The 288,358-nt window shown below is 38.9% G+C and overlaps 1 protein-coding gene and 1 pseudogene across 4 annotated transcripts; both read left to right on the forward strand.

The window, feature by feature from the left end:
* Window positions 1–14,287: 14,287 nt before the first annotated feature.
* LOC126457404 ((E3-independent) E2 ubiquitin-conjugating enzyme UBE2O) lies at window positions 14,288–235,958 on the forward strand. Of its 4 annotated transcripts, none has more exons than XM_050093669.1 (20): window positions 14,288–14,700; window positions 51,890–52,063; window positions 62,882–63,040; window positions 66,717–66,988; window positions 71,936–72,120; window positions 101,734–101,817; window positions 133,189–133,485; window positions 139,861–140,018; window positions 144,674–144,882; window positions 150,550–150,712; window positions 153,431–153,591; window positions 155,089–155,253; window positions 168,463–168,784; window positions 198,583–198,816; window positions 202,860–203,202; window positions 212,779–212,942; window positions 214,460–214,721; window positions 217,939–218,140; window positions 232,329–232,435; window positions 234,745–235,958. In XM_050093669.1, the coding sequence occupies exons 1-20, from the start codon at window positions 14,491–14,493 to the stop codon at window positions 234,885–234,887; spliced, it is 4,014 nt and encodes a 1,337-aa protein (XP_049949626.1). In that variant the 5' UTR covers window positions 14,288–14,490; the 3' UTR covers window positions 234,888–235,958. The 4 variants fall into 4 exon arrangements, with proteins under 4 accessions (XP_049949626.1, XP_049949627.1, XP_049949628.1 ...); XM_050093670.1 differs by having other exon boundaries at window positions 133,192–133,485; XM_050093671.1 differs by lacking the exon at window positions 101,734–101,817.
* Window positions 122,541–122,657, forward strand: LOC126459200 (5S ribosomal RNA; annotated as a pseudogene).
* Window positions 235,959–288,358: the final 52,400 nt, after the last annotated feature.

Raw genomic sequence — 288,358 nt, forward strand, 5'->3', positions numbered from 1 at the left:
GATGATATTCTATCTATATATTGAGCAAGCAGTAAATGAAATAAAAGAAAAATTTGGAGTAGGAATGAAAATCCGTGGAGAAGAAATAAACACGTTTAGGTTTGCCGATGACATTGTAATTCTGTCAGAGACAGGAAAAACCTGGAAGAGCAGCTGAACGGAATGGACAGTGTCTTGAAAGGAAGACATAAGATGAACATCAACAGAAGCAAAACGAGGATAATGGAATGTAGTCGAATTAAATCGGGTGCTGCTGAGGGAATTAGATTAGGAAATGAGATGCTTAAAGTAGTAAATGAGTTTTGCTATTGGGGGAGCAAAATAACTGATGATGGTCGAAGTAGAGAGGATATAAAATGTAGACTGGTAATGGCAAGGAAAGCGTTTCTGAAGGAGAGAAATTTGTTAATATCGAGTATAGATTTAAGTGACAGGAAGTCTTTTGTGAAAGTATTTGTATGGAGTGTAGCCATGTATGGATGTGAAACAAGGAGATAAATAGTTTAGAAAAGAAGAGAATAGAAGCTTTCAAAATTTGGTGCTACAGAAGAATGCTGAAGATTAGATGGATAGATCATGTAATTAATGAGGACGTACTGAATAGAACTGGGGAGAATAGGAATTTTTGGCACAACTTGACTAGAAGAAGGGATCAGTTGGTAGCACATGTTCTGAGGCATCAAGGGATCACAAAGTTCGTTTTGGAGGGCAGTGTGGAGGGTAAAAATCGTAGAGGGAGACCAAGAGATGAATACACGAAGCAGATTCAGAAGGATGTAGGGTGCAGTAGTTACTTGGACATGAAGAAGCCTGCACAGGATAGAGTAGCATGGCGAGTTGCATCAAATCAGTCTCTGGACTAAAAACCACACCATCAACATGATTTCCCCTAGTTAACATTTATAGTGAAGACGAGGGGGATTAGAATGTCCTTGGTTCTTTAGTGTCAGTGCAGGCAAGCAGAGAAGGATCTCTCACAGGAATGGTGATCCGATAAAGTAGCAAGTTGATTTGAACTCTTTCAAACAAGTTTATTTGTCATTGGACATATTTATGTGTGAGTTAGCTTACCAACATACCTATTAAGACACATTCATCGGCCAAAACCGCTTTCACTGTGATTCTGTCCTAATACACAAGGGCTTCCTACTATCAAGAACAAGAGTCACCTGGCTTCTTTTTCTAATCACTATTAAAGGCACTACACTTAGTGCCTTACTTACAGACAAGTGCATCCATTGCCACTTGTTCTGCTGTCTAATGAATCAGTGGCCAGGTGAACTAACTATTAATTCAATAGCCTCTTGGCCTTCTTATTACTCACACGAGTAAAGTACTGTTCAGCTACTTGCTACTACTAGCAGATGAAATCCGCTATACTATTTGAGACAGAGACAGTGTGTCAACACTGTTGACATTACTTGGTTACGACACATTAGTCAGTGGGAAATGGCTATAAATTCATAAGTATGTCTTAACACATTCCATTTAGTTTTTTCATGACAAGCATTTATATGTGTTGAAAAAGCATATAATGGAAAGGATAGTCGCTACTCACCATATAGCAGAGATGCTGAGTCGCAGATAGACACTACAAAAAGAGTGTCGGCTTTCAGCCAGCAAGGCCTTCTTTGTAATTTCGAAGAAGGCCTTGTTGGAGGAAAGCTCACTTTCCTATAGTATTTCAGTTGTGCCTATCAGCTGCGCAGCATCTCCACTGAGATGCAACTACCCTTTTCATAATATTGTTAGATTCCATCCTAGATTTTCTATTGTCTGATTTTGTTGAAGAAACACATGTCTAATCGAAAAATATGGGTTATATTCTATCATAAAAACCCTAGCCCTAGATATTAATGTTTCCTAACATTGCTCATTCAGTTGAAGGATTTTACAAATTAACTTTGGAGTTCAGTTAGGGGCTGACTCTCATTATGATGACACTGCTATTGAAATGACTTTGATTATTACTTTCATTTTTAATGCTTTAAGTAGAACTCATTTCAAAACTGTCTGTTGTCTACAAGAACATTCCAATATAGGCTCTCTCACAAGTGAGGGAATGTGTAGTGTTTTTGGCTTTAGGAGGCATAATATTCAACATTAACCAGCAATTTGTAATTGAGAATGAATTTATTATCTGATGTTTGACAGAAGTGTGGAGTGAGCTGCGGTCAGCAGATGTTCCAATGAGTACCCATTCCCATGGGAAATGGCCCCAGCTTAATAGTCGCTGTGTAATTCGATTTGTAACTGCGATTTATACAATACAGATATTGTACCAGGATTATAAGTTTCATATATTTTATTGAATTTATGTATTACTTTGTAGGTGTACGTTTTACACATCTCACCTTAACTGTTTATAGCGTTATCTGTTGAGAGTATAATTTAAAATGTCATTGTCATCAAAGTTAACATTGGGTACTCATTTATTAGTATAGCGAGCCTTGGTCAGACCTCACAGAAATTTTATTTAACCTCATCTCGGAAACAACGGAGTTGCAAACTAAGTGCTACTTCTGTGCCGGGACAAAAACATCTTACGAAGATGCTAGGTAGGTGAACAATTGCAGAATCCAGTGTCATGTACTGATGTGGCATAATACGAACAGTCCCGTCATACAGCTTGCATCTCCAGTACAAATGTATAAAATTATGTGCAGTCTATGATAACACGAAGGAGGGCATAAGAAAAGTGCGTTTTGCACTGAACACTGACTGATATCACATTCAATTGCAAGTTTATATGTGTCTAGTCAGGATCATAACCCTCTGCTCATCTATTTCCACTATTGGAAGATATCTTATGCCTGTTTCATCCGTTAACGGTTGCCACTTTTCAAATCTCTTTACCGTCCTTCCTCTTAAATCTCCCCATATCTTCCCTAGTGTTATCTTATTTGACCAGAAGGTCAGCAATCGTCTTCTCTTGTTGCTCTAACTTCCTATACCTATGGCAGATGCTGCAAAACCTCTGAAGAGCCTATATTTACTTCACAAATTAGCAACCCCACCCAATACAATATGACGCCACAGCCTGCGATTAACAATTCAAGGAAACTTAAGCACTTTACACTCATGATAGAAGACAATTTTGAGAAAATAAGTTACTGAGAACGAATGAAACTTTTACAAAATTTAAGCCTGTAGACATCTGTAGTTAAACTAGCCACCTGTTCAATTTGTTAAACCAGATAAATATCTTGGTAGATTAAAACTTGGTACTAGATCGAGACATAAACTCAGGATCTTTGCCTTTTGCAGGCATTTGCTCTGCCAACTGAGATACCCAAGAACGACTCACGCCCCGTCCTCACAGCTTTACTTCTGCTTCTGTGAAGATAGGAGTCAAGTTACTGCAAATCTTTATGTGATCTGTAGGTGAAGTTTAGCAGCGTCTAGATAAGATCTCTTATGATCGACAGCTGTGTTGGGGTGCCATTTTCTGCAGTATTTCAAGAATCATTATATGATCTGTAGTTGAAGTTTAGCAGTGTTGAGGCGAGTTTTTTTACTATCGATAGATGTGTTGCAGTGCCAATTTCTTCAGTGTTTCACGATCTTTGTCGTGTCTATTGGATCTTATTTGATTTGTAGTTATGCATATAAATGTTGATAGCTGTATAATGACCTAGACCATGCCTCAAAGTGAACGCACATGCGCAGGGGAAAATTGAGCATTTTCCAACAGGATAACACTTACATATCCCAAAAACGATGAAATAAGGTCTGTAGCATTGTAATTACATAATTAGGGAATGTAGTTGCTGGAAAGGTTAATACTTTCACATTCCTGAGCTTTTGCCACCAATTTCGAGCGGTATTAGAAACTTCTTCCAACAGGATAACACCTGTAATACCCAATATAGAGTAATTAAAGATACCCTACATCTTTTCACACCGGCAGCTCAGTACAGATTGAGATTTTCCTGCCAGTTCCCAGGTGAGTGAGTGCAGGGGAGGGTTCAGAGGGAGATTGGTCTTGGTCTTGGTTTAGCTGTGGTTGTTCTTTTACGTTTCCACTTCACAATCATGTCATCAGCAGTAGATACGGGCAGCTTTGGAGGGGTTGAACTATAATTGATGGATTTTTTACTCAAGCAACATCCAGTAACCAGCAAATAGTCCACTTCTGAAGTCACTGAGCTCTTCTGACTGACTCATTCTGCCTTTACTGATTCTATACTGGCAATATAATCCTACCGGTCTCCTTTTATAAAGGCAGGTTCATCTCTTGTGGCATCTGGTGGTCAATTCGACATTACTTAGGGCTGTCTGGATGCTTTTGATCAGAGAGGGTATCGGTACGAGATCACAAAAGTCACTCATCTCTCCTTGCACAAAATTGCAAATTGAATGACAGACTGAGGGTAAGTTAGAACCCTGTCTTTTTCCCTTCTCCAATGATACCTCCGTTTCCAAGCCTTTCAGTTTTACAACTGCAGTCTGGTTTCTATATTTTGTCCCTGACGAAATTCCAGATAGGTATTCCAATTAATGTTGTTAAAAACTATTTATGTATGTGTGAACGCTATAAATGTTGATTTTTCTTTTTCTGACCATACCTCACGCGTTTCTACATTACCATGGAGCACAAACCTATCTTCGCCCAGCTCATCTAATGTCACTTGCACAATTCTTCTGTAGATAATCCAAGTTAGTGTTTTGTAACTATGGTCTACTACACAGATATTTCAGTATTACTCATGCTGTCTTTCAGATGTCTTATTAATGTCTGAAAGTACAGGGTGATCAGTCCTTAACAGAACCACCTGGTGGGGATATGATATCAGGGAATAATTTTCGTGGTAGTAGGGCAGTGATCGTTGAGCTTTTCTGCTCAAGAGCCAATACTGACATTGTGGGACATACCAAGTTATTATTAACTCGTAACCTAAATAAATTACTATCTTATGAGCCTACAACAGACTAGCTGTAGTAAGGGTGCGATAAGTTGGCCTCAAGTACTAATCGTTAAAATTCGGCACAATTTGGAATATTTCATGTTGATGTTCTCTGTTTCAGATTGCTGCCACCCTCTGACCCCATAGATGTGACACTGTATATGCCTGACAAAGTATTGTTGCATTGTCTGTGAGAATAGATGATTAATTGATGAATAATAGCAAATGTATTTATATTTAAAAGCATTACGAGAGAAATTCATGAATGTTTACAAAATGTTTTGAATGTCACTTTTCTTCTACTCCTTGCATTGCGTTACAACAGCCTTAATTTAATTTAATTTTCCATGCTACACAGATGTACCACATTTGAAGATGACTGTCTTTGTAGCGTGCATTCACAAATCCATGTCTGAAGTTTACCTGTATACTATAGTATTAGACCATGATACACAATTGATTAACTTATGAAACCTATCAGGGTGTACAGTGCAGAAACCAATAAGTAAAAGAGTAAGAGTGGTCAACCCGGTATCTATAGAGCACTTCAGAGAACGTTTTAGAAATGTTAACTGGGGAGATGTATATAAAGAGCCAAGTGCTAATGATAAATGCAACATATTTCTTGATGAATTTATATCTCTTTCTGAACAATGTTGCCCCCAAAAAATTACTAAATGTAACACCAAACAGTTTTCAAAGAAACCTTGGATTACTAGAGGTGTTAAAGTGTCTTCAGAAAGGAAAATAAAATTGTATGAGACAGCAAGAATTAGTAAAGATCCAATTGTATGAGACAGCAAGAATTAGTAAAGATCCAGAAGTAATTTTACACTATAAAAATTATTGTAACGTACTGAGAAAAGTTGTCAGAAAATCAAAAAAATATGTATATTAGAGATGAAATTAACAATGCTGCCAATAAAATAAAATCAATAGAGAATGTTCTTAGAAGAGAGACAGGAAAAGTAACCACTGGGATAGGTAGTATTACTATCAAAGAGAATGAGACCATTTTAAGCAACAGTATACAAGTAGCTAATGTATTCAACAACCATTTCTTAGGTGTAGGTGAAAAAATTTATGAGAATTGTTCAAAAGAAAAATCCAGGTAATACAGGGAAGAGCCAGTTTTCTGAAATCCTTGTCAGATTAATTTTCATCTAACAACCCTTGTGAAACAAAGAAAATCTTCAAATCTTTGAAAAATAAATGTTCCGTTGGAGCAGATGACATTTCTAATATGATATTAAGACAATGTGAAGCAGTTACAGCTGATGTTCTGAGTCATATCTGTAATGCATCACTAACTCAAGGTATTTTCCCAGACAGGTTAAAATATGCCATTGTCAAGCCTCTCTACAAAAAAGGGGACACTACAGATGTCAATAATTACTATCCTTGCTTACAGCATTTTCAAAAATCGTTGAGAAGCTAATGTACTTAAGACTGGTTAGACATCTCAACAGTAATGGGATACTTAGTAAATCACAGTCTGGCTTTCAAAAATGCTGTTCTACTGATACAGCAGTATACAATTTCACTGCCCATATAATAGAGTCTTTAAATAGTAAAGTGTCACCAATAGGAATTTTCTATGCATTATACAAAGCATTTGATTGTATGAACCATCACATTATGTTACAGAAATTACAATTCTGTGGTTCAAGTGATATCTACAGAACAGGAAAAAAAAAAAATTCTTTATACGGTTTAAGTGATTTAAGGAAATTTTCCAGCTCACCTAACTGGGGTGAAATTACACTAGGGTTCGATCGTGGGTCCCCTTCTGTTCTTGATATGTGTGAACGACCTCCCTTCTTATCTGAAACAAGAAGCTAAACTGACACTGTTTGTTGATGATACAAACATCATTATTAATACAGCAGAAGGAAATCCAATAGAAATTGATATAAATATGGTCTTTGGAAAATTTACTGATTGGTTTTCTGTGAATGGGCTTGCTCTGAACTTTGAAAGAATGCAGTACATCCAGTTTTCTACTGCAAGGAGTACAGTTCCTTCAATATGACACATCAACAGACGTCAGTAGCCAGGGTAGATCATACAAAGTTTTTGGGTGTACATGTAGATGAGAATCTTAATTGGAAAATTCATATTTAGGATCTCCTAAAGCAACTAAGTTCAGCCACTTTTGCAGCCAGAATAATTTCTAATTATGACGAGGTAGTCATTAGGAAGCTAACATACTTTGCATACTTACACTCTCTGATGTCATACAGAATAATATTTTGGCATAACTCAACTCTTAAGCAAAAAGTATTCACTGCTCAGAAGAAAGTGGTTAGAATAATGTGTTGGGCACATGGTCGCACATCTTGAAGGCATCTTTAAAAGGCTAAGAATTCTTACAACAGCCTCACAGTACCTTTATTCAGTAACGAAATTTATTGTCAACAACATGGACGAGTTTAAAAGCACCAGTGACATTCACTATTATAATACCAGAAGAAAGAAAGACTTACACTGTCCTCTACTTAACCTATCTTTGGCACAGAAAGGGATAAAATGTGCTGTTGTAACACTTTTTGACAAATTACCAGATGAAATAAAATGCCTGACAGACAGCAGTAACAGTTTCAGAAATAAATTGACATATCTCCTTGACAACTCTTTCTGTTCCATTCACGAATGCTTGAATAGAAATAAATAAATCTATAGGTATAACATATGCATTTTGTGACATTTAAAGGAATGAGGTAGGTAATAAAAATTTTAAGCTTAAAAATAACTTAATTCATGTGTACATTTCTTATGGACTTGACATATTCCACATCATAACGGTTACCATGAGATTCATCAATGGAACGCATCACTAACTAACTATAACAGCTGATCAGTATGGATCAGTATCACACACACACATACACACACACACACACACACACACACACACACATGCACACACAAACACACACACACACACACACACACACACACACACACATACACACACACACACACACACATGCACACATAAACACACACACACACACACACACACACACACACACACACACACTCCAGATTTGTCAGTAATAGAAGACTAACATTAAATGCTTTCCCTCTCATATCCTCTATCCCACTATGGCTATGGTGCATACCTCTCTGCCCATGAAGGAAGGAACATTAGGATTTAACATCCCATTGACAGTGAGATCATCAAAATCAGAGTACAAGTTTGAGTGTTGTGTCAGAGATAGGAAAGGAAATTGGCGGTATGTTTCTAAAGTAACCAGCCCAGTGTTTCCCTAGAGCGTTTTGAAGGAATCACCTAAAACCTAAGTCAAGATGGTCAGACACAGATTTGAATCGTTGTCCTTGCAAATGTGAGTCCACTGTGCTAACCCCTGCGCTACCTCACTCGGTCTCTGCCCCTGAGATGAGCGACCAGCTTTATTTAGCTCCTGGACAAACTCACCAGCATCAATTAAAATTCAGCACATTTTAAAATAGTACACTGTCTGTGAATATTTTGCTACTGAACAGGAATACTATAATTTCAATAAGGTCGTACATTTAGTTGACTTTTTGGATTCGCTTGTTGGCTCTAGGTCTACATTATTTTAAAACACAACTGAGAACAACTGACCACAGGAATACTTGATTTAGGCCACATGTGTCTCGTGGGCCACCGTTTGACGACCACTACACAAGAGGTAGCAATATAGCGTAAAAACTGTAGGGGAAAACTAGACATTAGAAAAACATCTAACAAATAACTGAGGGTGTAGAGCGCAAGTTCAACTCTCAGATGAAGAAGCTGGCACAAGTGATGCATGGAACCAGTCGGCACATTGGTTTAAATAAGAGGATACTCGCTAATTAGCTACATGTCATGTTTTTGGAACACTTATAGTTTGATGTACCAGGAACCCATTTCAAAATGCTGCTGAAGAATAATTTCTTAAAACAGAGTCTTGACAGTGTCATGAAATGCAGTAGAAATCCAAAAAATAGCGTTGATTATCACTACTTTCCTTATAAAAACCAAATTCTGAGCTGTGACACTTGTCACAAGCGTCCTTGTACTTACTTTTCAAAGCTTTGAGCCAAGTTCGTGCCAAATATCGAATATGAATTATTTATATGCATATGAAAAGCTTGTACAAGGTTCTGTATTTATTAGCAATATAGTGATATTCCAAATCTGCAGAATATTTAAGGCCAAACTTTATGCCATACCAACATCATGTCTCTGTGGACATAATGTATGTCAATGATTAAACTCTGTTCTGGACATCTGAATACTCACACCATAGATACTCCTACTCTACGAATTTTACTTTTTATATGTATGTTATCCAGTCCAGTGTCATCATCGTTAAACCCAGTTAAACCATACGATAGCGCTGAATATCATACATGGTTGAACCTGTGTAATTTCGCTTCTCGTCAAGCTATGCTACCATACTATCTTAGTGTAGGGTGTATATCAATTATTATAATAATTATGTGTTATTTATGGTTGAGTATAATAATTATGTGTTATTTATGGTTGTTCAAAGCAGAGATCCGACAGAATAATATGTAAAGACTTACTATAGGTTAAGTGAACATTTTAGAGACTTTGACACATTAAGCTACAATACTCGGAAGCGGCAGCAGTCGAACAAGGAGGCTGATGGCCAGTGGAGTTTGTGCAGCATCAGTCAGCACTTCGACAGATCAATGACCAAGCAGACAGGTATGCTTTCAAGGAGAACAATGACCAGCGCAGTTCGCACATCAGCAATCGATGCTCCAGGAACTGTCGGTATACTGAATTCACGTGCATGATTTTTCTCGCAATGTGGTGGAGGACGACAGGGCGATGCCCAACCATGCCAGCATAGAGAGTGTCGACATTACTCGCGTTTCTGCCCAACATGAGAAGCATAGATCAACTCCTAAAGAGTCAGTTGCCGCCCAGGAAAATTCGCGACATTGGCAAAAACACCGAATAAATACCTCTGACAAATGGACATGAGGAGGGTCCCTTGAGGGGAGAAGGAGGAGACGAAGAATCGTCGCTTCGACGGACGAATTGACGGTTAGTCAGCGGACATCATACTTCGCTGCAACGACTTAGTCACTACGTTGCTCAACAGAAGAAGATGTCGGTACTGCATCAATAGGTCAACACAGAAGATGCCATCCCAGATGTTACCAGAAAGAAGTTCATGTGGTACTTACCCAGGTGACTGGTGAGGATGAAGGGACTGTGGTCTCACCAAATGGGTCCTGTGAACCTACTGGTTGATGACCTCCGCCAGGAAACGCTGAACCTGAAGGTTGCTGGTTCGATTCTGGGATGGAACAGTGTGGGCTACGCCGTAGCCGCTTATTAAGGGGGGTAGGACGTCAAACGGGCCGACTTGGAGCAGGAGAGGCACCAAAGGACGTTTTAATTTGCACTGTCTATACTTTTACAAATAAATTCATAAAACTTTGTCAGCATGACCAGGAAGGATTCAGAATCCAGTCATAGCAGTGGAAGTTCGAAAACATAACGAAGTAATGTTTTTTTTTTACATGTGAAATTTCATCATTTTTTTCACTTACTAATGGCAGCATTTGTTGCTATAGGTACACTTCTACTCATGAGTAAGAGAGATTCTTCGATGAATTTTGCACAGCATACAAACCATACTTAAAGGTGTATGAAACTCTAGAATTTTCCAAATCCATTGAAAACTGTGGTAAAAATTAAGATAATGAACTATAAAATTTGTATTTTTCCTAAACGTGAAGTTTAAAATATAACAGCTCGCTCGTTTTTTCATAAATTAAATAAATTCTGGAGTTTCGTACAGCTGTAAGTATGGTATGTATGCTGTGCAAAATTCATCGAAGAATCTCTCTAACTTATGAAGAAAAGTGTACCTATAGCAACAAATGCAGCCATTAGCAAGTGAAAAAATAATTAAATTTCACACGTAAAAAAGAAAATTATTTTGTTTTGTTTTCAAACTTCCACTGCAATGAGTGTGAATCCTGAATCCTTCCTGGTGATGCTGACAAAGTTTTATTAACTTATTTGTAAAAGTATAGACACTGGAAATTAAAATGTCGTGTGATGCTTCTCCTGCTCCAAGTCGGTCCGTTTGACGTCCTACCCCCCTTAATAACTCAACGAGCGAATTCACGAGGAGAAGAGGGTCACAGGCACGGTACTGAGTGAAACAGTACGCCGCCTGGTGCTCCTCTGCAACACGAGCCGTCGCCACATCAGCAGTCACTAGAATCTGCACACTGCGACCCCATGCCGCACTGCTGCCGCGAGGAATTGAGCGAGTTAAAACACAATGTATTACTCTGTTTGTTACAGGTCTTATGTGTCAATGAAGAACTGATAGTGGAACTACCAATATTTCACTCACACGTCACTCACTGAGCCAAGGAAAGAGCCCATTACACTGCTCACAAAGTGTCGCTTTCTCTCCCGCCATCCCCGACAAAATAATAACCTTTGCTCCCCTCTGTTATGAGACTCAATCTCTAGTGTCACTAGACCCTGATCAGCTACAACAGCAAGGCCATGATGCCTCTTGTTAAAGCACAGATCAATCACTTATCCACACAGTTGTCCTTACTGAAAAGACTGCTGACTTGCTTTCATACATTATATAAGGAAAAAAGCCATGTTGCTTAGTGGTCCAGTTTCTCTTCTAAAGATTTGTCATAGACAACCACAAGCGTTTGTGCGATCTAAGCAAGGGTGCCCCTGCGATAGCTTGTGTGTGGGTTGGGATGGGGGGGGGGGGGGGGGCTTAAACTGAGGGTATGTAGTGTTTTTAATGTCTCTGAAGCTGAATGGCTACTTGCAAGTAGACAAAAAAAGTTTCAGTTACGACCCTTTTAAACACCTGCATAGTACCAAGTTTTAAATCATTTGCTTTAAAGAAAAACAGCTAATTGCACTATATTTTTTCCTTCCTCTGAGAGATAGCGGGGAGTCCACTCCTCCCCTTTATGCTGGAGTATGGGCACCCTTCGATCTAGGAGTGTGCTATATACCTTACAAATGTTTTGGATAATATGAAGGCGATGACTGCTGTCTCTCATTTGTTTCTACATCATTAACTAACCGACTCATTAACCGCATATTATAGTTTTTATTCCTTCTGGAAGTTTTAAAAACTACATATTAATCTAGTATTACAACTTCTCTTTCTTTTTTATTTTGATATACCCATACACACATGTTAATTAAGGTCAGTCGTCAGGCAAGGACTTGTCTGCACAGGTGTGTGTTCATGCAATAAATCACACACGACACACTATCAAACAAGATCTGTTACTTATATAGACCTTAGTATCAAATTACTGCTGGCCTGCCATCTGTCGGTCTAGGAAGCTTCAGTGGCAAGTGGTTACACTCTCGCAAATGATATTTCAGTCCACACCACTAACTCACAACGCAAGAAATTGCTCTGTGGTCTGTGTTCGAAACTAGACTTAAGATATTAATAAAGCGTCAGAAGTGGAAAGAAAGTTTTAAATTGGCCTAGACAGTGGCTCCTTAAGCGATGGTAGTGTTCACATATTAATTTAAAAATGGCTCTGAGCACTATGGGACTTAACTTCTGAGGTCATCAGCCCCCTAGAACTTAGAACTACTTAAACCTAACTAATCTAAGGACATCACACACATCCATGCCCGAGGCAGGATTCGAACCTGCGACCATAACGGTCGCGCGGTTCCGAACTGTAGCGCCTACAACCGCTCGGCCACCGCGGACGGCCATATTAATGTACTTCACGAATTACACAGCGAACCCGGCGCCTGATGAAATGGGAGACAGATAAAAATCTATTTACGCTCGTAACTTCTTGTATAGCACGACAAAAGACTTTTATGAGGTAATAATTTCACCACATTAACGGTTGACAGCGACAATGGCATTCCTGGCAACAGAAAGATTTAGAATTTTCGACAGCAATGTCCATACAAGCATTGAGTAAAATAATACCTGACACATGCAAAACTATGTACACTGTCCCAAAGAAGGAGTCATGAAGGCAAGCGAAGTACCTCAGTTATGTAACATATCAGCTGTGAAAATTTAGAGATAATACGTTTTAGAATTCTAGAAGTCTTTTTAAGTCAATATCTAAGTTTTCTGTGATGTCTCTAAATCGGTTAAGGCAGATGCTGGGATGGTTCCTTTGAAAGGGAATGGCACATCATCTTCTCTGTCCATCCACAATCCGAGCTTGCGCTTCGTCTCTAATGAACTCGTCGTCAGGGGGACGTTAAACACTAAGCTCCTCATCCTCCTCCTCCATTCTGAATTCTAGATAGGGATTCATAGTCTAACAAAAAGTTTTACTTTTGACATTGTGGTAGCTGACTGTATGTTTGCGTTCCATTTTGTAGTAAATGTTGTGACATGCAAATGTAAGAACAACAATGTCCCTTAAGACACTGCTGCAAGATGTTTCTTTATCAATTCAACGCAATATTCTGACTGCACTCGTCTACATAATACTTTTATTTTATTTTATCGTCATTGCCACGAAATATCATGACATAGGATAACTTCGAGTGAAAAACAATTTTATTCAAGTCCGCATCGAATTTTTAACGTGATTGTTTCCCTTGTTGTCATAAGGTCAATTGCTCTTGTTTCATCCATCAAAGTATGATAGCCCGGTGCTTTCTTATCTCGATCGCTATAATCCTTGAAACTGACGTCCCATTAAGGTGTGTGGCTTAGTAACTCCAGTAATGAACTCCCTAACACCATGACGCGCGCATATCAACGATTTTAGATTTCACTTTGTACGAAATCCACAAATTATCATTTGTCCACGCAGATGTGAGTTGCTACCATACTCTCACATTTGTTTGACACAGATTTTAGCAATTTTGCTCAAATCTGCAACTCCAACTTCAAGGATTGCCGACATTTCATTTATGCGCAACTCTCCTGTCCACACGGTAAGATCTTCCTGCGCACATTTGTTGTGCGTAGACATTTGCGCATGTGGAACGTGGGGCCTGCACGTCCGTGGCATGCTTGTACTATCTGAGATAATTTCATTGTCTAGGTTTACAGTAGTTCAAAGATACGTGGGGATGTAGCCCAAACTGCGAAGGAATCGTTTCGATTTAATAGTGGCGTCCAGCTTAGGGATTTAACACGCATTCATTATACTCGATTACATTGTTTCGTGAATTTGTTGGTTGTAATCTTTGGCACAAATTGCAAGTTTTAGAGACAAATGCATTTCCGGCATTGACATTAAAATTAGAAGCTGCGTCCAAACATATTTTAAGGTGTTAAGGGACACATTTTATTGGTAGTTAGTTTTGCATTTATTTTAATAACCACAGAGATTTAATTACAAATCGACAGATCTTTGGCTGTACAGTCGTTTTGCATTTGTCATAGCTCCTTTCATCAAAAGAATGTTTATTTGCCTGTATTAATTGTTTTGAGCTAAGTAAGGTTGGGGAGGAAATTATACTTTTTGGTTTTATAATGGTATAACCGTTTGCAAATCGCGTCAACAGTGTCTTGTATTTGGTTCGATCAGTTAATTTCCTGTCAGTGAGTACGGAGTGAAGACCATCATGGCTGCGGAGCACCAGTATTTCTATGAGGATGAAGTTTATAGAGTTAATAAGAAGGGCAACATAGAGTTTGGCATGGTTTTGGAAAATTCAGAGCTTGTCAGTAGTGATGAGAATTCGGATGCAGAAGATGGTGGCCGTATGAAGAAAGGGCACATACGTGTTGCGTGGCACCCAACTGGAGTGGAAGAAGTCATTCCAGAGCGAAAGGTAAAAAAAAATATAAAGTTGCGTTTTTCTTGAAATTCCAAACATGTCGTGGATCACCTCTCCCTGACAAGAATTTGCAGAGGTTTTTGCATTAAATAAGGAAGATCAGTATGTAGTTCATCTTTGCCAAATGCGGCGAAGTGAAAGATCAATGTTTTGCATCACTGAGAGTGTTTTCAGTACTGCAACTAACATCAAGACAACTATTTATCTAAGACTTTTCGGCTCGTGTTAGTTCATAATTGTCTTTTCCGACTGTGATGACTGAAATTACAATCTCTCTTCGGTTTATGTTATCTGTGAGCGTAAATTGTTATTGGATGCAGAGGAATCTCAGATGGATTGGTAATTGGAAAGGAATGATCCTATTCACATAAACTGATGATAAATGTCAAGTAGCCATTAATTCTCAGGAATTCATAAGTCGAAGTAGTTTTTATCCGTGTCAATTTTCAGTTTATTTGCAGTGAGATCCCAGAGATTTGTGAAAAGTTGAATTAGGAATGTACTGTGTACGCTCATCAGAAAACATGCACACAGAAGGTGCACCGAATGTTTGCTCGGGCATTCTATCAATTCCGATTAATCATTTTCAAGTTGATAACAATAAGCTTCTTCGGTGACTGCCATGTAACACTGGATACAATATTTGTGTTGTCTGTATTTTGAATGCACTTACAAATTTCGAGTTTTTAAATTAAAATGTGTATTCCCAAGCAACAGATCAATATTCCATTAAAATATAGTGAATTAAGAACCACCACAATGTTTACTGCACTCACTGTTTAATATCAAACATATCAGTTGCTTTCATTTTGAAACACTGACTTTTCATTATTTTGGTTTGAAAGCCTGTGACCTGTAGTACATTAGTGATATATTCTATAAATTCATGATTATAGTATGGCTAAATAAAATCACATAAGAAATTTATTGACTCTAATTTTATGTAAACAAGGCTGCCATATAATATAAACTTAATAGGTGACCAAAGCTGATTCACTTGGACAAGGGAATGGTGTACCGCCCTTGCATTTTTCGAAGTTTGTGCTGTTTATGCACATGATATGCATCCTCATAGACATGTCCATGATCTGAAATAAGTTTTCCGAATTTACCCATAGCTTCAGTTTTTATCGTGAATGCATTGATCTTGAAGGTGACATTAAAGATTGGGGAGAGTTCAAATAAACCTGTAGCCACAACCAAGATTTCAATGTGACTCAGTGTCAGCTACTGCGTTACTTCAATGTTTCTGGATGGTAACAATGTAACACTTTGTGAAGACCTCCTATTAATGTAGTGTACTGACAAAAAGTTCTTGGATATGTAACAACAAAAGCTATCTGCCTAGAGTCGACCTGCTCTGTGTAAACTCAGTATTTTTGCCATAACAATAATTACCATTTTTGAGGTCATAGAAATCCGTAAATTAACAAATTAATTACAACTTTTCGATAACTTTTGACTATCAGCAAACCATTGCAGTTTCGAAGTAGGGTGCTTCCATATCAAATGATACAGGTCAAGAGTGAATGTGTCGCATCATTATTTGTTGAAGTTCCACATGATACTGCTCCAAAACTACAATATTTTGATTTTCTGATGATTTGTTAAAATGCTGCAGACTTCTCTAAATGAGAGTATTTGTGAAAATGTTGTAATGAAAAGAAAAATTGTAATAAAGAAACCAAAAATGGTAGAGATCAAAATTTATTTTCCATAAATACTTTGTTCCCAATACTATAAGACATGATTAATACAAACACACTTCTGAGCTTTTACGAATTTCAAAATTATGTTTTGAAGATATGAACAGTAAGAGAATGTTAACTGTCATGAGAAATGACAAAGTGGAAGGACTGCTAACTGTCATCAATGACATTAATGCATGAAATTCTTAAACTGACAAAATATTTGTACATAAAGATGAAAGGATCTGAAATTTTTATTTGGAAATTCTTTTTCTCCAAAATCCCTATCCGAAATGTCCTAAAAATTTCATCGCATGTTAGTTGGTCATTGTACTTCGTGAATGTACAGTCAGAGTGAGCAATACTTGTCTGTACAAAATGTGAGAATTTTGTAGGTAGACCTAGCTCTATTCTCAAGGTCAAAAAATCATGGACACTTAAATATTTAAATTGAGAGCTTATTTTAAATAAATGTGATGCAAAATAGGTATTTCTGAATGAAAATCACTTTACAACATTATATGTGAGTGGGAAAACAGTTGATAACTTTGTTCGAAATCATTTTATAACAAAAATGAGATGTAGACTATTCATACCCATTTTTCTTTTTTTGATATTATTCACAAATCATTATTGTCTTTTGTCATGATTTTACTACTTCATGACTTTCCATGATTTAAAATTGCCTACAGTGTAACAATCAACACTGCACTGTTGAAGACAGTTCATTTGTTTTTTTCATCTGCTTTTCGTTGAACTTGTATAACAGAGCTGAATTTGCACACGTACAAGGATGATCCAACAAGAGCAGTACTTGGGAAATGGAAACTGCACACTGATCTTTTATGATGGCCGTTTGAAAGTGTAATTAGGACCATGAGGTGTCGTGAAGGAGACAGTGATATCTTGCAGCTCAAGAGAGATATCCTTATCAGTTCCATCCCCAAGAAATGAAGGTGCTCACGACAAGTTCCATCCCCAAGAAATGAAGGTCCTCACGACAAAGTCTTCTAATGTATACTGTGGTCTCTGCATTTCACATGCAGTAACAGGCTGCATTTCATGGAGAACCATCTTTGTAATGTATGTGCCACTCCGAGATGCAACCCAGTAGTCACTTGACTGAATTCATACCACAGGCTTCATAGCATACCACTCTTCACTCTTTTTTTAAACAGAATTCCTTTAATGTATTTTCATTTAGAATTAAGACTTTCATGTTTGTTACTAATGTTGATATGGTGTGTACAAATCTAGTAGCATCTCTTTAAAGCATCAACAGCTTCATGCTGGAGATTAAATCTTGTTTCAAGATGTTTACAGAGGCTTCTTACCCCATCACATGCACTTTTTCCGCGGCCTGTTGCTGAAAATATCCCTTTTTTGTGTTAGTTCCTGTACTACCATGTTGATCAAGCTCATAAAGCTGAAAGTGGTTTTTAAAATGAGATTCTGCAGCATCAGTTACATATATATGTTTAGGAAATGCATGGCCTCCAGATACTATTTCATCAATTATCATGCTGACAGTGCAGCATGCATGTGCACTGTCATGAATGAAATCATCACTGACAATAGCAAAACAGTGTGATGTTCCAAGGAAGCATGCAACACATGTGAATATTGATACCTGTGAAGTGTGCCAGTGGTAACTTTGAATTTCATTCTGCAAAGCAACAGACCTGTTCTCAGCAAAGTCTAAATGAAGAGCTAATGTGTCGGTGTTCTGTGATGTGGCTGATTTTACTTCTGCTATGGCCTGTCTTTGAATCATCTGGATATGATGATGGTGAGCTATTCCTTTCATGACCCAACACCTAACCTCTGTTACAAACTTCTCTGGCTCTGCTGTCTTCTTCACCAACTCTCTGCCCTCCCACTATGCATAGGTTACGTCATTATCAGTATCCTGAAGGTGCAATGTTTCTACGGTCATCACTTCAGCACAGGGAATGTTGCACACTCGGCCTACCAACATTTTATCTTGCTGCTCGCATATGCACGAAAGCATCAGGTCCATCTGTCATTGCTTATGGCGAAACAAACAAGTTTCAACTTAGTGCAGTAAATCCTTCCCTGGCTGGCATTTTACCCATTTTGATTGTAAGGAGTAGAATTTTGTGACACCAATTTTTAAATTTGGGTTCTTCTTTTGCATTATGAGATATGTTTCTCATATAGATCTTGTCATCTATCTTTTTACCTTTTCACAATTTTCAGTAACACAGATAACATCAGCTTGATTAGTACTTCGCCTGCTGCACTTTTTGTCTTCACTTAGATAATATTCCAGAGCAACAGTAAGTGTATCATCTTGCAATGGATTTCCACAGTAAGAATCTGGGTATGCCTAAATACCTTTCTCATTCTTTATTTTACGAGCTTTTGAAATCAAATAATGTGAGGAAGTGGGTATGTATTTCTGTATCTGCTGCTTTGAGTAGCTATCTGGTATCAGTGTCAGTCACTGTACCTTTTCCTGCAGAGATAGCAGTATTTAGCTGTAGAAACCACACATCACACTTCGATGCACCAAGTGCATCTACATTATACACTTCACAAAGTTTAGAAAATGTTGCTTGTGTAAAATGTGTTTCAATTTCCTCAACTTTTCTTTTTACATACTGTTTTCTTCTTGTGCTTCTTACTTTTCCTGGACATTTAGGGGGGGGGGGGGGGGAATGTGGTAGGGGCCACAGCAGAAATACTAACATTCAACACGTCAACAACTTCAAATCCAGGAATACAAACATGTGCACTGTCTTCTTCAGTTTCACATTCGGAGGATGGTAATCGGAGGGTTGTCACTCAGTTTCGTCTTGCAGTGAGTGTAGCAATTCCTGCACAATGGCTGTGATTTCTTGAGGACCAAGATATTTCTGCAGTACCTCCAACAGATTTCCAACAACTGTGAAGCATTTACTCCACTATTCTTAAGCACTACCTTCTTGTGTCTTTTTTTCATAGTCTACACACCTCACTCTTTCACTGTTGTATTTTCTCATTGACATTGTATCTAACAAAAAGTTCAAACCAAACACAAAACACGATGCAGAATGGTTTGTGTGCAAGTTCTCACTAGTTCGTTATAAACAGAACAACACTGGAAACAGTGTTGCCAACATGCATATCTTATTCTAGAAACTCAGTGATGTGAAATATGTAGAATGCTGAAAAATTTTTGAACACTTTACACAGATAAATATTGTCCACTGTGTTTGCACTGACTACTAACATATTAACCAACAGTATTTTGTATAAGTCTCAAAAAAGTTTTCGGACAGCGGTTTTTGAGTAAATAATTCTTAAAAACTTAGGCGATTTACATTTTCAGTAATAAATTTTTACATAGTCCAGATTGCTGGAGCAGAGAAGATGGGTCATTCCACGTTAAAGAGACTTTGTGACAAAAAAATTAAAATGACAATATTACAAATACAACTTTAAAAATGCCAAGTTAAAAGTACATTTGTTCATTGCAAAATAATCATGAATATGAAAAAATTAAATTTCTACTTTCATAAAGTGTTTAAAGTGCACTACTCTATGGCACCACAGAGAGGTATGTTTTATGTTATTTCCAGATGAGTATTAGTTGTGTTATCTATGGCTGATTGTTCTATTGCTGCAAAGAATATTGAAGTCAACATTGTTGTAGCTAATAATAATTTGTTTTGTTGTGATGAGCTAATTGCATATCTTTATTTTGTTAGTTTTTAATATATATGCAGCTTGTAACACCCGTAACAAAAAAGATACAAAAGTTTAATTTCTAATCTAGTAAATTTGTTCTGTACAATGCCTTTCTGTAAAAGTGAGGTTATGCACATGTTTTACAATATCATACCATTACATGGCATTCTGGAATCTTATTTAACACTCTTAGAGCTGTTACGGGTGTTACTAATTTTTGTTTCGGGTGTTACTTAACACATGTATAACACCCGTAACTTGATTTGGAAGGTTTAATGCCACCTTTATCTCTAGTAGGCCTAGGCCCTGCATTTAAATTATAACCAAAGGGTACTTCCAATAAGCCCCAGTAAAAAATCTGCTGTTATTAAAAAGATAGTTTCCGATATAATTGGCTCTGAAACTTTTATATGTTATACAAAACATTCCAGAACTCCAGTCTTAAGTGAAGAGGAAAAACTAAAAATTCACGAGTTCTTCACTAGGGACGACATAAGCCGCCAAGCTCCTGGGCATAAAGATCTTGTAACTGTATGGAAAAAGGGAGAATGTAAACAGAAATTCCAAAAGTTTCGCTTACTTTTGACTGTAGGTGAGGTTTACGAGGAATTCAAAAAACTCCATCCAGATATTTCTGTAGGAAAGTCCACGTTTTATTCACTGCGACCACCTTCTGTTCTCCTATCATCATATACACCACATAATGTATGTATGTGTGTGTAAGTACCACTACAATTTCATAAGCATACTTGAGTCTTTGAGCAAAGCTGTTCCATCTGTTCCAAGCAATCACAAGGAATTATTGAACGAATTAAGTTGTAATTCACAGAACGAAGACTGTGTTTTAGGGTCATGCCAGGAATGTCAAATTAAATTGAGCAAATTTATTCCAGAAGGCTTTGACTTAACTAAAAAAATTGTCTGGAATCAATGGGAAAAGATGCGAAACATCATCCTTGTCTTAGTGAAAATTCAGGGAGCTGCGATTATGCCTTAGCATCACTGGTTGACAAATTGCCTCAGTTTAAAAAAACATTGCTACGTGAAGATAAAGCAGAGTGATTTCTTCAAAGGAAGAAAAACAGCCCTGACGTTGAAGAATGTGTTCTTCAACTGGACTTTGCAGAGAATTATGCGCTAATTTCGCAAGATGAGGTACAGAGTGCACAATGGGCACATTCACAAGTAACTATTTGCACTTTCTGCATTTGGTTTGCAAACCATGAAGTCAGGTCCTATGCAGTCACCAGTAACAATTTTTCACACACAAAATATTGTGTATGGACTTTTCTTAAAACTGTTATAATAGAGATTAGAAAAGCTTTTCCTAAAGTTAAAAGAATTTTTATATTTTCTGCCAACTGTGCTGGGCAGTTCAAAAATAAATATACGTTGTCCAATCTATGTTATTTTGAGAGAGACTTTGGATTGCCAGTTAAGTGGAACTTTTTTGAGTTCACATGGTAAAGGAGCCATGGATGGCATTGGAGGTGCACTGAAGAGGAGCGTGTGGACAGCTGTTAGATCTAGGAAAGTTATTATTAATAACACAATTGACTTTTATGACTACACTCTGAAGAATTTTTCTAAAATTAAGGTACTATGGGTTGATAAGATAACAGTGGAGCATAACATTCCTATTTTGGATGAAAGGTGGAAAAATTTACAAGCGATTCCTCAAATCCAGGGCTGCCATCACTTTCGGCCTTACAACACAACTGATTTGCTGGTTTCGAAAACAGCAGAGTCATTAATGACAAGGGTGTCAGTATTTATCACTGAGGAGGCCAAAACTAAAACATTAGGCCTACATGCAAAAAGATGCATAAACTTCTATGAAGTGTGCAGTTCTGATGATTCTGATCAGGAGACTGTTTCACTATCTGAATCACAAGACAATATTGGAAGTGCTTGAGAGTTAAGCCTAAATAATAAAATTGAAAAGTCTGATTTAAAATTTGGGTTATTTGTCTTGGTTGACATTCCAAGTGAGTAAAATTAGCCAACCCTATCCAAAATTCAATACCGTTACTTGGGAATCTGCCAGAGTGAGGTTGCTGAAGAGGAGAATGTGAAAATAATGCTTCTGAAGTCAGTAGGAAAAAGTAAAACACTTTTTAAACTAGATGAAACTGATATTTGTTTTGTGAAATTCTGTCAAGTACACCAGAAATCAAACAACAAGGTAATCGTTTGTACTATGAGTTCAATTTTGAGTTGGATGTTGCTGAAAAAGATTATTAAATGAAGTTTTTAAACCTATCAATAATAAGAAAACACTTTTGTCATAAATTTATTAGGCCTACAAAATGAGGTAAATGTTAAGTAAGTAACGATATCTTGGCCTAGTTGTACTATAAAATTGTAACAAATTTTTTTGTGTAATAAATAGCTTTATCCTTCAAATACGTTTTCTTAAATACATAATTTTATTCCAAATAAACTACAATAGGCCTACTTCTTTTCTTTTTATGCAATTGTAAGAGGTAGATTTATTTCTTCAAGAATCAAATCTGATGCATCTATGCAACACCCGTAACATTTAATGTAACACCCGGAACAGCAAAAAATATATATATACTGAGTTATGATGTCCAAAAAAATAAAAACTTATATTTCAGAATAAAATTTGGGGCAATATCTCTTAACAGTTGTTTTACGAGAATAAAAGCTTCATCAAGTTTGGAGAAATTAGAGAATTCCCTAACTCATAACGGGGGCCAGGTCTACTTTTGGTAACACCCGTAACACTTCTTTTTTGATTAATAACCAGGAGAACAATAAAACAACTCCAGTATCAACATTTCTAACATGAATTATAATGTAAGCCTTAAAAGTTTTCAATATTAAATTCAATAAATATTTTTCCTTACATTATTTTTCCTGATTATAAGGTGTGTACATGTAACACCCGTAACTATGGAATTGCCCAGATACTGTTTACAACTACATCAGTAGTATCTGGTAATATGACAGAATGATGGTGTTCTGTAACTTTCCAAATTAGAAAAAAAAAATTTTTTTGAATTGGGAAAATTAACTTAAATTTCGTATTTTCATCTTAAATTTGTAAGTTAAAGGAAGCCCATCATTTCAACACACTAAGAGAGAGCTTTAATACAAAACCTCTGCCAAGTCTCCAGTACTTTTGGACCATTCCACATCAAAGGGACGAATATTAAAAGTGTCCCCACTCGACCATCTCCAACTAATGAAATTTGGTGTGAAGGTTCTACATGGTCTTTGATGGTTATGTATCAAATTTCAGTTCAGGGCCTTTAAATAGAGGCTACTCACCCTCGCATCATGTATGATTGTGCAAATGTGGCAAGTTTGCTAGGGTTTTAAAAAAGTAATTTGCTTTAACATACATCGACAACTTTTTATGGTGAATCACACCCGGTAAAAATTTGGAATTTAGCCACACCTAAATATAGACACAAGCCTCTAAAGTGGCTAAAAAATTCGTTGTGCTATTCTGAGAGTCAAATTTTGACTGACCTCTGCTACTGTTCATATGAACTAATCACACCAAAACTTCAGAGGGTTATTCCTATCTATGATGTCTGTATTTGGATCCAATTTAAATAACATTGGATGCCTAGAAGAAAAAATATGCAGCTGTGAAGTGGGTCATATTTGGAATTGGGGGGGGGGGGGGGGGAGCAATATTTCAACTGTCTTATTCAATCTTATTTTTCCTTACCACAGCTGGAAAGAGCATGCTTTAAGCTTTCAAAGCAATATTATTTAAATTCTCGACCTTGCATATTGATGAGTAAGAATACCTATTCAAAAGTAGGAAAAATGAATTTTTTTAAATACGGAAAATTAACACAATTCGAAGTTGTAAATCAAAAAATGTGTAATTGTAGTGTCTTAATAGTATACGATTTGCCTGCATTTTAGGGAATATAGCTGTGGTAATAAGTGTTTTTACATTATTTTACAGTGTAGAATATAAATATAATAAAACCTCAGAAAATGCTCTTAAGGTCATAAAATGTAGATGATCATAACAGAATTTTGTCGTTTAGAATGTTTTTACTCTACACTGCATGGTTGTGTATATATGCATTGTCCTTCAGTTTCCATTGACACTATAAAGCAGCAATAGTTTTTTAAAGCTCTATCTTCGCAGCAGTGATACCTTGCTGAAATACCACTTTCAGTTGTTGCTTTCATTATTGGCAAGTTTCACTGTGTCAGTCCTCTGTGAGGTGTAATCTTTAGTGTTGACATTGTACAGTCTTAGTGTTGAATACTGAGTGTTGGCATAATCAATAATCACTGTTGTAAGCATTAAAACAATCTATTTTGATGGCCTAGTTTGTATATTTTATATACAAACAAGACTGAATCTTCTTTGCTTCAAAGCTGGATATTCATAAGCTTTCAAAATTGCTTGTTAGAGGTCAAAAAACTATTGTATAAAATGAACCAAGAGACCCCTTTACCGAGCTATTTTGGTGGATCAGGCAGAGCCGATAGTCATAAGTCATCACCATTACAATCAGTTAAGGAAACGTCACCAATAGACAAGAAGCTTCTATGATGTAGGTCTAGGCTTGATTTGACTGAAGATGCCCAAATTTGTCCATACCATGATGCCTTGTTGAGACAAAATTTCAGTTCCTGCAGAAGATTTGCTGCAACCCATTTGGTAAAGAAAAACATGTAACCAAGAAGGCTTTAACAGCAGTGACCATTTCAATGTCTGATAGGACGAAATTATTGACTAAAGTGTTTAAACTTGGTCAGAAAAATTTCTACCAAATGTAGACAAGAAGTGGTCCAGAGAGAATCGTCCCACCAAGATAATTAAGAATCACCATCCACTGAAGAGTTGAATGTTGTTGAAGCTTGCTTTACTAGTAATATTTCATTATCATCACATGGAGAGTCACCATTAAAGGTTCAACAGATTAGCAAAAGGGATTCATTGGGATACATAAATAGCGTAGTTCTGAAAGCCTAAGGTAGCATTACGAAGATAATTGCCACAGCTGCTGGTGAGCCAAGTAGATATTGCTCAGATACAAACGGAAGAGTGCCAAAAATTTAAAGATATGGGTATCTTAATTGAAGAACTTAAGCTTCAGCCTTCAAAAACTTGTAGTGAAGTTCGAATTTTGACTCTGGCCCAAAATAGGTGGACTATTGAAAAAATGGTTAAAGAATTTGCTGTTTCAACTAAAATGGAGAAGTAGTCTAGGAAACTAAAGATAAAAGATGGGATTTTGGCAAAACATGCAAACTGAAAAGGGAAAAAGCTCAACAACGAAGTACAACAAAATATCCTCACTTTTTTTTTTGAAGATGATGAGTTTTTGTGTTTATGCCCATGCGAAAAGGTATGAGTTGCAGTAAAAATAAATGGGGAAAAAATTCACAAGCAGAAACATCTGCTCCTTTCAAATCTGAAAGAAATGTTCATTGCTTATTGTAAGCTGTATGGAAATCTGCTGAGCTTTTCAAATTTTTGTAAGTTCAGGCTGAAATGGTGTACGTTAGTTGGTGCTTCTGGATCACATTCAATATGTGTATGTGCAATTCACCAAAATGTCAAATTAATGTTGCCTTCAGAAACATCCATCCAAGATGATACAAGGTTTTGAAGGAAAGAAAACTGTATGAAGTTTGGAACCAAAAGATTGTAAGATTGTATGCTGCAATGTTGTGCGGAATGTCAAGGAAAAATACAACTAGAAGCTTTTCGCAAAGATGCTTTTACAGAATGTGACCCTGAAGAAACAATGCAATACCAGCAATAGGTCCATACTGACAGACACACATTGGAGACATGTCAGAGAACTGCTAAATACTTCATGGAGACACTGATTTTGAAAATTACCAGTTTAAGAAGCCATCACATATGACAAAACACTAGAGTTTATACCTTAAGCAGCTAAAAAGAAATCTTGCCAAAAATGAATTAATTATATTTATGTATTTTGCTGAGAATTATTCATTTGTTGTTGAAGTTCTGCAAGGTTGTAGTTAGGCCACATGCATTTGTTATCTTTTTTGGTGGCAAAGAATGTCAGAGTATTAGCATTTGTATGATCAGCAACTGTCTCCATCGAATGATACCATCGCTGTCCATGCCTTTCAAATAAAGTTTCGCATGAACAAGATGATGTCCTCATTAGCTTTATGCACCCACATGGTTCTGCCTGTTCCTTCCACCGGCCAGCTGCTAGACATGCCTGCTGGTTTCCTGAGCAACATACTTTCATGACTTTAGAAGCACAGTCACCACCACCACCAGGAAGACAACACAGTTTTCCTCAATCTGTCCTTGACAAAATTGTAAAACTATTTAACCAAAAATGGAACCGACTCTTTAGTGTTTTTGTTTTGCAAATTTGCTGTTTTGTGTATTGTACTTGTTTTATGGCATATGTTTGAAACTGATTTATATACTCAAAAAAATTAAGTGTGGGACATAATGAGCAAAATATTCCACTTTTCAGTCTTCTTGAAGTGATAAAATAACAACTTTCGAAATGTATGTTTACCTATCAATGTGATAGATCCCAAAATTGAATAATATAGCTTTGAAAGCTTAAAGCATGCTCTTTCAAGCTATGGAAAAAAAGAGAGTGAGAATTGAATTAGACACGGTTGAGATACTGCCTCCCAAAAAAATATAAAATTTGCATGTAGAAAATTTTGACCAACTTCGGAGCTGCATATCTTTTCTTCTAGTCATCCAATGTTATTTAAATTTGATCCATATATAGACATCATAGTTAGGAATAACCCTCTAAAGTTCTGGTATGATTGGTTTATTTGAAAAGTAGCAGTGGTTGGTCAAACCTTGGCTCTCAGAATAGCAAAACGATTTTATTAGCCACTTTAGAGGCTTATATCTACATTTAGGTGTGGCTAAATCCCAAATTTTTGACATGGTGTGATTCACTACAAAAAGTTATCTACATATATTAAAGCAAATGACCAAATGTGTGCTAGAACTTTTAAAAAAGCCTAGCACACTTGTCACATTTGCACCTTTGTATGTGATGCGAAGATGAGTAGCCTCTCCTTAAAAGCCCCTAGAAATTCAACCACTGAAGATACTGAACTGAAATTTGATATATAAACATCAAAGACCATATAGAATCTCCACACCAAATTTCATTAGATTTGGAGATGGTAGAGTGTGGACTCCTGGTTCTCTGGACATGAAATGACCCAGTCACATTTTTTTGTTCTCTACTGTTTTAAGAGTTATTTACAAAATATACATTCTTCAAAAGGCCCTACCATTTACAAAAATGAAGCTAAAATGAAAATTCTTTCTCTCTTAACACTTATAATATAGAGGCCTAATATATTTTTTCCCAGTGAAATTCGCGACCATGAATTGGCGTGACCTGTACAATTTGAGATGGAATCACCCAGTACATATTCACAAATGCACAATAGATGCAAAAACAGATCTGTTCTTCATGTACTGATGTTGAATCTTAAGTTTGGCACAGAAAAGAGGGAAATACACAAAGATGCTCTGATAATGTTTCCAGTAGTAACAAAACTAAAATACTAGCTTGTAGCCAAATAAATACGTATTTTATATTGTCTTTGCAGACATTTTATTGAGTGTAGGGTCCATGTCCCACATCATAAGTTTTATCTCGAATGTGAGCTGTGGAATGTGGACGTAACTGATTTACTATGACTGAAATTGAAACTGAAGAAGAAATATTCCAACTGAAATAAAATTTGTGGACAGGACATTGAGAACTAATAGAGAGACTACGAAATTATAGACAACACAGTAAATGCGAGTGAGAGCTTTCAGAATAATTAACTGTGAATGAGTGATTTGTTTGATGTTTCTTTCCTGTTTACAGATTAGATTTTATGGAAGAAGGAAAATGTTGACAGATAAAAACATCCAGACAGGAATTCAGGAGACATATTTTGCTTACAACTACTTTAATTTTTCGTGAATTTAAGCAGATAATTAAGGCCTACACACAAATGAATGCTTACTAAATACATGAAGTCAATTGAAGCGTAGGCTCAAATGAAATGAGCGTGAATGACAACCAGCAGCAGTAATATGAGGAGAACTTCTGTGACTAAGTACTGTGGCAACAATGTCAGCTGTTGAGTGCCATCATTAGGTGAAAAATCTTTGCGATACCTCAATTGAAATAGGGACATATTTCATATGTAATGTGGAAAGGAAAGTGTAATAAAATAACAGTTAAATCAATAATTCTGAAAAAATGAAATTGCTTATCACATCGCAATTACATTCATACATTTCCACAGGTACTATTGCTGCTCTTATGGAATTTAAGAAAAAAACATAACTGCATGATTAAAACCTAATAAGCTTTTTGATATACAATTCGTAACTATGACAAGTAACAATGGTATTTCAGCTATATTAGCTTATTATCTGTTCTGTAATCATGTTTATTCCTTTGCTGACACACAGTTTTCCAGTTGGAAAATGGCACCACAATACTTTCACGTAAGAGGTAACATGTGAGGACACAGTATGTCTGTGATGTACTATTGTGCCATTAGTTCCATCTGTCACTGCCAGCTATGACACTAGAATCATACTCAATGGGTCCCTACACAATGACGTCAGGAGTAGCCCAGTCTCCAAAAGATGGATTAATGTGATGTAACCCCCAGGCCACCACCACACTTGCCACTGGTCATATGGCTTAGTGCAGAACTACGATTCATCAATGAACACAGTGCGACATCATTCACCACCAGTCCATCCTTCCTGGTCACAGTACCACTCCAAACACAACCATTTTTATTGTGGCGTTAATGGCAACTTACATGTGGAACGGTAATTCCCTAGTCCAGCTGCTGCTGCTGCTGCTGCTGCTGCTGGTCTCCAATCAACGGTCTGGGAAGACACAGCATGTTACAGAGATTACCTTACATGTTCTTGGGTGGCAAGTGCAGATGTGAAGGGATTACAATCTGCACAGTGCACAATACGGCAACCCTTCTGTGTGATGGTCTGTCATGATTGACCAGAGCCTTAACAATGAATACGCAAACCCTCATGTTGCCATGAGCCCTACATTGAGTCCAAATGCCTCACAAATCTGGATATTGCATGTTTGACCACCCAGCCAAATGGGAGACCCCTTTCAAATTCTTTCAGCTGCCTCATACAATTACACATGGTCTCCGTGTCCTTCATAGTGATCACTTGACATCTGACTTTGTTTTGTTTATGCACCTTACATTCCATCCCACTCCTGATAATGATACAAAGCACAAACAATGCTAAAGTTTTCTGGTGGCCTTTCTATCTGTTACAGAAAATTGTAACTCTGAACCATTTACAAAACCACTGATGATGTGTAAATGTATGAAGTTGAAGTTGCATTGATGTCCAACCATGTCTTCTTCAGTGCTACCCTTGTCAGGTAGTACAGATTTTCAGACACTGTTTGAGAACAATTTAGTGGCACAATTACATGGCAGTACATATTGATGATTCTGTGCGCAAGAATGAATTACGCTCCAGGCAAATCACTTAGTGAAGATGAAGATGCAGCTAAGATAATAAGCATTATTTGATGTGGCATAATGTGCCACCACCTCTACATGCAATGAACATTATGTTGAAGTACAAGGATATATGTCAGTTGGAGGATTTGTGACAAAAAATAAGTTGTAACAAGTTGTTTATTATTAGGCCATCTTCCAGGCCACATGTTACATCTTCTCAGTCTCTCAGGCAAGAAAAATAGTCTTAATACACCTGTTGAGCACTGTGCTTTTATATGTTTGTTTCTATCATTACATTGGGACCCCTGTTACCTTACTGGACAGTGCGGCGGAATGCCATGCCAAGGGGCCCGGGTTCGATTCCCGGCAGGGGCAGGAGATTTTCTCTGACCAGGGCCTGGGTTTTATGTTGTCCTTATCATCATTTCATCCCCATCTCCAATGCACAAGTCACCCAATGTGGCATCGAATGCAATAAATACTTGCCCTTGGCGGCTGAACTTCCCCGAATGGGGGACTTGCGGCCCACAATGCCGTACACTCATTTCCATTTCCAGTGCAGTTCATATTTTATGATGGTGATAACCAACGGTTTGTTAACAAGTTGCTGCCCATCTTCATACATTTCCATACCCCATTTTTCCCCTTCGCCATTCTGTTTTAACATTTTCATATATTCATAAAATGCTGTTTGACTAACATTTCTTTTTTTGTCATTTTTACACTGTAACTTTAATTTTGTCTTGCTCGAGTACTAATGGCTGCAATGTCATGCCTGCTAAAAGTGAAAACTAGAACAACCACCACCACAACCCACAACCAGAGATGAATTGAAGGCACTGCTGGAGTGTAGGAACCATTGTGTGTACACCCCAGAAAAAAAAACACATGGGTGTAGTGACAGAATGTGCATTTCAAGGCAAAATGTTCTAACAGAAAAAAGAATATAAATCTGTCAGAAGAGATTACATTCTTAGAAGTGCAGTGCTGTCACACTAATGCCTAAAACCAATTATATGCTAGTAAGTGCTTACATTTAACAGTAACAAATCAAATTAAACCACTGGCTACATGAATTCCATTCTTCTTGAAAATCAAATGTAGTTTGCTCACTTTGCAATTGAAGGGTCTGCTACAAAAAAAGAGTTGCTTCAGTTTTCCAAGCTTTTTGAAAATTAAAAAAAATTTTTTTTTGAAAATTGGAATTCCAGATGTGAGTAAATTTTCTTTCTGGTGAAATTCATCAGTAATTATTTCATACTAGAACAGTATCTTCACTGAAAGTTATATCTTAGAGATCTTGGGACACATTTCTTGTAGGAGGTATCTTTTTCATGACACAGCAATGTCTTGTAGGTTGTTAGGAAATAGATTTCATAAAAAATACATTCTAGGCCTACAATCGTTTTATATCGTTAATAGAAACTAGTGAAAAATAAAATACATAATTTGATATTACAAACAAAATTAAATTTTCCAATCTCCAAATGTCCCCCATGGAACATGTCCCTCGTATGGTACACTGTCTGTGTGGGATCCATCTGTCACACTGTATGTTTAAAGAAACTGTTTCTGTTATTTCTGATTAATAATTTTATAAGCTGTTAATAGTTTAGCAGAGGAAATAAAATGTGTTCTTTATTATGCATCCTACTAAAACTAATGTGCAGTAGCTACCATAAATAATTATATATGCATTATGTTTCATTTTAATTTTTTAGTGTATTCATATGGTATTGGTGACATATTTAATTTGATGCGTGGAAAATTTTTCATTAATGTGGTTCATTGCAGAAATATTTTTCAGTAATGTGTAATTTTTATTGAACCTATTTCGAAATTATAAAATTTGAGTGCTGCTGCTTCTACTGCAACGATAGCTGTTGAAAGTTACATCTGCCGGTGGAAGATTCGTATAGTAATGATTGAGAGTTGGATACATACAGGCAAATAAACAAAAACAAATAATGTTTCCCAGTTCTGTGAAATTTGCACAATGATTCCTCAGATACAAATATCTAGGGACAAATGAAAGGATTTTGTTTATGGTAATGATGCTTACACGAGTCTGTGACTGAAGTAGTTCAGCAAGGCAGAGAATGACCTAGCCATAGTCACTTTCATGACGTTTTGGTTCAGTTGACAGATTTTGAAACTTCAAATCATATTATCAAAGGTTATTTTCTTGTGCAGCTAAAAGGTAGACAGCAAAGTGATACGGTTCAGCTGAAGATGATTTTTTTACCATGTGTTATAAACTATCAAAATTCTTTGAATTAAAGATCCTGGTTGCAGAACCACTTAAAACAAGTGTGTGTTCACACAGCAAAGCTGACAACATTCTGTGATAGAATGAGGCAAGAGACGATACATCTGCTGCTCCTTTTTCTTCCATAAGCTATAAATACAATGTGACTGTTGGGCCAGTCTGAGATAAAAGTTTTCCCACTCAATCAGACTGACTGGCACAGCAACTACAACCTCTGACAATAAAGGTTGGTGAATGAAATCAGAACGGTCAGTCGGACAACACTGGCAACTCAGAACACTGCACCTGTGTAGCGGCCGGTGTTGACAACCTGCCCCCACTGTAGCTCAGTTGAGCATCATGTTTGTTGTGTGTTAGACCTCTTGGACGAAGTGCTTGTTTAGTGCATTGGTCCTGAACTGAGAACAGGACAATGAACAAGCAAAGGGTCAATTTAAAGTTTTGTTTTAAGCTTGGCAAGACACCAAAGCAAACGCATCCAATGCTGGTACGTGTTTATGGGGATAAAGCGCTGTCTGTGAAGTGTGTGTATGAGTGGTTTGCCTATTTTTGAGGAGGCTGGGAGAGTGTTTCTGACAGTCCCTGTAGCGGACAACCAGTGACTGCCATCAGTGACAAAAACATTGAGAAAGTCGATTAGTTGTCCTTTTCTAGTTTTCTATTACGTCAGGGGGTGAGTCTGGTGGCCAATAGCAGGATCCAATTATCATTTTATGCTCATCCCTAATACTGAGTTTTGCCCAACAGTCTTACACGCAGCTTCAATTTCTGTCTCTCAGGAGTAGAGGTTTTTGCCTAGTGTGACAAATACACCACCTCCATTTCCCATTTGCCTATCCTTTCTATATACACTTAAATTTTCCCCAAAAATCTCACAGCTATCCATTTCATGTTTCATCCACCTTTCTCTACCTAGTATTATATGAACTTCACTGCTTTTCAGGAGCATTTCAAAAACTGGCACTCCATTGTGAATGCATTGGTAGTTAACCATTAGATTTTAAAACTCTCACCTGTGGGCAGCATTTCTTTTGATCTTGCTATGATACTTCCAGGTTTCTTGCAGCTATCATTATCTGGATTGGATGGAGAGTCAACTAGTCTAAAAAAATACCGTGTGTGCACCCCACATCCATTCAGCTCCCTGAGTAGCATCCTCTGATGTGCAGTGCACACCTGAGCCATATAGGGTGACCATGCAGTTCCCAGCCCTGTGGCGTAAGTTCAGGAAGTCACAGTCTAGCTTGTCACAGAACTTTGAAGTATCTGGTCCAGTCCTTCCAGTTGACTTAGAACCAAAAGGGCCATGACTAGTTCTGTGGACAGTGCTGCAAATTGTGAGCTTTGTTGAAACTCCATGCGCAGGGCTGGTCTTCTCAATCTTCTCTGCCAGTCGCTGGAATGATCATGGAGCCCAGACAACAGGCATCATTTGTTCCAATATGCGCCACAGTCTGCAGTTGGGCACCACGTTCCGTCAGTGGCTGCCAGAATAGCCTCTTCAACATGCTGAATGAGGCCCCTTGCTGCCATTTCCCCTAAGTGGTGCTGTCATTCATCATACGTCTGAACCAAAAAACTCATACTGATAACTTACGAAAATATAGTTTTGTAAGCATCTGAAAATTCTCAAAAATAACCTTTTTCTCACATAATCATACAATGAAGTTAGAGAATGATTGCTTTGAATGAGGATAGGCCTGTTGTTCTCAAAAAATTTAAAAGATTGAGCCGACAATTGACGATATCAGTATGAATTTATCATGGCACTTGTGAATGTTCAAAATTTCACCGTATATCACACTGCAAATGGGTATTGGTACACTCAATGAAAGATTATGCAAAAGTGATGCAAACAATAAAATATGGAAATCTAGAATTTCAAATCAAGGTACAAATCTTGTAGATTTGGAGTCTCACAAAGGAAAATTCTGAAGCTGGCTTTTATATATAAAGCAAGATGTTATGAGAATATACGTGCATCTTTTTAATCAGAAATTTTTTGTTGTGTGTTAGATAATCCTTACACACCAGACACTGTTCAGTTCTACTAGTGGTTTCTGACTGAAATGTTATTGTAGGATTTGGATCCTCTGTTTTTCATTCCTTCATCCTGTCAAATTACGTGAACATGCAGTATGTAAACCATTATGTGTAAGAAAATCCTCTTCAGTACATCGAACAGCTGTTGCAGAGCATTAAGACCTCGTTGATGTGCTTTTTCTGGGCCAGATGTATTTTTGTCCTACCTTTAGTATATATAAATATTTTTAAAAAATCTGCGTTATGCAAAAACTATTTCCTTTTATTCATCTGGATGTGTTTTGATGACTGTGTGTCATCTTCTGTTTGTCAAATTTATTTTTGTAAAGTGTAATACAGAGTTTATAATCGTTTCTATTGCAGCCCTAAAACGTGTAGCTTGTGTATTTTGTTTGTTTGTTCCAGTTACGTTAAAATTATATTCCTTGTGAAAATCCATTTTTACAGATCTATTTTAGAGCACTTTTTCATTGTTTTGACAGCATTTTATCTGTGAAGTAGTCGTAAAAATTATCTGTGCATTTTTGAAGCCTACTTTTTGTGTTTAATGTTTATGTATGTTACTGTACTAACAGTTTCTGCCCTGTTGTGCACACCTTGTGGATCTCTCTCTCTCTAGTGAGACTGATTATACTGTTCTTTATATAATTTCACTCTCACATTTACTTCACACACATTTTCCACCAAACACTCTTCATAGCAAACAATTGTCTCCAAATTCATTGAGAGGTGCTGTGTTGTCACTACTCACTTCGTTTGCCGTATGTGTAGTGTCGCACTAATTTCGAATGTTCTCTGGTAACTATTGTGGTGTGTCTGCTGGGAGACAACTTTAGACAACTTTCAGTGTGTGTCACAAATGAGAAAGAGAGAGAGAGAGAGAGAGCATTGAAAAAGGGGGTGGGATGGAGTGAAATTGAGAGAACATGTTTTTTGGTGGTTGAAGGTGTTGATTATGTTTTATGTTGGGGAAATGTCTTGTACATTTCGCTGAGTTCTAAAAAGTATTTTGTTCCACAGTGTCCTATTTTCATTCAAGACGCCCTTCCCTTGTATCGGTCCGCACACTTAGCCGAGTGGTCAGTGCATCTGACTGGCATGCGGCAGGCCCAGGTTCAGTTCCCAGCTGGTATTGATTCTGTGCACAGTGATGTCTAAGAAATTAAATTTCATTCCTGTTTCTGTTTCAGTGGTGAATTGTATTTTTGAGGTAACTTTGTTTGTCACTGTGTATGTAGTTGTTTTATCCAGTTGCCTGTTTCATCTGTCAAGCAAATGATGTTGTCTACACACTGGGTGCCAGTGCATAACTGTGTATTGTTTTGGATATATAATTTCATTGAATATTTTGTTTTCAGTGTGGTTCAGAAATATGTTTGCAAGTAGACTACTTAAGGGTGAGCCCATTGGGAGGCCGCCTTTTTGTAGATAAATCTACTTGTTGAAAGTGAAGTAGTTCTGTTCTGTTGTAATGTTTAGAATGGCTTCAATTTCATTTTTGTGTGCGTTTGTTGTATTCCCTCATTTCTGCAGTTGCTCTTTCATAATGTTTATCGTTACACCTATTGGCTCATTTGCACATATGGACATGTGAAATGATATCAGGTTTGCCATTGATGGCATATTTATTTCTTTTATCTTTTCTATCAGTTTGTTGGTCTTTTGCACGCTTCAGATGTTCCTGAAAGTGTAAAATTTCTGTAGTACTGTATGTATGTGTCTACCTATGTGGGTAGATGGTATTTTTTAAATTAATTATTGGTGTAATTGGACATTGACGTTAATGTATCTTTGTTAAATGGTTGAGGTGGTTGCTTTGGGATTCTTTTGTGGCACACATTTGGATCAAGCTTTTCTGATAATTTTGAGGGTTTTTAGAAGTTTCTGAATTTTTCTTTGGGATTTCGTGGTGAGATTACTGATTAATGAAGACTTTCTCTTCTATGAATTCTTCTGTTTTATTGCTGTACTATGCCTCCACTTTTATGATGATTGCATTGTGTTCTTGTGTTTTTGTGCTCAGTTTTCTGGAAGTGTTCCATTCTGTTGATTTTGTTTTTGAGGTTGGTGTTATTCTCCTTGATTATTTGTGTTCTCTCTTCTCTTAGCTGTTCCCTGTCCATTTAGACCAGCAATTAATTTCAAAAATGCACCACCTTACCACATGGGTACACACACACATACAGTACTACAGAAATTGTATACTGCCTCAAACAGAAACCTACAACGCCAATGAACTGATAGAAAAGATGTCATCATTTGCTTGGGAGACGAAACAGAAACCCAGATAAAAGAATTACATACACAGTGATGTAAACATAGTTCATCCAAAAATAAAATCCGCTATTGAAATAGAAGCATACGTGAAACTTAATTTCTAGGACATCACTGTACACAGAATCAACAAACAAACATAATATTGAAATAGTCAGAAAACCTACAGCCTAAGTACAAACATTCCAATCACCCCAGGCACGCAAACTCAAGTTTGTTAGTTGGAACTGAGCGCAGTATGACAGACAGCCAGAGAGAATGGGTATGACACACAAATAGTAAACCAACTGAACAACAAAACAAAAAAGCAGATTAAAAAAGAAGAAAACATGAATAAATCACCAGCCACACTAAAGGACCGGGCATTGATGGCCGGGAGTCCCCATCTGGGGATGTTCAGCTGCTGTTTGCAAGTCTTTTCAGTTGACCCCCACATTGGGTGGCTGCTGTTTGCAAGTCTTTTCAGTTGACCCCACATTGGGCGACTTGCGTGCCAGTGATGGTGAGATGACGATGAGGACAGCACAATATCCAGTTGATGAGTGGAGAAAATCTCTGACTCGGCACGAATTGAGCCCGGGCCCGTTGCATTGCAGTTAGAAGTGCAGACCACTCAGTTAATGGGGTGGAGCGATACAAGGAAAGAAACTCTCGAATGAAGATAGAACACTAGGGAACAAAATACTGTTTGGGACATCAGTGAACTGATCTGTACAAACTAACATCCCCACATAAAACATAATAAACACCCTCAATCATCCAAAAAGTCTGTTTCCTCAATACCTCTGCCTCTCCCTCTCCCTCTCCCTCTGCCCTTCCCCCTCCCCCTCCCAGTGAGTTAGTGAGTGTGTGTTTCTTTCTACACTCACACACACACACACACACACACACACACACACACACACACACACACACACACACACACACACGCATAAAACACATAAGTCATACCCCAGAAGGCACTCCTCAATAATTCTTTGGAAACATTCAAAATCAGTGTCACACCAAACGTAAGACAAACAATGACCAAGTGAGCAGTGACAACATAGTACCTCTCATTGAATTTGAAGACGGAATTATTTGCTCAGATCATGTTTTGAGGAAAGTATGTATGAAGTAAATATGAGAGAGGAATTACATAAAGTTGTGATGACAGGGCAATCCATACTGTCGAAGTGACTTAAGAAAGCCACAAAGACCGGTCTGACACAGTGCATTTTCACGAGAAGTGTAATTCTCACGTGAGCAATCAAAACAAATCAAACAAAATACTCATGTTATAGTTTTTAAGATTACAATAGATACATTATTATAAACTTGGTATTATACTTTAAAGAAATAATTTGACTCACAGAAGACGACACATACATGTTGAAACATGTCTGTGTGAATAAAAAGAAATAGTGCTTTGCGTAAGGCAGACTTAAAAAAAGAAACTTACCTTTAAATCACAAACATGGAAAAACATCAAAAGGAGCTTCGAACCTAAGGAAGATGATTCTCCCTTTACTAGTTCTGTTCAGAATAGCCAGAGAGAAAACCTAGGAATTCGGGATTAACCTATGACTAACCTCATTCTTAGAATTGAATGTATTCATTCTCAAATTCTGAAGCCTCACTCTCGACAGCTTACTTTTATAAAATATGCTTTCCTTTGTGGGAAACATCTTGTAGTCACACATTTTAGTATGGAGAAGACCTGAAAAACAACTTGGAATCATAATTTACTCAAATAATTTTATTAATTAATCCCCTGGAGATCTCTCTTAATATTCATGGGTTTTACTTTTGTTTCACTTCCTTTGATGGCAAGCCAGTCATGTCTTGACACACCACTTTGAGCAAAAGAAAGGTTGTCCCTGGATGATCATTTTTAGATATTATTAGGTTTGCAATAACTATTTATAATTTGTCCCTTGCAGTGAAGAACCATGTCTTGTCCTCATTAGTTTTGGACTGTGTTGCTATTTCTGTACTCCCTTCAGGCTTGTGCCATTGTAAACGATAATAAATAATTGCAGAACAAGATGGCTAGCACATAGACTTCTTTACCAAACTTTAGAGTGTCACTTCCAGTTGTGTCTTTGGGTATTTATCTTCCTTCTGCTCCAACTGTGCTATGGTACTCAGTTTTAAAAGGATTGTGAAGAATGATGGTTACTGCTGCTAAAGAGTGACTAGTGGCCTCAAAACACTGAGTATCTCAAAATACCACAGGTCATTACTTGTAGATTAAGCACATCCTGCTCCATTTATGCAAGTCTATTGTGCAGTGTTTTCTGGACTATGAGTGCTCATGTTATCACTTGGGAAAGTTGATTGTGTTTTAAAATCACAAGTGCTATTGCCATGAGAAGCAACTAACACCAAACCCGTTGTAATGTATTGTGTGGAACTAGGGACCTAGAAACGATGGAGAGGCTTCGTCCCCGCTATAGCCCTCAGTGGTACACAACCTCACAACAGGCTACAGCAGTCTACTCACCCCACCGCAGCCCCACACCAAACCCAGGGTTATTGTGTGGTTCAGCCCCCAGTGGACCCCCTGTGAACGTCCCTCACCAGATGAGTGTAACCCCAATGTTTGCCTGGTAGAGTAATTATGGTGTACATGTATGTGGAGAAAGTGTTCGTGCAGCAATCGCCGACATAGTGTAACTGAGGCGGAATAATTGGAACCAGCCTGCATTTGCCGAGGCAGATAGAAAACTGCCTTAAAAACCATCCACAGACTGGCCGACACCGGACCTCGACTCAACTGCTGGGCGGGTTCGTGCCGCCTGGAAAGCAGTGTGTTAGACCGCACAGCTAACCGGGTATGCTAACACCAAACCCAAACTTAGCTCTGTATTTACTTGGAAAAATCTGTACTGAAAATCTGCCAGTCAAGAACAGAATGTACCATGTACTATGTTAGATTTTTCTTGAGGTAAGAAAGATGCTGGAATGTACTAAAAAGAGACCTTTTTGCTATTTGAAAAAGATTTGTTTATTTCAGCCCAGGATCATCTTGCAATGATAAATGAGTTTTCACTGTAGCACAGTAAAAATCAGTAGCTCAAAATATATACATAGAATACTAAATATGCTCTATAAGGATAGGACAGGTGGTCCGTTGCGGTCTTGATGATGGAATCATCCCAGCATTTGCCTGGAGTGATCTAGGAAAACCACGGAAAACACAAATCAGGATGGCCAGACAGATTGAATTGATCCCTGTTAGACAGTGTACTTTGATTTACACACAAATGTCTTATGATAACAAATAATATAAAAAGCATAGTTTGCTCTTCATCACCAGAAACACTAAGGACACCTGCTGATGACTTGTGGGCCATGCAGATGGTGCTAAGCCTTTCGTGATATCTTTCTGCCTGTTCAGACAACAGGTTCCTGGACCAGCAATATTCAAGTACGCTCGGGTTTGCTTCCTGTCCTCCCATCTGCCCAGCTTGACGGGGGGGGGGGGGGGGGGGGAGATACTGCATCAGCAAGACATTACTGCCATGCACTTAAGATCCTGACAAATGACTTTCTTGGGTCAGTCCATGTGAAATCAACCAATGGTTTGGATCTTAACATCTCATATTTAGATAATTTTTGTACATTTATAGTAATTAGCACTTGTTTGCATGAAAATTCCCAAATTAAATTTGTATGAATCTTTCATTTTTCAGTTATTAAATTTTCAAACTTCTAAAATTATCTGATTTTTGTTTAGTATTAAACCTTAAAAGACCACATCTCAAAAACTATTTTACTGACAGACTTAAAATTTGTACCTTTTTAATTCAGTTTCTGATAAACTTTAACAATTTGTGCTTCTTGATGATATCCATAATGGTGCTGAATTTTTCCAAATCAGTTTTTTTATTTTTTAAATTTTGAAAATATTAACATCTGAATATATTTTGGTCTGTGAGGGGGGGAAAAATTTGTTAGTTGTACATTAGTTGTCAATGTGTTTGCCAGATTTCGAGATGGTATGCCAGTGGGAACACATTAAAAGAAATTTTACTATACTGACACGTGCAGCACCTAGTGCATTGTCTGTTGGACTTGTTACTAACCCATAAAGCAAACAGTAATATATGTTTTTTTAGTGACAATCGATTTAGTACACTGAAATTTAAATTCCTGTTTGGAATCAACTGTGAAAATATTTTAATGTATGCCATAATACATACTGAAAGAAGACTATGAATAATGTGCTTTGTTATACCGTGATTTCACAATTACATTAATACACTCCTGGAAATTGAAATAAGAACACCGTGAATTCATTGTCTCAGGAAGGGGAAACTTTATTGACACATTCCTGGGGTCAGATACATCACATGATCACACTGACAGAACCACAGGCACATAGACACAGGCAACAGAGCATGCACAATGTCGGCACTAGTACAGTGTATATCCACCTTTCGCAGCAATGCAGGCTGCTATTCTCCCATGGAGACGATCGTAGAGATGCTGGATGTAGTCCTGTGGAACGGCTTGCCATGCCATTTCCACCTGGCGCCTCAGTTGGACCAGCGTTCGTGCTGGACGTGTAGACTGCGTGAGACGACGCTTCATCCAGTCCCAAACATGCTCAATGGGGGACAGATCCGGAGATCTTGCTGGCCAGGGTAGTTGACTTAACCTTCTAGAGCACATTGGGTGGCACGGGATACATGCGGACATGCATTGTCCTGTTGGAACAGCAAGTTCCCTTGCCGGTCTAGGAATGGTAGAACGATGGGTTCGATGACGGTTTGGATGTACCGTGCACTATTCAGTGTCCCCTCGACGATCACCAGTGGTGTACGGCCAGTGTAGGAGATCGCTCCCCACACCATGATGCCGGGTGTTGGCCCTGTGTGCCTCGGTCGTATGCAGTCCTGATTGTGGTGCTCACCTGCACGGCGCCAAACACGCATACGACCATCATTGGCACCAAGGCAGAAGCGACTCTCATCGCTGAAGACGACACGTCTCCATTCGTCCCTCCATTCACGCCTGTCGCGACACCACTGGAGGCGGGCTGCACGATGTTGGGGCGTGAGCGGAAGACGGCCTAACGGTGTGCGGGACCGTAGCCCAGCTTCATGGAGACGGTTGCGAATGGTCCTCGCCGATACCCCAGGAGCAACAGTGTCCCTAATTTGCTGGGAAGTGGCGGTGCGGTCCCCTACGGCACTGCGTAGGATCCTACGGTCTTGGCGTGCATCTGTGCGTCGCTGCGGTCCGGTCCCAGGTCGACGGGCACGTGCACCTTCCGCCGACCACTGGCGACAACATCGATGTACTGTGGAGACCTCACGCCCCACGTGTTGAGCAATTTGGCGGTACGTCCACCCGGCCTCCCGCATGCCCACTATACGCCCTCGCTCAAAGTCCGTCAACTGCACATACGGTTCACGTCCACACTGTCGCGGCATGCTACCAGTGTTAAAGACTGCGATGGAGCTCCGTATGCCACGGCAAACTGGCTGACACTGACGGCGGCGGTGCACAAATGCTGCGCAGCTAGCGCCATTCGACGGCCAACACCGCGGTTCCTGGTGTGTCCGCTGTGCCGTGCGTGTGATCATTGCTTGTACAGCCCTCTCGCAGTGTCCGGAGCAAGTATGGTGGGTCTGACACACCGGTGTCAATGTGTTCTTTTTTCCATTTCCAGGAGTGTATTAATCAGTATTATTTATTAGACAATGTTGTAGATGTTACAGTGTGTTGTCTGAGTCTCTTGCATGAGAAAAATTTTACTTGTATTTAGCAAGAAAGACATTGTGGTGATACAGTAACAATCTTATGAAAGCCTGATATTATATAATGCAGTTTTCTTTGAAATGGTGTAATCTAGTTCTTCCAACCAGTAACGAGAGATTATCAATGTAACAATATTGTTGTTGTTGTGGTCTTCAGTCCTGAGACTGGTTTGATGCAGCTCTCCATGCTACTCTATCCTGTGCAAGCTTTTTCATCTCCCAGTACCTACTGCAACCTACATCCTTCTGAATCTGCTTAGTGTATTCATCTCTTGGTCTCCCTCTACGATTTTTACCCTCCACGCTTCCCTCCAATACTAAATTGGTGATCCCTTGATGCCTCACAACATGTCCTACCAACCGATCCCTTCTTCTGGTCAAGTTGTGCCACAAACTTCTCTTCTCCCCAATCCTATTCAATACTTCCTCATTAGTTATGTGATCTACCCATCTAATCTTCAGCATTCTTCTGTAGCACCACATTTCCAAAGCTTCAATTCTCTTCTTGTCCAAACTATTTATCGTCCATGTTTCACTTCCATACATGGCTACACTCCATACAAATACTTTCAGAAATGACTTCCTGACACTTAAATCAATACTGGATGTTAACAAATTTCTCTTCTTCAGAAACGCTTTCCTTGCCATTGCCAGCCTACATTTTATATCCTCTCTACTTCGACCATCATCAGTTATTTTGCTCCCCAAATAGCAAAACTCCTTTACTACTTTAAGTGCCTCATTTCCTAATCTAATTCCCTCAGCATCACCCGATTTAATTAGACTACATTCCATTATCCTTGTTTTGCTTTTGTTGATGTTCATCTTATATCCTCCTTTCAAGACACTGTCCATTCCATTCAACTGCTCTTCCAAGTCCTTTGCTGTCTCTGACAGAATTACAATGTCATCGGCGAACCTCAAAGTTTTTATTTCTTCTCCATGAATTTTAATACCTACTCCGAATTTTTCTTTTGTTTCCTTTACTGCTTGCTCAATATACAGATTGAACAACATCGGGGAGAGGCTACAACCCTGTCTTACTCCCTTCCCAACCACTGCTTCCCTTTCATGTCCCTCGACTCTTATAACTGCCATCTGGTTTCTGTACAAATTGTAAATAGCCTTTCGCTCCCTGTATTTTACCCCTGCCACCTTTAGAATTTGAAAGAGAGTATTCCAGTCAACATTGTCAAAAGCTTTCTCTAAGTCTACAAATGCTAGAAACGTAGGTTTGCCTTTCCTTAATCTTTCTTCTAAGATAAGTCGTAAGGTCAGTATTGCCTCACGTGTTCCAGTGTTTCTACGGAATCCAAACTGATCTTGCCCGAGGTTGGCTTCTACTAGTTTTTCCATTCGTCTGTAAAGAATTCGTGTTAGTATTTTGCAGCTGTGACTTATTAAGCTGATAGTTCGGTAATTTTCACATCTGTCAACACCTGCTTTCTTTGGGATTGGAATTATTATATTCTTCTTGAAGTCTGAGGGTATTTCACCTGTCTCATACATCTTCCTCACCAGATGGTAGAGTTTTGTCAGGACTGGCTCTCCCACGGCCATCACTAGTTCCAATGGAATATTGTCTACTCCGGGGGCTTTGTTTCGACTCAGGTCTTTCAGTGCTCTGTCAAACTCTTCACGCAGTATCGTATCTCCCATTTCATCTTCATCTACATCCTCTTCCATTTCCATAATATTGTCCTCAAGTACATCGCCCTTGTATAGACCCTCTATATACTCCTTCCACCTTTCTGCTTTCCCTTCTTTTCTTAGAACTGGGTTTCCATCTGAGCTCTTGATATTCATACAAGTCGTTCTCTTATCTCCAAAGGTCTCTTTAATTTTCCTGTAGGCGGTATCTATCTTACCCCTAGTGAGATAGGCCTCTACATCCTTACATTTGTCCTCTAGCCATCCCTGCTTAGCCATTTTGCACTTCCTGTCGATCTCATTTTTGAGACGTTTGTATTCCTTTTTGCCTGTTTCACTTACTGCATTTTTATATTTTCTCCTTTCATCAATTAAATTCAATATTTCTTCTGTTACCCAAGGATTTCTACTAGCCCTCGTCTTTTTACCTACTTGATCCTCTGCTGCCTTCACTACTTCATCCCTCAAAGCTACCCATTCTTCTTCTACTGTATTTATTTCCCCCATTCCTGTCAATTGCTCCCTTATGCTCTCCCTGAATCTCTGTAGAACCTCTGGTTCTTTTAGTTTATCCAGGTCCCATCTCCTTAAATTCCCACCTTTTTGCAGTTTCTTCAGTTTTAATCTACAGGTCATAACCAATAGATTGTGGTCCGAGTCCACATCTGCCCCTGGAAATGTCTTACAATTTAAAACCTGGTTCCTAAATCTCTGTCTTACCATTATATAATCTATCTGATACCTTTTAGTATCTCCAGGGTTCTTCCATGTATACAACCTTCTTTCATGATTCTTAAACCAAGTGTTAGTTATGATTATGTTGTGCTCTGTGCAAAATTCTACCAGGCGGCTTCCTCTTTCATTTCTGTCCCCCAATCCATATTCACCTACTATGTTTCCTTCTCTCCCTTTTCCTACACTCGAATTCCAGTCACCCATGACTATTAAATTTTCGTCTCCCTTCACAATCTGAATAATTTCTTTTATTTCATCATACATTTCTTCAATTTCTTTGTCATCTGCAGAGCTAGTTGGCATATAAACTTGTACTACTGTAGTAGGCGTGGGCTTCGTAACTATCTTGGCCACAATAATGCGTTTACTATGCTGTTTGTAGTAGCTTACCCGCATTCCTATTTTCCTATTCATTATTAAACCTACTCCTGCATTACCCCTATTTGATTTTGTGTTTATAACCCTGTAGTCACCTGACCAGAAGTCTTGTTCCTCCTGCCACCGAACTTCACTAATTCCCACTATATCTAACGTCAACCTATCCATTTCCCTTTTTAAATTTTCTAACCTACCTGCCCGATTAAGGGATCTGACATTCCACGCTCCGATCCGTAGAACGCCAGTTTTCTTTCTCCTGATAACGACATCCTCTTGAGTAGTCCCCGCCCGGAGATCCGAATGGGGGACTATTTTACCTCCGGAATATTTTACCCAAGAGGACGCCATCATCATGTAATCATACAGTAAAGCTGCATGCCCTCGGGAAAAATTACGGCTGTAGTTTCCCCTTGCTTTCAGCCGTTCGCAGTACCGGCACGGCAATGCCGTTTTGGTTATTGTTACAAAGCCAGATCAGTCAATCATCCAGACTGTTGCCCTTGCAACTACTGAAAAGGCTGCTGCCCCTCTTCAGGAACCACACGTTTGTCTGGCCTCTCAACAGATACCCCTCCGTTGTGGTTGCACCTACGGTACGGCTATCTGTATCGCTGAGGCACGCAAGCCTCCCCACCAACGGCAAGGTCCATGGTTCATGGGGGGGGTAACAATATTATGAGAAGGAAAGTTGCTGCTCACCATATATAGCGGAGATGCTGCGTCGCAGATGGGCGCAACGAAAAGACTCTCACAATTAAAGCCTGTGGCTATTTTTGTTGTGCCTCCCTGCAACTCAGCATCTCCACTATATGGTGAGTAGCAACTTACCTTCTCATAATATTATTCATGTAACATTTTCTGCAAAGCTTTTCACAGCTCTTCATCTGATAGTTTGTATGTCCTTCAAGTGGCAGTTGTGAGATTCAGTTTACAAACTATGAAGTTCTTTTTAGTACTGTCGGTTTGTCTGGTATCTTGGTTATGAATAAGAAAGAGCTGGTCAACAAGGATGTATAAATGAAAGGTTTACTTCGCCTTTTTATCTCTTGTTGGCATACAAGCCATCCACCATATTTCATCATAGCAATATGTCTTGTAATGTGTTAAAAGGCATACCATCTGCATCTGGACTCACTTGAATTTTATGAACATCCAACTTTTTAAAAAAAATTTTGCTCATCTCCTTTTTCATTCTTCATGCTTATCATTTTTTATATAATAATTTTTAACATTTTTATGCAGCGGCAGCAACTGATATTGTTTATATAAGAATATACAGCCTACAGTTGCAGGTTAACTTTATCGTTTACCTAGGTTTCAACGTTAGTAATAACGTCTTCTTCAGAACCTGCAACAAGTTAATATTATAATGCGCTAGTAAATTATATTAGATATGGTCATCCTACAGGATGCAACGTGTAGTACTTACATAAAATATTATTTAAATGTTTGCCTAAAACAGGCCATGTCCTAAGTCAACTTCATAAAACTTGATGCATAACCAAAATGTCACTTCTCCACTTCAGTTTATCATTTTGAGACTGTATTAAACCATGCTATCTAGCCATTAACAGGAACAGCGTAAGGGATAGTGTGCCTTTTCTGCTTTATATAACTTTCAATTTAGTTGTAGCTACTATTTATTGAACAACACTATAAAACAATAACATTCACTTCTATTAACAGCAATTCACTTCAGTAGAGATGAATTTTTCACATTAAAAAGTAGCCGATGACATATTTGCTTATCCCATTCAGACAATTGGAAGGAAGTTAATATTTGATCCCAATGTAATTCCACAACTGATTAATATGAACATTTAGAAAGCCACCTGAATTATTTTATGTGCACTTATTAAGCCACTGGTTTCATTCTATATGAACATCCTTAGATGACAAGGTGGAAAAAATGTGCCAGTGTCGTGATTCTGAGCACATATAATGACAGAATATATTTTAAAACAAAGATGATGTGACTTACCATACGAAAGTGCTGGCAGGTCGATAGAAACACAGACACACACATACATACACACAAAATTCAAGCTTTCGCAACAAACTGTTGCCTCATCAGGAAAGAGGGAAGGAGAGGGAAAGACGAAAGGAAGTGGATTTTAAGGGAGAGGGTAAGGAGTCATTCCAATCCCGGGAGCGGAAAGACTTACCTTAGGGGGGAAAAAAAGGACGGGTATACACTCGCTCGCTCGCACGCACGCACGCACGCACACACACACACACACACACACACACACACACACACACACACATACATACATACATACATCCACACGTATACAGACACAAGCAGACATATTTAAAGACAAAGAGTTTGGGCAGAGATGTCAGTCTAGGTGGAAGTGCAGAGGCAAAGATGATGTTGAATGACAGGTGAGGTGTGAGTGGCGGCAACTTGAAATTAGCGGAGATTGAGGCCTGGTGGGTAACGGGAAGAGAGGATGTATTGAAGAGCAAGTTCCCATCTCCGGAGTTCGGATAGGTTGGTGTTGGTAGGAAGTATCCAGATAACCCAGACGGTGTAACACTGTGCCAAGATGTGCTGGCCGTGCACCAAGGCATGTTTAGCCACAGGGTGATCCTCATTACCAACAAACACTGTCTGCCTGTGTCCATTCATGCGAATGGACAGTTTGTTGCTGGTCATTCCCACATAGAATGCATCACAGTGTAGGCAGGTCAGTTGGTAAATCACGTGGGTGCTTTCAAATGTGGCTGTGCCTTTGATGGTGTACAACTTCCGAGTTACAGGACTGGAGTAGGTGGTGGTAGGAGGGTGCATGGGACAGTTTTTACACCGGGGGCGGTTACAAGGATAGGAGCAGAGGGTAGGGAAGGTGGTTTGGGGATTTCATAGGGATGAACTAACAGGTTACAAAGGTTAGGTGGACGGCGGAAAGACACTCTTGGTGGAGTGGGCAGGATTTCATGAAGGATGGATCTCATTTCAGGGCAGGATTTGAGGAAGTTGTATCCCTGCTGGAGAGCCACATTCAGTCTGGTCCAGTCCCGGAAAGTATCCTGTCACAAGTGGGCACTTTTGTGGTTCTTCTGTGGGGGATTCTGGGTTTGAGGGGATGAGGAAGTGGCTCTGGTTATTTGCTTCTGTACCAGGTCGGAAGGGTAGTTGCGGGATGCGAAAGCTGTTGTCAGGTTGTTGGTGTAATGACATGCAAGCAGCAACTTGCTTCTCTTTTCCCTCACCAATGCTTTACTAACTTTATCTCCATAATTCATCTCTATTGAAGTGAATTGCTGTTAATAGAAGTGAATGTTATTGTTTTATAGTGTTGTTCAGTAAATCGTAGCTACAACTAAATTAAAAGTTATATAAAGCAGAAAAGGCACACTATCCCTTACGCTGTTCCTGTTAATGGCTAGATGGCATGGTTTAATACAGTTTCAAAATGATAAACAGAAGTGTGCTTAGTTATTACTCTGTAATTTCATTTTAACTATTCTTTTGTGGAATACCATAATGAAATTTGCCACAGACACATTGACAAATAGTGTACAGCTAACACAGACTTTGCAAAACAAAACGAAAAAAATCAGACTATGGCATTTTCAGAATTAAAAAAAAAAAAAAAAAAAAGTTTGATTTGGGAAAGTTTAGCAGTTTAATGGATGTGTTCCAGTAGTACACATTTTTAAAGCTTACAATAAACTGAATAAAATGGAATTAATTTCAGGTGCATACATAATATAGTTTTTGAGACGTGAACATTTTAACGTTTAAAGATATGACAAATTGCACAATTTTGATAACTTTAAAATTAACAATACAAAAATGAAATTTCCAAAAACGAATTAAATTTTGGATTTAAAATTAGTTTGATGTAAAATAAAAAGGAAAAAATTACAAAATTCTGTGTAATTAAGGTTCAAATTTATTATTTATTTTTTTATTAGTTAACTTCCCATGGAATGACACTTTAATTTAAATGCAGCAGGGTATAGAATCCTTTTCATTATTACTAACTACTGAGTCTTCCAAGTAATCTTTAATTGTGTAGGATGCATTAAGTACGAGCTACTTTTTGAACATTTGTATTTCAGTCATTTCTTTCGTTTCCTTAGGCGGTTTGTTATACAATTGTGTTCCCTGATAGAAAATCTGTTTCAAGGTTTTTATTTGTTAAAATCTCTTTTGAGGTTTTTATTTATTTTTTGTTGATAAATGTAAATCCATACTGGCTCTCGCACCATGACTGTATGTAGAACTAATTAGTGGAATACTAAGCACAGTTATCCTTGATACACACCACACATCGACAGATGTATTTACTTGGTGCAATAAGGATGCTCAATTTTCTAAATAGCTCTCTACAATGAGCTCAACTACTACTACTAGTTATTATTCTTACCACCTTTTTCTGCAATTTAAAAGTGTTGTCCATGTTTCATGCCTTTAATCCTCAGAAAAGAACCCCATAGCTAAGCATAAAGTATACATAGGAATAGTGTGTCACCAAAAAAGCATAACATGCTGATGACATTCTTTTTGCCAGTATCTTTGTGTACTCATTCCAGGTTAACTGATGATCAGTATTCATGGATAAAAACTTTGTACTTGTTATATAATCAACAGATTTGTCTTGTGTGCCTAATGTGACAGGGTTGTTTTTCTTCTTTATGCCGAAGTGAATACTGTTTGTTTTTGTTATGTTCTGTGTCAGTTTACTTCTTACTGCCCAACAGTAAACATCCTTGAGGGTTTCATATACTTTCTCTGCCTCGGGCTGTGGTGCTTTACCAGTGACTATGATGTTGCTGTCATCGGTAAAGAGGACTCTTCTCTATGTTGTATACTATCTGGAAAGTCATTGACACATAATAAGAACAGAACTAGGTTCAATATGTTACTCTGAGGGACACCCATGTTTGTGTTTCTTGCCTGCCAATTGTTTTACTAAAAAGTTGCCATCAGCAGATGTGTGGACTACCTTACCTTTTACACCTTTTTGCAACCACTTATTTGCTACGCCTCTTACACCTAGCATCTCTAGCTGATTTAGCAGTAATTTATGGTCAGCATTGTCAAAGGTCTTGAAAACGACTAAGGATATGCCTGAATTACAGTCATCCCTGTCAAGAGTTCCAAAAACCACTTTTATGAACTCCGTAGTGGACAATATTGTACTTCTCTCACTTTGAAAACCAAACTGTGCATTGTTAAACTCTTCAGCCTGTCCTTCGTAAGAGATTGATTTATTTTTGAGAAAGAAGACCGTAGTGAAACTGACCTGTTGTTTCAATACTTCCTGCATTACCTATCTTTAGTGAGGGCACAATTTTTGCATACTTTAGGAATACCTTGTAGAAATATTACATTTACATCATAAGGCACAATTTGTATGCATGGAGATTACGATGTTGTCATAAAAATTGGATATGGAAATAGAGCAAAATATGCATAGTTCTGAAAATGCTATTTTTCAAAGTTGCTGTTAATTTTGTGACAGCACTCATGCTCGTAATGGGATATGAAACTTTGCATGATCTACAGTGACCCCTAATATCCATTTTTTAAATGTTTCTGTATCAACTATATTTAAAAGTATTGTGCTTACAAATAACCTGGACAATGATAAGTCACAGTGGTCAAATATGAGGGCCATTTGAAAAGTCATTGCAAAAATAAAAACTACTTACCTGTTTGGTGTAAACCTTTTTTTCGACATAGTCTCCTTTTAGACTTATACACTTCACCCAACACTGTTCTAATTTGTTGGTCCCTTTTGCATAATAGGAATTGTCCAAGTCTGCAAAATAGCTATTAGTTGCTGCGATCACCTCTTCGTTTGAATAAAACCTTTTTCCTGCCAGCCATTTCTTCAAATTGGGGAACAAATAGTAGTCCGAGGGAGCCAAGTCTGGAGAATGGGGGGGGGGGATGTAAAATGAGTTGGAATGTTATTTCCATTAATTTTGGGACCACAACTGCTGAGGTGTTTGCTGGTGCATTGTTGTGATGGAAAAGGACTTTATTGCAGTCCAATTGCTGGCAGTTTTCTTGCAGCTCGGTTTTCAAACGGTCCAATAACGATGAATAATACGTACCTGTAATAGTTTTACCCTTTTCCAGATAGTCGATGTAAATTATCCTCTGCGAATCCCAAAAGACAGTCGCCATAACCTTTCCAGCCGAAGGAATGGTCTTCGCCTTTTTTGGTTCAGATTCCCTCTTGGTAACCCATTGTTTAGATTGTTGTTTGGTCTCAGGAGTGTACTAATGTATCCATGTTTCATCCACAGTGATGAAACGACACTTAAAGTCCTGCGGATTCTTCCTGAACAGCTGCAAACCATCCTTGCAAAACTCCACACGATTCCACAATTGCAGAACCTATCTTGCGGGTAGCTTTTACATGTCCAAATGTTTATGCAAAATATTATGTACCTGTTCATTCGAGATGCCCATAGCACTAGCAATCTTAACTCTTCTGTCATCCATCACCATAACGTGGATTTTATCAATGATTTCTGGAGTCGTAACCTCAACAGGGCATCCAGAACGTTCAGCATCACTTATGCCCATATGGCCACTCCGAAAATTTTGAAACCACTTATAAACTGTTCTAATCAAAGGTGCAGAGTCACTGTAATGTTTATCAAGCTTCTCTTTAGTCTCCTGAGGCGTTTTGCCTTTCATAAAGTAAGGTTTAATCACCAAATCAAATTCTTTTTTGTCCATTTTTTGACAATCACTGTACGTCGTCGATTCACATGAATGCAAAACACAAAGAAATAGACCAATATGGCTGAAACTCGGTGTGCGTTCTTTCCAAAGATGCTATTAACTAAACATGATCTCAATACGCACCAGTGGTGCCATCTGTTGGCCTTTGCATGGACTCTTCAAACTCACCTCGTACTAAATTGACCTTAGAGAATGGTTGAGGTACTACATTCCACAGGCACTTTCCGTATTGTCAGAATTCTGGCTAAGATTTCTTTATTGAGTGTTGGGAAAGTGTTCTATAAATAAGTGAAATTTTAAGTAGGTAAGCTGTTCTTACCTTTTATGTATTTGTTGCTCAATTATTTCTGCATATTTATTTACGTAAGTTGTGGCTCCAAGATTCCATCTTAAAACTATTTATTACAGTGTATTAAATGTGCATTTCGTTAGTCATCTGATGATATTGTAAGTAGTCTGTTGTGTTGTGTTTTTCATTTAGGTATGTTTGGCCGATCGTTCATTGATGCCCGGTGATGTTGTTCGACGTATGGTGAAGGGCAAGGACACACAGCGTGGATATTGTCGTGACATACGAGTGACTGCCAGTGTCCAAGTTGTTGGCAGTAAGCAAGTCATTCCAAATGTCAAGAGTGAACACCTAATACCTCTGGAGGTGAGACATTTACTCTGTTTGTATTTTAATGGCCTTGAAAGTAAACAATCAGTTATCCATGGATTTTGAAATTTGTCTAAGGGTGGAGAAATAATAAATAAGTAAATAAATAAATAAATACATGTTAATATCTTTGGAAGCTTTATACAAAAGAAACCAAGTTTTACAGTGTATTGTAACTGGTGGTTTAGTTTGAGGGGAGTTCGTGGGTACCAAGACAGTGTAACCAGTTGTGTAGTCGAGATAACTCTGGGTATTGTTTCTTCCTTGAGTGCAGCACCTATATCTTCATTTACATCCACACCTACACCTATACTCCGCAAACTACTGTGAGGGTCATGGCATAGGGTACATCCCATTGTACCAGCTATTAGGATTTCTTCCTGTTCCATTCATGTATGGGGCATAGGAAAAATTATTGTATGAATTCCCAGTGCAGTAATTATTGTAATCTTGTCCTCACAATCCCTATGTGAGTGATATGTAGTGGGTTGTAGTATATTTGTAGAGTCATCATTTAAAGGTGATTCTTGAAACTTTGGTAATAGACTTTCTCTGGATAATTTGTGTGTCTTCAAGAGTCACCGGTATCTTGTGTGCCACACCTCACAGGTCAAACAAACCTGTGACCATTCGTGCTGCCCTTATCTGTATACATTCAATATCCCTTGTTAGTCCTATTTGGTAAGGGTACCACACACTTGAGCAATATTCGAGAAACAGTCACACAAGTGATTTGTAAGCAATCTCTTTTGTAGACTGGTTGCACCTTCTCAGTAATCTACAAATAAACCGAAGTCTACCTTCTGCTTCACCAACAACTGAGGCTATATGATCATTCCATTTGATATCACTATGAAATGTGAAATACATGTATTTGTATGATTTGTCTGATTCCAACAGTGGCTCATTGATATTACAGTTGTAGGATACTATGTTTCTTTTGTTTTGTAACATGCACAATTTTACATTTCTGAACATTAAAAACAAGTTGCCAATCTCTGCACCACTTTGAAGTCTTACCAAGATCTAACTGAATATTTAAGTAGCTTCTTTCAGACAGTACTTCGTCATAGATTACTGCATCATCTGCAAAAAGTCCAAGTTTAATATTAATATTGTGTGCAAGGCCATTGATATACAACATTAACAACGAGTGTCCCAACACACTTCCCTGGGGCACATCTGAAGTTCCGCTTCATCTGACAATGACTCTCTACTCAAGATAACATAGCTTTCCATCCGTACCAAAAAGTCCTCAATCCAGTCACAAATTTCACTTGATGCGCCATATGATCATACTTTTGACAATGAATGTAGGAGTGGTACTGAGTCAGGTGCTTTTCGGAAATTGAGAAATACTGCATCTACCTGATTGTCATGATCAAACGTTTTCAGTAGGTTGTGCAAGAAAAGTGCGAGTTGGCTTTCACATGGTCGATGTTTTTAGAATGAGTGATGGTTGGCATTGAAGAAGTAATTTTGTTCAAGATACATTTTCAAGATAGTGAGAAATATATGAAACATTGTCTTGCCTGTAGCCACAGTTTTACTCTGTAGTTTGTTGCTTTTACGTGACTCAATGCTTCGATGATAATTGATGTTATCCTATTGCCAAATATATATACCATTGGAAGTTTCAGGGAAGGATTGAGATTCCAATGTCGAGAAATTACAGTCTCAATTTTCTCTCTGAGAAAATCACTGCTGGGTAAATGTCTAGATTAGGGCCAGTGATGTACTTACGTGCCTCGTGCTACGATACTGTCTGTATTCACCGTGAGGCATGATGGGAACAAAAGGGGATACTGGTTCTACACTGCCAGTGAGAGAGCACCAGACAGAAGACATGCCTGCAAGCAAGAAATGGAGAAATATTTTTTCATGTCAGTATATCACAATCTTGGAAATAGCAAAACATTCAAAAGAAAGAGTCAAGATATTAGTGACAACTAAGATTATACATTTAATTGCTATTCATTTCACTTGCAGTTTTTACATTCCTTGGTGTTACCAGCTCTCGATGATCCTCTCACATTCCAGTCTAACCATAACCTTGTAGTTAGTGACATAATGGGGGCAAAACAGTCAAATATTTGTGGCACCCACTATTATTAATAGAATAGCTGCTTATGGTAGGATTAAGTATTGTGAATGGAGAATAAATAAATAAATATGAAACTGGAAGAAATTTTATTCATATGGATTGCAAACCAAGACAACAGTTGTCAAAAAGCACAAAAACATATCTGATTCGTTTTGATTCTGCTTTTTCCACACTATTCAGACAAGTAGCTATCAAAAAATGCCATGCACTGCCTTTTGTTATGAAGTGACCTTTTGATAGCAGCCCATGCGTTCACCGTGGTACTTGTACCATCATGTGTCATAGCATGTGATAGTGAAATGTCGAAAATCCTTATCTTTCAGCTCTTTTACTCATGAAAACATTGAAATTATTGTCGTGCATGGAAAAATGTTTTCAACAGTAATGTCCAGCAGAACAGTGTTTGATCACTGGGGAGGGGGAATCATTTGTATGATCCTCCTGGTATTCCTCCAAACCCCATCTATCTCTCTTTTTGTCCCATCTCCCATAGTTATTTAGGCCAAACTAAGACAGCACGCCAGCCGAAGTGGCCGTGCGGTTAAAGGCGCTGCAGTCTGGAACCGCAGGACCGCTACGGTCGCAGGTTCGAATCCTGCCTCGGGCATGGATGTTTGTGATGTCCTTAGGTTAGTTAGGTTTAACTAGTTCTAAGTTCTAGGGGACTAATGGCCTCAGCAGTTGAGTCCCATAGTGCTCAGAGCCATTTAAGACAGCACACTGGATCACATTCGGCAGGATAACAGTTCATACCCACATCCGGCTATCCTTATTTAGGCTTTCCATGATTTCCCTAAATCACTTCAGGCAAATGTTGAGATGATTCGTTTGAAAGGGCAAGGGTGACTTCCTTCTGCTTCTTTCCTAACCTAATGGGACTGATTACCTTGCTGTTTGGTTCCCTCCCCCAATCAACCAACCAACCAAACTAAGACTTGTCTGTCTCAACAATTACTACTTAACCATCAAATTTCAAATTTTGTCTAAGGCATACTTCTTCATGAATGTCCCCACAAAATTGTCTCCAATTAACAACAATTTTCGTAGCCATGTCCAGTTTGTCGGATATAAACTCAGATCCGGACTTACTCACCCACATACATCTGAATTGCAGAATTGTCCCAATTTTTAATTTGCTTCTAGCAGTCCAGGACTTCTTTTGGATTAAAGATGTGGAAAAATGGCAGCTTTTGCTGCACTTCCACACTGTCATTAATAGTAACGTTACACACTTCTACAGTATTTTTGCCGTCAAACTTAACACTATGCTGTCTGTCGACACCACAGTACAGTGGTGTCGTGCGCGAAATAGCAGTCAACAGCAGGCGACATCACAATGGTGTCGCGTGCATAGTATCGCTCAGTGGCCGGCGACCGCATAGTAGTGTCTTGAGCATAGTATTGCACAGTGGCCGGCGACAGCACTTCAGTAATTTTTGCATTCTGTTGGTGATTTGTTTAGGTAACAGTAAGTTACACATGTCAACAAGTTTTTGGTTTTTATAAGTATTTGTGCCTGTTCATCATGACAGACAGAAGAGACAATACAATTATTTATGATGAATGTGCAGACATCTTGTCTGACTTTCTGGACGACTTGGCCTATTGGCAAGAAGACATTGGATATCAAAAAAATAAAAGTGAAGCAGAATCGTCAGAAGATAATGAAATACGTCCAAGAAGAATTCGGCGAAGGCTACGGTTGTCAACTGATTCGGATGAATCGGACGAAGAAGACAGTGCACAGTGGTCAGACTTTGATTTACCAAGGACCAGTAATAAATCTGAAGGATCTCTGTGTCCAAATCTATTTCCCAAAGATATACAGTGTGTTGAGGCTATTGTAGAATTATATATTGGGAACGATCTATTTGAATATATTAGCAAGCGACTAAATCAACAAGTACTACAGTCAAAATTGCAATAGAAGGAAACTGGATTTAAAAAAGGCAAATTTGTCAACATTATGGGACCCGAACTTTGAAAACGATTTGTGCTTGCTATCCTCATGGGAATTGTAAAAAAAGAAAGGATCAATGATTGCTGCTGTTGTTGTGGTGGTCTTCAGTCCAGAGACTGGTTTGATGCAGCTCTCCATGCTACTCTATCCTGTGCAAGCTTCTTCATCTTCCAGTACCTATTGCAACCTACGTCCTTCTGAATCTGTTTAGTGTATTCATCTCTTGGTCTCCCTCTACGATATTTACCCTCCACGCTGCCCTCCAATACTAAATTGGTGATCCCTATATGCCTCAGAATATGCCCTACCAACTGATCCCTTCTTCTAGTCAAGTTGTGCCACAAATTTCTCTTCTCTCCAATTCTGTTCAGTACCTCCTCATTAGTTATGTGATCTACCCATCTAATCTTCAGCATTCTTCTGTAGCACCAAATTTTGAAAGCTTCTATTCTCTTTTTGTCTAAACTATTTATCGTCCACGTTTCACTTCCATACATGGCTAGACTCAATACAAATACTTTCAGAAACGACTTCTTGACACTTAAATTTATACTCGATGTTAACAAATTTCTCTTCTTCAGTAACGCTTTCCTTTTCGTTGCCAGGGTACATTTTATATCTTTCCTACTTCGAGCATCATCAGTTATTTTGCTCCCCAAATAGCAAAACTCATTTACTACTTAAAGCATCTCATTTCCTAATCTAATTACTGCAGCATCACCTGATTTAATTCGGCTACATTCCATTAGCCTCGTTTTGCTTCTGTTGATGTTCATCTTATATCTTCCTTTCAAGACACAGTCCATACCGTTCAGCTGCTCTTCCGGGTCCTTTGCTGTCTCTGACAGAATTACAATGTCATCGGTAAACCTCAAAGTTTTTGTTTCTTCTCTATGGATTTTAATTCCTACTCCGAATTTTTCTTTTGTTTCCTTTACTGCTTGCTCAATATACAGATTGAATAGCATCGGGGAGAGGCTACAACCCTGTCTCACTCCCTTCCCAACCACTGCTTCCCTTTCATGCCCCTCGACTCTTATAACTGCCATCTGGTTTCTGTACAAATAGTAAATAGCCTTTCGCTCCCTGTATTTTACCCCTGCCACCTTCAGAATTTGAAAGAGTATTCCAGTAAACATTGTCAAAAGCTTTCTCTAAGTCTACAAATGCTAGAAACGTAGGTTTGCCTTTCCTTAATCTATTTTCTAAGATATGTCATAGGGTCAGTATTGCCTTACGTGTTCGAACATTTCTACGGAATCCAAAATGGTCTTCCCCAAGGTCGGCTTCCACTAGTTTTTCAATTCGTCTGTAAGGACTTCGTGTTAGTATTTTGTAGCCATGGCTTATTAAACTGATAATCCGGTAATTTTCACATCTGTCAACACCTGCTTTCTTTGGGATTGGAATTATTATATTCTTCTTGAAGTCTGAGGGGATTTCGCCTGTCTCATACATCTTGCTCACCAGATGGTAGAGTTTTGTCAGGACTGGCTCTCCCAAGGCTGTCAGTAGTTCTAATGGAATGTTGTCCACTCCCGGGGCCTTTTTTCGACTTAGGTCTTTCAGTGCTCTGTCAAACTCTTCAAGCAGTATCATATCTCCCATTTCATCTTCATCTACCTCCACGTCCGTTTCCATAATATTGTCCTCAAGAACATTGCCCTTGTATAGTCCCTCTATATACTCCTTCCACCTTTCTGCTTTCCCTTCTTTTCTTAGATCTGGGTTTCCATCTGAGCTCTTGATATTCGTGCAAGTGGTTCTCTTTTCTCGAAAGATCTCTTTAATTTTCCTGTAGGCAGTACCTACCTTACCCCTCGTGAGATAAGCCTCTACATCCTTACATTTGTCCTCTAGCCATCTCTGTTTAGCCATTTTGTGCTTCCTGTCGATCTCATTTTTGAGACGTTTGTATTCCTTTTTGCGTGCTTCATTTACTGCATTTTTATATTTTCTCCTTTCATCAATTAAATTCAATATTTCTTCTGTTACCCAAGGATTTCTATTAGCCCTCGTCTTTTTACCTACTTGATCCTCTGCGACCTTCACTATTTCATCCCTCAAAGCTACCCATTCTTCTTCTACTGTATTTTTTCCATAATATTGTCCTCAAGAACATCGCCCTTGTATAGACCCTCTATATACTCCTTCCACCTTTCTGCTTTCCCTTCTTTTCTTAGATCTGGGTTTCCATCTGAGCTCTTGATATTCGTGCAAGTGGTTCTCTTTTCTCCAAAGATCTCTTTAATTTTCCTGTAGGCAGTATCTACCTTACCCCTCATGAGATAAGCCTCTACATCCTTACATTTGTCCTCTAGCCATCTCTGTTTAGCCATTTTGCACTTCCTGTCAGTCTCATTTTTGAGACGTTTGTATTCCTTTTTGCGTGCTTCATTTACTGCATTTTTATATTTTCTCCTTTCATCAATTAAATTCTATTTCTCTTCTGTTACCCAAGGATTTCTATTAGCCCTCGTCTTTTTACCTACTTGATCCTCTGCGACCTTCACTATTTCATCCCTCAAAGCTACCCATTCTTCTTCTACTGTATTTCTTTCCCCCATACTTGTCAATCGTTCCCTAATGCTCTCCCTGAAGCTCTCTACAAACTCTGGTTCTTTCATTTTATCCTGGTCCCATCTCCTCAAATTCCCACCTCTTTGCAGTTTCTTCAGTTTTAAACTACAGTTCATAACCAATAGATTATAATCAGAGTCCAAAGCTGCCCCTGGAAATCTATCTGAGACCTTCCAGTATCTCTAGGGTTCTTCCATGTATACAACCTTCTTTTATGATTCTTGAACCAAGTGTTAGCTATGATTAAGTTATGCTCTGTGCAAAATTCTACCAGGCGGCTTCCTCTTTCATTCCTTACTCCCATTCCATATTCACCTACTATGTTTCCTTCTCTTCCTTTTCCTACTATTGAGTTCCAGTCGACCATGACTATTAAATTTTCGTCCCCCTTCACTATCTGAATAATTTCTTTTATCTCATCAAACATTTCATCAATCTTTTTGACATCTGCGGAGCTAGTTGGCATATAAACTTGTACTACTGTGATAGGTGTGGGCTTCATATCTATCTCGGCAACAATAATGCATTCACTATGCTGTTTGTTGTAGCTTACCCACATTCCTATTTTCTTATTCATTATTAAACCTACTCCTGCATTACCACTATTTGATGTTGTATTTATAACACGTATTCACCTGACCAGAAGTCTTGTTCCTCCTGCCACCGAACTTCACTAATTCCCACTATATCTAACTTTAACCTATCCATTTCCCTTTTTAAATTTTCTAACCTACCTGCCCGATTAAGGGATCTGACATTCCACGCTCCAGTCTGCAGAACGCCAGTTTTCTTTCTCCTGACAACAATGTCCTCCTGAGTATTTCCCACCCGGAGATTTCAGTACAGGACACTAGTGTCTCCGATTTAACGATTGTGTATTGAAAGTGTCTGATTTGTGGATGAAAGACCATGTACGTGCTTCTGAGCAAAACTTGGAGGTTGCTACTACATTGCATATGACTCATCATGATCCAGTTGACAGACTTTCCAGACATACAAAGCAACACCAACTAATACTTGTTTCCAAAACGAATAAACAAATAAATGAAAATGAAGAAACTACCACGTATGTGCCAGAAACAAAAGAACAACGAACAACTTAGTGTGCAAGTCTTGTGGAGTTGCATTACACCTTGAAGACTGTTTTACTGCATATCATATGAAGGAGAAATACTAAGTACCAAGGACAGTGCAAATAAATATATGAAACAAACAAATTTTGTATTTATTTACGTATGTATATCTTCGAAATTTCATGAAAGTAGTAGAACAGGATTGAGAAACCGATGAGATTAATAAAACTTAACAATTTATAATCTCCCAATAATGTCAAGGACAGCCGGCGACAAGCCGAGTAATCTGAATTACTGCTGCCGACGCCAAGCGAATAAATTTGTACGAGACGTACAGATGGCAAAGTGTTTATACTTTTTCATTCTTTTGGAATTGAAAGTGACAAATCCCACCATACTGCATCACCATGGAGCCCAAATAAATGAGAGCAGTCTGTTTAACAGAATTCTGAACTATAATTTAAAAAAATATCTGAACAAAGCCGTGAATAAACAGCTTACAAGAGAATGTTTTCAGTTTCAGCACTAGAAGTAAATTGCCTCTCTTCTCGCATCTCATTAGTTTCGTGAAAGTATCATTCTACTCACTACGCAAAACTTACACATTGCCAATGTATGAGCAGTACAGAAAGTCCACTGTGTCTGCCACTGACCCTGATCTGCGGTTGGGAAAGAGATGGTGGCTGAGAGTGCATAATCTGTTGATGTAGAAAACTGTTTGATTATTGTTGCACCAACAATCCATCTCAATTAGTATACCATTTGTGATGTGGGAAGGTTTTATCTTTGAATAAATCATTCTTTGAGTAAAGACTACATGAAACATAGTATTTTATAGCAGTAAAAGATATTGGCAGAGTTAAAAAAATTCTTTTGTATCCATGGCATTGTAACAGTTGGTGATACATCTGTGTACTGGTGTAACATTATCTTGTGGTGTGAAATTACCACCTATTTCAGAGTGAAGGATGCGTGTAGTCATGAAAAATGTCATTCACGTGCATCTAGTAATGCCATATGAGAATAGTGGGAATCTCTGTACCTTTCTAAAAGTGTACCATACTATACACAGACATTGCCACATCCAGAAGCATCCTTGTAATAGATGTTTAAAAGATGATGAAGGCTGTTGGGTTCTTGCTAATCAAAGTAAGGCTACTGTCATTTTTAAATCTGAACCACGACTTGTCAAGAAAGAGAATGAGCTGCCATTGAGGCTGTTTCAGTTTGCATGTCCATTGCAAACATTTGCTCGTGCAACAGATAGTGAGTGAGTGATAGACATTTCAGTCCTCATCTCATATACACCACAAACTTGTGGGTAGAATTTGTTACTTGTATGTGATCAGTTTAGCATGATCTTAGTCTTATTATTTTTCCCTCACAGAGCAAGGTGACACACAGGCAAGACAGTAGCTCAGATCCCCATCTGGTCATCCAGATTTAGATTTCCTGTAGTTTTCCATAGTTACATAAATCAAATTCCAGGATGATTCCCTTGGCAAGGAGAAGTTCAGTTCCCTTCCCTATTCTGAAAATATGTTCTGTATCTAACAACCTTATTGTCGACAGGATTTTAATTCATAATTTTTTTCCTTTTCCAGTTGTCCTTCATCACAGTGAATATGATGATGATAATTTCCCAACACATTTGAACACCATAGTTATGAGCAGTGCCCGTATGTCTCACAGTATGATCACCCACTCTCAGATATGCAATTTTGTGGTGTATACAAATGAGAAAAGTTGATTGCAGCATTAGGGAGTTGCACTAGATGATTTGGTGAAGCACTACTATAACAACAGGCTCAAATTTATTGTCATTTTTTCCTGAGTTAATGCTGCTTTTGATAAGCTTTCTTCTTTTATCCACATCTTGAACTTTGTTTTGGTTTGGGTAATGACACTGAAATATTTAATTAGAATGAAAGTTGTAAGCACTTTACTCCAAAGATGGCTTCTGTACTTGCGATTAATGCAGATACATGAAGAAATATTTGCAGTAATAATTAATGGTTTGGGAAATAAAACCTGGATGTACACAATAAAAACAATCTGATTATGTAAAATAAGGGAAAGGCAACCAAAAGAGCAAGAGATTGAAAGCTAGTGTTAACTGTTTTCTAATATGTGTTTCTGTGTGCTGTGCACCAGTCACCTGTAGGTAAGTGGTTGCCTTTCTGTTGTTTTATTTTTCTGCCCAGGAATTTCCATTATTGTAACTCTGTGGTTAAATTTTAAAGGACATTGATAGTATTACAGTAGAATTTTCATTTACTTATTTTGCACTGCAAAATGGCACAACACACACCTCCAATACAGCAGATACATTATTAATGTTGGTTGCGCCTGGAGATTTTGATATACTTTTCATCACTGTTTTCCACCTGTGTATCCTACTTCACTTGACTGTCTTATAGAGGGTGTTCCAGTAGGAATGGTCAGTACTTAGGGATATGACTGGAACAATGATTTGAAGCAAGAAATTTTAGTAAACATGGATCTTAAGGGCATACCTTAAGAGCTATGACCGTTTGTTCTTCTTTGCTGCTATGAAACACGTCCCTCTTACTGAACAACTGCTCAGAGCTCGTAAGGTATGTGTTTTAGAACCCATCTTTACTAGACTATTTTGCTTCAAATTACCATTCCTGTTGTATCCCTGCATTTTGAATACTCCTCTTGTGACAACCTGCATAGCTTAATCTGCAGTTTAATGATGTAAGAGAAAGAGGGGTAGCCAGACCTGGTTTGAATCCTTATTAACAGCCAATATTTTGGTACAGTGGCCAGCATGAGTGATGATTTTTAGGCTTTTTGTGCAACTTGGTGGCATTCAGTTTCCAGTTCAGAAAATGTCAGATGCAGTCAAAATACAAAACCATGCACAAAAAGTCTGAAAGACTCTGTCAGATACCACACATGCAAGACTCAGTCAGATACCACACAATACTTTCCCCATTAGGTTAACTGACAACTTTGGCAACAGGAAGGGCAGCCAGCCAGCCAGACAGACAGACAGACAGCTTCTGCCCCTGACTTTTTTGTCCTTATAAGATGATTACATCGTTTATTAAGTGATATTTATTGTGTTGTAGGAGTTTGCAGCCGATATTGCTGCCTGTCTTGATTCCTGGGTAGGAGGAATAAAAACTGTGCAATCTAAACTTCAGCTACGCTGTGCTGATGGGTCTCGATGTGTTGTGAATGACATTGATGCATGTGGTTTAGAAGACTTCAATGAAAAGCGAGATTGTGTAAGTATTGTATATTAATGAAATACGCACTGAAGTTTGTAGAAAGTTATATGAGAATCAGTGAAGTTGAAAGTTTCATTTATGAGAGAATATAAATTAATAAACCTACTTTCAAATTGATGTGTGTGTTTGTAGTAAATGCTTAGTAGCAAGAGAGTAACTTCGTGTCTATCTTGGCCACAATAATGTGTTCACTATGCTGTTTGTAGTAGCTTACCCGCACTCCTATTATTTTATTCATTATTAAACCTACTCCTGCATTACTCCTATTTGATTTTGTATTTATAACCCTGTATTCACCTGACCAGAAGTCTTGTTCCTCCTGCCACCGAACTTCACTAATTCCCACTATATCTAACTTTAACCTATCCATTTCCCTTTTTAAATTTTCTAACCTACCTACCCGATTAAGGGATCTGACATTCCACGCTCCAGTCTGTAGAATGCCAGTTTTCTTTCTCCTGATAACAACGTCCTCCTGAGTAGTCCCCACCCGGAGATCCGAATGGGGGACTATTTTACCTCCAGAATATTTTACCCAAGAGGACACCATCATCATTTACATATACAGTAAAGCTGCATGCCCTCAGGAAAAATGATGGCTGTAGTTTCCCCTTGCTTTCAACCGTTCGTAGTACCAGCACAGCAAGGCCATTTTGGTTAGTGTTACAAGGCCAGATCAGTCAATCATCCAGACTGTTGCCCCTGCAACTACTGAAAAGGCTGCTACCCTTCTTCAGGTACCACACGTTTGTCTGGCCTCTCAACAGATAACCCTCCGTTGTGGTTGCACCTACGGTACGGCTATCTGGGTCACTGAGGTATGCAAGCCTCCCCGCCAATGGCAAGGTCCATGGTCCATGGTTCATGGGGGGGGGGGGGGGGGGGGGGAGAGAAGTTTCCTGTCATCCCGAATAAAGTATTTTCAGAAATCTTGCTTCACAACAGTTTATGATTTGTTGCCATCCGCCATTTAGATTCCCACCTGCAGTGCCGTGAGCTAGAATAGAAATCTTTGCCTGTTGTAAGATGTGACTAAAGGAGTTGTATATTTAGCTAAGGTTTTATGCTGAGAACTCTGCCATTATTAAGACTCTTATACATTTTAGCTCATTTTACAGTCTTTGCCTCTACGTTTTTAGCTTAAATATCACAGAAGTGTGGGCCATTTGGGGAAGGACACCTTAGGAGGAGCATAATCTATCCACCATCCATTGTGGTGTTCTACACTTACTATTAGAGTAAGTTTATGTTTGCATTGGAATCCAGAGCGCTAACCAACCTGTTGTCAGAGAGAGGGGGTTGTCAGGTATCCTTCTGGTTGTAACTCACTCCTGACAATGCAGGGATCACATTGCTGATGCCCGAGATGTAACCTCCCCACATGTGCCAAGGAGTAGGTGTCTGTCTAGTTTGGGGCACCAGGATTCCAGGTAAAGGCTGCTATACTAGGTAGCTCCTGGGGAGAGCCTCTGATCAGAATGGCATCAGGGCGAACATTCGCAGTGAAATGGGTCCAACTCTCACACACCAGTGGTTGTGCAACACGGATGTCAACATGGATAGAAAGCAAGATTTTAATGCAGAGGCATACAATCCCACGGTGGTGTTTTCCTCTTTTGCGATGTCATGAGATGAGAGTCGGGCAAGGAGGATGGAAATGGACAGTATGCTCCGTTCTTGGTACACTCCAGAACTGATAAAGAATCTTTTGCAACAACATAGTCACTGCTTTTCATTGAAAATATTGGTTATTGTGTCAGAAGTTGCTACATTGTAGATGATATGAAATGGATCTTTGCTGATCAGAACATTGAACACCAACCAATTGAAGCACTTCAAGCATGTGACAACTCATGGATGTACTAGTTACTATCTCCCCTCATAACAGATTCAACAGCATTTAAGTAGCACCTTCCATTTGGATCTCAAGTTACAAACAAGTCAAGAACTGCGTGCTAACTTAGAGTGGTGTGGAGATCATGCTGATCATCACGTCCAGAGAGGACTCGAGGATAATAGGGTGGACAGTGGAAATTTTTACATGGGATAGTTAAGGTTACGGGTTTGTAGGTGTGTTGTCAAAGCCCTCTTTCCCTTCTCCTATAAGATGTTTTTGTTGCCAGAGGTTTGGATACATGTAGTCCCACTGCACTAATGACAGTGCTTGTCAGACATGTGGCAGGACAGTGGATGAGGGCAGCCCTTGCAAATAACCCTTCACATGTGTATCCTGCACAGAATGCCATCCCCATTGTTCGCCACCATGTTCAGTTGTAAAGAGGGAGAAGAAAATCTAGGAATATGAACCAGTTGACCTCCTTATCAAGACACCAAGAAAAAGTTTGAATGACACATCCCAATTGATGACAATGCTATAGGTAGTAGTCGGACTGCAAGCATGACCCATGTAGGCCATGTAGATCGTGCCATTGTGGAAGAAGAGCTAGGTGCAAGACCTGTTGATACCCCCTCCCCCTCCCCCCGCCTCTCTCCCTAGCACATCCTGTTGCAGTTCCTTTGCAGTCTTATTATGCCCTGTTACAGGCAGAGCCATCTGCGTATTGTAAAAAACCTCTTCTCCATCATTGTACACTACACACAACTCCTCTTCCTGCAGCCACAATGAGTTTACCAGTGCTATAGTTCTATCCCATGTGCTTGCTGCTTTTCCATCTCTACCTTCACCTGTATACAACAAAAATGAAACAAAAAAATCATAAGAAACATCACAGATGATGGCTCTGATACTTGTAAGGAGAAAATGGTGAAAGGTGGGGATGTAAAACTCATTAGTATTAAATTTCTTCGATTACAAATTTATTAATTTAGTTTGGATAAAAAGTACCAGAATAAAGCTGCTGAAATAGGTAAACTTCTGATATTTTTAAACATGGCTGATATTAAAACTTAAAAAAAGCTGATGTGGTTTGCTTAATTCTGTTGTATATTATGTGCTCTCGTATTTTTGGACATCTCCTCTAACCAATAGTTTTCATTGTTTAAAAGTTATTAGTTATATATGTTGTGAATTGAAGAAAGAATTTGATATCCAAGTACTCTTCCTCATTATATTTACTCCATAATGAAATTAGTTGTAAATCATAGGTATTTTTTTCAACTAACAGCTGAGTTCATAAAATCAGTACTAGGAATAAGAACAACCTACATAAAGACTCAAAGCTACTTACTTTTGTGCATTAAAGTGTCCATTTTTCAGAAACCTATATTTTAAATTATTTTTGGGCAACTGTAAAAATGTTCAGAAACTAGAAAGAACAGTTTAATGTGGGCCTTTTGGGCCTAGTTGGTTTCACCTAGTCTGTTGATGAAGTTCTTGGAACCAGTTTATGTATACATTTTAGTGTATAAGAAATCATTGTAAATTTGTTCATTTGACACTGCTTGGTTTAGTTGCCTGGGAATTATGCTTCAGTATGCAAATATTTACATACCTATAAAAAGAATTGTCTATTTTTAATTGAACATTAATTTTTAATTCAGTTGTCCTTATCTGTGAGGTCCACGTCATTTGAGAACATCCACAGACTGCTCCTCGCTACAGTTCAAAGGAATGAACAAAATGCTTAATCTCGCAACATACAATTATCCAGTGTTATGTAGTAGGTTGTTGTATTCTAGTTTAAAGTTCTATCTTGATAATTTGATTTTTCAGGAATGTGAGTTTCCTGGTCACCGTGAAGACTTTTACCCAGGCCAAACTCTGTGGGGACCTCTACATTGTTTAGAAGAAGCTGATTGGGTCCACTGTACAAAAGAAATGAAGGCAATGCGTTCGAAACCTAACAAATTTATCAAAGTAGTGGTTGAAGAAGTTAAAACTGAAAGTGTTGGCGTGCACTGGCAGTGTCGTGCATATTCCCGTGAAGGAGCAGGCAATGACAAGGAGCAGCCTAAATTTTTAGTGCAGGGAGAAGACTTGAAAAGGTTTGTACCCTTTCTGTTCTGTTATTTAAGTTAACTTGTAATTAAAAGCTATTGGATTTTTGTGTAGTTGAAAATGAGTTTCACTGTTTTGCACTTCTTCTGAAACCATACTGATCTTTCCCAGTATCTCATCAATTTTTCGGTCTGTTGTTTTGTGTATTAGTTTTGACAAAACCTACAAATCTGAGTCATTACAGAATTCTATTGTTCTCAGATTTGTGTGTGTATATATATATATATATATATATATATATATATATATATATATATATATATATATATATATATATATATATATATATATATATATATATATATTACCAAACAAAAGCGCTGGCAGGTCGATAGACACACAAACAAACACATACATACACACAAATTCTAGCTTTCGCAACCAATGGTTGCCTCGTCAGGAAAGAGGGAAGGAGAAGGAAAGACAAAAGGATATGGGTTTTAAGGGAGAGGGTAAGGAGTCATTCCAATCCCGGGAGCGGAAAGACTTACCTTAGGGGGAAAAAAGGACAGGTATACACTCGCACACACACACATATCCATCCACACATACACAGACACAAGCAGACATTTGTAAAGGCAAAGAGTTTGGGCATTTTTTGGGCAGAGATGTCAGTCGGGGCGGATGTACAGAGGCAAAGATGAAGTTGAAAGACAGGTGAGGTATGAGCGGCGGCAAATTGAAATTAGAAATTAGCGGAGATTGAGGCCTGGCGGATAGCGAGAAGAAAGGATATGCTGAAGGGCAAGTTCCCATCTTCGGAGTTCTGACAGGTTGGTGTTAGTGGGAAGTATCCAGATAACCCGGACGGTGTAACACTGTGCCAAGATGTGCTGGCCGTGCACCAAGGCATGTTTAGCCACAGGGTGATCCTCATTACCAACAAACACTGTCTGCCTGTGTCCATTCATGCGAATGGACAGTTTGTTGCTGGTCATTCCCACATAGAACGCTTCACAGTGTAGGCAGGTCAGTTGGTAAATCACGTGGGTGCTTTCACACGTGGCTCTGCCTTTGATTGTGTACACCTTCCGGGTTACAGGACTGGAATAGGTGGTGGTGGGAGGGTGCATGGGACAGGTTTTACACCGGGGGCGGTTACAGGGGTAGGAGCCAGAGGGTAGGGAAGGTGGTTTGGGGATTTCATAGGGATGAATATATTTTTCCCACGTGGAATGTTTCCCTCTATTATATTCATATATATATATATATATATATATATATATATATATATATATATATATAAAAAAAACAAAGATGAGGTGACTTACCGAACGAAAGCACTGGCAGGTCGATAGACACACAAACAAACACAAACATACACACAAAATTCAAGCTTTCGCAACAAACTGTTGCCTCATCAGGAAAGAGGGAAGGAGAGGGGAAGACGAAAGGAAGTGGGGTTTAAGGGAGAGGGTAAGGAGTCATTCCAATCCCGGGAGCGGAAAGACTTACCTTAGGGGGAAAAAAGGACAGGTATACACTCGCACACACGCACATATCCACCCACACATACAGACACAAGCAGACACTGCTTTTTGTGAATCTGGTGATGAGCCTTAAGTTTCATAACTGTTGGGCACTAGAGAAAATAGCTGTTTGTTTACTATATGGCTCACTATTTTTAGTAACTCCACAAGCAACAGCAGTGTTTTACTGTGCAAACTGTGTGTACATAATAAAAACAGCCAATTCATGGTGCTCAGAAAGTCTTTCAGTTGACTGGTGGCTGCCCCTACCTCTCAACTTGGGGAAATTTCAACTGCAAAGTTATTTCAATCAAAATATAGCTAGCAATTTTCTTGCAGATTTCATAGGGTGAAGGTTTCAACAGTAGACACACAGTATCCCTCACTGTGCGCTTTACGTTGGTTTGTCGTGTATGTGTTTAGATGTACCCTGAACACCAAAAATTCAAATTTAGCTTTTTCATATGCCCAGACATTTCCAGATCAGTAATTACTTTTTGTTTTATCACCTAAGGAACATTTTTTAATTAATTCATTTGGAAACCTTATTTTTGTCACTTTGTCCTTGCTGTTTCCAAATTACAGATAACACAAAAAGGTGCATTGATCCTTTCTAATTTGTAAACAAATATTGATGGTGATCTGATCCACAAATGAAATGCTGCATCTGGGATGTGTGATGTTGCAATTGAGACATGTTCTTGGTTTTGTTGACTTCAGCCTACTAATCCAGAGGTTTGGGATTCAGTCCTCAGTTCTAGGATTTTTCTGATACTTACAGATTTTTTAACCTCTTGCAGTGATACTAAGTGTATGAAAAATACCAAGTTGTGCCATGATTTAGAGTTCACATTAAATCTGTTACTGGGCTGGGTAAATAAGTTTGAGTGTGGGAGGGAGAGAAGGACATAGATTCTCAAATAGGAACATGCCTAATAAAAAACTATAGTGTTCAAATGAACCATACACTTGCCAACTTTTTTAAAGCTGTTCTCTGAGTTTAACACTTTGCCTACATTTGTACCAAATGTTTCAGATTTTATTCAAAACAATATTCGTAAAGCAGGGTGTATACGACCCGGGAGATCTGGGAAAAACCCGGGAATTTTTTTTATCCAAGAGAAAACCGGGAAACACCCAGGGATTGTTTAGAATTCTGGGAATTTTTCATTGTTGTAGTTTTCAGTTAAATTTTTGTGATTTTTGGCTGATAAGAACCGATACTCTAGCAGAGGATATTACTGTATCCTGCTACTGCAGAATAATTCTGCAGCAACAAAACATGAACGAGAGGAAAAAAGAAAACGAAAATGAAACTTAAGTTGCAAAGGAAATGCGTTATATATAACAAAACACAGTGCTCAGACGAGCGTCTGCCAACAGCAAAGTGTGTCAAAGGCTTTAGAAAGACTATGCAATGCTTCGTAACAACAAATTGCCTCCAATGAGCGTGACATGACAACTGTTTAAATTAGATTCGTTTGAGTAGTTGTGTGCATTCTCTTGGGCATGCGCAGTTGCTTCTGGTTACAGAAGTGTGGCTGGGTGCAACTATCTAGTATTGTCCCGGTTCGGAAATATCGTAGATCCGGGGCTGATGCACAGAGCAGTCTGAGTTGTGAGTTGTCTCCACGTGACCAGTGTTTACGTTCAGTGGTTTTGTTGTTTCCTCCATGTTTCTTGCTCTCGTGTTAAATGAAAACAAAATGTATTTTTGTGGCCGGGAGCTAGCAAATGAATTAAAATATGTTTGCATAATCACGGAAGGCTAAAATATGTTATTAGTTTCAGATTTTATGTCCACCTTTCTGACCAGAAAGCATTAATCGCGTTGCAGAACAATGAAGTTATTTTTGTCGGTTTGCTAAAGAGATTTGGCTTTTATTACATCTTTTCCGTTGAGGCAGTCAATTTATTTGAAACAGTGTTTAATTTCACACTGTTGGCAACTGCTGCATTTCAAGTGCACATATGGCATTATGTGATAATAAAGAACCAAAAGTGAGATAATACAGTACTGGTACTCCAAGAAAATTTGCATCCGAATCTGGACATACGAATGTGCACTTAAAGCTGAATTATGTATTTTAGTATGGTTCACGAAATTCTGATTCTCTTGAAGTATCCTCTGATGTCTTGTTTCTTTTCTGTCATAATGTAAGATCTTTTAATGTTTTACACATAGGAACATAGGGTTTCCTGCGTCATCGCGGCTGCGCAAGCATGGTGATGCCCGTTATCTGGCTCTCTCTGACAACTGCTGAAATGACCCTATTTCTAACAGGTTGTGGGAAAATGTTGCAATTGGTGGTTTGAAAAGTGTTACATTCAAAGTAAATTTCCGTTTACGCAAGATGAACTATGTGCGAGAATGTATGATGAATTTCTTAAATCTCAAAGCGTTTGACTCTCATTTAAAAATCCACTCTTTGAGGACGACCATTTAGAAGAATTTCGAGCCCAGAAGATCAGACATTTACATCGTTATTAAAGATTTACTGGCACATTTGTTTGATGTATCTTAAAGTGTAACATGTGCATAAAAGATCAACATTATATTTGGAAGCTTAGTTTCTCTTCCAGTTTATTAATCTTCTTATGTGAATGCTATGTATATTAATGTAAACCATTAACTTTTCTTATTTGTGTGTTCGTGCTACTTAAGAGTGATCTTGTTATTGTCTGACTGCATCACATGTCTTATGCTGTCATCAGTTGGTGAGATCACACGACATGAGCTATGACTGGCTTACAAAAGTGCATCGCAATCTCGATTTCAATGCTTTGGAAAGTGACATGCAGTGTTTGTTGGAATTCAGATTTATATCTTTGCAATATGAAAAATGCAGCATATGTGTTGCTGCACATCAAAGGTCTTTCAAAACATGTTCCCCCACCCCCAAGTTTCGTTTTCTAAAGTGCCGGGAAATTCTACGTCGGTATATAAAACCATAAACATTCAAAGGATTGATGAGTTTTACAGTGCCGAGGAAAAGTGTACTGTCACTTAACTCAGAAAAAGTGTATTTTCGCCTGGGAGAAAGTGTATTTTTAACCGGGAAATCTGGGAATTTTTTTTTCCTTGTCCACATATACACCCTGTAAAGAGAACTGAAAACCAAGAACTTACCAGCTGCTGACATATTGACGTTTGATCTGCTTGTGCCTGTTAAGTAGGTATTTCATAGACGTTAAATTTACGTGGCAAAAGTCAGATATACAAGGTTAAATAGAGAAAACAAATGAACATTGAAATTTTGAAATATGGGTAAAGAGTAAATCATGTTGTAAAATTATCAAATAAGGATTAACTTACATGAAATAGAAACAAGCAGTTTTAAAATTATCTATTCATAACCATCAGAGGGGGGGAAAATGTATGCTACTTTTCATTAGCATTTTTCATGTACAGTGTTGTTCATCTTGTCCAAATAAATCAACTGATATGTGACATCCTTTTTTCAGACTGAAATTGCTGAATGTGTTTGAACCTTGCACATTGCAAGTTGGTGACCGAAATTTCTATACCTTCCGTGATGAGGATACAGTTATCACCAAGGAACAGTGGAGGCGATCTCAACGTGAGCTTATACTGTCATCAAATACAATTGTCAATGGTCCAAATAAGAGGAGCACAAGGCGGCCACGTGGTAAGCATTTTTTGTTAATGACTTTCTCCAGTAGTCTCGCAAGTACAGAAGTATTATTTCCAGTGGCACACGTACTATCCCCATATGAAAATACAGTTGTTTTAATAATGTGTACTGTCTGTAGCAGAAGTTTGGGCAATTACCAATCACTTATTCATATCTCTCTAAAAATTGCTCTTGAATGCTGTATCAACTTCTCCATTAACCATGTATATTAAAGTGAAGTATGATTTGGACTTATTTTTCCACTTGACATTCAAATAACTACCAAGGCATTCACCCAGTAAGAAATGATGGGCAATCATTTACAAGGGGACCAAAAGGGAGAAGTTAGTCAGATATTCAGCAGTATTTATTTACTTATGTATATACCATTGATACATACAGCAATGAGCATGACTTGGATGTCAAACTTATCAGGATAATGATTACATCTATTTACATGACTAATCAATTACAATATACTATTCAACAAATTTACAAACAAATACTACAGTATTATGAATAAAACAACAAATTACTGTTTTCTTCACAGTTCAGTGGTGACATGTTCAAAAGTTGGCTGATACTGATGTTATCATTGTACAGTTCAGCTGTACATACACAACAAAAATAAAATTTCCATTATGCAGAAACTGAATTAAACAAGTAATATGATCCCCATAAAATACTTGTATTAACATTTGACAGTAATGAAATAGTTTACTATATCTTTTCTGCGATGAGCTCTCATTCACAGATTCCTTAACAGAGTAGAATGAATGAGAGAAAAATTAGCAGAGTTTATTTTTGAAAAGGGATTGAATATTCCATATGTTTGTAAGTTCAGTGGGACAAAGTGTGTGTGTGTGTGTGTGTGTGTGTGTGTGTGTGTGTGGTGTTCTTCTCTCTCTCTCTCTCGGTCCCCCCCCCCCCCCCCCCCCCCCACCAGCATACTTAGAACTGCTCTGTACCAGGACCAGATTTTTTGATTAATAGCATATGTCATTCTTATGTTTGGTGTCATGCATGTGGACTGTATGTGAAGGTTATACGAGGAAAAATGTATTGGAAATACAGTGGTAAGTATTCTCAGTTGGCTAAACGGTTCGCGTTGGGGGCTTCTTTAACTTACTGTACAAATTTTTCCAATCACTCTTTTTCTAAGCAATGAAGATTCTTGAGCAGGAGAAGAGTTTGCCCTGTAGGTAATCCCTTGTGGCATGATGGACTACACATAAGCAAAATAAGCTGCCTTTGTGACCATTTGATCACCAACATAAGAGAGTACTCGTAATGCAAAAGCAGCTGAGCTCGATCTCTTCACAGTTTGAAGTGTGTAATGTTTCCAGTTTAGTTTGCAGTCTAAGTGAAGACCCAGAAACTTGCTGCTATCAACTGTTGGTAGCTACTTGTTATTTATTGTGTGCCAGTGTATTCCTTTAACTTGATCGAAATTGTGTAAAATTTGTCTTGCTTAGCTTGGCAGAAAGGGAGGTAACAGTAAACCAGTTACAGAATTTCAATAAAATGTTTGTGATGAATATGGTTGATAGATTTTTCTGTTACAGTGCTGTGTCATCTGGAAACATAGTAAATTTACACTGATCACCATTCTTACCTGCAAGGAGGTCATTTGCATAAATCAGAAATAATAAAGGTTCCAGAACAGAAACCTGTAGGGCGGCACGATTTACACCCCAGTCTGATGTGCTAATTACTCCAGATTTGCAATCCACAGCTTCCACAGTTATTTTCAGCTTCCTTCTGCTGAAAATGGATTTCTGCAGCAACTTACAGATGTCATACTACTTCTAATAGTAGCTATTGATCCACTTTGCAAAAACCGTTAGTGAAATCCCAGAAGATACCCCCTGGTAAATTGTTCTTGTTTAAGAACTTCACAAATGTGAAGATTGATGTTCATTCACAATATTGCTTTGAAATTCAAACTACCTTTTCTTCAAAATGTCCAGTCATTACACACTTCAAATTTTTGAATAATTTTGAAAGTACCATAAGAAGTGGAAATTTTTCTGTAATATTTCTGTAGGAGGCATTCCTTCACCTCACCCCGCCACCGCTTTTCTTTAAAGAGGTTTTACATTGGCATATTTCATCCTTTCTGGGTATATAGGTATAAATCTCAGTATTCTACATACTTATGTTTCACTAGAGTAGTGTTTCAGTAAGTTACTTGCATACAGACAAATATTTATTTTTTAGTGAGAGAGTGGTATCCTTCACTTCTCTGGTGGGTATAGGAGATTACACTAAAGTATTTGAAGCTTACAGGAATTGACATCTTTGCTTGTTCTGCTTTATAGTATCATACTACTTTCTTCTTTTATGAGAGGTTTCCCACTATCATTATACAATTGCACCTGGTTATTATTTTAATTATATTTCATATGTAGTGCAATAGAAGACACTCTTAATTGCACTAAAGTTATGTCTGTCATAACCTCCATTCGTCTTCAAGAATTATTAATTGTTTTTATGAATCAAGTCTTCTTTTGACTCCTAGAGACACTATGAACAATATCCTTCCATGCATTCCTGGACGTGGTTTTAGGAATCATATTAGTGCATTCTGTGGTTTTTCTCTGTATTAGACATTCTGTTACTCTGAGCATTACACATTTTTCTAGAGGGTTTTTTGTTTTTGTGATATGTTGAAAGTACTTAAACACGTTGCATACTGGCTGCCACGCCGCGATTATTGTAGCAGTTCCCAGAGATTTTCATAAGATGCGCGCGAAATGAGCGCTTTACTTATTTGAGTGTAGCTGCAGAGTCAATCCATATGAAGTGGTCCAGTGATTGTTGCTTGACCATTTTTAAATATTTTAATTTTTTATATGTGATTGTCCTATATTTGAGAAGTTCAAAACAGTTTTTTAAAATAATTTATCTTGCACCTTTACTGGATGGTGGCCATTTTTATTTGTAGGTGTGCGATGATTTTTCAGACTGTAGACATTAACGAAAATTTTAATATCTCTGCACTGGGTTAAGTTACAACATTGCAATTGACATTTTTAGAAGTGTCCTCTACAACATTGTCTATTACACAAAATACCCTAAATTCAAAAATAACCGGTCAAACTTACCTCCAAAGCTTGGTATCCAAATTTTCAAAAATCCTCTTTTTAGGCTCAAAAATAACAAACATGGAGTGATTTATGAGAGTATATTTTCTTCCTATAGTTAGGTATCATACACTACTAGCCTCACATACAGCAAGAACACTTACAAATGTTTCCATAATTTTTTATGAATTTTTGAAATTTGAAAATTTTCATTTTTTGCCAAGTTTGGGGTTAGTTATCTCAGATAGGACTGAATATAAAAATATGATTTTTGCACAGTTTGTACACCTATGTGATAGCAATGTATTTTAAAAATTTCGACATTGATATCTGACTGTGAACAAATATATGAACTATTGAAAATGAGGAGATAATTCATATTACTCTACAACTGATCTTATGGCTGTTGCCTATTTAAATGGTTTATTGTTTCATTGTAATAATATTTAATTGTGACATGTATTTAGTTAACACTATCACCCAATATTCATTTAGTTTATTTATTTTTAATAATGCAAAATTAAACAATAGGTGCTTTTGCTTTTGTTCTATGGTAATAGAAATGCCCATTTACGTTTAGGTTTATTGTCATTAAAGAAGTACATTATTTCTGGGTGTGGCATTTTTGTAGTCAATCTGTTCTGAAACCTCCATCAGAGGGGATGTACATACAGGGTGTATATGACCCTGGGCAACTGGGAGATCCGGGAAAAACCAGGAAACTTTTTCATCTGGGAGAAAACTGGGAAACACCTGGGAATTTTTTAGAATTCTGGGAATTTTTTAGAATTCTGGGAATTTTTTAGAATTCTGGGAATTTTTTAGAATTCTGGGAATTTTTTAGAATTGTTTTTGTTATCAGTTAATTTTTTGTAATTTTGAGGTAAGAACTGAAACTCTAACAAAGGATATTACTGCAGAGTAATACTGCAGCAATAAAACATGAACGTGAGAAAAAGCAAAAATAAAACTTAAACTGTATAGGAAATGTGCCATATACAACAACAAAATACAGTGCTCATAGAAGCGTCTGCCAACAGCAAAATGTGTCAAAGGCTTTAGGAAGACTATGCAACGCTTTGTAACAACAAATTGCCTCCGATGAGTGTGACGTCATAACTGTTTACATTAGGTTCGTTTTAGCAGTTACGAGCGGGATCATGCGTATATGCAGCTTCTCATGCCTCTTGCTACTGAAATGTGGCTGTTGGCTGTGTAAGCAGCAAGCAGCTAGATGCTACCGGGAAAAATGTTACTGGAGTGCCCAAGCTGCCAGATTCATGCATGTGCAGCAGGCCCAGATCTAAGTGAAGTGTGTGTGTGTGTGTGTGTGTGTGTGGGGGGGGGGGGGGGGGCAAATTCCTATCCTTGAGGGGAAGAAACCTTGTTTCACAAAGCGCCTAGCATCCAGCGCATGTTAGTATATCGATCATTCATATGACTTTGAAACGCATCCCTGTCGGTTTTTGAACATTTTTAAGTTGATTTCTGAATGGATCGTAAGTTGATTTGTGAATGCATGCATAGTGTACATGTCGTCTCTGTCAGGGGAATCCTCGTCGCTTGTAGAAACAAACTTTCCTACAGACAAAAGGGGCTATATGAGCTGAGTGGAGTAATGCCGAACGGATGAGTGCCGATGAGTGTCAACCGCTGTCTGTGTGGTTGATTGGGGTTTGCGAATTATGAGCGTTGTTATAATTACTAGTGAAATCCATAGATTCAGACTATCAGAGTGGAAATAAATGAATGACAGGTAAGAAAGATTACATATTAAAATGGCTCTGAGCACTATGCGACTTAACATCTGAGGTCATCAGTCGCCTAGAACTTAGAACTACTTAAACCTAACTAACCTAAAAACATCACACACATTCATGCCCAAGGCAGGATTCGAACGTGCGACCGCAGCGGTCACACGGTTCCAGACTGAAGTGCCTAGAACCGCTCGGCCACAGCGGCTGGCAGTTACGTATTACCTTCTCTGTGTATCCAAGAAAATGAAATTTTGACAAAAAATTTTTGGCCAGATCGCTGTTTTAGTAAGGGGCAGTTGAACAGCCCCCGGCTAGCACCCACTTTAAGTTCTATTCCGGAAGTAGCACGGAAAATGTGTTGTACGAACACGTAACAACGCCTAACTGGAGAATAATCAGGGGATAACTAAACCAGTGATTCTGGCAGAGTTAGAGAAGTTAACCAGCGAATATGCTTTGACATTGACAGGAATAGTTACAGAATTAGTGATAACAAGACTCTTTGTTAGAACGAGAAAGGAAAAGAAATGGGGACATGACACAAATTATAGAACAATATGATGATAAATAATAGTAGTAGTATGAAAAATTTCGTACTATTACTTTTCGATCTCATGCTTGAGTAACTGGAGCGTATGAATGAAGTGTGAAACCATTTCCTAAAGTAAAGCATTTTGCTTGTAGTAGGCCTAATAGGCATTTGATATTGGTACTTCGTGAATTATATTCTGTCGTTAAAAAATGACCATTTTTGCCAAAACAGTCTCGTTTATTTGATGTGTGTTACAACTGTTGCCGTTTTAGAAGGGCCTATTTTGTTTTATCTAGCAGAGAGTGACAAAATAGGTGTAATCAGACCGAGAAACCACACCAGTCTTGGGTCCTATTTGTATTAACAACTGTTTCAGTATTAGACGACATTTCAATTTTTCATGTAGCAAAACGTTTGACGAACTTTGATGAGGTAAAAGGAAAGCACGCCATGTAAAGCTTTAACAAGATTAGAGAGAAAAAAAAACCTAGGAGCTAAGGATTGAAGAAATGTGTATTGTCTTGCGTCTTTACTGGTTTTATGTATCCTATATTTAATTTTATGTCACACAAAGCAGCAAGTTGTTAGCTGATAGGGAATAAAGAGCACAAATTTTCTGAAGAAGTTTTTTCTTCTTCTTTTTCTTCTTCTTCTTCTTCATAATTGTAAAAAAAAAAGAAGAGGGACAGGATGTCAGACTGGCCAATAGTGAGCATGAGAGGCACCACAAGACATTTTAATTTCCATTGTCCTGAATATGGTTTGATGGCATCCACTACAAAATATACATGTTTCAATTCCACAGAGCTAAATACAGTGACATGCGATATGGAGAATCCTGTGTGAAGAGGTGTGGCACTGCACTTTGGCAGACTTACAACCAAATAACATGTCTTACATTTCCTCGAACACACGTTTTATGCATTAGACTCTTCAAAAAGATGTGCGCTACAAAATGAATATAGTTTTGAAAATTCGATTTTTTTCTAATTTTTGATGTCCTATCTCAAACGCTCAAGGGAGTGGCGGGGTATTGCCCCAGTTCGGAAGTATCATAGATCCGCGGTTGATGTGCAGAGCAGTCCGAGTTGTAGTGGGGAAGTGGGTAGTCTCCACATGACCCGTGTTTGCATTTAGTGATTTTTCTGTTTCCTCTTTGTTTACTGCTCTCACGTCAAATAAATACAAAATGGATTTCTGTGGTTGGGGGCTATCAAGTGAATTAAAATACATTCACATAATTACGGAAGGCTAAAATGTGTTTTTAGTTGCAGATTTTATTTTAGTTTCACCTTTCTGACAGTCAAGCATTAATTGCCTTGCAGAACAATGAAGTTACTTTTGTCGGTTTGCAAAAGAAATTTTCTTTTATTAATCTTTCCCGCTGAGGCAGACTGTATATTTGAAATGAAGTGTTTTATTCCACACATTGTTCGCTGCATTTCAAGTGCATGTTTTCAACTTCTAGCACATATGGCATTATGTCATAATAAAGAACCAAACATGAGATAACATAGTACTGGTACTCCAAGAAAATTCTCATCCGGAAAACTACATTGAAAAGCTTAATATCAGGTCGTGGCCTACTTCACTGGGAATCTGGACGTACGAATGTGCGCTTTAAATGTGCACATTTTAGTATGGTTCACGAAATTCCGATGCTCCTGGAGTATCCACTGTTGTTTTGTTTCTTTCATGACATAATTTTATGATCTTTCAATGTTTTGCATGTATGTACATACGGGCTCCCTGCGACATCGTAGCTGTGGAAGCGCGATGGCACCTGTTATCTGGCGCTCTCTGGCAAATACTGAAACGAACCTATTTCTAACAGGTCACAGGAAAACATTGCAAATGATGATTTGAATAGCGTTACTTTCAAAATAAATTTCCTTTTATGCAAGTTGAACTGTAAGCGAGAATGTACGATGAATTTCTTAAATCACAGAGCTTTTGACTCTCATTTAAAAATCAACTCTTTGATGACCCATTTAGATGACTTTTATGTCGTTATTAAAAATTTTACTGGCACATTTTTGTGAGAGATATCTTACATTGTAATACGCGCATAAAAGACCAACGTTATATATGAAAGCTTAGCTTCTCTTGCAGCGTATTAATCTTATAGACCAATATTATTTGTGAAAGCTTTGCTTTTCATGCAGCAACACTATGTATATTTAAACTATTAGCTTTTTCTGTTCGTGTGTTCGTGCTTCTTAACAGTGATGTTGCTATTGGCTGACTGCATCATGAGTTCTTAGCTCTGAATACCCTCCGTCATCGGCTGACAAGATCACGTGACATGAGCTATGCCTGGCTTACAAAAGCGCATCGCAATCTCAATTTCAATGCTTCGGAAAGTAACATGCGGTGTTCAGTGGAATTTGAATTTATACTTCCATAATATGAAAATATGCAGCATACATGTTGCTGCTTATCAAAGATCTTTCCAAAACTTTTTTTTTTCCCCCCCTGTGTTTTGTTTTCTAAAGCACCGGGAAATTCTATAAAGCCATAACCTTTCAAAGGGCTGATAAGTTATACAGTTACAAGAGAAAATATACTGTCAGTTAACAGGGATAAAGTATGTTTTCATCTGGGAGAAAGTGTATTTTTAACTGGGAAATCCATGAGAAATCCGGGAATTTTTTTTCCTTGTTCGCGTATACACCCTGACATACTTCGAGAGTGTAGAATGTGTTATGTGCTTTGTTCTGTGTATAATTTGTAATTAATTTTGAGAGATTAACTGCAGTGCAACAACATGGATGAACAGTGTTCTGTTGGACAGATAGCAAGTGAAGTGTGCCACAAAACAGTTTACGGTTCAGTTTCAAAAAATCTGAAAAATGTCAATGAATTTGATGAAGACAGACAATCTTTGTTTAAATTTCTAGTAAGTACTTCTGTAACATAAATGTGTCAGTATCATGAGAAGAAATATATTCTGAAGCACAACCTCATTTTTGGAAGAAAATGCTGTGATCCACTTAAAGTTCATAAAAAGTCTATTACTAAAGGTTTGAGGTGGTGGTGGTTAGTGTTTAACGTCCCATCGACAACGAGGTCATTAGGGACGGAGCTCATGCTCGGGTTAGGGAAGGATTGGGAAGGAAATCGGCCGTGCCCTTTCAAAGGAACCATCCCGGCATTTGCCTGAAGCGATTTAGGAAAATCACGGAAAACCTAAATCAGGATGGCTGGAGACGGGATTGAACTGTCGTCCTTCCGAATGCCAGTCCAGTGTGCTAACCACTGCGCCACCTCGCTCGGTCTAAAGGTTTGAGGGAAATAAAACTTGAACATTTGTCCTTGTTATGTGAGAGTGAAACAGCTTCCCAAGTGAAACATAATGTGATTTCTGGAAATTCCCTGTTCCCAAATTGCTACTCAAAAATATGTGTTGTGATTCCAGAACCAGAATCATGTAACCTTGTTAATGACATTTCTATTCCTAATGAGGAAGCTGTTAGCACATTTCATTTTGCTTGTTCTAAGTTAGACGTATCTCCTGCTTCAAAAATAATAAAATTAAGTAGCAGAAAAAGAAAAGCAGCTATTGAAAATAAGGCACAACAAATTTCAGACAAAATTAGAAAAGACTGGAGTCATGCTTTAATAATACACATACCAACATTATTTTTAAAGAAGAAGAAGAAAACCTACCACCAGCATCATCTGACACTGAATATTTGAGCTTAATAGAGAAATTAAAAATTAAATTTTCAGTGACATCCAAAGAGGAAAAAGTTAAAATTTTAAGTTTGTTCCCTGACTCATGGACAAGAGAAAAAATAGTTCATGAATTCAGCGTTTCTCCTCGTTTGGTTAAACTAACCTGAAAATTAGTGAAAGAGCAAGGCATTCTTCCAGTTTTTAGAAAGAAGAAGGGAGTAGGTATAAGTGAAGAAACAATTAAAAAGATCCAGCAGCTTTCTTTTTTTTGAAAACAGTAGAATGTGCCCAGGCTGCGAAGATAGCAAAAGAGTTGTTATAAATTGAGTTAAAGTAACAAAGCAGAAACGACAAGTCCTGTCAAATTTAGATGAACTTTATGTAGCTTTCAAAAATTCTCACCCACAATGCAAAATTGGAAGGTCAAAATTTTGTGATCTCCACCCTAAGTGGTGTATTTTGGCTGGATCCTCAGGGATACACTCAGTTTGTGCTTGTTTATATTATCAAAATGTCAAACTGATGATTGCAGTTGCAAAACTCAGTGATCTTAACTACAAAGAGTTACTAGATTTAATGGTCTGTGACAATAACAGTTATGGCTGCATGATGAGTTTGTGTAATAAATGCCCTGGTAAGGAAACAGGTATTAAATTGTTTCACGAATATGATGAGGAAATGCCAGACAATAATACCTTCAAACAGTAGGTCACAAATGATAGGGCAGAAATGATAACAGTGGTTAAATCTCAGGAAGAGTACTTGGAATCTTTAATTGATAACTTACAAAAACTCAAAAGTCACCACCATGTTTCTAAAACCCAAAGTAAGTTTTTGAAGGACAAAAAAGCACAACATCATGTAACTGAATTCATAGTGCTAGCTGATTTTGCAGAAAATTTTACATATGTGATTCAGGATGCAATACAAGGGTACCACTGGGTCAGTGACCAGGAAACAGTGCATCCATTTATTCTCTATTTTAAAAATGAGAAAGATGAAGTTTTCAGTTCTTCAATTTGCTTTCTAAGTGACTACTTGGAGCACAAAACTTTGTCTGTACATGTGTTTCAAAAGTATGTAATAAATTACATAAAAGAAAATTTTCCCAAGGTTGAGAAGCTGATATACTTTTGAGATGGAAGTGGTAGTCAGTATAAGAACAAAAAGAATTTTTCAAATCTGTGCAATCACAAAGTAGACTTTGGGGTGGAGGCCGAATGACACTTTTTTGCATCTTGCCATGGTAAAAATGCATGTGATGGAGTAGGAGGTACAATAAAACATGAAGTAAGTAAAGCCAGCCTACAAAGACAAACCACAGACCAAAGTATCGCAGTACAGGACATTTATGTCTTTTGCAAGGATAATATTGGAGGCATTACCTATTTTCTGATCAAGAAAGAAGTGGTTCTGCATTTGAAAACAACACTTCAAACCAGTTTTGAAAACTCCATAGCAATAAAAGGAACAAGCCATTTCTACAAATTCCTTGGCATTGCAGAATACTTAGTTTGATGCTATGTAACATCAGAAACCGAAATTTATGAGGATCATTGTCAGTAAAATTAAATCTCTGTCTTTAACGTTAAATGACATAGTGGCATGTGTGTACGATACCCAGTGGTGGCTTGCAGAGGTTGAAAGAATAAGTTCTGAAAACAATGATGTTTTTGCGCATTTTTACCACCCTGCTGGCCCAAGAACGTCCTTCAAGAAATCTACTAGTGACAAAGTTTGGTGAAAAATGTTTTAAGGAAACTTTCAGTGCTTGAACTTATCACAGCAACTAGGAGGTCTCATTGTATATCACAGAAGTTGTCTGAAGAAATAAATGTTCTTAACATTCACCACCAGGTTTAGGAACAGTCACATCTCGAAGGATGTTAATTGAAAATATTTATTTTAAGTATGTCAAAATAATATAAATGTTAATTTCAGTGATGTTTCCACTTTTTGTATATAATTCAGTACCTTTCGTTAATAAGAATTGATTATATCCCACCAATATCACACGTGAATAGGCAACAGCCATAAGATCAGTTGCAGAGTAATGTGAATTATCTCCTCATTTTCAATAATTCATATCTTTATTCACAGTCAGATATCAATTTTGAAATTTTTACAGTACGTTGCTATCATATAGGTGTACGAACTGTGCGAAAATCATGTTTTTATATTCAGTCCCACCTGAGATAACTAACCCCAGACTTTACAAAAAATGAAAAGTTTCAAATTTCAAAAATTCATAAAAAATTAAGGAAACGTTTGTAAGTGTTCTTGCTGTATATGAGGCTAGTAGTGTATGATATCTAACTATAGGAAAAAATAGACGCTCATAAATCACTCCTTGTTTGTTATTTTTGGACCTAAAAAGAAGATTTTTGAAAATTTGGGTACCAATCTTTGGAGGTAAGTTTGACTGGTTATTTTTGAATTTAGGGTATTTTGTGTAATAGACAATGTTATAGAGCACACTTTTCTTAAAAAAAATTATGTCAATTGCAATGTTGTAACTTAACCCAGTGCAGAGATTTTCATGTTTTTGCTAACGTCTCTAAACTGAAACATCGTTGCACACTTACAAATGAAAATGGCCGCCATTCAGTAAAGGTAAAAAAAACTGTTTCGAACTTCTCAGTTATAGGATAATCACATATTAAAAAAATTAAAATATTTAAAAATGGTCAAGCAACCAACTTAATTTTTATTGGAGCACTTCTTTTGGATTGACCCTGTACATGCCCTTCTCTGATGCTGATGACATGTTGGAGACATGTTTGTATCATGATCTAACATTCTTGAAGGGTGTGATACCTCTTGAAATACATGTCTTTATGTAACAGTACTTCACAAAACTGGCAGTAGTATCTTGTTTCACTTCTTTTACAATGCGCTGTGCAAACTTTGTAAGGTTGTGCTGGATATACCTGTTTTCCACTTCCCACAACAGTCTGAATAGTATGTTCTTTCATGTTCCCAGACAATCGACCAGGTGGATCGTTAGCAGGGGCTCGTTTTGTAAGTCGGATTGCTTCAGTTTCTCTACAGTTGCTGTGCCAACTTGTTGATGACTTGTCCAGGCTCTTGCAACTTCTTTTAGGAACCTTTTATAATTTTTAGAGCTGGATTTAAGTTTCTGTTCACTTTGTATGTATTAAAAACAAGCGCAAATTATTAGAAACAAAACTCTTTTCTTTGTCGATTTATTGGTGTTCCGCATTAGCCCACAGTATTAAAAATACTGATCAACTCTGTCCATGCCTTTCATAAATTTATTGTATATCACGATACATTTTTGTTTCTGCATGATGTCGCGCCCCCCCCCCCCCCCCTCCCCCCATGGGAGGGACGCCTCCATTGATTCATATTGTGCCACAAACTCTTGTTTTCCTTTGTAGAAGTGTTTTGGCAACAGCTGTACTTATGTAATAATTGTTTTGATAAATGTGCCGCATGCCAAGGTGAGGAGAAAGTACAGAGAGAAAATTGTCTTGAAGCTTTTTTCCTTCCCCAATGTGTATTTCTAGACTGGAGATATATCCACTTACACTTTCGCAAACCATGCAAACAAGCCAACCACATCTGATAAGTTTTCCTGTATTATATGCTCGGAAACAAAGTCGCTCTCTATATGGTGTCATTGCTTCATCAAGAGAAAGCTCCTGTTGTTCTATTTCGTAGAGTCTGTTTTCCTGACTGCTCAGCAAGGAATTGTCATTGAAATGCCATGATTTGCATATCTGCTCAAATCAATTTCTGCTCATTGGCTTTCCAAAAATTGGTGTGTATGAGACCAATAATCCTTTGAATAATCTTTTGTTATTTGCCCCATTACAATAATCATAATGCCCAGAAATTTTTTCAGTTCAGCAGGAATGATATTTGTAAATTTGGGAGACGTGGGAGTTTCTTTATAATGGTTTTTGTTTTGATCATGATTCAGGTTTGATTGTGTTAATATCTGATTGAACAATTCATCCCCTAGAAATAATTCCACATGCTTATAACACTATTGATCTCACTGGGAAGAGTTTTTACACCTGTAATTCTTCAATATGTTTCTAAATTAATGCTCTTGTCCTTCTTCAGCCAACTTTCACTGTCAGAAGCTCCATCATCGAAATCTGTCACAATTACCTCACATCGGTTGATTATAGACATATTTTCTTCTTCACTTCCACTGCCACTATCAGTAATATCATCTGAATCATTTGGAATATCAGAACTATTGTCCACAAACAGTTCAGTAAGGATCTCACTTTGTCACCTGTTTTCGCAACATACTGCACAAGACAGTAACTACAGTACTATTTCGCGGTACTGATTGTTGGCAGTAAAGCACAAGATAAAAATAAGTTCATATTTTTGCTCACTGCACTAAACCCTCCAGTTCACATGCAACCTTTTGTTAAATTGAAATAGTTGCTGGCATGAGCAACAGGTCTCAGAAATTGTACGCTAAATGAAAAACGTAAATTTATGTGATCTGTCCACAATAACTGGACATGGAAACACGTAAATCTAAGTGAGCCATATGCAATGTGTTAATTTTATCTGGAGTATTGTGGCCTCCAAAATTGTTTTTTTTTTTCCAATATTCTTTTTTCTTTTTTTCTGATTTGCCTGTACCTAAGACGGTTCCATTCGAGTAGGCCTCATTCCTTCAGCTGTCTGCATAGCAGTCAGTTCGCAATAGTTTATAGTACATTATGTGCATCGAGCAGTGTTTTTGTATACCTGATCTGGCGCATGCTGTATCGCCTGCTGATGAGGCAGAAGTGGGAGATTGGAATTGAGAAATTCCTGTAATTGTAGCTCTGGATCAGGAAGGATGTTCTACTAGAACAATAGTGACAGAAGTTTGACAGCACACTCTACAGTGATGTATACATTGCAGCAGATGAAGCAAACTGGAGCCAGTGCAAGTGTTCTGCGGTCTGGAAGACCCCAGGTAGATCAGTAGTTATGTGTTCAGAAGAAATGTCAGAGGACTCATACGGCACTTGAAATTAACGAGGAAGTAAATAGTATGCAAACAGCTCTAGTCTCTTGGCTCAACAGTGCAATGAACAAGGCTTAAAGGACTGCATTGTCACCAAAAGCCCGCTATTATGCAAACAAAATTAGATGAAACAATTGTAATGGGCGCAGACAGAAAAACTGAAGTGTGTAGCGATGGTCCAAAGTTTAATTTATGGACTAATCTAAGTTTTTAAGTAATATCGAATGTTTGTTTGTCGACTTAGTGGAGAACGCATGAAGAGTCAGTGTGTCATGCCAAAAAGAAGGCCATGGTAGAGGGTCAGTTACGATGTGGGGATATTTCACTGGTGATAAGAGTCACTGATGTACTGAGAATTAATGACACATTAAAGGAGGAGGTATATCAGAGGATACTGATGAACAATGCAGCTCCATCTGGCCAGAGACTTGCGTTGGTTCTGCAGCGTAAATGTAATCTCAAACAGCCTTCTAAATTGTGCAGAGGTTATGTCACCAGAAAATAGAAATGTGGGGAAATGAAAAATGTGATTTGGCGAGGTCAGTCACCTGACTTACATCCCATTGAACTCTTATGGGATGTACTTGACTGGGAAGTCAGAAAATTGAGGTCATCTAATGTTGTTTTGTGGAATAATTGGCAAAAGTGGTGCACTGCAGTATCTGCAAGAACACTGACGATGATGGTGGTGGTGGTGGTGGTGGTGGTGGTGGTGGTGGTCCCATACTCCGACAAGCGTAGGGAACGATGCGGGAGACCCACACCGCTGACTAGGCAAGGCCCTAGCGGAGGTGGTTTGCCATCACCTTCCTCAGACCGTAATGGGGTTGAACGATGATGATGATGATGATGGTGATGAGTAAGGCAGGAAAAATCCCTGACCCCACCGGGAATCGAAACCGGGACCCCGTGCGCGGCAAAAATACTACAAAATCTTATCTCCATAATGCCAAGAGTCTGTGCAGATGTCTGAAGGAAAAGTAGGGATACTTTGAAGAGGCTAAAATCTACATCATATTGTATCATGACAAAAATAGAAAATACGTATTTTGTGGTTTATTTCGTACAGTGTGTCTGTGCATTTAACTAATATACAAGGTTATTACAAATGATTGAAGCGATTTCACAGCTCTGCAATAACTTTATTATTTGAGATATTTTCACAATGCTTTGCACACACACATACAAAAACTCAAAAAGTTTTTTTAGGCATTCACAAATGTTTGATATGTGCCCCTTTAGTGATTCGGCAGACATCAAGCCGATAATCAAGTTCCTCCCACACTCTGCACAGCATGTCCCCATCAATGAGTTCGAAAGCATCATTGATGCGAGCTCGCAGTTCTGGCACGTTTCTTGGTAGAGGAGGTTTAAACACTGAATCTTTCACATAACCCCACAGAAAGAAATCGCATGGGGTTAAGTCGGGAGAGCATGGAGGCCATGACATGAATTGCTGATCATGATCTCCACCACGACCGATCCATCGGTTTTCCAATCTCCTGTTTAAGAAATGCTGAACATCATGATGAAAGTGCGGTGGAGCACCATCCTGTTGAAAGATGAAGTTGGCGCTGTCGGTCTCCAGTTGTGGCATGAGCCAATTTCCCAGCATGTCCAGATACACGTGTCCTGTAACGTTTTTTTCGCAGAAGAAAAAGGGGCCGTAAACTTTAAACCGTGAGATTGCACAAAATACGTTAACTTTTGGTAAATTGTGAATTTGCTGCACGAATGCGTGAGGATTCTCTACCGCCCAGATTCGCACATTGTGTCTGTTCACTTCACCATTAAGAAAAAATGTTGCTTCATCACTGAAAACAAGTTTCCCACTGAACGCATCCTCTTCCATGAGCTGTTGCAACCGCGCCGAAAATTCAAAGCGTTTGACTTTGTCATCGGGTGTCAGGGCTTGTAGCAATTGTAAACGGTAAGGCTTCTGCTTTAGCCTTTTCCGTAAGATTTTCCAAACTGTCGGCTGTGGTACGTTTAGCTCCCTGCTTGTTTTATTTGTCGACTTCTGCGGGCTATGCGTGAAACTTGCCCGCACGCGTTCAACCGTTTCTTCGCTCACTGCAGGCCGACCCGTTGATTTCCCCTTACAGAGGCATCGAGAAGCTTTAAACTGCACATACCATCGCCGAATGGAGTTAGCAGTTGGTGGATCTTTGTTGAACTTCGTCCTGAAGTGTCGTTGCACTGTTATGACTGACTGATGTGAGTGCATTTCAAGCACGACATACGCTTTCTCGGCTCCTGTCGCCATTTTGTCTCACTGCGCTCTCGAGCGCTCTGGCGGCAGAAACCTGAAGTGCGGCTTCAGCCGAACAAAACTTTGAGTTTTTCTACGTATCTGTAGTGTGTCGTGACCATATGTCAATGAATGGAGCTACAGTGAATTTATGAAATCGCTTCAATCATTTGTAATAGCCCTGTATATAGTTTGTGGCATGGGTGACCAAAAACTTACGACTAGTAGCGTATAGTTATCTGCTTCCTCATCGATTTGGTACCTGTGACTACATTAGTGTCCATTCCTGTTGTCAAGATTTTTGTTTTCTTTAAATTTAGATAGAGGTAAACTTTCATGCTTTCTTTTAATGTTTTTCCCAGCCCACTTTAAAGTCTTTTTCACTGCCTGCTAAGTGTTGTGTCGCCTGCATATCTTAAGTTGTTGATAACAGCTGTAATTTTAATTGCAGTTTCCATATGTGTTAGATCTACAGACCTTATTACATATTCACTATACAGACTGAAAAGAACTGGAGATAGTATACATGACTGTCAACGACATGAATCATTTCCCAATCCTTAAATTCTTGCTCCCCCCATGACCCATGGAGCTTGCCGTTAGTGGAGTGGCTTGCATGCCTCAGCAATACGGATAGCCATACTGTAGGTGCAAATGCTACAGAGGGGAATGTATTGAGAGGCCAGACACACATGTGGTTCCTGAAGAGGGGTACCAGTCTTTCCAGTATTTGCAGGGGTGACAATCTGCATGATTGACTGACCTGACCTTGTAAAAATCAACCAAAGCAGCCTTGCTGTGCTGGTAATGTGAAAGGCTGAAAGCAAAGGGATACAACAGCTGTAATTTTTCCTGAGGGCATACAGCTCTACTGTTTGGTTAAATGATGATGGCATCCTCTTGAGTAAAATATTCCATAGGTAAAATAGTCCCCTATTTGGTTCCCTCGGTGGAACTACACTGGAGGGTGTTACATCAGGGTCGGAGTGTGGAATGTTAGATCCCTTACTTGGGCAGGTAGATTAGAAGATTTTAAAAGGAAAATGGATAGGTTGAAGTGTATAGTGGGAATAAGCGAAGAGTAGTGGCGGAGGCACAGGTCTTCTCTGAAAACAGGATTATAAATACAAAATCAAACACAGCTATTGCAGGAGCAGGTTTAATAATGAATAAGAAAATAAGAATGTGGGTAAGCTCCTATGAACACACAATGAATGCATATCATAACCAAGATACACAAAGCCCACAAGCACCACAGTACTACAAGTTTATATGTAAATTAGCTCTGCAGATGATGTAGAGATTGAAGAAACGTTATGTGAGATAAAAGAAATTATTCACTTAGTTAAGAAAGACAGAAATATAATTTTGATCGTGGGCTGGAATTCAGTAGTAGGAAAAGGAAGGAAAGGAAATATATTAGGTGAACATGGACTGAAGAGAAGAAATAAAAGAGGAAGCTGAATGGTAGAATTTTTCACAGAGCATAATTTAATCATCGTTAGCACTTGGTTTTTAGAATTGTGGAAGAAGGTTGTACACGTGGAAGAAACGTGGAGATACCAGTGTGTTTCAGATTGATTACATGATTGTAAGACAGAAATTTTTAAAACCAGATTTTAAATTATAAGACATTTCCGGGGGCAGATATGGACTCTGACCCAATTTACTGGTTATGAAGTGTAGATTAAAATTGAATAATTTGTAAAAATACAGGAAATTATGGGTCTGGGATGTGGATAAGTTGAAAGAACCAGAGATTGCTGAACATTCCAGAAGGATCATTAGGCATCAATTGAATAGAACAGGGGAAAGGAATACAGTAGAAGACAAACGGGTTCCTTCGAGAGATGAAATAGAGAAGGCAGCAGAGGATCCAATAGGTAAGAAGACAAAGCTGGGTAGAAATCCTTGGATGTCACAGGACATGTTAAATATGATGAAAGGAGAAAATATAAAAATGGAGCAAATGAATCAGGTGAAAGAGAACAAAAATGTCTAAAAACAGAGATTAACAGGAAGTGCAAAATGGTTCAGCAGGAATGGTTAGATGGCAGATGTAAGGATTTAGAAGCATATATTACTAGGGGAAAGATAGATACTGCCTGTTGTTGTTGTTGTTGTTGTTGTGGTCTTCAGTCCTGAGACTGGTTTGATGCAGCTCTCCATGCTACTCTATCCTGTGCAAGCTTCTTCATCTCCCAGTACTTACTGCAACCCACATCCTTCTGAATCTGCTTAGTGTATTTATCTCTTGGTCTCCCTCTACGATTTTTACCCTCCAATGCTAAATTTGTGATCCCTTGATGCCTCAGAACATGTCCTACCAACTGGTCCCTTCTTCTTGTCAAGTTGTGCCACAAACTCCTCTTCTCCCCAATTCTATTCAATACCTCCTCATTAGTTATGTGATCTACCCATCTAATCTTCAGCATTCTTCTGTAGCACCAAATTTCGAAAGCTTTTATTCTCTTCTTGTCTAAGCTATTTATTGTCCATGTTTCACTTCCATACATGGCTACACACTATACAAATACTTTCAGAAACGACTTCCTGACACTTAAATCAATACTTGATGTTAACAAATTTCTCTTCTTCAGAAACGCTTTCCTTGCCGTTGCCAGTCTACATTTTATGTCCTCTCTACTTCGACCATCATCAGTTATTTTGCTCTCCAAATAGCAAAACTCCTTTACTACTTTAAGTGTCTCATTTCCTAATCTAATACCGTCAGCATCACCAGACTTAATTTGACTACAATCCATTGTCCTTGTTTTGCTTTTGTTGATGTTCATCTTATATCCTCCTTTCAAGACACTGTCCATTCCGTTCAACTGCTCTTCCAAGTCCTTTGCTGTCTCTGACAGAATTACAATGTCATCGGCGAACCTTAAAGTTTTTATTTCTTCTCCATGGATTTTAATACCTACTCCGAATTTTTCTTTTGTTTCCTTTACTGCTTGCTCAATATACAGATTGAATAACATTGGGGAGAGGCTACAACCCTGTCTCACTCCCTTCCCAACCACTGCTTCCCTTTCATGTCCCTCGACTGTTATAACTGCCATCAGCTTTCTGTACAAATTGTAAATAGCCTTTCGCTCCCTGTATTTTACTCCTGCCACCTTCAGAATTTGAAAGAGAGTATTCCAGTCAACATTGTCAAAAGCTTTACAGGAAATTAAGGAGGCCTTTGGAGGAAAGAAAAGCAGCTGTAGGAATAAAAATATCTCGGGTTGAAAACCAGACCTAAGCAAAGAAGAGAAAGCTGAAGGTGGGAGGAATATATAAAGGATTTATACAAGGGAAATGAACTTGAAGACTGTATTATAGAAAGGGGAGAGTTGGGAGACGTGATACTTTGAGAATAATTTGGCAGAGCACCGTAAAACCTAAGTTGAAACAAGGTCCGTGGAGTAGATGACACTCCCTTGGGACTACTGATAGACTTGGGATAGCCACCCATGACAAAATTATTCCATGTGGTGTGCAGGATGTATGAGATAAGGCAAATACCCTCAGACATCAAAATGACTGTGATAATTCAGATTCCAAAATAGCAGTTGTTGACAATTGTGAATATTATTGAACTATCAATTTATAAGTCATGGTTGTAAAATACTAACACGAATTCATTGCAGAAGAATGGAAAAGCTGGTAGAAGCATCCTTGGGGAAGATCAGTTTGGGTTCCGGATAAATGTAGGAACACACAAGGCAACACTGACCACTCTACGACTTCTCTTAGAAGATAGATTAAGTCCGCAGCTTGTGGTCGTGCGGTAGCGTTCTCGCTTCCCGCGCCCGGGTTCCCGGGTTCGATTCCCGGCGGGGTCAGGGATTTTCTCTACCTCGTGATGACTGGGTGTTGTGTGATGTCCTTAGGTTAGTTAGGTTTAGGTAGTTCTAAGTTCTGGTGGACTGATGACCATAGATGTTAAGTCCCATAGTGCTCAGAGCCAGAAGATAGATTAAGGAAAGATAAACCTATGTTTATAGCATTTGTAGACTTAAAGAAAGCTTTTCACAATGTTGATAGGAATACTCCCATTGAAATTCTGAAGATTGCAGGCATAAAATAAAGGGAGCAAAATGCTGTTTACTACTAGTACAGAAACCAGACAGCACCTGTAGCAATCAAGGGACATGAAAAGCAAGCAGAAGTTAAGAAGGGAGTGAGGCAGGGTTGTTGCCTATCCCAGATGGTACTTAATACATACACTGAGCAAGCAGTAGGGGAAACCAGAGAAAAATCTGGAGTAGGAATTAAAGCTCAAGGAGAAGAGTGAAAACCTTGAGGTTTTCCAGTGACATTTGTAATTCTCTCTGAAACAGCAAAAGACTTGGAAGAGCAGTGAAACGGAATGTGTGGTGCCTAGTTGAACAGACTGTGTGGTGCCTTGAAAGGAGGGTATAAGATGAACATCAACAAAAGCAAAAAGAAGGATAATGGAATGTAGTTGATACCGAGGGAATTAGATGAGGAAATACACTTGAAAGTAGGAGATAAGTTTTGCCATTTGGGCCAGCAAAATAACTGATGATGGCTGAATTAGAGAGAATATAGAATGTAGACTGGCAATGGCAAGAATCTTTCTGAAGAAGAATCTATTAACATCAATTGTTGAGAAGTTTTTCTGAAGGGTTTTTGTATTGTGTGTATAGTATGGAAGTGAAACATGGGTGATAAACAGTTTATATGAGAAGAGAACAGAAGCTTTTGAAATCTGGTGCTAGAGGAGAATACTGAAGATTTGATGGGTAGGTCGCATAACTAATCGAGATGTACTGAATGGAACTGCAGAGAAAATAAATTTGTGGTACAACTTGACTAAAAGACGGGATCGTTTAATAGAACACTTTCTGAGACCTCAAGTGTTGAATAGTGTAGTGGTGGAGGAAAGTGTGTGTGTGTGTGTGTGTGTGTGTATGTGTGTGTGTGTGTGTGTGTGTGTTTTTTTTTTTTTTTGGGGGGGGGGGGGGGGGGGAGAGAGTTAAAGATTGTAGAGGGAGATCAATAGAAGAATATAGTTAGCAGATTCAGACGGATGTATGTTGAAGAAGTTATTCAGAGAGAAAGAGCCTATCATGGGATAGAATAGTGTGGAGAGATGCATCAAACCAGTCTTTGGAGTTAAGACCACAACAACAACATATTCTTGCTGTAGTTTTATTGTTACTATTTGGTTTTTGTACAGATTTCTGATTAGTTGTTTAAGGTGATCTGGCATTCCTGTAAGGTCTAGTACTGCCCACATTATTTACTGTAGCCCGTGGCACACACAACAAGAAGGTGTCGACATTCTATGGTGTTTTCTGTGATCCATCTTTCATTTGCTATTTGGTCCCTGGTGCCTCTAACCTCTCTGAACCCTGCTTGTTCCCTGTCCATCTATGGATTTAATTTATTGTGGATGATTCTATAAATCTTACCAGCATCTGGTATTGACACTATTGTTCTGCAATTTCTACTTATTTGGATTCCCTTTCTTGAAGACTGGTATGTAAATGATTGACCGGATACACCTAGAGCAAATTTTGTGGAACAGTTCCTTTACTAATTCAGTTGCTTAAATTCCTGCATTTTTTAATAGCGCAGTTTGGAGACCCTCAAATACTGGAACTCTTCTTCCAGCTATTTCTTTTGGGATCCATCTAATCTCCCCTGTAACTTTGGATTCCATGCCATGTTGTAATGTCTCTTGATTGTCTTTCATACCTCCATTGTCCTTGTATAGGTTTTCACATATACTTCAGTCTTCTAAATATGTCATTCCTTTCAGTTAGCACCTCATTGTACTGTATGTGCACATATATAGGCTGCACGTAAACTTTTGACACAAGATTATGGGAAAAAGTAAATCTGAAGTATAGGCTGCCTACTAAATTACAAAAAGTTCTGTTAGATAGAACTTACAGAGTTGTACCTCTCTCCCTCCCCTTCTTCAACTTTCCCATAACTAAGGGAGACTCGTCACCAACAGGATAGGTTTCAATAGGAAGTTAAAGTAGGAAAAGAATTGAGGCATTGAGAACCATAAAGGCCTAAAGCCTTTGAGAAAAATAGATGTGTGTGTAAGATTTACAGAAAAATCGCCAGTCGCAGCTGAATCATGTTTGAGTCACATGAAAAAGTGTTTTGCAGAATAGGCAGACATTATATCCAATAATCATGATCTATTCCATCACTTCATGGCCCTTGTTATCATTATTTTCATTAAGGACGTTTTGAGGTTCAGATAAAACTCCCAGTACATGGTACCTTCAGTCACAAAGTACTAGTAGTGTACTATATATATGATAAAGACACTACATTATGTTGGCAGCCCTACATAATACAAGAACAGCATGGAGCAATAATATTATGCTTTAGCACTTTTGGCCCACATGGAAAAGAATATCAAGAACACCTACTGTTTCTGCAAACAAGGTATAAATTTTTTTCATAATTCTTTGATGGTTTACAAAAATAAGGAGCTCACGTATTCTACTCTGTTGACACGTGGAAGAACTGATAGCATGTTTTCATGCTGCTCTTGTATCTGTGGATGCAGCTGTGTTAAAGAGTCCAGAACTGTACGATCCAGCGAGTTGCACAATGTTTGGATGTGCAGGGGGTCAAACTTTTTAGAGCTGCGGTCCAGGAAAGCCCCTCTAGGAGACGTGGCTCAGGAAGTCAGTGCAGAAGCAGCAATAGCACCTTTCTCGTTAACTGGACACTGTACCTGCGTGCAAAATCCTGCTGTCTGCACGTACTCCAGTGAAGTGAAATGCAGCAGTTGACGATGCGAGCCATGTGGCATTGCGTGTGACAAGCTGCCGAGCTGTTGGGAGAAATAAGCAACCAATTCTTCTGCCCAACTTGCTGCCTCATTGAAGCAGAAGAGACTGCTCAAACATCGGTTCGGCGTGCTTGGCATCTGGAAGGCATGGCAGTCTAAGCTCTACCTCTTCTCACTAGCTGTACAGGTTACCTGCAACTTATAGACCTTGACGTAATTCATTCTGTAAGAGCTAAATACAGAATGACTGTTGTACAAAAGTCAGTTTCATTCCTTGAAAGAAAGGATGTAATGAGAATAAATATTTTACAGGCTATGCACTTGTTTGCCACTCCATGGAATGCTGTACTGTGCTGGCTGTGGATCTGTATCAGTTGCTGTGTAAGATGAGGGTGATTTCCCTAAGTGTTGTCACATATATTCCAGAAAGCATGACATTTAAGGATGTTGTTGTGATGATACTCTTGAGTTTTGCACATCAGGTGGATGTGACTGTGTGATGCTTTTATAGAGAACCAAGCACAGCTGGTAGAAGGTGGAAAGAGGATGGGAGGGAGTTGGTGGTGGTGGTGGTATGGAGGATTCAGCTGCACTATGCTTTGCATTTGTGTAGAATGTTTGTTCTAGCTAATATCAACCAACAGAATAACAACTCTTCTCGGTATGTTATTCTGGCAGAAAAAAAAGCAAAGTATGCCTTCCCATTTCTTTATTCAAGTAATAAAGGGTAATGGTTAAGGATTTTTTTCATGTAATCATATTGATCTATGCCATTAATTGAATAAAAACCTTCTGAATGCAAGTAATTTCTTCCTCATTATGGATTCTGCCTTTAATTACGGACACCAGTTCGTGACTTTACACATGACTTTAAAATAAATGCATGTTGAATTAATAAATAATATATGACACTAATGCATCATTTGCTAGTGCTAAGTTGTATGTTTGTGATTAGAGTCCTATACTGATATAGCTTAAAAACCTTCAAATTCTGATTGTGGGTCATATTGAAGCCAAAACCCCTGTTTAAGGAAGATCCTCATTTAAGGAAAAAATATTTCGCTCCCCAGAGATAGCTTAAAAAGAGGTTTCATTATAAAATTACTAAACTCAAAAAAAGACATTTTTATAACTCACATTTTGTATTTCATAGAACTGAATCGTAGTAGCCATAAGTGCTACAGAGGAAACACTTTACATATTCTGCACAGGTAGCATAATCATACTTCGTACCCATGAGCAACAGAAACAGGAGCAGTGTCGTGTATAGGATGCCTTTTCAGAGCTAAGAGAAAATAAGTGAGAAATAGAATAGGAGTCCTTGAAGTAAGAGCACATTGAAATGTAGATAAAGAATGAAATTTTTTGTTTGTTTTGTGTGTGTGGGGGGGGGGTGGGGTGAGCGGGGGGGGGGGGGGGAGGAGAGAGAGAGAGAGAGAGAGAGAGAGAGAGAGAGAGAGAGAGAGAGAGAGAGAGAGGGGGGGGGGGGGGGGAGGAGGCATGACGTAATCAGTGTTATTTGAATGATGGAATAAATGAAGGGGAAAAATGTAAATAATGGAAGGAGTAATGGCAATAACAACTTGCTGTATAGTGTGTGAGTGTTTTAGTGTATAGTTCCAAAGCAGGAGATTATCAAAAGAGCCTAGCAACAATTTCAGTCTTCTTGATGTGCCTGTCAACTGCTCAGTATCTCAGCTATATCGTGGATGGTTCTCCAGTTATTTGTATTTTACCCAAGACTTTCCAGCATTGAAATAGTCTGTTGGATGACTGCGAATAAAATTTAAATGTCTGAAAATTATTCTGTAAACTGCCATTAAAAGATGTGCATATTTTTACTCATTATCATGAATCTTTAAACTTTAGTAACTTCTTTTATGCTGCTGCATCACTTACCATCTTTGAACATAAAGCTCTTTATTCTGATTTAACCCCTGCCCACCCAAAAAACTAACTCTCTCTCTCTCTCTCTCTCTCTCTCTCTCTCTCTCTCTCTCTGTTCGTCCCTTGTGTTGACTCCTGTCTTTCTTACCAGCAGATTTTCTCTCCCAGATCCTCTCTTTTATTTGTGACATTTTGAGAATTTTTTGTTTCAAGTAATCTATATAGTGTTCATATTTTGAGAAGCCAATTCTCATTTATTTTTTGAGTCTGTTCTTGTTGGGAGAAATAAGCAACCAATTCCTCTGCCCAACTTGCTGAAGACAGTAGTACCATGTGCCGTTAACTCGACTGTTGTGCAAGAGAGAGGGCAAGTAAACTTTGCACAACTTGGAAGAAGTTTGACCGACACTATCTTGCCTAATGATAGGTGTTTATGTGGCTCACGTAGCCATGTGCAAATCACATGTGTGCAAAGGCCATGGTGGTGCAGTGTGTGCAGGCTTGATGCTTTTTCTTAGGCCTCATGCTACATTTTGAGATAGTTGATTGGAAGTTATAACTTTCACATCTCCCAAAACATATGAACAGCTAAATGGCACCATGGTTTGAATACACAAGTTAAACTGTTGGTCTGCTCACATCTTATTTATTGATGTAGTCAGCAGTTTTCAAGGTTGAGAGAAAATGCTTACTTCCTGTACTAAGACAGTACTAGTTATATTTCCTTAACCGTACGGAAAGAGCTGCCTATTAGGTCACACTCACCGACAGCTTCCCTGTTTGGGAAGCAAGTAGATTGAACCACATGGATAACGAGTGAGGGGGAACGATTGCAACTCACTCAGCTGGTCACACAAATGTAATGCTCTACTGTGAACATTGTACTCTTGCCAATCACAGGTTAAAGTCCAAAAAAATCTCTCATTGCGTTTGTTGTTTTTATGGAAAGTTTTAAATGGAAAGTAATCAGTAAACTGATGTTGAATCATGGATGAACTGTTTAAGTGATTAATATTTATCTGTTGAACTAGCAACATGTTTTTGGAGCTGAGTAGTAGTTGCAAATATTCAGTTGGTGATATTAAAATGTCTGGTTATATCCATTTACTGAAGATTATCATTTTCCCCCTGTTTTTCTCAGATGCAGCCTTCTTATTAATTTTACTGCTCAGTGATATTTTTCTTACACACCTTGACTTGAAGATGTGAGTTCTGCAACTTGATTGGAAGTTATAACTTTCACATCTCCCAAAACATATGAACAGCTAAATGGCACCATGGTTTGAATACACAAGTTAAACTGTTGGTCTGCTCACATCTTATTTATTGATGTAGTCAGCAGTTTTCCAGGTTGAGAGAAAATGCTTACTTCCTGTACTAAGACAGTACTAGTGCTATTGAACTAACAGAACTGCAAAACTTCGATGCAATCACTTTTTTCCCACTAAACTCAACCAGTGTTGCTTAAAATACTGTTTCTGCTATCCATGCTATTTCAGAAACATTGTTAACAACATAACCCCACCAGCTGATTTGTCATTTTTAGCTTTTATCAGATCTGAATTAGTCCATAACACCTACCGGACCCCTTTGTTTCTTGCTACCACTGTATCACTTAAAGCATCAATTAAAATTTATTCCTATTCTTCCTTTTCTTTAAGTGAATCACTATCAGTTCCTTATATGCTTTGTAAATATTGTTTGTTCATGAAATGCCTGCAGCAGGTTCTCCTGAACTTGCTTACTGTTAAAACCTGGGTGAGATGTTTATTTTTGAAATAGTTCTTTGTACCTTTTATACCTTTTCTGCTGAAGCTGCCTTTTAATGTTGTTTGGTTATACTTATTTTTCAATGATGATTATTATTTGTATATATTTTATGCAAAAATAATTACATTGTGAACCATTAAAGCTGCCTTTATGGACTACTTCATAGATCACTTACTAGAAGTTGTTATAAGAACAGGACATTGAGAATTTAATAGCAGCTCTGTTCCTACTGTGAAGACAATTGTGTGAATTTTGATATGAGCCTGAGACGCGATGATAATAGTTTGTTTAGATTACATTGCTGTAATGCAGTGAATGTATATAGTCATAGAATAATGCACAGAACTTTTTTTCACTCTCTCAAGGAGCTATATGGACATCTTGAATGTTTCTTGTTTCTCTATTATCTTTTTCACATAAGATAAAAAATGTTACCTTCTTAACATGTATATTTTTTTAAGCATTTTTATCATTTGTGGATGAATGAGGTGTGGTCAAAAAGTATGAGGAATTTTCGTTTTTTGGAGATAATTTTATTTATTTGTGTACATTAATGTTATCACTTTCAAGGTAGTCCCAAATAGATATTAGCCACATATTTTAGCACTTCTTCCCATACCTGAAACACTTCTGGAACTCGATCTTTGGGACAGCACTTAGCTCTTTCAGCAGTACACTTTTAATCTCACGTGACCTTGTAAAACGACAGTCCTTAAAGATTCTTTTTATTTTTGGAAGTAGAGAAAAGTTATTGTGGCAAATATGGAGGCTGGGCATATTACAATCTTGTTTTTCACTAAAAATTCATAAACAAGCAATGAAATGTAAGTAGGTGCCTTATTGTGATGCATAAGCCATGAATTGTTTCAACCACAAATACAGGTGCCCCCCCTCCCTTTTGTTTTGAACTAAAGTGCATGTCATTTATGACGGCGGCCGAGTTTAGGTTCGTTCTGCGCATCTGACATCACAAAACACAGTCAGCCAATGAACAGAGAACGACGTTGCCGGAGCTAGACTGCAGTGCAGAGCACGGACAAGTGTCTTCAGTTGTAGAAATGTTCAGTCATAAATGAAGTGATTGAACAAAAGCAATGTTTTTAAAGCAGACTTTCTTTTATAGAAAGTTTGGAAAAAGCATTCTTCATTCCAATTGCTTCATATTCTATTAATTAAACAAGCAATAAGCCTCCTAATTCAGGCGATAGCAAGGAAAGGTGTTTGTATCATTCTCACTAACCGCTTTTTCGCAATAAAGAACAGCGGTAATTGTTTATTTCGTATTGTACTTTGACGAAGCACGAGTAATTCATAGTCATACCAACAATGTTTGTCGGTATTTTGCGTGATATTTTGAAGTCCTCCGGGAGACATATTGAATGATGAGCTTTGTTAACACAATGGTTAAAGCGTATGGCTGCTATGCGAAAGGGTTCCGTGTTCAAACCTTATTCAGTGCTTAATATTTTCTTTATTTAAAAACAATATCGAAGTGTCTTACTTTATTAGTTTTATTCGTTTGAATGTAATTTTTTGAAATTTATAGTGGCAACTTTACGCTATGGACTTTCGCCTCTGCAAACTCTTCAAAATTTCGTGCAATGGTTTACTACATCTAACACCACACAATACCTGCATTGAACTTCGAAACAAAATTAAGTCATTTATGGGGGGGAGGTATCAGTCAAGAGGATGTGTAAAAATCAAATTTTTGGGCCAAATAGTTTTTGTGAAATCGAATGTTAAAGTGTGTCAAAGCAGTCGAAACACCATGTGTCTGCTCAGGCGAGCAGTGTAATGATGACAAAATCGCGCACATCGCGGAATGCGGGGAGCACATTTCTGTAGACGTAAGTTTGCGAACTATACTATGGCGCTGCTTCTCTTGGCGCATAAAACTGGTAACACAGCAATCTCCCGCGTCTGGCCGGGCATGCGTGAACCGCCAAGATAAAAGAATTGAACTATAGTAGGTCATACTCTTTATTGCTCGTTTGATCTTTGGCAGGAACTCATGATGCACTATGCCATGAAAAACCGAAGAAAATATGAGCAAAACTGTGACATGACTGCACTTGTCTAGCTTTTTTTTGTCCTGGTCATCCAGATTGCCTCCACTGGGATAATTGAGCCTTAGTTTCAGTTCATATCCGTACACCCATGTTTCGTTACCTGTTGTGACATACTCTAGCAGTTCTGCGTCGTTGTTGACTTCATTTAACAATTCATGAGCAGCTCCCATTCGCCACTGTTTTTGTTTGAAATTTGACACCGTTGGCACAAATTTTGCTGTCACATGTTTCATACCCAAAACATCTGAAAATGTATCATGGTCTGAGCCAGTTAATGTGCCAGCATCATCAGCAACTTCTCTGTATTTCCACCATTTCTTTCACTTTTTCCATATTGTCATTGTTAGTTGATCCAGAACTTTCATCATCTTCAATTTCTTCACAGTCATTTTGAAAAAACTTATACCATTTGTAAACCCCTGTTTTACTCATAGTGGTCTCAAAAATAGCAATAGTCAACATTTCTAAAACTTTGTTACATTTTATCCCATTTTTCTAGCAAAATTTAATGCAAATTCTCGATCTGTTTTTGAAACAAATCAATACTTGCCACAGATACGTTTCAGGCATGTTTACCAACACAACAAAGAAACATCACCTGAATTGTACTAATAAAACGTGCAAAATTACAGAATTCCCAATACTTTTTGAATACACCTCGTACATCTGTGCCTATCTGCTTTGGAACATGGGCTGTTAATTACTGTCAGATTTATTTATTAGCTTCACTTAGGTTTGTGGCCTATTGATTTTTCTTAGACTTGGCTTCCATCCCATTCTGTTAATGTATTGTATCTACCATGTTGAAGGTCCCCGCTGGTTGACAGCACCTTCATGGTTCTTGCACAGCTCCATTCAGAGGGCATCTCATCTGAGATCAACACCAGCCCATGGTTATTATTTTGTATTATTTCTTTCTTTTTAGTTTTGTTCTAATACTGCATGAGTTTTTGTTCAGTAACATAACTTGCATGATGATCTCACACTGTAACAGTGATTACATTAGTAATTGAGATTCAAACGTCTCTGTTATTTGTGTTGTCAGTTAACTTAATTAAAATATAAATTTAGATGTGGCTGTATTGAATCTCACACTTAACTTCTCAGTTTTTCCTTCCCCCAAATTTTCAAGGCTTTTAAAAAAGTATGTTTACACTAACAAGTGAGCATGTGTCGAAAAATACAAAGTTCAGATGAAGTAGTTCGAATCTGATGATATGTAAGGTTCAGAAAGTTTCATGTACAACTTTGTTTTGACATTGTCTTTAAATTTCTTGATTTAGTAGTGATTTGTAAGCAGTAAAGTGTCAGAATCCTATGAAATAATAAACTGGCCAGAAGAAGAGCTCATCAAACAGCTAATCTCCAGAGGTTTGCATGTATAGTTGATGAACAGTAAGAGAACATAATGATTTTGTTTGACACATGAAACACAATCAGGAACTGTGTTTTGTGACTAAATATGTATGAAAAGACTAAATTTTAATTTTAATGAAAATCATATTCAGTCATTTTCTGAAACAGAGGAAGGAGGAAGAAAGGGAATTGGATAGGTGGAAAATCATAACTTGCAGCCACACAGGGCATTGCAGAATTGCAATGGTGAAAGCTGAAAATCTGTGCTGCTTCTCTAGAACACATGCATTAACCATCTTGGCCATCTGGTCATGGTTTACTTCTAACCCAAATTCTCATCTTATCACACGTTGTGTTGCAGCATGCCTTGTTCATTACTGTACCTACTCGTAAATTCTTGATACCCATAGGGTTTCAAATGCAGTTTCAACATCCCCACTGAAACATACGTCACAGAGCCGTCACACTCTATTGCATTAATGTAACTGAGTGTTTTAATGTTCTCTTGCACATGTGCGACAGAAAAGACAAAACTCTGATACATTTATATATTTCATCATCTTTCTTGTGTGCATCAAGGATATTGTTAATAGAGGTTAATAATATTCCAGATGCATGCCTCAAAGATGATGGAATATTCAATTTGCCAGGGAAACTTCAAGATATGCAATTAAAATCATAGTTACCCTAATGTTCACTGTTTAATGTGTAATCTGTCTTTGATATTATTAAATAATGTATTAGTATTTTCAGTAAGAAGTGTTAAACAATGAGCGTTGTTTTTACTATGACAGATTTTATATTTGATGTTAACTATACATAAAAAAATTGCCGCATGGAAGTAAACACATACAGTGTTTTGGACCTGCACTGAAGCGTGATAAGACTTGTGAAGAGAGAACGAATGGTAAATTATTGACTGAAATGGTGCCTGGAAAAGTATTGGTGTTTTCACTGTATCTGTTTGGAGGAAGAGAAGAAAGAAAGCAAGTAAAACTGTAGAAAGTTGACAAAGAAATAGAAAGATTGAGATGATCCCACAGATTGTCAATTGTGTTTAAATCCGGGGAGTTTGGTGGCCAGGGGATTATGGTAAACTCATTCTGGTGCTCTTCAAACCACGCACGTACACTGAGAGCTGTGCGACACATTGCATTGTTCTGCTGGTAGATGTCATTGTGCGAGTAGAAAACAAAGTGCTTCTGGGCTGGATGTCATCCCAAAGGCAGACATGCCAACTCCCCTGATTTAAGCAGGAGACTCACGATTTTTCCTTCTTCCTCCTGATCTCCCAACCATGAAGACCGAACTCCCAATTTTCAGAGCAGTTTCAATACTTTCCTTACCATCTGAAAATCCTGCCCCTTTGATATATTGGTGGATGACAGTGTATGGATGCTACTTGTCTACGTTAACTTGGAAGATTCGTGCAGTGGCTGTCGGGAGCGGCAGTAGGCGTAACTCACACTTCGTACCTACAAGGAAGTAAGGAACTTATCGTTGGCAGCGTTCGGAGACAAATGAATATCTTTCACCCAGTGCTAATTTCCTCCACTTACGGTAGCATCAGTGCAATCGAAAAGTTATTGTGAACAAGGAGTAGTCAATAGTCGTTCCAAGCGAAGTGATTAGTGTTGTTCTTTTTACAAGGAAGTGTTGCTAAGTTGGGGAATTTTCTCCTAAATTTAGGGGGAATTAAGTTGCCTGGGGAAAATTAGAGGGATAAATGTTTCGGGGGGGGGGGGGGGGGGGGGAATATTTAGGGTTACTACCCTCCCCTCCTTGCCCCTCCACTCGAAAATATCATTGTTGACTCCCTTTTACCGCCTCACCCCTCCATTCGCTTACCCGACAGTGTGACAAATTATTTAGGGGAACTTGAAGTGCAATATAGGGAGAAACAGTGCACCAGGGTTGGCATCATTGCTACATGACCATTGTCTAGAACATGGGACCATTGTGTTCTCAGTTCTGCTGCGTGATTTTTGTACTCTATAGTAGTTGTTGGCTGTGTATCATGGAGGTGTTGATTATTTTTTGTGCAGGATGATGAAGAAATATGATGCAGTGTTCAGAAATGTATGTAAGGAAGAGTTTCCATGTTTAAGTGAATTGAGGAAGGGACAAACTTACGCATTTTGTAGTGTATGTAGATGTGACTTTTCAGTGGCTCATGGCACGAAATGCGTTAAACGTGTGCAAACTATACAACACAAGGAGTGTGTTCATTGTGTAGAACGGAACCAGAAATTAACTTCTCGTGTAAACCCCAAAATGTAGATTCTGTGACAAATGCTGAGGCTTTATTTACTTCATTTATTGTAGAGCATAACTTGACTATAAACTGTGCCGACCATGCTGGGCCTTTGCTTCGCAAAATGTTTCCCGATTCTGAAATTGCGAATCAATATGGGTGTGCCAGGTACAGGAACTGAATTATTGCAACTTTGTCAGGGATGTATTGTAATTCACACTGGTACAGTGCTAAAATTCTCCTGAGAAAGTTTTCTTTCAGTTGCTTCACACCATACATGCCAACAGACCTCTATCCAGTGGAACATAAAATCCATTTCATCTGAAAAGGCCACCTGACACCACTCAGTGGATTTCTAGTTTGAACAGCAGTCAGCATGGCTGCATGAAACAGGCACCTCCTGCGGTGTTCCATATGCAGCAATGTTTCCTCAACAGTTGTTGAGGAGACACTGTTGGGTAGCCCATTGGTGCATCTGGGCAGTTGGTTGCTTTACAGTTGCACATTTCTTCGCCCATACACATCTCTGCAGCCATCATTCACTCCTGTCATCTATGGCCTGTGGTGCATGAAAGTTGCCTTGATGCCGGTTTTGGATAGCACGTTTCGCCATTCATGGTGTACTTTAACCATGGTGGCACCCAAACAGTATATGAACTTAGCTGTTTCAGAAAAGCTTCCACTCTTGGCCCGAAAGCCTATGATCACGCCATTTTGAATTTCAGATAAATGACTCTGTTTCTGCTTTACGACACTGACTGAACTGTGTTCTGCCTTATGTACCCTCCTCTGCTAATGCTGCCATGTGATGTGTTATTTCATGTTGATGTAAAACATAGGTGGTGGTCACATTAATGTGACTGCGCCATGTGTGAGGTACTTACTGAATTGCCCTTCTTCTTTCTCCTGTTAGCAGCCCCAACATAGGCATTACAAGGGCAGAAAATGTGATACATCTTTGGTCTTTCAGATTTAAAGCATTTAAATTAATTCATATACTTTGAGGAATTAATGCAGTAGGGGTTTAAAAAAGCAACATTACCAAAGACCATAAACACGGGACATAGTTCATTCATTGATTATTTGAGCAGAGTCCCTTTGTGCCATCCATCAAAGGCAAACTGGAACAGGTAATTAAGCATGTGTGTCAACATAGGTTACATAAATGAGAAGGCTTTCTATTAGGTATGTTCCAGATTTGAAAAGTAAAATTTTTGTGATTTGTAGCATCATCTAAATAGCAAACTCGAAGTGCAGTAGTAATCCCAGCATTTAAATAGTTGACATAATAATGTAATTTGCCTTACTGCATTTGTTAGCTAGAAGCAAAAACTAAAAATACTTTTTCAAAGTTTATCTACTTAAATTAGTTAAACAACATAGAGTTTTTATATCCTATTGAATCATCGGTTCAGATTAAAATTGTTTCTGTGAAATTTGAAACAAAAAGTGTGTAAACTTTCATCATCACTTAAATTACTTGCATCTTTTTGAGATGACTTGGAGATTGCCCTAATGTAATTCTCATAAAATTTCCCATAATCCCTTTGCTCTTAATTTCACAGTTTCTCTTCATCAGATGTTACATCATATGTGCCCCCCACCCTCTTTCCCTCCCTGCAGGTGTGGGGGTTAGAATACACTCGAGGTATTCTTGCGTGTCATAGGAGCCAACTAAATGGAGTCCTACACATTTCGGGCTTTATATGATGATGGTCCCCTGTAGGGTTTGACCTCAGTTTTTCCAAATTTTCCTGAAGAGCGAGCCAATTGGGGAAGGGCGCCTTACATGGTGCATAGTGTCCATCCAGCACCGAGACCTCTCGCATCCTTCGTCGACATGGATCTGCACGTCCACTCATTCTTTAGCTGTTGGGTGACGTCACCCTCCTCGATGCATTTTCCTCCATCCTCTGTGATGTATTGTTCTCTGGACTCCATAGCTCGTTTGTCCTTGATATCCAGCTCAGTAGCCAGTCTATTGTGGTGGGGCCACCATGTACCCTGTTGGTTGTAGCCCTGACCACACAGGGATCGCTCTGCTGACGCCTACACCGTTAACTCCCCACATATGCCAATAAGTAGATGCCCGTCACCCAGGGGCATTGGGACTCCCGGAAATGGCCATCCTGCCAGGTGGCCTTTGCTGCGACTGGATAGCGCCCGTGAGGAGGGCCCTCTGGTCGGAGTGGGTGGTATCAGGGTGGATGACACGCCATTAAGCGTAGTACATCATCTCTTGCTGTTGGTCAAACACCGGTAGTCTCTAAGTGTTCAAGGTCTAACTTCAGTGCTAAGGAATATGACCGCAGTTTGTTGACACAAGCTGCCACTTGGGGTGCAGAGTTAAGAGGGTCACTAGAGGTGCCACTACTGTAAGATTTCTACACACAACGTATCACAATTAGTAGCAGCTGCTTGAGGCACCAAGCTGAGAGGTGTGCCAGTGGTGCCTAAGTGCAAGATTGTTTCCAGTGTCTATTGCAGTTAGTAGCAAAAACTGACACGGGTGAAGGTGTACAGGGGAAAAGGAGGCTGAGGGGGAGGTGGAGGAGCAGGAGGTGAGGGGATTGGGGGAGAGCAGATGGCAAATGATAGTCACTTGTTTGATAAAATGTTCTTGGACTGGCTCTGCTTGAATGAAATATAGCTTGTGGATAGTTAAGGAATATAAATGACTGAGATGTGGTTTCTTGTTTTAGAGATGCTTTTACAAAAATATGCTGTTATTGACAGACTATTCATGTAATGATAGTAAATGTTGAAGAAATAATTAAAAATGTGTTCATACCAATATGGCAGAAGTAAAGAGGCAAGGAAAAATGAAAGATAAGGAAGCGTAGTGGCCAGTTTTTACGCCATTTGTATCATGTAGCAGAAGAAAATGAAGAGTAGAAAAAATAAGTATGGAAAAATAGGCAGTTTCTAATAAGATCTTGTTGAATATATTCATCATAGACATTCTGCACAGAGGAAATCATACAACATTAATACAGCCATTTCTGCTTGCCAAAATGATGAGCAGTTGCAGACATTGTAGACAGTAGGCAATGTCAATAATGGGTAGCAGCTGACACCCAATTTGTGGAGGGGAAATTCTCTGGAGTAAGAGATGTTCAGAGGAGAACCATCAAGAGCTCCACAGAGAAAATATTTTTCACCAGAACTGCTGTTTTTGGCATGTCAGATTGAATTTTCTTAAGATTTTTGCCTTGTACGTATGTACTTTCAGTTTCCAGATAAAATTAAATCTAAAAAAAGTTACAAAGCAACAGACCTCTAACACTGTATTGCATACCTCTACACCACTAGTACACGGTGCAACAGACCACTTTAAGTGATGGAGAAATTCCTCCTTGAACTGCTGCAGCATACAGTATACAGATTTTCGTACTTACAGTTCTGAGGACAGTCATTTTGATTCTCAAATTATTGTTTGACTTACTGTGGCAATCAAGTTTTCTTTAACTGTTGTTAAGATTTAAGACTTTATTGGATAGAAGAGGGTCATTTATAGTGACAGGGATGGTGAACTGGTAATAACTTGGAAATTTAGTTGTAGCATCTTCTACCATTAGCCCTCCAGTGTGGATTATGATACAGCACTTCCGCCCTCTGGAGAATCTAGAAAGAATAATTACTCACAATCTCAGAACTCATCATGGTATTTTCATGTAGTTTTTTAATAATAATAATAACAAAAACTTAAAATCACGATGTCCTGGTTTACAAGCACCAAAGCAGACTCGCACATTAGCAATCAACCTGAAAGGTGGGTCCAACAGAGAATATCTTCTTCTGAAAGATAGTGACAAATATATTAAATGAAAACAAGAAACCATAAACAAGATGCAGTACCCAGGGAACAAAGGATTACCAACAGATGCATTCAAAGGAAATTACAAAATTTTGGGTACAGGAGAGGATAAAGCTCAGTGCAGAATACAAGAATGTTTAACGGTGTCCAGGCAAGCCACAATGAAAAACAGCAAAAACAATTCATCTTTTGGATTTGAATTGTTTGTATTTTTTTCTGTACTTGTGTTAAAACTATTGGATATAGGTTCCTCCTTTTATGCAAAACTCAATTTTTTCTTGTTGCTCAAACATGTTTCTGCACCTCTGCAGCGTCATTTTGTTTATTGAAAAAAGTTTTAACTGACCTAACAAAATGAGGTCTAAAGACAGTTTTTGTTCATTTTTGCTTCTACCTTTTTACATTATATGGTTTTACAGGACCATCTGTATGGTGTTCTGCCTGATAGCTTGTCATCTGCAAACCAAATGATGTAAAGGTGAATTTTATTCTTTTCATTTTCCTTGGTGCAGATTACATGCAATTCACAGAGTCTTTTGTATAGTCTGGAATTACATTATGAGTTGGACAATTTTTATTAAACTGCTTGTTGAGGGTTGTCTCATTTTGTTAGATCAGTTATGACCTAAAATATATCCACTTTTTTCAATAAAGAAAAACTACTGCTGATGGCACAAAGATGCTGAAATATGTTGGGAACAAGGAAAATGAGTGTTTTGCATAAAAGGTCAACCTATATGCAATAATATTAACTGCAAACACGAAAATATAAAAGGAGCTGCAAATCCAAAAAATGAATATTTCATTGCCCAGCCAGGCATTCCCTAGCAAGCTCTATAGCAAATACAGGCACACCTTAATGAAAATTCAGAAGACAACTCTCAGCATATAGTTTAATAAAAATTGTCTCTAACTCATTTTTCAGATCAGTTGTAATGTAAAATATGTTCACTCTTTCAGTAAATAAAACCCAGTGATTATGGAATAGAGGTGCAGAAACATGTTTGGGTAACAAAATAATAATATATTTGTAAGAAAGTACCATATGAATCGGTTGCAATTGGAATAACTGTTATGAGAATCGACAAATTTCAGTTATATTTTGTTTCCACTTGTAGGTCTACATGAAATCATTTAGAGGGGTTGTGCTGCTTAGCTTCCTTGTAGGCTCACATTGCCCAAAATAGATTGTCGTCTGAAATAATTTTCTTAGAAAGCACTGTGTCGCATGAGGCCTTGCCCTTCATGTATTGGCAGTATTCTGATGTGTAGACTAACAGTATAGCAAGGCAGGTTACTTCTGCAAGCACACCATAGTTCTGTAATAGCCAGTGACAATGCACAATTCAAGAAAAGATGTGTGCACCATCTCACTTTCAGTGTCAACAAGGTGGGAGGTCAGGACAGTGATGTGGCATTCGTGAATACACTGCACAGTGATTGCTGAAGCAGTATAGAGATACTGGAAAATATAGTAGTCACTCGGGAAGTGTACCTTGACTTTTGCACAAAAATCCTTTTCTTAATGTGGTGTAGTTGAATTGTGCTATGTTGTTTCCCATGTCAGTGGATTTGGTTTGGTACCAGGTTCCAGAGCCCAAATTATAAAATGAATGTCCAGCCATCAAGGAGAACTCTACAGTGAACATTAGCTCTACTGGTTAGCATCTTCCAATGACAATACCAGTTGTGACAGGCAGAACATAAACTTTGGACTGGGAATGCTTATATGATAGATGCTGTGCTGTGCAGCCAAATTCTGAATAATATTATGATTCCATCAGTGTGACAACTATATCCTGAAGGATCAATTTGTCTCCTGTGGGATCAGTCCCAGTACACATGTCTGTGATAGTATAGGAACCAAACAAAGGAAAATCCTGGATGGAATAACAACAGTGATATGAAAAAGATTACTACTCATCATGTACAGGAGACACTGAATCGCAGACAAGCTCAACAAAAAGAATGCGGTACATTTGAGCTTTCAGTAAAAAGATCTCCTCCTAAAGTAGAATGCGCACACACGCACACGCACGCCCAAGCTCAACACATTGCATACAGCCTCTGTTTGTTGGACTTGGTTGCAGAACAAAATGAGGTCTGTTCTCAATTGGCCTCCTCCTACACTAGCCCCCAGCCTCATTGGGAATGTTTGAGGAGAGAACAGACCATGTAGGATAACTGGCTTGAGCCTGAGCCAAGAACCCTTGTAACATCAAGTGACAGAAAATGACAGATTTATTACTTACCTGATATACTTTCTGTCCTTACAGAATTGAGATTGGATGAAATATTAAGTGGTAAATAAAGTCATGTGCTGTGTCCCACTTGAAGGCTGGAAACACTTACTAAATAATGTAAAATTTAAATTTTTTATATTTTATGTTTTTCTAACTATAAATTCTGTAAATGGGATGTGAACTGAACCTTGTTTCAGTTGACCCACCAAGCTATGAAATCATTATACAGTCTACAATAATGTGACTATTTATCAGTTGAATGCCCCTAGTCTCCATCTCTTGACATAGGCTTTGTTTTCTGTATTTGTAAACCTATTGCACAGGTTTCTTGATGTTTCCAGAGAAAGAGTGCATATGTATAACGTGAAGAGGATGTTTTTCCATCAGTTACATTAACAGGTATTCTTTACTTTTAGGAATAATACTGTACACACTCAAATGTGATTAACTCTGGTGCAACATAATGAGTAGTTCATATTTCGCCTGTGGCCATATGCTCACTATCAGGTGTAGGTTGTCAAAAACTAGTCATCATACACTACTGGCCATTAAAATTTCTACACCATAAGGATGACGTGCTACAGCCGCGAAATTTAAACGTCAGGAAGAAGATGCTGTGATATGCAAATCATTAGCTTTTCAGAGCATTCACACTAGGTTGACGCCAGTGGCGATACCTACAATGTACCGACATGAGGAAAGTTTCCAACCGATTTCTCGTACACAAACAGCAGTTGCCGGCATTGCCTGGTGAAACGTTGTGATGCCTCGTGTAAGGAGGAGAAATGCATACCATCACATTTCCGACTTTTATAAAGGTCGGATTGTAGCCTATCGCGACTGCGGTTTATTGTATCACGACATTGCTGCTTGCGGTGGTAGAGATCCAATGACTGTTGGCAGAATATGGAATCGGTGGGTTCAGGAGGATAATACGGAACGCCGTGCTGGATCCCAACGGCCTCGTATCACTAGCAGTCGAGATGACAGACATCTTGTCCGCATGGCTGTAACGGATCGTGCAGCCACGTCTCGATCCCTGATTCAACAGATGGGGACGTTTCCAAGACAACAACCATCTGCACGAAAAGTTCGACGACATTTGCAGCAGCATGGACTATCAGCTCGTAGACCACGGCTTGACACCGCATCACAGACAGAAGCGCCTGCGATGGTGTACTCAAGGACGAACCTGGGTGCACAAATGGCAAAACGTCATTTTTTCGGATGAATCCAGGTTCTGTTTACAGCATCATGATGGTCGCATCCGTGTTTGGTGACATCGCAGTGAACGCACATTGGAAGCATAAATTCATCATCGCCATACTGGCGTATCACCCGGCGTGATGGTATGGGCTGCCATTGGTTACACGTCTCAGTCACCTCTTGTTCACATTGACGGCACTTTGAACAGTGGACATTACATTTCAGATGTGTTACGACCCGTGGCTCCACCCTTCATTCAATCCCTGCGAAACCCTACATTTCAGCAGGATAATGCACGACCGCATGTTGCAGGTCCTTTACAGGTCTTTCTGGATACAGAAAATGTTCGACTGTAGCCCTGGCCAGCAAATTCTCCAGATCTCTCATCAATTGAAAACATCTGGTCAATAGTGGCCGAGCAACTGGCTCGTCACAATACACCTGTCACTACTCTTGATGAACTGTGGTATCGTGTTGAAGCTGCATGGGCAGATGTACCTGTACATGCCATCCAAGCTCTGTCTCACTCAATGCCCAGGCATATCAAGGCCGTTATTACGGCCAGAGGTGGTTGTTCTGGGTACTGATTTCTCAGGATCTATACAACCAAGTTGAGTGAAAATGTAATGACATGTCAGTTCTAGTATAATATATTTGTCCAATGAATACACGTTTATCATCTGCATTTCTTCTTGGTATAGCAGTTTTAATGGCCAGCAGTGTACATATTACATGGTTTTGAAAACATGACGAACAATAAAGGTTAGGAAAAGGTATTTGTTACTGGCAATTTTCTCAATAGGAGTGCCAACAACAGGTTTAAGGTAATGCATATTAAAATTACGGGAAGGGGAACAGTTTCCCCCCCCCCCTCCATGTTTAGCATATTTTGCGCATTTGATGATAACATACATGGCGCCATGAAGAATAAATGTAAAATGTAGTGTAATGCGTCTCTTTAAAGCAGACTCCATTCTTATGACATACACATGTGAAATCGTCAGACAATTGACTTATCTTAGTTAAAGAAAATTATCTTCATTTTCATTCAGGTTAGGCTTATCTCATACTGCTGGTTGTATGTAAAGAAAATCGAGCTTTCCCATCTGTGGCTCATCTCTAGTCAGTCCCCCTTCCATCTCCCCCTCCCACATCTCCACACACAGCATTTAATTCCTTCCAATGCCTCCATCTCTGAGATTCCTACATGCTACCATTTTATAATTAATTATTAACAATCAGCTTTCATTAATAAATCAGATAGAACTTGATCTGTCTTCATTAATATTTAATGTACCATATATGTTACCAGCTTCCTCATAGTTAATTGCTTACGTGATTTTTCTTATGTTATGGTAGTAAACAGTTCATTACCAAGTGCAGACTGCAAAATGTAGCCATGACAGTAGTTGTTCCGGAGGTAAAAACTAAATTGTTAACATCTGTCTTGCCTAGTTTATGTATTTTCCTCACCGAATTGCTTCACTTCTGCCTTTATGGCTTAACCCCAGTGTTTTCGTGGCTGTTCAGTTCTGTTTTCATTTTCTGATGTAACTGTATTGCATTTTCTGTCAGTTTTAATACATTTTGTAATATTAAATAAGAGTTTGTAACATTATCATTACGTGAAGCTTATCCTTATTGGAAAGCCCTGTACCTTTTACTTGTGAATACAGTTAACATTGGGAATGGGAATAACTGGAAGAAAAATAAAACTGATTAATCTGTGTGTGTGTGTGTGTGTGTGTGTGTGTGTGTGTGTGTGTGTGTGTGTGTCCAGAATCTTTTGCTCTGACATGTCTGAATAAAATCTTCTCGGTTTTGAAGCTGCATCAATTCAGATCAAATACTCGAGCTTTCGATGACTCTCTCTGCCATCACCATCAGGAGGAAAACTCATTGACTGCTGGAGCTGGTACAATTTTCTGCTTATATAAGCACTGTTGCAGTCTCTGGTACCACTCAGAGAGGGCTGAAATGACACATGCACAGAAGGCGAGTTGGGCAACGCTTAGCGGATCTGGCCCACCAGAAGACTGAGTGACATCAAGTGGTGCGAAGGGCCAATGCCACATTCGAAACTGCTGCTTCACCTCCTGACAAGTGTCAGGATCCATCTTTGCTTTCTTTTGATATCCGGTGGATGGCCCCATATGCTACTAAATGTTTACCCTTGGTCTCTCTTAAAATTGTTGTTGTTTATTGTAATCTCATTTGCCTTCTTTATAACAGAATCTCAGCATGTTGATGTGTGAACCAAGGCTCTAGTGTTTCCAAACTGTGTTTTGTGTCCATTTTCTAGGTACTGCTCAGCTATGGTGAACTTGTCAAGCTCACTTTGTGTAATATGTCACTCCTGCTCATACAACACGCTGCTATTGTGCGAATAGTTTGACCTGTATAGGTGCTGCGGCATTCACAAGGGACAATACACACACCTGGCGTACGAAGAGCAATGTCACTTTCATCAGGGCATAGCATATAAAGGAGGCAACTGAGATTAGAAGAAACAGCAACAACTGTTTCAAATGTGCTGCTGGTCTCTCACTCCACCTGACAATAGTCAGTCCACTAGCAGACCATAACTGCTGAGTCAGCAACTCACCTTCCACACTTATGTCATTACAGGCCTCTATGATTTGTGTTAGAGGCTGCAATCGTGGCTGTGTAACCAAGAAACCGTGCCAGCCAGGCAGTGAGTGGTTTTTACTGCTTATGATGGTGGTGACGATAGCTATTGAAAGCTCGAGTATTTTACTCGAATTGACATGGCTTGAAAAGTGAGTAGATTTTGTTCTTTGTGTGTGTGTGTGTGTGTGTGTGTGTGTGTGTGTGTGTGTGTGTGTGTCTCCTTTTCATCATTTATTTGTTGTTGTTGTGTCTAAACTGACATGGTGTGAGTCTGATTTAAATTTGATATATTCAGTGATGTTTTTGGGATCTGTTGTTATCAAAAACCTCTTGTTGCGCACTATCTAGAGACTTTATAGTGTCACATTTCCTAATACTCACCACTATAAATCGATGATCTAATACAGGCTGTGAGTGCACCGTTTTGCATCGTATTTTGAGGTATTGATGAAATGTGGTCCATTGTGAGAAAATGAGGAGTTCAAAGCTGCCCAGTTTCTAGCCCCTGGTACCAGCCAAATTACTTCGTGTGCCATCAATTGCTGATGCTTTAAACATATGAAATGCATTCCTTACCCCAAAGACATGTAGCTGCGAAGACAGAAGAGACACTGAAATATAAAATACTCTCACACACACACACACACACACACACACACACACACACACACTGCTAGAATTGTAATAGGTTAGAATATATGAATACAAAACAGGCTACTTGAGTGGACATCTCTAGAAGAATACTAGCATTATTCTTGCAAAACCCTCGTCGGTAAATGTAGAAAACCAGTATTTGAAGAAGAATGTGAAACAATTCATACATGCAAGATGATTAGTGGAGTGTATGCTCAGGCATAAAGAGTCATTTTCCCCCTCAACCCTACTCAATTAGAGTAGGACAGAAAACTTCTTGCCAGATTAAAGCTGTGTACTAGTCTGAGACTCAAACGTGGGACCTTTGCCTTTCACGTGCAGGTACAATCCAGCAAATCGAGGCGCACACCCTGCTGCGGTGTGAAAAAATTCATTTCTGAGTAGGACATATGTTCATGGGCATTTCTTTTTTTCTTTCTTTTTTTTTTTTAAATTTCTTTAATGATTTATTCGTCCTGAAAAGCTTAGTCATAGCAACCTCTTCTACATCTAATGAACATCTAATATGGTATCCAGCACTTAGAAATAGTTAATAATAATAATAATAAATTGCTAACATGTAAATTTAGGCTCAAATGTGGCAGCAATAGACGGTGGAGATGAGATTGGAGGGGGGGGGGGGGGGGGGGTAGGAGACTGATATAATAGACTGAAAAGTGGAAAGATAATGAATTGTAATTGGCAGAAGCAGTGAACATTTATTTTACTGTTTGACAGAGAAATTGTCATGTATTTTGATATATGGCCATATTTTGAGGGAAAAGTTACAACACTGACAAAAGGTAGTGCTCCTGCTTTTTCTTAAAAGCAGTAGGAGATTTAATTGTGCTTAGAGAACAGTGTAGCATGTTCAATAGGCATACAGCAGCAATTGAGTAGTAGCTTGAGAATGTTTTTCTTTTATTGATGCGTACCAGATAAATGAGACCTCATGTTGTGATTTTGTGATGATAGGTACTTGATCAGTAACATGAAGTATTGGATCATGTTCGTACTAAGAGGCTGATGAACTAGAGCGTACGGTAATCACATTACTTATCGTATTTATCCTAATTGGGCATATGATTCAATGACATTGTCAGACAGACAGATGTTGTAGGTGCAGTGTGCACATGCATTCGTAGTTCATTCGAACCATCCAGATGTTTCCCTGCTTTTGTTGTCTTGGGTTAAATTGTAAAAGAGAAGGTGTAGCAGAAAGAGGGACTGCACAAGTTTACATTTCATATTCTCTAGAAATGTACGGTACAGTATCTGATAAAAAGTATCTGGACAGTTATGAATGGTCATTAATATGGGATGTGCCCATCATCTGCTTTTATCGCATCTGGAACTTTGTTGGAGTCACTTCCAATGAGTTGTCTGAACATCTTTGGAGTAGCAGCTCATTATTCCTCGAGAGCCAGATCCAGAGAAGGGAGTGATACTGGATTCAGGGTTCTGGAGTGATGTCTACATTATTGGGTCATGTCAAGACTCTGGCCAGTCAGTCCATTTCAGGAATGTCCACAAACCATTGCCCCCACAGATGCTGCTTTATGACAGCATGCAATTCTATGCTGATACAGTCAGTCATCATCTCTGAACTGATCCTCTATTGTAAACAGTACACATTGGTGTCAAATGTGATATGCACTTACCACTACTTTGCCAAGTATAGGTATTTCTCAATAATAGTTCATTGTAGGAATCGGATCAGGCAAGCAAGAAAGGTAGAGGTGATACAGCAGTGAAAAAGGTCTGAATGGAACAGAGTCTGGCACAATTAGCCCTTCTGTCACTGGCTATTGTCTCACATGTAAATGAGTTGTATATTAGGGGAAAAGAATGTTTGAGGTGAAAAGCAGTAAAATTAGGTCACTTAAGTTTCAAGGCCATTTATTTCTCTGTGGGCTTTCTTCCTTAGTGGCTTTAATACTCTTCCATGTAATTCCCAGTATAAGTGCATTTTGTTCTTTGCAGCATTATTTTTATTATAAGATATGCCATTTCCTCAGTAGGTAAAGTCTGGTTTGCTTTCAATAGGGTCACTCCCTCTGATGGAATTACTTCAGCTTTGTAGGTGAAAAATTTTGGTGTGTGTTTGTTTGCAGTAAATTCAGGCTTAAGCCTAGGACCTGCAGTTCATTTTATGTTTTCCCATTTTTATTATCTAGAAATAAAATGGTCCTCAGTTGCCACCAATGTCACACTGTAAATTCATAAATTTTGTCCATCCACATTTTAAGAATTTTGTTGATACAAGGTTAAACAGTAGAAGTTATACTGGGTACAAGCCCTTGTTTCAAACCTTCATTATTCTTTGAATTCTGTAAGAATGCTTTTCCAAGAGTGTAGGTAGGTTGGCTTTTCTTTGATCCAGTATCTCCCATACATCTTTCTTTCTTATATAATGATAAGCTTTTTCTCAGGAAAATGATCTCTCTCTCTCTCTCTCTCTCTCTCTCTCTCTCTCTCTCTCTCATGTGCATGTGCATGCGTGCACACACACACACACACACACACACACACACACACACACACACAGAATGATAACACAACAATACAATACAGTGGTATTGTTATCAAACAAGGTGAGGTGGAGGTGTTAAGACACTGGGCTTGCATCTGGAAAGAAAGTGGTTCAAATTTTCCTCAAGCCATCCACATTATGGTTGTCCATGGTTCCTTGGAAAAGGACATGACCAATTTCTTTTCCTGTACTTCTTTTATTTGAACTTGCGCTCTGTCTCTAATGACGTTGTCATTGGTGGGACATTGAAGCATAATCTTTATTCCTTTCTTCCTTCCTTAATGTGTTACCATTTAATTTCACACAATGCTGTGTACTTTTCACTGCTAAATTGGAATCCCTAATTGGCAAAAAAGATTTACAAGGCTATACCTCATAATTAAGTCGCTGACATCTGCAGTTTTCACAAGTCTTGATTAAATTAATATTTCCATCCTTTAAGCATAGCTGTTTTAACGTGGCATTAAGTTTCTTAGATTGTGTCAACCATCTACCGAGTCTGTCAAAAACATAGCAAAAATGTGTATTTCATGGAATAATGACGAGGTTGTGGCTATACAAAACCCACTGTTATCAAAAATAATTGAACTATGATGTAAATAATGGAACACTGCAAATTATACTAGAGTCTTGTTTGAGATTAGGCTGTGAAGATGTGTAAGACAATTGTTCACAACACCAAATAAAGAGAGATTCTGCAGAAAAATGAAATGATCTGAGTTGGAAACAGGAAATTATGTATTTTATATCACATGGAAGACCTTAGGATTCATCCTATTTCAATTGTTTACTTTATAGTGTTGTAATAGACAGACAATTTTTTATAGTTTTTGTACTTTTACAAAAATGTTGGATTTGTGAATAACCCAGTTGGAACTGAAATGTCAGCCACTGTGTGTGTGTGTGTGTGTGTGTGTGTGTGTGTGTGTGTGTGTGTGTGTGTGTGTGTGTGTGTGTGTGCTCGTAGATCTCCTACATGATGTATCCCAGTGGAGTACAAAAAGTACAACTGGGTTGAACAATTTTCATTACGCTTGTCACATGGTACACACACAAGAAATGAGTATTCTAAACAGTTTTATTTCTTTTGTGTCAGGTTGGTATAAAATACAGGGAAAAAAAATGTAGACCACAGAATAGAAAGCTAAATTGTTTTACAAAGGAAGCAGATGCTCACAAACTTAGAGCAACTCTTTTGAGGTTGGAGGCATATGTACCTCAAGAGTATTCTTCATGTGGCCAGACAAGGTTTTCAGTCCAGAATTTATAATGTGTGCATCAGATGTAGTGGTATGTTAATTTAGGGGTTAGTGTATTTAATCCACTAAAAACACTTCTCAAAGTATTTATACTAAATTATCCCCATTAAAAGGTAAATTCTACTGTTACATGCAAAGGGCAGCAATTATTACAGGAAATCTGCAGAAACACAACTTGTGTGTCATTAAGTGCTAAATACTTTCACACACTGAAAGTGTGGGATACACAGTATTCCCATCTGTGTCATTGTTTTTCTTCTAATTGTTGAACAGATTAAAGCTTATTTGTTAAAAGAAACACATTTGCATCTAATGACTTTATACTATGGGTCTACACACTTAAAAATTCAGGCTTGTATGAAATATTTAGAGATGAGGAGTGACACAAGCTGCAGCATCATGGTCTTCACATGTATACCTTGATTTTAACACTGTCCATTTTTAGTGTGCACAATTATTGTAAATTTCTTTTCTGCTGTTTTCTTCTGCACTCACCTAATGACCTCTACTCTTGCTTTGATATTTTGCATGTGTAAGTTCCTTCATTAATAGTGGGTGGAAATCTCCAGTATAATCTCTATGGCCAGTAACTAATTTGTAGAGTGTGTGTAGTGTATAGTACTGCTATATCATTGATGTAAAAGGGAAACTACTTCTACTGTTCTAATGTGTCTTTATTGTTTGTGTTAGACTTGAAAGATAATACCAGTTGTATTAGCAGATCCCATGACTTTATTGCATTTTTGACACTGTATTTCGTTTGTCATCTATATGCATACTCTGCAAACCATAGTGAAGTGCTTGACAGAGGGCGCTTAGCATGGTGGTACTACATGTTAAGAGTTCTTTCCTGTTCTAATCACATATGGAGTGCAGGAAGAATGACTACTTAACTGCCTTTGTGCACACTGTAATAGTCTTAATTTTGTCTTCATTGTCCCTATGGGACTGATACTTAGGGACTGAATAATATCGGGATTACATTCGTAATGCTGGGTCTGGAAATTTTATAGTATGGTATTTTTAAGTGTGTAGCATTACATTTCTGAGCATTTAAAGTTTGTTACCAATCTCTGCACCACTTTGAAACCTTATCAAGCTCTAACTGAACATTTGTGTAGCTTTTATCAGACAGTACTTCATTATAGATAACTGCATCATCTGGGAACAGTATGAGGTAACAATTAACATTTTGTGCAAAGATAATTAATCTGCAAAACGAACAGCAAAAATCCCAGAATACTTTCCTGGGGCACACTTGAAGTTACTTGTACGTCTGTCGATCACTCTCATTCAAGATAACATACTGTGTCCTCCCTGTCAAGAAATCCTCAATCCAGTCACAAATTTTGCTTGATATGGTGTGATACTGAGTCAGCTGCTTTCCAGAAGTCAATAAATACTACATCTGTGTTATTTCCTTTATCCATGGCTTTTAGGATGTTGTTTGAAAAAAAGCAGTAGGAGCTATCTTGGCTGCAAATTCTGCACAAAATCTTACAAGGACCTATCAGGCCTTGGAGTCATGTTTGATTTAGCTGTTCCTCAACATAACTGACACTAATATCATTCATGTCTGCAGTGATGTGAGAAGTAAACTGGGACATACATATATATCTTCCTTAGTAAATGAACATTAGATGATAGAGTCCATACTTCTTCTTTTTCTTTGTGACCCTCAGTTTTATTTCCTGTATCTATCTAGTGTGTCTGGACAGTAACTTCGGTGCAACTGACAGCCTATACATATGATCAGAATTTCTTTGGGGTTTGGAAGAGGTCTTTTTGATACAATCCTATTACAGATAATTATTGCAAGCTTCTTATGTTGCCCTCAGCCAAAGACTTTTCATTCAGCATGTCGTTATGGCCCCAATTATGCAGTATTTTCTGTTTCATTGAAAGTTTCTCTACAGTAACTGCATGCTATGGAACATCCCTCCCATAATGAACTGTGCTACTAGGTACGTATCTATCCATTGTATGGTCAACCACATTTTTAAATCTGAGCCACACTACTTCCGCATGCCCCAGCCCAGAGGTAAATGTACTGATTTTCTTTGAGATGTGACGAGACTGCATCTTTATCCAACTTAGTAAATGGGTAAATCTTCTAACTAAATTTAGCTGCACTTTGTACCTTAGTAGTCATTGTTGCTACAACTTTCTCGTGGTTGCTCATACCATTTTCAATATTGACATCCTGAAAGAGGTTAGGTAGGTCTGTTTGTTGCTAAATATATTTCCACCATGAGTGGGCTCCTAAACTATATGTTGTAGGTAGTCATCTCTTCTTTCATTCTATCTTTATTAATAGTGGTAATGGTTTCAAAGGTATTGCTTGTTCCCAGCATTTAAACTTATCGTTTGTCACACCATTGAATATCAGAATTTTATCTGTGCACTTGAATTATGTCACTAGGCTTTCTTCTCAATTCATATTTTCATTTGTTTCTTGTTTTTCTTGTCTGTTCCAAATACTACAATACAGTTCACTAAAAGTCTACAGTATCTTTGTACGGATCACTGTTGCTACAATATCTAGTTAGTTCCAAAAGTTAATAGTCCTGATAGTCTTGACAATGCTCCTGTATCCACTATACAGTCATGCACTATTATCTATCAAAACATGTGGTGCATCTGAAGTGCTCGGTGATACAAATTTGTGTGTGCTATGGTAGGAATGTGGTGGAAATGCATTCAGTGACAAATATGAAGCGCTCAGTTATACAAGTTTATGTGTGCAATGATGGAAATGTGGCGAAAACTACAAATGTCATCAGCTGGACGAAAACTCTGAAAACAAGTACTCCAAACCGACATTTACCGTAAGTCACATCCCAGTGCAAATCTGTAATGCAACAATCTATGTGACATGATTATAATTATGTATCATTTATATTTTAGGACAACTAATCAGTAAAAAATGCACCACAAGTTCTAATGAAAGCCGTCTGACGATGAATTGTAATGATTCGAAGCCAGTAACAGCATCTTTTGAATAAAGGAACTTGAAGTAAATTTGTGGCATGTTGCTGTCTCACCACCATCAAATAGTATTATATTTCAATGCTAGATGTTACAGAAGTTGAAAGAGCTTCATTTTGAAGGGATTAAAATTAAATGCAATATGGCAGTATTGGTTGGGATATCCCATGAGGTGGATTCAACTGCTGAGCTGGAAGTGGTGTTCTTCATCCCTCATATTCAATACTATGATCAGAAGTGCAGCATTTTTAGAAGAAATAAAAATTTATCTTGTGACAAGGCAACATCGGCAACATCAAATGAATGTTATAAATTCATTTTTCTTCCTACTGACTTATGAAGACATGAAATGAAGCAACAGATACCTTATCAGAATTAATGTCTTCTCATTTCACAATGTGAGTAAGGTTAGATAAACTCTCACAAGTATGCCTATAAAATCTAGTGCATTTTGCCATGTTTTTATTAGGTCACTTTCTTGTCTCTCTTTTTGTTCGGTGCAACTTTTGCAGTTAATTTAAACTAACTTCCTGATGGGCTAGACACTTGAAACTATAAAAATAGCTCAGTATTGGATGACAGTGCAGTATTAATTTGTTGTCTTACCTGTCTATTTGGCAGGTGTGAAAAAGATTGCTAATGCCTGACATACAGGTTTCCCAGCACAATTATTGTGTTGTGTGGGTAGTGTCAGAAGGCAACGGCCTTGCCGCAGTGGATACACCGGTTCCCGTGAGATCACCGAAGTTAAGCGCTGTCGGGCGTGGTCGGCACTTGGATGGGTCACCATCCAGCCGCCATGCGCTGTTGCCATTTTTCTGGGTGCACTCAGCCTCGTGACGCCAATTGAGGAGCTACTCGACCGAATAGTAGCGGCTCCGGTCAAAGAAAACCATCATAACGACCGGGAGAGCGGTGTGCTGACCACACGCCCCTCCTATCCGCATCCTCGACTGAGGATGATACGGCGGTCGGATGGTCCCGATGGGCCACTTGTGGCCTGAAAACGGAGTGCTTTTGGTAGTGTCAGAATGTATTTCTGGAGTTATGCACGAGGACGGGGATGACTGATTGAGAATGGAGAGGAGCAGGTAGACAGATCAAGGTGGGAGGTCTAGATGGACAAAGAGAGGGCTGAGAAGGAGATGGTCAGAAAGAGGAGAAAGGGGAAGATGGACCGAGAAAAGGGAAAGAGGGAGAAACAGATCGAGACTGGTGGAGGAGGATCTAGAGTGGGGAGGGGGGGGGGGGAGGATATGGCAGAGATTGAGGTGGTAGGAAGAGACAGACAGAGAGTGGGAGTAAGAGGGTATGGCTGAGGTTGAGGTGGTGGGAACAGACAGACAGGGAGTGTGGGTGGGGGGGGGGGGGATGTGTGACACAAGTGTACAAGGACGAAGCCATGGGTAGAAAGCTAGTAATGGAATAGAAATCATATAAAAATTATATAAAATTAATTTTGCTCACTTCTTTATTTTGTAGGAAAATAACAATTAATGATCTATTATTAGTAGATAGGTATAACAGTATTCTATTGCAGATATTATCAGGTGGAAAAAGCACTGCAATAAACAGGAAATATAACACTTCTCTCTTATAATTTCATCAGTATGTTAAAAATCCACTGGAAAGTTTCATACATGCAAGAAAAAAAACATAAAATAATTATTTAAACAAAAGTAAAATTTTAGTATACCACATTTTTAAATCAGGCTAAGAAGTATAAAATAATTCTCCTAGCCCCATACAGATTTCTAGGACAGGAGAGAACCAGAGGAGGGGATAGGACTATATAAGTGAGCTGGAGGAATACTGGGTTGTACGAGGCTGGAGTTGGGAGCAGGGTAGAGGCAGGTGGGGCACAGGGTATAGTGAAGGTTGGGGTGAAGGGAGTTACAGGAACAAAGGATATGTTGTATGAGGAGTTCTCACTTGTGCAGTTTGGAATTGCTGCTGCTTTTTGGCGGTCATTGAAGAACAGCGCACCATGTTGCCCAGGATTATCAGCAACCAGGGGACCCAATTCTCTCTAGGCTGCAGTATGGTGGCTGCCATTCACATGGATAGACAGCTTGTTAATGGTCATTCCCATGTAGAATGCTGCATGATGTTTCGATTAGCACAATAACCAGTTGTCTGTCCACATGAATGGCCACTACAAAATTGTGGCCAAGAGACAGCCGGACCACCCAGTCGCCGACAATTTGAAGCTACATCAGTTAATTTACATCAGATTTTCATCTTTTATGTACATTGTTCCTTCAACAGATCTCGCTCCTGTTATATCATCTGATGTTGCCAACTCACTCACCACTTTCTCATTTCCATTCCTTTTACAGGAGGTAGATGGCTGAAGATACTTGCGTTCATCTTCTGGGCAGCTAAAATCGCTGAAGTTTTCATCTTCGCTATCACTTTTGGTCAGTAATTCCAACACTTATTTAACAGAGCAGATAATTTCGATTGACATGGCAAAAACCCAAATCACTTTGTAATTTATGGCCGGAACTACCTTTTTATCTGTGAACTAATCATACTAAAAACATTGTCTGTTGTACTTTCCCTGATTATCATTCTGATAGAATGATGTCATAATCGTGATGAGTACTATCTGTGTCAAAAGCTAAAGTTCCAACTATGCAGAATAACCTGAAAGTGGCAACAGTAGTAAAAGAATTACCATGTATTACAAAAGTGAACACAAGCATCACCCATCCCTCTTGTGGCACGATGTGCTTAAGATAATTTATCATACCCTTGGGCGTGAAAGGTCTTCAACCAGCAAATACACGTACCAACATTTTTGACTTCAGGGAATGTGATGATTCCGCTAAGGTAGGATGATACATCGAGTGACAGAACACTGCACCTTTCATCGTTGTTTTGATTGGTCTTTAAAGAGCCTCAGCTTTGAACATTATAGAGTACCAACTAGCCTTCCATATTTCACAGTAATGTGCTAAAAGTTAATGGAAACAACAATGAGGAAGTATTTGCTGTTTGTATGTACCCTGGTTTTGTGATCCAACTGTTAACTATTAGCGTACACTTGGTACATTTCCCAACAGCTAACCTAAACACAAGGCAGGTAAAGAGCTCTTAGCTCAGTACAAAGGCATATCTATCTCTCTCTCTCTCTCTCTCTCTCTCTCTCTCTCTCATATTTTCAAAGCAAGAGCGCGCGCGCGCGCGCGCACACACACACACACACACACACACACACACACACACACACACACTCTCTCTCTAACTTCAGTCAAATGACAACTTTATTTGAGGAGTATAATAGTTTGTACAAATTATTAAAGTTACTTTGAATTTATTTCATTCAAGTGGAATAAATTGGAATGCTGTGAAGTCATAAAAGTGTTTTGTGAACAGGTTATCAATAACATAAATTTAGATACAGTTTGTGAAGGTTTGTAAGAAGTGTACTCCTTCATTTCCCACAGTTATGGAATTGATGGGTGAAACCTAACATGACTGTACTTATGGAGATGACCCATGTGAAGGGTGATTGTGGAAGAAACGTAGGTCCACCACTTCATGCCAGAAAATGAAGCTGTCATTACAGAAGTGGATGGAAACAGATGGGTCTGCACAACATAGGGGATGGCTAAGTTGATTTTATCTGCTGGAGAGACTGTGGGCAGTATTTTCTGGGTTGCAAAAGGAATTCCTATGGAAAAGAGGACAGGGTTTATCCCAAAAGTTTCAAGAATAAAATTGCCCAGTTAACCAAAAGGGCTAGAGCAATGAAGTTTTCAAGAGGACTTGTGGTAAACGATCTTGGTTGATGAATACGACTTGGCTCAGTTGCTGTGATAGTGAGGGTCACATTTCATGCATAGTTTACTTTGGAGATGTTAAGATTCAAGACACAGCTGTTAATCGAGCGGTGATAGGCAATAACATTTTGCATTAAACTGAAGGGGAGGGGAAAAAAAAATCTGTCTCTGAGATGGTGGGCAAGATCCGGGATTCAGGAAGCCTTTGGGGAAGCCAAGAGTTTGAGTCACAGATGATGATTCAGGAAGACCTAGAAAACTTTGATGGCAGTTGGGGGGCGGAGGGGGGGGGGGGGGGGGGGAGTGCAGAAACTTTTGGACAGAGATCAACAACAGAGTGTAAGAATGATTGCAGAGGATTGCAATTTCCTGAAATTGAATGGTTATCACATTTTCAGAATTGTATTAAGGATGGGAAAGCTGTGCACAAAGGTGGTCCCAGAAGTGGTGACCGATGACCAGAAGGAAATCCTTCCTGGCAGACTAAAACTGTGTGCCAGGCAGAGACTTGAACTCGGGACCATTCCCTCAAGCTGGCAAGTGCTCTTACCAACTGAGCATCCAAGCACGACTCATGACCCATCCCCACAGCTTCAATTCTGGCAGTACCTCATCTCCTACATTCCAAACTTCACAGAAGAGCTTGGATAGCTCAGTTGGTAGAGCACTTGCCCATGTGAGGCAATGGTCCCAAGTTTGAGTCTGTCCAGCACACAGTTTTAATCTGCCAGGAAGTTTCATATCAGCGCATACTCTGCTGCAGAGTGAAAATCTCATTCTAGAATAAAATCTGTGTGCTGAAGTGTCAAGAGTTGTTGGAATGCTGAGAAAGTGGCCCTCATTTTCTGTGTGGGATAGTGACAGGCTTTGAGACATGGATTTTCGAGTACAGTCTTGAATCGTGTGTCGTCGTAGTGAGTAAAAGGCGCTGCATTAAAAAGGTTCCAGGTGACACTTCCAGCAAGCCATTGTGGACTGGGCTAACTGATGGCAGCAGTACGTAGATGTGAAAAGAATGTACTTTAAATATTTTTTAGGTTTATTCTTGGGATGTTTGGGGCAGATACTGTGAAAAAATAATTGGCAAAAACTACATAAGTACTTTGGATCTACTTTATGAAAAAAAAAAAAAATTCCGAAGAGGAGGCCTGGCCTCCATATGGAAAAATAATTGTTTCAGAAGGACAATTCACCTTCCCACAATTGATGCATTGGCAATAGAAAAGTTGGGAAGCTTGGAAGTAACAAAATGTTGTAACATCCTTCCTATTCCTATGTAAACGTTTTTAGTCAAGTGAAGATGAGTATATTACAGACATTCTATGATCACTTTTGAAGGATAATGTCTCTTCACTATTATAATATTGGCCATACTGCATTGACCGAAAAGTGACCTAGATTGAAAACGAAATACTTCTTTGATCCTTCCTGCTAGCCTGAGAGGTGGAGTGCTGTGAAAATGGACTTTTGTATGTAACCTGGAATTCATCACATTAATATATGGTGTGGTGCTAATCCTTTGTTGGAAAATAGTGACCCTGGCTGTTCTTATGGGTGTCATTTGTCTGTAGTGTGTTGTAAAAAAGAGATTTCCTTTTGCATGTACCCTACATCATACACACATCCTGTATATGTGATAACTAATCCTTATAGTTAAAGGTATCTGCATTTGATAAATGACTGATTCTTTAAAAAATATATCTGTGGTGCAGATGAAGTCTTCTTCCTCTTCCTCCCCACTTCTATTTTTATTTTCACATCAGTATCGGTCATTTGACATTCAGTGCTGAATTAAAGGTTTCATCTAGACTTTGCCTTGCATTGTGGTCTTCAGTGATACAGATATCCGTTACTGCATGTACTTTATATCGTCTATTCTACTTCCATTAGCTTAATACCTCTATCTTTTTAATTAATTAATATATATTTATTTATTTCAGCAGAAAACTTCTTGATCAGTTTGCCACCCACAGCCTGGTTACATTTCTGCCCACCTCCATTTCAGTTTCATCTGCTCTGTTCCCTAATCATTTGTTTGTTTTCATATCTTTTGTAGTAAGATCCAACATGAATTTTTAATGCTCATTGAGCACTTCTGTTTTTGAATTGTCTTTGCATTACAGCCCACTTCTAAAAAAGTCAAGAATGGTAATACACTTAGATTGTTAGACAGGCTTGTATTATCTTTTCACACACATTAGAAGCTCAGTTTTGAAAATACTATTTAGTTTACTAAAAGGACTGCAGGCTGTTTTTACTCTTCTGTTTACTTCATTTGCTGTCCATCCAATACTTGTATTACCTGATTATATTTTTGTATCGGACCATGGCTCGAACCCTGCCTTCAGCAAGTACTCACAGCTTCACCTCTGCCAATGCCTGTCTCCTACTTTCTAAACTTCACAGACATTCTCTGCATACATTGTGAGATTAGCACTCCTGGCAAAAAGATTGGTAAAACCGTTGCCCGCAAAAGGTAAGGCCCTTAGTTCAGGGCCTGGTCTGGCACACAGTTTTAATAATCTGGCAGCAAGTTTCAAAGCAGTGCACTCACTACTTCACAGTGAGAGATTCATTCTGTAGTTATATTAACTGCCCTTAATATTCATCAGCCGGTTCTGTGACTGTCTTAATTTGTACTATATTCCTTTCAACGTGTTCTCCTATATATTATAATGTTACTATTGTTGATTTTTTACCCTATTTCCAAACTTGCTCTAACTTCTTCCATTCATTTGTGAAGTTTATCACACTAGAGACCTAACGGTGTCATCAGTAAAATGGTGATTTACTATACAATCATCGTGAAAACATATAATCATATAATTCTTTCTCTATGTTCATTGTTTTCAAAATATTCTGTGAAACGCAAATTCACTCAGCATTTCCCAGTTCTGGTGGATTGATGGCCAGCAAGGTCTTAAAGGCCCTCGCAAGCGATCAAACATGTCTGACAAAGTCGCTTTTATCTAGCCATGGATTTGCCCAGCAAGCCCGTACATGTTCAGACAATGCTTGTCAGATTAACCTCAATTTGAAGCAGACGCTATTCGTGTTCATGTGTATTAAGAGAGTAGTGAGAATGGCCACAAATGCGGACGAAGCAGTACTGGCATTGCCAAAGTCAATGTATTTAAAGAAGAAGAAGAAGAAGAAGAAGAAGAAAGCAAGACTCTGGTCCACTGAATGGCTTAAAATGAGATATTTACCCGTGAAAATATGCTGAAGGGATATTACTCTCAGAACCCTATGATTACATCAACTTTATTCATATGGACAATGAAGCTTTTTAAAATTTACAAAGTCTCTCCTAAAAGAACAAACTAGTCTGTCAGGTTCACTCTTATCTAGCCACAGATGTGTCAAACAAGCCCGTACACATAGTAAGAAAGCTTGTCAATATAACCTTACTTTTGAAGCAGACACTTTTTGTGTATGCAGTATTTTGGCACTAGTGGGAATGGCTACAAATACAGATAAAGCAATTTAACATTGCCTCTGGTACTGTGTTTGAAGAAGAAGAAAACAAGATGCTGGTCCAGGGGATGGTTTAAAATGAGAAATGTACAACTGGAAATTTGTTAACAGAAATTTTTCATTCAGAACTTGATAACAGCAACATTTTGCAGATTGCAGTGAAATGTTTCGATCACTTGTTTAACGTTACATCAGTGTCACATTGAAAAAGAAGGCAGAAGTATGCGAAAATTTATTCTCTTCTGCTTTGTCCTCTAATGATGGTTCATTAAAATACATGGGAACATATAGCCCACATCGCCCATGAAAGAGCTGGAGAACTTAAATTTCTTTTATTTCAATTCACTTTGCTTGTCTGTCACTGTATGCATAAAATGTTGATTTTATTCATAACCTCTTCATGCATAATATATGGCTGGGAAAGATATGGTACCACTACCATTTCAGTAATTGTCAGTGCTATTTTGGTTTTTACTTGATCGTAGTTTTCATAGTAGGGGAAACTAACAAACAGCGAGAGAAATTGTAATACAATAGTTTTTCACTAAACATTCGCAGCAAAACATTGGTACAAACAACATCCGCCATCTTGTCAGACTTTCTGTCAATCAAATTTTCTCACTAACACAAGCACGAACTATGCTTGATAAACACACCAATTTGCTTCGTACGCAGTCAAATATTTAGCAAGCATAGTTATATATGACAATTTGTTCGCTTGTTTATGGGAGGCCATAATAGATTGAGTTCTAGACCCCATGCCTTGTTTTAATTGAAACCTTCATTCCTGTATATTAGTTTTTCTGACAAAGTACTTGTTAAGCTCCTTTATTATACTGTTCCAGAAAATTTGTGTTTACATTATGATACTGTTCTTATTGTATTTAATTTTTTAATTATATTCAAGGCAGTGCTCAGTGACGGCTGATTTGCTTGGTTGTTTCAGTCGGGTGTGTAGCTAATGTTTCTTGCATCTCTCCTCAACCCTTCTGATAATGTGACGCCATGTAATACATGACACATTCACATGGAATGCGATACACACCCAGCATTTGGAGACCTAAGTTATCTTTGAAATTACCAAGAAAACTTTTTATCTTACTTGAGCGGTACAAAATATACTGTATGCCATTATTTTGTAGGAGATTACCAGTTTTTCAAGTATTGGACCATCATAAGATAGATAGAAATTATTGGGGTTTCATCCTTGCTCTCAACCCTGACCTCGTTTTCGTGTAGATTGTGCTGGGCCTGATACAGAACTATCCTGGTACCAGTAAATGGGGTATCACCAGTCGTGTTGAGATTTCACGCAGCAGCATCTGGCATATCCTGCATCCATGTGCTGTAATATATCCAGTTCATGCAGTTACTGGAAAACGACAATTTTGCTCCACGAGTGGCCTTTGTATGGTGGTAATAACAGATGTGCATAACAGATCCCAGTTCCCCAGCCAACATTTTGTTCACTGATGAGGTGACGTTCATGTGGGATGGAGTGTTCAACCACCCACAACACGCATTTGCGGTCTGAAGAGAATCCCAGAGGCTCTTTTAATTTAATGTATGGGCCAATTTCATTGAAGACCACCTCATCGAGCTGTACTTGTTGCCCCAACATTTGACAGGGCAACCTATCTCATCTTTCTTCAGCAAGTATTGCAGTAGCTATAGGATGACACTTATGTACCCATTGCTGTGTGTTCTGCCATATAGTATCAGCATAATGGGACACCTCACGGTACAGCCTTGATGTGCATCACCACCTGAATGCAACGTATCGCTAACACTGGCTCGGTCGGAGTGGTCTGGTGCACTGACCAGCAAGATCGCCAGACCTCACTTCCTATGGCACTATGTCAAGACAGTGATGTATAACACCCCCCCCCCCCCCCCCCCCCCAATGCGTTGTGGCAGCTACTGGGGAAGTCTGGGACATGCCCGGTGTTTTCTAGAACATCAGATCTTCCATGCACTGGGTATGTGAGGCCTGTGCCACAGTCTGGGGTCATAATTTCAAACACCTTATTTAATGATGATCTTTTCTGTTTCTTTTTCCTATTTCTTGGTTTCTGCTGTACTATGCATGATGAACATGTTTCCTCGCCTTGTTTATGTCCTTTCTTTCTTGTGTGTTTTGTGTCAGTACTGTACCAGGAAAACATTTCCAACTGTGTGCTGCTATGTGATTTTCCATCTTGTATGTGTACTCTATCTGTCCTGAATGTTTGTAAGCACTGTACTGAAACACCCTGTATCATTATACAGGATGTATAAAAAAGAAGCACCCCATATAAAAATCATAACTGTTGTTTGAGCATGAACAATGTGCTGTTGGAAAGAGCAAACTCTTGATTTTTAAATGGCTCCTGCTAGGTAGTAGCATTGTGCGCCAATTTCAGCTCTAGTAAAAATTGTGTCAGTACAACAGAAAGCCTTTTGTGGTCTACATTTTGCCCAGTACAAATCAGTGATAACTGTCCAGCGTGAGTTTCATACTAGCTGTGGTGTGGTTTGTGTAAAGGTAAATTGCCGGGCTGTCCCTGAGCGTCTGACAAAGATGTCAAACGCATCCACCATAGTTTCACAAGGAGTTCACAGAAATCCGTTAACTGTGCAGCTATACAGCTCAACATGTCCACGGTGTCCATGTGGCATGTGTTGCAGCAACGTTTACACATGAAACCATATAAAATTCAGTTACTGCAAGCTGTTCGTGAAGGTGTCAATGTCTGGAGTTCTGTAATTTCGTTCTTGGTAAGATGGAGGATGACATTTTTCTTCCATGCTTAGTGTTTAGTGACAAGGCAAGATTACATTTAAGTGGAAAAGTGAACCATCATAATGTGAGAATATGGGGGTATGGAACTACCATATGAAGTTGTACAACATGAGAGGGACTCTCCAAAATGTAATGTGTTTTGTGCAATTCCCTGGGAAAAGGTGTATGGTCCATTTTTCTTTGCTGAGAACACTGTTACAGGAAGCATGTATCTCGATATGCTTGAGAACTTTATTTTCCCACAGTTGGAGACTGATTCGAACAAATTCTGGAAGTGCGGGATTTTTTAAATCAAAGGATTACTGAACAATGGGTCGGTCACACTGGACCAAATGATTCAGCCTTGCATTACTGGCCTCGAAGGTCACCGTACGTGACTGTATGTGATTATTTCTTGTGAGGTTTATGAAGGATTCTGTTTATGTGCCTCCATTACCAACAACAATGAATGAACTGAGACAGCAGACATCTGCTTGTGTCTGTATATGTGTGGATGGATATGTGTGTGTGTGTGTGCGCGCGAGTGTATACCCGTCCTTTTTTCCCCTAAGGTAAGTCTTTACGCTCCCGGGATTGGAATGACTCCTTACCCTCTCCCTTAAAACCCACATCCTTTCGTCTTTCCCTCTTTCCTGATGAGGCAACAGTTTGTTGCGAAAGCTTGAATTTTGTGTGTATGTTTGTGTTTGTTTGTGTGTGTATTGACCTGCCAGCGCTTTCGTTTGGTAAGTCACATCATCTTTGTGTGTGTGTGTGTGTGTGTGTGTGTGTGTGTGTGTGTGTGTATATATATAAACAATTCAAAGTAATTTAATATTGATATATATATATATATATATATATATATATATCTGTTTTCCTAGCCACACTACCCTTACTTCTGTGGTACACTATATCCGTAAATGTGGAAAAATGGAAATGTCAGTTGGAACTTACTTCTCTCTTTTACTGCCCATACTGTGGTAATACTTTGGTGGTGAAGGTGGTCTAGGACACTAAGTTTCATCATAGTGAGTTAACAAATTTCAAATTGTTACTGGCAACCCGCCTTGGTTTCACATGGAAAGCACTTAGTATCTATGGCCGGGTGACTCGTCGAGCGTAACAGTTATAATTTATATACATGAACCTTCCTCGTGAATGAGTCTATGTATTAATGAAAACAGTATAATCATTACAGTAATTTGTGAAATTAGCCTTCATGTACAGACAGAAAATGATGTGTGGACTTTAATTCATAGTATGTAGTTATTATTACAATAAGTTTTTTATTTATTTATTTTTGTTTTCCCCATAGCAGGTATGATGGAAGTTATACCAGCTGCAGAAAGGAATGGTACTGAAGGTGGAGATGAAGAAGAAAAAAAACAGCAGATTGTCCCCCAGGAACAGCTGGTCCAAGAGCAACATCAGGCTGTTCCAGTGGCACCTGTCTCCAATAGTGGCAACCCCAGTTTGCTTCCACCTCCGCCACCACAGACAGCTGCATCGCCTGAACAGCCAAGTAGCATGTCTGACTGGGATACGGAGGACACTGCTAGCATATCAGACACAGCTTCTGTTAGCAGTGGCTGTAGCTCTACTGGATCACAAGGTGAAAAATCTATTACTTACATTGATAAATGGTTAGTGACTCCTGGACTAGATAGCATCGGTTTTGCCATTTTCTTCTTTCCATCTGCTGTGAGTTAATAGTATGATGCAATAATAGAACATATTCTGAGCTCAAATATAATAAGCTATCTATAACATAGATCATGTGAAACCTGACTCGCCCTTTTCTCCGATGACATCCTGAAAGCCAGGGGTCAAGGCAGTCAGGTAAGTGCAGTATTTCTTGGTTTCCGAAAAGCATTTGACTCAATACTACACCTTTGCATATATCAAAAGTATATGGGGTATCAGACGAAGTATGTGACTGGGTTGAGGATTTGTTGGTAGGAAGGATGTGGCATGTTATCTTGGATGGAGAGCCATCGACAGGAAGTAACGTTGGGTGTACCCTGTGGAAGTGTGTTGAGTCTCTTGCTGTGTATGTTGTGTATTAATGACCTTGCAGACAATATTAGTAGTACCCTCAGACTTTTTGGAGGTGATGCTGTTATCCACAACGAAGTACAGTCTGAATGGAGCTGTACAAATATTCAGTCATAGTGGTGCAATGATTGGCAACATTTCTTTAAATGTTCGCAAATGTAAAATTTGACAGTTCAAGAAAATGAAAAAAAAAAAAAAAAAAAATGGTATCCTATGACAGGTTTGTTTGACCTATGGGAGAGTGTCACTGAGATTTTGAAAGAACTGAACTGGCAGAATCTTGAAGATAAACAGAAACCATCCCCAGAAAGTCTCAGACAAAGTTTCAAGAACTGGCATTAAATGATGACTCTGGAGATATTCTACAACCTCTACATATCGCTCCCATAGGGATCATTAAGATAAGGGTAGATTAATTACAGCACACACAGACATTTAAACAATACTTTTCCTAACTCCGTATGTGAATGGAAAGGGAAAGAGCCATAATAGCAAGTGTAGTGGAGCATACTCTCTGCCATGCACATCATAAGTGATTCGTAGAGTATAGATGTAGATGTAGAGTAATTATATTGGTCGAGTGTAAAATTAATAATTAAATGGTTCGATTTGAACCTTCCAATCAGCTTTGAGATACATAGCTTATACTAAATCTTTGTATGTTTGGGGAACCACCATTCCACTCAATGGTTCCAGTTTCATGTCTGAACTGGATTTCAGTCAGAGAAAGCCAAAGGTATATAAATTCCAAAATGACTTTGTCAGTTGAGTGTATCTAGTGTTCCTGTATTGACAGTGCCATTATCAGGTAGTAAATGTTAGCAAAGAAGATCAAAACAAAGTTAACACAGTCACACTATTGAATTTTGTAGCTCTGTTTCACTGATTCGGGAGTAAATTTTAGTCAAAGTACCAATGTGTAGTACTATAAAGATAAAGCAATCTGAGATCCTTGGTGTTAAGGTTATTAACTTGAATGTGTGATCAGGTATAATCGCATTTTAGTTCGTAGAATAGCAAATTGTATGTACACAGAAGTTGCTTATGGAAAAAGTCTTTGTGTGCAAAAGTGCAACCTGTAAATATTTGATAGGAAAGAGAGAGGTCTGCTATTGGGTAGTGAATTTTCCATCAGCGTGAAAAATTTAAGGAACTACCAAATAAGTAATTCATTCACAGCTGCCATTGAATATGCTGTTCATAAAAATAACAACAGTTTTCAGAATACACTTCAAAAGTTACACTTTAAAATGTGACAGATTTAACAATGTAATCATTTGTGAAGGAGAAGACATGCTGGCAGAGAGCATACTACACTACATTTAAGAAAGAAAATAAACATTGAAATTAAAATAGCTTTTGGTTCGTTGTGAGGATCTATGATTTCATACATGGTGATTAAATATGAGCAAAATGTTCATGTCGAAGAAGTGTCCCCAAACAGTAATGCATATTTATCATTAATCGTTGCTACATGTTTAGCTGCTTTTTTGTGAATGCTAAAAGCAAACGTTTACCAAAATATCTGACAGTTCAGGTAATAAAGCAGGTTTCAAGTTTGATTTAAAATCATTTCTTCTGGACAGATATTTCAATTTGAGAGATGCATTCTTAATTACAAACTGATACCCTGTAACTAGTCTTAAGTATGGGTGCCGGAGTAGATTTAAAAGACATGTCCATGAAGTTAAATTTAGGCTAGTGTGCCATTTAGGAACTGGCAAATGATCAACAAGCAGTATCCACAATGATGTAGCAATTATGTCTATGTATTCTGTACACTGAAAATAATTTGGGAGTGAAAGTACCAGCTTACCATATAGTAGAAGCACTGAGTTGTTGACTGGTGCACAAACAAGACGGAAGACTTTGCTAGTGTTCCAACGAATGCTTTTTTTTGGGTAGATCCCCACCCCCACTCCCACCCCCTGCCCCTGCCTGAATGGAAATGTTATGACAGCTGGATACGCAGTGCCAGGACTGCAGTTCAGCAGATACTGTCTGGTGAAGGTATATGTTGGATTGGGCGGGGGATCTTGCTAGGGTTTAAGGATTTAAACTACATGTTATCATGCCCAGAAGTGAGGGACATCCTACCCACAATCCTTTCCATCTATCCTGAAGTGGTATGCCACTGCCCACCCAATCTACACAATATCCTAGTCTATCCTTTTGCCACACATTTCCATATCCTTACAAAACCTGTTAAATTTCTCCCACCCAGCACATTCTGCTCCAGTCCAGTCACCAGCTTATCCTATCTCATCAGAGGCAGGGCCACATGTAAAAGCAGTTATGACACATAGCAGCTCTGCTGTCATGTGTGCACAGCATTTTATGGGGACATGACCATCAAACGATTGTCCACTTGAATGAATGACTGTTGCCAAGCTGTAGCCGAGAGTGGAGTTGACCACCCAGTAGCAGAACACACTGCTGAGCATAACAAGCTTGATTCCAATGGCTGCATCGCAACCTGAACCATCTGGATACTTCTTCCAAGTACCAGCTCTTCTGAACTACATAGATGCGAATTATCCGAGCAACCGAGTCACAGTCCTGAGAATTCATCTGAAAGCTAGAGATGGTCTTAGTATTGTTTGTGCACCTGTTACCAATTTGGTGCCACTACTATCTGGTGAGTTGTTACCAAAACTCTTAAATTATAGACATTATATCACAAAATTTGTGCTGTAAACTGGCTCATTCCACATAATTTCGATAAAAAAACATCATTCAGATAATCTGTGGAAAATTTTAACTAACCAACTATTCTGCAGTATGACTTCCACTTTACTAGGGACCTCTGTTGCCATTGTTGGAAATGACCTAATAGTTTCACAGTGCAAGGCCATCATTTTTAGTGTGATGAGACAAAGAAAAACAGTTAGCTCGTTCAGAGAAAACAGGACAAGATTTTGTACATTACTAGGATACATGATGTGATTGATCTGTTGAGTAAAACTGAACATCATAATAGTGATTACCTTGAGCTATGATGCATTTGAAGGGAAAAAAGTTATTGCCATATTTTGTGGCAACTTAGCGAAATAAGAAAATATGAGAAATTATTTTGTGATTGCTTGTAAAGTTTAATTTTTTAAATTTTATTACTGGTCTGTAATAAATTTCATATAAAAATTTATTATGTTTTTGTTGTTAATAGTGATTAAAATATTGTTAAAAATCTGCAATCATTCAATTTTGAAGCTTGATGTTGAGCAAGGCCAGCCTCCCCTCTATCCTAGCTACGAATAAATCAGCATATGCATGCTTCATTATCACCATTGTTATTATTATTGTTAGTATTACTGTTACTATTGTTATTGTTACTTGTTTATCAGCTGTCTCCAAATGAAATTCATACAGAGGTACCACTTCAATTACTCTCACTATCACATCAGAGGTTTGATGAGAGTGTTAGCTTTTAGAGCATATGACTGAGGAGAGAGTGAAATCTGAAACTAATAGCATAAACTTTCAAAATATAGTACGAATTGCTCTGACTAAAATTTAAGCACAGTTGTGCATGTCATGGTGTTTATATGCTTCTATATCAGGTTAGTGTAGCTCATTGTCATTAAGCAGATCTGTTACCCAGAACGTGATAGTATAGTGGCAGCTCAGGAAGGTTGATTTTTACTTCATTGGATACAAAATCGGTCTTTCGTGTAAAGATTTTATTTTGCAAAGAAAAACTCAAGTCAGTCTCTATGGTACAAACATTGGAAAACATTTTGTTTGTCCTATTGCAATGATTTTGAAGAACTGACCTTGAAAACTGATTCTTAATCTTAACAGTTCGTTTTGTGGATGCGAAAACTGCTTTTGAGTGTGCTCTGTGGAGTAAGAGTTAGTTAGGGTAACATGAACTATCGCAGAGGCACCTAAAATAGTCAATAATCACAACTATACTGGGTCTTGCAGTCTTACACTTTGTGTAAGGTTTCTTGTTTTACAGACTGTAGACATCGGTATATCAGTGAGTTATTGGACAAACTGAAGCCGCATGAATGAAACGACATTTAATTGTGGTCCTTGTGTTTGGATACATCCTGATTCAGAACATAAGGTGTAATTAGGTCATATCAAAGAATTTCAGGCTGGATTAAACAGTTGTGTAAAATGTAATAATGGAAGAGGATTTTAGGCAGTAGAATGTGAAATGTTTCGTTGGAGGAGAACGTCACTTGTCTTCTCAAAACCTCATGCCCCAGGACCTGTCTTACACGTTTATACTCATCTGAGGTTGGTTTGATTTCCATAGTTCTCTGTGACACTATTTGATAGTTACTGAATGACGCTGGATTATTCTCAGTGAGAACCATTTTGAAACACATTCTTCCCAAGAATCACAATCGACCACAACATGTTTGCCATTTTTAAGGAAAATTTGTACTTTGAAACAAGCCATCCTCACTGATGAGTTAAATATGACAATAGCTGGACCACCCAGTATGTATGGATTTCATGGAGCCAGTTTGCCCCACACTACACATTTACCATTGAGAGAACTGCTTACATTTAATTATTCAGCAGAGCTGACATGCTTAATTGCATTAGTGGTACCATCAGTCTTAATAAGGATCAAGCTATAATGGAACTGCTGATGTCACACAGTCAAAGGGTACAAGAGGATGTACATGTGATCCAGTTTTTAACAAGATTGCTCAGCCATCCATATCACTAAATGTGATGACGATCATATGGAACAGGGTGAAGCAGCTTCTCAGATATGGTTTGCTACAATTTTCCATGATTGGAAGCTGCATTCCGCATTTCTGTACTCTTGACACAAATTAGTGAGGGATGTGACCCATTTATCTACTCTTTATGATATTAATTCCTTATCACTTATGTGGGATACCTCTCATTGGTAGCATCTGGGTATAATGTTCACACACGAAAGAAAACTAACCATTTTAAGGACCAGTAACACTAGAAAAAGTAATAGGTGAATCATTTGCATAATAAGTGTTATAGAATACATTAATTTAATGAAATGGGATCAAATATCAGTCATTACTTCTGCACTTAGGATAAATGGAAATGTCGTGTGGCTAGGGCCTCCCGTCGGGTAGACCGTTCGCCTGGTGCAGGTCTTTCGATTTGACGCCACTTCGGCGACCTGCGTGTCGATGGGGATGAAATGATGATTATTAGGACAACACAACACCCAGTCCCTGAGCAGAGAAAATTTCCGACCCAGCCGGGAATCGAACCCGGGCCCTTAGGATTGACAGTCTGTCACGCTGACCACTCAGCTACCGGGGCGGACTGCACTTAGGATACATGCACCAGTCATCTAGTTAAGCTCCTGATGTATGGGATGCCTGCCATCTCACACAATAACAGGTTGTCTTATGTGTTACTGTTACAGACATATCTTACATATCTGCCTATCGATGTCAGCCTGGTATTTGAGCAGAACACAGAAAGCTATAGCAAATATTCTACTCTAATTACATGATTTTTTTCATTGAACTTGTTCAAAGGAATCCACAATTCATAAGATGACTTTCACAAAAGTAATATTCATGTGTTTATGATTTCAGCTTCATTGTTTGAAATTGCAGCTTTAGCCCGTGAAGCTTTAAATGTGCATGTCTCAATTTTTCTGACCTTGAGGGAGGTTACATTAATTCAAGATATCATTTCTAATCACTCATCAATAGGTAATTTACTGTTTTTACATAAAAGAAACCATATGTATGTCACCATTTCGTTTTGCCAATAAGATATGATTTAAAAATGAAATTTGGAAAGGATTTACAAGACTCTGAAACAGGAATACCACTTACCAGACTCTGATAATTAACAGTTGCCATCTCATGTCATGGAATGGTGGCGTTGCTAACTCATAACGTAATGTCATGTCACTGCCTAATTTAGTGATGCTATGACATAAGTTTTATATTTGTGCTTTGTTTAGGCAAAAAGAAACGGGGCCCAGCCTTGATGACAAAAGTTTTAAAGAAAAAGAAGCTTCTCCGTACTCGGAAACGTGCTCCCCCTGTACAGTTGACACCTGGAACACGTGTTGTTGTAGAAACACTTTCAACTTCTTCAGTAGCTGATGTGGTGTGGCAGGTATGTATTAAAGATGCATCTGTGTAATATGTGGATTGGAATGGCCACTCAAAACATGAGCTTGTGCAGGAATATTTCTTGCAGGCACAGTTAGCTGCTGTAGGAGAAGGTGTAATTAAGAAGAAAATATTAATTTGGTGAAATACTCAAGTGATTCAGTAAAATAAAATATTCTCTCTATTTGCTAGTAGTCTGAATTTTAATAATTTGCATGTATCATAGTGTGGCCTAGAAAATGAATTCATCTCTGATGCCTTATTAATTTTGCCATTGATAGTCTCCTGAGTGTTAATTTCACTAATTGGGAATAGCTGCAAGTTTCTTGCTCCATGTTAATATCTGCAACAAACTTACTTCTCCTGTTTCTCTCTTAATAAATAAAATACTAATTCCAGCAGGGTGAGAATTCGTTTTGTATGCTCACAATATTATAGACAGGGTGTATATGCCCCAGGAAAAATGCAGGAATTTTTTCATCGGAGAGAAATCTGGGAAAAACTCTGGAAATTTTTAGAATTCCAGGAATTTGTCATTGTTCTAGTTAAATTTTGTAGTTTCAACTGGTAATGACTGATACTGTAACGAAGAATTTTACTTCGGTTTGCTACTGCAGCAGTAAAACATAAACAAGAGAATAACACTAAAATAAAACTTCAAATGCAAAGAAAATGCGCCATTTACAACAAAAACTGTGGTTTACACACAAGCATCCACCAACAACAAAATGTGTCAAAGACTATGCAATATTTCATAACAACAGACTGTTTTTCATGTAGTATCTAAAAGATTGTGGGCCTCGTTTTGATGAGTGTGATGTAACAACTGTTTACATTTGTAGCAGGTCATGGGAAAACATTGTGAATAGTGGTTTGAGAAGTGTTACTTTCAAAGTAAATTTCCTTTTACCCAATTTGAATTATGTTGTGTGTTGTGTGATGAGGTTCTTAAATTGCAGGGCACTAGACTTTCATTCAAAACTTAACACTGAGGAGCAGCCATTTCGAAAAACGTTTTGCCCAGAAGACCAGACATATATGCCCTAATTTAAAATTTTACTGGCACATTTGTTTTTGATGTATCCTAAAGAGTAACACATGCCAAAAAAAGATCAAGGTTCAAGGTTAGTTTTTTGTATTTATTTTAGTTCTTTCATAGATTACAAATTATGCTATAGAATTGGCGGAAAGTATAATTGTTCTTCAAAAAAAAGTGTGAAGAGAGTTATTGAACAGTTTCACATGTAATCAGCTTTTCTGTGGAAATGTCTGAGTGCTCATTGGAACATGTATTCAGTCAGGTAACCAGGGTGTATACGACCCGGGAAAAACCAGGGAATTTTATCATCCGGCAGAAAACGGAAAAATCCGGGAATTTTTTAGAATTCCAGGAATTTTTCGTTATTTTAGTTTTCAGTTAATTTTTTTGTAATATTGACTGGTAAGAACTGATACTCTAACAAAGTATTGCCCAGGTGTGGAAATATCGTAGATCCGTAGTTGATGCGCAGAACAGTCTGAATTATAGTGGGGAAGTGTGTAGTCTCCACGTGACCCGTGTTTACATTTAGTGATTTTGCTGTTTCCTCTTCATTTACTGCTCGCCCGTCAAATGAAAACAAAGTGGATTTCTGTGACCGGGAGCTATCGAGTGAATTAAAATACATTCACATAATTATGAAAGACTAAAACACGTTGTTAGCTTCAGATTTTATTTTATTTCCACATTTCTGACATTAATCACCTTGCAGAACAATGAAGTTATTTTTATCGGTTTGCTAAAGAAATTTGGCTTTTATTAATCTTTCCTGCTGAGGCAGCAGTCAATGTATTTGAATCAAAATGTTTAATTCTACACTATTGGCTAGTTTCAACTGCATGCTGCATTTAAAGTGCACGTTTTCATCTTAGTGCATATATGGCATTATGCCATAATAAAGAACCAAACATGAGAAATACAGTACTGGTACTCCAAGAAAATCCCGAAAACCACACTGAAAAGCTTAATATCAGGTCGAGGCCTATTTCATTGGGAATCTGGACATATGAATGTACACTTTAAGTGTGCAATTTAAATGTGCACATTTTAGTGTGGTTCACGAAATTCCGATGCTTTTGGAGTATCCTCTGATGTCTTGTTTCTTTTATGACATAATGTAAGATCTTTTAATTTTTTACATGTACGAACATACGGTCTTCCTGCATCATCGTAGCCACGCAAGCGTGGTCACGCCTGTTATCTGGCTCTCCCTGAATGGAATGAACCTGTTTCTAACATGTCGTGGGAAAATAATGTGAATGGTGGTTTGAAAGCGTTACTTTAACAGTAAATTTCCTTTTACGCAAGTTGGACTATGTGCGAGAATGTACGATGAATTTCTTAAATCACAGAGTGTTTGACTCTCATTTAAAAATCAACTCTTTGGTGACGATCCATTTAGAGGAATTTTGAGCCCAGAAGATCGAACATTTATATCGTTATTATGAGCAAATTGATGTAGTACTACAGGAAGCCCTCTTTCCTCTCTGGTAACTAATTTATTTGTGGAAAACTTCAAGGACAAGTCAATGGACTCGACAAAAATTGGGCTGGCACATTTGTGTTATATATCCTGAAGTGTAACACGCGCAAAAAACATTAACATTATGTGTAAAAGCTTAGCTTCTCTTGTGGTATGTAAAAGCTTTGTTTTTCTAGTAGCACCACTACATATATTAATTTAAAACATTAACTTTTCCTGTTTGTGTATTTGCGCTACTTAGCAGTGATGTTACTATTGGCTGAGTACATCACGTGTCCTATGGTCTCAATATCCGCTGTCATGTTGTCATTGGCTGGCGAGATCATGTGACATGAGCTATGACTGGCTTACAAAAGCGCATCTCAATTTCGATTTCAATGGTTTGGAAAATAACATGTGGTTTTTGGTGGAATACGAATTCATACTTTCGTAATACGAAAATATGCAGCGAACATGTTGCTGCCCTTCAAAGATCTTTCCAAAACATGTTTTTTTCCCCGAGTTTTGTTTTCTAAAGTGCCAGGAAATTCTACGTCTGTGTATATAAACACAACCATTCAAGGGATTGATAAGTTGTACAATTCCGAGGGAAAATCTACTGTCATTTGACATGGAAAAAGTGTGTTTTCATCCGGGAGAAACTGTATTTTTAACAAGGAAATCTGGGAAAAATCCGGGAATTTTTTTTCCTTGTCCTTGTATATACCCTGGTAACCCATGAAATGTTTGATGCACAGCAGTGAAATTTATAAACATGCTTGTCAGAAATATTCTCCTATTTCAATTTAATCTGTATTCTTGTAATCCTGGCTAACCATGCCCTTGGAAAAAACAGCAAAAATTTTCTGCTGACCAATATTATATGAGAGAGCTTAATTTTTCTTGTAGGTATATTGTGTGTATATTAATTTAAACCATTAACTTTCCCTGTTTGTGTGTTTGCACTACTTAACAGTGATGTTGTTATTGGCTGGCTACATCATATGTCCTATGCTCTGAATATTTGCTATATTTGGATAGTGAGATCATGTGACGTGAGCTTTAGTTTGCAGACCAAAGCACATTGCAATCTCGATTTCAGTGCTTTGGAAGCTACTGTGCTATATTTGGTGGAATTTGTGATCATATTTTCATAATACCAAAATATGCAGCATAAATGTTACCTAGCATCAAAGATCTTCCCATAACACATTGTTTTTTTGTCTGGCTGTGTTTCCTAAAGTGCTGGGAAGCTCTATGCCGGTGTGTGAAACCTTAACCATTCAAAGGATTGCTAAGTTTTACAGCTGTGAAGGAAAATATATTGCCACCTAACACAGAAAAAACGTACTTTCATGAAGGGTATAGTGTATTTTCATTCAGGAAAAGTGCATTTTCATCTGAGGAAAATGGTATTTTTAATAGGAAAATTTGCTCCCCCCCCCCACCCCACCCCCCCAAATATGCAAAGCTGTATATACCTTGCAATTACTAATTTTGCAACTGTGGTTATAATGTGCTGCGTTAAATATTTGTTAGGAAAATGGTATAGATAGTACATTTGTTTGAAAAAGACAACATGTTTCTAACATTTATCTTGATGCCAGAGTGACAAAAATGTTGCAGATGTTCTTTGCAAGGGCTGTTACTCATGTGAAGCTGTTTTCCTGGCTCCATTATTTGACTTGCTTGCAACTAGTCTTTTTTAAGTAGCCTTCATTTTTGTGTGGGAGAGTAAAATAATTTATAAAAGGAGCTGACTTCTTTTTATCAAGTGACATATTGCAAAGAATAAATATTTAATTAAAATGTGATTAAAATTCTGGTAGTCATTGGTAGACATTTTCTTTTGTTCACTGTAATGTAAGTTTCGTGTTGAAGATATTTGCGACAAAACATTTAGTAATGTAATGTAGAAATATGGCTTTATTGGCTAATATATGTAACGCAACCTGCTGCAGTACGTAAACAGCAGGACAAATGTCATTACCTGAAAATAAATAAAAATTGTTGACTAATGGCATGCAGTATTTGTTCGCTGACTTATCATAGGAGCAGCTGTTGCAAAGATATTTTGTTTTTTTTTTTTAGTCTTGTGGATGTTCTCAGGAAAGAGGTAATGCATTTATTATATTTTAAGCTGCTTTTCTTCCTCTAGGATGGTTCTGTAGAGTACAATATTCCATCAACTGAGCTGTATCCAATACACCATCTGGATGATCAAGAATTCTTTCCTGGAGATTTTGTGATTGAAAACAAGGAGGATGCATGCATGAGAGTGTATGGTGTTGTTCAAAGTGTGGACCATGCTGGACGTACTGCCACTGTCAAATGGTTCAAGACATATGCTTCTCTCGAAACTCCACAGTAAGTGTCTCTAAAATAATTGAAATTAAGTTAATGATGTAAATTAAGTTAAACTTTGTCTGTTGAACTACACATTCATAGTCTTTAATGTCACGTAATGAGACATAAATATTGGTATGCTTAATTACATAGACTTGTTGGTACTCATTTACAAATAACAGATAATAATTAGGAAAAGATCTCTTAGATGACGAAGGCTTTGTAGAAAGCTCTTATATCAGCAGACAAATATAATACAGTGTATCTCATACTCTTGAGAGTACTGGTGGTTTCTTTTCAGTTTTTTGTGAAGTTCAGATATTGATGCTAGATATCATTACTGCAACTGCGCCAAGCCCGGGGCCTCCTTGTCTGTATGTCACTGGGCCAGGTCCTCAGACAGAAACACAGTGCACATGTCTTTTGTACGGTGTGACTGAGTGTTTATGTGTTTTGGTTTGTTTTGTGTAGAGTTTCATATGGTATGGTATACACAAAGGATCGAGGAGTTTTTTTTGTGTTGAACTATGCAAAAACAGAATCGTATGTGGAATGTTGGCTTGAATTCACATGAAAATTTCCCGTGTGCATGTTCTCAGTGATTCGACAATGCGCACATTAGTGATGAAATTTCAAGAGACTGGATCTGTGTTACACAAACGAAGACCTAGAGAACCTAGTGTTTTAACCGAAAATAAACTAGATAAGATGGGGGAGGCCTTGGAAAGCAGTCTGAGAAGATATCTGCTGCGCCATTTGGCACTCCATACTGGTGTGTCAAGAGCATCTGCTCACAGAGCTGTACACAAACTGAAACTGAAACCACACAAAATAATGGTAGTGCATCAGCTGAGGAACTCGGATACTGTTGCTCGACATTGTTATTGCAGCTGGCTGTTACAGTCTGTGCACAATGGGGAAGTTCATTCTGAGAAGATTTTTCCGAGGAAGTGTTGCTGCATTTGTCGGGATATGTAAATTCTCAGAATAGCTGACGTTGGAGCTCCAAAAATCGTTATGAAGTACATCAACAACCTCTGCATGATGTGAAAACGGGGTGCGGTGTGCAGTTAGTGCAAGACAGATTATTAGACCAATTGTTTTCCACAGAACAATACGCTCTGACAAATATGTGAACAATGAACTGCATCCTCCCCTCCCCCCCCCCCCCCCCCCTCCCGTCCCCGAGAACTAACACCTAATGAAAAGGTGTTTGGTTATTTCATGCAGGATGGTGCAATACCGCACATTGCCAATGCTTCTGTGACAGCAATATGAATTGTTTTAGATGATTGGATAGTTGACTGGCCTCCTCGTTCTCCAGCAGATGTAAATATGTGAGGCTTTTATCTTTGGGGAATGGTAAAAGATGAGGTGTATGCAACCAATCCCCATACACTCGAAGAGTTGGAATCAAGGTTCGGCTAGTCGTTTCCCACATTTTGGCAGCCAAAATTTGTCAAGTGTTTGCTATCATGTTAAGGAGACGTCAGGTTGCTCTGACCACAGAGGGACATCATTTTGAGCACCTACTGTAAATAAAGGTAAGCATAAGTTAATCTGATGGCAGCGTTGCTTATGCTTAGCACCCATAGCCAGTGAACCCATCGTTGAGAGACAGGCTAGGGTAGGAACGAGGAAGGGAATGATTCCACCCGATGTCGTGGGGATTGGTAGAACCGTGGGTGATTTAATCTATCTTTTCTTTCTCGCTCCTTTCTCCTTTAGGGCACTTTCAGCTGCATACAACGCTATCAGGACACAGTTTGTCATGCACCCTTTAGTTGTCATCTTCTTCCTTAGCATCCTACATGCAGTGTTCGTAACTTGGTTGAACTGCTTCACACCCAAGTCAAACTTAACTTTACCAAGCATAGTTTTTTCAACTGCAATTGCTGTAATGCATTGACCTGTACCAATATCCCTCTGCCTAGCGGCAGATTAGTGTCAAAGAGTCAGTGACGGTGGCCAGTGGCCATGCCGCTTGACCCGTGGACCCGTCCCAGGCGTCTCTTATGAGACACTCAGTATATGAGCACAGAAGTGGTCTGTAATGGGTTTATGAACTGCAGTATAGGCCATTTTATGAGGATTGTTCAGATAGTGTTAGTACGAGTGCTATCCACAAAGTACATTACATTTTGCAATTAAAAATAAATAAAGTATTGGAAATTTTTATTATTATATACAGATGAAAGCCACACATAAATACTACTTTTCTACATAGTTGCCATTTAAATTAAGGCACTTACCGTAGCGATGGATGAGCCTGGAAATTCCTTCGTCGTAAAATTCGGCCGTCTGCGCCTTCAACCACATGGTTACCTTTTCTTTTGGGACAGAAAAGGTGTGATTTTTGTGGATTTCCTGGAAAGAGGCACTACAATAAACTCTCAAAGGTATTGCCAAACTATGCACAACCTCAGAAGAGCAATACAAAACAAGCGCAGGGGAAAGTTGGGCTCAAAGATCTTCCTGATTCACGACAACGCCCGGGCCCACACAGCAAATGCCACTCGTGAAGTTCTCGAATCTTTTAAGTGGGAGTTGTTTCCTCATCCGCCGTACAGTCCTGACCTGGCACCGAGCGACTTCCACTTATTCCCAGCAATGAAGAAGTGGTTGGCTATGCAGCGTTTTGATGACGACGCACAGCTTCAAGAAGAGGTAACCACGTGGTTGAAGGCGCAGGCACCCGAATTTTACGACGAAGGAATTTCCAAGCTCGTCCATCGCTATGATAAGTGCCTTAATTTAAATGGCAACTATGTAGAAAAGTAGTATTTAAGTGTGGCTTTCATCTGTATGTGATAAAAAAAAATTTCCAATACTTTATTTATTTTTAATTCCAAAATGTAATGTACTTTGTGGATAGCCCTCATATTTTGTGTAATGTTGTTAAATACTTATAAGGAGTGTAAATCCAGATTTGTATGAAAAAGCAAAAAGTTTGTGGATCTTTATTGAGTTGTGGCCTATCAAAGCACTTGAAGAAGAAGCCAAAGTAAAAACACTTATCAAATCCATCTTAACAAATTTCTTAATTTAATGATTATTTTTCTATATGTGGTCATGATTAAACTTGCATAAGAAAACATTATTGAAAATCATTTCTTTTGTGGGTTGGTTTCTAAGTGTAATTGAGCAAAAAATGTTCCAGTTCTCTGGGTTACTAAGGAAAAATCTAATTGTGTACCAGAGATCCATTAAAAGGGGCTTTACTGTGTCTAGCTTAGATGTTGATAGTGGTTAAAACAAAGTAACAGAAGGAAAATTGAAATAAATTGTCTTTGTTAACATTCAGATCTATCTTTTTGCTGCAAGAGTTGAAATTTGTTTACATTTCCAGCCCTACTTGTTGTGGTTAATGGATACATATAAACTGTAACAATTTCAACAGAAATTTCACTAAAGTTAATCATCATTTTTTATACTGTAACTTTATGATTTTGACAAACTTAGCTTTTATTTTCTTCAGTGATATAGTAAACATCAGTTGGCTGTCAGAAACTTGTTGTAATCTTTATGACACAATATGAATTTTATGTTTAAAGTACATCGCCTTTTTGGACACGCTATTTTTGAAATAAATTTGCTTAAAACACTACAATAATGGAAATTTTGATGGGAAACAGTATACAAAATGAGGATACATCTCTGATGCATAGAAACATGTAACATTACAGAAATGTTAAGTTTGAGATACTGCTTCTTTCATAGAGTATGTATGTACTCTCCGTCCACAGACATCCACCCCACTCACCTGGGGCCACAGTGACATTGACTGTTTACAAGCTTGGGTTTGATAGGAGTGGTTTGAGAGTAATGACATGTGGCGTTTGGAAGGGATAACATACATGTGGTAAGGAGAAGGCGTTGTAGAGATAGTGGGATGTATGGTAGAGTGAGAGACAGTTTGCTCTCAGCAGAAGCAATTAAAAAGGTACTATAAAGGAGACATTCACAAACCTGTAAGTTTTGTGAGTGAACAGTTGTGTGTCAACTATTTTTTTTAAAAAAGAAAGAACTAGGGATGAAACAAATTGCAGTGCTTTCTGATTTAGACATAATTGTCCACAGCTTGTGGTCTTGTGGTAGCGTTCTCGCTTCCCGCGCACCGGGTCCCGGGTTGGATTCCCGGCGGGGTCAGGGATTTTTCTCTGCCTCATGATGACTGGGTGTTGTGTGTCTTTCATCATCATTGACTTGCAAGTCGCCGAAGTGGCGTCAGCTAAAAAGGACTTGCAATACGGCTGCCGAACTTCCCCGCATGGGGCCTCCCGGCCAACAATGCCATACAATCATTTCATTTCAGACATAATTTATTCATTCAGATGCTGCAGTCTGAGCTCACCCACATTACATATCTTCTCTCACTCTTTCATTTGTCATTGATTCCCAATTGTGCATAGTGCGTTACCTGTAATGTTTTTTCATTGTTAATTAGACACATCATTGCTTAACTTCCCTTGTGTAATTAATTTCATGTATACCGCAGTTTTTGAGTTCTATCACCTGTTCACTTGAAAACCTTAGAATGACATCACCAAAATTATATAAATATCTTGGTTTACTGTGGCTCCTAAGTTTTCCTCTAGCTTTCTCCTACACATGACTTAGTCTCTTTAGAAAGCTAATGTTATATTATGAATAATGCTTATTTCTTTCAATGGAATCTTTGTTGGTGAAAATGAAATTTTTGTCTCCCAGTTTTGGGGTTACATGGTAAAATACTGGACTTTATCTTGGGCGCAGTTGATTAGTATTTGCTAATCTTCTGGAATGTCCTTGTATGGATTATTTGTTTAGAAGAATAACTGTTAGGAGCCGGCCACTGTGGCCGAGCAGTTCTAGGTGCTTCAGTCTGGAACCACGCTACTGCTATGGTCGCAGGTTCGAATCCTGCCTCTGGCATGGATGTGTGTGATGTCTTTAGGTTAGTTAGGTTTAAGAAGTTCCAAGTCTAGGGAACTGATGACCTCAGATGTTAAGTCCCATAGTGCTTAGAGCCATTTGAACCAATAACTGTTAGGAAAAAGAGAAAAGAGAAAAAAATTTCAGTAAAAAGAAGATTATTATTTTGTTTTAACAATAAGTTTATATTCCTTGAACAAGCACAAGAAGCCACAAGACTGCTCATAGGTGGTTCGTTTGTATAAATATCAATCTAATTTATAAACTGGACAGTCATGTGACTGGAGACTGGGAGATCAGATCTTAACTACACCTTCACATCCTCATTAAATCTTCAGACTGGGTATCTCTTCACTGTCAAGCGTCATCGCATTACTTACTTACATTTTACATTATCATTCTTCCTCCATCTTGACGATATTTTTTCTTTCTCTGCTCCTTCACACACTCAAACCCCCACTCCCACAAGTGCTCCTTTTATTTTGTTCACACCCTTATCATCCTCCTCCCCCCCCCACCCCCCCATGCTACTTTCGCCTTAACCCATTCCTGGACGCCCACAAAAAATCACTTTGTCTATCCTGATCCAGAGTGTAAAAGACCCAGACACATATTTATAATTTGCGTATGTATCAGCCTTGCTCCAGCTGCTTTTGTTTGCCACGTGGTAAATGTGCACATTGTATGTAATTACATTAAAATTTTGCATTTAGTGTTGTTATACAATTGTGGAATCTTGCATGAATTAACATGCATGCCATCTTTCCCTTACAGACCTCAGCTTTTGGAACAGAATGAAGTTAGTGTGTATGATCTGAAAGACCATCCAGACTTCCAGTATCGACCAGGTACTGTGGTAATCAGGGTGGCAAACTTTGAAGGAGAGGATGCAAATTGCACTGCAGGTCAAGTGCTAGATAATTATCCAGAAGGAAAGGTATGAACAGATGCTATTTAATGGCTGCTTGTTGTTGTTTGTAAGTGTTGCATTGATATTGTTTCACCATCCAGAAAAGCTGGTGATAGGGTGAATGCATTGAAATCAGTGACCTTAGTGGAATATAGAAAATTTAATTACTTACACATGCGTACATCTGCATAATGTGAGTGTTTTCGAGGTAAACTTTTTTATATTTATAGAAAAGCACCGTAATTCGTCATGCACTCGTCAGCTGGTTTTATGCATGACATGTGTTAGTGTACATTTGAAGATAGACTCCAAAAGACTTTTACATCGTAACTAGCCATGAAAACTTCTCTGTATTATGGAGCAGAAAAATTGGCAGCTGGAGTGGGAAGCATTGAAGGTACCACCTCCACTACAGACTTCCACCACTTCTATACTTGGCACACAGCTTGGTTGTCAAAATTGGAAGCCTCCAGGGCTGCCTGTACACATGTAAAACCAAACCCAGCAAACTCTGCCTTCAAACAATACTATCAGCACAGCTTTTTGTTAAACAATTTATTAGGCCTGTAAACGTATTATATGAAGAAAATGTTTGAAAATAGTGTAACAAAATAGCAGCGATAACTCTATTGTTGAGTCATTCAATATGTAATGTATTTTTATGTGTATCAAGAAGTTACATCATAGCAATCTTGTACTATTTCAATTTTGATTGTACAAGCTTTTTAACTATTTATTAGATCTACAATTCAATTTAAAGCAGAACATGTGGGTTCACTGCTCCTCAAAAATAAAATAACAAACATGTCAGCAGAGCCAGTATACCAGTGTACAGCGGGCAGCTGTTCTGCCACATATTGATAAATTATTTACTTGAGAGCCACAGGCAAAACTGCTAAAACAGTGTTCACAAGTGTGGGGCAAGAGAAGGAACAAGAAGCACAAGTTACTGCCATTTATTACTTATTAATTGACATTTTCAGAAGAGCTCAATGTATCTGATAATTCATTATCTGAAGAGTCCAATGCCAAAGCTTTTTACAAATTTTTACGGTCTTCAGAAAATAATTCCTTTGCAAATTTTTCAGACCAATGTATGTACTTAACCCAGCCTTTTGCAATAGCTTTGTTAATAATATCCTTGAGTAAATTCAGCACATCTCTAATTCTGAGCGAGCAATTATTAAGCTATATTGGTGGTCGTGAAAGAGAAGCCTAAGAACTGCATGGATCCATTTCTGCCACAGTACATTCATGTTCAAAGCGATTGTAAAGGTGTTTTTGGCACCTAACTCCCTCCACCATTTCTGCTTCCATATAGAAGCTTAAAATTGAAATACTCTCCTCTGCTAATCAGTACTCTGCTTCTTTCTTCCTTTGTTTGAATTTGGAATTTTCTCCATTTTTGAATGACAACTAACACTCCCCATGGTGATAGCACGTCCTCCTCTGAAACTCATAATAAATCCGAAACCCCATGTTTAAACAACTAATCTTCACATGATTATTAACAGGTTTGCTTGATGTAAATACTAGCTTTGCAGGTTTTTGAATCTGTGGTAAACAAAGAATCTCTTTCCTTTTCTAGTCAGCAATTACAATATATCATTGCCATTTAAATTCTGCCAGGTGTGCTTTCTGGCATGATTTTGATGAGCCAGGTCTCATCAAAATTAATAATGGGGCAATTAAAACTGTTTTTTCCTTATGTGCATTTTTCACAGAAAAGGTGCCTTAACAGCTGATGTGTGATTTTTCCAGCAGAATATCTCCTCCATTCATTGCATTCTCTGTATTTGAATTACCAGTTCTGCAATCACACAGTGGCTTCTCATGAAACTAATCTATTTCCGATTGCTTATAGTTCATGACTATTTTGTGTTTTCTTCTGTTTTCAGACTACCTCTAGATGGCAAACCAATCCTTATTGCCAGCCACTTTCTGATTCTTTGGACCTGGTAATCCATGGAATTGGCACATGAAACCATCCTGCACTAACATATTTATTTACATTTCCTTGTCTGGGATAGATTCATTGATAGCCTAATCTCAGTGTGCTTTGTTCCTAGATATTGATTTCTACCTCTCAGGTGGCATCACTAAAACCTCTGTCCACTTCAGACGTACCTCCATTTTGACAACTGCCACTTGTACTGCATTAAAATGTCCCTTCCATATAGTCTTCTGAACCGTGTCGTTTGCCAGGGTTACTGCTTTTCCCGTGGTTTACTACTGTTTTGAGTTACTGCGCTTTCCTGGGTGTCTGTTTTGGAGAGGGAGGTTGAACCATGTCGTTTGCCAGGGTTCCTGTTTTACCCTTGGATTACGGGCTTGAGGACACAAGAGGCTGTAAATCTGTGGACAACATTTGGTTTCCGTTCGTGTGTGTGTGTGTGTGTGTGTGTGTGTGTGTGTGTGCACTCAGAAGAAAAAGAGTGGTGGGGGTAGTTAGCACTGTATCTGTTCTGTTGTGTGTGTTGTCACCGTGCATCAGTCAGCTACAGGTGACTAGATTACCTTTCCTCATGTTGATGATCAGATGGGGTGGTCATTTAGGAGAAAGTAAATGAAAGGAAAAAAAGTGATTTCCGATTGTTGGAAAGAACATATTCAACAAAACAATGACTGTGTACTTGTAAGGGCTTAGCAAATTGTTTTTGTGCAATCATTTCAGTTTCCTCTGTTAAAAGGAACTTAATTTTGTTATGAGTGTTCTTGATATCTAACAGATCTGCATTTTGATAGGTTCGTGTCTGGTGGGTTGACGGACATATCAGCATGTCCTGGCCACAGGATCTGTATAAAGTTGGTGAATATGACAGTGATGAGGGAGAATTCTGGGATGATAATAGTAGTGAAGCTTCTTGGGAGACGGAATCTGAAGATTGCTTCATTGCTGAAGAAGTGTAAGTACTGAGTTTAATTACACATTACTCTTCCTTAATCAGTTCAAATATTTTCTTTTTTCTTTTTAATTGTTTTGTAGTGGAGAGAGAGCATTGTGGTTCATTATTGACCAAATATATACAGGTTGCTCTTCATGTGCTGTGGTTTGTTGAAAAGTGAATAGCTTACCGTGTTGCATTTACACTGTTGTGGCTTTTGACTGCAAATTTTTGGTAGCTTTTACGAAGCATGGCACAAATTGTTTATTCATTAATGATGAAATTTTTCTCTTTAAAAATCAAGAAAATCTCACTCTTCTTTGCGTATATCAAGGAAAATGAATAAATACAAAATCTAAAACTCACAGGTTCAGATATGGTCCGTTGCAACCATTTAGTGTTTTCAAGTGCAGTAGGCATACAGCAGTGGAATGGGTTACAAAAAGCATAGTGACTGTTGATTATATTTGACCACTACCTAAATAACATTCATTGTTGGAAAGTAAGTAGATAACTGAACTCAAAAAATTTTTGGTGGATATGGTGAGTCTTATCCACAATGTAGAACAAATGGCTCTGAGCACTATGCGACTTAACTTCTGAGGTCATCAGTCACCTATAACTTAGAACTAATTAAACCTAACTAACCTAAGGACAGCACACACATCCATGCCCGAGGCAGGATTCAAACCTGCGACCGTAGCGGTTGCTCGGTTCCAGACTGTAGAGCCTAGAACTGCACGGCCACTCCAGCCGGCACACTGTAGAACACTTTACTTGGTGTAAAGGAAATATGAAAAAATAGCTTTAGACTAACAATTAGATATTGTATTTTGGATATTACGAAGAGTAGCTGTACTATATATGAACCACAGTTTTCGGAAACGGGATACTCAATAATATAAGTTACATACTGAAATGTGATAATTCTTTCTTTAACTGTGATGATTACACATACATGGAAAATTGAAAACCTGATCATCTCTCTCTCTCTCTCTCTCTCTCTCTCTCTCTCTCTCTCTCTCTCACACACACACACACACACACACACACACACACACACACACACACACATTTTTTTATACTTTCTTGTCAGTTCCAGCCACCATGTGAAAACTGTTATTGCAACTTCTTATGAGTTTTCAGTAAGGCACAAAGACATCAAAATCTATTAAGTCACAGTCCAAAAAGAGGACTGAAATAGTTTATCCAGAATATAAGAAAATATTTCCCATTACCTATCGGTTCTTAAATACCAACATTGTCTGTTTTGTGGCAGCTTTATTACAGTTTCACTCAAAAATATTATTTTTTTAATGTTTCATTATATTTAACTGCCACTTATTTTGGCCAAAACTGTGCCTACACAATAACATTTTACTTCAATTTACATCCCACCAAAAAATAACATATTTTCTTGCTCCTCTTTGTATTTGTGGCCATACGAATGATTTCTGTGTCAGACTGTGTTGATCTTAAAAATTCGTTCTTGTTAACCTGTGATATTGTTCTTTTTAGTGGCCAGGAAGATGAACTGCAAGAAATGTTGAAGCCCAAACTAGCAGCCAACATAGAAAAGGCCAGAATTGCCATGTCTCGGCTGGAGGAAATTTTTACTCAAAACCCTGCATTACAGACAACATCTGTAATGCGTCAGCTTCTTGATGTTTACAAAGATTGTAGGTTAGTATATCAAATCCCCTTGATTTTTAGAGTATTACTTTGTACATAATGTAATTTCATAAGTATCCCAATTTCACTAGATCTTTTTGTGTCAGTGCTATCATAGACTAAATTTCTGTGTGTGGGCCATGCACTTCTGCCTCCAATAACTTGCCGTAAATAGTTCGATTATCTGTATTTTTTTTACTTCCAAACATTCTGCAGAGGAACATGTTAATTTTGTACGCGTTGCAGAGATAACAACTTGCTCAGAAGAGAATATATAACTTTCTTTTGGCTTATACCGAATTGATTTTAAAAAAAATCTCCATCTTACTTTGCTTGTGGTTTCCAGGGATCATCTTATAGCATTTGAGAAATACTTTTGCTATTTTGCTGAGCTTTGGATATAAGTGAACACTTTGTTTTATTTTTCATTACCCCCCTCTCGGATTGCTTGTGACTAGGTGAGAAATTTGAAGAGGGGAGGTTCTGACATCTTGGTCACTGATTTTGATAAAGTTTTGCAAGGATATTCTATATTGAAAATAAAGAGACCTGTGTTTTGGCGTTTTGCTAGACACTCCCTAGTTTTAAAAAAAAGCGTAGGTCAGAGTTGTTGATGATAAATCAGATTTTCAATGTTATACGTCAAAAGAGTGTCTAAAAATAACATTTTTTAAATTATTAATATAGTATGGGGTCTGAAGTTAATTATGTTAGAGCTATTAACATTTTTGTGCTTTCACACTGTAGCTTGGCTACCTGTCATTCCATGTGTTTAACAGAGAGAGGTTAGCAGTTAAGTGGTAAAGCCATTAGACTAACAAATTGCTGGTCTGTGTTCGATTCTTGGTCATGGTTCATCCCCCCCCCCCCCCCCCCCCCCTCCCCTTTTTAAGTAAAATATTGGAAGATGTACTTAATAATCAAATAAATATAAATAATGTATTTACTGTTGCTTCCAGTGTGATACATAGTGCAAAAATACATAAAGTATATTATTGCGTAATGCTGAATGATCGTATATTTGTGAGCATTTTTGCAATTGGTCGGGTAAAACTTGTCACAGATATACGTGAAACATAAATATTTCTTGCTCCATGCACAACGCATGAACAAAATCTCACAGCATTTTCATGATTTCCTGTACATTGTTCGTGATAAACATACCTTATTAACCTTACTAAACACAGATCTCTCAGATATCAATTATGGATGCATACCAAGGGTATGAAAGCATATATGGGAGCAAGAAGTGGATAACTGGTTATGGACCAACACATGAATTTTAGTAACATCTGCCATATCTTTTAATTCTCTGCTCTGCTGTGATTTGCATGATTTTGAAGTCATGTGATGAAATTCTTTACCTGTGGAAAAAATAAATGTCACTCAGTTGACAAAGGGGAGGTACATTTTGGTGGTATCAGTTTCATAGTGAAGGTCAGTTGTGTATCATAGTGTTTCATGTGGGTTTGGCCACCCCATGCAGTCAGTGTCTGGTAAAATTTATTTTCCTACGCATATTGTTTCCCAACATGCTCCAGATATGATTGATACAGTTGGGAGGTCAACTTCCCCATTTCAGCATATGATTAAAACATTTCCAAATTCCCTCTGGAGAACTTCACTACTTGAGAGACCCATGGATCAAATTTTCCATAGTTCTTGAAAACACAAGAACACTGTCAGCAGCAGTTTTATGGATGCAGAGATGGAATATTGTGCAGTGTATGAGTGTGCAACATTATTCACATTGCCAGCTTGGACAAACATTTTCTTCTCGCCTTGATGTATCAACATACGTTTTATATTGACACGATCCTGTTTGGTTATTGTTTATAACAAGATCTCAAGTCATACGTTGTAATCAAGGCTTTGGTGTGCCATTGAAAGAGCTCGGCAGCTTAAAGTGCTTTTTCAATAGATGTCACTTGTTTCTCGGGAACGTAATTGGTGCCGTGACGTTGACATACCCTTTGCCTTGCTTTGAACCTCTTTGCCCGTGATGACGATGCCGTGAACTAAAACACATTCTCTTCCGATTTATCTGCACTTTGCTACCATAGAATTTTGTTGACGAGTTGTTGTTACATGCTTTGCATATTCATTGGCCATTTATCAACTGTGGATCTTCTGTTTTGGGTGTCTACTTTCCACCTCTTCAGTAACTCATTTCTTGTTAATCTTAAAGTTGTTCCGTTGGTACATCATATTTTCAGACTCCAATTAGGTTGTCGTTTTTCCAGTGTAACTGCAGTTATTTTGATATCCAATGGTATTTGCTCATGCACCTTGCATCTCTTTGATTCTGGTTCGTAAACTGAATCTTCCTTCTCGCCCCGATTTTTCAGGTGATGACATTGATGCACTTTTGTCACCAGTGTTGGTACATTTGATAAAATTTGGAAGAGCTTTGGTTTCATTTTCATGGACAACGTCTTTGATTTTTACAAAAGTCATTTCCCAATGCAGAGTCCAAAACCATTGATGCAATTAATTGCCAATCAAACAAGATCTTCCAGAAATCAATGGGCACACAGATGGTAGTGCAAAGCTATTGTCTCAAATTAAATTTGAGAAAATTTGTATGGAATCAGCGAGCTGTTGTTTGCTCTCATTGCTCATGTTTCCACTAGTATGTACAACTTCCACATTTTTAACTTCACATTCTGCTGGCAAACTTGTCAAAGGTTGCTGACCCTGCCCATTTTGATAGTTCACTTACATAAACATGTCACTGGCAATATGAAACAGTTTGATTGCTCACCAAGCAGCTCTGTGAATTCATGAAAAACACTAAAGGTTAAGTGAGATAACAGAGTGCCTTGACTGCTCGACCACCAGCCTCGCTCTGCTAAATGCATAAAATGACGGGTACCCAAACTACAGCATGAAAACACAAAAACATTAATAAGTTGAACATTATTAACTTTGGACCCCATATTATATTAATAAAACATGTTTGTTTTTAGATGATCTTCCAGTGTACAGCACTGAAAATAAAATGTTTCATCATCAAGTTTGGAAGAGAGGTAATGCAACTTTTTACGGCCGATCTTAAGATATTTTATATCAGTAAACAGCTTGTGATGTTATTTGGTCAGACTGTTTAAAAAAATAAAAAATCTTCAGGAGTCTCTGCAAAAGGCGGGTCATCGTCATCATGTAGTCTAGTAAATATGGTACTTTTGTAGTTGGGGGCAGGTCTGTAAAAGCTTCCCAACCTAAAGGTATACTACACACCTTCAAAAACAGTTGAGATTTAACAGTCAATACTGAACATCATCTGGAACACTAGTGACAGAAGCTTCAACGAAACACAGTTTTCGACCTTATTTTCCTCTATCCTTTCAACTAACTTCCCGTCATAGAGAGAATTCAATTCAGTGTGGACTACACAATGGGGTGCAACTTTATATTTTTTTACATAAACAGAGAAGCAATAAGTGACAGAACAAGCCTTCAGGAATGAGCCAATTGATCTATTTGCTCAACAGAAAAATATTTTCAATCAGTCGAGAACTAAGTCATTAGTGTACAAATTGTAGGGTTGGAGATGAAATTCTTTTGTGTATCAAATCATTAAAAGATTTGGGGAAATTGAAGTAACAGATGCACCAGCCAAGTTTTAAAAGTTAAAATCATCCCAACCACAAGTATGCTCTGAGCACAGTTTTCATGTAGATATGGTCCTATTGGACGTTAATTACCCTTGCCTTCCTTCGACCTTTGGACTGATTGCTGCTTCTTCTTCTTCTTTAGTGTATCTGTCTTGCAACAGGCTTCAACTGAAGGCTCTCCTTGTGTCCTGTTCTGAGCACGTCCCTTCATCTGATTGTATGTTTGTCCTCTTCTGATGTCATGCATCATTCCATTTCTCTTCCTATCTCTTTCTCTTATTTCTTGCACTTTTCCCTCTATAATTCTTTGTTGCAGAGATTTTTCCTCTGTCCGTTCACTTCACATTAAGCATCCTCTCCACAGTTATCCATAGCCACATTTCAAAACTTTCCAAATATCTTTCTTTTAATCGTCCATGGTTCACTACACTCAAGACATAATCCACAGCCACCTTGGAATTCTTCTAGATGTTTAGTAACTGCTTCACCTTTTCGTATGCTCTCTTTCCCATAGATATCCGCCCCCTTATTGCTTCTGTACAGCTTTCCATTCCATGTTATTAAGCTTTGCAGGTTCAGAAAGGATTTTGCTTGTGTCTGTTTTCCATCTAGGAATTGGGCCTTCCTTTGTTGCTCATTCTCATCACTTTTGTCTTTCCAATATTCAGCTTCATTCTATACTTCCCTTCTTGCAATACTCTTCAGCATCTTATGTAGCTCCTCTTCTGATTCCGCCAGCACTGCTTGATCATCCATGTATTTTATGGTTTTTATCATTTCTCTTCCATTTACCTCTAGCATTTTGCTGACTTATCCTGCCAGTTATAAGGTATAACAGAGCACAGCAAATGTATTATGTGCATGTGTGGTCTACACTCACCTACATTAGTGAGAAGGTGAATAAACTTGACATGTCTTAGCAGAATTTGCTAAAGAGGATGTCTAATAACACAGCCACTGAGCTGGCATATATGGCCATGTGGATTGCAAATGGCTGTACCCACTTGTGCATAATCAGTGAAGCCGCAGAATGCACTGGAGCAAAACGAAAGTCACTTGAATATTTCCTTTATGCACCACTTCACTGGGGATTGCATTTTGCTGTAGGTAGTTGCCTTGTTTCATCACCCATGTAATAGGGCCATGCATCTGTTGGGTTACACTTGGCAAGTACTAGCTTGTGTAAAGGCAAGTGAGGGAACTGTCGTCCAAGTGAAGCTGAGTTGAATGAAAAATGTGTGATGGGGCATGAGAGCCACTTGCACAGCTTTTCCAAGCATGATGCAGGTTGACATTTTTCATACGTAGAAATAATTGCCAGAAGAAAGAGAAGCAGAAAGTGATAGAAAAAACCCCAGAACTGATTGAGGATTGACCACCAGAATGTTTGATTTGTACTGTGACACACACTTAGAGCCATCAATCCAGGACACATTTAACCATCAGTCCAGAGGCGTGTACAATACTTAAGTGGCAATATATTAAGTCATTCCGGGCAGTAATGACACATCCAGTACTCTGGATCATATATTATTGGGAGGAGAGACTGCTGGGGAGAAACTGGTGAAACAAACTAACCTGCTGTGGCACAGTTCCTTCCAGCTACCAAAAAGAAATAAACTTCTGTTAATATTGTTTTGAACATGATGCTGCCCATCTGTTTTGAAGGCTGTCGCAGAGGGCACAGAGAGCCAAATAAATGTCAGTTTCTCCAAGGTGGCTATGTAAGTACAAACGGCAATGTTAACCCTTCGATGGGCGCACCTTTCACACATCCACGAGTGGGCGCATTGCAGCTTTTACATTGCAATTAGTATTACATTTTTAACCTAAGGAAAAATAATCTTTAGATAATCTCCAGTTATATTTTATTTAAGAAAACATAACATTACATGGCTCTATAAAAATAATCTCTTATTTATTTGTTGCCTTCACAATTGTCCATTATTGTCATTGTAATTTATAACAAGCCAATATTCTTTATTGCATTCATGGTTCTTTTAATTATATCACTTAATTGCACTGATTCACATGAAAAGAAAATTACAAGGGAACACACTATGAAATGGAGCATTCATAAACTCCCACTCCTGTATATGATTGTGATTAATTTAGTCAATTTCCATCAGCAGCTCTCTTTCACATTGCACACATGTTGTATCTATGACACTATGTTTCTTGCATACATTTTTCTTGCATTTCATACATACTGTTTTGGTTCTGTTTTTTTTTTATGCCTGTCACATATGTAACAAATTCCAGGTTTTGTTGGTTCCTTGGTTTTTTCTTCTTCATGCCTATACTTGGTCAAGAAGGTGTGAATATCCTTGGGAAGTGTCTCAAGTAATGCTCGTTGATTCAAATGTTCTTCTGTTAGGTCCAGAGCAAGATGTTTCAAAAAAATTCGTCTTCGTTCTTTATTATCAGGGTTGTTGAATTTGAAAATAATGTTTGCATTTATCCCAGCAATATCTAGATGTCCGTAGAAAAGTACAAGTGCCCTTCGTCGCGTTATTCTGGAAATGCTGTAGGATGAGCACATCTGATCTACAGTGTCTACTCCTCCTTTGGTAGCATTATAGTCCAAATTCATTCTCGATTTCTTAGTCTCTTGATCTATTTCATTTGTGCTGTGCATTGACGATTTAAAAAAAAATCCCAGCTTCTTTTTGCAGCAGTTGAGACCATACAAAAATTGTCTTGAAAACCGAATAGACATGACTGGACTCCTCAGGTTTTATTTGCTTGAAATTCAAACTTTTGCCGAGGGGATTTCAGCCAGAGGGTAGCTGCTGTAGTAATTGTCAGTCTTTATGATTTCTGTTTGTTTTCTCAGTTGGTGCCACTGATCTTTGCACAATGTCATCAGATAGATGACTTCGGGTAGGGTCCCGGCATCTGCTTGCCAATGTGAATTTAAGAGTTCAGGGTGTAAAATGTTTTGGCATCACACAAAGCATAAATTTTGATCCCATGTTTTGGGGGCTTATTACAGATATACTGTACAAATCTGCAGTGTTCTCTGAAAGGATGCAACATCTCGTCAATAGTGACAAACTCACTGACATTGTAGAGAGCAAAGCAATTGTTGACGAACTCTTGATGGAGTCCCAAATAGGTACTAGTTTGTCACTTTCTTTTCTTTCATTCTGGGTACCTAGGTTGTCGAACCAGAATCAGAAAGCAAAAGTGCTTATAGCTGAAGAGAGCTCATAAAATAATCATTCCTGTACCACCTGCATCCCACAGTTCACAACAGTTTCTTTTACCTATTAGACATAATGCACCTAAAAGAGCCTTTATCTCTGGTTTTGTGGTGTGTCTGCAGTCTCATGCTCTTGAATATTGAATTTCAGCTCTTTTATTATTCTGGATGTATCGGTTTGTATTTCCCACAATGTTGTCAATCATCCCATCAGCAAAAAATAGGTAAAATGCATAAATTTCTTTTTCTGTAATTTCAGCACTTGCTTTTGGACCTGGCAAAACTTTAAGTATGTTCTTGGTCTTGGTTTTAGAAAAAGAAGGAAGCGGTTCACTTATTCAAATAGTTTCTTTAACTTTTCCTACGTAAAATCAGTAATCATCTGTTTGTTATCTCCTCTCTTCAACCAGATGGTCATCTGTTTCCTCTGTTGATTGTTCGGAGTCACTACTGTGGTTTTCTTCTTCAATAACTTCCTCTTCCGACTCAGATTCACATGAATCTGACTTCTTGTAATTCTTCTTCTGACAATTCTCACAATACTTTCTCATAGTCTTCAGGACATACAATTAGAAGGTGCTTGTCAAATGCCGTCTTTTTCTCCATTGCCATGCTTTTATGAGACCTAATGACACACATGTTGTTATATAAGTAATATATTTTAGCAAATCAGCACCCAAGATTGTAAAAAGTAGTAAAAATTGCGTATGGGAACTTTGATTTGATTCGAATATTCATTATATATTAATATAAAAGAAAGATTGCCTGGAAGCGAAAGAGAAACACAAGTATAGAAAATACTTACATCACAAGGCGCATAGCGGCAAACACACCGCAAATGCCACACTCACATCTCAAACAACAATAGCGACGAAACTGCTGAAAGCATGAATTGCACAAATGTAGTAAGTGGTGACATCTGTTGAGAATAACAAATATGTATTTGGACATGGACACAACTATAACCCTATCTGTGATATTAACAGAAAACTAAATCTTGCCGCTAACTGCTGCAGGCACTCCCTCCGAAGGCTTAATAAATGTCATCACATTTATTCAAGGCACAATATACACAGTTGGAGTGTTTGGATGAAATGCACAAGTTCACTAATGATCACTTGAAAGCGAAGTACAAACTGGATAAATTACTGTTTTGTGATTCGGAGTCCAATGCAGGCTAGCAAACTTGCTGGCCATAGTCCAGTCTGTAAATATTCATAAACCAGAGTTGAAATCTGGAAGGTCACTCAAAGGCTGCTTGATGACCATTGCTAGGCAGCTTGTCTAACTTGGTTGTAGCTACTTTACTTCACTGGAGCCATAGTACAGCTCATACCAGAACAAGAACTGGCTAACTTGGAGCTGTGTGACCTCCCAAATAATGGTTGAGCAGAAGGTCATCTATCCTGCTGTCTTTCTGCACACGTGACCAGCATAAGGAAGTAGTGTGGTGACTTTGGCTCCGCCTGTGACGCATGTGGCACCACCTGTCCGAGTGGCTCCTTACACAATCTGGACTTTGAAGATGCTGTTCTTATGCTGCTATTGTCTGCCGAGTGGGCAATCTGGAAGATCGGGCTGTACTGCGGAAGGGCAAAAGCCCCATGATACACCATCTTCAGTACGTGGTTTTCTCCTGTGGTGAGACACTTGATATTTGTCTCCTATGCCTCTAGGCTGGCAGCCTGCCAGGTTGTGATCACTATGGTAGTACCTAACTGATGTGTGGACATAACCATTGAAAGCCTGCAGGGGGACTTCTTTAAAAAAGACCACATGTTGCTACCCTGTGTGTGCCAATTTCTGTCTCCACATATGCAGTGCAGTCTGAGGCATTTGTGTTTTTTCCACCCACCAGTCCAGACCCTAGCAGACAGCAGTGAACCATTGACCAGGCAGTTTTAAATGTGTTTCTGTGCAACAACATCAGATGTATGCAGCATATTAAATACACTCTCAATGATCATGCAGACAAGACAATGCAGTAATCACATTGAACGGCCCAGTGTACTCTTTGTTACTTTGCACAACTTCTAATTGCAGTCTTAGTAGTGGTGTTGTGCCATACCCTGTACGAGTTAAAAAAATGATATGACCCCCATTTACAAAAGACAAATTATTTTGTCCCATTTGAACTTACTAAGTGAAATTGTGCTCTTTGATATTAATAAGGCGTACTGCTTTCTTGTTTTGACTTTGTTTCATGTCTCTTCAGTGCCAGAGATCAGTGTGGTGATGACCTTTTTAGTCGCACAAACCATTACTTGACAGCTACATTATCTACATGTATACTACACAAGCAACCGTGCAGTACATGGTGGAGAATAATTCCCACCAGTATTAGCAGTCTCTGTCCTATACCATTTGTGTACTGAGTGAAGGAAAAACAATCGTCTCAGTGTCTCTGTAAATGCCTTGCTCTCATGACCACTGCACAAAATAAAAGATAGTAGCAACAAAATTGTTGCACAGTCTTCCTCAAGTACTGGTTCTCTGGATTCTGAGTTTCACAAGAATGTCACTGATCCTTGTTTAAGTAGCAGTTTATGATCACTTGTATTCTGGTAACTAAGCTATAACTAAAGATTGAGTAGCTTGACTTGATTTCCCTTTTGGACAGAACAGAGTGAAGTGACATAGCAAATAATCTACACACATTTTGTGGAATGGGGATAAAGCCCTCACACAGTCATTCTGTGACTTCATTAAGTCATGACAGATGAATGCTAGGGCAGAGTTTTTTCTTATCTTTAAAACTAGTTTTCTTTGTTTATTTACCTCGTGTAAGGAGTGCTACAACTTGACACCCTTCAGTTCACTTTGGAAGAAAGTTTCAAGAAATATAAATAGTACATTAAGGTTTGTTTGAGGAACCACTGAGCTATCCAGGAAATAAAATCAACTGTATTTCATTCAGTATTAGGACACACAATAACTGATATAAATGTTGCCGACATTACTACTACAGTATAATATTGATCCCTTTTTTCCATTTTATTTTACTTCTGGTTATGAGATATCACTTCTTTGCGCTACACCCTGACCTTATCACTCCCAAACAGTTATTTCTTATGGTAAACACAATGAGTTATGCACAATAGGTAAGAGGAAAACTGAGAAGATGGATTCTCTTAGTGTTATAATAACTGTTCCATTGAGATTTAATGTGGTGATGGGGTATCAACCTCGCTGCAGGCCAGACATATTAGTATGAATGGATTCATTGACACGTACAAAGTAGCTCTGTCAAAATGAAAACTGTACAAACAAAATAAATGAGACAAATTAATAAATGCAATACTGCTTTTTGCAGTTTACTATGACTGTGTTTCTAAATCAATTTACATTGCCTAATTTCGCAACTCACATTTTTCAACTTATTTTATAGCAATGTATTTTAGATGTTGAAAAGCATCTTCGACCACTACAGTAAACTGTGTTAACAATTCACTAGTAAAAATTACACAATCTTATAAGCAATGATAACACTGAATTACATTTCTAATCATTAACAATTTTGAATTAACAGTGTTGTACTACATTGTATCAAAGATTTGTACCACATGCAGGGAAAGTGGAGAAACATCATCCACTATGTTACAACATGGACAAAAGTGTGCGTTGAGTGATCTTCACAGTCATTGCAGAGGACTGTAACAAAAAGTAAGTGCATGACAGCTGCTGAAGTCACTGCAGAAGTGAATGTTGCACTTGTGAATCCTGTCTGCACCAAAACAACACAAAAGGGATCCATAAGCAGGGAACTCTAAGGTGAGCTGGAATTCCAAAACCACTCATTAATGATGCAAATGCTCAGAACAGGAAAACTTGATCTGGTTGCCGTAAAACCTGGATTATGGACCAATGGAAGAAAGTCATTTAGTCAGATGAATCTTGTTTCACACTGTTCCAACTTCTGCCCAAGTTTACATCTCGACAGTGAAACATCGTTGGGGTTCGGCGATGATTTCGGCAGCCGTATCATGACATTACATGTGTCCCACGGGTACTCCGCAAGGTCTTATTACTGCCAATGATTGTGCGACTTTCGGCTGGTCAGGTTGATCCCCAAATACAGTGTTTATTCTCCAGTGATGGTGATGTGTTCCAAAAATAACAGTCCCCTGTTCACACACAGCTCGCATTATCCAGAACAGGTTTTGTGAGTACAAGTATGAATAGTTCTGGCTACCAGTCACCGCACCTCAATATTATTCAGCCTTTGTGGTCTGCTTTGGAGAGAAGGGTGTGGGATCGCAATCCGCATCAATCATCATTACCTGAACTCGCAAACTCTTTTTGAAGGAAGAGTGGTATAAGAGTCTCATGAAAACCATGTAATGCCTGCATTTATCTGTTACAAGATGATTGGAAGCTGTTTAGAATCCCAGTGCAATTCCTACACCATATTAGGCTTGGTAATGTGTTATTTTTGTGGTGTTTCCATATTTTTGTCCCCCCCCTCCCATGTAATACTGATCAGCTCTGTCCACTCCTCTCAGCTTAACAAATTGAAGTAGCTGTTTCTGTCTGTAACCAGTGATCAGCTATATTTCATGACTAAAGAATGTACTAAACATGATCACTGATCACTGGTTGTGGAAAGATACACACGTCATTTATGTAATACACTGATAGGCACAAAGATAAAATTGCTGAAACTTCTTGTTTTTTGAAATCAAGTGGAAAAGCTTTCTAGCATAACTGGCCCCGTTGTATGCGTTCTCATTTAATATAGTTTTTAAGCAATTGTAGCGATTGTGTAGAACCTGCCACGTAGATGAGAAAGCCGATGACATCAGTGCATGCTTGCAGATCTTGTGCCAAATGAATCGCTATTCATAGAGGTAAACAGCATATCAGCATGAATAAGAGCAGCAGTCGTTGTCTTGACATATGTAATGTGAGAAAAAACATAAGTCTTCTGAATAACACAAACAAAAAATGCAAAGCCCCACTGTATAGGGTTCTTTAGATTACAACACTTTAGCTGAATGTTTTCTTTGAAACCAACTGTGCTCTCATCTGTAACAACTTCCGTTACATTAAGGTCTTTACAGTTATTAGCAATATATTCGCTCACAAACTTCACTTTGTCCTTTCTAGTATGCTTACTGCCTTGAATTGCAGCAGGAAAACTACATCCAGCATCCAAAATATCTGAATAAACTGGAGATGAGAGATAAAATTCTTGAAGAATGCAGTTCAGTTTAGTCAATCATCAGCAGAATATCCACCTACTTCTGCCATCCAGTTCAGACCCATGTTCAGTTTAAAACCGGGGAATGCCTTCATTTCTTTTGATGAAACGTCTTTCCATGAGCACCACACTGAATATTTTGTCACTAGAGTCACCTCCTATACATGTTTGTTGTGATCACCAACAAATCAAAGTAAAGTTGATGAAATATAGCTGAAAATATTGAAGTTCTTTTGTTGGGCAAGCATTTTGACAAATAGTGAATCCCTGTGGTTTGACAGAGTATATAATTTTGATAATATTGCCACCACATCATGATAACCTGCCAGTCACATGTGAGGGGTTGCAGATTGTCACTTCCATCTTCGTTGCTACTTTCAGATTCACTTGTATGGACACAAACACACACAGGAATAGATTCTTTGTGTGTTTTCTCATCAGTGAACTCGGCTTCATCTTCAGTATCTTCCAAAAGCCACCTCAAGATATCGTTGTTACTTACAAATCTTCTGCCTGTCATTTTCATACAGGCACAAATCATGCGGGAAACATACAATCTCTGGTGCATTTAGGAGCACGTGATCACTATGAAAGACAGTGAGTAACTTCTACTGTTTGTTTGCCAGAGTTGGCACAGTGTGACGAAGCCTGTTGGAACAGAAACGAATAATCATTACGTTATGTGAGATCTAACATTACAGCAGAAAGTGTTGAAAGCTCACTGGTATTCAGTCCTTGAAGGTAAACTCCCAGAGTTAAAAATGTAACACTATTACATCCCCCCCCCCCCCCCCCCCTACACACACACACACACACACACACACACACACACACACACACACACACACACACACAGAGTAATACTTTTAAATATGTCTGTCAGCAGCACTGAAATTTTGCCTATTGAGGGTAAGTAATTGCCAGCATGTCTTTCCCATAAAATTAGAGTTTTCTCTATTAAGTAAGTTAAGCGCAACAATTGTATGACTGGTTGATGATAAATTATTTGAAATGTATTCGTAATGTGGAAAAAATCATAATTATACTCTCTGCATTTCCTTCCACTAACATTCCTCTTCTGACAATGAATTGTAATAGTGTATTCATTTCACAAATTTTCATGATATTCCAAATATTTCTGATTCAGATTTTTTTAATACCTTGATATATGTTGCAGTTATTGTCTTTATTGATTGTAGGTATCTGGATAAACTGATGGGTACATCTTTCTTCCATGAAAGCCATTTCCAAGGATTATTGGAACGTGTTCGTGAACGTGGTCGTGCAAATGTAGCTCAGCGTGTTGCCGATCAAGTGAATAGATTGTTTCATCGGAATCAACAGGTACCTGCTATTGACCAGGATGACTCTGGCGACCAGGACATTGATCCATCACGTGATATTGCATTAGCATCTGGAGAGTTCCTTTTGAGTGAGAACTTGGCAAGCCTTGAAAGGCGTGTCGTGACTGCTGCTAACAATTCACGAAACTCAGAGACTGCACCAAGCCGGAAATTACAAGTAAGGCTACCTCAATTTGTTAAGACACTTACAGGATTAATTTAATAAATATTGTACATCTAAAACAAAGATGGTAAGGCTGTTTCACTTTTTATGTATACATCATTGCCATAAGAGTGAAGAGACATTGCAAATGCTTGTAGAATGTGCTATGCTCAAAGGTGAAAAATTGCCTACAGTCAGTAATATTTGATTGTGGATGACCTGTTTCAGGAAATAAATCTTCCATAACTGCAATTGATTTCTTTTTTTACTTATTTATTCTGCTGTAAATGGTTTTGAAGCTAAAACCTTTTCATAAAATGCTCCTTTAACACAGTCTTTGTCCAAAAATCTTAGCAGTTGTAAAGCTGCCACAAAAGAGCACGAAATTACATGTGCTCAGCGAAACTAGACTATAAGTTCCCTTTATATTAACTAGCATATGTTGGAGTCAGATCACATCACTGATGTTGGTTTTAAGTAGCATGAATAATTTTGGTCCAAATTCCTGTGTTTTGTGGCATCCACGCAACTGTTAAGTCTGTATAGTGACAACGTTGATTGTCATCATTGCTTTGGTTGTCTTCAGTCTGAAGACTGGTTTGATGCAGTTCTCCCTGTTAGTCTATCCAGTGCTAGTCTCTTTGTCACCTAGTAACAACTGCACCAACGTCCATTGGAACCATCTTACTGTATTCCTCTCTTGATCTTGCAGTTTTTATTCCCCCCATTCCACCCTTTCCCTCAGATACTTCCATACAAGGCCACTCTCCAGAAGTTATAGGCTTAAAATTTAAGTGATAGTGTTCTAAACATATAGCAGCGCTATTAATATTTAAAATTTTTTCATGAATAGCTAATATATAATTAAATAATTTGTAGGTTAAGTACTAAGCTTTTAGGCTAAGCCTAAGTTAATTATATTAAATAATAAAATAATTTTATCCCATGCAAAAAAACTCACATTTACATCAAACTAATACGTCGAGGCTTTTTTACAGCATATCTCTTGATGACGTCACCAATAAAACTTTCTGTTGGCTCGTCGTCCCCTTCAGTTGAAATCTTCACACGAGCTCGGAGCGTTTCCTGACCCATCCTATTCCTTAATTTTGTCATCACCCTGTTCATTGTACTAAATGACCTTTTCAGACTGCAAGTAAAAACGGGAATGCACAGTAGACATTCAGCGAGTGTCCGTAGTGCTTCATAGCCGATGTCAGCTCTCAGAATGAAAGAATCAACATCAGAAGACGTATCGTGTAATTTGTTACTAACAACATACCTAAAAGAATGCAAGTCTGCAATAACAGCATCGACGTTTGTAAGTCCCAAAATCAAGCACAGTTCTTTAGTCATTATCACTAAACTGTAGAAATTTTTTAAAACTTTCAAAATATGCACTTCGTTCTATCACTTTTATTGCCTCATCAAACTGTTGCTCAATTTCATCAATCATACTTTTAACAAATCTCCTTTTCATATCTTGAATCTGCTCCTCTTCATTCGTGAATAGCACACCTTTAACTTCTGTTGCGTCGTCCTGCAGTTTTTTAATTTTATTAAGAGTTTCATTTTCTGCACTATGTCCATCGTAGTCGCAAAGACAGTCGATGTGTCTTAAATGTTCCAGAGTTCCAGAAACAAGTAGAGGGATTTGCGAAATTTTAAGTGATTGTCTCTGCAAAACTTTACGTAAGTTTGAGACTGCATTTAACATATCATCCAAAATCACTAAACCTACATTGAAATTGGAATTCATCATTTCTAACAAGATTCCTCCAGCTAAACTTGTTAAATCCGCACCGCCCTTGTATATATGTTCACATGCCATTATAATGGACTTGTAGGTTAGGAAAATAGCATGAAATGTGCGATAGGTACTTAACCATCGGATGTCAACAGCTTCGGGTATTTTTAAAACAGGTTGCTCTGAAGCACACTGAATTTCATGGAAAACATTTTCTCGTTTGGAAGAACCATGAAAAAGTTTGTAAATGTCTTTAACAACATGTAATGTGCGTTTTATAATGGGGTGTTTATTCCTAGATTTGATGGCAGCAATTGACAAAACATGTGCTCTACAGTGAATGTATGGCAGCTTATGGCCCTTCCTCTCTGACGACTGAATGTGGACTCCTGAGATAGAACCACTAAAATTAGGAGCACCGTCGAAAGAACAAGATAATAATCTGTTGTAAGAAAGTTTGCTTACTAAGATATGTGGACCTTCGCTCTGAAATTTTAACCACTTTTCAAGATTAATGTCGCTTTTAAGTACTACCTTATGAATTAGAGGTTCATATTTTGTTGTGTGGGGTATTTCTTCCTTACTAATGAAATGCAGACTTCGAATTAACAATGACAATGCTTAGTGGTTTTAAGCTTTTTCATTTTGTTTAAATATGTGTGTATGAATTGGAGCCTTTAATCCCTGTAATCTACAGTTTTAAAGTGCAGCGGCTCTTGCATGTTTTTCTGAGTTGGCGTTCTTTTCTAGTTTCCCCATGCTTTCGGTAGCTTTTCTAAATTTAGTGAAAGGTACAGAAATGAACACTCCTCCTGTTTTCTGTAGAGTTTCGATGTCGTTTTTTAAATGCATTTCACACAATTTGCAGAAAACCCCACCCCGCTGGTGATCAAAGTACAACCAATTGTACTGACACTCCCAATTTTGCTGATACTTAATCTTGCATTCAATACTTTGTTTAGAATTGCAATTTACGGATGGGCCAGAAATAGCACATTTGTCGTTTGAAAACTATGGAAGGGAAACTGAAGACTTGGTAGACCTACCCAATTCATAGTCACAATAACTAGCACTTCTTTCAGTAAACTCACACTCGTCTATACACTTCTTTTATTAGAAAAGAAAGAAATTAAAGTTTGTTGTTTCTACATTGTATTTTGGCACTAACACTTCTTTTTATGTTATAAATTGACGAAGGTTGCTCATAGTAGACTACATAATCACATCACACTTCCATAGTAACCTGTCGACTGACTGTTACAACCTTACAACAGTTTCAACAGTGCATTGAGTTTTTATACAACAATGAAAGCTTAGATTATACTCGTAGAGCAGTGTTGCCAAACGTCCCACTCAGCCGGCCAGTGTGGCCGAGCGGTTCTAGGCGCTTCAGTCTGGAACCGTGCGACCGCTACGGTCTCAGGTTCGAATCCTGCCTCGGGCATGGATGTGTGTGAAGTCCTTTGGTTAGTTAGGTTTAAGTAGTTCTAAGTTCTAGGGGACTGATGACCTCAGATGTGAAGTCCCATAGTGCTCAGAGCCAGCCATTTTCGTCCCACTCATGGTGGAATGTACCGCTTCTTTAGGCAAAAATTGTGTATCCCCATTGACACAGTGAAAATCATTGTCAAGTGTACACAAATATTTGGTTTGAGCTTTGGACTCATAGATTAGGAAAAATTTATATGGCTATTAAATCTTGGAAATATTCCTAGTAATGCAATAAAAAAATTAAAACAATCTTTTAAAATGTCAGATGCTATTTCCAATTCCGTAGCAATACCCGGGGATGTGTTTTGCGATATCTGGTTTATTCTAAGGGCAAATAAAGTATAGATACGAGTGGCAGATAAGAATAAAGTTCACAGCGAGGGTGGGCTGCGTAGGTAAGGGATTAGCTTACACGTTAGGCCGATTGGAGGTGCAGTGAGGGAAGACATGAGAGAGGAAAGGCTGACTTATTCCACAATCGGTGTTGCCAACACACCTTGCAACGCTTAGCTTTACCGCACACTTATTATACAGCAACTGTTAATTTGTTGGTGTTGGCAATTAAAAAAAAAAAAAAACAACTAAATGCTAAGTGTTCCAAACCAAACCAATAAGTAACGAAACCAAACTATAGGGACCCAGCCACCACCTATTGTGTTACACATTCATTTTGCTTGTAAAAACGGCATGTCATCATGACTTCTCCTTAGTCGACTCCAAACTTCGTTAGCAACAGCAGCTGGCGTAGTTTAAATTTTGTCATATCGGTACAAGTTAACAGACCAGGTGATAATGGAATTTCCAATTTCTGGGGGGGGGGGGGGGGGCTGAATTCATCACTGGATTATACTATGTATCTAATCAGTGAAGAAATGTAACATATTTTCATATCTTTAGATACCAATTTTCTGTTTTATTTTGTAGCCTTTGAAAATGACAAAATGTCAAGGTGTGTAAGGTGATTTTGGAAATAATAAAAAGTGTTATCAAGACACCTGAAAGCTATTAAAATACATTCAAATGACAGCTTTGTCTCATAGCATTTTCATGCAAGTTGCAGGATCAGTATTGCCTCACGTGTACCTACATTCATGTGGAACCCAAACTGATCTGGCCCGAGTTCAGCATCTGCCTGCTTTTCCATTTGTCTGTAATAACTGTCAGTATTTTCCAACCATGACTTATTAAACGAACAGTTTGGTAAAACCAAAGATGCTGTAACTTAGCAAAGGAGAAAGTGTTGGTATGTTGATAGACACAACAAAAAAACACACACACAAATTTCAAGCTTTCGCAACCCAAGGTTGCTTCATCAGGAAAGAGGGAAGGAAAGGGAAAGACGAAAGGATGTAGGTTTTAAGGGAGAGGGAGCGGAAAGACTTACCTTTGGGGGGAAAAAAGCACAGGTATACACTTGCTCGCTCGCGCGCGTGCAACATGGCATGTTTAGCCACAGGGTGATCCTCATCACCTACAAACACTGTCTCCCTGTGTCCGTTCATGCGAATGGACAGTTTGTTGCTGGTCATTCCCACATAGAAAGCTTCACAGTGTAGGCATTTCAGTTGGTAAATCATGTGGGTGCTTTCACACGTGGCTCTGCCTTTGATCGTGTACACCTTCTGGGTTACAGGACTGGAGTAGGTGGTGGTGGGTGGGTGCATAGGATAGGTTTTACACCTGGGGCGGTTCCAAGGGTAGAAGCCAGAGGGTAGGGAAGGTGGTTTGGGGATTTCATAGGGATGAACCAAGAGGTTACAAAGGTTAGGTGGACGGCGGAAAGACACTTTTAGGGTAGGTATGCGATTTTAAACTTGTAGCATGTCACTGACGGAGCTGCAAGAGACTAACGATGGCAGACCAATGCTATAAGGAAATCAAGCACCCAATAGCATAGCTTTACTGTCAAGCACACGGCTGTAACCACGCCACAACACCTAGGCACATCAGTCCACAACGGCTCCCGAGCCGGCACAGTGCGACAGCATATTTGGTAACTACGGGACGGCCATCGACTTGTGTCAACAACTTCAATGTAAGACGGGGACCCACAGTCCAATATACTTTTAATTCTGTTTTACTCTGTGGACTTCCCAACTATTTGTGATGGTATTTTGTCTTTTTAGTCCCTTTAATTTCATGACATAGATTTTACAACCTGATGATGGGAGCATTGTCTCTTGAAACGCGTTATTAAAATACATGTATAAGAATCGCGGTTGAATGCTAACAGTGATAACCAGTATAACGACAACTGCTACCTCGACTCCATAAAAATTTACTCGAATCTAAAAAGCCGCACTTTTTTTCCGGTTTTCGTAATCCAAAAAGCCGCCTGCGGCTTAGAATCGAGTGGAAAGCAAGTGGAAGTTCTGAAAAATGTTGGTAGGTGCCGCCACAACTAACTTCTGCCGTCAAATATATGTAGCGCTACACAGGCATGCTTCATAGGCACAATGATAAATACTGGCGCCAAAACCTCCGCGTCAGTAAATAAATTAAAAAAAAAAGGTGGAAGACGAGCTTTTTTTCTCCGCCCCGAGTTTCGACCACTGCATTTTCATACATTATCCAACGAAGTAAATACAAATTCCGTATTGTTCATCTTCGAATGTAGCAGAATTTCAATGTACTACGAAAATCCGACATGCAAGACTGTTTGGGATGTTTGTCAATATGGCCAACTCTACTTTCTGAATTTTTTCCTACCTGTGAGAAGAGATGGTTGCTAATAGGAACCTGATGAAATGTGAGTCACATGCAGTATTCTCTTCACCATAAGAATAATACGAATATAAACATTTTGCCATGTATTCTTTCGTGTTTGCTGCTATCTCATTTAAATCCTGTCTGCCTAATAAACTAAGGAACTAGAGTGAGACAATAGCAAACGCGGAAGAATATACGTATTGTGTCATGTTTATATTCGTATTATTCTTATGACTAATAGTGATACAGTCAGAAATGAAGCACGGCAACTGACTAGATTTTTAATTTTAAGATGACTGTAATTTCTGTGCAGAATTTGATGTGCTGAAGAAGCGGCCGCAAAGATTTTCAAACGGAGAAACATTTTCGCCTAACTCTCGTTCAGAACATGTTCTATCATACGCAGTCTATTATTTGGTTCTTGTTGATGATTATCAAAGAAAGCAGCAGTGTAAGTAACAACAAATAGCAGTCTCTTGCCATTGTTTCGCTAGTGAGACGATTACTCTCTCTTTTTTTTTTTAATTGCAAGCGGCAGTAGCGCGCACAAAAGCAAGCTATGCCGCGAGCGGCGACAGGCCGTAAACACGCACTATCAGAATGCGACAAACAATGCGTGACACACAGTACAGTAGTGCATTTTCAGCTTAAAGTGACGCAAACACCTATAACAAAGAAAACAGCACTTATCAGATCAAAGCAAAATAAGCAATCGATTCAAATCAGACGAAGCACACGAAAAAGGAAGGGTACCCGTATAAATACGGACGGAGCGCCTGACGCATAGCAATGGCTACCTGGTAAAGCTTAACTGCTAAGCTTACGACTCGAACCAAACTACTGTAGCTGTATCATCATTCATTCGACCTAAATTGTGTCTCATATTGCAATGGACCAACTTCGTTTCGATTTGGAGGTGCGGCCGAAAACTTTACTCTCCCCTTGAATTTCGAGTCTCAAATTTCCGGTGCGGCTTAGATACGGGAATTTTTTTTTCCTTATTTCGAGTCTCATTTTTCAGGTGCGGCTTAGATTCGAGTGCGGCTTAGATTCGAGTAAATACGGTAAATGACTTTGTGGATAACATCAGAAGTTCACTGAGGCTTTTTGCGGATGATGCTGTAGTGTATCGAGAGGTTGTAACAATGGGAAATTGTACTGAAATGCAGGAGGATCTGCAACAAATTTACACATGGTGCAGGGAATGGCAATTGAATCTCAATGTAGACAAGTGTAATGTGCTGCGAATACATAGAAAGAAAGATCCCTTATCATTTAGCTACAATATAGCAGGTCAGCAACTGGAAGCAGTTAATTTCATAAATTATCTTGGAGTAGGCATTAGGAGTGATTTAAAATGGAATGACCATATAAAATTAATCGTCGGTAAAGCAGATGCCACGCTGAGATTCATTGGAAGAATCCTAAGGAAATGCAGTCTGAAAACAAAGGAAGCAGGTTACGGTACATTTGTTTGCCCACTGCTTGAATACTGCTCACCAGTGTGTGGAATCTATACTAGGTAGGGTTGATAGAAGAGAGAGAGAAGATCCAATGGAGAGCAGCGTGGTTCCTTACAGGATCATTTAGGAATTGCGAAAGCGTTATGGAGATGATAAATAAACTCCAGTGGAAGACTCTGCAAGAGAGACGCTCAGTAGCTCGGTATGGGCTTTTGTTAAAGTTTCGAGAACATACCTTCACTGAGGAGTCAAGCAGTATATTGCTCCTTCTTATGTATATCTCGCAAAGAGACCCTGAGGATAAAATCAGATAGATTAGAGCCCACACAGAGGCATACCGACAATCTTTCTTTCCACAAACAATACGAAACTGGAATAGAAGGGAGAACTGATAGTGGTACTCAAGGTACCCTCCGTCACACACCGTCAGGTGGCTTGTGGAGTATGGATGTAGATGTAGAATAAAATTTGGTCGGGAGAGCAGATCCGTGCAGTGGTCGGCCAAGATGTGTCACTACTCCATAAATCATTGCAAAAGTGCTCAAAATGGTCATGGAAGATCGCTGATTGAAAGTTCGTGAAATTTCTCATGCTTGCTAGATGTCATCTGAAAGGGTACATCACATTTTAACTGAAGAATTGGAAATGAAAAAATTATCTGCAAGATGGGTGCTGTGACACTTGATGCGCGCCCGAACACGTGCTGTCGCCATGGCAAAATTACATGAACTAAGGTATGAGTTGAACTGTTACTACACCCACTTTATTCACCTGATATGACTCCGTCAGACTTCCATCTCTTCCAAAAACTGAAAATTTTTCCAGGCGGATGAAGATTCACTTCAAGCAAAGAATTGATAGTCGGAATTGACAACTATGTTGCAGGCCTGGAGGAAACTCATTTTCGAGCTTGCTAGATTTTTTATATTTTCTCCTTTCATCAATCAAATTCAGTATCTCCTGCGATACCCAAGAATTTCTGTTACACCTTGTCCTTTTTCTATTTGATCCTATGCTGCTTTCGCTATAATCTCTCTCAAAGTCACTCATTCATCTGCATGAGTATCCCTTTCTCCTGTTGTTGCTTAATGCTCCCTCTCAAACTCTCTACAACCTCTTGTTATTTCAACTTACCCAGGACCAATCTCCTTAATTTTCTACCTTTTTGCAATTTTTTCAGTTTCAGTCTACAGTGCATAACCAGTCAATTGTAGTCAGTCCAAATCTGCTCCTGGAAATGTCTTAGATTATATTAGATTTACTTTCATTCCAATTGATCCATACTGAGGAGTTCCTCCAGGATATAGAACACATCAGAAAAACAATAATACATGACAAATATTTACAACTAAAATAAGCTAATGTACCTTTTACAGGTCCCAAGTTGAATGATTGCCTCTCCTTCTCTTTCTTTTCTTTTTTTTTTTTCCAACACTCATTTGCTAAGATCGCATTAATGCACTAAATTTAAAATATATTATTATTATTATTATTATTATTATTATTATTATTATTATTGGTGTTTTGCCCTTAAAGAGCGCATTTGGACTAAACTACATGGCCAGTTCCTTTTGCTGCCTTCCTTGCTGCCCAAACTTCCCTCATTCGCTCGCTGTGTTTCTGTTTCCGGTCCTCTGTCCATGCTTCTTGTCTGCTTTGTGTCTTCAGCTTCATCTTGATTGCCTTTTTGGTTGCCCATATTTCTTTCATCTTCTGGCTGTGATCTTGCTTGCGTTCTTCGGTCCATTTTATGCCTGTTCGTTTGTCACATTGTATCTCATGTAGTTTACTTTTCTTAATGATGTTTCTGAATTTTATTCTGTCGTTTATTGTGTCTGCTGTTATGTTGAGTTGGTTCAGGTCGTTTTCTACCTCTGCCACCCATTTGTTGTTTCTAGTGGTTACCCAGTCAAAGATCTGTTTGGTCAGCCTGTGTGATGGCATCCTGTATAGGTGTCCATAGAATTGTAGTCTGCATTTTCTAATCTTTTCTGTGATTGTCTCCGTATGTTTGCACAGTTCCTCTGTAGGTTTCTTGATCCACATTCCATTTTTGTTAGTGGCGCCGAATATTTTCCTAAGTATTTTCCGTTCTACTTTTTCTAATTGTCTGATACGTGTATGCCCTAGGATTAGTGTGTTCTCTGCTGCATATAGTGCCTTGGGGAGCACCACCGTGTCGTAATGGCGTAATTTGGCTTTTTGTGAGATAGAATTCTTTTTGTAATGATTCCACACTACTTTGTTTGCCTTGTCCAGTTTAGTCTTTCTTTCTTCGTTTGAGTCTCTGTTATGTCCACTCATTTGTAGTGTTTCACCGAGGTATTTGAAGTTTGCCGTTTTGTAAATCGTGCCATACTTTGTGTTCAGAGATGAGAGTTTCTTTGTCCTTATAAACTGTGTCTTTTCGTAAGAGATCTGTAGTCCAGTTTTGGAAGCGATTTCATGCAGTTTTTCAGTAGCGTCTTTTGTTTCCTTTATACCTTTCGTGACAATCGCCAAATCGTCTGCAAAAGCCAGGCATTTAACCTGTAGGTTTCCTAAGGTTATCCCCTGTTGTGATGTTTCCAATTCTTTTATGACCTTATCTAACACCATATTGAAAAGGAGAGGTGAGAGGCCATCGCCTTGTCGGACACCTGTGCGAATTTCAAAGGGCTCTGATACTTCCCCACAGAACTTTACTTTGGAGGTCCTGTTGGTTAAAGTTTGCTCTATGATAGCCCGTGTTTTGTTGTCTACTTTGTATTCTGCTAGAATTTCGAAGAGAGTTTTCCAGTCGATAGAGTCGTACGCCTTTTTGAAGTCAACAAAGGTAATGATCAGGTTCTGTTTGTGTTGTAAAATCATTTTCAGGTTCCAAATTTGTTCCGCACAAGACCGCCCTGTACGGAAGCCTGCTTGGTATTCCCCAATCAAGTGGTCGGTCTGGCATTCTAGTCTGTTCAGTAAAGCTTTAGAGAGGATCTTGTATGTGATTGGTAGTAGGGATATTCCTCTGTAGTTGTTCGGGTCAGTCTTGTCACCTTTTTTGTGTAGTGGGTGTATCAGGGCAGTTTTCCAGTCGTCGGGAATTTTCATGGTCTTCCAGATGTCTTCCAAGATCCTGTGGATGTCTTTGGTGAGTTCTGGGTCTTGTAACTTCCAGATTTCCACGATGATGCCATCTTCCCCTGGTGCTCTACGATTCTTGAGTGACTTGATTATTTCTTTAACTTCTTCTAGAGTTGAAGGTTCACTATCTGGATTGTATGTGCTCGTTTCTGTCATCATTTCTTCCATAGGGGGGTCCGTGTTGAGCAGTTTTTCAAAGTACTTTGCCAGAAAGTCACAATTGTTTTTGGTATTGGTTTCTAGGGTTCCATCCGGTCCTCTGAAGCACAAGTTGGGTGGTTGATATCCAGTCATATTTTCTCTGAACGTTCTGTAGAAGTTTCTTGTATTGTTCTTCATGAAGTCCGATTCTATCTCTGTCAGTCGCCGTTTGTCATACTGTCGTTTTTCACTGCGAATGATTTTGCTTGATTGCTTCTGTGTTTTCAAGAAGTTCATCCAATTCTCTCGGGATTTATGGCTACTAAATTTTTTCCATGCACTGATTCGTTGGTCAATAGCTTGGTCACATGTGTGGTTCCACCAACGGTGTTTCCGTGTGCGTGGTGCTTGTGCTAGTTTCATGGCCTCTCGGATTCTTCGTGAAAGTTGTGTCCAGTCTGTCGTTTTCTCCATTTTAATTTTGTGTAATATTTGTGTCTGGTTTAAAGTAACGTATTCTTGATCTGGTCTAACAATTTTGTTCTTCTGGAGCTTTTTCTTGGGCAAAAGACGAATCCTGATCTGTAGTAGGTGGTGGCCTGAGTTGAAGTAGCCTTTACGGGTGTCTATGTTCAAAATTTCTTTTTGTGAGTCTTTCTGGACTATTACGTGGTCGATTTGTAGTTCTTGCTTTCCGCTGGGGAATTTCCATGTGGTAAGTTTTCGTGTTGGTTTCTTGAATTTTGTTGACATAATGGCGAGGTCGTGGCTTTTGCAAAAGTCTATCAGGTGTTTTCCGTTTTTGTTGGTGTTCTTGTGTGGACTATGTTTTCCTGTGATATGTCTGTATATCTTTTCTATGTGCAGGAATTTTTCTGATAGTTTCTTCCATTGTCGTCCAGAAGTCATATATATATATTGTTTTTGGTATATAACAGAACTACTGCAATACTTATTTACAATGAACACATTACTGCACTGAAATGGTTCGAACGCTAGATTGTACATCACACACACACACACACACACACACACACACACACACACACACACACACACAGAGAGAGAGAGAGAGAGAGAGAGAGAGAGAGAGAGAGAGAGAGAGAGAGAGACCACCAATAAATCCTTTAGGCTTCTATTACATTGAATTTCATTGGTTGCTGAGCTGGCAAATTATTGAAAATGCATACCTTTTGGTACAAGAGTAAGTGATTTTAAATCCTTGTGAAGATTATTCTTATTTCCAGCATTGATTCCATGAACTGAGCTGTTGGTTTGAAAAAGTTATATATTTTTAATGATAAATTTCATTAAGGAATAAATACAAGAGCTATTCAGAAAGTAGGGAACGTTTCCATCTGACGCCACTAGGTGCGCGCCAATCGCGTATATTTTGGTGTGGGCATGCTCGGCAGCTCAGTTGGCATCCAGCCGTGACAGCGAGAACGTCTCTGCTCGTCTGGTTTTTTCAATATTCAAATTTGAAATGTGCGCTGCAATCGAAAATTTCGCCAGTTGTGAGATGTGGTCTGTGATACGGTTTTTCTTGGCAAAAAAACTAAAACCTCTAGAAATTTATTGTGAACTGTGCGAAGTGTACGGAAACGTCATAATGAGGGAATGTTCCATCCAGAAATGGTGCATTCGGTTTAAAAATGGTCAAACCAATGTTCCTGATGAAGAGAAGAGTGGACACCCGAGCATTGTGACTGACGATCTTGTCACAAAAGTTGATGAAACGATTCGTGAAAACAGTCGCTTCACAATAACGGAGTTTTCGCCTTCTTTTCTGCAAGTTTCATGGGCTTTGTTGTTTGAAATTGTCACTGAAAAGCACAATGGGTGCCCAAAATGCTTACAGAGCACCATAACGAACAGCAAATGGGGGTAACATTGACATTTCTGGAAGCCTACCACAAACATGGTGATTCATTACTGGATCGAATCGTAACTGGTGACAAGACTGGGGTGAAACACATCAATTGCGAGACAAAATTACAGTCCATGGAGAGGGGACACACGAAGTACACCCCCCACCCACAAAAAAAAAAAAAAAAAAAAAAAAAAAAAAAAAAAGTTTGCAAACCTTGTCAGCAAGGAAGTTGATGGCGACAGGCATGGAGCAACCACAAATTCTGCTTGGTACTGTCAAACTGTGCACAGCCTTAGAAGAGCAGTTCAAAACAAACACCGAGGAAAGCTGATGTCCAAAATTTTGTTTTTGCACGTCAATGCCTGACCTCACATGGCAAACTGCACTGAAGAACTCGTTAACCCTTTAACTGCTCTGTACTTCTTTATGTGCGTGCCTTTGTACCTGTCCCTGTGTTCTCTGAACGTGTTTACATGTGCCACCAGTCCTTCTACTTGGTACTGTGAACGTGTTCAGAGAACACAGGGACAGGTACAAAGGCACGCACGTTAAAATGTCCAGAACAGTTAAAGGATTAATTCATTCAAATTGGAAATTTTCCCTCATCTGCCCTACAGCCCCGATCTCGCACCAAGAGACTTCCACTTGTTTTCCAAGATGAAGAACTGGCTTGCAACACAGCACTTCGATGACAACGCGACACTCCAGGTGAGCGTTACGCACTGGCTGAAGTCTCAGGCGGCAGAATTTTACAACGAAGTTCTTTCAAAGCTTGTCCACAGCTGCGATAAGTGCCTCATGTGGAAAAGTAGTATGTCGGGCACTCTTTCAGATTTATATAATAAAATGTATTTTTTGTACTTAGTTTTTTTTAATGCCAAGTTCCCTACTTTCTGAATAGCCCTCGTATATTGGAAACAGGCCTCTGCAGGATGTTCTTGAGTTCACACCACATATAACTCTTATTGCACATTTTTGTGCCCAGAAAACTTAGCTTGGCTTGATGAATTACCCTAAAAAATAATTCCATATGACATTATGGAGTGAAAGTAAGTATAGTATGTCAGCTTTTTCATTTTTATATTCTCTTTGTGTGACAGAATTCGCATTGCAAATAGAGATTTGTTTATATGCTTCAGCAGTTCTGTGGTGTGCTCCTCCCAGTTGAATTTATTATGAAGCTGTAATCCCAAGAATTTAACACTCCCCACTTCTTCTATCTGCTTGTCAACATATGTTAAGCATATACTCGTGGGACACCCATTACAAGTTCTGAACTGCATGTAGTGTGTTTCTTCAATGTTTAGTGACAAAGAATTGGCTAGGAACCAGTGATTAATGTCCACAAATATTTTATTAGCCGATCTTTCTAGGACTACACTTGATTTGCTATTTATTGCAATGTTTGTATCATCAGCAAACAAAACAAACTTGGCATCTGGTATTGTTACTGATGAAAGGTCATTGAGATATATATGTGTGTGTGTGTGTGTGTGTGTGTGTGTGTGTGTGTGTGTGTGTGTGTGCGTGCGCGCGATTGTATACCCGTCCTTTTTTCCTTTTTTTCCCCCCTAAGGTAAGTCTTTCCGCTCCCGGGATTGGAATGACTCCTTACCCTCTCCCTTAAAACCCACATCCTTTCGTCTTTCCATCTCCTTCCCTCTTTCCTGATGAGGCAACAGTTTGTTGCGAAAGCTTGAATTTTGTTTGTGTGTCTATCGACGCGCCAGCACTTTCCTTTGGTAAGTCACATCATCTTTGTTTTTAGATATATTTTTCCCACGTGGAATGTTTCCCTCCATTAGGGAAACATTCCACGCGGGAAAAATACACTCCTGGAAATTGAAATAAGAACACCGTGAATTCATTGTCCCAGGAAGGGGAAACTTTATTGACACATTCCTGGGGTCAGATACATCACATGATCACACTGACAGAACCACAGGCACATAGACACAGGCAACAGAGCATGCACAATGTCGGCACTAGTACAGTGTATATCCACCTTTCGCAGCAATGCAGGCTGCTATTCTCCCATGGAGACGATCGTAGAGATGCTGGATGTAGTCCTGTGGAACGGCTTGCCATGCCATTTCCACCTGGCGCCTCAGTTGGACCAGCGTTCGTGCTGGACGTACAGACCGCGTGAGACGACGCTTCATCCAGTCCCAAACATGCTCAATGGGGGACAGATCCGGAGATCTTGCTGGCCAGGGTAGTTGACTTACACCTTCTAGAGCACGTTGGGTGGCACGGGATACATGCGGACGTGCATTGTCCTGTTGGAACAGCAAGTTCCATTGCCAGTCTAGGAATGGTAGAACGATGGGTTCGATGACGGTTTGGATGTACCGTGCACTATTCAGTGTCCCCTCGACGATCACCAGTGGTGTACGGCCAGTGTAGGAGATCGCTCCCCACACCATGATGCCGGGTGTTGGCCCTGTGTGCCTCGGTCGTATGCAGTCCTGATTGTGGCGCTCACCTGCACGGCGCCAAACACGCATACGACCATCATTGGCACCAAGGCAGAAGCGACTCTCATCGCTGAAGACGACACGTCTCCATTCGTCCCTCCATTCACGCCTGTCGCGACACCACTGGAGGCGGGCTGCACGATGTTGGGGCGTGAGCGGAAGACGGCCTAACGGTGTGCGGGACCGTAGCCCAGCTTCATGGAGACGGTTGCGAATGGTCCTCGCCGATACCCCAGGAGCAACAGTGTCCCTAATTTGCTGGGAAGTGGCGGTGCAGTCCCCTACGGCACTGCGTAGGATCCTACGGTCTTGGCGTGCATCCGTGCGTCGCTGCGGTCCGGTCCCAGGTCGACGGGCACGTGCACCTTCCGCCGACCACTGGCGACAACATCGATGTACTGTGGAGACCTCACGCCCCACGTGTTGAGCAATTCGGCAGTACGTCCACCCGGCCTCCCGCATGCCCACTATACGCCCTCGCTGAAAGTCCGTCAACTGCACATACGGTTCACGTCCACGCTGTCGCGGCATGCTACCAGTGTTAAAGACTGCGATGGAGCTCCGTATGCCACGGCAAACTGGCTGACACTGACGGCAGCGGTGCACAAATGCTGCGCAGCTAGCACCATTCGATGGCCAACACCGCGTTTCCTGGTGTGTCCGCTGTGCCGTCCGTGTGATCATTGCTTGTACAGCCCTCTCGCAGTGTCCGGAGCAAGTATGGTGGGTCTGACACACCGGTGTCAATGTGTTCTTTTTTCCATTTCCAGGAGTGTGTATTTAAAAACAAAGATGATGTGACTTACCATACGAACGCGCTGGCAGGTCGATAGAAACACAAACACATACATACACACAGAATTCTAGCTTTCGCAACCAATGGTTGCTTCGTCAGGAAAGAGGAAAGGAGAGGGAAAGACGAAAGGATGTGGGTTTTAAGGGAGAGGGTAAGGAGTCATTCCAATCCCAGGAGTGGAAAGACTTACCTTAGGGGGAAAAAAAGGACAGGTATACACTCGCGCACACACACATATCCATCCTTATATATAAAAATTAGTTCCCAGCTGGATGATGCCTTATAGCTTAATACATGTCTCTTTCCTGATAACACCCTTTGTTTCCTGCCAGAGATATAAGATTTGAACCATTTTGCAGCATATCCTGTTACAGAATAATATTTTCATTTACTTAAAAGGATATTGTTATTTACACAGTCAAATGCCTTTGACAGATTACAAAATATACGAGTTGCCTGCAGTTTTTTGTCTAATGAATTATGTACATTTTCACTATAAGTGTAGATAGCCTTCTCAATATTGGAACCCTTTAGAAATCTGAACTGTGACTTTGACAGTATGTTGTTTGTGGTAAGATGGTTATAAAGCCAATAGTACATTACCTTTTCTAAAATTTTTGAGAATGCTGGCAAATGTGAAATTGGATGGAAATTTGACTGTATTTCTTTATCTCCCTTCTTAAACAGTGGCGTTACTTCAGCATATTTCAACCATTCAGGAAATATTCCACTGATAAACGACTGGTTACACAGATAGCTTAATATGTTACTTAACTCAGAATCACATTCTTTAATAAACCTGGTTGATATTTCATCATACCCACTAGATGTTTTTGATGTTAAAGATTTTTTTGGTGGACATAGCTTCTGCTGGGCTACTGAGGGTCAAATTCATATTCTGGAAGTTAATTGAAATATCTGCAGAACCTGACAACCCCATCTTTTCAGTAACAGTTATAAAAAGTTTGTTAAAAAGTTCTGCAGCACTATACACATCTGTCATCAATGTATAATTTATTCTTAATGCTATTTGCCCTTCTTCATGTCTGGCTCTACTGGTCTCTTCCTTCACTATATCCCACATTGTATTTATTTTGTTATCTGATATGACTATCTTTTCCTTGTAATATGTGTAATATATTTGCTTTGATGTCCATGTTACAGTCTTTAATATTTTGCAGTATTTCTTGTAATGTGCTACAGCACCAACATCAGAACTGTTTCAGTTTGTTTTACAAGATACCTCTATTCCTTGAGTAATCCGTGGCTTCTTTGTAGACTTTGCTCTCACCTTACTTAGTTTTGGGGTAAAACAGTGTTCAAATAAGGTAAGCACTTTATTAGAAAAAGCGTTGAATTTTTCATTCATGCCATGAGCACTGTAAACATCACTCCAGTGAATGTCTCTGAGGAGTGTCCTAAAGTAATCAATTTTTGGCTTATTGATTACCCTCTTGAGTTCACATTTAATTGGCCTTATATCCTGTTCAGTTTTAACATTTAACGGAAGGAATTGCATGTCATCGTCTGAGAGGCCATTGATGGTTTTGTAATATAATTTTGTTCATTTGACTTTTCTGTAAAGATATTATCTATGGCTGTTTGTGAGCAGTTGGCTACCCTAGTTGGGAACTTTACAGCGGGAATTAAGTTGAATGATAGTGTTACTAACTCAGATAAGTTCTTATTGGGAGAATCTTTTAGGAAATCTACCTTGAAGTCACCAGCAACCACTATTTCATTGTTTTTGGTTGTTAAATGGGCCAGTACAGCTTCAAGGTGGTTTATGAACAGATTAAAGTTACCTGCAGGTGCTCGGTTTGCACTTAATGTTATGAAGGACTTTTTATGAAATTCTACTTCTGTTGCATATACTTCCATATGCTGTTCTAGGCAAAATTTATGAATGTCTATGTTCTTAAATTTGTGAGAGTTCCTGATGAATGTGGCAACTCCTCCTTTCTCCATTTCTGCTCTACGAAATTGAGATGCTAACCTAAATTCTGTAACACTTAAAAGTTCTATACCAGTGGTCACATGATGTTCAGAGAGGCAGATTATATCAAGTGGGTTTGAGGATTCTAATTCATCTATGCAGATAATTAATTCATTAATTTTATTTCTCAGTCCTTGGAATATTTTGATGCAATGAAGATAGCCATTTCACATTGACTGGGTTAAAATTGGATAGAGTTGAAATTTCTGCTGATTGTTGAAAATTCTTAACCAACAGCTGCTTATGCTGATGTGATAAGCTAAAATTTTTTTCCCCCCTCAAACTGAAGGTTTGTATCAGTCCTAACCTCTCTTAAAACTTGGTTTCTTTCTGCCCATACCCTAAAAAAGGGTCTTTTCTGAACGCTATAACAACTGTTATTTCGTCACTCATGACAGTGCCTTCCCCATTTAACTTTCCTGCTATTTTCCCAGCCAGTTTACCCTTCCCTTTCCTGTTGAGGTGAAGGCCATGCCTAGTATAATCCCACCTATTGAGAGAATCAACAGGAACCACACCAACATGTGACCCTGCACCCAACATAAGCAGCCGTTCCAATTCCAAATTAACTCTCCTGACAGAAGAGTTCAAATGAGGTCGTTCATGGCACCCAAGAACAGATACAAACTCAACACTAGTATGCTTCAGTGGTGATGCTATCTTTGCCAGCTCACACTCTATACTGTACCCAGGATCTCTGTCAATACTGTTATCTGGCCCACCCACTGTACTCATGGTGTCTTACTTAGTAAAATCTTTACAAAGTGATCCTAAATCCTCTGTCACCTGCTCCAGACCAGCACTAGGTTTAAAAAATTGGTGACCTCGTATTCTGATCCTAGTTCATCCTGCAAAAGTTGGCCAACACCTCTTCCATGGGATCTACCCAACAACAACACTTTCTTTCTCTTTACTGATGTCCCTACATTCTTACTTTACAATTTGCTACTGAAAGTTTAAAATCTGGTTCCGAAATTTGTCTTATCATTACACAATCAATCTGAAACCTTCCAGTGTGTGCAGGTCTCTTCCATGTACACAGCCTTCTTTCACTTGCTGTGATGATTAAATTATGCTCTGCAAAAAATTCCACCAAGTGGGTTCCTCTTTTGTTCCTTTCCTCTAGTCCACATTCTCCTGTTATTTTCCTTCCATTTCATACCATCGAATTTTTTTATTATTTAACAATCAGGCTTCAGTATTAAAACTGATTATTAACAAATAAAGTTATTCATTTATAAACTGTAACTGTGGAAGATTTATTTCCTGTTGTTGTTGGCCCACAGCACTTAATAATAATAATAATTTATGCAGAAATTGTGAAGATCATAAGTGACCTAAGTTTTGTCAACCTGTACACTTCAGTTCTTTTCTAATGTTGTGTTTTACTAATTTTTGCAGTTTCAACATGCCAGCAGTTGATCTTTTTGTGAGTGAAAATGATATTTCTTACATCATTCAAGGGAATAGGCTTTTTTAGCTCATGATTATTGTTTTCTTTTTTTTCTTGAATTTTTGACAGTATTATGAAAAGATTGCTACTCACCATACAGCAGAAATAATGAGTCGGAGTCAAGCACAACAGAGAGACTTCCACGCACCTAAGCTTTTAGCCAGAAGGCCTTCTGAATTAGACAACACACACACACACACACACACACACACACACACACACACACACACACACACACACACACACATTCAACCAACTGTGCACAACTGCCCATATGTGTGTGCATGTATGTTGTCCAATTCAGAAGAAGGCTTTCTGGCTGACAGCTTATGTGCGTACTGCTCAGTGGTACCTGTCTATGATGCAACATCTCTTCTGTATAGTGGGGTATCCTTTTCATAATACTGTCATTATTCCATCCTGGATTTTCAATATTTGAAAATTTGGGAAACTAAGGAACTAGTTTGCTTTGGGGTCTTCATTGCAGGTAAAGAATGCAATATTAAATGCAAAACACACACACGGTCTCTCTTCTCTCTCTCTCTCTCTCTCTCTCTCTCTACTAAATTTAAGAACACAGTTGATGCTACTACTTTCAAAAAAGTAAAAGTGTTGGACAGGAAAAACTGCTCCAAATCAAGACTCATAAGGCACCAAAAAAAAATGTGGTTAGGTCTTATGGGACCAAACTGCTGAGGTCATCAGTCCCTAAGAAACAAATAACGTGATAGATGAAACAAGTAACTAATAATTGCAAGTCAGGCTTAATAAGATTAAGATGAGAACTAGGACAGAATAACAGTGTGACTGTTAAAAAGCTTTGATGTGGCTCAGTACATATAATTCTAGTTATGTAAATTGAAGAGGGGGGCGGGGGGGGGAGGAACTAATATCAGCTACATCAGGACTTTATGTGGAATCAGTGGTATTTAGAGAAAATGGGCTGAAATGATACTCAAAACCAGGATCTCCTGCTTCCTAGGCAGTTACTTAAGCAGTGCACCACCCGGATATAGTGTTTATCACAAATGTGTGGACTTTCTTGGCACACTTCCCAGCTGACCTGCATTCCCACCTAGCACCACCTATCTGCAGTCCCTGTCCATGTCCTCCATACTCGCTAATTTTAGATTCCTGTTGGAGGTCAAACATAAATATGCTTCCGCACTGAAGGTTGTGGATTCATTGTCCATTGAGGTGAAACAGTTACATGAATGTGTGCTGTATGAATGCAGGCAGGTATAAATGATCGTTGTCCAAAAGAACGGACACCAAGCATTCATATAACAACATATAATTCTTCCTCCTGTCGAAACTATTGCCATATCTTCAGACAGTGAAATAAAGGAATAGATAGTGAAACTTGAGTTCAAATAATAATTTCCAACACGGCTGGATTTGAGTCTGAACATGTGCCTTTTGTGGCAACGACAATAATGATCAGTTCAGAGATGGTGTCTGGCTCACGGTGTTAATCTGTCAAGGAGTTTAATAATCAGTTTGCATACTTCACTGTAGAGTGAAATATTATTTTTAGAAGTAGATAGTTTTCAGTTTTATGAACTATAATCTTATTAATGTGTAATTAATGAAACATCTTATTTCATCTGTATTTTTACAGCATGCATGGTGACAGCTACAGTTGGCTAGTAAATGAAGAAGTTACTTTATTCTGTAAATTTGAATTGATAATGAGGTGAAAAAACATTTTCGGACAAAACTTGACTTACTTAGATAGCATTTTTGGGGTACAGAAGCATGTGACAATAATTGTATCTGGTGCTAGCCCTAAAGCCAGTGGCCTTGCCACAGTGGTAACACCGGTTCCCATCAGATCACTGAGGTAAAGTGCTGTTGGGCATGGCTAGCACTTGGATGGGTCACTGTTCAAGTCTTCTGAGTGCTGTTGGCAAGTGGCATGTACTCAGTTCTTGTGAGGCCAGTTCAGGAGCTACTTGATTGAAAAGTAGTGGCACCAGTCACGAAAAATGTCCAGGAGAGCAGTGTGCTGACCACATGCCCGCTCTGTATCCACCCATCACATGATGCCTAAGGACTGCAAATGATGTGGCGACTGGTCGGTACCTTTGGGCCTTCAAGGCCTTTTCGGGCGTTGTTTGTTTGTTTTTTGCTAGTCCTAAAACTTTTAGTGGAGACCTCTTCAATAAACTTGTTATTTGTACATCTATTTCACAATAAATATACTCATTAATGGCCTTCAATGTAACTAATAATAATTTTAAGAAATATTCAACGTGATTAGTATTATTGAAGCAAAGACTTAAACACAAACTTGCATATGCATACAACAGTCTACCACAATGTTTTAATTTTTTTGTAGGTAATTTAGCAGTGTTTTCAAGTATCACAGAATTTTCTAATAGGCAACTCAGTATATTTGATTATAAGACCTACAAGTACCATAAGCAGAAGTGTTGAGTCATCGGTAGCCACACACAAAAAGAGGGAAACTAGCTAGATTTTGGAGTAATCCTTTATTGAGCTAAAGTCTGTTTGCCGGCGCACACCCACCTTCTACTTACTCCCCAAAATTCAAAATCCTGGACACCCCATTGTAACTGGCTGTTGTGCTCCACTGAAAGAATCACCGCTCTTGTTGAGCAACACCCAGAGCCCATTACCTGAAACCTAGCATCCCCCATCTAAGATACTAACCACTTTCTTCACCGACTCCACATCATGCCCACCACTTCATCTCCTGGATCCCTACTCATACCTGTTGACACCACATTCCATACGCTCTTGGTCTTACCACTGTCAGACACTACCTCTCCCACCATCTTTCAGACTCCAAACCCACCTCCTCATTCCTTATACACCTTACCAACTACATAATCACTCGCAATGATTTTTCCTTTGAGGGGAAGATATGTGAACAAGTCCATGGCACAGCCATGGACATTTGCATGGCACTCTCCTATGCTAAACTGTTAACAGGTCATCTAGAGGAAACCTTTGTAACCTCCCAAACCTCCCAACCTCTGGTTCAGGGTCATTGATACCTTTATGATCTGGACTCAGGGCCAAGACATCCTGTCCAAATTCCTACACAACCTCAGCACTTCTCTCCAGTCCTCTTCACCTGACCCTTCTCTATCCAATGTGCCACCTTCATGGGTATTGACCGCCACCTCTCTGACTCTCTGATCCACATTAAACCCACTAACCACCGACAGTACCAGCATTTCAACATCTGCCATCCTTTCCATACCAAGAAGTCCCTCCCATACAGCTTAGCAACCCATAGACAATATATCTGCAGTGACAAGAACTCCGTTGCCCTGTATGCTGAAGGTCTCACGAGGCCTTCACAGAGAGACACTACCCCCAGACCTAGTCCGCAAACAATTTCATGTACCATATTCTGACACATTCCCAATCCTTCCACCACACCAAAGAATCAGTTACGAATGAGTGCCTGCCCGCCCCTCCCCCTACTCCCTTCCACCTCCCCCCTGCCACCGGTCACCTAATATCACCGTGGACTGGAACAGCTGTACTGAATCCATCATCATGGCTTTGATTATCTCTCATCTTGCACTGAAATGAGGGACATCCTTCACAAGGTCCTATCCACCCATCCTAAAGTGGTGTTCTGTTTCACACCCAATCCACACAACACGCTATTCCGTCGCTATGCCACTCCAATTCCCAACCCCTTGCCACAGGGATCATATTCCTGTGGTAGATCAAGGTGCAAGACCTGCATGATCCACCCACTTAGCACTTCCTACTCCAGTCCTGTCATAAGGTTACTACCCTTACTGGAAGTCAGGCCACCTGTGAAAGTAGTCATGTCACATACCTGTTCTTCTGCTAATATTGCACAGATTTTTATGTCTGTATGACTATCAACAATCTGTCAATTAGGATGAATGGCCACTGGCATTGCAAGAACAAAGTTGACCAATCAGTGACACAACATGCAACTGAGCACAATATGTTCAGTTTCAATGACTCCTTCCCAACCCCAGCTATTGTGATTCTTTCCTCCACATCAGCTTTTCTGAACTATGCAGATGGGAGTTATCCTTAAAACATGTCCTTGAGTCCTGTAATTGTCCTGGGCTCATCATCCAGTAAACCACTATCCCTGCACCCTCCATGCAACAGTTTCATCTTCCTCCATCCTGTTGCCCCCTCCCAATTAACATCTTCATGTCACCTTCAGCGGGTGTCACTACCCACTGGCTCAAGAATTATGTGGTTAAATCTATGATGCTCCTCTCAGTAGAAGTCTTGTTGCTGTATGGTACAACTGTGAAAGAAAAATACAGTATTTTCTGTTGTTGTATTAAACCATATCACGACCGTACAATCAGCAGCTTCAGAAAGTAGCAAGCCATCACACATAAATGAAAACTTTACCTATTGCACACCACATGGTGAATTTTGATCTGGACTTCTTTGCACACCTCGCCCTCCCCCCCTCCTCCACTGTGAAATTTCCATACGTTAATGTATTGAAAGTATTAGATAAAATTTGGTTTCCAGTTAATCTCTATTTTTTAATCTTCCCATGACACTATCATCACCATTTTGACTATTGTATGAATTTTTGGTTCTGCATCCAGTTTTATTAATATAAGTCACTGAATTATTAACATATATAGATCTCTGGGTGGTTTTGTTTTGCAAACTTCCTTTGAAATTATTGCAGTCACAGATTATTATACATACCTGTTACATCCACATCGTTATACCATGCTTTTTTCAGTACCTGATTCAATTTATATCTTAAATCAACTTATCTTCGCACCATTTCATTTCACATCATTCTACAGCTGTGTTAGTTGCACAAAATATTTATATAGTTCTATTTCATGTTGTTCTTGTGACCCTATAATCTCCTCTGTACCTACATAGACCATCTGCATACTTCTAGCTCAACTTATGACACATTATCACTGCTGTGACCTTCTCAATCACGTTAACCTCATTTGTCTTAACACAGGAGCACCCACATTCCTTTCAGACTCCACACACACCTATTCCCTTTTGGACCCCCCCCCCCCCCCCCTTCTGCACTGCCCAGCTTGCCTGTCATCTTGAGTGGTACGTTCTCTGTTCCACTTACTCAAGTGGCTGTTTCCCGTGTGCTATCCATTTGCTGACTCCTACCCCATATATGTCTACACCCAAATGGCAGCTTTCTAAGGCTGACTGGAGGCTTTACTCCTCCCTGGTGACCTTTCAAAAAAGAACATTTCCCCAGTGGTGATCACAAAGTAGAGCATCTTTCACACGTTATCCTTACCACCGCAGAAATTTCCATTCCTGACACTTCCTCTTTGCCATGCTGTGTCCCGGGCCCTTGATGGACTGAGGCATGCTGCGACGCAATACATGTGCATAGACATGCTCTCCGCATATTTAACTGTCATCATATGATGACAAACTGCTTTCTTTGCAAACAGTTGCATGCACAGGGCCGTCGTGTTCTTCAAGATAGCAAAAAAGCTAGCTGGATTTATTTACTAATTCTTTTTAACAGTTCCACTCCCTCTTCCATCATGCGGGCCAACCTCCAACGGCTCTCTGGAACCAAGGTCCATTCCCCAGTTTCCTGCCTGACCGTAGTAGATGATGCCCTAGCGGACCCTATTGCTATCTCCAACACCTTGGGCCTCTATTTTGCAGATATTTTGAGCTCCACCCACTATCACCCTGCCTTAGTCCATCGGAAACAGGGAGAGGCTCGAGCAAAATCCTTCTTTTCTCAGGATCGTGAGTGCAACAATGTTACTTTTAGTATGAGGAAGCTAGATCATGCTGCCACTTCATCCCAGTCCTCCTCCCAAGGGCTAGACGATGTTGGCATTCAGATGTTGCAGAACCTCTCTCTTCTGGTGGGCAGAGGGCACATCACTCAGATGCTGGCGTAAAGCCAGTCATACCCATACCTAAACAAGGTAAGGACAAACACCTTCTTTCTAGCTATTGCCCCATTTCTCTTACGAGCTGTGTTTGCAAGGTGATGGAACATATGATTCATGTCCGACTGGTATGGTGGCTTGAGTCTCGTAATATACTATCCACTGCACATTGTGGATTTCGAGCACAGTGTTCTGCAGTTGACCATCTTGTCACCTTGTCAACCCATGTCATGAATGGTTTTCTGTGGAAATATCAGATTATGGCTGTATTTTTTGATTTGGAGAAAGCCTATGGCACTGGCTGGTGGACTGGTATCCTCTGTACACTCTACACATGGGGCTTTCGAGGCTGCGTGCCCCATTTCTTTCAGGAATTTTAAAACACTGAGTTTTCACGGTACTTACTGGTTCTCCTGTGTCGGGCCCCTCTATTCAGGAAAACATCATGCCTCAGGGTTCCGTTCTGAGTATCATCCTCTTTGCTGTTGCCATTAACCCTATTAAGGCCTGTCTCCTGGCAGGCATCTCTGGCTCCTTTTCATTGACAATTTTGCCGTCTGTTGTAGTTCTCCATGGACTTGTCTCCTTGAGCGGCATTTTCAGTGTTATCTCAATCGTCTTTCCTCATGGAGAATCGACAACAGCTTTCACTTTTCCACTGACAAAACCTTTTGTATAACTTTCTGGCAGTGCAATTGGTTTCCTCCACCATCTTTACACCATGGGCCTGTTGCTCCTCCATTCATTGAAACTACGAAATTCCTGGGGCTCATGCTCGATATGAAACTTTCTTGGTCCTCCCATGTGTCTTACCTGGCTGCCCACTGTATGCGATCCTTCAGTGTCCTATGTGTCCTCAGAGGTACTTACTGGGTAGCAGATTGGACCGCCCTCCTCCATTTGTACTAGTCCCTTGTCTGGTCGAAACCAGACTATGGGTGTTGTGTTTATGCATCTGCATGTTTGCCATTCCTATACTGTCTTCATACAGTCCAACATCATGGCATCTGTTTGGCCACTGGCACCTTTTACACGATCCTTGTTGAGAGTCTGTAAGCAGAAGCTACCGAACTATCGCAGTCATACAGGTGTGATTTTTTTATTCAGTAGACGTATGCCACTTGTCTGCCATTCCTGGTCACCCATCCTATGCCTCCTCCTTCGATGGCTCCTTTGATCACCAGTATTGGGCCCATCCCTTCTTGTCTGTTACCTCCTGGAGTTCACTTTTGGCTATTGCTCTGGCAGCTTAACTTCACGCTACCTGCCACTTTCCCAATGGATGTGAACCTTTCACCACCTTGGCTTTGTGCAGTGGCCCGTGTTCACCTTGGACATCATTCACTTCCTAAGAACTCTACTCCAGCCTTGCTCTAGCACTGTAGAGTTTCTCGACCTCAGCACAGAACTTCGCAATAATACCTCTGTGTACACTGATAGCTCTCGGACTGACTGTTGTGTCGGGTGTGCTTTCATCATTGGCGCCGACATTTTTCTATATTGGCTTCCAGAACACTGCTCAATATTTACAGTGGAGCTCTTTGCCCTGTATCAGGCCATGCAGTACATCCGGCGACACAGGCCTTTCAGTTGTGACTTCTACTCTGAATTTCTTAGTGCCCTTCAGAGGCTGTGTGTATTGTGCACTGTCCATCCCTTAGTGCAACTGGTCCAGGAAAGCTTTCACTTGTTCACTCTTGATGAAGACACTGCGATGTTTGTGTGGGCCCCTGGCCACATCGGTCTGATGGGAAATGAGGCCGCTGACACTGCTGTCGAGGCTGCAGTCCTCATACTTCGACCCGTTAGTTCTTCCATTCCCTCCAATGATCTCTCTGTTGCCATGTGTCAGCAAGTGGCGTCACTTCGGCGTCAACACTGGTCTTCCCTTCATGAGAACAAGCTCCGGGGAATTAAACCTCTCCCAGCAACTTGGACGACCTGCTTTCAGCCCTTTCAACCTGAGAAGATTATTGTAGCTAGGTTGTCTATTGGGCACTGTCTTTGTAGCCATCGTCAATTGTTAAGTGATGATCCCCCTCAATCTTTGACAGTTCATCACTTCCTAGCGGAATGCCCTTTTTGAACCACTATGTTCTCATTTATGTTTGCCGTCTGAGTTATGGGCCATTTTACCTAATGATGCACAGGCTGTGTACTACGTTTTACTTTTGATCTGTCGTAGCAATATTGGAACGACATTTAATCTTTAAGATCCAGGTCATACTTTGTATCTATGGCATATTTTATGGAACTTTCTCCAGGTCCCTGTTTTTAGCTGTCTTTCCTTCCGTCGATTGGACCTATAGTCCTTTTTAACTGCGACCTAAAAAAAACTAACGAAGGCCCTCATTATCCATACTTAAAATCACACGCTTGCCTGTGTAAACCCCCCCCCCCCTCCATGCGTGCGTGTGCCCCCCCCCCCCACACACACACACACACAAAAGAAAAGTTCCTATACATTCCATGTCCCTTTCTTTCTCTAAAATTACACTATCATTATGAATATGAAAGAAAGAGGGGGTGACGAGAATTCAGATAATCCGGAAATCGGCAAGTTAAGCTTATCCCCTAATCACTCCACCAATACAAATTGAAATGTAGGATTGTGTTTGTATATCAAACACTATCAGTTACCTCACACTATATCAAGACTATGATCGTTATTAATTGGAACTTATCAAAAACTTGTGATTATGGGAAAAACTGTCAGTACACTTGGTTATGTTAATAAACTGTGACTGTATGAGGATCAAAGAATCAGATGAAAAACTTAAAATTAGTATTTGTTGTAGTCAGTGGTCACCAGGCACTCTATACACTAGTCTCCTCATATTTGCATAACTACTGCACACTACGTCTGCTTGAATCTGCTTGCTGTTGTCAAGTATTGGTTGCCCTTTACAATTTTTAACACCCACACTTCCCTCCAGTGTAAAATTAACTATCCCTTGATGCCTCAAGGGATTGGCCTATCTCCTCTTTTAGTAAAGCCATATAGTAACTCTCCTTCTTCTAGATTTGATTCAATACCTCATTATTAGTTACTCAGATAAGATAAAGAATAGTAAAAGATACAGATCAACACATTGTCCTGACTGACTGACTGACTGACTGACTGACTGACTCACTCACTCACTCACTTATCATCGCCCAGCCTAAACAGCTAAGGATAGAAACCAGAAATTTTGATAAGGCGTGGATCGTATATTGTAGGCATTATTTAAGAAGAGATTTTTCAAAATTTGAACCATAAAGGGGTGAAATAGGGGATGAAGGATATTTTTGAAAAATGTCACTATTAAGGCAATTTTGTCAGAAATAAAGAAATAACTGTTTTAGCATTTTTGGAGATTCAACCTCTGTAGGGATGAAAGTTTTTATGGAAATATTTCATTGTGCAAGCATTTTTGAAGCTAAATCTATGAAAACTTGTATTTGGCTTCTCTGTTAGTAGTAAAACATACACGTCACTCTTTTTGGAAATTCAACCCTTAAGGGGGTGCAATGAGTCGACTGATTCACTGTCACATCATCGCCCATCCCAAACTGCTAAGGATAGAAACTTGAAGTATGAGGAGGATGTGGACCTTATAGTGTAGGCATTGTCCAAAATTCCACTCCTAAGGGGGGGGGGGGGGGGGGGATGATGATGATGATGATGATGATTATTATTATTATTATTATTATTATTATTATTATTATTATTTTGGTTTTTGGGACGCTTAACTGTGTGCTCATCAGCGCCCATACAAAGTCCCAATTTTTTCATACTCCAATTTTTTACGCAGTCCAGTCTAGCCACTATCACGAGTAGTGGTGGTGGTGATGGAATGATGAGGACAATGCAAACACACAGTCCCTCTGCAGATAAAATCCCTCTAGCCACGAGACCACGAGCTGCGGACAAAATAGGGGATGAAAGGCTTTTTGGAAGTATATTGCTATTAAGGGGATTTTGAAGCTAGAACTACGAAAACTGGTATTTGGTTTATCAATCAGAAAAAAATATGTGTTTCAGGATTCTTGGAAATTGAACTGCTAAGGCGGTAAAATAGCGGGTGAAAGTTATTTTGAAAATAAAGAACTACTAAAGGTTTTTTAAGGCTACATGTATGACAATGGGTATTTGTCTTCTTGATTAGAAATTAAAAATTATGTGTTTTAGTGTTTCTGGAAATTCAACCCCATTGGGGATGAAAATTTTTAAGAAAATGTTTTGTTACATTAAAAAAAAATTAAATTAAATTTATGAAAATTGGTATTTCACATCTTGGTTAGATATAAAGAAATATTTATTAGGGGATGAAAGTTGCTATAGAAATATCTCTGTAAGAACGCAAAAGGCATTGTTAACAAAAACTTTAGATTCCAGCTACCAGCCTTAATTAGCATGAAAATCACAGTAAATAAAAACAGGAAAAAAAAAACCTCTGAAGAGCATACAGTCAACATAAGTGAACAATGGGCATTAAGCTAGTTTATATGTATATAGATTATTGTACAATCAGAGATTATTGAATAAGAAATGGCTTCTCTCAGGTAATGGCTACAATTGAGACAACTTGGTAGTTTAGTCGACTTGTGATGCAGTGTGTTAGGTTTCATTGAGGCTTATTCCCTTATTTTAGTCTGTGGTTTTATTGTGTGCAGGAGAAACCATCTGCTGCAACTAACTTGAGTAAATCTGAAGGTGTACCAGGCAGTGGACAACAGCAACAAGCTTCTGAAGGCAGAGCTGCGAGGTATAGCTCCCAGGCACAGCAGCAGAATCAGCAGCAGCCTACTGTTGCAAATTCACATGTTTGTGTCAAGTTGTGTGCACTTATCAAGGCCCAGCTTGTACAAGCCCATGCTGAAGTTACACGGAGGTTTGGTGGTAATCAGGTAGGTAATAGTGACTTCCTCGACTGTTTCTTCTTGTTTATTTTGCCATTTTTCTTTCAGTAATGAGAAAAGTTCATGTAAAAACTGTTTTCAGTGTCTTAAATTAACTGCATCCCATTGTTGACAGAAATAGATTTCATTTCCTTACTTCTGCTTTTATGAATTTAATAGTAGAGTTACAGGTTACATTAAGTGGAGAACTACAGTTAGATTTCATAATCTGTCATGAATTTCAATTGTTTGTCCTTCTCTTTGGCAGGTAAATAAAATCTTAATTCTCTACATTGTTGAACTAAATATCAGGCATACCCATCAGATGGCAGATCTGGAGCTGTTGGAGTGTGTCTGTTTGAAACATAAAAGGCAAAATTGACAGCTCTGTTCTTTTTCCACTTTTGGTGAAGGCATGTGGGTGCCTCCCTTCTGTCTCTTGATACATTCATAGTGTACATATTTGCATCCAGGACCGGTTCGAGAACATTTTTCCACACAAGTGACTTCTTAATGCCCCTACCCTCCTCCCACCCTTGTACACTTTCACGAGAGTCAGATTTCACTATTAATTGTGATACATACTGTACGCAAATCCTGCACGTTTGCTTGGCACCTGAACGTTGGTTGGGCCTTAAATCAACCCTGATCACCTCAGAGAAATCCGCTGTTAAAGTTCCAAGAGCATATGTTGCTAGAAGAATCAACCACTAGTTTGCAGCTTCCTCCTATAACTCACAAAAAGATTTGTAGATAAAATTAACAATGTAAGGGAAAGATAGATTGCTACTTACCGAAAAGATGTCACGTTAAGTTGCAGACAGGCACAACTAAAAGGCACTTACCCATTAGCTTTCAGCTACAGCCTTTGTCAAAAAAGGGAACACCATACACATTCATTGACACAAGTAAGCACATCTAATGCACACGTGACCACCAGCTCTGGCATGTCTGCATTTTGGTCTAACATGTAATAACTAACCATTTTAACTACTGATTAATGGCTGAATGACACAGTGACAGTACTGAGTGAATAGCAGCTACAGACTGTGACTTTATACATGAAGATGCACGTATTAAAAAAATTATAAATTGGCAGAATACTAAGCTGTTCTGTTTCAGATGTTACCATAAAAGAAAAGGAAATGAAAATGAACATAGATACGATAGTTTGTTTAACTAAGAGCTATATAACTACCAAATGACAAAACAGTCTGTACTGTTTAATGTGCATGGGGATTGCAAATGTATGTTAAGAATTTTCAAGTACGTGAACTCTTTTAATTTGAATAATTAAATAATTAACAAATTATTTAAGTAAAAGTATATATTTTAGAGCTACAAAACTATGGCACTGGATTTTGAACGAATGACATTTTGATATTGAAACACTCTAGAACACACAGATTTTAAATGTGAATAATTTTTCTTGGATTAAATTTACAGGAAAAGTAAGATCTTTGCTTGAAAGAGGAGAATGAGGACTATTTTGATGTAGAAATATTCAATTGTTAGCGTAAATGAATTTTAAAGATAGTGCGTTTTGCAGCTATAGTGAATCATAAATATTTTGTTAATCAATATGCTTCTATAAGAACTAAATGTACTGTTGTCATCAGTAATCAGTAAATTATACAGTGAATAATGAAATTTAATAAAGGTTGCTGCAGAAAAAAATTAGGTACTTCATGTAACTAACATATATGCACTACTATTGAAAAAAAGACCAGAAAAGGGGAAAAAATAATATTATTGGTATTAGGAGCGATATAAATACAAGTACGATAATCCCACACACCTTGCTCTGTAAAATTTTAGTGAATTGGCCACATATTAGTTAACTAAAATTCATGACCAGTTTCAGCTTTGCAGCCATTGTCATATCAAACAAGTACAGCAATTACATGTTGGCACATACTCAGTTGACTATGTGCATGTTTGATGCTGTACTCAATGTATTTGATAGTGGCTGCGAAGCCAAAACAGTCATGAACAGTAATATGCTAACAATATGACTAATATGTCGGCTTCCATAATTTAATCTATTCCAGTTTGAATTTGTGAGCAAGTACTACTGACACATCAGTCTGAAGAGCTAAATGGCACAGTTATTTTCTCACACTTCTTTCCCATGCCCTCCTGTCTCATCTAGTTGGTTCTTAGCTGAAACCAACATACCTCCTGCCATAGTACAATCAGTGAGCCTGAGCATCAAGTGGTGATCACACTCCTGCACAATGTTAGAAACAGTGCTTGCATTGAACGTGGGAAACGCTGTACACAAATGATCTGGTGAATAACATTAGGAGCTCTTTTAGATTATTCACAAATCATGCAATGCCAGAAAATTGTAGTGCACTGTAGGAAGACCTGGAAAAGCTAAACAGTTACAGAAATTGGCAGCAGATCTCATATAAACAAAGATATCAAATTGTGCATACCTTGGTAGGATTACCCACCATATTACCATCCAAATCAGTTGCAGTAGTACAAGGTTTCTTGAAATCCCCTTGACTTAGGTTTCAGCATCTTTAAAAATTTCTTCTTCAGGAGAATCAATGATTAAAACCTCAAATGGTTAGTTATGTACGAAAGTCAAAACAAATCGTTAACCTATTGAAATGATAGGTGTGGGAGGGGACTGGTAGGGTGTCAAGCACTTTATAAACATACCTTAAAAGCAGATTTATTGTTAGTCTCTTCAAAATTTTATATGCTTGAACACAGATGGTCAGACCAGAAAACTTTAAACAACCCACCAATCAATAATATTGACAGTAAACAATATGTACAAAGAATTCCAAGATTTTAAAGTATGAACTTTTCTCCATAAAACAAATAATTGCAACTCGTAATTGAATGGCTTTCAGACACTTCAGGTAAGAAGTAACTATTTGACCATTGCAAACAAGAGCACTTGACTTTATGAAACAATTATGGATACACAGCAGTGCAAACAGTTTAAGCCAGTTTCTTGTATTCTACCTGCACTTAGTAATTCAACAGGTAGTTCATAAACACCTCCTCGGTTTACGAGAAGCAACAGGGTCACCTCACTTAATCGTAGTTGAATTATAAAAAATTCAGTCATCATCTAACCAATTAAATCTTTACGTAATGATTGAGTAAAATGATCTTCCTTAAAAGCACAAAATATCTATAAAGTACAGTAAAACAGCAGCAGCAGCACATAATAGTTCTTTAAGTAAGCATACCTTACTAAATTACAGCCAACTGAAGTTCAGACGTTTCTTAACGGATGAAAGAAACTTGAACAGTGGGCAAATTAGTAATATCAAATCACTTACACCAACCAGCTGTTTCATAACATATATGCTCAGTAGTGCAGTCAGCCACAGAATAGTATATAATAGCTTAACTGTAGTCCTACTTGTACTGTAACCATACTGTAGCACAATGCTTTAAATGGCCTTTTAGCCACCAAACTGACAATCAATCACTGCTGTTTGTGAACACATCTGTGCTTGCACTGCAACACACATTTTTGCAGGAGATAATTAAAATTATAGGGAATTGGTTAGCATCCTATATTTTGTGTCTTTTAATGGGACATTAATTTGAAAGTGAATAATTATCCCTTTGTTGTTCATTTTCTGTATTTGTTAAGTAATAATGTGGATTGTTAAGATCTCTTCAGTGTTTAAATATGGAAGACTGAAATATGTGTAAATGACCAGTCACGTGTCATCTAGAAAGTCAGTGAAAGGTGAACATGAAAGCTCAATATAACAGACAAGCAGCATTGTTTTGATGCGGTACTGTAGCTAAATAAAATGTGATGTTCTATTGGAAACTAGTAGCAGTTTTTTAATGATGATAGACATTCTGAATTAAATTATTATCTGAAAAGTGTGTACTCTTACAAAAATATCATATGCTATGAAAAAATATTTTGCTCTAAACTTTATCTTGGCATTGCATTAGTTTTTTATCAACAGTTGTAATAGCTTCTTATGTGTAGTGAAATGCCTTGCTAAGGTCATTTTTCATAGTTTTCAAGTGCATTTGGAATAATTTTGTATTTTACACAGGGACTTATGGCATTAAGTGATGCTTTGAGTGAATCACCTCATCCTGGAGAGAAGCAGGATGCTGAAGAACCAGAACCAATGGAAGAGGACTTGCCAGCAGTTGCAGCTGTGCCTACAAATGATGCAAAAACTCCTTCACAGAAGGCCAAAGCAACTGTAGGTCAGCCAGGCAAGACATTTAGGGTGTCGGCATCAAACAATACCAAGGCTCCCACCTGCCCTACAGGGGACGAGCTGCCAGTGGAACCTTCCCAGAAGGAAAAGTCATCTGGTCCAGAAACGCCATCCAGTCCTGCACCAACTGCTCAAGGAGCTGCCGCTGCAGATGAAGATGTGGGGGAAGGTGAGTTTTTCTGTTGTGTTCTATAAAACTGATGAAGCATCTTTATTAACTGAACAAGTCACTTACTTTGTTGCTTTAAATGCTGTGAACTAAAATTAATTGATGAACCAAATGGCAGTTAATTATATAAAAAATGAAATTGTCTTAGTATTATATTTTGTTAGGAATGAAAACACTGTAGATCTTGTTGACTAAATTTTAGTACATGGAGAAAGCTGGAAAAATGTACAGGATATTATTGTGAGTCGCTACTAAAAGAAAATACAACCAGAGAAAGCAAAAATCCCTCTCTAAAAAGCAACGAACTTTCACATAGGTCTTGGGGGGCACAAGACTGGGTGGGATCGAATTAGACAAGCAATAGGCACGATTTCAAACCAGGTGGTGGTGGTGGTGGTGATGGTGGTGGGCAGAAATAAATGTGAGATAGGAATTAAAATATTGCCATCATTAAAAATCACCTGAAGGAAGGCTACCTGGATAATTATTATAAAACTTGTGTGATTTTAATTTATGTTAGGTCATCATTTTTAATTCCTGCGCAAAGCAGGACGTCATAGATCTTTTAGAATTTTGAGTAAAGAGGAGGGGGAGGGGGGTGAAATGGACGATGGTCTAACATATGGAAGCATTATTTTAAAGATACTATTGTATTGTGTGTTGATGATTAATGGTTGTGCATACACACTCAAACACCCACATCATCAATGGGAGTCATCAGCAGATGCCTGTTCACATTTTTTGTATGTTATTGCGTCTTGGAGTTTCCATTATTGTAAAAATGCTCATGGGATGCTGTGGCTAACACCAGGTAATAAAATTAAAATACTCGTTGAGAAAAAAAATCTTCATTTTACCAACAAGTTAAAAATGCAATAAGGACCAGCCGATGAATAGTGGTGAACGTGTTCATGATGTCAATATGAAAAACTTCACAATAGTTGCGACATAGCATACACTTCGTAAGGGACGAGTTGTCCATAGTGAAATGAATGTTGAAGAGAAAGATGTGCTAGGACATGATTGTTGCATGTAATTGGCATATTGGTTGGAAGAGACTGTCATGTGAACTATGATTGCAAAATGTTATGGCAACTGCCTAATGTAACATTAAATACCACCAGATGGTGATGTGGTATGTGACACTGTAAAAATAGTATATAAGCGGAGCAGAGACAAATGGGGAGCTATAATTTTATTTATGGATTCTTCCTTCACGTCGTGGTAGAACAATTCCATATTTAAGGTTGAGAAACAAGTAAACTGTATTGTTTCACTGATTTTTTTATTGTTATTTCTAACAGTTTTTGGCTTACAGGAACTTCAGGAAACAACCAACTAGTGTCCGCAGGGAACACTAGTTCTCAGGTAACAGAACATTATAATCAAAGGTACAATCAACTTTCATAGAATGTTGTGCACCAGACTTGTTTTTTAATGTTGTAAATTACACTTTACGCAGTGGACAATATTAAACACAGTAAATAATTATAATATGAAATATTGTACAGTACAGGTTACATGATTGCATTATTATAGTTAGTGAGGTCGTGAAATGGGTTGAGAACAGTCTGAGCGCTAGTCGTGTATGTTGTGCAGCGAACATGTTTTACATTGTAAATTACAGTTTACACAATGGTATGAAAAGGAAAGTTGCTACTCACCATGTAGTGGACATGCTGAGTCACAGATAGGCACAACAAAAAGTCTGTCAGCCAGTAAGGTCTTCATCAACAATACACACACCACACACACACACACACACACACACACACACACACACGCAACTCTCAGACATGACTGCAGCCTCAGGCAGCTGAAACCACACCAGTTATATGGTGAATAGTAACTTTCCTTTTCTTAATATTGTTACAGTCCATCCTGGAATTTCCATTGTTTGATTTAGTTTCCACAATGGACAATATTAAACGTGGTACATGATTAAAATAATGATATTTCAGTATTACAAACTCGGAGACAAGGTACTGGTGGAATTGAAGCTGTGAAGACGGATCTTGAGTCGTGCTTGGGTAACTCAGATGCGAGAGCACTTGCTCCAAAAGGCAAAGGTCCCAAGTTCAAGTCTCAGTCTGGCACACAGTTTTAATCTGCCAGGAAGTTTCAATGCTAATTGTTATAATGTTGCAGTTTGTGATTTAAGGTAAGGAATATGAAATTGTATTGTGTTTCAAGTTTGTGTAGCAGTATGTGTCATTATGATGGTCTGTGGGTATGTGGCTGATTAGTTGTATCTTGTGAAGCTTAAAAGTGGGGATAAGCTCAAAATTGGGGATATGCTCATCTGTAATTGGTCATTTAGAACCAGCTGGGGATTTTGAGCTACATATTTGTTTACTTCCAAGTGTTTCTAACAGGCTTAGTTTCTTCCTTTATTGGGTATATGTAGCATTTCTGTGGACTTGGTATCTGTGTCCTTCCTTCAGCACACGTTTGGCGTAGCTGAAGTCTGACATTCTCCAGCTGCATTTGGATTCAGTCAGCCTAGTTTGCTATAGCCTTACCTGTTACCTATGCACTGTTTCTTGCAGTCATTTCAAGCAATTTTTTAAAAGCCACTTTTACATAGCCTGTTTTGTCCGTTATGTTGAATAGTAAAAGAGCTCTAGTGCCATGTACATAAAATAAAGTTTTGTAATAGCTGAATTTGATGATATGGGCTAACTTCTGTATAGCTTTCTTAAACGTGGGGTAGTATACTATTTTGTCTCAAATATGACTGTTGCTGAAAAGGGGTCGTACACATAGGGTAGCATTTTTCTTGCTTGATTTTTGCGTAAAATGTTTTAGTTAACTCAGGGGTATAGCTACTTCTTGATGCATTACATATAATGTTGTTCAAGTCTGTCTGGAAATTCTGTTTTGTCATTGGTATGGATGTGAGATGTTGTACCATGGAATGGAAGACAGCATGTTTGTGTTTTATTGGGTATTGTGAACATGAGAGTATTACTTTGTCGGTTGTGGGTTTTCTGTAAATTTTTAAAATGTGTATTATTTGTAGTGGTATCTATGTTAAGGTCTAACAAGTTAATGGATTTTCCACCAATCTCCATGGTGAACTTTTTTTTTTTATCATTGAGGGGTTCACTATGTAGGAACTTTTTTTTCTTAATGGTCCATGAAGATTTCTACTAAAAGAGAACTGTACGGAGACCCCATTAACAAGCCATCTAGCTTTTTGTATAGAGTATCTTCGAATCAAAAATAATTTTGTTGCAAACATGACCGAGTGACCAGTCTTAAGTTGTGTACTTCTACAGGATTCACACGTGTTCTGTATAGTAGTTATGTCAAAATGTAGAGGCATTCTTTGACTGGTATATTTGTAAGTAAGCTGCTAACATCAAAAGATACTAGTTTTGTACTGTGTGGAATAGAGAGGTCTTTAATTTTGCAAATGAGCTCCATTGAATTTACAAACTTCGTTTCAAATTTTGTCTTGGTTGTGATACAGAAATTTAATTCTTTGGTAATGCTGTAGTCCTCTGGAATTCCGTTGTTTCGTATGGTGTAGGTTGGTACAAGAGGTCATAAAAGTTGGCCTGCCTTGTGTAGTGCAGGAAGTCAACACAGTTAAGGAGCTACCAGGTTCACATTGATTAAATACTTAGCTTCATATTCAGGTATTATGCTTTTAGAGGTTGTGGCTATGTTTTTAATTTCTTAGTTAAAGGTTTTGGTGGCTCCTTTGGTGAGGATGTAGTAGGAATTGGGTGTGAGGAATTGTTTCTCGTTATGAGTACAATAAGTTTTGTCCATGAGAACCAAAGTACTATTTTTATAGCTTTTGTGAGAATGTTGTTATTTTGAGTAATTTTCTTCTTTCAAGTTTTTCATTGTGTTCTGGTCCATAGGTTGTGATGTAGGAGGTCGAACTTGAGCCAATTTTGTATTCACTACTTACTTTGTGTTTGGTTGCAACATCTTTGTTTGTACTGTATTCTATAACAATTTTTAATACATCTGTTTTTGAGAAGGTTTATTGGAAGAGGCATATTTGAAACCTTTCACTAGCTCTTCCATTTCCTTCATGGAAAGAACTGTTTCTGATAGATTTACTGCTCGTTCTGAGGAGTTTTATTTAGGGTTTTTGGTTCTGGCTTCATTAGGGTTGCATGTCACGACATCCTAAACTGTAGCATTATAACAATATAACCTGTAAAACTGAAATATTTTATATTTTAATTATTTATTGTGTTTAATATTGTCAGTTGCATAAAGTGTAATTTTCAGCATTAAAAAACAGGTTTGGTGTAAAACATTCTGTGCAGTGGAATGTATCTTTGTGGATAATGTTTGGTTACCTAAGAACTAGTGTTCGTCGTCAATGCTAGTCAGCTGTTTCCTGAACCTGGCCCAGTAAGCCAGAAACTAGTTGCAAATAAACAAAAAACAGTTTACTTGGTACTCAACCTTAAGTAACTATAGTTTAGTTTGTGCGTGGGCCCATAGCCTCCAAACATTTATTGGCCAATTTCAATGTTTTTCATTTTCAAGCGCACATGGATAGCCATCATGTGATTTATCGTGTTTGATGTGGCATGTGAATGTGCATTTGACTTAGTCCATATATTATCTGTTCCAGTAAGTGGTTACAGCTAACACTTAATCATGTGCCTATATAATGTAAGGACTTGATTTTCATCTACATAGTATGTCTTATATGGACTATTTTAAATGTGGCTTCATAGGTGGAATAGTAATTAGATTTATATGCCACATCACATATGACGGTTATCTACATGTGCTTGAAAATGGCATAAATCATGAAATGGCCAGATCTTACAATTAGTAAGGAATATTACAGCCTACTATGGCCCATATTTTCCTTGACAAATTGAGGAATTATTAATTTCTCCACGTTCAGAGGGTGTTCATTCTGCGAGAGTACTCCCAGTTGACGAAAAGCTGCTCCAGTTGCTAATAGGAACTTACATTAAGTCCATGATGGTCTTTGGTCTTTACATCAGCCCATTGTCAAGTGAATCTGAGTAAAAGCAGATATAATGGATTCATAAATACTTAATGTAAAAGCAGATAAAAACAAAGCTTAGATGTGTACAGTAAAACTTAGTAAAAGTACAGGAAGAATATATAACTCACACTGCACCATAGAGAAGCAATGGCAAATGATAAAAAAAGTAAGTCATATGTGTTTAAAGAGTTACGTACCCTATGATGTTGTGAGAAAAACGGGTGTTCAATGATTCTCTAAACAGTACAGTTCAATCCATGAGAAGTATTGGCATGCTGTAGCTTTAAGAAGAATTATGTTGTGATACATTCCAAATTTCAAACTGCATGACTTACCATAAAAGGTAAAAGTAAGTCAAGTGTAAAGTTACATTCTCTAGCATGCAAAAGTTAAAACCACCATGAATTGTAGAGATTGCTAATGTAGCTTGGGTGTGTCATGGACTGCTGACATTTGTAAACACATTTTTATTAGCAACATCATCAATTGTGATTGCAGTGGGCACAGTATCATCAAGATTGGACTGTGGACCAATGGAATAGTATTCCCTGGTTGAGTGAATTGTGTTTCTTGTTACACCAGGTCATTGGTTGTGTACAGACACACCATCATCCAGACAAATGGCTGCTCGATACATGCAACACACCACAGATGAGGCTGGTGGGGGCTATATTAGGCTATGGGGGACATTCACTTGTGTTTCCATGGGGCGTGTGATAGTAATCAAAGACACCATGACAACTGTGGACTTTGTGAACATTATTGCACCCCTTCATGCTTGATGTCTTGCCCTGTGCCAGTGGCATCTTCCAGCTGAATAACTGTCCATGCCACACAGCCAGAACTGTGCTACACTTGTGTAAGAAGTACTATAGTGATCCCACTTCGCTGTCTTAGCCATCAAATTCTCCTGATATGAACCTCATGGAACACGCCTGGGCTTAGTGCCCACAAGCCACTGATTCGTAATTTATTGGAATTGTGTGACTCATATGGAAACTTATCATGGCTTGTCAAACCCAGGTTACACAGAATCGCTACTACATGGCATTGTAAATGTGGATCAACGTGGTATTTGGCGGTTATTGATAACGTTTTGGGTAATGAGTGCAGGTTGCCTGGGTAGGTGCCAGTGTACCATCATGAGCAGGAATGTGGACAGTATTTGTCATGTAGTGGTATGTTATAAGGAAATCAATATAGACAGTTTGCTCAAGCTGTTATCAGGTCGTAGCTGCAATGAGGAGCAGTTCTCCTTGACCATGTTTGTTAATGTGAAAAAAATGAGTTGCAGGAGGGTTTGGAGTCTGCATTAAATGGGATATTTCCCTATAATTGGTTGGGTAAATCAATTTGAAGATCGGAGAAAGGCCAGGGCATACCACTTCCAGGAAGACGATGTACCATTTCACTGTGGTATTCAGACCAACCTTGGAGTTGGTGACAACTTTACTTTTACCGGAATTGTGATTATTATCAGAAAGTTTTTATATGAAATAAAAATGGCCAGATGAAATAGCTTTAGGTTGTGGAGAAATTGAAATACCGTATTTACTCGACTCTAAGCCACACTTTTTTTCTGGTTTTTGTAATCCAAAAAACCGCCTGCGGCTTAGAATCGAGTGCAAAGCAAGCGGAAGTTCTGAACAATGTTGGTAGGTGCCGCCACAACTAACTTCTGCCTTCGAATATATGTAGCACTACACAGGCATGCTTTGTAGGCCCAAAGATAAATACTGGCGCCAAAACCTTTGCGTCAGTAAATAAATTTAAAAAAAAAAAAAAAAAGGTGGAAGACGAGCTTTTTTTCTCCGACCCGAGTTTCGACCACTGCATTTTCATACATTATCCAACGAAGTAAATACAAATTCCGTATTGTTCATCTTCGAATGTAGCAGAATTTCAATGTACTACGAAAATACGACTGGCAAGACTGTTTGGGATGTTTGTCAATATGGCCAACTCTACGTTCTGAATTTTTTCCTACCTGTGAGAAGAGATGGTTGCTAACAGGAACCTGATGAAATGTGAATCACATGCAGTATTCTCTTCTCCATAAGAATAATATGAATATAAACATTTTGCCATGTATTCTTTCATGTTTGCTGCTATCTCATTTAAATCCTGTCTGCCTAATAAACTACGAAACTAGAGTGAGACAGTAGCAAATGCGGAAGAATATACGTATTGTGTCATGTTTATATTTGTATTATTCTTATGCCTAATAGTGATACAGTCAGAAATGAAGCACGGCAACTGACTAGATTTTCAAATCTAAGATGACTGTAATTTCTGTGCAGAATTTGATGTACTGAAGAAGCGGGCGCAAAGATTTTCAAACGGAGAAAAATTTTCGCTTAACTCTTGTTCAGAACATGTTCTATCATACGCAGTCTATTATTTGGTTATTGTTGATCATTATCAAAGAAAGCAGCAGTGTAAGTAACAACAAATGGCAGTCTCTTGCCATTGTTTCGCTAATGAGACGATTCCTCTTTCTTTTTTTTTTTTTATAAAAATTGTAAGCGGCGGTAGCGCACACAAAAGCAAGCCATGCTGCGAGCGGCGACAGGCCGTAGTAAACACGCACTATCAGAATGCAACAAACAATGCATGACACTGTACAGTAATGCATTTTCAGCTTAGAGTGATGTAAACACCTATAACAAAGAAAACAGCACTTATCAGATCAAAGCAAAATAAGCAAACAATTCAAACCAGACAAAGCATGTGAAAAAGAAAGGGTACCCGTATAAATATGGACGGAGCACCTGATGCATAGCAATGGCTACCTGATAAAGCTTAACTGCTAAGCTTACGACTCGAAGGAAACTACTGTAGTTGTATCGTCATTCATTCGACCTAAATTGTGTCTCATATTACAATGGACCAACTTTGTTTCGATTTGGAGGTGCGGACTAAAACTTTTCTCTCCCCCTTGAATTTCGAGTCTCAAATTTCAGGTGCGGCTTAGATTCGGGAAATTTTTTTTTTCCTTTATTTCGAGTCTCATTTTTGAGGTGTGGCTTAGATTCGAGTGCAGCTTAGATTCGAGTAAATACGGTATGTTCGCCTCACAAGGACTTTTGTTTATTGGAATATCAAAACAATAAAGATTGGTACGAACAAATTGATTCCTCTTTGTAAGCCAATAAAAAGCGAATGTCGTGAAAATAATGTATGGAAAGAGAGGTATATGAAGTAGCTTATTGGATTGCCCCTACTTTAGGCTCAGAGTGTGATCCGAGTAGGTGTAGAGATGTAAGAGTGCCAGATTGCAGCCTAAAATTGTTTTTGTGCTTGTTTCTCCGCTCTAGTCAATCACTTCTTTATCACATACCTGCCAGTACTCATTTGTGGAAACTGTGTGGGAGTATTTGTCACCTTCCAAAGAAAATTTGGTATTTGTGGGTTTATGGAAGTCGGGGATTGCACTTAGCTTGGCCCATGTCGCGGTCACATAAGTAGGACTTGTTCATAATTAATGATTCAATTGCATAAAAGAACAGAATTGAGTTAAACTATTAATTAATTATTCAATTCTATAAAAGAACAGCATTGAGTTAAACTACTTTTTTCACTTTTCACGTGTCTTGAGGAAGAAGTCCAACTAACAAAAAAAAGGTAAATAAAAAATACTGACTACGTGTACTATATGATGTACAAAAATTAATTTACAGCAGCTTTGAGTTTTTCACTGTAGATCATGTGCTTCCCGGGAACAGAAGGTCGTAATATAGCAACCACCAGGCCCCACCCCTCAGCTGTGACATAAATCCTTTCTTTGAATTCTTGGTTTTAGGTATTGTATTCCTGATATTTTTCTTGTTAACTCATTGGAACGACTTTTGTCCAAATACATGAAGACAGACAGACAGACCTGATTTTTATTCTGGTAGTTGTGGCATTCAATGGACATGAAGGAAGGTGCATTCACATTTTTGTACCGTGTATGCTAAAATAAACAGTGTGTCTCAAAATATATTGGTGAGGATTACATTATTCACTAAACTAGTTAATCATTTTATATCTATCTGCAAAAACAGAAAGAGAAGTTGAGAATATTGAAGAAAGCTACCAAAAGGCTTCTTCCACCTGCTGCTTGTCACAGCAACAGTAGAACAATTTACATCAGAAAGTCGAAAATGCCACTAATTTATTTTAATATAAAAAGAGATTAGCATTTGTGAAACTGAAAAATTATAGCAAATAATTTTCAAATAATTATTTTATGACAAGAAGAATGTGGAGTAAGAATATATTAAATAGGTTAGTATGTCTCAAGTACTGAACAACGAACAAAGTAGCTTTGGAGGATGTAGATACAAGATATTGTTGTAATAATAAGAACTATTTATTTGCCATAATGAATATGTATGCTGTGGACTGCGTTGGGTATCATAGAACTTAATATTTAACTTGTTACTGATAGTGTAAAAAATTGGGAACTATATTAAATATTTTTCATTTTAATCATTTTCTTTCTGCATGATCTTTATTCACATCTAAGTTTCATAGCTTGTAGTACACTAGTATTTATGAAATATATATTCATTCAGTGCTATTAACCTCTGTTTCAGCTTTCTCTGTTATGGAGGCAGCACCTAATAGCCACAAATTTAAGCTGACAATGTTTCAACCGACCGACCCACAGAATTTCTTCCGCACAGTTCGCAAAGAGTTAAAGTTGCTCCGAACCTCATTACCAGATGGCATATGGGTAAAAGGCTTCGAGGACCGAATGGTAAGATGCTCTTCACAAAAGTAGTTTGTTGGAATTGAGATACATGCCTATACATCTCCCAAATGAAATATGCAGTGTCGATTAATTAGTGAGAACAAATAATTTTTCATGTAATACTATTGAACATAAGTTACCAAAGAGCCACTTAACATATAGAGGAATCATTGTACCATATATATGTGCATAACCAACACCAAATGTGCGCGTGCGCTGCCACGCCAAGCCCCCCCCACACACACACACAGATAGAGAGAGAGAGAGAGAGGGGGGGGGGGGGGGGGGGGGACATGGACCACGCACACACTGATCATACATCTGCTCTTTTCAGAGGTATTATCCAGACATTTACCTTGAGTTATTTCAAGGAAACGTAGGGATTTAAACTTTCCTTACCCTGAGTATGAATACAGTGCATTAATCATTGTTCAGTGGTGGGGAGTGGGGTTAGGATAGAAGGTGACTGCCAAGGAAAGTGTGAGTGTGAAAGTCAAAGAGAAATGTGAAACTGATTGAGTGAGAAGTGCAGGAACATGTGGTGAGGATGGAGGAAAAGTTGTGTGTAGGGAATAAACCATCCTGAAATGGGCCAAGGAGCTTAGAATAAAGAAGGATGTGCTCAAAAGAAAATTTCCCCATCTGTACAAACTAGAATAGCATTAGGAACCAGCATACAGATGGATGAGCTGCAAAGCAGCTTTTTAAGTTGACCATGTTGTGCTGAGTTGTGTGCTCTGCAGCTGAATGGACACACTTCACCTGAAGCACAATTTGTCATGGCCCTAATAACAGACTAGGCAGGGGACTGATTTTAAAGCCCACATAAATGTCAATTCAGTGATGTCAATGTATGACACAGTATGTCTCTTATAAGTGGCCCAGATAGCTACAACTCGTAAATTTCTCTCTGTGTGCACCTTTCTTTTGCTCATTTGTCCTCGGTGGAAAATCAAGCCTATATTTGAACAACAATTTTTTTTTTTACACAGGAAACAAAATGCACCAGCTCTTGGTGTGTATGCCAAATCATTATCAGTAACTTGAGGACATTAGCTCTCTTTTAGTAAGTGCTATGATATAGAGTGCATAATTTGAAAGTGTACATTTTCTCATTGCTACTCCAATAATTGATTTTGAACATAGTAATGTGTTGTAAAGCATAAGATTTTTGGGACTGTAAGCCACATTAACATTTTAGGGAATGAAACATGTTGCCTTTTTGTAGCTTGCATAAAATCTTCATATTGTTTACAATACGTGCACACTGAAATTTGTATGTATATAAAAAGGTTGGCTTTTGAATGGATGATTTTTGGTTATTATGCTTTTGATACAATCAAACATTCTTTTAAAAATTGTGCTCATTTTCCTATCTTGGGTCTACAAGGGAGAATTCATTCAAAAGAACTGTAGTACCTTTTCTTCATTGTGTGTGTGTGTGTGTGTGTGTGTGTGTGTGTGTGTGTGTGTGTGTGTGTGTGCAGACACCACTTGTAACACCACGCTTTCTTTTTTATCAGGATCTCTATTCAGTGATGATCCGTGGACCAGAGCGGACACCTTATGAAGATGGGTTATTCTTCTTTGACTTCCAACTGTCAGCAGATTATCCAAAAGCTCCACCACTATGTCATTACATCAGCTATTGCAGTGATCGTTTGAACCCAAATCTTTATGAAGATGGGAAGGTTTGTGTTAGCTTACTTGGTACCTGGAGTGGGAAAGGAACAGAAGTCTGGACATCTAATTCGAATCTTCTGCAAGTAATTGTTTCCATTCAAGGTAAGGAGGTTTATGAGCATTATGTATAGTTCCACTACCCCATCTGTGGTTTTAGTGCTAATCTGCTGAAAGTTAGTATTTCTTTCCAAGTAAGAAACCAATTTTGCTTCATGGTAAACAGTCATCATGTCAAGTAAGTGTGTGTGATCACATGTTTTAAGAACACTACGCTATTCCAAAATTGGACAGTATCAAATAAGTAATTGCATTAACTTATAGTGTGTGTTCTGAAAAGACCATTATGTTGTCCCTGTGACCTTTAATGTTTACTGCGCACTCAGTTGTAGATCAATTGATAATCTTCACATGGCCATAGTTTCAGGATATGGATGCCAAAAACAAAATAAGCTGTGAAATCTAGAGCCTCTATATTCAAGCACTTTTTGAGTGACAAATACTCAACATAAAATACTGAACAGAAAGAATTTGTTGAACTGTACAATGAAGGAACATTAACATTTCCAGGCAGCGAAGATGAAATCTGAAGTGAAGAGGAAGATTCAAGCACAGAATAGGAATTTTGTAGTTTCTCAGTTCAGGAGAAAAATTTCAAAGAAATGCATTTATTAATTGAATATGATCAGGAACTTGTGGAACACACCTATACTTTAGGAGAACTGTGCAGGCCAAAACAGGACATAATAAAAGAAAAGTGGGTTTAAGCAAACGCCATCCAGTGACACATCATTACAAAGGTGAAGCTTATAATGAAGCAGCACAAAGTATGTTGAGCGAGAAAGGAACAATGACAGACTGCTATTGCATCATGAAGCAGTAAATTCTGTTGTGGCAGCTGAATGGATAGTTGCGAGGAATGAAGACTTGTGATGCTTGGAAATTTGTCAAGCTACTATATAGTGTAATTTCAGTAAAGAACAGATAGGTATTTAAAAGGAAGCTTGTTTAGTTGCAAAGGGCGTTACACAAGTAGAAGACATAGATTATTTTAAAATTTATGCTTCTGTGTCAGTTTTTGAAACAATTTGTCTATTGATAGCGGTCATATTGGCATATTGTTGTGAAGGGTGCATACCTGCATAGAAAATTAAATGAAAATGTCTATATGCTCTAGCCAGAAGGCATCAAGAAGGGCCAAGGAAGCTGAGTTTGCAAGTTAAACCAATCACTATATGGGCTGATGCCGAAATGATCATTTAAATGACTTGCTAAAAAAACTGAGATTTATTTGAAATGCTACACTATGTGATCAAAAGTATCTGGACACCCCCCAAAACATATGTCTTTCATATTAGGTGCATTGTGCTGCCACCTGCTGCCAGGTACTCCATGTCAGCAACCTCAGTAGTCATTAGACATCGTGAGAGAGCAGAATGGGGTGCTCCGCAGAACTCACGGACTTCATACGTGGTCAGGTGACTGGGTATCACTTGTCATACATCTCTATGTGAGATTTCCACAGTCCCAAACATCTCTAGGCCCACTGTTTCTGATGTGATAGTGAAATGGAAACATGAAGGGAAGCGTACAGGCTGACCTCATCTGTTGACTGACAGAGACCTCAGACAGTTAAAGAGGGTCATAATGTGTAATAGGCAGGCATATATCCAGACCATCATGAAAGAATTCCACACTGCATCAGGATCCACTGCAAGTACTATGACAGCTAGGGAGGAGGTGAAAAAACTTGGATTTCATGGTTGAGCGGCTGCTCATAAGCCACACATCATGCCGGTAAATGCGATACGATGCATCACTTGGTGTAAGGAGTGTAAACATTGGATGATTGAACATTGGAAAAACGTAGTGTGGAGTGACGAATCATGGTACACAATGTGTCTGTCCAATGGCAGGGTGTGGGTATGGCAAACGTTCGGTGAACATCATCTGCCAGTATGTGTATTGCCAACAGTAAAATTTGGAGATGGTGTTGTTATGGTGTGGTTGTGTTTTTCATGGAGGGGGCTTCCATCCCTTGTTTTGCGTGGCACTACCACAGGCCTACATTGATGATTTAAGCACCTTTTTCCCATTGTTGAGGAGCAATTCGGGGATGGCGATTGCATCTTTCAACACGATTGAGCACCTGTTCATAATGCACAGCCTGTGACAGAGTAGTTACATGACAACAACATCCCTGTAATGGACTGGCCTGCACAGAGTCCTGACCTCTTTCCTGTAGAACACCTTTGGGATGTTTTGGAACGCCAACTTTGTGCCAGGCCTCACCGACTGACATCAGTACCTCTCCTCAGTGCAGCACTCCATGAAGAATGGGCTGCCATTCCCCAAGAAACCTTCTAGCACCTGATTGAACTTATTCCTGCGAGAGTGGAAGCTGTCGTCAAGGCTAAGGGTGCGCCAACACTATGTTGAATTCCAGCATTACCGATGGAGGGTGCCACGAACTTGTAAGTCATTTTCAGCCAAGTGTCCGAATACATTTGATCACATAGTGTACAAATCATTAGCTCACATAGGTGACTCCAAGCTACAAAAATGCTGTACTTAAACAGTGACATACAAGAAGAGTGGGAGATTGCAGGATGATTACAATCTTAACTGAAAACACCAGATCCTAGAATTAATTGAGCATCTATGTTTAGCATCTTTGCTCCCCCCGCTTTCCCCCCACTCCATGTTCTTTCTCTGTGCTCAGGCTATCTCCCTAACAAAATTCATTAGTTTGCTGCGTTGAATCGTGTCATGTGGCACATATGAACCAATAAGAACATTTTCACAAATACTATAAAAGTTCAAAAGTCAGAGTACAAAGCTTTTTCTAAGAGTAAATAAGTGTCTTTTAATTCATGTAATATTCTTCATATACAAAGTTTCATAGGAAATCTGTTCAGCAGTTTAGTCATGGAAACGTAATAGACAGATTTATGTGTGCACTTATAACAGTAATATGTATAAAACTCTGTCTAGTAGGTTTTGAGACTGGTGGGTTCAAATACACACACAACAGTTTTATAGTTCTATTATTAGTACAGATGTTTACAGTATTGTGTTATGGAGACACTCAATATAAAGGGAAAACACCAAGAGTAAATAAAAGTGGTCATATTGTAAAAATTTTATTTTGTGTTGGAAAATTTAAACTTTCTGCTAATTTCTGAAATGAAATGTTAGTTAAATTATATTTTATGTATAATTTTGATCATTTTCTTGTAACCTGTGTAATATTAAAGTTATTGCTCGTACTACCATTGTTTCTGGCATAAAATATACAGTTGTATTTATTATTGCTTCCTAGGTCTCATACTAGTGAGTGAACCATACTTCAATGAAGCTGGTTATGAGAAACAGAAAGGTTCACAGCAAGGAAAAGAAAATTCTCGAATGTACAATGAAATGGCTGTGCTAAAATTGGTTCAGGCAATGACAAAGCTGCTTCTGCAACCTCCTTCAGTTTTCAAAGAAGAAATCATCATGCATTTTAACAATAATGCCAGCAAGTATGTATTGTATGATATATATCAGATTTGATTATAAGAGTGAAGTACACATAACTTAAGTACATGAAACGTATCAACAGTGTAAGGTAAAGGTAGATTCCTACTTACCACAAAGTTGACACTTAATTTGCAGACCGGCACAATTAAGACATTTACACATAAGCTTTTGGCCGCAGCCTTCATCAGAAAGAGAAAGAGAAAAACACACTACTCATTTACACAAGCAAGCACACCTCACACACATGACCACCAACTCCAGCATTTCAAACCAGAATGCAGCTGCCACATGAAATGGAAGCAGCAATCTAGAGGAGGGGCAGGGAAGGGGAAGGGGTATCAGTGTATGGGTGGGTGGTAGTGGAGCACTGTCTGGCAGAATGTGGAGAGACTAGACGGCCAGCAGACACGGCATCAGGAGGCTGTGGGCAGGGAGATGGGGAATTGAGGGAAAGGACAAGAGTGGGGAAAGATGGGCAGGTGCTGTGGCAGAGGGTGGCACAAAAAGAGGGTGGGAGACAAGAACAGGGAGGAGGTGATAGGACAGGGGGTGGGGACAGTTTGTTAATGTAGGTTGAGGCCAGGGTAATTTCAGGAGCAGAGAATGAGTTTTAAGAATAACTCCTATCTGGGCAGTTCAGAAAAGCTTATGGAAGGGGGGGGGGGGGGGGCTGCAGATGTCTTGAGTAGTGAAGCAGCCATCAAAATCTATCATATTATGTTAATTTGCATGTTGTGCCATAGGGTGGTCTGCTTTGCTATTGGCCACAGTTTGGCAGTGGCCATTCATCCTGGTGGATAGTTGATTGGTAGTCATATCAATACAAAAAGCTGTAAAGCTGTGCAGTGACTGTAGCAGAGCTGGTATATGACATTGCTGCTTTCACAGGTAGCCCAGTCTCTGATGGGGTAGGTTAATCATGTGGCAGGACTGGAATAGGAAGTGCTGGGTGGACAGATTGGGCAGGTCTTGCAGCTGAGTCTTCCACTGGGATGTGGTCCTTGTGGCAAGGGGTTGGGATTGGGAGTCACATAGGGATGGACTAGGATGTTGGAGAGGTTTGGTGGGCAGTAGAACACCACTTTAGTAGAAGTGGAAAGGATCTTGGGTAGGATGATAGGTAATCATAGCCCTGGCCTGAAGAATGTGATTCAGTTGTTGCAGTCTGCTGTGGTTTTGGTTGATGAAGGGGGCACTCCTTTGTGGCTGGTTGTTGGGGGTGGTGGGAGGGTAAAGGGCACGGGAGAGCTATTTGCAGACTATATCTGGAGGATTGCGCCCATCTCAGAAGGTCTTGGTGAGACCCCCAGCATACCGAGTTCAAAATGGTTCAAATGGCTCTGAGCACTATGGGACTTAACTTCTGAGGTCATCAGTCCCCTAGAACTTAGAACTACTTAAACCTAACTAACCTAAGAACATCACACACATCCATGCCCATGGCAGGATCGAACCTGCGACCGTAGCGGTCGCACGGTTCCAGACTAGTGCCTAGAACTGCTCGGCCACCCCGGCCGGCCCAGCATACTGGACCTAGGAATTCTTGACACTGGGTGGCCAGACTGAGTGGGAGGAATTTTTTGGCGTGAAAGGAATAACACCTGCCAAAATGCATTGCTTTATCTATCATCATGCCCTAAAATGAGTCACCCTACCCAAGATCCTCCCCACTCCTCCTAAAATGTTCTGTAACCTACCCAACCTCGACAACATTCTAGTCCATCCCTGTGCCACTCCCTATCCCGACCCCTTGCCACTCTGTCCCAACCTCTTGCCACAGTATCATATCCCTATGGAAGAGACAGGTACAAGATTATCCAATCCACCCATCCAATACTTCCTATCCTAGTCCTACCACAATCTTATTGTACCTCGTCAAAGGCTGGGCCACCCGTGAAAGCAGTCGTGTCATATACCAGCTCTGTTGCACTCATTACACAGCTTTCTATATTGATATGACTAACAACCAGCTGACCACCAGGATCAACTGCCAGTGCCAAACTATGCCAGTGCCAAACTATGGTCAAGAGCAGAGTGGACTACTCCGAACATAAAGCTGAACATAACATGATTAATTCCAGTCACTGCTTCACAACCCAGGCCATCTGGATCCTCCCCTCCACCACCAGCTTTTCTGAACTGCACAGATGGTAGTTATTCTTACAAAAGATTGTCCCAGCCTCAACCTGTCTTTAACTACTGTAGCCACACCCATCACCTAATCATTTCTTCCCCATCTCTTTTGTCACCTCCTCCCAATGCACATCTCACACACATTGTGGGCTGCTCTCTGCCAACATACCCTCTGGTCTTCTCCCCTTCTCTGCAACTCTCCTTTTCTGTACCCCATTCCCCACCTCCACCTCCCCTCCCTCCCCCACAGCTTCCCAACACCACACCTGACAACTTTGTCTTGCCACCATCTAATCCTTGCACGCACCACCAAGCAATGCTCACTTCTCTTTGTACACCCATACCCTGCTATCTGTCTCCCTTCCACACCTCACTCCAGATTGCTACTTCTGTTGGACACACTCGTATTCTGTCCAGAGATAGCGGTCATGTGTAAGTGATATGTGCTTGCTTGTGTGAATGTGTTTCCTTTCTGAAAAAGCATTTGGCTGAAAGCTTGATGTTTAACCATCTTTTTGTTGGCCAGCAACTCAGCATGTCCTCTTCACAGTGAGTAGTTATCTATGCTTTTCATAAAATTGTTGAAGTTCTGAGCTGGGCTGTCCATCATATTTTGCTTAACAGCTTTTGTGTAACACAGTTTATCAAGTTTGTTAAAGCTGCAAAGCTCTGAACATTCATGACATTTTCAGATTCATTTTGGACTATATGGTTTAGCGAATGTAATTTGTATGGATGAAAGAAATGCTGGAATTGAAGTAATTCAGTTCATTATATGTAACTATTCGTAGTTCATAGTTATACTGTTACCATTAGTCTGTTTGTTTTAGCAAAGTTAACCTTTACTCTGATACGACCAAAGAAATAGATCCTAATATACTATTTTTGGAGGCTTTCACTAGTCATTATTGTGAATTATGGTCAGATTGAATATATTCATCAGATTGTTTTTGTAAATCTTGTGTCTACCAAATGTATAAAGTTTCCAAATAGAGAGTAGAGGTTATAGGCCCATTTTATGTTGATTGCAGTAGTTTCAATCCTTATAAAAGCACAAGAGAATAGTAAAAAATAATAATAATAATAACAATAAAATTAAAAAAATTTGAGGCCAGACCTATCACTCCATTTATTTCTTGTAAACAGAATGTGAGTAACTATAGCTGATTATCTCATTTCCTGAAGTTTTATCTCTGCCTTTTAAGTAGGACCAGATATCCAACTTTTATGTGGTATATTTGTCCCAGTTAAACTGGGTCATTTATCTTATCTTTGTGGATTTTAATTACAAACTGTTCATACTTCGCATCACAATTCAGAAACTGGCTACATATGAATTACAGTTATTGACTGTGAAGAAAAGGATTTGTATGTTGTAAACTGACATTATAATTTTTTTCGTTCATTGTTAATACAGGGATATTACAAATGATTGAAGCGATTTCACAGCTCTACAATAACTTTATTATTTGAGATATTTTCACAATGCTTTGCTCACACATACAAAAACTCAAAAAGTTTTTTTAGGCATTCACAAATGTTTGATATGTGCCCCTTTAATGATTCGGCAGACATCAAGCCGATAATCAAGTTCCTCCCACACTCGGCGCAGCATGTTCCCCATCAATGAGTTCGAAAGCATCATTGATGTGAGCTCGCAGTTCTGGCACGTTTCTTGGTAGAGGAGGTTTAAACACTGAATCTTTCACATAACCCCACAGAAAGAAAGCGCATGGGGTTAAGTCGGGAGAGCGTGGAGGCCATGACATGAATTGCTGATCATGATCTCCACCACGACCAATGCATCGGTTTTCCAATCTCCTGTTTAAGAAATGCCGAACATCATGATGGAAGTGCGGTTGAGCACCATCCTGTTGAAAGATGAAGTCGGCGCTGTCGGTCTCCAGTTGTGGCATGAGCCAATTTTCCAGCATGTCCAGATACATGTGTCCTGTAACGTTTTTTTCGCAGAAGAAAAAGGGGCCGTAAACTTTAAACCGTGAGATAGCACAAAACACGTTAACTTTTGGTGAATTGCGAATTTGCTGCACGAATGCGTGAGGATTTTCTACCGCCCAGATTCGCACATTGTGTCTGTTCACTTCACCATTAAGAAAAAATATTGCTTCATCACTGAAAACAAGTTTCGCACTGAACACATCCTCTTCCATGAGCTGTTGCAACCGCGCTGAAAATTCAAAGCGTTTGACTTTGTCATCGGGTGTCAGGGCTTGTAGCAATTGTAAACAGTAAGGCTTCTGCTTTAGCCTTTTCCGTAAGATTTTCCAAACCGTCGGCTGTGGTACGTTTAGCTCCCTGCTTGCTTTATTCTTAGACTTCCGCTGGCTACGCGTGAAACTTGCCCGCACGCGTTCAACCGTTTCTTCGCTCACTGCAGGCCGACCCGTTGATTTCCCCTTACAGAGGCATCCGGAAGCTTTAAACTGTGCATACCATCGCCGAATGGAGTTAGCAGTTGGTGGATCTTTGTTGAACTTTGTCCTGAAGTGTCGTTGCACTGTTATGACTGACTGATGTGAGTGCATTTCAAGCACGACATACGCTTTCTCGGCTCCTGTCGTCATTTTGTCTCACTGCGCTCTCGAGCGCTCTGGCGGCAGGAACCTGAAGTGCGGCTTCAGCCGAACAAAACTTTATGAGTTTTTCTACGTATCTGTAGTGTGTCGTGACCATATGTCAATGAATGGAGCTACAGTGAATGTATGAAATCGCTTCAATCATTTGTAATAGCCCTGTAGTTCTTCGTAGTTGTTCCCGGTGCACCATTTGCACAGTTTAGTGGTCACACTTAGACTGCTCTTTGCTGGAAGCTTCATGTGCATGACTTGAAGCTAAACAAAGTAAGTAAGTCTGTGAGGCAGTACTGAGCATATTTCCATGGAACTGCAGGTACATTGCACTGCTCTCAAATGTAGAAAGAACTCGTTATGGAATTCGCCCCAAAACATGCTTGTTAAGGTTCTCCTTTTTTTTGTATAACAGTCACAATGAAGTCATAGAAAGCAGGAGAAACAGTAATAATAAGACTCAATAGTCCTTATCATTTGCTCCCAAATTGCTTTTGTTCCTGGCATCTTTAATGTATAAGAATTTTTCCTTGGCTTCCTAAGGCAAAAATTTGTCTGTCTAATGCAGTTGGAATGGACAGTTGATGCAGCTTAGTTTCAAAATATAACAACAAATGAAACATATATTTCAGCTTCAGAAACAATTTATTGAACATTTATCATTAATATTATTGATTGGTTGGATGAGCAGCTTATTCACTACACAACTTCTAAAAACTGTGAATCAAACTAGGAACAGTGACCCTCACTGTCTGTTCCATTTTCATTTTTATACGATAGTTACTTTTTTATTTCAGCAATCCCTGTATGTTTTTCACAAATAGGATGTTGCAGATGGAATTAATGTTCTTTGAGTAGTGGATATTTGTCTTTTATTGATATCCATAACTCATGAAGTTTTACCCTGTGTAATTTGTCTTGCATGTACTGTCACAGGAATAAAGTTTTCTTCTTTAAAAAGTAATTTAAAAAATCAGATGGAGCTTTGGCTCTAAATGGTTCTCAAATACACACACATTTGTTGATGTAATCGTTAGCTGTTTTTCCATCATTATAATTTCTTCCTGATAGCTAAAATTATCCCAGTTGATTTTTTAACTTCTAAAAGATAGCACATAAGTACAACCAAAAAAATCAGTTTCCACAAACTGTCTCCTTCAAGAAGAGTGTACTTTTCCCCCTTATTGAAATGTGTGTATAAATACATTGCTACAAATGCCACCATGAGAGACAGTAGTACAAAACAGTCATCTGTCCGACTCTCAGATCCTCGCATAATTTTCTTTGAAATACCATTCTTTCATTGGCTGACTATTTGTGTTGTTTCCTACACTCATGACCCAAAACATTACAACCACCAGCTTAATAATGTGTACTTTTGGAATGGAATACATCATCAATTTCATGTGGCATATATTCAGCTAGTCCTTGGTATGTTTCCAGAGGCATGTGGCACCAGATGTCTACGCACAGATCATCCGATTCCTCTAAATTATGGACCAATGGTTTGTGGGCGCAGTGCTAGTGCTAGATAGCAACCAAATATATTCCATAGGGTTCAGTTTAGACACAGTTTGTGGCCACATGAGTCCACTCTCATACTCCTCAAACCACTGTATCATGAATGTGGCCTTGTGACACAGACAATTGTCCTGCTAGAAGATGCCATCATTGTCGCAGAAAATATAAAGTATGAATGAAGGCAAGCCATCTGCAATAATTTTCACTTAGTCCAAAGCCGTCATGTTGCCTCATAGTTAATACTGATCCCACTGTCCTGTCTCCATTATGCTCAATGATGGCATATCCGATGTTGACCATTTATCTGGTGTACCAAGAAACATCATTCATCCAACCAGGTCCAGTTTTGATATCTTGTGCCTGGTGTAGTTGTAATTGGTGATGTCATTGGATCAACACGGGAACATGAAAGGGTCCTTTGCTGTGGAGCCCCGTACTCGACAATGTGTGATTAATGTTGTGATCCAAAACACTTGTGCCCGACCCATCACTCTGTCGTCGGACCACTCGCTATCCTGCTTTACTGTGTGGGAAAGCCTCACACATCCAGATTCTCTGATAAGGCAAGCATGTCAAACATTATCACCTACTTCCAGTTCCACTGTCCTTCAGTCGTTTTCCTTTGATAAGGCATGCATGTCAAACATTATTGCTTACTTGTGGTTTCACCATCCTTCAGCATTTTCCATAGATGCTCACAACAGCAGCATGTGAACAGCAGCAAGCCCACAACAGCGTACCCTTTGTTAAAGTCACATATGTCAGTGGATTTCTCTATTCGTATCCATGTTGTCACTAGAATGATTACACATTCGAGACAAATGATATACTTAGTGATATACTCCCACTACTGAGTCACATATCCACAAGGCCATCAGGCTGGTATTCAGTTCTGCAGTGGGCAGTGGTCATAATGTTTTGGCTCATCATTGTCTGCAGGGGACTTGCATGATGCAAATGCTATCATTGAATGGTTCATTGTGTCTCTGGTGAATCCATAGCTTTATTTTGATCATCACCCATTAGTATTCTCCCAGCTTCCACATTCTGAGAAAAATGTGAACCCAGGAAGTACTCATATACACCACCTGAGCACTGTAAGCATGCCATAGTCCACCCAAGCAGCACTGCATGTACTGATCACATCTGTTGTTGATGGGCTTCTTGTTTAAATATTTCATCCTTCCAAGATGTTCAGTTACATTGTGTAGAGTGTTATTTAAGACATTTTTGCAGATTATCTGGCTTAATTTCTCGGCATGATCTGAAGTTTCACTGAGTTGCACTGTAAAATCTTTGAAGTGCTAAAAACATTGGGAAGTGACGAACTGATATAGTGAAAATTGTACAAGCGTGAGAAATGACAATTTTGGCAGTCTCAGGCCTGAAATCATATATAATTATTCTGAAGGATAGAAGGAAACATTACAGTTAATACTGTTTAAAGATATGTACATTAATGGAGAACTACATTTTTCTTGTTGAATTAGGCTATGTCAAGATTCACAAGTAACTCCTTTTCTAATTGTCAGAATTTTTTTGAAGAGGCTATACGTTTCTTGGGGCCCATTAACCCTCATACACGTCATACTACACCATTCCCCCCAAGTGCTGTGGGTGTATATGAACGTGCCACTTGAGTTTTCCTACAGTGCTGTGGACATCCATATGCATCCTGAGTGCCAGCATCTCACAATTGCAGATGAGTTACTACCATATTTCAGTGAATAAAAAAAGTTGTCATACAACACCTCATTGCATGTGATCATTTGCAAAAAACCAAGGACATGAATGGGTACATTACACTTAATAGTCTGTTGTCTATAAAACCCAATAACTGAAGAACCAAATGAGATGTCAATTTGCTCTCAGTTTTAAATAAAATTTTGATATCCTCTGTACATTTCATTCACTGCAAAGTGTTTTTTACCTAGGCAAACTCTTTAAAATTAAATGCAATGTTTTACCTAATTTGATGTAGCACATGAAGTATGACGGATAATGAAAAGACATTCAGTTCTTTATCGAGTGAAGGTATCAGACTGTGAGATGTGCAAAAGACGAATTTTTTCACTTTCTGGTTTTCAAAAAAATCAGTTAAGTTTTTTTGTGTTGGCCAGAATACTGTCTCTCAGCAAAGGCACCTGCTTTTGGCAAGCAGTAAGCAGTACCCCCATAACAAAAGCCATCCTCAGCAGGGAATGCAGAGAGCAAATCTGTCGCAGTGAAAGGGTTAAGTTTCTGCAGGATTTTCGTAACTGTTTCTGAGATTTTAAGTATCACTTGCAATGAAACTAGCTCAGATGACATGTCGCGGCTAGCATCATTCATCTCCCAAGCATGCTGATTTAATTTTTGCAAAGGAATTCCTATCTTCAAGATCCTGTAAAAGCACGTAATACAGCTCTTGGATCCAGCATGGCATTGTTGCTGGAGGTTCTCCTCAAAGTGCTGCAAAACATTTGAAGAATTAAACGAAATGAAAGCCCGACTACAATAAGTACGGAACGCACAGTACTACAGAACACATAATCAATTGAACTGCTTTGTAAGTCTTCACAAAGCATGTCATGTTTCTGTAACACCTTGCAGCGGACACTTCCAACATTGCTCCGCATTACACAATAACAGCCATTGTGAAGTGGCTTGTGTTTGCATCTGTTTAAATTTGGCATGTCTGCAACAGCGTTTTGACCCGTTTTGTGTACTGTGGGGGATCAGCTCCATTGTTTATTAATTTATTTGGTATAAATCTCTCAGTTGCTGCCGATGCTATTTCTTTGAATTCAAGTCACATCTGGTCTGTACTTACATTGTTAATTTGGAAGGAGAGGAGATTGTCTCTCAGGAAGGCATCAAGTGATTTTTATCTGCTTTTTTGGAGGATGTGGGGGTTGCAACATTGAATCCCACTATGACAAACCTGTGTTCGATAATCCCTGTATCCATTTTGATGCTTGTTATTAACTCAGGATTATTTGTTGCTAAGAGGTCAAGTGTGTTTTCACAACTGTTTACTATGTGCGTGGGTTCATGAACTAACTGCTCAAAATAATTTTCAGAGAATGTGTTTAGCACAATTTCAGATGATGTTTTATATGTACATCCAGAATTAAATGTGCATTTTTGCCAACATATCGAAGGTAAATTAGAAACAACTACCACCTATAATTGTGTAAGTCGGGTACGTGTTTGAAATCAAACTCGGGTTTTAGTAGAACCTTTCAGTAATTGTATCATCTGAATTGGGAGGTCGGTAAAAGGATCCGGTTATTGTTTTATTCTGGTTGCCAAGCATGACCTCTGCCCATACTAACTCGCAGGGACTATCTACGTCACTAACTCGCAGGGACTATCTACGTCACTAACTCGCAGGGACTATCTACGTCACTAACTCGCAGGGACTATCTACGTCACTAACTCGCAGGGACTATCTACGTCACTAACTCGCAGGGACTATCTACGTCACTAACTCGCAGGGACTATCTACGTCACTAACTCGCAGGGACTATCTACGTCACTAACTCGCAGGGACTATCTACGTCACTAACTCGCAGGGACTATCTACGTCACTAACTCGCAGGGACTATCTACGTCACTAACTCGCAGGGACTATCTACGTCACTAACTCGCAGGGACTATCTACTTCAATTTTGCAACAAGATAAACTATTCTAACAGTAACAAACATGCCACTGCCAACTGTGTTTAGTCTATCCTTTCGGAACACCGTTACCCCAAGCTGAACTCTGAGACTGATAGTATTGGTAGGTAAAGGCACTCTCAAAAACTCCCCCCTCCCCAACCCCCACCCAACCACCCGAAATATGAAACATCTGTATATCTATACTGCTATATAGACAAGTCGTTGTTTACCTTTGTTACCAAAAGTCTCGAAAAGATCTTGACTCATTTACATTGTATTTTTACATGATACTATGATAAACATTTGGATGGACATAGGCTACATATTTTTTGAATAATTATTGGTATATAAATACATACATACATACATTCTACGTAAAGGGGAAATGTTGGTAACAAAAATCTGAGAAATTTGTTGATCAGTCTGCTTCACATTTTTGCATGATACTCTCATAAATGTTTGGGCGGACATAGTTGTATATCGTAAATGTTGTTACCAAAACTCTCAAAGTTCTTGATTGATTTACTTCAAATTTTTACACAATATTCCAGAAATTTTTGCATGTTACTGTAATAAACATTCGGACGAATGCAGACTATACATTTTTTTAAACGACAGTTTTCAGGTTTTCTGTTAAATCGAACTGCAAAAATGAAAATGCATTGTTATGAAAATTTGCAGTTTCATTTTCTGTGTCACAGTTACTTTTAAGTGTGATGGCAGAGTATTTAAACCATTAGACAATTTGTTCTCCCATATAAATTTTTTCTACAAAAATTGTATACACAACAGTGAACAGAAAATGGGATAGTTGTATTTGTGGCTTATCAGCTTATGATTAGAATAGTACTATGAAATCTGAATCGTCTAAAACTGCATCATCCTATCTGTTAACAGACTAAAATTGTGTGAAATAGGTCTTTGAAGCTGCTGTCCTTAAGAACAAGAAGCAGGAGAGGTCTCTCATATTCATTATACCAATGATCCCAACAGATTTACCTGTTTATTTTAAGTGACCTTAATTCTCAGTCAAGGTTTCATTGGCAGTTACAATAAACAAGGCTCTAGGTCAGCGAGAGGGGGAATGAGAAGTGGAGGGTGATGGACAAAGAGAGGAATAGGAGGAGGAGATGGACATAGAGGGCGAAGGAGGAGATCGGGACCTATATCCAATTCCCATGCATGTTTATCAATTATGAAGCATTGCTGGGTTCGCTAGTGGATAATATTTATGAAATCTACAGTGAATCATTTTTCTGCTGTGCGTTGTGGCTTCTTACACTTTTCAAGTCTACTTGCAACCTTCTATAATGTTAACAAAGTATTATTTGTTATTCACAAGTACCTTTTTGTTCTTTTGATTCATCTAAGTTCCTGGTAGTGCAGTTGCAAAATTTACTGACAAAGCCTGAAAGGCTGGCTTCTAAGTGGTATTTTTACTTATTGGAAGAATGCGCTATGCTGCCAAAACTGTAATTTCACTTCACATTTGTTGATTTAAAGCCAAGATCCAAATAACTATTATCATAATTACTATAATATTTTTTGCTTTCTGAAAAGTGATGTGTCCTCCTTATTTTCAGTTCTGTGTTTGTTATTCAACTTCGGTAAAGAAATTGTCCATTTTTAGAGGAATCGGAACAACAATTTATTACATTAATTACCATGATTACCTGGCGAGCCATGAATGTGGTGATGAGAAGTGAATGTTAGCTCTACCCTTGGCTCAAGACAGTAAAACTGTAATCATAGTGACATTTCCACAATGCCTACCATATGAACAACTTCATAGCAAAATAACGAATATCAAACCAGTGTCCTTCCCTGACACGGTTTATGTGGCAGCACTGCACTTTATTTACACACCTGTCAGCACACTCCTTCACATTAATCAATGAACATGTGGCTCCATATTCACTACAATAATTGTTGGACCTCAAAGGGTGGCATGCCAAAGACATACCCAGTGCATTATTGGCAGAGAATAGTGTTCGCTTAGCACTCGACATAATATCTACAATTCGCACGTTACATGGTTCGGGTAGTAAGCCACTTCATAGCTGAAGCTAGACAAAGGATTGCAGCCAGTGTTCCCTTTGCACAAGTATTCATTATTACACTGTTCAGAATTGCGTGGGATATACTTTACAATGGATCATGGACACAAGTCAGTCGATTTCTGTTTGTTCTCTCTATATCAATTACAGATGCAGAAAGTGTCTGATTTTGAATTATTTTTTTGGTATTTCTGTAGCACAGCTGCAGCACTGTGCCACATAGATTGGGAACCACTTCGCTACATTAAACATGTATATTTTTGTGGTCTAAGTCAATTGTAAGGAGGTAGACCTTGGAATTGGACATTCATAAATTAAATAAAGAAAAATAAGCAAAGAAAAAAAAACATATATTTAATTTGTGTGGGAGAACACTGGCTAGTTAGAAATGAAATTTTCTGAGGTGCTTTACCATTAATCTATATTTTTCATTAATTGTGCAGAATTACATGAAATTTCAAATTAATGATATTCTTGTAATGACAGTATTCTGAAAAGGATAGATTCCTCCCATCACATAGATAGACGTTGAGTTGCAGACAGACACAACGAAAAGATTGTTACACACTGAGCTTTTGGCCAAATTCTTTTTCAGAAAGGAAACACACACACACACACACACACACACACACACACACACACACTGTCAGTGGTCACTCCAACCCGTATGCAGCTGCATCACACAGAAGCAACAATCCAGAGTGGGTGGGGGAAGGGGGAGAGATAACAGGGTACAGGTGGAGGAAGAGAAGAAAGCACTACTAGGCAGTGCGTGCAGGGACTAGATGGTGGCATAACGAGGCTGTCAGGTGCAGTGTCGGGAGGCTAAGGGGGAAGGAGGGAGGGGAGGGGCAGACTGAAGTAGGTGGTCATGGGAGAATGTATGGGACAAGTTTTGCATCTAGTCAGAGATGTGAGCCATGAGACAAAGGATTGGGAGTAGATGTGGAGTATTGATGAACAAGGACAAACGTAAGTTCATTGTGTGATAGAATACCACTATGGGAGGGGTAATACACCTTGTTTCATGGTATGACGAGTTGTAGTCAAAATCCTGGAGGAGAATGTGATACAGTTGCTCCAGTCGTGGGTGGTTCCGAGTTATGAGGGGAGTGCTATTTTGTACCGTGGCATTGGAAATGTGGGAAGTGATTGGTGACTAGAAACAAGGCGTGTGTACAAGGTTGGGAGGGTAATTTTGCTCTGTGAAGGCCTCAGTGAGACCCATGGTATATGTGGAGAGGGACTGCTCATCACTGCAGACGTGACTGCCACAGGTGGCCAGGCTGTGTGGAAGGGCATTCTTGCTTCTTGGTGCGGAATGAGAGGAGCTGTCAAAGTGGAAGTGTTGCTAGTGGTTTGTGGGTTTGATAAGGTCAGAGATACTGATGTAGTCATCGTTGAGGTGAAGACCGACATGAAGGAAGGTGGCTCGTTGGGTTGAGGAGAACCAAGTGGAACAAATAGGGGATAAGTTGCCAAGGTTCTGGAAGAATGTGGATACAGTATCCTCACCCTCAGTCCAGGTCACAGTGAATTTGAACTAGGTGAAGTGTTTGCTGCTCTGTGTGGTTAGGAAGAATTCCTGTTGATGGCCCATGAATAGGTTGGCAAAGGATGGTGCCCTGCTCCCACCCCAGCACTACCCAGCCTTCTATTTGACCAATGCACCCAGTAGTCTTCCCCCCCCCCCCCCCCCTCCTCCTCTACTTACCTCCTCCTACCCCACCCCTTTCACACTCCAGTCTCCTCCTTACCCCCACCGTCTACAGTTTGTTTCTCCCATCAGGCATAGTTGCAGTACGCAGTCCAGCCTCAGCGATCTTAGACAGTGGTCGTGTGCATGCATGTGTGTTGTGGATTTTCGTTTACTTTTTATGATAATCTTCGCTGTTCTTGTGGGTTATTATAGAAGTATGTAGTATTAATTATGACAAGAGTTTACCATCAGAATATTAATAAAAAATGAACTCAAATTAAATTTTGCTCAAGGACTGCTGATCAAACATTGATTTTGCACAGTATATTTGTGTGAATATTTTGGCCTGCTGCTATAACAATCCAAGACTATCACATCTTTTAGATAACAAAAAACTGTATATTGTATCATACTAAAAAATTAAAGAAAGGTAACACACCACACTACACCACATCTGATCACACATTAAATAATAGACTAGCTTTTGCATTGTTGGGAATATAAAATAACTTTTGTAATGTAAAGTTTAACTCTGTCTTTTTTGTAGATTGCTGAGGCGGTTGGAATCATGGCTGGACATCTCAGAGCGATACAATTCATCACATCCCCTGTCGCCTACAACACCAACTACGTTCCGTCAGCTGCATGAGACAGGTTAGTTCATCATGATTTTTGAGATTACTGTACTTCAGCATGAATATTTATATTGGTTTCATTCATAAGACCTTCCTTACCTCACTCTCTTCTCTTATATTTATGTCAGAACTAGTTAATTCTTCTTGTTTTCAAATCCATTTTATAGTTTTTTAATCGGTGTTCCGTGTTTTTGAGTTGCAGTAGATCAATCCAGTTATTTTTCTGTCTGTAGTATCATATAAAAGCTCTAAGTGTGTGTGTGTGTGTGTGTGTGTGTGTGTGTGTGTGTGTGTGTGTGTGTGTGTCCTTATAGCACTAAAAAAGTGTGGTCACCCAGTAGCTTGTAACATCTCTCTTCTTTTACATATTTCTGTGTGCTACACATCAATATGCTGCAGATGAGTGGCTACTGTTCCTAATTGTGTTTACAATTTATTCGTGCATTTCTGAAGCTTTTTCTAGACACTTCTATGCCAAGAGTTCATAGTGATACAACTGGTTTCATATATTGTTCACTGATTGTGCCACCTTTTCCTGTCAGGTTACCAAAAAACAAGTAGTTCATTTGCTTTTCATATCTTGTAAATAGGGCACAAACATGCTTCTTTGTACCACTCTTGTCAAAAATAGGATTAGTTTCACTTTCATAACGAAATTCATTTGTAAATCAGCAAGATTGTAGAGTATACTACAGCAACATTTTCAGACAAAATTTGTTTCACACAGTTCCCCATGCCTCTGTAGGTACTGATAAAGTATTTGACAATCAAAGACCTAACATTTCATCTCATTCCTTTATTTTTGCATATGTGTTGTTAGTGAATAGAGTCAGCTATAATTTGATGGTACACTCTTTAAGTGTTACTTTTCATTAAAGAGGCTTTATTGGAACTCTGCCCTGTTATTTGTCTTGGTTATGCAGGGAGACCATTTGACAAAATATGATGCGAAATGCTAGGCTGAAACCAGGTGGCTTCGTGCATTTCAGCTATGCTTCTTGTAAACGTAATCAGGCAGCATTGAAACTGCATGTTGATGACTAAACCTTGCTTTTTATTTTCCAGCATTTTTTGCAGCAAGATTCAGCTGCCATTCTTTTATACTTCGTATGCACTACTCCTTAATAAAGTTCCTGTAAAATTTACTGAAAGTTTTTTTTGTTCTTTTCAACAAATTGATACTTTTACTCCAGGTTAGCTCCTGTCATTGTACACGTACTTTCTGCATATATTTGACTGCCATTAAAACTGTGTTTGGTTGCTGTTACTTGGTGTCCATAAGTGTTACCTTATTTACAACTGGATATCCTCTTGTATAGGATTTGTATTAGCTATTACTCATTTGCAAACCTTATTCCTATTTTATTCAGTTCCACTCTCATTCCATCTAGTTTTTATTGTAGTCCTTTCCAGCAAGAGAAGGTTATACGCAGTTTAAAAATAAAATGTATTTTCCCTTCTTTGGAAAGATTGTGTATGACAGGGAAGCGTGACAAATCTTGACTTTTTGTGAGGGAGGGGGAAAGTATGGGGGAGAGGGATGCAGTTAAAGAACTATGGTTTTAGCAGGTTCATTAAAGAGCTGTCAACTTAAAGATAGAGAGACTTTTTAACTGCAGATTAAATACACTCGTGGATCTGTAATGTTTCATTTTCCTATACATGTGTTAGAATAGAGCTTGCTGTATGGATACACAGTGAGAAACAGGAACTGCTCTGAACCACATATTATTATTAAATATGTGCGCTCTGTCTCAGCTGAAATCATTTTCATTTCAAAGATGTTACATACGAGTGGACCATAACATCTGTGTTGTCATTTTCTTAAAGGTTTTCGTATATTCTGTTCATCTTTCCTACATTTACACTGGTTAGCAAAAGCTTAACAACCACATGCTTCCTAGTATGTTGGTCCACATTTGAAATGCAATGCAGCAGGGATAACGCAATACATGGGTCCACGGGACTTAACCGCACAATAACCCTGAAAGAGGTGTTCGGTGTCAGGCGGCAGAGGGGTGAAGTGGACTGTGGTAGTCGTGGGGTTGTGGACCACTGCGGCTGCGGTGGGGACTGAGCCTCTCCTTCATTTCTAGGCCCCCGGTTAACATAAAATACAATGCTATACAATACAAATCCTAGCAAGAAATAAAATATTGTAAATAAAGAGCTTCAGCCCATATTTGATTGTCACATGTGGTTAGATGTTATAACTATATGTAATGTGAATTATTCATTATTGTAACGTAAATTATTTATGTAAGTTGCAAGTGCTATATCCGTGTAAGTGTAAATAATTGTCTAATGCTCTCTCTTTCTTCTTTACAGAATTAACAAATGACTTGAAAGTCCCGCTACCTGATTTTCCTCTGATTCCTGCCTCGAAAGGATTCTGTCTCACACTACGCAAAACTTTGGTCACATTCCGTGAGGTTCTTGCATCGGTGGGTGTCCTGACACCCGCCAGTTAGTACATGCTTCATCCACATTGCCTACATTTAGCAACAAGTTGCCTCAGCGCTCACTATAGGCACTCTGCGGTAGGCCATGCTGCCATCCCTCCCAAATATTTATTTATTCTTTCTGCCCAGTCACTGGCACTACCGTATAATGAAGAATGGACACGGACTTAACTGTTGTTTTGTTGGTGATTATAGTATTGGTGACGTATTGAAACAATCTTTTACCTTCATCTTTATTTAAGAGTAACTCCAGTGTCAAAAAACTTAACTGCAGCATAGGAATTTCCTTAAAAGCAAACTACACCTCTTCTACATCGTATGTTTGGAGAAAAGACTATAAACATGTAGAATTTGCTAGTATTTTTTGTTCATACTTTAATTGTAAAATTTAGATCGGTCATAATAAATAAAAATCAGTAAAGAGAATATTGTACAGTACATCCACTCCTTAGGTATGAGCAGTCACTTTTCCACACAACTGTGATGCAACGAAATGCTGTGCTGCTACTGTTGCTGCTCTTTGTAAGTTTTGACATCATGTCAGTACGAGTATAGGCATTGCTCCTGACCTTCGTTTCTTCTGTTAATAAATTTTCTGTTAACTCAGGGAGTTCTGATAATTTTGTCTGGCTCTTGTGATCGTGTGTAATGTAAGGACATTGAAAAGTGGTGCTGAAAAATATATCATCATGTAGATAAATATTTAAAAATGAACTGTTGTATATTTAATGTATGTATATCTGCTGTGTAATTGTCAATATGTGAAGTACCACAGTGAAGGGAATTCCTATCCCAAGACAGTCAAGATTATCAGTTAACTGTGTTTGATTGTTTTTACTCTGATTTTGTGTAACAAAACACAGCATTTTTCAGTGTGTAATGTGAAGAAACTGTTATTTATAAGACTCTTTGAAAAGGCATTTTTATGGAACAGAACTGGTTCTTGCTCTGCATGCAATTGCTCCGTTGTAAATTACATACACATATATATTTTTTCCTGATACTATAATAAGAAATATCTGGTATATTGTTGAAGTGTAAAATGCAAGCACAAAAATAAAATTAAGTTTGGTTCGTTGATTTGGTGCATTGTTTATATCAGTGTTCTGTCAATCACTCCTTGCAAGGTTGTGTTTAAATTGAATAACTGGCCCATTTAAAAGTCCCAATAACAATTTCATAACTAGTAGAACATTTTTTTGTGTAAGTTCCAATTTTTTTTTGTGCATTTTTGCATGCAGAGACTAGTTTCAAGATTTCAATTTTTTGTAATTGTCCCACTTATTGTACATTAACATAAAGCAAGGATCATTTGGCATATACAGAACACATTAGTCCTACTGGCGGTCTTGGGTAAAGCGCAACCTTACACACACTGCCACGCCAATACAAGGGTTGGATAAACAGTAATAAAAACTATTATTTTTCTTGGGAATAACTGCATTGACTTGAGGTACTTCCACTGCACCTTCAATATAATTGTCCCCATAATTTGACCTTTTGCCAAATGTCCAGAAGGCGTTGTCTACCATCTGGATGTCAGTGTCTGTTGATGTCTTGCATCGACCACCCTATGGCATGGATAATGTCATCTGTGGTGTTACCGGATCCCTCGCTGTTGTTCTTTCACTTTGGAGATCGTAATCACAGTGAATCATGTAGGGTGAGTATGGTGGATGTTCCGGACTCTCCCATTGCCAGCGGCACAAAATGTCCTGGACAGCAGCAGCTGTGTGGCATCATGCATTGTCATGCAGAATGATGGGGTGCTGTTCCATGAAATATCATTGTTTTCGCCTGAGTGCTGGACAAAGGTGGTGTTGCAGGAACATGCAGTAGTAGGCAGCATCTACCATCACACTTGGTGGTATTGCATGATGCAACATTACCACATCATTGTCATACACCACAGTGAACATCACCTTCACAGCACTTGGTGTACTGCGCACTTTCTGTGGGCAAGGAGAACTGGGTGCCTCCATTCATTGTATTGGCATTTCAAGTTTGGTTCATACAAGCACACACAGTGATGGTAATAGTGATGATGCATCAAAGAAAGCTGTTACCTTCCATTGGGTACCAGCCCAACAACTCCTGTGTAATAACAAAGCAGTCCCCATTGTTGTACCTCAGATATTGCGTGGATTTATCCAATGTGCTGCAATTTTTCAGTATCCCAGAATGTGGAGCACAGTTTTGTGGCATACTCTGACTTCTGCTGCTAACTCGTGCAGAGTCCAGTGTCGATCAACGTCCTACTAGGAAGCTAGGCATTAAACTTTATTGCCCCCTGTGAGGGTGATCCTTCACAGCATCTCTCCTAATCTGAATGCTTTTAACACATCGTGCGCCTACGCTGTATGGCAATGCTGCACCACCACATGCTTCACAGAGTCCCTGAAAACATTCTTGCACACTCCAGCCTCATGTCGCTTCAGTCTTGAGGCAACAACTTTGCTCTAGCTTTGCAAATATGATGTTAGGGCGGTTGCACTGTTGCTAAGATGTTCAGTGGTCTACCCACTGCAGTAGATCGGGAAATACTGTCCCTACTCACTGTAAAAACTCATCTCAGAGGCCTTTGTTGTACCAACACAGGTGGCAGCTCACTAACTCACCACTTTGATGTTACAGCAGTTTTACCACTACTTTGTATCCAGCCCTTGTATAAAATCTGCATTTCTGCCGGTTGATTTCCCTCATTCCCAGTGAGCAGACCAATGTCTATGAAGAAGCCATATTGGAGAACTGCAAATTATAAAATTTGCCTTTTGCCCAACCACTAAGGAATTCTAAGATTTTCTCAAAAATGGATAATTATGTCCTACAAACTCTGCCTTTTGAATTGCCACTCTAATGCAAAACAAGATGCTGAATCTAAGACTTTCAAAAATATCAGCCCAATCCCTTCTCCTCTCTTCTGCTGGGAGGATAGTTTATTTTTCTTGCTGTAGTTAGTCCAGTTTCAGTTGTGCATAAGAAGCTGCATTTATTCTCTCTTGTATAGGAGTGTTTTTAATTTTTGGCTTCTGTATTTGAAGCAGTATGTAAATTTTGTGGCAGGTTAAAACAACAGAAATACTATATGGTGTTTAATAAATAACAAATGGATTTAAGAAAGAAGTAAATATCCATCTCTCTCTCTAATATATATATAACTGTGGAAGATAGAGCTCAAGTTTTAAGTGCTACAATTTAATTAATACTGAAGATTTAGAAAGTCCTGTAAACTGGAGATTTCAAACTCTGTGCTAGATTAAAACTTTGAGCCAGACCAGGACGTTACCCAGGACCATTGCCTTTTGTGGGCAAGCGCTTTACTGACTGAGCTACCCAAGCATGACTCATGACCCTCCCTCGTAGCTTTATTTCCACCATTATCTAATCTCCTACATTTGGGATGGGGCATGAGTCATGCTTGGTTAGCTCGGTCAGTAGAGCACTTGCCCACTAAAGGCAAAGTTTCTAGGTTAGTATCCCAGTCCAGTTTCAGTCTATCAGGAAGTTTCAAATAATCGCCCACACTTATACACACTACAGAATTAGTTCTGAATACCTGAGACATCAGAGCATTGTAAACAAAAAGCTGAGAAGAGCTCCTACTCCATTAGGCCACCTATCACTTATTAGTGCAGGAACTAAGCTTTAAAACGTAGTAATCAGTGCATCTATAATGTGAGCATTACACACAAGAATCATTAAATGCACAAACACATAGAACAATCTTGACAAGAACATCTTTCAGTAATCCTCTGGGCCTGCTGCATAATAAATGATTTTTAAGGACATAATATATTTGTATAACCTGACTGTGTGACAGTGGCTGTATATCTGAAATAGGCGTATAGTTTAATAAAAATAATATTGATAGCAGTGCAACTGGTTGTATAAATATATTATGTTCTTAAACAACATTGTTGTTAAGTAGTTCCAATTCCATGCAGCTATGACATTTTCATTTTTCAGACTTACGGGTACTTTATGTAGAATATTGTGTGACTTTGCTGTAAGAATTCTTACTTCAAATTATGTCTTATATTATTGCAAATTGTTATTATTTACGAATACTTAATGTCATAGAACAACTGGGTTGCTATCAATCTTCGGATCTGTTAATGCTACCAGTAGTGGCTGGAGGTTAATGCTCATTTCACCCGTTGCACATCTACGGTTGCTGTTCAACAGAACTTTGTGGAGCCCACCCAGCCAAGGCTGGCTAGGATTTTCAGGAACATAAAGTTTGATGAGCTGGAAGTGATCAACATCGCTATTAACGTAGACCTTGTGTGTTCTTCAGTAACCACCTTAGGGTGGGGTATGTGGCTCAGAGAATGAGCATCTTTGTTTAAATGTCTGGATAATGAAGGGCATTAAAAAGTCTAAAAGTAGTAGCAACAATTAATAATAGTAGTAATAATAATAATAATAATAATAATACTGGAACAAAATAATGTGCAATCAGAAGAAGAAGAAAATACAGTAATGGACTCAAACATCCCAGAGCAAACAAACAAAGAACAACACGCACCAATTAAACAATCAGAGGAAAACGAAATCTTAAGACAGCCACCAGAACAAGCACAAATAGAACACAAAGTGACACACATGTTAGATATAGAAGAAAAATTTCAGCTAACATATATAGAATACAAAGACACAAATACAGACATTAGACCATTCTTGCATAGACCACCAAATAACCCACAAGTCGAAACAACAATAAAAACTATCAACACAATCATACACAACAAAATAAATGAAAACACAACTATGGAAGAGTTACAACTACTGGTTTATATAGGAGCACTCACTACACTAAATATACACACTAGGCAGAGATCAGAACCAACCAACACACAGAAGAAACCCACAAAACCAGCATGGCAACACAGGCTACAGATCAAAATAGAAAAACTGAGAAAAGACATCGGACAGCTAAGACAATTTATAAGAAATGAAATCTCGGAAAAAAAAACGAAAAAGGTTAGGTAAAATCTCACAACAAGAAGCGACAGAGCAATTAGACGAAAAGAAGCAGAAATTACAAGCATTAGCCAAACGACTCAGAAGATACAAAAAAAGTGAAAATAGAAGGAAACAAAACCAAACATTCAACACAAACCAAAAGAAATTTTACCAGACAATGGATAACACACACATTAAAATAAACAATCCACCAAACATAACAGACATGGAACACTTCTGGAGCAACATATGGTCAAACCCGGTACAACATAACAGGCATACACAATGGATACAAGCAGAAACACACACATACAAGATGATACCACAAATGCCTGAAGTGATAATTTTGCAACATGAAGTCACCCAAGCAATTAATTCTACTCACAATTGGAAAGCCCCTGGAAATGATAAAATAGCAAATTTCTGGTTAAAGAAGTTCACCTCAACACATTCACATCTAACTAAATTATTTAACAGTTACATTGCAGACCCATACACATTCCCTGATACACTTACACACGGAATAACATATCTGAAACCTAAAGATCAAGCAGACACAGCGAACCCAGCTAAATATCGCCCCATAACATGCCTACCAACAATACACAAAATATTAACTTCAGTCATTAAACAGAAATTAATGACACATACAACACAGAACAAAATTATAAATGAAGAACAAAAAGGCTGTTGCAAAGGAGCACGAGGATGTAAAGAGCAACTGATAATAGATGCAGAGGTGACATATCAAGCTAAAACTAAACAAAGGTGGCTACACTATGCATACATTGATTACCAAAAAGCTTTTGATAGTGTACCCCTCTCATGGTTACTACAAATATTGGAAATATACAAGTAGATCCTAAATTGATACAGTTCCTAAACATAGTAATGAAAAACTGGAAAACCACACTTAATATCCAAACAAATTCTAATAATATCACATCACAGCCAATACAGATTAAGCGTGGAATATACCAAGGAGACTCATTAAGTCCTTTCTGGTTCTGCCTTGCTCTGAACCCACTATTCAACATGCTAAATAATACAAATTATGGATACAATATTACTGGAACATACCCACACAAAATCACACATTTGCTATACATGGATGATCTAAAACTACTGGCAGCAACAAATCAACAACTCAACCAATTACTAAAGATAACAGAAGGATTCAGCAATGATATAAGTATGGCTTTTGGAACAGACAAATGTAAGAAAAATAGCATAGTCAAGGGAAAACCCACTAAACAAGAAGATTACATATTGGATAACCACAGCGACTGCATAGAAGCGATGGAAAAACGGATGCCTTTAAATATCTAGGATACAGACAAAAAATAGGAATAGATAATACAAATATTAAAGAATAACTAAAAGAAAAATATAGACAAAGACTAACAAAAATACTGAAAACAGAATTGACAGCAAGAAACAAGACAAAAGCTATAAATACTTATGCCATACCAATATTGACCTACTCATTTGGAGTAGTGAAATGGAGTAACACAGACCTCGAAGCACTCAATACACTTACACGATTACAATGCCACAAATATAGAATACATCACATACATTCAGCAACTGAAAGATTCACATTAAGCAGAAAGGAAGGAGGAAGGGGATTTATCGACATAAAAAACCTACATTATGGACATATATCTAAAAACAAAGATGATGTGACTTACCAAATGAAAGTGCTGGCAGTTCGACAGACACACAAACAAACACAAACATACACACAAAATTCAAGCTTTCGCAACAAACTGTTGCCTCATCAGGAAAGAGGGAAGGAGGGGAAAGACGAAAGGATTTGGGTTTTAAGGGAGAGGGTAAGGAGTCATTCCAATCCCGGGAGCGGAAAGACTTACCTTAGGGGGAAAAAAGGACGGGTATACACACACACACACACACACACACACACACACACACACACACACACACACACACACACACACACACACATACATCCATCCACACATATACATATTCTTTAAATATGTCTGCTTGTGTCTGTATATGTGTGGATGGATATGTGTGTGTGTGCGAGTGTGTACCCGTCCTTTTTTCCCCCTAAGGTAAGTCTTTCCGCTCCCGGGATTGGAATGACTCCTTACCCTCTCCCTTAAAACCCACATCCTTTCGTCTTTCCCCTCCTTCCCTCTTTCCTGATGAGGCAACAGTTTGTTGCGAAAGCTTGAATTTTGTGTGTATGTTTGTGTTCGTTTGTGTGTCTGTCGACCTGCCAGCACTTTCATTTGGTAAGTCACATCATCTTTGTTTTTAGATATATTTTTCCTACGTGGAATGTTTCCCTCTATTATAACCTACATTATGGACAGGTAGACAATTTAAGAAAATTCTTTATAGAACGAGCAGAAACTAGCAAAATACACAAAGCAATCAGTCAAATAAATACATCGGCTACTCCACTGCAATTTCATAACCACTTCTACAACCCTTTAGATCACATAACATCAACAGATACGAAGAAAGTAAATTGGAAAAAGAAAACACTACATGGCAAGCACCCGTATCATCTAACACAGCCACACATCGATCAAGACGCATCCAACACATGGCTAAGAAAAGGCAATATATACAGTGAGACAGAAGGATTCATGATTGCAATACAGGATCAGACAATAAACACCAAATATTACAGCAAGCATATTATTAAAGATCCCAATACCACAACAGATAAATGCAGACTTTGCAAACAGCAAATAGAAACAGTAGATCACATCACAAGCGGATGTACAATACTAGCAAATACAGAATACACCAGAAGACATGACAATGTAGCAAAAATAATACATCAACAGCTTACCTTACAACATAAACTTATAAAACAACATGTTCCCACATACAAGTATGCACCACAAAATGTACTGGAGAACGATGAATACAAATTATACTGGAACAGAACCATTATAACAGATAAAACAACACCACATAACAAACCTGACATCATACTCACCAATAAAAAGAAGAAATTAACACAACTAATCGAAATATTCATACCCAATACAACAAACATACAAAAGAAAACAGGAGAAAAACTTGAAAAATACATCCAACTGGCTGAGGAAGTCAAGGACATGTGGCATCAGGATAAAGTTGACATTATACCAATTATACTATCAACTACAGGAGTCATACCACACAATATCCACCAGTACATCAATGCAATACAGCTACATCCAAACTTATATATACAACTACAGAAATCTGTAATTATTGACACTTGTTCAATTACCCGAAAGTTCCTAAATGCAATGTAACATATACCGTACAGTTAAAAGGAAGTCACGGTTGATCAAGGTCCGCGTCACCTTCCATTTTTAACCAGACATAACGTCTGAGACAAGAAAGAAATAATAGTAATATCATCTTCAGTCCTTATCAAACCACCCAATTTTGGTCAATTTATGGACCTTGATTTCCCAGGTTCCTAATTTTTAATATACTATTGTACCCATATAGGTTACATACATCATAGATTCTAAGAGCCTCTCTCTGTGCCTGTTTTTTAGTTTCAAAATAAGAAAACTATATTTTCTAGATGTTTAAAAAAATAAATTTGCTTTTAAGTGAAAAACTATTGAAGTATAGATTTGACTATAATGACTCTCCAGAGCTCTTGAACTGTGCTTTAATTTGGTATGCAACACTACTGAGAGATTAATCATCCCAGGATAATTTAGATTAGTTTTTCAAATTCTCAGAATTACCTTTTATTTTTCTCAGTAAAATGTGTATTTCTTACACATTTCTATTTGTCTCTGATAAAATTTGAGGATAAACTTTAGGCTGAATGGGAGAGTAATTTTTAAATACAGTACTGCACCACTCTGATATCTCTTAGCACTACTTTTGCAGCATAGGGTTAACAGCTGAGATGTATATAATTACTGCTGTGGTTTCCATTCTGTTGTTAGATGGTAGCTGTTCCATTGTAGTGTCACACGTTATTGGATATGTAATGTATGAGAGATACTCGTAACCTTTCAAGTGTGTGTTAATTCATTCAAGTACTTATTGGTGACATTAAATTAGTGATACTAAAGCTGCTTCTGAAGAACTTGGTCCCAGCTTGTGGTGTTAGATCCTGTTATGTGTGTACAAAAAACGAACTTGTTTTATGATTGTACAACATAACTTACCAGAGGCACAAGTTCTCATAAACTGTGAGTTAGCTGGAAAATTTTTCTTTTGTGCTTCAAGAAAACAAATAGTGGCATTTATTGTTTCCAGTCAGTCATCATCTCAGTATAAAATGAAAAATTACCTAACATACAAAAGGTGATCAACTTTTCTGATGGCAATACAGCAGCATATAAGAACAGAAAAAGCACATACTATTATAACCTTTAATCACTAATAAATTGCGTGGATATACAAACGTAGAAACAATAGCGGGTTACATGCTACCAACTCCGTATCTGTCACTCAACTGCCGTGCCGTGACATGCGGCCGGCGCCGTTCATAGCCAGGTGGCGCTCCCGCGCTCGGCCGAGCTGCGGAGCGCCTCTATCGCCGTGTTCGTGTACTGACATAGCGGCACTTTTAAATCTCGTGGCACTGTCACAACACTTACCTTTATAAGAATTATCATAATATTGCTACAACATGGCAACGTTTGCTGTAGGATGTGGGTAAAACTGCATACCATGGACTTAGTGACCCTTTTAAAAGACTTGCTGCTACAGCAAGTATTCAGTAGGAAATTAATTTATGACACCCAAATAGCTATATGATTTTGCTCTAGCAACCATTCTGGGCATCCATTATTAATTATACACACAGGCAAAATTAAAGAAGACTATTGTTCTAATTCTGTAATTTTAAAAAATCATTTAAGGGACTCATACAGCACTTTCCCATGTCAGTGTGTGAATTACAGGCTGTCATTAAGCCGTACTCCTTGCAGTAGGAATCAAATAAGCAAACCATTTCCAAACAGCAAACTTCCTCACAAGCTTTGTGCATCATTGAACCTGGGTTGGTTACAAGTGCCTTAATCAACAGCAGCAGACCTCAAAGTTCAGTGGTAGGTCCTTAAAAAAAGACCATCAATCTAAGAGATTCAAAGTTAAAGTTCTTCATCCATTGGGACCTAGTCCCCCCACCTCCAGTTTAACAAAGTCTTATCTCTAAAGTCTTAAATGTGCAAGAATTGTTGAGTTCAGGATGCTTACTGGAAGAGTTTATACATTGATCATGGATGAGATGTCAAATAATCATCACTTCTTTTTAATGAGACTTATTAAAGTAAAATTTTTCAACTGATTACTTTGTGGAGCTTTTTATTGTGTTAATTTTTATCAAGTGTATCAGAAAAAGATTGCTTAAATCTCTTCTAACAAAAATGCAGATGTTAATTAAAGTCACTCTTACACAATGATTTGTATTTCGTGGAATTTTATTACATGAATACTATCATTGTATTTTAAGTAACAGTAATAATTTAGCCTGAGTTTTGCAGAAAAGTGCTGATTTCATGGTTTGTTACTAAAAGATTGTTTCTTTTATGTAATGTGATGTTCCTAATTTTCTGTCCCAGAAACGTGTTCATTCTCCATCTTGAAAGTAATAGCAGTGTTTGTAGAGTTTTGCTTTAGAAAAAACAAAAGGGGTTTTAGATTTTTCAAAATACTTTTATTTTAGAAAATCAAAGGAAATGGTACAGCATTATTGTGTTATATTAGATCTCAAATGAAGGCTTTTCCAATGATATAAATTCCAGCCTCCTAGCATCAATAACTTTTTAGCTGCAGACATTTTTGTTTCATGGCACTCAATATAAAATAATAAGAAAATTTTCTTGACTTGAAATTAGAAAAATAAATTATCTATGCATAGAAAGAGAGTGAAATTTTTACTCCTCATTTACTCTAAGGGTACATAACATGAACAAATAAATAAGTATCTGATGCTGTGATGTCCAAACCTGTTGTTGATTTTATATGAACTGACCCAGTGATGATAAAAGCCATGGTTAAATGCCCATTTAAGCTGTCTGTATCGGGTAACATCTGGGGTATATGGTGCTCCTCAGTTTTATTATTCTTTCTCAAACATTTGGAGCTCTTGGGGTAGCAGTTGTTTTATTAGCTTCTTATTGTAATCCCATTGAGCATGCACACCGTACACTATGTATAGTTCATGAAAACCAACAAGTGATACAGATACGCACCCCATTAATAGAAATCACAAGTTCGGTCCTTGAACGTATTGTACACCAGCTAAAGACAAACCATATTAATACAACATATAAATAATTATATTTAATTTGTGTTTGTAGTTGTTAGAAGAGAGGAAGGGATCTTTTCTAAAGTGTAACTTTTTCTGTGCTCAAAAAACCCAATATGATGGAGGAGGAATCGTGAAGTCGGTTGAAAAGAATCAGAAGTGGAACTATTCTGATAAGTCGTTCTATTTTGTGAAAACCCATGTTGTTATGAGATGAGGGGGATAATGGTATGACAGATGTAACTGCGTTAAGATTCCTAAAGGGGACCTGCAGGAAAAGGAGGCATTCAGACTGACTTTCAGTACTCCTGTACTTCGTGAGTTTGACTCCATTGATGTGCTGTAAGGTCTCACATTATAGGGGAAACTGTGTAGGAGGTTTCAGATTTATAAGTTTCAAACACATTACATTGGCTGCAAGAGACTGACGGTTTCCAGAAATTATGGGAAACTGTTGTTTAGCTGTACTTTAATTCTTTGCTATTTCGTTCCAGCAGTACCAACTTTGAATTGCAGTGTGCTATCAATGTGGAAAAGGGGAAAAAGAACAAGGAGTGAGAGTCCTGTAGGCACAAAATTGCCTTAGCCCTTAGAGTACCAGTAGTTTCTGCCTGAAACTATAATTTTTTATTTATTTTTTTATTTTTTAAGTATCAATGCCTTTCACGTGAAATTGTGATTCTATTGCAAGATATTAGTGGTACACTGATGTACTTCTAGGAACGTAAGCATTGTAGCAGCTCGGGTCACGTCTTTATTATGTGATCTGGGGCAGTAGTTACTTACAGCACCCAAAGCAACAGTTGGCACAGAGATTGTACTGTGTGATTGTAAGAGATTGTGTGTGTGTGTGTGTGTGTGTGTGTGTGTGTGTGTGTGTGTGTGTTTGTGTGTGTGTGTGTGTGTGTGTGTGTGTGTGTGAGAGAGAGAGAGAGAGAGAGAGAGAGAGGGGGGGGGGGGGGGGGAGATCATATAGAGGAGATCAGAAGATCACAGGCACTGAAATAAGTATATCTACAGTCACTGTTACTAAATTTGAAATTGTGCTTTTGCATTTGAGTGGCTTCGAAATGAAACCACTGGAAGGGTATGTACTTCTGATATACTTATTATTGCTGCTCAGTGGAAAGTTATTGAAGATCTGCACTTCGGTGTTCACTTCCCAGTCTTAATTTTGTCTGTCAGGCAGATAATTCTCTAAAAGAGGTTTTCTTGGGTAGATTGTGAACGAATCCAATTGGATGCTTTTCAGGCGGGACATGATGCAACATATCACCAGTCAGCTTTGATTCATCACTCTGTTGACACATACAGTTCCATAGTTCTCCAAAAATCATAAGAAGCTGCCAGGTTCTTAACAGAGAGAAGAATAGAGTATTGTTGTAATCTGGGCTCAAACCTTCCACGGCAGACCCCGTGACTTTTGAGAAAGAAGGGCATAATGCCAATTCACAATTAAAGAGAGCAAAAGAAAACCTAAATAGGTGTTTTGTATCTCTGGTGGATGTTTTAGGTGCCTAATAATCGTAATATCAAATTAGGAGGCACGCACCACTACCTAAGTTCACAATTTGGATAGCAGTAGAATATTTTGTAGGCATTTCTAATGCCACCACCAAGCTAGGTGATGCAGTGGTTAGACACTGGACTCGCATTCGGGAGGCCAACGGTTCGATCCCACGTCCGGCCATCGTGATTTAGGTTTTCCGTGATTTCTCCAAATCGCTCCAGGCAAGTGCCGGGAGGGTTCCTTTGAAAGGGCACGGCCGACTTCCTTCCCCATCCTTCCCTAATCCGATGAGACCGTTGACCTCGCAGTCTGGTCTCCTTCCCCAAACAACCCCCCTCTAATGCCACCTCGATTGTGTTTCATTTATCATGTGGAATAGTGTTCACGTGGCTAAAGAGATCATCATCATTTGAATTCTTTTTGAAACATTGCAAAAATCACTGAGAAAAGTTCTTTTAATATTTGCATTTAGTTAGCATTCAACAAATACACTACTGGCCATTAAAATTGCTACACCAAGAAGAAATGCAGATGATAAACGGGTATTCATTTGGCAAATATATTATACTAGAACTGACATGTGATTACATTTTCACGCAATTTGGGTGCATAGATCCTGAGAAATCAGTACCCAGAACAACCACCTCTGGCCATAATAACTGCCTCGATACGCCTGGGCATTGAGTCAAGCAGAGCTCGGATGGCGTGTACAGGTACAGCTGCCCATGCAGCTTCAACATGATACGACAGTTCATCAAGAGTAGTGACTAGCGTATTGTGACGAGCCAGTTGCTCGGCCACCATTGATCAGATGTTTTCAATGGTGAGAGATCTGGAGAATGTGCTGGCCAGGGCAGCAGTCGAACATTTTCTGTATCCAGAAAGGCCCGCACAGGACCTGCAACATGCGGTCGTGCATTATCCTGCTGAAATGTAGGGTTTCCCAGGGATTGAATGAAGGGTAGAGCCACGGGTCGTAACACATCTGAAATGTAACATCCACTGTTCAAAGTGCCGTCAATACAAACAACAGGTGACCGAGACGTGTAACCAATGCACCCGATACCATCACGCCGGGTAATATGCCAGTATCGCGATGATGGATACGCACTTCCAATGTGCGTTCACCGCAATATCGCCAAACACGAATGCGACCATCATGATGCTGTAAACAGAACATGGATTCATCCGAAAAAATGACGTTTCCATTCGTGCACCCAGGTTTGTCATTGAGTACACCGTAAAAGGTGCACCTGTCTGTGATGCAGCGTCAAGGGAAACCGCAGCCATGGTCTCAGAGCTGATAGTCCATGTTGCTGCAAATGTTGTCGAACTGTTTGTGCAGATGATTGTTGTCTTGCAAACGTCCCCATCTGTTGACTCAGGGATTGAGACATGGATGCACGATCCGTTACAGCCATGTGGATAAGATGACTGTCATCTCGACTGCTAGTGGTACAAGGCTGTTGGGATCAAGCACGGCATTCTGTATTACTCTCCTGAACCCACCAATTCCATATTCTGCTAACAGTCATTGGATCTCAGCCAACGTGAGCAGCAATGTCGCGATACGATAAACCGCAATCTTGATAGGCTACAATCCGACCTTTATCAAAGTCGGAAATGTGAGGGTACGCATTCCTCCTCCTTACACGAGGCATCACAACAACGTTTCACCAGGCAACGCTGGTCAACTGCTGTTTGTGTATGAGAAATCGGAAACTTTCCTCATGTCAGCATGTTGTAGGTGTCGCCACCAGTGCCAACCTTGTGTGAATGCTCTGAAAAGCTAATCATTTGCGTCTTCTTCCTGTCGGCTAAATTTCGCATCTGTAGCACATCATTTTCATGGTGTAGCAATTTTAATGGCCATTGTAGTATATGTACAGTTTTGTACAAGGTTTTCTCACAGTCAGTTATTCATGGAAAAATATCGTACTCATCCCCATGTACTGATGTAATCAGTTTCATACAATTTTTATCAATGATTGTCCAATACAATGTCATACACTGTTTCAATGTTTTCATATGTGGTTGCAGTATTGGAATGCATTCACATGGCTTATGTTCAATAGAAATACAGCCATTTATAAATTTAACCACCTATTTAATAACTGTGGAATGACCCTTTGACAACTTAGAGTTAATATCTCTTGTGGATAAACTGCCCATAATAGACTTCTATAATAACATAACATTACTGTTTATTCATCTGAATGAAACACAAACAAACTGAGTGCTGTATAAAGTTGTAAGTTATAAGTGGTGGTGGTGGTGGTAGTGGTGGTGCTTAATAAAATTTTCTCGCACTTTCAGCCGAGTCAGGTGCTTAAAATCCCATGAGTTTTCGACCGAGCTCTCCTCAGTCATTGTCAAGTGGTAAGAATGACTGCTGTGTCACTGTGGCCGTTTCATTATATAGCCGCACTGCTGACTGTGACGTCACTAGTGCTCTCTTCCTCACCATATATGTTAATGTTTTCATCCCGCACCCTTCATTGACGTCCTCGTTCGATAGAAAACCAATGGGCACCTCAGCCACAGTGTCTACAGGAAACCAACACACACAGATCGGTATCTGCATGCTCTCAGCCACCACCATCCGGCACAAAAACATGTAGTTCTGAATACCCTCATCCATCATGCTAAAGTCATCTCAGACGCTGAAAGTCTGCCACTAGAACTGAGCCACCTCCAAAAAATCCTCCGGGGAAAATGGGTACAGCCACAGACAGGTGTCACAGGCTATATCTGGTGTGACACGCAAGAAACACACCAACAGAGAAGAGAACACCATTGATGAAGAAAGCAAGAAACTTGGGTTTTTGTCTTTCTGTGGTACATTGTAGGGAAAGATTAGCCGGCTCCTGAAGAGATATAACATTTCATCGGTGTTCAGGTCCCCAGAAAAAATTCGACAGCTCATGAGGCCTGTGATGGATGACTGAGGGCTTAGAATGCCTGGGGTGTACAAGATACCATGTCAGTTTGGCTGTTACTATGTCGGCCAAACAGTACGCAATGTGGAACAATGCCAGACGGAACATGAGAGGTGCTTACGCGTTCACTATCCAGAAAAATCAGCCATGGCAGATGCCTTAGAAAATGGACACCAAATTCTATTTGACGAAACATCTGCCGTTATGAGGACAAAAGGATTTTGGGATAGCATCATAAAAGAAGCTGTTGAAATAAACCTCTTAAAACACCATCAACAAGGATGTCGTTTTGCATCTCAGCACAGCCTGAGTCATGGCCATCACGAGGTTAAAATGGGCGCGATGGATGCAGGATGAAAACATTACCATATATGGCGAGGAAGAGAGCACTAGTGACATCACAGCCAACAGTGCAGCTATATAACGACGCGGCCACAGCAGTCATTCTTATCACTTGACTATGACTGAGGAGAGCTCGTTCGAAAGTTCATGGGATTTTAACCGCCTGACGCCGCTGGAGGCCCTAGAAAACTTTATTAATTCATATCGCCATGAAACCATGCATTCATACATGACGTACCTCCATGGGGAGGAAACATGGCACAGCATTAAACGCCTAGGGAACCTGCATGTAAAGAAGGCTAAACTGTTAGGCCCTCTAGCCTTCCTGCTATGCTGTCGAGATGAGAACACGATTCCATGCTTTTTCAGGGTGAGCCATCACATCAACACCCCGGCAGCCAGAAGAATCTATCGTTGTGCCAGCTCTGCCCTGTTGTGGGAAAGGTTACACTTCGCAAGGGAGCAGCTGGATTTAAATGGTTGTGAGTTGCTGGCTATCCATCTGCAATTGACAGAGGTACTCTCGCAAGTAGATTGGGAGTGGATCGACGCGGCCACCACAGTACAACAGGTGTCAACATGAAAGAAGACCACAGAGGAACAGAAAGGGAAGTTCACGCGGCTATCTCAACAACAACAACAACACAGTGCAGAACAAAAACCAACAGAACGAACTGTCATCAACATGACAGAGAAAGAGATCGATGTGGCTGCCATTTCGGCGCTTAAGAAAGGTCTTAAATTCACACCAGTGCCTTGGAGCATCCTATCTGTGATATTATAAGTGGAGCTGAACAAGCATCTGCAAGATGCCTAGTGAGAGTGCAGACGAAATTCACCATGAAACGTGTTGTATCATTTCAAAATCTAAACCACCAAGATCTAACTTGACTAAGGCTGAACACCATGGTCTTCAAGCACTCCACAATGACCCCCTCACTGTTGCTCTGCCAGCTGACAAGGGCAATGCATCCATCTTTCTGAATAAAGCCGACTACGATGCCAAAATTCAGTTGATTCTTGAAGAGGATATGTACCGGAAACTGTCAAGGGACCTGACATCAAGAATAATGAGGAAGACATCAGAGCTTCTAAAACTGTCAACACTGGAAGAAAGTGTTATTAAGAATCTCCTTCCTCAGGCGCTGAGACCACCAATGCTTTATGGACTACCAAAAATCCACAAACTGGATTCCCCTCTTCATCCCATAATGAACACCATTGGGTCACCCACTTACAGATTGGCAACACACCTGGCCAGCCTCCTTGCACCACATGTGGCTCGTTGTGTGCATCACATCAAGAACACCGACGACTTTATCAACAGAATTAAACAACTGCATCTTAGTCAAGGAGATATAATGGTTGTTTTGATGTGGTCTCCCTGTTTACACATGTTCCAGTCAAAGACTGTATAGATCTCCTCTCCCAGTTATTTGATACCACAATTGTGGGACTGTTTAAACAGACTGTTTAAACACACGTTGGCATCGTCGTGTTTCCTACATGGCGGCCAATATTTCGACCAGTTGGATGGCATGACTATGGGAAGCCCATTAGCTCCATCCTTAGCCGACCTTTTTATGGAAAAATTTGAAGACATCGCCTTGGACACAGCTCCAGCTAAGTCAAGTTGCTTTTACCATTATGTCAATGACACTTTTATCATCTGGCCCCCTGGTCGTGAAAAACTGGGAGAATTCTTAGAACACTTGAACAGCATTCACGGCCATATCAAGTTTACGATCGAAGTCGAGACAGATGGTGCATTGCCTTTCCTTGACGTCCTCGTTTGACGGAAAACCAATGGGCACCTCAGCCACAGGGGCTACAGGAAACCAACACACACAGATCGGTATCTGCACGCTCTCAGCCACCACCATCCGGCACAAAAACGTGGTGTTCTGAATACCCTCGTCCATCATGCTAAAGTTATCTCAGAAGCTGAAAGTTTGACACTAGAACTGAGACACCTCCGAAAAGTCTTCCGGGAAAACCGGTACATCCACGGACAGGTGTCACAGGCTATACCTGGTGTGACACACAAGAAACACCAACAGAGTAGAGAACACCACCGAAGAAGAAAGCAAGAAACTTGTGTTTTTGTCTTTCTGTGGTGCAGTGTCGGGAAAGATTAGCCGGCTCCTGAAGAGAAATAACATTTCATCGGTGTTCAGGCCCCCTGCAAAAATTCAACAGCTCATGAGGCCTGTGATGGATGACTGAGGGCTTAGAATGCCTGGGGTGTACAAGATACCACGTCAGTGTGGCTGTTACTGTGTCAGCCAAACAGTACGCAATGTGGAGCAACACCGGACAGAACACGAGAGGTGCTTATGCATATGCTATTCAGAAAAATCAGCCATAGCAGAACACACCTGAGAAAATGGACACCGAATTGTATTCGACGAAACATCTGTCATTATGAGGACGAAAGGATTTTGGGATAGTGTCATAAAGGAAGGTATTGAAATAAAAACCTATGAAAACACCATCAACAAGGATGTCGGTTGCAGCTCAGCACAGCCTGGGTCCCACCCATCGCGAAGTTACAATAGACACGATAGACGCAGGATGAAAACATTACCATATACGACCAGGAAGAAAGCACTAGTGACGTCTCTGCCACCAGTGTGGCTATATAATGATGCTGCCACGGTGACACAGCAGTCATTCTTACCAGTTGACAATGACTGAAGAGAGCTCGGTCGAAAGCTCATGGGAGTTTAACCACCTGACACGGCTGAAAGTTTTATTAATTCATATCGCCGTGAAACCATGCATTCATACATAATGGTTCTTGTTTAGTTAATGGACTAAACTGCATCTCCTTTGTCACTTTGACAGAAAATATTCAAACAGTACCTCCAGTCCAAATCTAGATGTGGTGGCGAAATATGGGGGGGGGGGGGGGGGGAGCAGGTGCCTGCTCTGGGCTGAACCTATGGGGTTGAACCCGCACTTCATGTCCACCCCATTATCAGTACAGAAATTGCAGAAATAGAAAGACTATTACAGTTAATTGCAATAACCATTCGTTCATCTACATCATCCTAATACTCCGCAAACCACCTAATGTTGTGTGGCGGAGGGTACTTTTGGTACCACTATCTGATCCCTCCAACCCTGTTCCACTCGCAAATACTGCATGAGAAGAATGATTTTCGGTAAGCCTCAGTATTGCCTCTAATTTCTCGAATTTTCTCCTTGTGATCAATACGTGAGATGTGTGAGGGGTGAAGTAATATGTTGTCCAACTCCTCCTGAAAACTGCTGTCCCAAAATTAGAATAGTAAATTCTCTGTGACGCACAACACCTCTCTTGTAACAACTGCCAGGGGAGTTTGCTTAGCATCTCCGTAACGCCCTCTCACCAACCCCCCATCCCATGACGAAATGCGTCGCTCTTCGTTGGATCTTCCCTATCTCTCTATCAGTCCTACCTAATAGGGATCCAATATAGATGAATAATACTCAAGAACTGGGCAATCAAGTGCATTATAAGCCAATTCTTTCGTGAATGAGTTACATTTCCTTAATGTTCTTCCAATGAATCTGAATCCGAGTCTGGTGTCTGCTTTCCCAACTGTATGTTTTAAATGGTCATTCCACTTAAGGTCACTCTGGATAGTTATGGCTGGATATTTTACAGCAGACGCTGTATCCAGTTGTTTGTTATCAATAGAGTAGCTGTACAGTAGTGGATTTTTTTTTCCTACGTATGAGCAATATGTTACATTTCTTTATGTTCAGGGTCAACTGCCAGAGCCTGCACCATTAAAGTCTCTGCAAGTCTTCTGCAAATTCTTACTGTCTTCTGGTGTTGCTACTTTGGTATAGACAACTGCATCATCTGCGGATAGCCTCAAAGAGCATCCGACATTTTCTACTAGATCATTTATTCATATTGTAAACAGCAACAGTCCTATCACACTTCCCAGTGGTCCTCCGGATATTATCTTCACATCTGTTGATTTAGTTCCGTTAACTATGACATGTTGAGTTCTATCTGCAAGAAAGTCTTGAATTCAATCACAGGTCTGCTCCGATACTCCGTAAGCTTGTATTTTTTTCATTAAATGGCAATGCCAGACGGTGTCAAATGCCTTAGTGAAATCAAGGAACACAGCATCAACCTGAGCCCCATTGTACTGTGGATCTCGTGGAGGAACAGAGCGAGCTGAGTTTTTCAAAATCTCTGTTTGCGGAATCCATGTTGATTTTTATAGAAGAGATTTTCATTTTCCAAAAAGTCATAATTCTTGAGCATAAAACATGTTCCATAATCCTACAACAGAATGACATCAATGATATGGACCTATAATTGTGTGGATCTGTCTTACGGCCTTTCTTAAAAATGGGAATGACCTGCGCTTTTTTCCAGTTGTTAGGCACCTTTTGTTGCTCAAGTGATCTACGATAAATTACTGCTAGAGGGGGAGCACGTTCCTTTGCATAATCTTTATAGAATCTTATAGGTATCTCATCTGGTTCTGAAGCCTTTCTGCTACTAAGAGATTGTGGCTGCTTTTCAATTCTGCAATTGGTTATCTCAATATCTGCCATTTCGATGTTCATACGATGATCGAAAGGGAGGACAGTGTTACGATCTTCCGCGGTAAAATAACTTTGGAAGACCGAATTCAGTATTTTGGCCTTCTCTCTGGTATGTTCCATTTCGATGCCGGTGTGGTCGCTGAGAGAATGAATAGATGATTTTGACCCACTTACAGATTTTACATATCACCAAAATCTCTTAGCGTTTTTACTCAGGTCGGCTGATGTCGTCTTACTTTCAAAATCATTGAACCATTCTCTCACTGCTCTCCTTACGCTTATTTTTGCTTTGTTCAGCTTTTGTTTGTCAGCTAGGGTTTTACTTCTCTTGAATCCGATATGAAGTGCTCTTTGTTTTTGTAGCACTTTTCTAACAGGGCTGTTAAACCGTGGTGGATCTTTCCCATCCCTTAAAATCTTACATACTTGTCTTGGGCTTATTGAACGATGCCTTTGAATTTTTTCCATTTGTTCTCCGCATCTTCGTCCTCATCACCAAATGTTTGATGCTGACTGATGAGGTATTCTGAAATTTGTATCCTGTCACCCATGCTGAGCAAATATATATTCCTACCTTTCGTAACATTCCTCGTAGGACCTGTCATCATAGACGCTGTCACAGCCTTATGATCACTAATACCTTCCTCTACATTAACTGATTTGATAAGTTCAGATCTGTTTGTTGCCAGGAGGTCTAAGACGTTACCCTCACGAATTGGTTCTCTATCTGCTCAAGATAATATTCGGACAAGACATCCAAGACAATGCCACATGGTTCCCTGTCTCTAGCACCTGTTTTGGTGGCGTAACACTCCCAATCTATTCTTGGCAAGTTGAAGTCACCCCTATTACAACGGAATGATCAGGAAAATTACTAATGATATTCTACAAGTTCTGTCTGAAGTGCTCTACAACTACAGATCCTGACTCAGGTGGTCTATAAAAGCATCTGACCACCATTTTTGGCTGTTCTTTGATACTCGCCACCATTGGCAACTAACCTATCCTTACAATAAACATTCCAACCTGAACTTTGGGTTTCGTTGTCATTGATGTCTCGTTTCAACCATCTTTCTGTTCCCTATACTATCTGTGTGTTATAACCTTCAGTAAGTGATACTAAGTCTGGGACCTTTCCTTGTGTGCTCCTGTAGTTTACTAAAATCATATTAATCTTTTCTATCTCTGATCTGTGAGAACCAAGATTCACTGAGGTAATTGTGACTGATTTAACAGGCAAATCGTCTGTGATCCCAAGGGAGGTGTTCTCTAACCTAAAGAAGCCCCATATGCATGCCACATGTACTCTGCTACCCTAGTAGCTGCTTCCTGCATGTAGTGCATGCCTGGCCTAATAAGGGGGCCATACGATTCTGCACCTGATAGCAAAGGTCGAGAAAGTTGCATCTGACACCGTTGCAGAGTTGTCTGAGCCTCTGGTTTGGACCTTCCACTCTGCTCCAAACGAGAGGACCGCGATCAACCCTGGGTACGATGCTACAAATAGACAGCTTAGCCTGCATGGCTAGTTGCCTTCACCAAATCAGCCAGCAGCCAAAAGGAGACAAGGATGGCCTCAGAACCCAAGCGGCAGGCGTCATTTGTGCCGACATTTGCCACTACATGCAGCTGGTTGCACCCAGTGCACTCGATAGCTGCCAGCAGGGCCTCCTCCACATCACAGATGAGACCACCCGGCAAACACACCAAATGCACACTTGAATTCTTTCCCGCCTTGCCTGCTCTCTCCCTGAGGGGCTCCATCACCTGCCTGACATTAGAGCTCCCAATGATTAGCATACCCACACTCTGTACTTGTCCGGACTGGGCAGAAAAATCGACTGCTGGCCCAACAGGAGAGGCATCCCATGCTGGCTCAGAGTTATCAACAACACTGGGTAGCATCTCATACCTGTTGCTAAGATGCAGAGAGCCAGCCGCACGGCTTGCTCCCTCTTTCGCCTTCCGCCCAGTAGCACGTGAACCTACCACTGTCTGCCACCATTCTCTCGAAGCATAACAGTGATGACTGATTCATTGTTTGACTTTGTGAGAGGTAGGAAGTACCCAACTTTTCCTTTCTCATGTCATCAAAGTAGTGTACCTCTCTCTCGTTATTCATTAAATTTCTAACTGGTGTGCTGTTATTAAAATGTCCAGTGTTAACTTGTAATAAGCCAATGCATATCACATGTTACATATTCTAGGCAGCCATGTCAACATTCCAGCACAAAAGCTGCCTGTGTAAATTTTATGATGTCCTGCTGCTTCTGTTGGCAGGTTGTAGCAGGTACACCATGATTCATCTTGTCCCCCTAATTCCTTCCGCCTAAGTTAAGTATGCCTTTGTGTTTGAACTGTGTGTTAGTGAATGAAAGTATACTGATGTCGCACATTGTCACCAGATATTCAATGTCTAGAATAAAATAAAGTTGTCTGTTTACCAGTGTGACATGTGTTCATTCCTTTTCTGGAGTTTTGTATGGAAAGGTTTGACATTTAATAGTGGAACACAGCTGAGCAGATTTTTCTCAAATGTAGGTTGACTGGTTTAATACAACTCTCCTAACAAAATATTATCCCTCAGGCAAAGTTACATGGTTAGGTATGATTATCAGTTAAATTTCCCACACTATCACAACTGTGAGAGTTACTGTTAAATTGGAAGAAACGAATGATCTACTATGACCCTGAGTTGAAACCGTTTTTCGATGTTTTTGTACAGTTAATAGTACTCATCATTTATATAAATGTTTATTTCTGGCCTTCATTACACTTTTGGATCACTAATGACAACTAGTTTTTGGACTCCCACATCTCTGTATGTTGACAAGACCAACAATCTCATTTTCTTTGCTGAACGCCCTCCTCACTGAACTGCTATCTCCTTATAATGGTCGTCGACCATCATATGATGTCCAATGGTGTTATTCAGCACCTTTAATTCCAATAGGGAAAAAATGCTTATTGTTGTTTCAATTTGTCTGCCTTGTTCAAACCCGTCCAGATAGTTTTACTGTTCTGAAAACTGAAAAATAATGTGAAAGAATCGTAGTTCGGGGTGTGGGAGGGTAGTTTTCTTTACAGAATTAGAAAGACTGAAATACTGGAGTTCATTATATTGTGCACCAACATAGAGAGCTTACAATTTGTATGTCCATGTTCATTTCACAAAACTACTCTAAATTACACAGTGCATCCACAGTTGTTTTAGAATAAATAGTACTCACTATTTTCTCCTCACAGCCAAATTTTATATTTCTCCCATTAGCTTCTTAATTAAACTACTGTGTTGTTCAGTTCCAGTCTTCTACTATTATGGACCCTTCTAAGAAGAACAATGAAATGTAAATGAGACTGCTGTTTCCTCTTTAGTAGACTCTTCACTTCTTTATCTGACTTCAGCTGACTTTCAATTCCGGGTTCATCTCAGGCAAAAGATATAATAAATTAATTTCCTGTGGTTGAGGCTGATTAACATCGTCACAAGTAATTTTATATTTCAAATTTATACATACAATTCACATTTGGAAATTACATGAATTCTGCTGCAGTTGGCAGTGGAGCACCGTAAGCACACAGGTATGGATCTGCTTTATTTTAGCAGAAAATCATTGTTGTAATTGGTGTAACCAACTTTATAGATTGCGTGGCACAATGCTTTCATTCCTAGAGGCTATTTGGGAGGTATTTCATGTAGCTGGGGTTCCATTAATGTCTTCATTTGTTGGGGGTGGTTGTGGATTGCTGCTGTTCCTAACATGTTTTTAAAATTAGATGCCTTAGTTGAGATATTATCAAACTATCAGGTTAATATTACACAAATTATTCACAGAAAAATGGGAAGACATATAGAAGCTGATCTCAGAAAAGATCAATTTGGATTCCGGAGAAATTAAGAACATGCAAGTTAGTGTTAACCCTGTAACTTACCTTAGAAGATTGGTGGAAGATAAGCAAACCTATGCTTATGGAATTTGTTGATTAAGAGAAATCTTTTGACTGTTGATTGGAACTCACTCCTTCAAATTCTGAAAGTAGCATGGATAAAATACACGAAGTTGAAGTTATCTACAACTTGTACAGAACACCAGACTGTGTTAAGAATTGAACATGAAAGAAAGAGAAGCAGTAATTGAGAAGGGAAGGAGACAGGGTTGTAGCGTACCCCAGTGTCACATTGAACAAGTAATATCAGAAAGCAAGAAGAAATTTGGAACAGGAATTGTAGTTCAGGCAGAAGATCAGTTGAAAGGAATGGATAATGTCTTGAAAATAGGTTATAAGATGAAGACCACAAAAATTACAACACTGGAGAGAAAAAATTGTCAGATTAAATCAGGTGATCTGAAAGAATTACATTAGGAAATGAGATACTAATAGTATATGAGGATTGCTATTTAATTGGAAGATTACTGACAATGATCAAAGTAGAGAGGATATTAAGTGCAGGCTTGCTAGAGCAAGAAAAGTATTTAATCTTTTCGGGAAGGCATTTGTGTAGAATGGAGCTCTGTATGGAACTGAAATATAGACAATAAGCTGTTCAGACAAGTAGGGAAAAGAAGCTTCTGAAACTGATGTTATGAAAGAACACTGAAGATAAGGCAGACAGATTGGACAACTAATGAGGCAGTACAAAATTGATTTCAGGAGAAAAAAAATTTATGACACAATTTGGCTGAATGACAATGTCAGTTGATAGGACATGTCGTGAGGTATCAATGAATTGTCAGTTTGGTAATGGAAGGCAGTTTGTGAGGTAAGAGTCATGTAAAGAGACAAGGCTTGACTAGAGTAAGCGGGCTTGAGTGGCTGTAGGGTGCAGTAGTTACGCAGAGATTATTATTATTATTTCGTATGGTTTTAAATACATCATCAGATTACATCAGCAGTACAGCATCAGACTACATCTGGCACATTTTGAGATAAAAGATATATATACAGTACATATCGATTATAAGAAAATACTGATAACAACAAATGTATATAATATCAAGTCACATAGAATAAAATAATAAGTGACGTATAATTCCGTAAGGTAACCATGTAGTTGGCATTACTGTACTGCTCAAAGATGGATGTCCAGTCCTTTCAGCCAGGTGGTAGCTTCTCCCTTAAGCAAATGAAGGTCTTGGAATTTCCTTAAAGGGCATTCGGTACTGATGCGTCGTAGTGTCTATTTGTTGTGTCCACAGTCACAGTCAGGTCTATCAACCATGCCACATTTATACCTCCAGTAGTGACAATTTCCATGCCTTGTTTGGAACCGGTTGAGTTCTGGTGTCTTCAAAACAGACCTAAAGAAATCCTTAACCTTTTTGATGACAGTCCACTGACATGAAGCTTTCTTAATTTATGGAAAGAAAGTATTTTAACTCTACAAGAGTATAAGGGAAGAGGAAATGCCATGAATGCGTCCGTAGCTGCCATAATGCCTTTTTAACTATTATTGCAGGAAAAACTTGACATCAAATAGTGAACATGTGGACTCAGGAGCTATCATTCACCATCAGGAACATAACCTTGCTGGAACCTCAAATGCAGCTGACATTCCTATGCAACATACCTTAACAGGCACATTTTTTGACATTAAAGCCTTAGATTTTGCCTGAAGATATAATATTGTGAAGTAGCTACACAAATCAGGGCTCCATAGACATCTCCACACTCTTGTGTATCCTTGAAGTAGATGACATACAATTGAAGTTTGTCAGGTGCAAGAGCTGGAGGAGCATTGTCACTGTACTGCTTCTCTGTTGTCCAGATGAGTTTAATCAATCTTGTTTGATTGAAAATTCCGAAATGACATTGGTATCTAATTGGCAGAGTGGCTGTGAAGGCAAAAGGTAAAAGTGCACTGTTGTTGATGAACCCATTTGTGATAGGGAAACAGTCTGTCAAACCCATCTCGCAAGTTGATATTGAAAACACACACACACACACACACACACACACACACACACACACACACACACACACTTAAATTCTAAATTGTGCCAACTGGACGAAAAATGTTGAGACCATTTTGGCAGGTGGACTAGGGTGGGATGGGGGTTGTGTTTGGTGGGGTGGATAGAGGGGAAGAGAAGTGGGAGGCAGGAAGAAGTTGTGGTGGGTAGCTAGTGGCTCAGAGGGAGGCAGTAGGCTTACTGCCTAGGAATAAGGAAGAGAGGAGGGGGGTGGCAGGTGCTCAGGTTGGACATGTGATGACTGTACTGGAGCTCGTGGGGTGCATTACAATGAGGGTGTGATGCCAAGATGTGGATTGGTAGGGGGTGGCAAGACCAGGGAAGGAGAAACTGTGTGGTGGAGGGTGTGGGGACCGTGAGTTAATGGAGATTGAGGCCAGGAAGGTTACAGGAGTAAAGAATGGGGTGCGAGGATAACTCCCCATGTGCGTTGTTAAGAGAAGGTGGCATTGGAGGGAAAGAATCCAAATAGCCTGGGTTGAGAAGCAGCCATTGAAATCAAGGATATTGGGCTCTATGAATAAATTGGTCTGCAGCTCGTGGTCTTGCGGTAGCGTTCTTGCTTCCCACACACGGGGTCCCGGGTTCGAATCCCGGCGGGATCACGGATTTTCCCTGCCTCGAGATGACTGGATGTCATTGTGTCATCTTCATTATCATCATTGATCCCCATTACGGTCAGAGGAAGGCAACGGCAAACCACCTCCGCTAGGACCTTGCCTAGTCAGCGGTGTGGGTTTCCCGCATCGTGGATAAATTGATGCTACCACCTTGCCTTCAAATTTCAAAGCTTGAGCTTCGGAATTTATGAATAAAATATGAAGCCAGAGGTCTACCACTTGGGGACAAAATGGAGAAAGAAGCTTTTCCTTCACCTTGGGCTCTGGCTTTGACATTAGATAAACTGTATGAATAAAGAGAAGCTCTGATTTCATTGAAGTAATACCTCCTGAAATTTGAGAATGTTTAGTAGTAGACTGACGTTTGCAGGTTCAACTAGTAACATTTGTACACCGTGAAAAATGCTACAGATCACATCAATGTCCACCTGGAGAGCTTTATAAAACTCCTTATCAGTTCAGTGAACAAAATGTTTAGTGGATTACAAATCCTTTTTTGACAGATACAGGGTAAAGAAGAGGTGGAGTACTATGGTCAGAACAGAGGATGAAGATCTTCCGTAGGTATATAGCTGATGCTGGATTCCAGTCAGTCATAGCAGTAGAATGTGGATTGACCAAACCACAGTGAGTAGTGTTTCTAAAAAGGATAATGAAAAAAGCTGACATATGTATCAAATTTCCAAGTGCTGTTGGTGTAACATTCTGTACACATGCACAAATTGTGAAATCTATTTCTATAGAAAGGGTTCACGAGTATAAATGTGCAGGCTACATGCAATGTGAACAAACAGTTCACAAGTGTTGAGGCTAGCCGGCAGACATCAGTACATGACAGTTGAGTATGGAGAAATTCAAGGGTCCAGAAACTACTAAGTGAATTTAAGAATGCTGTTATTTTGGATAATATTTTTGGTGATACTGCACAGGATTTCCAAGAACCTATGAGAGAAATTCTTAGGAGAGGACATGAAAAAAGACAACAAAGGGCACAATTTTGAATTATTTATTTATAAAAACATACAAACTTATTGATTGTCTACAACAAGCTATTGGTAACACAATCTAAAGAACAGTATTTCATTTTTCTCCTCTTGTGCATTGTTTTTGTTGTTCATCTTTACATTAAGAAAGTTCATTATCATGGCTTCTTTTTCTGTTTGATCCTTGTCAATTTCAGTTGCACCAGTAGTGTCAGCCTGTGTAATTCTGTGATAATGACCACCTTTGTGTCCCCTGTTTCTGGCAAACATTTTGCTTTGTTTAAGGGTGGTGGCTGTCATATGAACTTGGTCTAGACAAGGAGGACGATGGTGCAGCATGAGATGTAACATCTGTTCCGAAACGCATACAGGATAAAGAAAAAGTGCCGCACTTGGTGGTCAGCATGTGATTCTTCATCCAAATTCAAGACAGAAGTATATCGAGAATAGCTAGTCCCATCAATAAGTTTAACAGAAATGTGATTAAAACAAGGCTCTGGCAACATTGCAACTGGTTGCATTGTGGCCAAGAACAGGTACATGAACTCTGTGCTGTGCCGGAGCTGCACATTAGCTCAGTGAGATGAGGCAATGCCGTGGGTTACGGATATGCAGATCTCACCCATGTTGAAGTTGCGTGTGCACCAAACTCTTTCCAGTTAAAGCATCAAATTGTACCCAGTTTACACCACCACAATGTGACAGCTTGTGTATTTATTTCTGTTGCTGTTACCTTTATTTAAACATTAAAACATAACACGAACTTCTTACAGATGTAAACGATCACTTTGTTTCATACATCGCACAAATAAAGCCAATCGAAAATAATAATGGTCTCAATTCCACTGTCTGTATCCAGTGAGGTACAAAAACACACATTGCACATTATGCTAGGCACAATAATTCCATTCTGTACGTTTGACATAAATGTCTTATCTACAGAAAGCTGATACTTGTACATAGACTTAGCAATGTTCTCTTTAGAGAAGGCGTTCAGAGCATCTACCTTGCATTTGCAAACACTTCTCCACTCTCTGGATAGTACTTTGCTTGACTCTATGTAAGGCACCTGCATCCACCATTGCCGAAGTGGCATGTATGCAAGCTATTAGGTCGTGTACATCCATAGGTGGAGTACTGTAAACTTGTTCCTTTTAAGTGTACTCACAAATAAAAATCTAGAGGGCTACGGTCCAGGGAACATGGAGGCCACAAAATTGGACCTCCACAAATAACCCTTGTCCTTGGAAACCATTCATTTAAAGTTACCCATTCCAAAGTGTTGGTGGTGCACCACCATGTTGATCCATAGCTGTCACCAAACACCAAATGGAATATTTTATAATGTGTCAGGCCAAGTATTGCAAAGAAATATATTATACAGGGATGCATTCAACTTGTCTCCTGATAGGTAAGGGCCCAAAAGCACTCCTTCCACAATTCCAGCCCAACAGCTTTATGCCAAAACCACACCTGAAAGCCATGTTCACAGGTAACATGTGAGTTGTGTTGTGACCACTAATGGCTGTTGTAGAGTTTGAAAATACCTTCACAAGTGAAGCTAAATTCATTATTCCATATCACATTATTTATAAAATATTGGCTATCATCCACTTGGAGCAAAAGCTAGTCACAAGACTATACTTGTCGAATGCGATCTGGCTGCTGATGTTGAGTTAACATGTAATGATATTGATGCAGGTCTTCATTGTGCAACACTTCAACAACCAGTCTGAGATATCTGGAACTGCCTTGCAACACAACATTCACTTCGCCAAAGTGGCTGGCGAATGCCTGCAGTAATGCCTTCTGTTGTCTCCAGTGCTGCCTCAAAACAGCAATTGGGCTGATCTACAAGCACAACATGTCTACTTTATCCATGAGCAAGTTGTAATCAGCATGCGTGACTGTAGGTGAGACTGTTGCACTGCTGCTTTGTGTCGTGACTGCGCTAATCTGCAGTGGTGTGATAGCTTCCAGTATGAGATCTGCCAACTCTGCCACCATGTCCAATGGCATGTTAGTTTGTGATGCCACTATTGCCTTAATTTGCGGCGGTAATATACTGCTCCACAGTGTACAAAATACCCAAGACTCTCGCTAATCCGACCATTCCTGGCACATACGAGTGCCAGTTTAGTGGAAAAGCCAGGTTATTGATTGTCTGAAATTTATTTTATTCATTTATTTTGAAAACATAGGGAATATAGTGTACTGTACTTCATTAAACCGAAGGATACAATTTTAAAACATAGAGGATATACTTTATTAAATCCAAAAATACATTAATTTTCAAAGAAAACTTAGTCCTTAGTGTATACTGTACATAATTACAGAGTCGTATCACTCACTATGAAACATATCCCTAATTTTTAACTGCCGCAATGATGATGCACGGTGGTGGCATGCTCTATCGTGCAACCGCTTTATGAGCATTACTACATGTATCTGGTTGTTCCATAATGTACTTCAGGAAGACATTGGCAGCTTCAGCACCAGTATTGTGAGAAATCTTCATGCTCTCTCCTCCTGTGTCCTTTTCTTCATTACTTTCTTGCACGCTTTTGATTATTTCTTCATCTGTTAAAGTTTGGTCCATATCACAGTTTTCCTCATTAAGCCACTTAGTAATATCTTCTTCATCAATTTCTCCTTCTCCTGGAAGGTTGTGGAACATGTTAGTGTACAAAGTAATTGATAATTCTGAACTGACTGGCTCATCACTGTCACTCAGTACTGGATCCAACTCGGCATCAGTGGATGGCCACAATTTTCACTAGCTCTTCATTGTGGTAGCACTCTCCACTTTATCCCATGCTTCGGCTGCTTGGAAAACACGCCCATGCTTCGGCTGCTTGGAAAACATGCGTGCTTTCCACACCTTCAGCATAGTCTCGATAGAGTTGTTTTCACTTTCATTCAGCAAGGAGACAAAAAGTGAATGTCAGTAATGTACGTTCATTTGATTCCAAAATTCCCTGGTCCATGGGCTGAATTAGGGCTGTCACACTGGGTGGGAGAAAGAGTGCTTGTATACCATCGGACTTTAGAGAAACATCTGAAGGATGACTGGGAGCATTGTCAATTATAAGGATAGCTTTCAGTGAAAGCTTTTTCTTCTTTAGCTCTTTTCTCTCACTGCACTGGTAGAGTATTTATGTCAGTGTCTTGAAAACAACGTGGATGTTGGGATTTTCCAGTCACCCTAAGCAATTGTTTATGACTCTCATGTGCATTACAACACGCCATTAATGTTACACGCTGTTTCTGTTGCTTGTAACCACGAGCTTTCTTCTGGTTTTTGGCAGCTAATGTTTTTGAAGAAAACATCTTGTAAAAAGAGTCCTGTTTCATCAGCATTATACAAAGCATCAGCATTTAAATCTTCTTCCTCTGTTATCTTCTGTATCTTGCTTACAAACTCATCAGCATCCTTATCGTTAGCTGAGCAACTTTCCCCGGTGACTGTCAGCTGCCGAATACCATGACGTTTTTTCCAGTTTGATAGCCAACCTTCGCTCACTGCAAACAAGTTACTACCGCCAAGTTGTTTGTTAGATTCAGCTGCATTTTCCTTTACATTCGGGCCACTGACTTGAATTCCTTTACTGCATTCTTGTATGAACCATCTATAAACAGCTACGTCCAGTTCTTCATTCTCATTCTTTCGCATAACCTTCCATTTTCCCAACTCTCAATCCACTTGTCTCAAGTACTGTTGAATAACATCTTCTTTCTTCTTGATGTCATAAATAGTTGCTCATCCAACACTGAAATCAGCAGTAATGGCTTTCTGTGAAGAACCTTGATTTAACTTATCTAAAATTTCGAGTAACGTGTTTCCTTCTATAAGACATGATTCCGAACTGTAAAGAAAGCTACAATTTAAAATAAAGTATATAAAGCATTGTTTAATTAACTAAGCATTGTTGCACACGACAATTCATTGTGCAAGTATTTTTGGATGTGCGCTGGATTACTGAGAGGCCGGACTACTGAGGGCTGGATTAGTGAGAGAGTAGTGTTAGTTGTCTGGCACAGTGGTGGTGTCCACTTTACTGTGCAGATGCCTCAGATATTGTGTTTGTTTACAATCACTGATGTCTTCTTGCATAAGAACTTGGCAATTTCAATCTCCCTGCGAAGCAGCGACTCTCCGTATTAGTTTCCGCATGAGTTTCTCATAGAAATCTGCTGCCAGGGATGCAGTGACAATGTCTTGCACCTCTGCCATGAAACAGTGGTCCAACTGGCTTTTGAGTGCGAATTTCATGGTATCGGCCATAATTTCAGTACAACCAAAACTTGCTTCCACCTGCATAAACCATAAAATGGGGTTATCGGGCCAAAACAGAGAGAAATGGCCCACTAGTCTTGATACAGTGTGTTCTTCAGATATCTCATGAGCTTCGAAGTCTGCTAATTCCCACTGTGCAGCCATAATCACACCCGACACCTTTTCACATGAATTGTACGAGTACAAATGACAGCTCCACTAATGCATTGCCCTTTTATATATTGTGTGTGCAATACTACCACTTTCTGTATATGTGCATATCACTATACCATATATTTTAATTTTCCTCAGGCAGAGGCTCATCATTGTCTTAGACACTCCTTTACTGCCCTTAATGTTGCGTGATTTAGCAAGAATTCACATATCTGAAAAGTGCCACAGTGTCTCAAATACTGTGATAAACCCCATGGTTTAACATGTATTTTGGAAAGCACAATATTATACAGCAAGTCCCCATAGAATCAGTCATGCACATCCATTAAAATATTTGTGCCACTACATTCCAGTGAGGTAACACCTAAACATCCAGTGTGCAGCATCTAAAGGCACGGTTGGCTATTCATGGGTTTTATATATATATATATATATATATATATATATATATATATATATATATATATATAATTTTCTTTTTATTACAAATCAGAGTTCATGCAACATTATTCAAATATACACAATAATTACAAAAGTATGCACTCTCATGAAGAAAGGATGGAAAAAATTGAACAACTCAAATATTGTAGTAAATGACATATTGTGGATAAAATTCATTGTCACTATACTTAACATAAACTTGCAAGGAATTTCCAACAGTTGTATCAATATCTGTGGGAGGCAGTGTAGTCCAGCTGTTACCTTCTGCAGTATTATTAACTAGTACAGTTGCAGCAATCATTGCTCTGTAAATGCCATTTCTCCTGTTACAATATGTATTGGCATAACTGGGTGATGGACTGAAACTAACACCTTGACCAAATCTGATTCGACATGAACGTCTCCAATCCAAGTTGCTCCTAATTATAGAGTCAATATTACTTTTGCTTGTAGCATGATACAGAGTTTTTTCCGTAACACTGCCATATCGATTCATGTATTCTGCCTTTTTCAGCTGATAACAGCTCCATAAATATGGATTCATAACCTTCACAACTGATGTGACTTTCAAATCACTTGGCATACAGTGGGTTATGCTTTTTTTTTCGAAGGTACCAATTTCTTCCACTTCAACTTCATTGGAACATTTATATGTCCAATTTGGATGTAGATGCTTCAATGCTAATTCTGTCATTGCTGAGTCACCTGTGACAGAAATTAATTAAGAAATCAAGAGAGATACAAACATAGAAATATGAGCCACTGTAGTTTAACTACAATAGCTACAAACATATTTTTACATTTTCATACTTGTATTTTTTTGAAAAGGAAATATAATTTCAGCTTGCAACATTATTGCTGTTGTGCTACTACAGGACACACTATGCCATATGATGTACAAGTGAGAAAGAGACACCATTATGGGCCAATTATAGTCTAATCAACATTTAGCAAAAGACACACTTACCAATATATTAAACAGTGCTTGGAGTTGTTGCCCTGACTTTCTGGATCTGCCACTTCACCAGAAAATTTTTAGTATTTACAAAATGTATGCACTGTGATTAAAAGAAGTCAGTGTCAGTACATGGAAGTGCACATTTCTGTTTTGTAACTAGTCCTGACTTTTAATACTGCTTGTTTGTATTCTAGATTGATGGTGATGTATTTGAAACATTAATAGGGACTATGTTTGTCCCAATATAATGTTTCATGTTATCTAGTGTAAACTGCCCTCCAAATATAGGAATAAATAACCATACATTAGTAATATATGCTATGGACCTCTGAGGCCATGGATTGTTAAAGCCCTGTGCAATATATTACAGTTATACACTGAAGAGCCAAAGAAACTGTTACACCTGCCTAATATCGTGTGGGGACCCCGCGAGCACCAGAAGCGCCGCAGCGGGACGTGGCATGGACTCGACTAATGTCTGAAGTAGTTCCGGTGGGAATTGACACCATGAGTCCTCCAAAACCATCCATAAATCGATAAGAGTACGAGGGGGTGGAGATCGCTTCTGAACAGCACATTGCAAGGCATCCCAGATATGCTCAATAATGTTCATGTATGGGGAATTTGATGGCTAGACATGAATGGATGCAGGTGATCAGACAGGATGCCTTCATACATGTCACCTGTCAGAGTCATGTCTAGACATATCAGGGGTCCCATATCACTCCAACTGCACATGCCTCGCATCATTATAGAGCCTCCACCAGCTTGAACATTCCCCTGCTGGCATGCAGGGTCCATGGATTCATGAGGTTGTCTCCATACCCATACACGTCCATAAGTTCAATACAATTTGAAGCGAGACCTGTCTGACCAGACAACATGTTTCCAGTCATCAACAGTCCATTGTCAGCGTTGACAGGCCCAGGTGAGGCATAAAGCTTTATGTCGTGCAGTCATCAAGGGTACATGAGTGGGTCTTTGGCTCAAAAAGCCTATATCAGTGATGTTTCATTGTAGTTTGCATGCTGACACTTGCTGATGACCCAGCATTGAAATCTGCTGCTATTTGTAGAAGGTTTCACTTCTGTCACACTGAACAATTCTCTTCGGTCGTTGTTGGTCCCATTCTTCCAGAATCTTTGTCTGGCAACAGAGATGTTAGAGATTTGATGTTTTATCAGATTCCTGGTAAACAGGGCACTCATGAAACGGTTGTATAGGAAAATCCCATCATCATCACTACCTTACTACCTTGGAGATGCTGTGTCCCATTGTTCATGCGCCGACTATAACACCTCTTTCAAACTTACTTAAATCTTGATAACCTGCCACCGTAGCAGCAGTAACCGATCTAACAACTTCGCCAAATGCTTGTCTTACATAGGCTTTGCTGACTGCAGTGCCATATGCTGCCTGTTTACATATCTCTGTATTTGAATAAGTGTGCCTATGGCAGTTTCTTTGGCACTGCAGTGTAGTTATAGCGTATGTAATTTGACTTTATTTTGGCAACAATAATGCTTCTGCAATTAGAAAACAGGTCAGGAAATTAGTTTAGTACAAAGAATGCCACATAGTTTCACAAGTAGACAAATATCCTAGAATAATTAATTAAAAATCTTAATCCTCTCAAACAAAAAATTAGGATCATATTGCACCAAAGAAACCAACTACACGTGATTTCATTAATGCTACCATTTTAAATGTGGCAGGATCTAACCATTTGCAGCTATAAAATCATATACTTAAGACAACAAATACAAATGAAATTTTTAATTACCATTAGAAACAAATGTGTTTGTGAGTACAAAATTTTCACCCCTTTGTATGGATTTGATCTCTCTTCTTTCAGCTAGTTGTATAGCTGTATTAGGTAACAACTTAAAGCATCCTACTATAGAATATAGTTCTGCTGCATCCATACATGTTATAAATGTGGATGTGTGTGCATTTCATATCTCCTCCTAAGCCACTAACTGATTTCAATCTCCTCCTTAGCCACTTACTGATTTCAACCAAATTTGTTACACACTGCTCCAAAATACTGACACGAATTCTGTACAGACGAATGGAAAAACTGGTAGAAGCTGACCTCGGGGAGGATTCTGTTAAGACGTTGTAACGAGCGAGGCAATACTGACCCTATGATTTATCTTAGAAGATAGAATAAGCAAAGGCAAGCCTACTTTTTTAGCAGTTGTAGACTTAGAGAAAGCTTTTGACAATGTTGACTAGAATTCTCTCTTTCAAATTCTGAAGGTGACAGGGGTTAAATACTGGGAGGGAAAGGCTATTTACAATTTGTACAGAAACCAGATGGCAGTTATAAAGAGTCAAGGGGCATGAAAGGGAAGCAGTGGTTGGGAAGGGAGTGTGACAGGATTGTAGCTTATCCCCGATGTTATTCAATCTGTATACTGAGCAAGCAGTGAAGGAAACAAAAGAAAAATTTGGAGTAGGAATTAAAATTCATGGAGAAGAATTAAAAACTTTGAGGTTTGGCAATGGGATTGTAATTCTGTCAGAGACAGCAAAGGACCTGGAAGAGCAATTGAATGGAATGGGCAGTATCTGAAAGGAGGATATAAGATTAACATGAACAACTACAAAACGAGGATAAGGCAATGTAGTCTCATTAAATCAGGTGATGCTGAGGGAATTAGATTTGGAAATGAGACACTTAAAGCAGTAGATGATTTTGCTATTTGGGAAGCAAAATAACTGATGATGGTTGAAGTAGAGAGGATATAAAACGTAGACTGGCAATGACAAGGAAAGCGTTTCTGAAGAAGAGAAATTTGTTAACATCGAGTGTAGATTTAAGTGTCAGGAAGTCATTTCTGAATGTATTTGTATGGAGTGTAGCCATGCATGGAAGTGAAACATGAAGAATAAATAGTTTGGACAAGAAGAGAATAGAAGCTTTCGAGATGTGGTGCTACAGAAGAATGCTGAAGATTAGATGGGTAGATTATTAACTAATTAGGAGGTATTGAATAGAATTTGGGAGAAGAAAATTTTGTGGCACAACTTGACTAGAAGAAGGGATCGGTTGGTAGGACATGTTCCGAGGCATCAAGGGATTGGAGGGCAGCGTGGAGGGTAAAGTCACAGAGGGAGCCCAAGGGATGAATACACTAACCAGATTCAGAAGGCTGTAGGTTGCACAGGTTAGGGTAGCATGGAGAGCTGCATCAAACCAGTCTCTGGACTGAAGACCAAACCAACAACAGCATCGCTTATATCTGGAAAGAGTCACTACAGAGGTAAGAACTGCCTACCTCTCAAAAGGGTGGGAGGGGAGTGAAAAATAAGCATAGCTCAGGAAGCGCAAATAGTCAGACTATACTTATCCAGTATTTAGAATGAGATCACTTTGTGACTTGCAACAAACTTTACACATAATTTCAAACCTTTTCAAGACTTTTTCAAGACTTTTTCTTGCTCATACCACCCACAAAATGACGAAAGGATATAAGTTTATCGCTTATGACATTTTCAGTGTTCATACACTAAAAATTTAGCATCATGCATGCCCTTTTAATGTATTACTTCTTTACTACTTATTCTATTCACAAAACATTTTACAGACATCGACCACATATACTACTGGATTTACCTGCAAAATTATATCATTGGAAAACACAGTTCAGGAAATATAATATCATAAATCCTTAGCTGTGTAAAACAAAACTGCAGGTTGAAATTCATTAGAGATACAGGTGAGATCGAAATTTTTTTAGAGGTACAGGTGAAATGTGTGTGCAAATATATGAGAAATACATTAAATAAATGTGAAATATTTTTTGCATGTAAGTAAGTGTATGCAGGCAAAGCAGTGGGTAAAAGGCTTCTAAATCCCTGGATCAATTTAAACCAAACTTAGTACACATGTTACATACTATATGCAAAGAAGTACTTTTGGGTAAGAACCAGTAACCTCCTACTGGAGTGGTAGTGGATAACGTGAAGAGAGAGGGGGGCAGGAGGAGATGGACTGACAGTGAGGGGGAAGGAGGAGATGGACAGAGAAGGGCTGGGGGTGGGGAAAATGGATAGAGAGAGGGGGAAGGAGGAGACTGACTAACAGAATTGAAATAAATACATACCTGGGCAATGCCAGGTACTAAGCTAGTTATATATAAAATGTTCTAAAGTCTATTATAAAGAGAACTGTCAAACCATTACACATGTATGAACTGCTGTACTGGAATGTTAAGGTCACCATTCCTCAAAGACAGTGGGGAGTCGCATATATTTCAACCATTAATAGAGTTGGAGCAGTATCCTAACCAGAAAAATAATGGGTTGGAAAATACTTGTTGAAAAATACAAGAACTTGTAATGGCTCTTTTTCTAAAAGTTTCAGTAACACCATTTGGCAGTGTAATTAGAATTGAAACTTCCTATCAAGGAAGCTGAATTCACCAACTCTGATTACATGCACATAGTGGTAACAAATTGTCTTGTATTCTGTTTAGGAGCAGGGTGTAATAAAAGCACTTCCCTGTGCACTACCTAGAGTAGAGCTTAGCAATCAGTTTACAACACACTCAGAACTGTTAGTTATCATAGTACATACGTTACCATGTAACCTTACCATCTCCATTTTAACCTATTATCTTGCGTATTTGTTAGATGTTATGCAAGTCTGTAGCTGTTGGAAAGAATCTTATTGGTATTATCTGAGTAGTAGGAATGCTATTACTTTTGTTTTTCTTACAGAATGCAAGTGAGTCATTGAGATTTTCTGCAATAACATATTTAATTACATTCTACTACCCTTTCATGACTACACTTCAATTCCATCATTATACACAACATTCCATAAACCAGGGGGACACTATAATAAAAACCACTTTGAAAAATATACAGTTTATGAATATTAACTAGATATAGTGGGAATTAGTGAAGTTCGGTGGCAGGAGGAACAAGACTTTTGGTCAGGTGATTACAGGGTTATAAATACAAAATCAAGTAGGGGTAATGCAGGAGTAGGTTTAATAATGAATAAAAAAATAGGAGTGCGGGTTAGCTACTACAAACAGCATAGTGAACGCATTATTGTGGCCAAGATAGACACAAAGCCCATGCCTACTACAGTAGTACAAGTTTATATGCCAACTATCTCTGCAGATGATGAAGAAATTGATGAAATGTATGACGAGATAAAAGAAATTATTCAGGTAGTGAAGGGAGACGAAAATTTAATAGTCATGGGTGACTGGAATTCGTCAGTAGGAAAAGGGAGAGAAGGAAACATAGTAGGTGAATATGGATTGGGGGGAAGAAATGAAAGAGGAAGCCGCCTTGTAGAATTTTGCACAGAGCATAACTTAATCATAGCTAACACTTGGTTCAAGAATCATGAAAGAAGGTTGTATACCTGGAAGAATCCTGGAGATACTAAAAGGTATCAGATAGATTACATAATGGTAAGACAGAGATTTAGGAACCAGGTTTTAAATTGTAAGACATTTCCAGGGGCAGATGTGGATTCTGACCACAATCTATTGGTTATGAACTGCAGATTGAAACTGAAGAAACTGCAAAAAGGCGGGAATTTAAGGAGATGGGACCTGGATAAACTGAAAGAACCAGAGGTTGTACAGAGTTTCAGGGAGAGCATAAGGGAACAATTGACAGGAATGGGGGAAAGAAATACAGTAGAAGAAGAATGGGTAGCTCTGAGGGATGAAGTAGTGAAGGCAGCAGAGGATCAAGTAGGTAAAAAGACGAGGGCTAATAGAAATCCTTGGGTAACAGAAGAAATATTGAATTTAATTGATGAAAGGAGAAAATATAAAAATGCAGTAAATGAAGCAGGCAAAAAGGAATACGAACGTCTCAAAAATGAGATCGACAGGAAGTGCAAAATGGCTAAACAGGGATGGCTAGAGGACAAATGTAAGGATGTAGAGGCTTGTCTCACTAGGGGTAAGATAGATACTGCCAACAGGAAAATTAAAGAGACCTTTGGAGAGAAGAGAACCACTTCTATGAATATCAAGAGCTCAGATGGCAACCCAGTTCTAAGCAAAGAAGGGAAGGCAGAAAGGTGGAAGGAGTATATAGAGGGTTTATACAAGGGTGATGTACTTGAGGACAATATTATGGAAATGGAAGAGGATGTAGATGAAGATGAAATGGGAGATAAGATACTGCGTGAAGAGTTTGACAGAGCACTGAAAGACCTGAGTCGAAACAAGGCCCCGGGAGTAGACAACATTCCATTAGAACTACTGATGGCCTTGGGAGAGCCAGTCATGACAAAACTCTACCATCTGGTGAGCAAGACGTATGAGACAGGCGAAATACCCACATACTTCAAGAAGAATATAATAATTCCAATCCCAAAGAAAGCAGGTGTTGACAGATGTGAAAATTACCGAACTATCAGTTTAATAAGTCACAGCTGCAAAATACTAACTCGAATTCTTTACAGACGAATGGAAAAACTGGTAGAAGCGGACCTCGGGGAAGATCAGTTTCGATTCCGTAGAAATGTTGGAACACGTGAGGCAATACTAACCTTACGACTTATCTTAGAAGAAAGATTAAGAAAAGGCAAACCTACGTTTCTAGCGTTTGTAGACTTAGAGAAAGCTTTTGACAACGTTAACTGGAATACTCTCTTTCAAATTCTGAAGATGGCAGGGGTAAAATACAGGGAGCGAAAGGCTATTTACAATTTGTACAGAAACCAGATGGCAGTTATAAGAGTCGAGGGGCATGAAAGGGAAGCAGTGGTTGGGAAAGGAGTGAGACAGGGTTGTAGCCTCTCCCCGTTGTTATTCAATCTGTATATTGAGCAAGCAGTAAAGGAAACAAAAGAAAAATTCGGAGTAGGTATTAAAATCCATGGAGAAGAAATAAAAACTTTGAGGTTCGCCGATGACATTGTAATTCTGTCAGAGACAGCAAAGGACTTGGAAGAGCAGTTGAACGGAATGGACAGTGTCTTGAAAGGAGGATATAAGATGAACATCAACAAAAGCAAAACGAGGATAATGGAATGTAGTCAAATTAAATCGGGTGATGCTGAGGGGATTAGATTAAGAAATGAGACACTGAAAGTAGTAAAGGAGTTTTGCTATTTAGGGAGTAGAATAACTGATGATGGTCGAAGTAGAGAGGATATAAAATGTAGACTGGCAATGGCAAGGAAATCATTTCTGAAGAAGAGAAATTTGTTAACATCGAGTATAGATTTAAGTGTCAGGAAGTCGTTTCTGAAAGTATTTGTATGGAGTGTAGCCATGTATGGAAGTGAAACATGGACGATAACCAGTTTGGAGAAGAAGAGAATAGAAGCTTTCGAAATGTGGTGCTACAGGAGAATGCTGAAGATAAGGTAGGTAGATCACGTAACTAATGAGGAGGTATTGAATAGGATTGGGGAGAAGAGAAGTTTGTGGCACAACTTGACTAGAAGAAGGGATCGGTTGGTAGGACATTTTTTGAGGCATCAAGGGATCACAAATTTATCATTGGAGGACAGCGTGGAGGGTAAAAATCGTAGAGGGAGACCAAGAGATCAATACACTAAGCAGATTCAGAAGGATGTAGGTTGCAGTAGGTACTGGGAGATGAAGAAGCTTGCACGGGATAGAGTAGCATGGAGAGCTGCATCAAACCAGTCTCAGGACTGAAGACCACAACAACAACAACGAATATTAACTGTGCACAACGTGACAACTTAGGTACCACTGTCCATTACTGATATTTCTATGCAGCTCCCAACTGTAGATTTGAAAAAATAACAGCATCCAGCACTGATGTAAAACAGGATGGCTTGGTTCGAACTCCTGGTGGGAGGGGGGATGTGCCAGCATTAATGACCCAGAGATGTCTCATTCAGCATGATATGAACTGAAGGTCACTGGCAGAGTTGAAATTGTTCCCATACAAAGTGAAACTCGTGCAGAGAGTGAGTCCCACAGATGCACAAGCCTGTCTCACAAGAAAACATCACCAACTTGACGTCATATTTTAAGGAACAAAAGCAGCCCCAGTAATCGAAAATAATGAAAATTTGGGCCATAATTCTGACAGTACACAATTATGGCCTTATGAAAGTGCTCTGAATGTGTAATATCATCAGATACTACTTTGCTCCTGCCCATAACAGACGAATGGACGGAATGACCTCGCCGCATTTTGAAAAATTGGAAAGGCTGGAAATCTATCTTTCTGAACAGTCAAGACGAAATTCCCATTATGAAGAGAAAGAAGTGATCTGTACATCTAGAGTACATACAATGAAAACTGTGGTATGCCTCAACTAAAGTTTACCAAGTTTGACACAATCTGTCTAGATAAATTTAATAATGCATCCAGAAAAAAAGATGAAAATTCATGACATTAATCTATAGAAGTGGGTTTTCATGTCAAAATGGAGATGGGACTAAAAAGTGTATGCTTTTAAAAAGCATGGTATTAAGTTGGGAAAAAAACATGTTACTACAAGTAAAAAGCCAGGTAACTAGACAGTGATACTTACTGCATGTGAAGAGTTTGTCATTAGCACTAGAGCTGATAAGGAAATGGTCAGTAGATGGAATGTGTACAATGTGGATGAGAGCAGTTTTAATTTATAAATCATGTCTAGTCAACCTACTGTCAATAAAGGGATGAAATATGTTGAAACAGTAGTGCAGTCCATCTGTAACGTAATGTACAGTTCCACAATAATGACAGTGATACCTGCAGATGGACACTTACTGTCACCCCTGTGTGTAGTTTTAAAAAGAGCCAAGCAGGATGTTTGGACTGCAAGTCAAACAAAGTTTGTTTCATGTAACAGGATTGTAGCAGTCACCTCATTTTCTGGAAAAGTAAACAAGAAACATTTATGGATGTGGCAATAAAAAGTGTACTGAATAACTGTGCAAAATGACAGCAGAACAGTTTTAATTGTGGACTCATTTTATAGTCACAAAAGATAGTCAATGCATAAAGAGCATGAAGTAGAACACTGCAGTTTCTGTACTGACTATACCACAAGGTGGAACTGATACTGTCAACCACTGGATGTATTTGGCTTACACATATTCAACAGCTTTGTTCACAGGTTTACCAACTTGACATGACTTCTGGGCAGTGGGTGAACTTCAGCCAGTATAACAGTCTCTTTTTCACAAGCAGCTACATGTACCAGTATTTCAGACAGTCTTCTGGTATCCTTGGTATCGAAGCAGCCCACCAGTGACTGGCTAGACATCCAGTGAAGTACTGCACTGTTTTGACGTTAGTAATGTGCTCTGTTCAATGTGTCAAAGTGTGTGTTTCCAACCAGTAGCTGATGCTAGAGATCTCTTTGCTCTGAACATTTTTATCTCACATACACAAATGCAATGTAAATGAATGAGATGACTAAGTGTATCATTAATGGCACTGAATAATACTATCAAGATGTTAGCACCACTGTTGTGTGTTCTTTTCTTCAGACTGCAGCGCTGACACTGTAAAGATGAAGTACATTTTCAGGAGTTGTGCTGTTCTTCAATGTGACAAGAATTAAAATGTAAATCAAAAACTATTACCTTCATTTCCCAATAATTCTCCAGCTGTTTAGTTTTATTTCTGTTGATTTTGTGTTACCCCCATTCTGCATAAAATAATGTGTTCTCAAGCAAAATTTCAAAACACATTGGGTACATGTGAAACTCTCCCTCCTCCTTCTCCAACTGCTTCAACATCTTGTGAATACGTTGAGTTCTGGTTGTCACTCCACAGTACAGTAATTTGCACTCTGGCATTAAGCGACTGCACTTGAGTGGAGCAAGTGACACACAACAGTGCATGCACAATAAAAAAAGCTGTACTTTCAAAATATGGTAACTGCACACTGTCAGAATTGTGGCCCAAATAGTTGCAAGGGATTGACTGCTGGGGCTGATATTCCACATATGTGCTTTTTTCTCTATCCCCCCCCCCCCCCCTTTTCTTTTTGTAATGAAGTCAACTTGGTGATATTTTCTTGTTAGGTTGTTCGGTATTCAAGACTTGTTGATGGAACAACAGGACTCTTAAAGAATGTGTGTATGTCAACAAACTAGCAACTATCAAGCAGCTCAAAAACAATATATGAGTCAAGATTTGTGAATTAAAACCGCAATTCTTTGCAGACATACAAACACTGTGCCGCAAACAGCTGCTCTTTTGTGAGGAATGGTTGTCATTTAAAAGACGTTAATTTTTCACAACTAGTGTTTCCACATTTCCCAACCACATACTACATATTGTAGACAGGAGTAATTAAATGCGTTTCCAAACAAAAAAGTTACACACTATTCAACCTCATGCATGACTTGTGTGCCACACTGCACGAGACGCTTAAGCATTTGTGATGTGAGATGTTGAATGAGGAACATTGAAGGAGACTATTTACCCTCATGATTACAATATTTTCAGAATGTAATGTGAATTACCTATCAATAATAATTATTATTTATTTTACTGTCTCCATTGAACCACTCCAGTAAATTATACAAAAGATGTATACAAATTGTTGTTATTCAATAATAGTGCAGACAGATAATTGAATAAATTGTTGTTATTCAATAATAGTGCAAACAGATAATTGAATAATACAATAGTTATGCAACGATTATTAAAATTTAAAAGACATAATTTTCACAACTAATGTTTCTGCATTTCTCAACCATGTACTTCATATTGTAGACAGGAGTAATTAAATGCATGCACACTTTTCAAACACCCCCGCCCCCCTCCCCCGCAATTTTAATGTCTTCCCCTAGACAAAACATTTTATGGTATGCGAGTCCATATGGGATTATTGAAGGACTCATTTGGATTCTAAGGCCAAGTCCACAAATCAGGATATTCCAGGTCTTTGTAAATTGGTTTTATGACTTCCGTCGCTGCTGCTGGTATGCAATGCTTCTGGCTATAGGAAGTGTTTGAATATTGGGCATTGTGTAACTTGCACCTTGAATCTGGTCTGAGATGGTAAAGTTGGTATATTGGTTTGTTATCTGTAGACAGGAGGAATGTAGCTCATACTGCCTGCACATTCTAAACAACCCATCAGTGTTATTCCTAACAGCCATCCCACTGTATTGTTGTAACTAATTTATAAATTTGCTTACACTTAATAATTTCACTATCAGAAAGTTTCTTCTTTCTCAATGTTATGTTATGTTATGTTAACCGGGGACCTAGAAATGACGGAGAGGCTCCGTTCCTGCCGCAGCCGCAGTGGTCCGCAACCCCACGACGACTACCGCAGTCCATTTCACCCCTCCGCCGCCCCACACCAAACCCAGGGTTATTGTGCGGTTCGCCCCCCCCCCCCCCCCCCTCTCCCGGTGGAACCTCAGGGAACGTCTCACACCAGACAAGTGTAACCCCTATGTTTGCATGGTAGAGTAATGGTGGTGTACGCATACGTGAAGAACTTGTTTGCACAGTAATCGCTGACATAGTGTAGCTGAGGCGGAATAAGGGGATCCAGCCCACATTTGCCGAGGCGGATGGAAAACTGCCTAAAAACCATCCACAGAATGGCTGGCTTACCGGACCTCGACACAAATTCGCCGGGCAGATTCCTGCCGGGGACCGGCGCTCCTTCCCGCCCGGAAATTCTCAAATTTAGTTTTAATGCCCTCAACCGGATGCCCATCCTCTTTTGGGCATGATCCAGACACTCCACTTTCATGCTACTCCACTTCTGTAAGCTTTTGGGTCCCATTACCTAACAATTTAGAATAACAAACACCTGTTTCATACACGGCCCGACAGAAAATTTCAGTGGCTGCAGAGGCCTCCATTCCACATATACGATATGCTTGGGTCACTGATTTACCATTACAAAAATGTTTTGTCAGAAGGAAGTCTACTACCTTTCCATTACTCACATTGTTCACTACTTTTACATACTACACAGGTTTGCATTATCAGAAGTGACTATACTGTTTTCAACAGTGCTACCACGAGAAACAACACAGTTCTGCCTGTGTACTACTGGAATCCACAGCCTTCTGTACAAACAGTTACTAACTTCGTTTGATCCTGGAGTAATGCCTGTGAAAATTTCAACACTTTAAATAGGTGCAGATTACACAAAAAACAAAATGAAAAATGAGATAAAATCCATAAATATATTAAAAAAAAAACATTTAAATTCCAGCTCCTCTTAAATGCTGAGTGGAGTCTCCTCTATGCTGTGAGTGACAATGTATTCTTTCCATTAACTTATGATGAATATTTTTAACCATAATAAATGCAACCGTTGCATTAGCTTGCTTGAAACATCATGAACGGCTAGATGTTGCAAATTTTCATCTTCAAGAATGAAGGCCATCTTCTGGCAGTCTCACTGCAGCAACTTTTTGGTACTTTCACACAGATTTGGAAATATGGTGATGAGGGTAGATGTAGGACGAGCCTCAATTAATAACCATCCTATCCTGTGTGGAGTAAGCAGTCAAATTATGTATCCACAAAAACAAAAGAAAACTGTGTAGGCTGCTGTTGAACTCTACACTTGAAATGTTTTGTACATCCGTATCTACCACAGAGAAATGACACTAATCAATCACTTCATTGCTTCTATGAATTTTCCCCTGTCCTTTGATTTCTTAAAGATGAACAAAACTAAAATTTGTATCATTGGCACTCTCTTTGAAGCTTTTATGATGGATTTTTCTGTTTGCGATACGGCTTGCTTTCCTTAAGGAGATACTTATAACCACTCCTGCAAAGTTACATTTCATTCATGTCAGGGTTGTACAACATCTGCTAACTGACAATTTTTGTGTTATTAAGTGTACTTTTCATCTCTCATCACAAAAGGTAGCAACTGTTATAGCCGCAGCAACGCAAGCGCTGGACAGCCATCTTCTTCATGGTTAATACTGGTTTTGCTACCATCTCGGAAGCAAATGTGTTTTTTTATGAAAAAACCAAGAACTTACGCCATGCATGTAACTTCAATAAAACAGTGACTTGAGGTGATGTGTTGTCTGGTGTCAGAAGGGAAGTATATAATTTTCTTTAAGTGAGCTCACAGCACAGTCCTTCCATGTGTTTCCATGAGGAGGAATGCCATGCAGATCTATGGATGTTACATCCTAAATTATCTGAATTTTTATATCCGTCCAATAGGTACTGAATTCATCTAACATAATAGTTCCACACAAAGTTCATTCAACATATGAATATTTTCAATGAAAAAACGTAAGCACATGATGCAGTCAGTATGTTATCCGAGACAGTATCAGAGAACATGCTTGAGATGCTCTCAGGACACAGGCTAAAAGTAGCATCCTACCTTGAGTCTTCAACTAGGCTAAGAGTAGCTTTATACAAAGAATGGAGTTCACTTTTATGAAACTCTTGGACATCATGATAAACAGTCTCACATACTGCCGTATGTCTGCTAGGGGTAAACACATTCTACACAAATAGATAACCTCTAATTTTACAGACAAACTCTAATTTTACGTATTTCAAAACCAGTCCAAATCCTTTGTTTGGAACTGTGTTTTCATATTTTATGTTGGGTTGTGGTTGCGCATACACACAACTTGTATGTATTGTGCATTCTGTAGGTTTCATTATAAGGAAGAACCTTTATCCATATAAAACAAGCCAAAAACAATAAACTGACACATTAACTGTGCTATATCAGTACACACAATGTAGCTTGGTAATTTTCATTGGGAATACTAAGAACATATGTAAGGGATGACAACTATTTCTCTACTCCCAAAATCTCTTAAACCAAGTGCAAACTCACATTGCATGTACAGTACAATAAAATGCCTCTGTTATAATCTATGAGGATCATTAATTCCAATTTTTCCTTTGGGTCTGTCAACGAAAATTCAGTTACCCTTAGCAAGAAATTTATCATAAAGCCGTATGGATTTGCACAAACATCAGACCTCCATAAAATACACTGGAGTTATTTATGTACTCAGTGCATAATGATGTGCTCTTTTGCTCTGAAGATATATCACACTTAGTAGTGAAAACTGACACAGGTGAAAGTTTATGAGGGAAAAGGAGGGGGGGGGGGGGGGCCAAATAATCAGTCGCTTGTGTGGAAAAATGTTCTCAGACTGGCAGTGCAAGCAATTTTTTTGACAGATGGTATAAAACCTTTTAAGTATCAACTAAGGTTCAGAAAAATTGCATCAGGGTTCCAAAAAAATTCTGGCAAAAGCAGATGAGTATTACTTTCCCGAATAAATGTTTGGCAACAGTGCATATGTATTTGATTGATGAATAAGTTCGTAGCATTTTTATGTGGCATGTAGGTATCCCAGTTGCTATGGGTTTACTTATTGATAATCAATTTTTATTTGTAGTTCGCTGTTGCTATTGGAATTTACATATATTCATTTTGTTATTTCGAGATTGTGAGTGGAGCTGTGGGCACTAGAAAATGGAGTGCCAAGTGTAGAAATAATTTCTGACATATTCTTCTGTTTGAGTGAATAGAGTGGTGACAGCAGCAGAGGCAGGTAGAAGCATTTGTGCTTTGTACTGTGGTTACGCCATTGCAAGATGGTAATGATAATGCACTGTAAGAAAATGGTTTTCAAGTTTTAAGGAGGATCATTTTGACATTAGTGACTGCACGTTCAGGAAGACCTTCGGAATTTGATCAAGATCATTTAAATTCATTAATCCACAATAATCCACGTCAATGTACTCAAGAATTGGCAAATGTGATGAACTGTGATCATTCTACCATCATGCAACATTTGCATGCAATGGGGAAGGTAGGAAATTTGGCTTTAAGCCAAAATCACAAAAATCAGCAGGTGACCATATGTAAATCTCTGCTTGCTCGTCATCAGTTGGCTCATAAACGGCAATGTCCATTCCTATCCTGTATTGTTACTGGTTACAAGAAATGGTGTCTTTATGCTAAAATGTGAAAAAAGAGGTATGGTTGAACCCAAACAAAGTAACGACTACCGTACAAAGACCTGCATGCATCGATGTAATGCTATGCATCTGGTGAAACAGCAATGGTATGGTGTGTTATGAATTTCTTCTCTGAGGTGTAACCATCACTGCTGACATTTATCGTCAACACTGAAATACCTTGCATGCACAATTCAAGAACAATGACCATGGAGACTGGGTGAAATGATGCTACTCCATAACAATGCCTGCCCAGATTCTGCTAGACTGATAAAAAATACTAATGCCAATTCCCATCCACCTGATTGTGTGCCCTCAGATTTTCACCTTTTCTGGTCTCTACCTAACAACCTTCAAGGAACTTCCTTTGGATGAAAATGCACTCCAAACATGGCTCGACAAGTCCTTCACCTCAAACCATGTGATGTCCATAGTTGCCAAATCAAATAGTTAACCAGCGTTGGTAAACTGTTGGAAATTGTGAAGGAGAATATATTATTGATGACTAAAGTCTCTGTTATGTTTATTAAACTTATGGAAAACTGCTGTGAACTTCACCCCTAAGCTTCACCTTTGTATTTGACTGAATACACTTCGTGTAGTTCATATAGTGAGGCCAGAATGTTTCATTCATAAGTCTTTGAATTAAATTTGTACCACTAAATTGGACAATACATCCAACAAAAACAAAAATACTTGTACATATGTACTTGTATGTATGAATACGGTTAAAAAGCCCACATTGTTATGGTTCAAGAACAATATTAGTATATTCAAGAAGAATACTGGATACACAGAGAAGCTCAAAGCTTTGCTGCCAAGTTTCCACAGCTAACAGTGAATATGTCTCAAAAATAAAATGGTAACATGGAACTCCAGACACTTAGTAACTGTACAGACCCGGAAGGTGGTCCATCACGTATATTTGTGATTTTGTGTTATTAAGTGTACTTTTCCTCTCTCATCACAGGAGGTAGCAATGGTAGCAGCCATAGCAACACATGTGCTGGACAGCAGATCAATGGAGGACCATCGTCTTCATAAATGAATTCTGGTTTGTTACCATGTTAAAAGCAAATGAGTTTTTCTCTGACAAAAAATCAGGAACTTAAAAGCATGTATGTTTTTGATAGATATTATGAACTGTTGCTGCCTAAAATCTTTGGAAAAGTTAGGAAAAGAAAGTGGTTTTGAAATTTCTGCTGTAGGACTAACCTCAGTAAAAACAAACATCATTTGCTTGAACAGAAGTCCAAACTCAAACATAAATTTATTCTTTAACAAACTTAAAGGCAGTCTACACAGTATCAAAGAGCTGAACAAAACGGTTAAAATTCGTGTAGTATTTAACACTGACTTCAACTATCCTTTTTGTAATATGGTAACTTCAACAAAGTTTCAAAAGAGAGAGATGATTCTATGGTCATATTTGCAGTGTACAACTTGCTGCCCAATATAAATTCCCCACCAGTATCACAAATGTATCCAACATCACTATTGATACAGTACCGATAAACAAGGGAAGTCATGAATACACAGGTTTCCATGACCACTGTTCACAGCTCCTTGTAATATCTTCATCACTGAGCATATCTGTGCAAACAGAAACAGTGTAAAGTGGAAGAACCATCAGCCATCAAAACATTGGGCATGTTGGGAGTCTTAAGGAAGGAAACATGGATTGATGTATACAGATGTGAAGTTCAATATATTTATGCACGTCGTACCTCACGTCATTTTGTCCTAATAGAGAGAGAGAGAGAGAGAGAGAGAGAGAGATCAAAACTTATCCTGAAGAAATAGAAAATGTGTTCAATACTTATTTTAACAATGTAAGTGAGCATTTGTCACTCAAGTCAAACCTTGCATTAATAGCCGTCCAGTATCATCTGAAAATACCAACATAAATCGTGCTTCGCACTTTCTCTTTATAATAACCCAGAAAGAAGCCCTGTCAGTTATCAGAACATTCAAAATGAACCTATCAGTTGGAATAGATAGCATCACAGACAGTCTTATTAAAAAACATGGAGATCTCATTGCTGAACCATCACCTCTCTTTTGCAACAGTTCCTTTAGAACTGGAAACCAATCTACTTGTACAGTACAATATATTCCCTTTCCACTTGGCCAATAGGTACTCCGTACATCATAACTTATTGCACATTTAATGTAAAAATAGTGTAATTAATGTAAATTTAAATCGTGTAATATTATATTTTGTTGTACATTGATGTGTCCTACATCAGAATTTACCGTTTGTGTACTACATGATTATGTGCACCAATAAATATCTACTCTAATCATAACAATTTGGTAGCTCAATTACTGCAATTACTGCAGCAGCTGAAGGAGAAAAAGCTACATTGGATATTTAATGACACAGTACCAGAAGTGATGTTGAAGTGTTGGTTCCTGCTAGTCAATAACTATTTTAATAATTATTAACTTCTTGGCATACACTGCACACTATTCAGTAAAGGAACATTTATGAAAAGACAGTAAAGATCACTTAAATTCAGTAAGTGAATAACCCCAGCACCACATAGTGTTCAACATGGTTTTCAAACAGGCAAAGTATAGAAACAACAACAATGGATTACATTACAGAAATATTGGTAATTTGAAAATTAAATAGGTGTGGCCGATGTCTATTTAGCTGTTTCTAAAACTGAACGATTATGTCCTACTGTTAATCAAAAAATATATTCTATGTAAATTGGAAGCACTAGAAATTCAAGATGTAGCATAAAGTTGTTGAAATCAGATTCACATAACAGGATACAGGTTGGGGAAGTATCATAAACAAATTCTAGACATAAAATTGGATTGATGACGGATGCAAACAACACTGAAGTAGGAGCATCAGAAGGCAGTGGTCCTTTGCTGCCCCTCCTGTACATAAATGGGATACAGACAAAACTGCACAGTTATATTAATAAGATAAATTTGGTGTGTCATTTCAATACATTTGCCAATGTATATGGCACCTTAAATATTTAACTTTTTTGGAAATCATTTAGGATGTACATTTACCAGGCACTATTACTACGCATAACAAGTTTTCAGCCTCTACTGAGTCCAACATTGTATATACTTTTACCACAATTGCAGTAAACACGGACTCTGGCTTGCGCGCGTAATACCAATGGCCGGCCCTAAAATACCGGTTCTTTAAAAAATCAAACTCCTACAGATAAAACACCATTAAACTTCTGATTATTTTACAAATGAATTAATGTGTTAAATATTTGATGTTAAGTATGTAATCGAGAAAAAGTTTGAAATCATATTAAACGTTTGTTGGAAGTCGCTAAGTGCTCCAATTTTAAAACACTGGATGAGTATATTCCGGGTAAGTGGCTAGTTTTTTACACATCTCAGTAGTAATATGGTCATATCTCTTGAACTACATATCGTACAATGATATAACTTTGCAGGTACATTCACTGCTATATGTGGATACAGTCTGCGAAAGGTCCGAGTGCAGCAAATTGTAAAGAAGAAATAAATTACAGCTTCATGCCAGATGTTGAAGTTTTACGACATGAACGGTGAAAATGTTGTAAGCGATAAACTTTTTTTTCCCTTTCTTCATTTTTTGGGTGATGTTGGCGAGAAAAAGTTAGCAGTGGTTTGAAATTATGTCTGAAGTTTGTTGCAAGTCACTAAATGCTTCCATTCTCAAATAATTGAAGAATATGTTCTGGATATTTGCGCGCAGCGAGTTAACGCTGCCTCTCGATATATATTCTGAACTTTATACCTGTAATAATTGTCTTACTGTATTGAAGAAGGATTTACGTCGTAATAATCAGAACATGTCAGCTTTTTAAATTCGGGAACTAATCATATGAAATATTGAAAAAACAATTTTGTTGCCCCGGAAGCCGTTAGATAGGCAACCTGCAACTGCCCAGTGTTCCACGCCCAGCGAAAGTCGCTTATATGTAAGTACTGTAGATACGTTTAGAAAACGCCTACTTCTTTCTCATATTGCACTTTCTCTAAATTTTCTGCTTCAATTATAGAACTGTCAGTGCGGCGACTGAGGAGGTTCGGTGTACTTTGTTACATAATCTTTCACGAAACATTTTATAGGCTCTGTGAATTGATATAATACCGTTCCATAGAGTCTTTTTTATGGAACAATCAGTACGCCGGGAAAGCTTTAAACATCGATATAATACCGTATTACTGCTTATCTTGGTCAAGCGCATAGTGTTCCTCAGTGGAACGGTTCTCGTAGTCTTTAACTCTACATCAGCCTGTACCGTATTCTCCTATTTAGACACAGGAAACATGAAATGTTTCCAACGATCGAAATCGCGTAACATTTTAATTGCGATAACATTTATCAACGATGCACACTACGCAAACCACTCTACTTACTCGCACTGCACTTACCTATAGCGCATTGTTTGTCATGGGATAAAAAAATCTTACCAAGAAATTATTCACTTTCAAGTTTACCAAGGTAATATAAATGAGAGTGGAAACTTACGAAGTTTGAATCTTCAGTTAAAAGTCCTTAACAGAGATCCGTCCCTAATGACCTTGATGTCGACGGGACGTTA

Source organism: Schistocerca serialis, chromosome 2, assembly GCF_023864345.2.
Source record: "Schistocerca serialis cubense isolate TAMUIC-IGC-003099 chromosome 2, iqSchSeri2.2, whole genome shotgun sequence".
Taxonomy (NCBI): Eukaryota; Metazoa; Arthropoda; class Insecta; order Orthoptera; family Acrididae; genus Schistocerca; species Schistocerca serialis.

Bases quoted from the DNA above. Each gene is read 5' to 3' on its own strand.
- LOC126457404 (XM_050093669.1), top strand. From the start codon at position 14,491: ATGGCTGCGGAGCACCAGTATTTCTATGAGGATGAAGTTTATAGAGTT. The intron at 14,701-51,889 runs GTAAAAAAAAAT...TTTTTCATTTAG, and splicing joins AAGTCATTCCAGAGCGAAAG to GTATGTTTGGCCGATCGTTC. The intron at 140,019-144,673 runs GTATGTATTAAA...TTCTTCCTCTAG, and splicing joins TAGCTGATGTGGTGTGGCAG to GATGGTTCTGTAGAGTACAA.